The 237,994-nt window shown below is 38.9% G+C and overlaps 3 protein-coding genes, 2 pseudogenes and 1 further gene across 22 annotated transcripts; 4 read left to right on the forward strand and 2 right to left on the reverse strand.

Annotated features, from left to right (window-relative positions):
• Positions 1–18,366: 18,366 nt before the first annotated feature.
• ANGPTL5 (angiopoietin like 5) lies at positions 18,367–38,930 on the reverse strand. Its single transcript, XM_008262215.5, has 9 exons — positions 38,759–38,930; positions 33,639–33,794; positions 31,599–31,743; positions 29,209–29,312; positions 28,345–28,438; positions 26,207–26,307; positions 23,807–23,927; positions 21,629–21,814; positions 18,367–19,281 (listed from the first exon to the last, which is right to left on the reverse strand). The coding sequence occupies exons 2-9, from the start codon at positions 33,732–33,734 to the stop codon at positions 18,962–18,964; spliced, it is 1,167 nt and encodes a 388-aa protein (XP_008260437.1). The 5' UTR covers positions 33,735–33,794; positions 38,759–38,930; the 3' UTR covers positions 18,367–18,961.
• On the forward strand, positions 37,441–37,551 carry LOC127485370 (U2 spliceosomal RNA; annotated as a pseudogene).
• Positions 38,068–186,047, forward strand: CEP126 (centrosomal protein 126). Of its 10 annotated transcripts, XR_016233982.1 has the most exons (17): positions 38,068–38,760; positions 53,736–53,855; positions 69,013–69,158; positions 72,002–72,113; positions 81,245–81,443; positions 86,483–88,595; positions 104,984–105,096; positions 110,899–110,974; positions 112,066–112,275; positions 131,220–131,284; positions 136,433–136,504; positions 147,163–147,237; positions 147,873–149,824; positions 161,527–161,566; positions 172,186–172,314; positions 175,205–175,342; positions 178,509–186,047. XR_016233982.1 is itself a non-coding variant. In XM_070077346.2 (12 exons), the coding sequence occupies exons 1-11, from the start codon at positions 38,633–38,635 to the stop codon at positions 136,460–136,462; spliced, it is 3,312 nt and encodes a 1,103-aa protein (XP_069933447.2). In that variant the 5' UTR covers positions 38,068–38,632; the 3' UTR covers positions 136,463–136,504; positions 147,163–147,860. The 10 variants fall into 10 exon arrangements, 4 of the variants coding, with proteins under 4 accessions (XP_069933447.2, XP_051705876.2, XP_051705915.2 ...); XR_016233981.1 differs by lacking the exon at positions 136,433–136,504 and having other exon boundaries at positions 38,069–38,760; XR_016233980.1 differs by lacking the exons at positions 136,433–136,504; positions 147,873–149,824 and having other exon boundaries at positions 38,069–38,760.
• Positions 113,001–115,855, forward strand: LOC149128518 (high mobility group protein B1 pseudogene; annotated as a pseudogene).
• Positions 186,048–186,693: 646 nt separating the features above from the next.
• On the forward strand, positions 186,694–220,609 carry CFAP300 (cilia and flagella associated protein 300). 10 transcript variants are annotated; one of them, XM_008262188.5, is made up of 7 exons: positions 186,695–186,854; positions 187,150–187,231; positions 203,459–203,534; positions 207,180–207,346; positions 210,655–210,827; positions 217,924–217,990; positions 220,222–220,609. In XM_008262188.5, exons 1-7 carry the CDS (start codon positions 186,811–186,813, stop codon positions 220,348–220,350), a joined length of 738 nt encoding a protein of 245 aa, XP_008260410.1. In that variant the 5' UTR covers positions 186,695–186,810; the 3' UTR covers positions 220,351–220,609. The 10 variants fall into 10 exon arrangements, with proteins under 10 accessions (XP_089189324.1, XP_008260410.1, XP_017199203.1 ...); XM_002708590.6 differs by having other exon boundaries at positions 186,697–186,920; XM_051849900.3 differs by having other exon boundaries at positions 186,697–186,920; positions 210,655–210,822.
• On the reverse strand, positions 197,886–198,248 carry LOC100328615 (adenosine A1 receptor; the record flags this gene model as incomplete). Its single annotated transcript, NM_001171073.1, is given in 1 exon segment — positions 197,886–198,248. The product of NM_001171073.1 is annotated as an adenosine A1 receptor (mRNA).
• Positions 220,610–237,994: the final 17,385 nt, after the last annotated feature.

Here is a 237,994-nt window from a genome sequence, read left to right on the forward strand (position 1 = left end):
GTTGGTGAGGTTTTCCACTGTATCTTCTAATTGACATATTGACTTACTTATTTTTAATATTTCAGTTTTATTTCTCTTTAATATCTTAATCTCTTGACAAAATTTTTCATCCATATTGAGTATAAATTTCTTTTGTTTATGAATGAATGTGTTTCTCTGTGTTTCTAAGTAATTTTATATCATTCTTTCAAATTTCTTTTCAAGCATTTCATTTCAATCTCTTCATTTTCACATTCTAATTTGAAGTATTGCTGTGTTTCTTTTGGAGTCATGTTTTCTGCCTTGTTCTTATTTCTTGTGTTTTTGAATTTATTTGTTTCTCCTCTGATGGGTTTTATCTTTGAACCGTGCCTCTGTGGCTTAGTGGAGTGTCTGTTCCTTGAGTGCATATCCAGAGGTGTGTGCTGGGTAGGGCCATGGAGCTCTGGTCAGTGCTCAAGGGTAGGATGAGAATTCAAGGTGACACCAAAAATGGGCAAGGTAATCTCCTCTATTGTCAGCAGGGTTGGAGGGTATTATCATACCTGTTGGCATAATAACAACCTCACCTCCTCTCTTCCAAGGTGAACAATACCTGGTTTTCACTCGTAATAGGTACTACTCCCACCCACACAGGTGCATGAACCACACAAAGGATCTGTGGAGTCAGTGTGAGCATGGAACCCTCTGCAATGACCTGCTCCAGGCAGTCAGGGAGTTCTGAGCTCTGACACTGGACACAGCGATTGCCCAGAGACTCAGCTGTACCCCATGTCCTATCGTGCAGTCACAGATTTCCTACAGGCACAGTTCACAGGCTTCCATGGTCATGGGGTACAGAGGATCTACTCTCCTGCCCATGAGCCTGCCTCATTCACACAAAGAGCAGAGATGTTCCCCGAGCCAGCTGCCCATGAGTGCTCTGCTTTGGCAGTTTGAGCCACAGAGCCTGTGGTTAAGGGGATAGGAGCACCTCACAGTCCTAAGTGGGTGCCCAGGACCCTGCCAACCATCCATGTCAGACACAAAGTCAGTAGGGAACATGGATTTTTCCTGATGGTAAAATTCCTGTGGTCACACATGCATGAAAGTTGCCATAGTCTCTTCTGGCACTAAGACGCCACTTTCTCTCCACTGGTGACTGGGCGCTCTTATGGGGACATGGGGAGAAAGAAATATGCTTTTCCTTTGCTGGATTAGGCAGATATACTGCCACCTATTAAGGCTCCAGGCTGGACTCAAAGCCAGTGTGGTTCACAAAGTTCTCCCTCGTGCATTATCACGAGTGGCATGGGCTGCTGAAGTCTGCTCTAACCTCACTCTCAGAAACTGACATCTCCTCCAGTCCCCCAGCTTCAGAAGTCACAGGTGGTGCCCCGGCTTGCTGCTGTGTGCCTACACTTTCCACGCTGTTCACTCTTCTTTCTGAGAAAGAGAACAGGAAAGGATACAGTCAGACCAAAGAAAAGAAGAGGAAATTAGGAATCTAAAACATATTGTCGGGAATCTTCAGGATACTATTAAAAAAACCAACATTCGGTTCTAGGAGTTCCTGAAGGCATGGAGAGGGAGAAAGGATTAGAAGGCCTTTTTAGTGAGATATTAGCAGAAAATTTCCCAGGTTTGGAGAAGGACAGAGACATCCTAGTACAGGAAGCTCTCTAATAAACACGACCAAAAGAGATCCTCACCACGACACGTTGTAATTAAACTCTCCACAGTGAAACATAAAGAAAAGATCCTAAAATGTGCAAGAGAAAAACGTCAGATTACTCTCAGAGGATCTCCAATCAGACTCACAGCTGACTTCTCATCAGAAACTCTACAAGCTAGGAGGGAATGGCAAGATATAGCCCAGGTACTAAGAGAGAAAAACTGCCAGCCCAGAATATTATATCCTGCAAAGCTATCATTTGTGAAAGAAGGTGAAATAAAGACTTTTCATAACAAACAGAAATTGAAAGAATTTGTTGCCACTCGTCCAGCCCTGCAAAAGATGCTTAAAGATGTGTTACACACAGAAACAAAGAAACACGGTCATCAATATGAAAGAAGGTAAAGGAAGGAAACCAAGGAAGGAAAGCTCACAGCAAAAGATCACAGGGAATTCAAAGCATATATTAGAACTTATCTTTGGCAAATGGCAGGGCAAAGTTACCACTTATCATTAGTCACATTGAACGTGAATGGCCTGAACTGTCCAGTTAAAAGACACCGTTTGGCTGATTGGGTTAAGGAACAAAACCCATCTATTTGCTGCTTACAAGAAACACATCTTTCCAACAAAGATCCATACAGACTGAAAGTGAAAGGCTGGAAAAAGATATACCATGACAACAGAAATGAAAAAAGAGCGGGCGTAGCCATCTTAATATCAGACACCATAAACTTTACCACAAAAACCGTTAAGAGAGACAAAGAGGGACACTACATAATGATTAAGGGATCAATTCAACAGGAAGATATAACAATTATCAATGTATATGCACCTAACTACAGGGCACCGGTTTATCTAAAAGATTTGTTAACGGACTTCAAGGGAGACTTAGACCCCAATACAATAGTACTGGGGGACTTCAATACTCCACTCTCAGAAATAGACAGATCAATAGGACAGAAGATCAACAAGGATACAGTAGATTTAAACAACACTATAGCCCAAATGGATCTAACAGATATATACAGAACTTTCAATCCTACAGCTAAAGATTTTACATTCTTCTCAGCAGTACATGGAACCTTCTCTAGGATTGACCACATACTAGGCCATAAAGCAAGTCTCAGCGAATTCAAAAGAATTAGAATCATACCATGCAGCTTCTCAGACCATAAAGGAATGAAGTTGGAAATGAACAACTCAGGAATCCCTAGAGCATATGCAAACACATGGAGATTGAACAACATGCTCCTGAATGAACAATGGGTCATAGAAGAAATCAAAAGAGAAATCAAAAACTTTCTGGAAGTAAATGAGGATAACAGCACAACATACCAAAACTTATGGGACGCAGCAAAAGCAGTGTTAAGAGGAAAGTTTGTATCAATAGGTGCCTACATCAAGAAATTGGAAAGGCACCAAATAGATGAGCTTTCTATTCACCTCAAGGATCTAGAAAACCTACAGCAAACCAGACCCAAATCTAGTAGGAGAAGAGAAATAATTAAAATCAGAGAAGAAATCAACAGGATTGAATCAAGAAAAACATTCCAAAAAATCAGCCAAACGAGGAGCTGGTTTTTTGAAAAAATAAACAAAATTGACACCCCATTGGCCCAACTAACTAAAAAAAGAAGAGAAAAGACCCAAATCAATAAAATCAGAGATGAAAAAGGAAATGTAACAACAGACACCACAGAAATAAAAAGAATCATCAGAAATTACTACAAGGACTGTATGCCAGCAAACAGGGAAACCTATCAGAAATGGATAGATTCCTGGACACATGCAACCTACCTAAATTGAACCAGGAAGACATCGAAAACCTAAACAGACCCATAACTGAGACAGAAATTGAAACAGTAATAAAGGCCCTCCCAACAAAGAAAAGCCCAGGACCAGATGGATTCACTGCTGAATTCTACCAGACATATAAAGAAGAACTAACTCCAATTCTTCTCAAACTATTCAGAACAATCGAAGAAGAGGGAATCCTCCCAAATTCTTTCTATGAAGCCAGCATCACCTTAATTCCTAAGCCGGAAAAAGATGCAGCACTGAAAGAGAATTACAGACCAATATCCCTGATGAACATAGATGCAAAAATCCTCAATAAAATTCTCGCCAATAGAATGCAACAACACATCAGAAAGATCATCCACCCAGACCAAGTGGGATTTATCCCTGGTATGCAGGGATGGTTCAACATTCGCAAATCAATCAATGTGATTCACCACATTAACAGACTGCAGAAGAAAAACCATATGATTCTCTCAATAGATGCCGAGAAAGCATTTGATAAAATACAACACCCGTTCATGATGAAAACTCTAAGCAAACTGGGTTTGGAAGGAACATTCCTCAATACAATCAAAGCAATCTATGAAAAACCCACAGCCAACATCCTATTGAATGGGGAAAAGTTGGAAGCATTTCCACTGAGATCTGGGACCAGACAGGGATGTCCACTCTCACCACTGCTATTCAATATAGTTCTGGAGGTTCTAGCCAGAGCTATTAGGCAAGAAAAAGAAATTAAAGGGATACAAATTGGGAAGGAAGAACTCAAACTATCCCTCTTTGCAGATGACATGATTCTTTATTCAGGGGACCCAAAGAACTCTACTAAGAGACTATTGGAACTCATAGAAGAGTTTGGCAAAGTAGCAGGGTATAAAATCAATGCACAAAAATCAACAGCCTTTGTATACACAGACAATGCCATGGCTGAGGAAGAACTTCTAAGATCAATCCCATTCACAATAGCTACAAAAACAATCAAATACCTTGGAATAAACTTAACCAAGGATGTTAAAGATCTCTACGATGAAAATTACAAAACCTTAAAGAAAGAAATAGAAGAGGATACCAAGAAATGGAAAAATCTTCCATGCTCATGGATTGGAAGAATCAATATCATCAAAATGTCCATTCTCCCAAAAGCAATTTATAAATTCAATGCAATACCAATCAAGATACCGAAGACCTTCTTCTCAGATCTGGAAAAATTGGTGCTGAAATTTATATGGAGGCACAAGAGACCTCGAATAGCTAAAGCAATCTTGTACAACAAAAACAAAGCCGGAGGCATCACAATACCAGATTTCAGGACATACTACAGGGCAGTTGTAATCAAAACAGCATGGTACTGGTACAGAAACAGATGGATAGACCAATGGAACAGAATTGAAACACCAGAAATCAACCCAAACATCTACAGCCAACTTATATTTGATCAAGGATCTAAAACTAATTCCTGGAGCAAGGACAGTCTATTCAATAAATGGTGCTGGGAAAATTGGATTTCCACTTGCAGAATCATGAAGCAAGACCCCTACCTTACACCTTACACAAAAATCCACTCAACATGGATTAAAGACCTAAATCTACGACCTGACACCATCAAGTTACTAGAGAACATTGGAGAAACCCTTCAAGATATTGGCACAGGCAAAGAGTTTCTGGAAAAGACCCGGGAGGCACAGGCAGTGAAAGCCAAAATTAACTATTGGGATTGCATCAAATTGAGAAGTTTCTGTACTGCAAAAGAAACAGTCAGGAGAGTGAAGAGACAACCGACAGAATGGGAAAAAATATTTGCAAACTATGCAACAGATAAAGGGTTAATAACCAGAATCTACAAATTGATCAAGAAACTCCACAAAAACAAAACCAACAACCCACTTAAGAGATGGGCCAAGGACCTCAATAGACATTTTTCAAAAGAGGAAATCCAAATGGCCAACAGGCACATGAAAAAATGTTCAAGGTCATTAGCAATCAGGGAAATGCAAACCAAAACCACAATGAGGTTCCACCTCACCCCGGTTAGAATGGCTCACATTCAGAAATCTACCAACAACAGATGCTGGCGAGGATGTGGGGAAAAAGGGACACTAACCCACTGTTGGTGGGAATGCAAACTGGTCAAGCCACTATGGAAGTCAGTCTGGAGATCCCTCAGAAACCTGAAGATAACCCTACCGTTCGACCCAGCCATCCCACTCCTTGGAATTTACCCAAAGGAATTTAAATTGGCAACAAAAAAGCGGTCTGCAGCCTAATGTTTATTGCAGCTCAATTCACAATAGCTAAGACCTGGAACCAACCTAAATGCCCATCAACAGTAGACTGGATAAAGAAATTATGGGATATGTACTCTTTAGAATACTATACCGCAGTAAGAAACAACGAAATCCAGTCATTTGCAACAAAATGGAGGAATCTGGAACACATCATGCTGAGTGAAATAAGCCAGTCCCAAAGGGACAAATACCATATGTTCTCACTGATTGGTGACAACTGACTGAACACCAAAAAGGAAACCTGTTGAAGTGGAATGGACACTATGGGAAACGGTGACTTGATCAGCATAGCCCTGACTGTTAATGAACAACTTAATACATTATCCCTCTTAGTAGTTTTTTTGTCTGTTCTACTTAATATGACTGGTTTAATTCTGTAATTAATACACAGTTATTCTTAAGTGTTGAAATTTAACTGAAATGTGATCCCTGTTAAACATAAGAGTAGGAATAAGAGAGGGAAGAGATATATAATTTGGGACATGCTCAAGCTGACTTGCCCCAAATGGTAGAATTAGAAACATACCAGGGGACTCCAATTTAATCCCATCAAGGTGGCATGTACCAATGCCATCTCACTATTCCAAGTGATCAATTTCAGTTCACAATTGATCATAATGAAAGGACTAAGAGTCAAAGGGAGCACATAAGCAAGTCTAGTACCTGCTAACACTAACCGATAGAATAAATAAAGGGGAGAGTGATCCAACATGGGAAGTGAGATACTCAGCAGACTCATAGAATGGCAGATGTCCTAAATAGCACTCTGGCCTCAGAATAAGCCCTAAAGGCATTCGGATCTGGCTGAAAAGCCCATGAGAGTATTTCAGGCATGGAAAGCCAAGACACTCTGGCAAAAGATCTCTGTGAGTGAGATCCCAGTGGAAAGAACAGGTCTTCAAAGAAGGAGGTACCTTTCTCTGAAGGGAGGAGAGAACCTCCACTTTGACTATGACCTTGTCTAAACAAGATAAGAGTCGGAGAACTCAGAGGGCTTCCATAGCCTTGGAAACTCATGACTGGAGCATAGGGAGATTACTGATGCCATAGACAGGAGTGTCAATTGGTAAAGTCAACAACAGGAGTCACTGTGCACTTACTCCTCATGTAGGATCTCTGTCCTTAATGTGCTATGCATTGAGATTTAATGCTATAATGAGTACTCAAACAATATACTTCACTTTGTGTTTCTATGGGGGTGCAAACTGTTGAAATCTTTACTTAATGCATACTAAACTGATCCTCTGTAAAAAAAAAAAAAGAAAAGAAAAGAAAAAAAAAGAAAAAAAAAAAGAAATTATCAACTCCCAACTTGACTCTCACTGGGATTAAACATGACAATAGGTCTGATCTGATTTCATCATCATTTAAAAAAAATCATCTATTATTTTTCACTTTATGTTTCTGTGTGGGAGCAAACTGTTGAAATCCTTACTTAATGTATACTAAGCTGATCTTCTGTATATTAAGATAATCGAAAATGAATCTTGATGTGAATGGAAGGGGAGAGGGAGTGGGAAAGGGGAGGGTTGTGGGTGGGAGGGACGGTATGGGGGGGAAGCCATTGTAACCCATGAGTCGTACTTTGGAAATTTATATTCATTAAATAAAAGTTAAAAAAAAAAGAATTTTCACTGCAAACTTCTCTCCAACCCTCCCCTGAGAACACACTTCCTCCGCTTTCCTTCTGCTATCTTCCCCTGGGCAAAATCAGTACATCTTTTCCCTATTGAGCCATCTTGGAAGCCCCTGAAATCTTTCTTTAAAACAATACTATACTTCATTGGGAGAGGGTTATTACTTTGTTAAATTTCCTTTCTCTTTTCTTTCTGTAGATAGCCTAAGTTGCAGGAAAAAGAGAAATGCACAACATGTCATTGAAAAGGCATAGTCAAGTGTCAGAGAGTAGATTACATAAGACAGTTATCTTACCCCTGTACCAGGACAACTCTTTGCTTATCTCAAGGAATGCCTGGATTCTGGTACTAACCCTTAGCCAAGGTAAGGTCAGTGAGTTAATGATTTGTGATGTGTTGTTGAAAGTTCAAATTCTCCTGGCAGTGTTCAGGACCACTTTATTTATTGATGGCTTATACCCATTCTAACCAGTTTGGACAGCCTGGCTTTGATACATGATCCAAAGAAACATAAAAGACACAAGGGCAAATAAAACTAAGCATCTTTCCCAAAGACAAATATTCATCATTACACAATTTTGGCAACTTTATCCGAGTCAACACATCCTTGGGCAAAAAGAAAGACATTGGTGAGCTGCACACGGAAGTTTCTTGGGCTCCTGATGCTTCCCTATGCTCTCTGGTTCCTGACCTGCTATATCCTTTGCCTCCATTGAAGATGCTCTATGAGGCCTTACTGTAAGGCTTTCAATCACCCAACCCAATGCTCTCTTAGGATCAGCGGTGCATGCTGAAGACATTATCTATAAACAGAAAAGGGACAGCAGCCTCAGATATTCTACTCCAGTGAGGCTCTCAAAACCCAGTGAGCAAATATAAGCAGTGTATCCCCATCCCTGAGCCAGAGCCAACGAACTTAGCAGTTTCTAAAAAAGAGAAATGCACTCATTTCCAATCCTGGAAACCCAAACATAGTAGCCAGATCCAAAGCAACAAAATTGGTGAATACCCCAGACAAGGGCATAGGAGTTACATTTGTGGAAAAGTAGCTTATTCTGCTCAAGAAGTTTCTCACCAAGGCCTGAAAGCACAGATCAGGCAGCCAAACCCAGAGTCTACTAATCTATTCTAGAGAACCGCACCAGCCCACATCATTCAGGCCTTAGATCTAAGTCAGTGTCGTGCATAACCTTCGGAGGTACTTCAGTGAATTCATCTCAATATCTTCTGATACTGTGTGGGTAAAAAAGGTTTGCAGTTGAAATTTATCATCACAATTGTACACTCAATTAAGGAAGACAACAGTCTCAAAAATCTCTTACCCGCACAACTCACAATTCATTCCCACAAACCAACCAGAGCGTTCCTCATATACAGTCTCAGTGATGTGGCACAAGTGTTCACATTTCTCCAAATTCCACCACTGATAAACTATCAGAAGAACATGGATCCATTCCTTCCTGGGTTCAGAGTAGACCTTATGGCTTTCCTCTGCGAGCTCACACATCAAGAAAGTACCCAAGGAAAGGCAGTATGCCATAAACCTAATCATCCGGCCCACTCCTTCTGGTTGCTATTTAACCATTCTGGTCATCCACTCTCATTCATTCTGTCATTCTTTCTACCCAAAGTGTAACCAGGAACAGCCCGACTTGCCACCACCCTTGACATTTCAACAAGGCTCACAGTTCTCTGACCTCCTCTCTAACAAAGACGATCTATGGGTTGATGTTCGTCACTCACCTCCCTCCCTCACCCACACTCCTGGCCATATTCTGAACTTCACCACAGGGAGCTATTCATCTCTTAGACCAGTGAATTCAGCAGCAGTTAGTCCTTCCTACTTTCTTGGCAAATAAGCAAAGCTTACAAGGGAGAGTCCTGAGGCAGGACTTCTAAGGCCGCAAAATAATTTGAACCTCCACACATGAATTAAGCCAGGAGGGACTGAAGCTGACGAAGCATCTAGATTGGCAATAGAGAGCTAGAGCGAGTACAGGGAGAGTCTCATAAGCAAGGGTGAAATAAGAAACACATGGGAATATCTCCCAGCTGGACACCCTGAGTAACCTAAGCAACCTCTAAGTCATAAAGTAAGTTTCTTTTTCCTGTCTTGGACAATTCAGGCTGCTATAACAAAATACCAAAAGCTAAGCAGCTTATATACATAAATTTATGGGGAAAGCATTGTGGCATGGCAGGTAAATCTGCCATCTGCCACACTGGTATTCCATATGGGTGCCAGTTCCTATCCCAGCTTCTCCACTTTCAATCCAGCTCCCTGCTAATAGCCTGGGGAAGGCATCAGAAGATGGCCCAAAATGTTTGACTCCATGTCAACCATGTGTGAGACCTGGAAGAAGCTCCTGGCTTTGGCCTGGAACCGTCTGGGTAATGAACCAAAGGATGGAAGATATTTTCTCTCTCTTTCTCTCTCTAGCTGACTTTCAAATAAATAGAAAAAAAATTTTTTTTAAATATAGGGGCTGGGCCGGCACCGTGGCTCACTAAGCTAATCTTCTGCCTGTGGTGCCGGCACCCCGGATTCTAGTCCCGGTTGGGGTGCCAGATTCTGTCCGGTTGCTCCTCTTCCTGTCCAGCTCTCTGCTGTAGCCCGGGAAGGCAGTGGAGGATGGCCCAAGTGCTTGGGCCCTGCACCCACATGGGAGACCAGGAGAAGCACCTGGCTCCTGGCTTCAGATCGGCTGAGGCGGCCATCTGGGGGGTGAACCAACAGAAGGAAGACCTTTCTCTCTGTCTCTCTCTCTCTCTCTCTCACTGTCTAACTCTGCCTGTCAAGAAAAATTATATATATATATATATATGTATATAGGGACCAGTGCATTGGCGTAGTGGGTAAAGCCGCCGCCTGCAGTGCCTGCATCCAAGTCCTGACTCCGCTTCCAATCCAGCTCCCTGCTATGGCCTGGAAAAGCAGTAGAAAGGGCCCAATGCCTTGGGCCCCTGCACTCACATGGGAGACCCGGAAGAAGCTCCTGGCTCCTGGCTTCAGATGGATGTAGCTCCAGCCGTTGCAGCCAACTGGGGAGTGAACCAGCAAATGGAAGACCTCTCTCTGTCTCTCTCTCTCTCTCTCTCTCTCTCCCTCCTTCCCTCACCCTCTCCTTTTTTCTCTTTGTAATTCTGACTTTCAAAGAAATAAATCTTTAATATATATGTATATATATACACATATGCCAGCACTGTGGCGTAGAGGGAAAAGCTGCCATCTGCAGTGCTGGCATCCCATATGGGTGCCGGTTGGCATTCTGGCTGCTTCACTTTCAATCCAACTCTCTGCTATGGCCTGGGAAAGCAGTATAAGATGGCCCAAGTCCTTGGGCCCCTGCACCACATGGGAGACCTGGAAGAAGCTCCTGGTTTGTGGCTTCGGATGATCAGCTCAGCTCTGGCCACTGCAGTCATCTGGGAGTGAACCAGTGGATGGAAGACCTCTCCTTCTTTCTGTGGCTCTACCTCTCTCTCTAACTCTGTCTTTCAAATAAATTAAATATATCTTTTAAAAATGTATATAAATGTATTTCCACACTTCTGGGAGCTGAGAACTCCAAAATCAATATGCTGAGGGCCCACTGACTAAACACTCATATGACATCTTCTTGATGTGTCCTTATGGTAAAAGTGGCAAAGGATCTCTGTGACTTGCTTATAACCACAGTAATTCCATCAGATGTCCTAATCACCTCCCACAAGCCTGATCTAATATGATCAACTGAAGAAATTGGGAATTTGAGGAAGAAACAAACATACAGACAGTAGCACTTCCTTTGTCACCACTTGCTGGCAAAGCCTAGAGTCATGAAGAAACAGAATTCCAAGATGAGGAACAGAAAAGGAGAATCTCCTAGGCTTTTCTCCCGAGGTCAAATGCCTTCTGGGAAGGGCAGAGAAGGAGAAAAGTCTCTGAAAGTTCTTTTTAAGGATAAGGTTTAAAATGTCAACTGCTTACTCCATCACCTCCAAAAAAAAAAAAAAAAAAAGGAAGAAGAAGAAGAAATGGTTGGGAGGAAAAAGAAAGAAAAAACTCATACCTCTAGGCACCAGCACGGTGGTGTAGTGAGTTAACCCATAGGGCATGTCATACAGCCGTAGCTCCATCCCCGGCTCCTTCACTTCTGATCCAGCTAGCTACTAAAGGCCTGGGAAAGCAGCGGAAGATCTCCCAAGTACTTGGAATCCTGCTATTCATATGGAGACCTGGTTGAAGCTCCTGATTCCCAGTTTCAGTCTGGTCCAGCCTTGGCTGTTGCAACCATCTGGGGAGTGAACCAGCAGATGCAAGATCCCTCTGTGACTCTCTCTCTGTGTAACTCTGCCTTTCACATAAATAACTAAATATTTTTTAAAAAAGAAAATCATAGTTCTAGTTTCTCACAAGTCTTGGCTCAAGACACATCCAAACCAAGAGCCTGCCCAAACACCTTTGAATGCATGCACTTCCTTTTCCTCCATAGGGTTTGCTTAAAAACCTTGCGGGTATACCTGCTTGATCAGTTGGAATGGGAGGTTCTAATTCACTAATAGCCTAGAATCCTGGATGTGTTCCCCAGCTTGTTAGTTTTGTTAAATACATTTGAACTTGATTTTAGTGTGAATGCTTCTTCAGTCAACAACTATTTATTGGGTAATTTCAACACACCTGGTGCTGTTCTAGGCACCAGGGATCGATTATGAAAAATAGAGAAAATCATTATGTTCATGAACCTTACACTCCTTTGGGATAGTGATCTTTGTCCACCCTGAAATAGTGGACACAATGGGAGGTTAATCTAATGATGGCTTTAGTATAGTAGATAAGGGGAGAAAAGGATAATGCCCGAGATTCTGCTTGAGAAATACAAATTTTCCTATGTGTGTTCCCCTAAGTTTCTACATTTCTCATATTCCAGCACTGCCTGCTGACACAGGCTCCTCTCTGCCATGCCTCATAGTCCAGCTTGTGTCCCTAGATTTGGTTCCACATATTCAATCCTGTATCCACAGACCTGGCGACCCCACAGCAGGAGACATTATTGTCACAGTCTCCTGTTATCGATAGGAACCTTGATAATTGCATGCCAAGGCCATGCCTGTTACAATATTTTCTAGACTTTTCCCTCCTGGAGTCATGGCCGATCCCTCTGATCATGACCGATTGTTAAGCCCTGGCATATGCCAGCTTAAAAGGCTTTCCCTTAGAGAGGCTGCCAGGTGTTCCAGCTTCCATCCATTTTATCAGCCAATCAGACTTCTTCCCAGGCTACTTAGTGCAGCTCCAGGTATAAAGGAAGATTTAAAACTGGGATGTGCAAATGTGGATGTTTTTAGAGGCAAAAAGCCAAGCATTTTTGTGCCTTCTTTCCCTTCTGTCTTTATCTTATACTGGGCCTCAAATACTCTCCCCTCCTCCATTTTATTTTGCAGGAGCCAATTTCTCAAGAATGAGTAGTATGAGTATTGTTCCATAAGAAAAATGGGAATTTCTGAGGGTACTTTTGTGCTTGGTATGGAGACAGAGCTGATGTGAAAGCCAAGCGTCCATAGAGAGGCTATGGGAAAGATAGTAGCTTGAACACTTCATAGTCTGCACTTGAGGCTAAGGTGTTATAAACTACAGGTGCACATCCTTTTGCCCTGTTCTAAAGATCATGTTCCGGGAAGAAGTTAAAATTTAGAAAATCCCAGTTGAGAGAGAAATAATAAGACTACTACATCCTTCAGTCAATCTCACAAATCTTCAAAAAATTCCCCAGTGTTGCAAGAAAGCTACAAGGATGATCAAGAGAGTAGAATGATGGTACCAGAGGCTGGGATTATAGAGGGCCAGGAATGAGAAAAGGGTAGATGCTGGTCAAAGGTTACAAAGTTTCAATTACACAGGAGGAGGGGTGAAATTGTAACATAGACGTTAAAGTTATTCTTGTGGCCCCCACATTGCATATTAGAGTGCCCATTCAAGTACCAGCTGCTGTATTTCCATTCCAGCTCTCTGCTAATTTGCCTGGGAAAGCAGCAGAAGATGGTTCAAGCACTTTGGCCCCTGCCAACCACATGGGAGATGCAGAGGGAATACCTGGCTCCTGGCTTTCACCTGGACCAGCCCAAGCTGTTGTGGCCATTTGAGGAGTGAATCAGAGGGTGGAAGATCTGTCTCTTTCTCCCTCTTCCCTATCCCTTTTTCACTGTGTGTGTGTGTGTGTGTGTGCGTGTCACTAGCCCTTCACATAAATAAATCTTTTTTAGAAATTAGACAGGAGTAATACGTATACAGATCTTCTGCACAGCATAGTGACCATAGTTAATAATAAAGCATTTTATGTTGTAAAATAACTAAAAAATTTTTAAATGTTCTTGCCATGAAGAAATGATAAGTATTTTAGATGACAAATTTTCTAACCATCCTTAATTTGGTTGTTCTATGATGTATACATGTATCAAAATATCACATTATACTACATAAATATATACAATTATAATTTGTTAACTAAAATAAAGTTAACCCCCCAAAAGAAGACATATATGGCATAGAGAGTCCACCAGGAGTGTCTAATTTTTACTTATTTGAGAGACAAATGAAACAAATTTGAAGGCCAGCGCCACGGCTCAATAGGCTAATCCTCCACCTAGCGGCACCGGCACCCCGGGTTCTAGTCCCAGCTGGGGCGCCGGATTCTGTCCGGGTTGCTCCTCTTCCAGGCCAGCTCTCTGCTGTGGCCCGGGAGTGCAGTGGAGGATGGCCCAAGTGCTTGGGCCCTGCACCCGCATGGGAGACCAGGATAAGTACCTGGCTCCTGGCTTCGGATCAGTGTAGTGTGCCGGCCGCAGCAGCCATTGGAGAGCGAACCAATGGCAAAGGAAGATCTTTCTCTTTGTCTCTCTCTCTCTCACACTGTCTACTCTGCCTGTTAAAAAAAAAATTTGATGGCCTATGTGCTAGTTCACTCCCCAAATACCTATTAATAAAAGCCAGACTGAAGTGGAAAGCCAGGAACTTAAAAATCCACGTCTCCCACATGGGTGGCAGAAACCCAAACACTTGAGCCATCCGCTGTTGCCTTCCAGAGCGCACATTGGCAGGAAGCTGGAATGAGGATAAGAGCTGTGTCTCAAATCCAGGCATTCTGAAATGCGATACAAGTATCCTAAGTGCTGTCCTAATCGCTAAGCCAAACACTTGCTCCCCTTAAAATTTATTTAGTTAGTTTACTTACTTTAGAAAGAGAGACCAGGAGTTGTTCTCTTGTTGAATAGAATTAGCAAAGCCTAGGGCTTTTCATCTGGCAGGCCTGCACTGAAATCCTAGCTCTGTCACTTGCAAGTGAGGTGACTGTAAGCTGGCCAGGTGCTTTGTTTCTCCATCAGTGAAATGGAAAAAAAACCTCATTATGCTCCTTTTCCTTGAGCATTTGGACCATCTTCCTGAGTTTTTCCATGCTAAAGTCACTATATAACAAATGATATAACACAGGTGTAGGAATTGGGTCGCACTTAGGGAACCATCCCTGAATCATATTAAAATTAATATCAGCACACACACATGGGCTCATTGAATGTCATTCTGCAAATTGCCTTAATCCTGAGGGCTGTGCCTTCCCAAGACCAAATGCAAATCATCGATCTGTTATCAGTAACCGGTGCTAGTGACTGATAAAATGCTAGTGGCTGAGAAAATGGTTCACATGCACCACAGTTGCATCCTAAAGAAATGTGTACCTGTTTATGTGCATATTCATTTAGAATTAAAAGTTTAATTCAAGCTCTCTTGTCCAGATAGAAGACTGAATAAAGTAGTTAATTTTCAGATTGTTGACTGCTGTGATATCTCTTATTGCTAATCGTCCATTTACTTTTTTAAAATATAGCAGATTTTAAGAGTATCACTTTTAGATGTCTATGGACTTTGTCAAAAGGTCGTTAGGGTGGAGATGGCATTGTGGTGCATATAGTGGTTCAATCCACTGATTGCAGTGCCAGCAATTCATATACTTGTGCTGGTTCAAATCCTAGCTCTCTGCTTCTGATCCAGCTTTCTGCTACTGCACCTGAGAAGGCAGTGGATAACAGCTCAAATACTTGGGCCCATGCCACCTATGTGGGAGACCATGTCAGAGTTCCTGACTCCTGCCTTTGGCCTGGCCCAGTTCCAGCTGTTGTGGGCATTCGAGGAGTGAACCAGTGGGTGGAAGGTCTCTCTCTCTCTCTCTCTCTCTCTCTCTCTCTCTCTCTCTCTCTCCTATCTCTCTCAGTCTCTCCCTCTCTCTTTGCCACTCTTTCTTTCAAATAAACAATTAAATAAGTTTTTTAAAAGTCTTTTTGTAAAAAAACTTACACCCATGTGTGAAATTATAGTGTTATTAAAGCTGTAAATTAAATGCTTTCAAATGTAATTTTAAGAAATTTGTGTAACAGAAAAAAGAAAGTTTTCTTTATACAATTCATTTCAGTTTCTGCTTCAAGCATTAGTGGAAAAGAGAATACCACAAATCTTATTCCCAGCTGTTTAATGCATTAAATTCTTAAGTGCCACATAACAAGGGTTTGACTTCTTAAATTCTGCTTTTATAAAAAAAAAAGCATGAATATACTAAATGTATAATACTAGGAATGATAAAATGAAAATAGCCTTTTATATGTTTTAATATTACTGATAGTTCTCATTTATATTTCTTAAAGCTTTTTTAATTATACTTGTTCATTCGAATTGAAAGTACAGATCCTGTGAATCCTTTACCTCATCCCTTGGAAAGGGAGCAACTATACAAGATGATGTCAAGCCTTGTTTAGGCCAATTTCAATCATCAATAGAGTTTCATTTTTGTTTTTACCTACTTACTTTCATATTTCCTGCTCTTATATCAACAAGTGGATTTCCAAACTCTTCCTTCATAACATCACTGAAAAACTATTTCAAACTTATGTGAAGGTTGATTTGTTCTTACAAAAACGCTCATTGTATAATAGCACAACAGAGACAAGTGGCCAGGAGCAGATTAGAGCAGGGTCAGACCCATAGGAGTCTGCACTCTGCCCACCACACATCCAGCTGTTACAGCATGGTGAACAGGGCTGAGAAGACTTGTGTTCAAACTGAAACTCTATTTCATCTACATATAAATGATATTGCTGTGGTTATATATTGGATTGAATCATTTTCAGCAGTAAAGATTAATATCCAACTCATAGATTTTTTCTAAGAACTAAATAAGTTCCATGCATAATATTTAACACAATGTAAGGTACAGAGTAAACACTAAATGCTAACTATGATTGATATTTATCATTATGTGTATGTGAATATGTTGTAGAAATCAGAGATAAGCTGTTTCTTTTCAACTATTGCTTAGCTCTAGACAAATATTATCAAATATATTCTTCAACAAGGCCATATCAAGTCCATTCCCAGCTTCTGTACACAGTGGTATTATCTCATGTAAATGCTGACAAGACTGGGCCTTAATTTTCATGAGGATTTATTAGATAATTTCATGTTTATTGACTGTTAATAGTCTGGCAATTGCTGGTGATGTCACTTGCCTATTTTATACAGATGTTTTTATATTTTAGAATGCATCATGTATAAGAAATAGACTGTCATTCTTAAAAGTACATTTTCTAGTTTTTCTCACTTCTCTGATTTTATTTATTGTGTTGGGGGTATGTGGAAACTTCAGATATACAAGTAATTAAATAAAATCTTTCTGCCTTTGAAATAGAAAGATTTACTTTCATATTTGCCTAATGCTAAACAATTGACCACAGATCCTTGAAACTGGCAGAAGCAAAACCTCATGTAAGAGGCAGTCAGTAGTCACTCAATATCTTCATCATCTCCATAGCTTTTATGATGGGCTAGGAATGTGAAGCCCCTAGACTATGAGGGCCACAGGGAGTGCCAACGCAGGCTTAGCAAGAATTTCATGGCCCAGGATCCAGTCATCAGATGTGGCTTGCTAAAATAACAAAATTATTGCCTTAATCTGTAGATTAATTTGCCCTCTGATAATATCACTGCAGGTATAAAAGTCAGTAAACCCATAATCCTGTCCTCATCTAGTCTGGCAGGTATCTAATTCCACTGCCAGGACACAAATCCTCAGCTGTGCCTCTGTGAGATGCACAAGAGGCCACGGGTTATCACATGCACCCACCTGTAACTTTATCTCATATAAATCCTCATATATATTTGCGATCATTTTTTACCATCTCTTACTATCTCTTAATCTAAATTAGATTCTCAGTACTAACCTAGTTTATCCCTATTCTGGGATCAACTCCCTCACATTGGCAACTCTATCTTTGTAACTACTTTTATTTATTTACTTATTTAAAAGGCACACACGCAAACAGATAGAGAGAGAGAGAGAGCGAGAAGCAGAGACACAGAGATCTCTGATTTCCTGGCTCACTCCTCAAAGCTGGCAGCAGCCAGGACTGGGCCTCACTGAATATAGGAGCCCAGAACTTAATCTGGGTTTCCCACATAGGCAGCAAGGACCCAAGCACCTGATCCATCACCAGCCACCTCTGAGGACATGTATTAGTAGGATGCTGGAATGTGGAGCAGGGGCAGAACTCAAACCCAGGTACTCTCATATGGAATGAGGGTGTCCCAAGCAGGATCTTAACTGCCATGCCAAACTCCCACTCCTACATCTACTTTCAATTCAATCATCTTCCCACCTCGTTTTTCAGCCACTTCTGTCATCCTTTGCATGTTATGTAATGCTAACTCTTAACAAAGTACTTTTCTTTTCAAAGCTCAGTCTTAATTGTTTTCCTTATTTCTCTTATCAATAACCTTATCAATATCCAACACTGGGCCCCACAGGTCTCCTGTGGCCTTCTCCCATGAAATCTTTACCATCCCACTCCTGCTAACTTAGAAGAGCGGAGATGCCCAGCTTGCTCCTACTGTACATCGAAACCATTGATTCATCTTGATTCTTGCCCCACCATTGCTATTGGTTTCAAAAGAGATAAGTTAGTACATGTTTTAGACTGCAACTGATCAGGGTATAAATATACAGTAACTTTATTGCAAGCAGGAATAAAATTATCAAGGAAGGAGCGAGAAGGGCTTTATTTTGGTAGCAAACTAAATACAACATTGTGGCATCACTTTAGACTAGTAATGTTTATAAAACATATGAAATTTATATATTAATCTGCATAAAAGTTATTTCTTATAATTTTTTCAACAGAAAGTATTTGTAGATTATATAATTAATTATATAAAATGAATATAAAATGAAAATAAGTAAAACAATTTTCTCAGTTTCCTTAACAGCTTATTATGCTTTCTAATTTCCAAGAAAAGGTAAAATCGTATAAAATCACTATAAATTTCAGGAAGACAAGTTGTAATTCACTTAAAACAAACTTGATTATACTTAGTTAACATAATTGGTAGTGAAAACATACAATAAGCCTTGATTTCTCTTAGAAAATGCTACAAAATTGAAGTTCTCCAATTAACCTCATAGCACTTAAATACCATCTATAAATATTATAATGTATTTAAAACTAAGGAAAAAGAGAGGCTCCATAAAATTATGAACACAGCATCAAAAATAATTGTGGAACTTGCCTTACAATTTACGAGATTACTTAAAATATGGGTTGTATGTTCTTCTAATTTTCATTGAAACAGATTTAATCTTGACAGGTAAGTTGTTTCTGATCCACGTGCCCCACTGGATTCCAGTTGCAAGCAATTTTCCCGGGAAAGAATGAATGCCATTTAGATTTGCCAAGCCGCACTGGTTGAACCACCAGCCAGTGCTGTTATTGAGGCGACTGCAGCTTTTCACAGACTGACCATCAACCAGGCATGCCGGGCGACACCCATCATTGTCAACATCAGATGTGCTGAAAGGCATTGCATTTTGATTATCTTCTTTTCTGAGGCCCCGGAATGCATCACCTGGGTAAAGTAGATTTTTTTAAATAACTGAATTTGAAGGCAGTTTCCCTTCTTTTCATCAACCATTACCAGGATATTATGCAAAAGCATCACATCTTGAAAAAGATTTAAATTATTTTTTTATTGTTCATCCTGTAAAAATCTCTGATACATACAGTTTCCGATATTCCAGAGTCTGGGAATAAATTCCTCAGAGTGACAGGCTTCTTTAAACAGATATTTGATATAAAAATCGTAATGCAAAATAGAAGTGTGATTGTATAAACAAAATAAGGTAATTTATGCCAAAATGATGGTATACAGTCCTGTAATACTAAGTGGAGACCAATTCATATTAAGGAAAAGAAAAATCATGTATAAATAGCAGATTTTCATACCACTACTATGAGCATGTAGGTGGAGAACATGATACCTTATTTTCTGAGAACCCAGAGAAATTTCTGTCAAGTTTTATATTATTGAATATTTGTGCTCTCATGGATTAACTGCATTGCTCAAATGTTTAAATTTGTATTGCTAGGCCGGTACTGTGGCTCACTAGGCTAATCCTCCGCCTTGCGGCGCCAGCACACCGGGTTCTAGTCCTGGTTGGGGCACCGGATTCTGTCCCGGTTGCCCCTCTTCCAGGCCAGCTCTCTGCTGTGGCCAGGGAGTGCAGTGGAGGATGGCCCAAGTACTTGGGCCCTGCACCCCATGGGAGACCAGGAGAAGCACCTGGCTCCTGCCTTGGGATCAGCACGGTGGGCCGGCCGCGGCAGCCATTGGAGGGTGAACCAACGGCAAAAGGAAGACCTTTCTCTCTGTCTCTCTCTCTCACTATCCACTCTGCCTGTCAAAAAAAAAAAATTTTGTATTGATAGTTTTGCTCTGAACTCAAAGACAAATTTGTGGCCCACCTCTGCCACTTGTATGATCACAATAACCCCCTCAATTTATTTATGTTGTTAGTCTCACATTCTACAGTATCTTCTACTTTCATTATATTGATTATATTTTGTGACTGACAGTTGAAAGTGATTTAATAACCATGTTGGGAAATGTAGAATATAACATGGCAAAATCTGAGGGTTCTGTAATGAAAAATCTTTTGCCACTATGAAGTTCATCCTGCAATTAGATCCTAGTTATCATTTAGAGAACCCTCACATAAACTTTTCCTAACATAGCATACTCTATATTCAGATAGTTCTTTACATGCTTTCAGAGGTGAAGCATTAAAAATTGTATATTAAAACTCTTAAATTTTCCATACATGTGAGACTTGAATTTCAGACTTTCACCTAATATCCCAAGCATAAACCCTCTCTGGTGTCACAGATTCCAACCATACCAGACAACTCTTTTTGCCCTGTAATTTTCCTCCCTCCATGCCTCGACTCTGGCTGCTCAGTTTGCCAATGTACACTTGCCAAAAGCCAATCCATTCCTGCAAGACCAGGTCAGTGGTTCTCAGCTGTAAGTAGTCCAGCACATCTATCTGGCCCAAGCTTGCTGAATCAGATTCAGCAGGAATATGTACTTTCCAAAAGCTCCCCAGGTCTAATCTAGCATTAACCCCTGTGGAAAACTTCCCTCCCTAAAGAGTCTCTGGATGCAATCAACTGGAATCACTCTCATCCTTTCTTTAACTCCCAAAACTATATCAATATTCTTAGTTTTCAATGCTATTTATCTTCCCCTCTATACTGTGATCAGTTAAAGAGCCGGGAAACTTGGTCTTTCATTTCTAACGCTGTATGTACCATGAGTAGCAACAATAGGGAAGTTGAATTTCCTTTTTTCCTAATGCAATTGCCTTTAAAATTTTAGTATCAAAATATAAATTTAACATCAAGTATCTGAAGTTGTGACAAATTAAATTTGCTTGGAAATGAGCAGATGCACCATGGGATAGTGAAAATAGCACTACACTATTTGTTCTATCAACCTGGATCCTTGCTGTGGCTCAGGGGAGATGATCAGGGAAAGTCACTTAATCTTTCAGGTTTCTTCACCTGTGAAGTAAGAGGAATGAAGGTCATCTCTAACATTGTATGACTTGCAGATGCCAGCCACCCTGAACATATAAATGGAAATAATACTCTCCTAGCTCATTCCAAGGCTCTCTACTTAAAGAATGAACTTAGACTACCTGTGACAAATTGTCTTAGAGAGTACAAAATGGTCCAAATGATAATTCAGTACCACAATCATAAAAGAGGTTCAATACTCAAGATTTGCTCAGGTTTCTCATTTCTCGTCTATTCTATTATCAGTCTTTATATCAAGAGAAATTCATTTTTGTCTTTGTCTAATAGAGTCAGTTCTATTTAAATTGTGTGGAAAATTTTAGAAATTAAAAACTTACCAGCATTTCCTGAATACCGTCCTATGTGCATTTTAAAAAATCTTGTTTCATCTTCTAACCAAAAATTATCATACGATGCATAAGCGAAGGTGTCATCTTCAGATTCCAAGGCCACATGCAGCATAAAGCTGGTATTTTTCTGATTTACTATATAAAAAATCTTTCTTAGTCCTAGCCAAAATTCTCCTGTAAAAAAAATGCTTTGTTTTAATATATTTTGATACAAACAAGGATAATCTTTATCATCTAATGTTTGATGTTATTTAGTGTTTCAGTGACTGAGGTGACCCACATAAATAGAGGGACTGGCTATTCTAGTGCAAATGATCAGTGTTTGCCTAATTTACCAAAAATATTTATCCTATTTCTGCTTCACTAGACTGTTTCATTTCTATCTCCCCAAATTAAATTCAATTAAATATAAAGTCAAGTTTTAAGGCAAGTCAGCAGAAAAACAACAGGTAATAAAATAATGCCTACCAATAAATGTAGAGGTTTAACCTCCAAAGAAACATGTCTTGAAAATGTTCAGTTGATAATTTTTTTTTTCCTTCCATGGAGAATACTTTCAGAACAAATACTACTTTGTTAAAATGGAGCTTGTTCATCTTATATGACTAGAAACATAACATACCAACACTAGAGTATCCTCAGGTTTAGGGTCAATATTTCCAAGATAAATGTAAATCCAGGATAAACTCTAAAACTCTCCGATTCATACTGTGTGTTGCTTGCATGTGTACTGTACCCAATGTCTCTCCCTACCCATAACAGCAGAGCCTAAAAGTGGACACCTCTGTTCTGAGGACACCTACTTGAACCACAGAAATGACTAAATTAGGTAAGGGTGTAGTCAAAACAAACTTCAAAGAGTTGGAAGATAATTTGACAGCATCCAAACTCATAACTGTAGCTAAGATATTAAGCCCTTCTTCAGGATTGACGGGAGCATTTTAGTTACCACCCACTTAGAACTGAAACGTATCCAGAAGAAGAACAGGAAGAAAGCAGACCAGGAATATGGGTAGGGGTATGGTCAGACTATCAGCCTATAACCCTTCACGCTGTCTATAACCCTGTCACCTTCCTCTTTACCCTCACCTCAAATCCAAGATTCAACAATATACTTTCCCAAGACTCGAAGTAATTTTTTTAAAATATGGCAAGTACAAAGCAGCCTCACTCCTTATGAAAGATACCTACCTGAAGACATTATTAGTCAAAATTCATACTTCCCCATAGAAATAGGCATGAAGTTAGGAAGATGACAATGCAAAGCCTATATGTTGATCTTTGCTTAATGGAGAAGGAAGCACTCAATGGAAAATTAGAGGTAATGCAGGTAAATTAACTGCTTTCCACAGCAAGGTAGATATCTGGCTAGAAGCCAAATGCTTTCAAAAGTCACTTGCATGCAGTAGGCTTTTTAGAGCAGAGCTACCACCACCACTTACTGAATCCTTGGATGCCATCATTATGGGAGGTTACAGTAGTTAAATTATAACAACAGTAATTTTGAAAATATCAGAATTAAAATATATGAAACTTGTATAACTTAAATAAAATTTAAAAACAACAATAAAAGAGAATAGCAGAATTATCATGATCACCTGGAGAAGTTCCAACTAATGTAAATTCTGCAGGTCACTGGTGTTTGTGCTTACTAGAAAAAGTGGCAGCAATGCTAACACATTTTATATGCACTTGAGTTTGTAATCTTCAAATTTTGAGCATAGTAGTCTTATTGATTTCTTTATAGAACATTCTGCTCAGTTTGAACAATTTCAATCTGGACCAATACTCAATTTCATTTGCTTGTGTAGATACAGCACACATCTCAATAATTTCAAGTTCCCTGCCACTTTGAACCAGTTGGTGAGCACCTACCAGCACCTGCCAGAACTCTGCTGGTTGCATACTAGAAAATTAATAAATATCCCACATAGAATTTTCACTCAAATCACATTTCAACAAATACCTAAAAAATAAAGATTTCTGGATCTCAGCTGAAGAGCTACTTATGTTCAGTAATTTAACATATGAAAAGAGAGTGATTTAAGTCATATTTTGATATTCACAAGGACTTTCTATTTTTCTGCAGCTCTGATCCATAGAGACATAGTCAATAGAAATATTAAAAAGAAGGAAAAAAGTAGAACAAAAATACATAAATTTGACCTAAAAGGTCGCCAAATCCATCCAGATAGTCACACCACAACCTTTGGAAATCAATTACTCCATCAATCCTTTTCTGTATCACAGTCCATCCACCTCCTCTGAAATCCATATCACACATGACCTAAAATAGGACCAGAAAAAACCATTATTATCATTATTTGATAAAATTCACATTAATCCTTAACTTTAGAGAAAGAGAAGATACTCTCAATGAAAGTTTTCATTGCAATTATACGCCATTATATATATATTATATAATTATATATTCTGATTTTTTATCTATAAAAATAATTCTTATTATAAAGAAAATTTTAATTAATCTAATTACAGTCTCTACCATTTTTTAAAATATATGTTTACAGCTTTTTAAGGTTATCCTCCTATTAGTCAACTCTAAAAATTTTTTTCGGTATCATAATTACTGTAGTGAGCTGTTACAGCATAGTGATGTATTTCTTTACAAACTAACTTTTCCCTTGAATTAAAATGCTGGTGGATTTTTCCACAGTTTTATAAATGCCCATATGCTTGTTTTTAACTGCGGTTTTCCCACACAAGCCTGGAAGGTCTACATTCAGACTGGCATTTCCAGGCAGAAAGGTATGATCTCTGCCCACTCTGCAGGCACTCGTAGGTACAGCTATTGATGCTGTTTAAAAAAGCCCCTAGTAGAGAACCTATAGGGGACCCATAAAAGCAACTTAGGGAAGAAATCAGAGCACTATTCTCTATCAGAAACTTCCCACACGAAGACTGAGAAATACAGTGTGGAGGAAGTGAGGGACTCAACACGTTCTCACAAAAGAGGTAATTATTCATCCCACTCTTCACAAAATTAGAAGCCTTCTCTTTCCACATCTGTTCAGATCTAGTTTTGAATCTGCAGACAAAGCAATTTAGGTAATAATTTTAAAATTATTTCCCACCTAGTCCCAATTTTCTGACATTTTATCAATAGATGTCAAAAAAATAATGGTAGTAATTCTAAGAGAAACTGGTGGTAACTACCCAGAAAAAAAGTTATTTTATTATGTAATAAAGACTATAAATAAGGCACAAGTACTATGAACTTTCTTATGCACAAAGGAAAAGTACTCAAACATATATGGATAGACACAGATATATACATATGCATATATCCCATCAATATGGATAACAGTAGAAATTTGTCTTTGAAATCCTATCATAGAATTGGCAAGCATAGACAGGAAAATAATTTATTTTATTCAATTTAAGAGTGGATCAGCTTCTCAATATACTTCACACTCCAGTGAAAAATTTTTCTAGATTATTAATTTCTTATGCAATCATATGAAATCATGTATCATCAAAAGAACCATCTATAGAAAAAAAAATTAAAAGTATCTTTAGTAACTGCCAAAGCAAAGCACATCATAATCATTCAAGCAAATATTTATATTGCATAGTTCTACCTATTGTAATCCTGTCTAATGTAAGAGTAATAAGACCTTGGGGCTGGCGCTGTGGTGTAGTCAGCTAAGCCTCCACCTGCAGTGCTGGCCTCCCATATGGGTGCCAGTTTGTGTCCCAGCTGCTCCTCTTATCCAGCTCTCTGCTATGGCCTGGGAAGGCAGCAGAAGATGGCACAAGTGCTTGGGCCCCTGCATCCACGTGGGAGACCTGGAGGAAGCTCCTGGCTCCTGGCTTCAGATCTGCTCAGCTCCGGCCATTGTGGCCATTTGGGGAGTGAACCAGCAGATGGAAGAACTTTCTCTCTGCCTCAACCTCTCTGTCTATAACTCTAGCTCTCAAATAAATAAATAAAATCTTTTTTTTAAAGAAAAAGTAATAAGATCTTTCACCACATGGATTTACTTTGAAGACTATAACCATGGAGGACCAGGGTTGTGTTGCAGTGCATTAGTTCACTGTTTGTGACTCTAGCACCCATATTAGAGTGCTGGTTTGATTCCTAGCAGCACCACATCCAATCCAGCTCCCTGCTAATGTGTCTCGGCAGGCAACAGAGGAGGGCCCACGTATTTGGGCCCCTCCACTATGTGGGAAAACAGACTGGGGTTTCTGGCTCATGTGTTTGGCTGGGCCCATACCTGGTTATTGTGGCCATTTGGGGAGTGAACCAGCCAATGGAATATCTCTGTCTCTCTGTCTTCCCTTATCACTCTACCTTTCAAATAAATAAATAAATCTTTCATTTTTTTAAAATACATAACCTGGAAATTAAAACAGAAAAGGGAAAGACAAACTCTTTCTAGTCCTTTTATTGGTCCGTGGTTTGGATATTAGAATTATAGAAAATCAAAATTTTGAGACTAGAGCTTTTCCTAATTTATTTTAAATTTTCAAGAAAAAATTAAATCTTAAACCAATTATAACTTTAATATTTAACTTATTCCTCATAATAAGAGAAAGCATTACCTCAAATGGGTAACTAGATCCTTCTGGGTAGATTATATATAAACCACTTGGTGTTCTGGTGACAGAGCCAATGGTATCTTTAATGTCACTGCAATCTAAACCTAGAAGAGTAAAATGTTCTGTTTAGGACATTTTCAAGTACGTTTTCAGGACAACTGTTTTACTGTAGAGAACTGACCGGTTTATCTAAGAGTATTATTTTCATTTATGATATGATGGTTTTTAACTTCTTGGAAAAGGAAAATGATCACAATTTCAGAAATAAGGAGAAAATATATGGAAGAACTGAGATCAAAGAATTTATGTTGCAGTAAGCCCTCACTAAAGACATCACTTAATTATTATTGTTCTATACTGTTTAAAAATTTCATTTGGGATCAAAATTTAGTATATTTTATAATTATGCATTCTCTTTTTCAAAAAAGTACCCTTTCAGGAATCTAGGTTTATATTAAAGAGCATAATGTGTTGAAGAAATCTTTATGAATAGGGAATAAAAAACACAGAGAAATAAATAGATTACTGTGTACTGACACATCCTTGGCAACTCTATTCTAAACTTCAGAGACTCTGATATATCAGTGACCACTGTTGTAGCAGCCAAAGAGGAAAAAGGGGAAATCAGCTTCTTCACCAAGAAAAAAATCAAACTCCAGATGAGAACCTCCTGTATTTACAATAGTTAGAATATATCATCCTATTATCACTGTCTCCAAAGCATGCAGGTCCCTGCAAGACTGAAAACATATATATGTGAATACGTATACTATATTTTACTAAAGCTATTGAATTTTACATTCTATTGCCTCTTCTACAAATATAATAAAATAAATTCAACTATTAGAGCATCAATCAAGAAGATGTCTAGATTAAAGTTTGCTAAACACTAACTAAACACTCCAAACCTTATTTTCTTTGTGTAATAGCAGAATAATAATAACACTATTGACTTCATAGTGTTACTCTGACAATTTATATGGTAAAGCATTATGGAAAGCCTTATCACATACTAATAGACAGAAAATGTCTCTATAAAAAGTTTGATACAAAAATGTGCTACTCTCCTTTCATTTCCAAGAGATACAGCTGTGCTGCCTATATGCTGGGCATTCAGGAGACATCATTATAATGACTGCCTGCTGGAAGTCCACTCTAAGACTGATCTGGGTTGAAATATCTACTTTGTCATTATCATCTAACTAAACATGAACAGATTAGATTTTCTGGGGCCCCATAATCCTTATCTGATGATAACAATGATCATAGCAAACCCTTACATTACTCTTACTATGCTTCAGGCAATATTTTAAGGGCTTTGCATATATTTATCCATTTAATCATCACAACTGCATGAGGCAGGTACTATCAGTTTACTGATGAGTTCACTGGTATCAAGGAGATAGTAGACCAGAAGTCAAGCAGTCTGATATCAGAGCCCATGCTCTTAACCACCATACAATACTTCCTGTCCAGGGATGGTTATGAGAAATAAATGAGATATAACAAAATTATAGTTAAACTGCCTGTCCTCATACCTGGAATATAGGAGATGCTCCGGTATCCTTTTCCATTTCGAAGGAAAATACAAAGGTCATATACTAGTCCTTCCATAGTAATGTATTTGCTTAGAACTTTTTGATATACATTCATATTTATAAGATTTACAAAACATTTTTTAAAGCATCAAGCCTTTAGGAATTAATATTGCTATATTCTAGTATAAAGTATGACCTTTTATTTCTGTCTTAATTTGTCTTTTCAAATTTTATGTCTCAATTTGAAACATTTCAAACATGTCAAAATGTAACTCAGATATTTTTTCCTATATGAAAAGTAATCATTAATAAAGTGCAAATGAGGAGCCCACAATAAAGTTACATAAACCTAAACCACTTTCAACAGAGTCAAGATATTGTCATAGGACCACAGTTTTTAAGCTGTCAGTAAAGATTTCCAGCTTAGGAAAGTACACATTGCTTGTGGTGTAACTTGCTTATGGGCAGGTATTAGTCTTCCAGTCTGTTACAGAATAGTGAGCTGTATTGTTTAAACAAAACTTTTAAATGCACCAATCTGTCCAGGAACATTTTAAGCAATAACAGACAAATATGAAAAGGTTGAAATACCAAAGTTCTTACCATGCGATTGAACTGGTCTGTGAGGAAAAGGATCCAGCTGTTTTCTGAAAACCTCTGTGGTCAAAAGGAGAACTCGATTCATGAGCTCATTAACCTAAACACACACATAATTAACGTACACATTTAAGTAAATTTATATTTGAATCAACCTCCGTTAGCTAAATTCCAAAGCAGTAAAGGCACAGCTAAAGAGTAGTCACAAAATTCAGCAGTGTCTGCCTTCCTAACATGGAATTTATCTGACCCTGTTTCTGCATCGGACTGCCTGTGTGGATCTGTTTTTCACACCTTGCCTGAATCATTGCTATAGATTCTTCTCTGCTGCCTTTGCTCCTCTCCAACTCATCCTCCATCCAATTGTCAGATGGCTCATGTCACTTCCTTGTTCAGACATTCAGTGGTTTCTTGGTGCAGCATGACTTCTTTCTAACTATTCCTGTAGTCAGCTTCCTCACCAGTCTCTCCATCTTGCCCCAACTCCAAGAAATTCCTCCAAATGCCTGCCCCTCCTTGCCCAGCCTTCATGGCTTTGAAAGCATTTATTCATCTTTCATGGCTCACCTTAGGGCTGTCTCCTCTGGAGAGCTGTATTGTACCTTAGATTTCTCTTTGTGTTATTCTAACAGCATCCATCTATTTTCAACACATTTTTCTGCTCCACTAGATTGCATGCCCCTTGAATGAAGGCCCATTGCTTTTATTGCTTTCTGTTTCACTGAGGCTTTCCCTAATGGTTCCTTTTCTCAGTAGGTGCTAAAAAAAATCTCTAAACATGACTGTAATTTAAAAATGAAATTATTATGCCTCTTGCTTACTACAGTCAGTGTGCACACGCAACAACATAATACTAAAAAAAATCCTCACCTGATTAGATAAATAATCCAAAGATGCTTGCTGTTCATCCATCATATTTCTTAATAATTTTTTGGTACTTCGTGTGTAGGAAACAATGGAATTTTGCAAATTTCCTTAGACATAATAAAAAGTGGCTGCTAAATATTATAATGGTATCAAAAACAATTACAGTCAAAAATGATAAATGTCAAATGATTTTGTATAGACAAACAATAATATGCCAATTTACATAAATATTCAGAATTGTGTATTTTAGACAGTGTTTTAACTCAGAATTAACCAAGAAAATGATTGTTTAAATACTTCTCAATGAAACTCTGCTTCCTAATAATACAGTTTACCCAAAAGCATATGCTATAGAGATAATGTTGTGAATATCAATTCTCACTTTATTAGATGAAAAGAATAGAGGCAGGAGATAACAGGATTCATCAGCTCTTACTATATACAAAAGTAAATGATGGGGCTGGTGCTGTGGCACAATAGGTTAACCCTCCGCCTGCAGTGCTGGCATCCCATGTGGACACCGGTTCAAGTCCTGGCTGCTCCTCTTCTGATCCAGTTCTCCGCTATGGCCTGAGAAAGAAGTAGAAGATGGCCCAAGTCCTTGACCCTTGCACCCGTGTGGGAGACCTGGAAGAAGCTCCTGGCTCCTGGCTTTGGATCAACCCAACTCCAGCCATTGCGGCTATTTGGGGAGTGAACCAGCAGATGGGAGGCCTTTCTCTCTGTCGCTCCCTTTCACTGTCTGTAACTCTGTCGAATAAATAAATAAAATATTTTTTAAAAAAGAGTAAATGACAACAATGTCATATCAGGCAAGTTCATTTTTAAAATAAATCTTTGTTTTATTTTTGATTAATTTTTTATATTTAAATTGCTAACATACATATACACACCTAATAAATCTTAGTCAAAGGTTTTGGTTAGTTGGTTTCTAACTGGACTTTTACCATATGGTTTCCTTATTTAAAGTGTTTTTATTTTAAAACACTATGTTTTTAAAGATTTATTTATTTATTTATTTGAAATCCAAAGTTAGAGAGAGAGGGATGTTAGCAGAGGGAGAGATATCTTCTGTCCATTGATTTATTCCCTAAATGGCCACAATAGCCAGAGCTGGGCCAGGCCAATGCCAGGAGCCTCATCCAGGTCTCCCACATGGACGCACAGCTCCACGCACCCTACTTTGGGCCATCCTCCGTGGCTTTCCCAGGCCATTAGCAGGAAGTTGGATCGTAATTGAAGCAGCCAGGACTTAAACTGGCACCCACATGAGATCCTGGTGGTGCAGGCAGAGGCTTAACTCATTGAGCCACAGCACCAGACCCAAAGCTCTATTTTTTATGAAAAGTTTCAAGAACAGTACAAAGTACTGGTTTTCTAAGGCCTTTGAGATCATGCTGCTATGTTGCATCACATCCTTGCTGTTTCAAAGTGTATTACTAATGCCAGACATTAAGAACAAAAACAAAACCATCAAAATCAAGATGTAAACACTCTACCTATGATTTCCAGACCCTTTCCATAGTTCAATGTTATATATGATGTCTTCTATAACAAAAGAACATATACGCTATTGTATATGTTAGGTTTTTAAAATTATTTTATTTCTAAGTTTCTTTCACTATAGCAATAGAATCACATGAATATTTCCTGATATTTGTAACTCTACTGATTCAACTTCATCTCTTTCTTTTTTTTTCTGACCAGTCTCTTACTGTCCTTCATTAGCTTTTTCCTGGGCTTGGAAATCTGTCTCAAGAGAACTAAAGTTGCACTCATTGGTTTGAGAAGCTTCAGACACTTGTGTGACACATAGAATTAGATATATTAATGTAAATTTTTTATGCTTCCAGACATGGGAGTTACATCCTGTAAGATATAGATCAGATTATCAATCCTGCTCTTTTTAATCTCCCTTTTTAATTCCACTCACTACATATGTATGAAAATTACTACAGTTACTAAATATAGTTTTGAATTAACTCTAAATCTCTTTATTGATTATGCTTTGTTAAATAAGCCAGCTGTGAATTTATAGTAAACCTATTATATTAGTTATTATAACTCAATACTAATGTGGTAGTTTTTAGAAACTGCCTCTCTAAGAAAAAAAATAGCTAAAAGTAAAATTTCCTAATGATCAGATGAAAATAAGAAACAAGTTCTAAGTGAATTGGTATAAGACTACTATCAGTGCCATCTGGTTTGCCCTTTCTCTCTATGTCAGTTGATAACACAGGAATATATAGATTCATTTACCAAATATTTATTAATACCTATCCAAATATATAAAGCCTTTGACCTAGACACAAGGTAAGACATTTCTTTTCCATGTCTAACATAGAAACAACAAATCATATATTTTCATAATTATGGTTATGTTTAATACTTACTACACATGAAGTGTTTTTCTTCTCTTGTAATTTTAGTAATAACATCACATGAATCCTCACAGTCTTCTTTATAAATAGTGTCATTACTTTTACTTTGATCTTTTGCATTAGATATATCTTCTACAGTGTTAACTACTGAAGAATCCTTTATTTTAAAAGATATAAATAGTAAAGATACATGAGATACGTTGTGTGACCCAATATATAATAAATAAGAAGACTGTAGAGAAAATGTTAGGTTTCAAGACATAAAACATAAGACATGGATGATCATTGAAAACACTTAATGAACTGGTTAGTTAAAACTTCCACAAATAAATCTGTGGGTAAATTTTGAATATGGAAAATAAGCACATGTTAATTCAATAATTTCACTCCCTTCTTTTAAGCTCCAAGAAAATTCAGTTAGGGTCTGTTTCTCTTACTGAGATTCTGTGACTGTGACCTTTAATTTTGCAAATTTTAATAGAATATCCAGCTACATTATACCTCTTCCAAGAACCTTTCAGTTTGAACTTCCTTAAAAAGGAGTTAAGAAATATCCCTGAGATATCTACATTTCTAGCAAAATGAACTTTCTGCCACCAATTAGGAACTGTAGTGTAGTCATGTGTAAGATGCCTGTTGATTCATTTTATTTTAATTTTTTTTATTTTTATTTTAAGGCAGAGACAGAGAAAGAGTTATTCCAACCACTAGTTCATTCCTCCAAATAACTGCAGTAGCCATGAATGGGCCTGGCAAAAACCAGGAGCCTTGAACTCAATCGGGCTCTCCCCTTGTGGGAGGCAGGGACTGGAACACTTGAGCCATTACTTGCTGCCTCCCAGGGTGCACATTAGCAGGAAAGTAGAATCGGGAACACTGCTGGGACTTGCAGGCGCTCCGATATGAGATGTGGGCATCCAAGGGGCATTTGAACCCACTGACCACGATGCCCACCCTTGCCTCTTATTTTTGCATAAACTAAGGTATTTAAAGATTTGGAAAGTAAAATATTAGATTTGAAAGATACCAGTGATAAAAGAAAAATGGAATTTCGCTTTACAAAAATCAACAAAAGATATCATTTTAAAAGGCCAGCTACCAGTCCTTAGCTGTCTATACTTATTGGTACATTATTGGTTTCTCCAATATTAAAAACATTCTTTGGTGGAAGATACGTAGATTTAACAACTCTGCTGGTAAATGACAATAGTAACAACAAGCTTTATCCTGCTTTACCCAGATATTGAAAGAAAGTTATAGAGCTAATCATATTATAAAGATATTTGTCTTGAAAAGATGCTTACATCTTATTACCTAGATCTATTTTAATCTTTGTTATATCTCTCTATATTTATAATGACTGTATACGAGATATTTTCAAAAATCTAAGTTAAAACTAGATTTCTAAAGATATAAATAAGGTTCTTCTATTATTGGCATGTATTTTAGAGAAACAAATCAATAATATTTCTATATCTTTCCTAAAATTTATTCTTACTTCAACCATGGAACATTGCAATGTGGTTTTGACACAATGGTAAATAGATTTTATGACATTTAAAAATTATAAAACAACACTTAGATCTGTTAAAATCCAAATCCCCAGCTACTCATAGTATTAGAAATATAATGTTAGCCACCACTCTGACATTATTTTGGGATACAATATTCTAATTTCCTAGGTAACCATTTACCAGATTATATTTGAAATATGAAAGTTTATAGAATAGCTTTTTTTCAAGTGGAATTATTTTTAAATTATCCATCAAATATAATATTATCAAAGCTAACTGGAATTTTGCACACTAGTTCTTAACCTGGCTTGAAATTTCTTTAAAATTATTCCACAGCAAATTTGTTAAGTCAATCCTCAGTTTATAGCTTCCTAAGTTCAAATGGAGTAACAGTTAGCCAATTTTTCAACATTTCTCAACAAAAATGCTAATAGTCCCATAAATCATATTTGGCAATATAATCTTTTCAGACTTCTAATATATATCTTGAAAGCTAATTCTGCTTTCCTAGCTATAACAAAATTGCTAAAATTCTTACCGTAGAATGATGCACATAGTTGCCTTGCTCAGCTTCTCCACAAACAAAAATACATATATTTAAGAACAAAAGTGAGACTCGGGATGGATACATCATATTTTTCTTGGATTAATGAAAACACTTCTTCAAATATCAGTCAGCTCTCTGTGGAAAGAACTACAGTGCATGGAGTCTTCAGTTAAAAATTCTGGAAGCTGTACAACAAAAACAGAAGCCAATACTGACTAGTTTCCATGCCCTAGTTTGAAACAACACCCTTCATATGAAAAACAAGGTAGCTTTAGAGATTCTATCATTTTAAGCTATACAAATCCCTTTCTCATTGCTTCATACCTGTATTATAAATCCATTGTTTCGTGACATAGCCAATATATGGATGAATAAGTAAATATAAATAAAACATGCACTTAAAAATTCATCTAGTTTTTTAAGCATCAGATTTTTCTTTTTAAATTGAGAAAAGTGCTTTGAATAAGCTATACATTGATAATTGTGAAAGAGTTTGCACAAAAAATAATAGGAAAATAGAAATAACTAATGGAGTGAGAAAAATCACATTGGAAATATTTTGATAAAATGCTAAGTAGAAATTTGTTCCATGTGGATATCAGAACTGATAATTCAGAATTAAAATATCCTTTTAACAGTATGTAACTATCTGTAATGTTCATATTAATCATATAAATACCAAATTTCTATGTCTCTGATTTGTATGTTTTATAACTATATTATTAAAACACCATGGGGCCAGCATTGTAAATGCTTCAGGTCAAGCCTCCACCTGAATTGCTGGCATCCCATACGGGTACTGGTTTGAGTCCCAGCTGCTCCACTTCTGATCCAGGTCCCTATAAATGTGCCTGGGAAAACAGCAGATGATGGTCCAAGTGTTTGGGTCCCTACATCCACATGGGAGACCTGGATGAAGCTTCTGGCCCTGCCCTGGCATTGCAGCCATTTGGGGAGTGAACCAGTGGGTAGAAGAACTCTCCTTCTTTCTCTCCCTCTCTCTCTGTAACTGAGCCTTTCAAATAAATAAAATAAATCTTTTTTGAAAAAATCAAAAGTTCTGAACATAAGGGAAATAGTGTTCGTGAAAATCACCCTTCTCTGAATGACTATTGCTAGATCAATGTCTACAGTGAGTCTTCACGTTTTTTTTGTTTTGTTTTGTTTTACGGTAACTCCTTCCCTCTATTCTACAAACATGTCTAAGACATCATTACCCTAAAATTAACAGGCAAATCAAAAGTCTTCTGCTTCAAGTATTATTTTTCCATCTCCTTTCTTAGACCAAGAACTATAAGGCACGAATTATGCCATAATATTGATGGTATTATTGAGGTAACAGATACACAAAAGGCATGCATAACTCACTTAATGAAGAAATACATTAATTATCTGTTCTCATCACCTGTTATTCAAACCTAAACTTCCCAGTGAGGCAGCATGAGGTGGTTGGGAGTATAGGGTACCTGATTTGCTTCTTAATTTCATCACTCCTTGGAAATGAGATAAACTTATCTAATATCATCACAATTCACTTACCTCCCTTGTACAATGAGGATTGTTGTGTGGACTAAATAATTTAATATATGTAAATACTTCGTACAGTATATGGGAAACAACAAGCATTCACATGTTAGACAGTGTTATTTTTATTTCTCTTGGCCTAGATGCTGTTCTAACATAACTGACAATGTTGAGGACCTTTATAATCTATAATAGGAGTAAATGAATATATGTCCTTCATGTTAAATTTCTAGTTGAAGTCCCCCTATGAACTTGAAATGATGATGATACAACTTTAGCAAGTTTAAATCAGCCAGACATTAAAATTCTTTGTTCTTTCACAGCTTGTCTGGAGACAAATTTAGGAAATTCTTATTTGAGCAAGAAAATACTTCAGCAGAAGATGGAAAAAAATAGGCTTAGCCAGGATGAAAGTGAAAGCACAAACATTATCCATCACAAGCTGTGGCCATGCCCTTTGAGGTTATAACAGTTGTCTGAGCTATTGCCTGAGGCTGTCTCCACACTCTGAGTCCCTCTACACCAACCACAACCTAACATAGGAGTATATTTTTTTGTAAAAATAGCCATATTTCAGATGTTTGGAAATAGTGACTTCAGACTATACCCATTAAGACAAATGTCTCAATGTAGCCAATCAGATGATTTCTCTATTCCGCTTCTGTTTGAGCCTAGAAAAGCCCTTGTTCACTACTCTGGTTCTGAGTGTTGCCTTAGCTTAAATCATTATTTACTCTGTTAATTTATCTAAATTTTTTCTTTTAATATAGTATTCAAATTTAATAAGTTATGTGAATGCCCATTGTAACCATAAAGTGGCATTAGTTTCTGTTGTAAGCAGAACATCACCACCAACCTATGAGAATGTTAGTAATTTTGTTGTCTAATAAGCGTTTCCCATTTAACACTTTTGAAATCTAATTCTTATTCTTTCTCTCACTCTCTATTCCTCCCCATCTTTGTAAATGGCAGTAGCCTTTATCCAGTTGTTCCAGCCCTGTCCTAGCAAAGCAACGTTTGCAAGAAGATTTTTGTGCGAGCAAGCATTTGGAGGCACTGAAAAACCAAATCATAGGGCAGAGGGGCACTGTGGCACATCAGGCTAAGCTGCCACTTAGGACAGCCACATCTCATACTGATGGAGTTTACCTCTACTCCCCATTCAACTTCTTTTTCTTTTCTTTTCTTTCTTTTGACAGGCAGAGTGGACAGTGAGAGAGAGAGACAGAAAGGTCTTCCTTTGCCGTTGGTTCACCCTCCAATGGCCGCCGTGGCCGGTGCGCTGCGGCCTGCGCACCGCACTGATCCAAAGGCAGGAGCCAGGTGCTTCTCCTGGTCTCCCATGAGGTGCAGGGTCCAAGGACCTGGGCCATCCTCCACTGCACTCCCGGGCCACAGCAGAGAGCTGGCCTGGAAGAGGGGCAACCGGGACAGAATCCGGCGCCCGGACCGGGAGTAGAACCTGGTGTGCCGGCGCCGCAAGGCGGAGGATTAACCTATTGAGCCACGGCGCCGACCCCATTTAACTTCTCTTAACATGCCTGGAAGACTGCAGATGATGGCACAAGTACTTGGGTCCCTGCCACCCATATGCCAAACTCTGATGGAATTCCTTGCTCCTGGCTTCAACCTTGGTCAGCCCAAGCTGTTGTGGACCTTTGAAGAGTGAATTAGTGAATGGAAGATCTCTCTTCCTCCCTATTCCCCATTACTCTATTCTTAGAATAAATAAATCTTTTTTAAAAATCATGTTTCTTAACACAATGAAAGCAAGCAATAAGGTAGCTAATAGTTACAAGATACCAACTAATAATATAGCAAAAACCAGATTTTCAGGAAAACGTAAATTGCCTAAAAACTCCAAACTGCAACCATGATTTTCTCATTTTATTTGCATTTTGCATTGCCCTACTTTGCCAACTCACAAATCCTGAGAGACAGAGTTGTGATATTAATAGCAGGAATAGAATCAAGGACAATGCCTGCAACTAGATCAATTTAAAACCTGCCATGATAGCGAATTGTCCAAGTGTACATGTTTAGTCTTTCTTTGTCAGGATTATATATTCTACCTTCTTGGTACAATCCTAAAAGGGACTTTTGTGTGTTTTGTGCTTAAAATCAAAATTGAATTTGTTGTGGGACTTTAAAATCTCAGTCCCCAGAACATATTCCAATTTGAGTCATTGCATCCAAGTTTACAAAAACTTGGTTCTAAGTAGTTTTAGCTGGAAAAGTTCATTAGTTCAACTCTAAAAATGAAAATATTATCGTCTCTTGGCCTTTTGGCTAAGATCATGTGTAGTATCTGCTCTTATCAGTTTAAAAATGAAATCATTGATTCACAAAGACAGAGAGAATGGTGGGTAAGTGATCTTTATTTGGTCTGTACATTCTGCTTCCAAACAGGAGTTTTCCATAAGAAAAAAAAAAGAACTAGATAAAAATACAATCAGAAGTGCTTTTATGTTGGACTCCAACAAAAAGTTTCAACCTTTTTCCAAATTTTCATTTATATAGCCTTTAAATTCATGGTTCAAAAATACATTTAACTTAACTCCTGGAACAATTTCAATACAATGGCTTAGTATATCCTCCCATGAAATTATGCGCTTAAGTCTGGACGCCTTTCCAGGCCGCCTTTGCTGTATTGGCCCATTCCCAGAGTCTGGCAGCAAGGCCAGAAATCTGAAATGTAGGCCTTCGAAGCAGGGCGATGGCCAGGAAAAGGACTACAGAGAGAATGGCAGAAGCATCATCGAGTGGGTGAAATGAGTGCAGGGAACGCAAACTTACACTGCACAAAGGCTTTTTTTTAAGAGATGATGTTTGGAAATAGTGATACCCCACACAGGATTCAGTAGTTAACAACAAACCCGACCCTTAATTAACCCAGAGATTTCAGAATCTGCCCTGCGGCAGATGCCTGGTCTACGGATTTTGCGTCCCAATGTCTTCCATCCCTCTCTATACTGCCACAAAAACAACCTCAAGAAACGGGAGGTAGAAGGCCCTGAGGCGCAACACAGTGGTTCTAGTGCAAACATGCGGCCCCAGGGGACGCCTCGGGTTCTACCCTAGGACCGCCAGGCCGCTGAAGGCTGGCGCGGCCGCTGGCGCCTCCTATTGGCTGCCTCGAGCGCGCGTTCCGCCCCGCGCCGCGCTCCGCCCTGGTGTCAGTTGCGAAGGACGCGGCGTCGGTTGGTTACCAAGATGGCGACGGCTGGGAGACTGCTGCCACCTTTGCTATTGCCAGGCAAGGTCTTCGCAGTTGCAGCAGCTGTCGCCACCACGGTCACGAGCGCCTCTGCGTGGGAGTCAGGGCTGCCGCGGCCAGTCTTTCGGCGCCCGTGACGCGGGGCTTGAGAGAAGGCTTGTGGGGAGGGGCCGAGGACGAGGAAGCCGGAGCTGCTATGAGGGAGGCGCTAGGGGCTGGCGAGGAGGTGGCGCTGAGGTGAAGGATGCTGGCTGGGAGGCCGGGAGCCAGAAACGCGGTCCCAGGACTGGGCACTGACTCCTCCGACACCTGCGGCAGAGCGCCCCTCAGCCCCCAAGAGAGCGGCGGGCGTCACCGACCTGGCGCTTACCTGTATCCTTCCCAGCCTGTGGCTGCCGGGGTGGCGGTGTTGGCGACGAGGCAGGTGTTTTCCCCATAACTCCCCATGACCGCGGCCGCCAGGTGATGCAAATTAGCAAGTCATCTTAATGCGGGTGTTCTCATTGCCCCCACCTAATCCCGTTCTGCGCCCCCTTCCCCCTCCGCCCTGTTGTCCTACCCCATTCATCAACTTCTTTGTAAAATGTCGGGGATTTTTCAAATAGAGAAACCGTGTATTCTGTAGGAGTTATTTTTGCCTTCTAGAATGATGCCTTTATGTTCTTTACTTACATATTAATCACTTCTTGGTTAATCGTGCCACTTAGAGAAGTGGGAAAATAGAAGGAGGTTTTGCTGTCCTGAAGAATCCGTGAGAACAATTAACCTAGCACGTCTAGATCTGTTTAGCAGAGCTACTGAAGCCTAGCCCTGCTTGGTGATTTGTTTTGTTTTCTCCCTGTGCAGTCTGTTGTCACAGAGACAGCAGAGAAGAAATGAGAAGGAAGGGACCCGAGCTTCCCAAAACAGATTGCCTGGGACTTTTCCCTCATTTTTAGTTGAAGCCAACTTTGATGTTGCTGTTGGTTGCCTTGTAGATAAGCGAAAGAGTTTTGTTTACACAGTTTGCAAACCATGTTTATTCCTTCAGAGACTGTTGTGATGATTAGAATTTAACGTTTGAATTCTCCGGGGACTAGTTGGCAGGGATAATAGTGCCTAATCATCTTCATTCTTGTCTTCTCTTTCCAAAGTAACCTTTATTTTCTTATCCCTATTGTCTCCAACTTTTTCTGGGATGTCCTTTTAACTCTGTTGGAATTTTAACAGCATGTAAGCAATTTGTATTGATTATCTGCTTTTTGGCAGGCTCTGTTCTAGATTCTAGGGATATAAATTAATAAAAAAAGAGAGGTAGGTACAGAGTTTTACTAAGAGTAAAATATCCCTCTTCTGAGCATAATTTCCTGCACGTACGATCCCTTCTATTTCTTTGGTGAAGTTTCCAAAATTATATCCTGCAATAGCAGCTTCTACTTCCTCTCATCTGTTCATAAATAACTCCACTGAGTTTGACTTTTGCACTTGCTACTCTCAAAAATATACTCTGATATGAACTGGGTTATTTTTCTGTATTCATTTGACTTTGCCCTTGTGACATTGTATTTTCCTGGACACCAAACTCCTATTACACTGAACCTGATTTATCATGAAATCAACAGGGACATGGTAAACGGTTCGTGGACAAGGTGTTTCTACTATTGTCATTAATTAAATGATCAAAGATAAAATTGTATATGCAATGTAATACATACAAACACCACAGAAAATACTTGTAAATATAAGGGGACTACAGAAAGTTCCTGGAAAATCTGCTATCATTCACATAATAAATATGAGGTCTCTGCTAACATGACCCCAGCAGTAGATGCTCAGTGAATTTCAAGGCAACATGTTCTATACTTACCAGCATATTTATGACCCTTTATCTTTATGCACTAAAATAAATTATCTTTTAATTCTACTTTTTGACAAACTTTTTGAAGAACCCTCATGGAATTCAGCAGTACATCAAATGAACACACCAAATAGGCTTTATTCCAGAATTATAATGATGGTTTCCTAAAGAGAAATATATACTTTAAAATATAAAGACAAAATGTATTGTTAAGTTGTAAATTATCATTTCTTTTTTAGGTTTATTTATTTTAAATTTTTTTATTTAAGGTGACCATTTTTAATGTATTTATTGCAAGGTGTCTGGCGCTTAACAAATCTTCCCAGGCAGACGAATCGAATCATTAATTCACAGGCTTTTATTGGGATTCCGCTCCCAGGCGAGATTCCCCAGTCCCAACAGAGCGGGGGCGGGGAAGTCATGCATCAGAGGTTGGGAGGGCTCCTTTTATAGATTCAGGGCATGGGGGTTAAAGGTTGAGGCGGGTCTGAACCTCAATGGTTGACCTTTAGGCCCCCACAGGGACCTTGACAAGAACTTTTCTTCCCCAGAAGTACAGGTAGGGACTTCTCCATTCCCAGAAGTGTAGGCCTTCCTTCCATGTGGATCCCAAAGCTACCATCCCGACCTTTTGATGATAGGAAAAGGGGTGACGATGAGTCTCTCTGGCTACTTCCTGCTGACTGGGGACATTGTCTACAGGGGCCCGCTGTGGGTATCTTGGGACTCCACAGGGACAGGCATGTATGGATGGAGAAGCATCTGGTTGACTGGTTGCTGAAGGCCTTGGTTCATTCCATTATCACCTGATGTAAACGCTTAAACAGACACTGTAGTATACAAGTCAAGGTGAGAATAACAACCAATGATCCTAAGAGTGGCATTAACCAGGTAATGAGAAGATTTCATAGAGGAGAGGAAATGAGGGGGGGGTCTCTGGACCCTTGTGAGGTTTGTTTGATGGACATGGTTTAAATCTAATCCCAGCCAAGACCAGGAGAAAGGCCACTCAACTTTTGCAGGTAGAGGGGTTTGTCTGTAGAGAAATTCTGAATAATCATACAACATTAAGTGGAGGAGAGGACCATCAGTACACACAGGTTGGGAGCAGAGCCACTGATGTTAGAGTAGAGGTTATTATTACAAAGGAATGAGGCCCAAGTAGGCTAGACAGTGTCTAGAACAAAGGACAGAGTCATTATTAGAGGACTCAAGAAAGGTGCTGTCTAAGCCATAACTAAATTTTCTGATTGAGAGACACATAGAAACTGACAGAAGGGACTTAATAATAATCTGGTGGGCTTTAGGCCTTGTAAGTTAAGATGCCCAGACCTATCTATCTCTTCACATAGGGTACATCCTAAGGGAGGTCTGACCCTCCTTGGGGAATGCACCCTGTTGACTTCCATTATCTACCTGGCTTGGGAGGAGAGCTGGCCAGGTAAAGGCAGGTGGCATCTCTAACAGGAAATTTACAGTTCTGCCTGCAATGTTGCTGACCCTACTTGGCCATCCCCTCAGCTGCAGTGGTCACTTTGGAAGCTGGGCTGAGTGAAGGGCTTTTCAGCTTAGAACCAATAAGATACGTGGCTCTGACCTGAAGTCCTTTGACTCCAGGGCAGGTCCATTTCCAGTGATCCAACTCTTGGCTGGCAGAGCTGCCAGGGCTCTTCACAAGCGGATTTCTGCTGAAGCCCAGGCTTACCACTCTGAAAGCCACTTAGTGGACTGGCCTGTTGGGTCTCCTTAAGGGAAGATCACTGTACAGAACAGCCATTAATAGGCCTGCCACCTATCTTTACATTTCTGATGCCTAGTTTTCTCTTCCTCCTGGTTTTTGTTAAAGCAGACCAGAGGATGCAAGTCAAGGGGGTGTTCAAGCTACCATTGATTTTTTTGAGTTGTCTTTTCCTTTTTTTAATTATGTGAGGTGAACAAATTTTGTCTATTTCATCTATACAGATTTAGGAACATAGTAATACTTCCCACCCTATCCTTCTTCCTGCCAATGCTCCCACCCTGTCTTCTCCTTCCTTTTGTTTTCTTTATTTTTAGATGAAAGAGTAATATGTGATATTTCAGTGAAGGTATACATTGTACAGTAATCAAGGAAAAGTAACATTCATCACCTCAAATATCTGTTATCTGTGCTATCAGAACATTTAAAAATCTTTTAGTCACTTTGACAAATATATTATTACAGCTATAATCACCCTACTATATAACAGTAGTCTTTTAATTTTTACAATGACATACTTTCAGTTTATTATATAATCTTCTAGCTTGGATATTTCTTCTGCCTCACCAAGTCTGTTAAGGCTTTCCACTGCATTTTTTATTTGACATATTGAATTCTTCATTTCTAATATTTCAGTTTGATTTATCTTCAGAATCCCTAATTCATGGAAAATTTCTCCTACATGACATGTATGGATTCCTTTAATTCATGAATTTGCTTCTCGTTGCTCCTGAGTAGTCCTATGATCCTTCTATTGAATTCTTTTTCAGGCATTAATCTCTTCATCTTCACATTCTAATATTGTGTGATTGTGTTCCTTTGATTGAGCCATGTTGTCTTCCTTGTTCTTGTTTCTTGTATTTCTGCATTTATTTTTAGGCATCTGTGAAACAGTTGTTGGCTTTCTACACTGATGGGATTTATTTTTGAACTATGCCTCTGTGGTTTGGTGGAGTGTCTGCTCCTTCAGTGAATACCCAGAAGCATGTACTTGGGTGGGGCCAGGGAGCTCTGCTAAGTACTCAAGATTGGAGGAGAATCTAGGGTGACACCCAGATTGTGCATGGTAGATCTCTTCTGTTGTCAGCAAGGGAGAGAGTATGATCACACCTGTTGGTGTAATCACAACCTCACTTCTTCTCTTCCAACATGATAATGCCTGGTGTTAGCCCACAATCTGCACAACTCTAGCCCATGTTGGTGCATGAACCCCACAAAGAATATCACAGTTTTCAGTGTGAGCACAGAACCCTCAGCTATGGTCCCCCACCCCAGGCAGTCTTAGAGCTCTGAGTCTCTCTTGCCAGACACAATGATTGCCTAAAGACTGTGCTACACCCTACACCCTACGTGCAGTAGTGAATTCCCACAGTCATAGGGATAGGGCACAGGACTTCCACAGTCATGGGGTACAGAGAACGCCCTCTCTGTCCTATGCACCTGCCCTGTCCATGGAGAGAGCAGTCATTTCCAGAGTTGCCTGTGGTTGCTCCACCTTGGCAGTTTTAGCCCCAAGCCTGTGATAGGCTGAGATGATGAGTGCACCTCACAGTCCTAAGTAGGTGCCCAGCCTCTGTCAGCCCTCCCATCCAGACTTTGTGGGTAATATGGATTATTTTCCCTCTGGTAAAATCCCTGCTTGTGCACACAGGACCCACTGCAGCCTCTACTGGTGTCAAGATGGTGCCTTCTCCTGGCCAGTTGCAGGGCGCCCTTGTGGGTGAATGAGGAAAATGAAATGTGCTTTTCCTTTACTGTATTAGGTGGGTGCCCTGCTCCCTAACTAGGGCTCCAGTCTGGACACATCAGTGTGGTCTGCTAGGTTCCCCTCATGCAGTATCAAGTGGCGTGGGCTGCTGCATTCTGCCCTCACCTCGCTCTCAGGCGCTTGTGTCTCTTCCAGATCCCAGCTGCAGGAGATGTATATGGTGTCCTTGCACCCTGCTGCACATCCACTCTTTAAACATTGCTCCATGTTGTCCCTCGTCTTCCTGTAGAATTTCCACTGCACACGTCTCTCTAACTCTCCCCAGGGAATACACTTCCTTCACTTTTCTTCTGCTGTCTCCCCTAGTCAAAATCAGCACATCTATTTCTTATTCAGCTATCTTGGAATCCTCTCATGTATATACAGATTTAAGAGCATAATGAGAATTCTCACCCTATCCTCCCTCTCACCCATGCTCCCGCTATACTTCCTCCTGCCTTTCTTATTTTTTCTTTTAATTTTTTAAAGATGTATTTATTGATTTGAAAGTGAGTTATACTGAGAGAGAGAGAGAGAGAGAGAGAGAGAGAGAGAGAGGGAGAGAGAGAGAGAGGGAGAGAGCAGTCTTCCACCCTCTGGTACACTCCCCAGTTAGCTGTAACAGCTAGGGCGTGGCCAAGCCAAAGCCAGCAGCCAGAAGCTTCCTGTGGGTTTCCCACATGAATAGCATAGGCTCAAGCACCTGGGCCATTTTCTGCTACCTTTCCCAGGGCATTATCAGTGAGCAGGATCAGAAGTAGAGTCTGGGGCTTGAACCAGCATCCACATCAGATGCCAGAATTGCAGGTGGCGGCCTAACCTGCTACATCACAATGCTCCCCTTTTAATTTTTACAGTGACATACTTTCAGTTTAGTAAATGATCATTTTAATGGATGACCAAGACTAATATAAAATGCAACAGCTTTTGCTACTCTGTGTATGTGTGTGTTTGCTGGTTTATATATACTTTTACTAATATAAAAGAGCACTTCAGAAAGTTCGAAAAGTGGAATTTAAAGGTAAGCTTACTTATTTTGGTGCAAAAAAAATGAATTCAGTACCCAGAAGCCATTCCATTTTCTGTTGAAGATATTTTGTCAGGGGAGTCAGTAAAAGAACAAAACTGTACAAATTCCAGCTGATTAAAATTAGCTAAAGTTCTGTCGATCTTTTATATAAACTCAAATAGAAATAAGATTTAACAAAAACTGAAAGGACACTCAAGTTCCCTTCATATTACGACTCTTTTTTTCCTCATAAATATCCCAGTTTTGTCCCTTCCATTTATCTTAGCATCTACCTTGCCTGTCTGTCTTCTCTCTTCAGTTTATATCCAATTCTTGATTATTTGCACAAATTCTTTCACCAACAATCCTTAATTCTTTGCACTCCTATCCTTCTTCCTCAACTACTCAGAAACTACTCAGGAATTACAAAGCCCCTTTTCTCCACTGCTTTATGCAAATAACAAAAATACTGTCAGAGAAAAATCACAAAACAATACAGATTGGTTTTTGGTTTCTAGCTCTATCCAAACTGTAGCAGTATTCTCTCTTCTTTTACTTAATGTCTGTTTCAGATCTGTCTCCTCTCATCACTCTCAATGAACTGTATGATCATTTCATAAAACATGAATGTCATGAACTTCCTCAGGTCTCCCAGTAAACTGCATACCCACACACTCCCACCCACCTACCTGTCTTTCCTCCAGGCCCGCTAATTGGAATAAGTGAAAGTGAATCCATGCACTTATGCCCTTATTTCCACCCTCTTCCTCCTCAGGAGCCCTGGATTATAAATTATCCCAGCTGTTATAATTTACTCTCAGTTTCTTAGCGTACTTCTTGCCCTGCAGCCTGTAAACGTGTTAAGGTTTTGGTCATTCTTAAAATTAAGTAAATCAACAAACATTTTGATCATAAGAACTATTTTAGCTGTATTCTCATATCTACATATTCTTTTTCGTACCTCTAAGAAAAGGAGTTTGTAGTTTACTCTATCTTGAGTCATACCTTATGCTACATTCCAAAATAAACTTGAGCTGATAAAAGGGATAATATAAAATAAATATAAAATGAAAACTGACAAAAAATAGAATTTCACACTTATATTTGAAGGTATAACTTTACCTTTTGAAGAGAAAGTAATTTTAAAAGTATTTCACAGATAACATTACCTTTAAAATTTAAGGAGAAATTGTAAAGCTTGAAATACCTGGGGAAAAATATTTGTACTATGAGAAATAATATTTGTATTATTCTGCCTATATTTAAGTTTTTAAAAATAATTTTAATGAAGTTCTCAATAACTGACTAATGAATTAACAATACTCCAAAGATAAAAATAAAAATTAATAATTAACATAGGAAATGTTCTGTTTTTGCTAATACATAAACATGGTTTTATACCTCATCTTTCTGTTTAGAAAGTACTAGGCCATGCTCATGGGCTTTTTAAATTTATATTTCTAATGGCATGTAAGTTTGTATAACCCCTTTAGACGCTTATTTTTCTATAACACATGAAAGGCTGTGTAAATGCATATCCACTAGTCTTGTCATGTCTGCCTCAGAGAATTTTCTCAAAGAAAGTGATTCAGCAAGACTTGATTATATCATTACTATGTTATAAGAACTATGCCAGGAATTGAAGTTTTAGAAATATATAGGAGATACAAATGATATACTCATGAAAGTATCAAGTAATATGGTAGAGGTTAGAAAAGACCTCATAGGGGAAAAAAATTGATGGTGATAACCCTGAAAGGATGAGTTGAGTTAGACAACCAGATGCCAAGAAATAATGGCATGACACATGCTGATCATGGCTTATTCTGTTGAATTATCTCAATATGGTTGGGAATAGAATTCATACAGGGAAGTGTTGAGAAATGAAGCTGAAAAACACTACACTAAACAATACTTTACTTACAAGTTCAAAAAAATTGGAGTTTGTCATGAACTGATAGTTTTTGGGAAAAACAAACAATAGGAAAAAATAAAGAATGAAAAACACAACCAGATTTCTATCTAGCTGGCTTTGTGGAGGTTCAAATGAATGATGGCTAGATTAAGGATATGACTTGCAAACTGTGAGTCCAGTGTTAGTAATGCACTATCTCTAGTGGGAAATCAGTGTTATTAGAAACATGGGAGTGAAGTAGTGTAAATGGCTGATGGTGAGTGCTTCTGGCATATTACTGTAAGTACTTGGACTGGTGGATTCTTGATTCCTCTTCACGCTCTTGTTAAGGAGCTGTAAAAAATATTACTGTTAAAAATCCAAACCTTTCTTTGCTTCATGTAATGAGAAGATAGCTAAATTTACTTTAGGGCTTCTCAGAAAAGCTCTTCTTTTATTGAAATTTACTAGAATGGAATGGGGTAAGAAACCACTTAGCCTATGTATTGGATTAAAAATCAATGTCATGATAAAATTCCAAATAAAGAGAATTCTTGGAGGCTTTTAAAAATGACCTATTTTCAGTTAGGTTTAATAAATAAATGCAGGGAAGCAGGTCAGATGATTGTCTTGTAGCAGACAAAATTTTTAAATCATGTTAGACTTGAATTCATCAGTTAATTATTTGGATGAGGGTGGATGGGGTAGGATAACAAAATTGCTGTTTGTGTTTCTTTCCTTAAGGAAAAAGATGTGAATCCCAGCCTTATTTCAGGCAAGCCTTTGAAACTATGATGGACATAAGTCTAAATTAAATGTGTGTTGTATGTTTTTTTTTTCATTATATTGCTCTTAAGATTACTGAGGTGACAGTTTAATTCTTAAAGCAAAATGGAAGCATAAATAAATAATACAAAAAAAAAGGAGATGAGTTAAAAGAGTAATGAATGGGACCAGCATTGTGACACAGCAGGTTAAGCCACTGCATGGATGCTGACATCCCATGTGAGTGCCCGTTTGAATCCCAGCTGCACTACTTCCAATCCAGCTCACTGCTGATATACCCAGGAAACCAACAGAAGATGGCCCAAGTACATGGTGGAAGACTTAGATGAAGTTCCTGGCTCCTGGATTCAGCCTGGCCCGAACCTGTCACCTGTGGCCTTCTGTGGATTGAACCAGCAGACGGAAGATGTCTCTACCTCTTCCTCACTCCCTCTCTCTCTATAAGTCTGCCTTTCAAATAAAATCTTTCAAAACTGCAAAAGTACTGAAAATAAAATATTTTTTTAAAAAGGGCTAAACTGCAATAAGCATAGGGATACAGAAAACTCTTTCATATGCTGATTTTATTTTCCTTGTGTAAATTCCCAGGAGTGGGATTGCTGGATCGTATGGTATATCTATTTTTAGCTGTCTTCTACAATTGCTGCACTGGTTTACATTCCTACCAATAGTGGATTAAGAGTACCTTTTCCCCCATATCCTCACTAGATTTATTGTTTGTTGGTTGTAGTTTTGATTTGCATTTCCCTGATGCTAGTGATCCTGAGCATTTTTCATCTATCCTGTTGGCCATTGAATTTCCTCTTTTGAAAAACCCATGTTGAAGTCCTTTGCTCATTTCATGACTAGATTGGGTTTTTTTTTGTTATTGTTGAGTCTTTTGAGCTCTTTCTAGATCCTGAATATTAATCCTTTATCAGTCGCATAGTTTGCAAATGTTTTCTCCCATTCTGTTGGTTTCCTCTACACTTTGCTAAGTGTTTCCTTTGTAGAGCAGAAGCTTCTCCATTTGATATAATCCCATTTGTCAATTTTGGCTTTGATTTTGTCTGTGCTTCTGGGGTCTTTTCCAATGTGTCTTTGTCTATGCCGATATCTTGCATATTTCCCTAAAGTTTTACTCTAGTAATTTGATGATATCAAGTAAAAGATTTAGATCCTTGATCCATTTTGAGTTAATTTTTGTATAAGGTGTAGAGGTCTTGTTTCATACTTCTATATACAGAGATCCAGTTTTCCCAGAATCATTTGTTTAAGAGACTATCTTTTCTCTAGGTATTGATTTTTAGGTATTTTACCAAAATGGTTGTAGATGTGTGGATTGATTTCTGGAGTTTCTATTATGTTCACTTCATTTACATGTCTATTTTTGTGCCCATACCAGGCTGCTTTGATTATAACTACCATGGAACATGTCTTGAATGTTGGTATTGTGTTATCCCCAGCTTTGTTTTTGTTGTATAAGATTGCTGTAGCTATTCAGGGTCTCTTGTGTTTCCATATGAATTTTAGCATCTTTTTTCCTAGATCTGAGAAGAATGTCATTGTTATTTTGGTTGGGGATTACACTGAATTTGGAAACTGCTTTTGGTAATATGAACATCTTGATGGTATTAATTCTTCCAATCCATGAACATGTAAGATTTTTCCTTTTTTGTGTGTCATTTTTCACTTCTTTCTTTAATGTTTTGTAATTTCCATCATAGAGATGTTTGACCTCCTTGGTTAAATTTATTTCAAGGTATTATTAAGCTTTTTGTTACTATTGTGACTGGGATTGATCTTAGAAATTCTTTCTTAGCCATGGTATTGTCTGTGTATACAAATGCTGTTGTGTGTGTTAATTTTATATGCTGCCACTTTACCAAGTCTTGTTTTTTAAAGATTTATTTATTTATTATGCGGAGTTACAGAGAGGCAGAAGGAGAGGGAGAGGGAGAGGGAGAGGGAGAGGGAGAGGGAGAGGGAGAGGGAGAGGGAGAGGGAGAGGGAGAATGAATCTTCTATCCTCTGGTTCACTCCACAAAGGCCAGAGTTGGGCTGATCCAAAGTCGGGAGCCTGGAGCCTCTTCCGGGTCCCCCACATGAGATTATGGGCCCAAGCACTTCTACCATCTTCAACTTCTTTCCCAGGCACATTAGCAGGGAGCTGGATCAGAAGTGGAGCAGCCAGGACTCAATCCAGCACCCCTATGGAATGTTGGCACTACAAGTGGTGGCTTTACGTGCTGCACCACAGCACCAGCTCCTACCATATTCTTTTATGCATTCCAGTAGTCTCTTAGTGCATTCTTTTGATTCCTCTATCTATAAAATTATGTCATGTGCAAACAGGGATAATTTGACTTTCCAGAGGTATCCCTTTGATTTCTTTCTCTTACCTAATGGATGTGGCTAAAACTTCCAGGACTATATTGAATAGCAATGGTAAAGTGGACATTCTTGTCTGGTTTCAGATCTTAGTGGAAATGCTTCCAGCTATTCCCCATTGAATAAGATGCTGGCTATGGGTTTGTCATAAATTTTCTTGATTTGTTGAGGAATGTTCCTTCTATACCAAATTTGCTTAAGGTTATTATCATGAAAGGGTGTTGTATTTTATCAAATGCTCTCTCTGATGGAGATAATAATATGGTTTTTATTCTTCAGTTTGTTAATGTGATATATCACATTTATTGATTTGTATATATAGAACCACCCCTTCATAGCAGGGATGAATCCCACTTAGTCCAAGAAAATGATCTTTCTGATGTGTTGTTGGATTCAATTAGTTAGTATTTTGTAGAGAATTTTGCATCTACACTTATTGCAGCTCACTTAACAATCGCTAAAGTATGGAATCAACACAGATGTCCATCAACTGATGGCTAGATACAGAAATTATGGTGTGTATATATACATACACACACACACACACACTACTCAGCCATAAAAAAAAAGAATGAAATTCTCAGAGTTACATAGAGAGATAGAAAAGAGAGAGGTCTTCCACCTACTGGTTCATTCCCCCAGTGGCCACAACAACAAGAGATGAGCCTATCAGAAACCAGGAGCTTCCTCTAGGTCTCCCACATGGGTGGAGGGGCCAAAATCCTGTCTTTTGCAACAAATTGTATGCAGCTGGAAACCATTATACTTAGTGAAATAAGTGAGTTTCAAAAAGACAAATACCAAATGTTTTCCCTGATCTGTGGTAGCTTATAGAGTATAAAAATATATACTGTATAGGAGTGAAATTAACATTTTGAGATTGGATGCTTGTTTACAGCCCTTGTCTGTACTGCTGAGGAACAGTGTTTTCTTCTGCTTACTATTTGTTGAACTCTTTACTTTGTATAGGGTTAATCTTATAAAGTAAACCAAAAGATCGTTATAAAAATTAAGAGAGGGAGGAAGAGGAAGGAAGAAGTAGGAAGGGAGCTTGGGCAGGAAGGACGGTAGGGTGGGAAGTATCACTGTGTTCCTAAATCTGTATGTAGGAAATATATGAAATTTGTTTACCTTAAATAAAATAAAGTTTTAATTAAAAGGACAAAAAGGAGAAGAAAAGTACTGAAGTAGTTCAGGGAAGAAATTTAGAGCATTGGAGCCAATTCAGTGGAAGAGAGCATAATAATAAAGGAAAAGTACAATTAAGAGAGCACTAAAGTACATTTGGCAAGAAAATAGGCTACATGATGCATAATTACTTTTGATGGTAATATTTTTAACATCCTAATTGGCAAGGGACAATTGGGATAGGGTGAAGTAAGGATCAAATTGGGGCAGATTAGGCTATGCTTTTAAATATAATCAGTTACCTAATCCTACAACCCATGATATTCTTGTTTTGTTATACATATTAAGTATACAAAAATTATCTTTTAGGTATTTCACAAAGATTCTTATGGAAATATCTTACCTATACTGAACAGTTTTTATAAAAATAACAAATTTAACCAGGTAGCTTATATTTTCTAACCTTGAATACCATATTTGAAAATATTCAAAGACAGCAAGCAAAAATTTACTGAACGTGTGTGTGTGTGTATGTGTGTGTGATAGTCATTTGACTAAATTTGAGGATATATAGTTGCCAAAACATTGCATTCATAGTGTTCTTTATGCTCATGTGAGATCTTAAACATGTTTATCAGAAAACAGCTATCTCCACATGTACTTCACCTATGGCATAGTCCTCCATGCTTCTCACCTAAGCCAAAGCCTCCCCCTAATCTCATGCATTGTCCCTGGGTATCCTGAAAGGAAGTTGTACTTTCCTTACTGCCAAATTGTGACTTTTCATTAACTAACCATCTTGTTGAAGTCTGGCTATTACTCTATGAAAGAAGAATAGGGTAAACCTTTAGCTGTTTCTGTGCTGATGAAGAATAAGATTTCCAGGGGCCAGCGCTGTGGCTCAGCAGGTTAACACCCTGGCCTGAAGCGCCAGCATCACATATGGGTGCTGGTTCTAGTCCTGGTTGCCCCTCTTCTGATCCAGCTCTCTGCCATGGCCTGAGATAGCAGTGGAAGATGTCCCAAGCCTTGGGCCCCTGCAACAACATGGGAGACTAGAAGGAAGCTCCTGGCTCCTGGCTTCAGATTGGCGCAGCTCTGGCCATTACGGGCATCTGGGGAGTGAACCAGTGGATGGAAGACCTCTCTCTCTGTCTCTACCTCTCTCTGTAACTCTGCCTGTCAAATAAATAAAATAAATCTTTTAAAAAAAGCAGATTTCCTTCTCTTTTTATTTCATTTTTGTAAGTCCATCCAAAAAACCTACTTTAAACAAAAATACACACATGTAAGTGTATTGGGTACTTGTGAAGAGGTAATGCAAAATTTTGTTTAAAAAAAAGAGTAAATTATGGTCTATGATTTAAAAGTGGTTGAAGAACAACATAATTGAAAACAATAAAGCTCATACTACCAAAGCTTCAAACAACCAAAAAATTCAAATACATGTATTTTGAAATATATAATAGTATTGCTGAAGGACTGTAGAATACTAAAATTAACACATTTTGAAAATTAACAAATCATGCTCAATAAAATTTATTGTGTGTGTTTCTTGTATATTTTACCATTAATCAATTTAGGACATAAAATTATTTTATTGATCCTATAAAGAAAAGTTTTGAACCTCTGTTTTTGGGAAAGAAAATTTTAAACAAGCTGTTTATTCTAAAAAGAACAAGCTATAATGTTCTGCATTCAGTTTCTGACTTCAGTAGTCTCATGTAATGATAAGATACTGAATAGTGATAAATTGGCAATTGAATGAGCATTTTGTTAAAATTCAGAGTAACAAAACAAAATTAAGACAAATTTGATAAACATTTAATGCAATATAAAGCACTAAATAGGAAAAATTAATTTTATGAACAGCTTATATAAGAAAAATTAATCTTAGGTAATAACTTTCAAATGAATTGGTGTTTGGCAAAACCAAAATTTTCCTTTAGTTCTTGGCAAACTTCGGGATTCAGATGCCTATGCTCAGTTGTACTAGTTGCTTGGATTTTCTAGTTTCTTGTAGTTGTAACCTATAAGAAAATCACTAAGTAAATAATTAAATGTATACTCCCAAATATTCCAATTATTATTTTTTAAATATTTATATATGACTTTTATACTATAGATTAAAGAATCTATTGAAATATTTAATTCATGTACTTCCTATTAAGGAGAGCTTTATTTTTTATTATATGTATATATATGCCTAAGAAGGCAACTTTTAAAATTTTTTTTTAATTTTTTTTTGACAGGCAGAGTGGACAGTGAGAGAGAGAGACAGAGAGAAAGGTCTTCCTTTTGCCGTTGGTTCACCCTCCAATGGCCGCTGCGGCCGGAGCATTGCGCTGATCCGATGGCAGGAGCCAGGTGCTTCTGGTCTCCCATGCGGGTGCAGGGACCAAGCACTTGAGCCATCCTCCACTGCACTCCCAGTCCACAGCAGAGAGCTGGCCTGGAAGAGGGGCAACCGGGACAGAATCCAGCGCCCCGACCGGGACTAGAACCCAGTGTGCTGGCGCCGCTGGGCGGAGGATTAAGAAGGCAACTTTTTAGTACTCAAATATTTGTCAAATTAATGAAGATGTTCAATCTCTATATCTAAGCTCATGATTTATAAAAGTAACCTCCCCCCAAGAATGTAAGATATATCTTAAGTTCTAATACCAAGTCACAATATTTTTTTTTACAGATGGTCATGTACTAACACTGATGTGTATGCATACCAATTATTCCACAAAACTATCATTAGGATGAGTTGTAATTATATTTATCAGTTAGCACTAATGTGTTTCCACTGACGATATAAACCATTGTTTCTTAACTTAATGCTATCATTAGAGATATGAAAATCCACCTAGAGAAAAATTTAGAAGAAGAGCGCCAAATATTACTACAGCAACAAAAAATATGTCGAAATCGAGCACGTAAATATTTTGTGGAGTCAAACCGGAGAAAAAAGTAAGTGATTGTATTATATTGAGAAGCATAGAAATGCAGTCAATATAAATTGTTTCTCTACTGTACACATCTTTATGGACCTAAGTCATTACCTTGCCTTTTCTATAAAACATTGATCAAGATGCATGCTGCTTTGTTAATGTTATTGTTTTCTGCCTAATGGACAAGGATAGTGGTGTATTGTCTAGTTCACTGACTGTGACCATAGTAAGCTTTTCTTGTCATAGAGCAGCTTATGACAATGCCAAATACACATCATAAAATATGTTATATTTTTTGTTTTTTAAAATCATTTCATGATGAATTAGAAGAGTGCCGATTAGTATTTAGTCTCTAATAAGTTAATTTTATTATTCATAAATATACATTTTCTAAATGTGCCATTTTCTTTCAAGTACAAAAATGGGGGAAAATGAATAATGGTGGAAATGTATAAAAATGATTTTATAAATAACTGCCAAAAAGAGTTTTCTACTGTAACCTGGAAGCTAAAGTAAGCAAAAATGCCAACTATCTAATCACTGCCTAATGTTTTTCAGGATTTTTAAAAATTAATAGATATCTCTTAAGACAGTAATTATGACATTATTATTGTTTTTACTATCTTCTCCATAGTTTTATAATATATGAATAGCAGAAAACCTCTAGAGTTTATTAACTGCATCATTGGTTATATGTTGCAAATCTCATTTGAGGAATACAAAACTGTTTACCTGTAATTTATTTTCTTGTGTTATAGTTCTCTCTAGATGAACTCTTTCATTGTCTGATGTAGTTGAAATTCTTTCATGAAACTTAGTTTTGTTTTTGCTTTTTTGGTTTCTGTTTTTCTCTTACTTTTTGACTCCTGAAGCTTCTGAAAGGTACATGATTGTATTCAGTAAAGATGAATGGACTTCTGAGTCAGAGATCTAAAACATCTTAGTTCTCTTAATTAAAAAAAAGATAATTTCATCTCTTTGAGCCTCAGTTTTCTCCTTTATGATTGGAATTAATAGTATCTATCTCAAGCAATTTTTATGTAGGAAAAAGAAACAAAATTATATGAATATTTCATAATACAAGTAAAATATACTATGATGTCTGGCAGTTCCATCTTAGATAGTTTGTTGAACAATAAACTTTTGTCAATTATCTATTTTCTTTTTACAGAAAACTTTTCAATTATCTATTTTCTAGTAATTGACTTGCTTTGTGAAATAGTATCCATAAAATTCCTATTTCTATTCCTTCATTAAATACTCATAATAATTCTGATGCAGAAAATAATAAATTTTTATTTAAAATTTTAAGATGCAAAATATTATCTGATACAATTTTGCTATATTTTGTTTCTGTTACCCTAAATTAAAATGTAAAGACATAAAACTTTATTTTAAAATACTAACCATTTGTCCCTCTATCTCACCTTTTAAAAATGAAACCAAGTTATTTATGCATTTCTAGATTTCAAAAATTGTGGGAATGGCAGTTTTGGCCATGCCATTATCTGTCCATTTATCCATCATCTGTATTTATTCTGTCCACTTACATTGTGGTTATGGAGGGTTTTTTTAAGTTTTTCCCCCCTTTATAGGGACAGTCTCCTAGCCAGTTGTCATTTATATTTTGACAGTGTCAGTGTTACTTCCCCAGAAGTAATCAAAGGGAAATGTTCCTAGCATCCAGAACTCTATTTCCTTTAATTGTTTAATATCACACAAATTTTTTCTTCACTACATTCTTGCATTCCTATTACCCATGTTTTTGCATTTATTTATATATATGTGTGTATATATATATATTTATACATATTTGGACAGGCAGAGTTAGACAGAGAGACAGAGAGAAAGGTCTTCCTTTTTACGTTGGTTCACCCCCAAAGTGGCCACTACGGCCGGCTCGTTGTGGCTGGTGTGCTGTGCTGATCCGAAGCTAGGAGCCAGGTGCTTCCTCCTGGTCTCCCATGCGGGTGCAGGGCCCAAACATTTGGGCCATCCTCCACTGCACTCCCGGGCCACAGCAGAGAGCTGAACTGGAAGAGGAGCAACCAGGACAGAATCCGGTGCACCAACCAGGACTAGAACCCGGGGTGCCAGCACTGCAGGCGGAGGATTAGCCTAGTGATCCCTGGCACCGGCCCATTATATATTTTTTTTACATTCTCAAAAATATTTATAAAATGGTATTTCATTTTTTGTTACTTTCCAACAAATTTTTTTAAAGATTTATTTATTTCATTTGAAAGCCAGAGTTACAGATGAGCAGAGGCAGAGAGAGAGAGAGAGAGAGAGAGAGAGAGAGAGAGAGAGGTCTTCCATCTGTTGGTTCACTCCCTAGATGGCCACAATGGCTGGAGCTGTGCTGGCCAGGGGCCAGGAGCTTCTGGGTCTCCCACATGGGTGCAGGGGCCCAAGGACTTGGGCCATCTTCTACTGCTATCCCAGGCCATAGCAGAAAGCTGGATCAGAAGTGGAGCAGCTGGGACTTAAATTGGCACCCTTATGGGATGCCAGCACTGTAGGTGGTGGCTTTACCCACTACACCACAGCATGAGCCCCAAACTTCCAAAGAATTTATCCCTTCAACTTACTGCTCCAGTGGGTTTTTACTACATTTTAGGCCTACTGCACAACTAGAATCCTGCAATTTCTCTATATCACTTCAGGAGTTGGAAATACAATTTCTTGCCTCCAGTAACACACCCCACACTAGTTTTTTAATATATATCATTGCTGGAGTACATCCCCAAGTAACTTTCTTTTCTTTTCAAAGATTTATTTATTTATTTGAAAAGCAGAGTTAGAGAGAGAGAGAGAGAGAGAGAGAGAGAGAGAGAGAATCTTCCATCAGCTGGTTCACTTCCCATATGTTGGTTGGGCTGATCCTAAGCTAGGAGCCAAAAGCGTCTTCTAGATCTCCCACATGGATACAGGGCCCCAAGTACGTTGGCCGTCTTCTGTTGCTTTCCCAGGTGCATTGGCAGGGAGCGGGATCTGAAGTAGAACAGCCAGGATAGAACCTGCACCCGTATGGCATGCCAGCATTGCAGGCAGTGGCTTTACATCCCAACGTAAATTTCTAATATGCTGCTTTGTAGACCAAGTAATTTTAAGATACATAAACATAAAGGAAAGTAATTTAATTCCTATATTGTTTCAATTCACTACTCATAACAATCTTTTGGTAGGTAAATAGTTATTTATTCAGTCAACATATATAGCTAATTGAGTACCAATGATTCAGCAATATGTCAGGAGAAAAGTCTGTTTTGTTAGTGTATTCTATTAGACTTCAGACAATGGTGATAATCTGATTTAATGCAACCTCATGAGAAAAAGAAATTGAAGTAAATTTTAAGAAATGCCCAAAGTGAGCTTTCAGATTGTTTTATTTATTATTTTTATTATTTTAAATTTATTTACATAAAGAGAACAGATTTCATGCATTTCATAAATACAACTTTAAGCATATAATGATGCTTCCTGTCTCTCCCTCATTCATTTCTTTTGTTTTCCAATTAATTTTCAGTAACATACTTTCAATTTATTTTATACTCACAGGCTTAAACCTCCACTAAATAAAGGATTCAACAAGTAGAAAGTAGAAAGATCACTGTTCAGCAGGAGTATTGACAGGGGCTATAAACAATAATCAAATCTCAAGAAGCCAATTTTACTTATATACATTATATTTTTCTACTCTATGTATTATCTACAAACCAAAGAAATATGGTATTCATGTTTTGGAGTCTTGCTTACTTCACTAACCATAATAGTCTCCAGTAGCATCTATTTCATTGCAAACAAAGGATTTCATTCTTTTTTATGATTGAGTAATAACTGTTGTATGTATATACCACATTTTCTTTTTCCAGTTATCAGTTGATAGACATCTGGGTTCATTCCATATCTTAGCTATTATGAATTGAGCTGCTATACACATGGGGGTACATGTAACTCTTTCATATACTGATTCCATTTCCTTTGGTAACTTCTCAGGATTGGGATGGCTGGGACTTACAGTAGGTCAATTTTCAGATTTTTGAGGAACCTCCATACTGTCTTCCATAAGAGTTCTACTGTCTTACATTTCCAACAGCGGTGTATTAGGGTACCTTTTTCTCTACATCCTCACCAGCATTTGTTATTTTTTGAGTTTTGGATGATAGCCATTCTACCTGGAATGAAGTGAAACCTCATTGTGGTTTTTAGTCGCATTTTCCTGTCGGGAATGTTCTCTGAACATTTTTTCATGTGTCTGTTGACCATTTTATTTCATCCTTTGAAAAGTACCTGTTGTCCTTTTCCCATTTCCTAACTGAATTGTTGTGTTGTTGCTGAGTTTCTGTGCTCCTTATATATTCTGAGTATTAATCCTTTATCAGTTGCATAGTTTGCAAATATTTTCTCCCATTCTGTCAATTGTTGATTGTCTCCTTTGTTTTGAAGAAACTTCTTTAGCTTGATGTAATCCTGTTTATTTTTTTCTTTTATTGATTGTACTTCTGGAGTCTTATCCAAGAAGTCTTTGCCTTGGCCAATGTCTTGCAGTGTGTCCTCTATTTCCCTCTAGTAATTTGGTGGTTTCAGGTCTTAGGTTTAGATTCTTGATCCATTGTGAGTTGATTTTGTATAAGGTGTGAGATACAGGTGTTGTTTCATACTTCTGCATATGAGATCCAGTTTTCCCAACACAAGTTAATGAAGAGATTATCCTTTCTCCAGGAAATGATTTTTAGTTTGTTTGTCAAAAATTGTAGATGCGTGGATTTCTGAAGTTTCTTTTCTGTTCCATTGGTCCACAGGCTATTTTGTGATAGCAACAGGATGTTTTGATTATAATGGTCCTGTAGTATGTTTTGAAATCTGGTATTGCGATGCCTCTGGCTTTGTTTTTGTTGTTTGACTGCTTTAGCTATTCACTGTCTCTTAAATTTCCATATGAATTTTAGGGTCATTTTTTCTAGATCCACTAAGTATGTCATTTGTATTTTGTTTGGGATCACATTGAACTGTAAATTGCTTTGGGTAGTGTAGACATTTTGATATTTATCCTTCCAATCTATGAAATTGGAAGATTTTTCCATTTTTTTGTGTCTCCTTCTATTTCTTTCCTTAATGTTTTATAATTTCAATTGTAAATACTTTCACATCCATGTTTTTTTTTCTTTTTTTGACTTTTATTTAATGAATATAAATTTCCAAAGTACAGCTATGGATTAAAATGGCTCCCCCCCATAACTTCCCTTCCACCCGCAACCCTCCCCTTTCCCACTCCCTCTCCCCTTCCATTCACATCAAGATTCATTTTCAATTCTCTTTATATACAGAAGATCAGTTTAGCATATATTAAGTAAAGATTTCAACAGTTTGCACCCCCATAGAAACACAAAGTGAAAAATACTGTTTGAGTACTAGTTATAGCATTAAATCACAATGTACAGCATATTAAGGGCAGAGATCCTACATGAGGAGTAAGTGCACAGTGACTCCTGTTGTTGACTTAACAAATTGACACTCTTGTTTATGGCATCAGTAATCACCCTAGGCTCTTGTCATGAGTTGCCAAGGCTATGGAAGCCTTTTGAGTTCACCGACTCTGATCATATTTAGACAAGGTCATAGTCAAAGTGGAAGTTCTCTCTTCCCTTCAGAGAAAGGTACCTCCTTCTTTGATGACCTGTTCTTTCCACTGGGATCTCACTCGCGGAGATCTTTCATTTAGGTCTTTTTTTTTTTTTTTTTTGCCAGAGTGTTTTGGCTTTCCATGCCTGAAATACTCTCATGGGCTTTTCAGCCAGATCCGCATGCCTTAAGGGCTGATTCTGAGGCCAGAGTGCTGTTTAGGACATCTGCCATTCTATGAGTCTGCTGTGTATCTCGCTTCCCATGTTGGATCGTTCTCTCAATATTTTATTCTATCAGTTAGTATTCGCAGACACTAGTCTTGTTTATGTGATCCCTTTGGCTCTTAGTCCTATCATTATGATCAATTGCGAATAGAAATTGATCACTTGGACTAGTGAGACAGCATTGGTACATGCAACCTTGATGGGATTGTATTGGAATCCCCTGATATGTTTCTAACTCTACCATTTCGGGCAAGTCAGCTTGAGCATGTCTCTTCCCTCTCTTATTCCCACTCTTATATTTAACAGGGATCACTTTTCAGTTAAGTTTCAACACTTAAGAATAACTGTGTATTAATTACAGTATTCAACCAATAGTATTAAGTAGAACAAACAAAAAAAAATAATAAGAGGGATAACGTATTAAGTTGTTCATCAACAGTCAGGGCAAGGGCTGATCAAGTCACCGTTTCTCATAGTGTTCATTTCACTTTAACAGGTTTCCTTTTTGTTGCTCGGTTAGTTGTCACCGATAAGGGAGAACATATGATATTTGTCCCTTTGGGACTGGCTTATTTCACTCAGCATAATGTTTTCCAGATTCCTCCATTTTGTTGCAAATGACCGTATTTCATTGTTTTTTACTGCTGTATAGCATTCTAGAGAGTACATATCCCATAATTTCTTTATCCAGTCTACTGCTGCTGGGCATTTAGGTTGATTCCAGGTCTTAGCTATTGTGAATTGAGCTGCAATAAACATTAAGGTGCAGACTGTTTTTTGTTTTTTTTGTTTTTAGTTTTGGTTTTGGTTTTTTTGCCCAATTTAATCTCCTTTGGGTAAATTCCAAGGAGTGGGATGGCTGGTTGAATGGTAGGGTTATATTCAGGTTTCTGAGGATTCTCCAGACTGACTTCCATAGTGGCTTGACCAGTTTGCATTCCCACCAACAGTGGGTTAGTGTCCCTTTTTCCCCACATCCTCTCCAGCATCTGTTGTTGGTAGATTTCTGAATGTGAGCCATTCTAACTGGGGTGAGGTGGAACCTCATTGTGGTTTTGATTTGCATTTCCCTGCTTGTTAGTGATCTTGAACATTTTTTCATGTGTCTGTTGGCCATTTGGATTTCCTCTTTTGAAAAATTTCTACTGAGGTTCTTGGCCCATCTCTCAAGTGGGTTGTTTGTTTTGTTGTTGTGCAGTTTCTTGATCTATTTGTAGATTCTTGTTATTAATCCTTTATCTGTAGCATAGTTTGCAAATATTTTTTCCCATTCTGTCGATTGCCTCTTCACTCTCCTGTTTCTTTTGCAGTACAGAAACTTCTCAATTTGATGCAATCCCAATAGTTAATTTTGGCTTTCACTGCCTGTGCCTCCAGGGTCTTTTCTAGGAAGTCTTTGCCAGTGCCAATATCTTGCAGGGTTTCTCCAATGTTCTCTAATAATTTGATAGTGTTGGGTCATAGATTTAGTTCTTTAATCCACGTTGAGTGCATTTTTGTGTAAGGTATATAGGGGTCTTGCTTCATGCTTCTGCACGTGGAAATCCAGTTTTCCCAGCACCATTTATTCAATAGACTGTCCTTGCTCCAGGAATTGGTTTTAGATCCTTGACCAAATATAAGTTGGCTGTAGATGTTTGGGTTGATTTCTGGTGTTTCTATTCTGTTCCATTGGTCTATCCATCTGTTTCTGTACCAGTACCATGCTGTTGCTGTTTTGATTACAACTGCCCTGTAGTATGTCCTGAAATCTGGTATTGTGATGCCTCCAGCTTTGTTTTTGTTGTACAAAATAGCTTTAGCTATCGAGGTCTCCTGCATCTCCATATGAATTTCAGCATCATTTTTTCTAGATCTGAGAAGAACGTCTTTGGTATCTTGATTGGTATCGCATTGAATCTCTAAATTGCTTTTGGGAGAAGGGACATTTTGATGATATTGCTTCTTCCAATCCATGAGCATGGAAGATTTTTCCATTTCTTGGTATCCTCTTCTATTTCTTTCTTTAAGATTTTGTAATTCTCATCGTAGAGATCCTTAACGTACTTGGTTAAGTTTACTCCAAGGTATTTGATTGTTTTTGTAGCTATTGTGAATGGGATTGATCTTAGAAGTTCTTCCTCAGCCATGGCATTGCCTGTGTATACAAAGGCTGTTGATTTTTGTGCATTGACTTTATATCCTGCTACTTTGCCAAACTCTTCTATGAGTTCCAATAGTCTCTTAGTAGAGTTCTTTGGATCCCCTAAATAAAGAATCATATCATCTGCAAAGAGGGATAGTTTGACTCTTCCTTCCCAATTTGTATCCCTGTAATTTCTTTTTCTTTCCTGATGACTCTGGCTAAACTTCCAGAACTATGTTGAATAGCATTGGTGAGAGTGGTCATCCCTCAATGGTACCAGATCTCAGTGGAAATGCTTCCAACATTTCCCCCATTCAATATGATGTTGGCCGTGGGTTCTTCATAAATTGCTTTGATTGTATTGAGGAATGTTCCTTCTATACCCAGTTCGCTTAGAGTTTTCGTCATGAAACGCTGTTGAATTTTATTGAATGCTTTCTCTGCATCTATTGAGATAATTATATGGTTTTTCTTCTGCAATTTGTTAATGTGGTGTATCACATTGATTGATTTGTGAACATTGAACCATCCCTGCATTCCAGGGATAAATCCCACTTGGTCTGGGTGGATGATTTTTCTGATGTGTTGTATTCTATTGGCGAATTTTATTGAGGATTTTTGCGTCTATATTCATCAGGGATATTGGTCTGTAATTTTCTTTCAATGCTGCATCTTTTTCCAGCTTAGGGATTAAGGTGATGCTGGCTTCATAGAAAGAATTTGGGAGGATTCCATCTTTTTCTATTGTTCTGAATACTTTGAGAAGAAATGGAATTAGTTCTTCTTTAAATGTCTGGTAGAATTCAGCAGTGAATCCATCTGGTCCTGGACTTTTCTTTGTTGGGAGAGCCTTTATTACTGTTTCAATTTCTGTCTCAGTTATGGGTCTGTTTAGGTTTTCTGTGTCTTCATGGTTCAATTTAGGTAGATTGCATGTGTCCAGGAATCTATCCATTTCTGATAGATTTCCCTGTTTGCTGGCATACAAGTCCTTGTAGTAATTTCTGATGATTCTTTTTATTTCTGTGGTATCTATTGTTATGTTTCCTTTTTCATCTCTGATTTTGTTGATTTGGGTCTTTTCTTTTTTTAGTTAGTTGGGCCAGTGGGGTGTCAATTTTGTTTACTTTTTTTAAAAAAAAACCAGCTCTTCGCTTGTCTGATTATTTGCAATGTTGTTTTTTTTTTTTTCATTCAATCCTGTTGATTTCTTCTGTGATTTTAATTATTTCTCTTCTCGTCCTAGATTTGGGTCTGGTTTGCTGCAGTCTTTTCTAGATCCTTGAGATGCATTGAAAGCTCATTTATTTGGTGCCTTTCCAAATTCTTGATGTAGGCACCTATTGCTGTAAACTTTTCTCTCAATACTGCTTTTGCCGTATCCCATAAGTTTTGATATGTTGTGTTGTTATCCTCATTTACTTCCAGAAAGTTTTTGATTTCTCTTTTAATTTCTTCTATGACCCATTGTTCATTCAGGAGCATGTTTTTCAGTTTCCATGTGTTTGCATACTCTCTAGGGATTCCTGAGTTGCTAATTTCCACCTTCATTCCACTGTGGTCTGAGAAGCTCCATGGTATGATTCTAATTCTTTTGAATTTGCTGAGACTTGCTTTATGGCCTAGTATGTGGTCAATCCTAGAGAAGGTTCCATGCACTGCTGAGAAGAATGTAAAATCTTTGATGTAGGATTGAAAGTTCTGTAGATATCTGTCAGATCTATTTGGGCAATAGTGTCGATTAAATCTGCTGTTTCCTTGTTGATATTCTGTCCGGTTGATCTGTCTGTTTCTGAGAGTGGAGTATTGAAGTCCCCCAGTACTATTGTACTGGAATCTAAGTCTCCCTTTAAGTCCCTTAATATACCTTCTAAATAAACCGGTGCCCTGTAATTAGGGCATATACGTTTATAATAGTTACATCTTCCTGTTGAATTGAACCCTTAATCATTATATAGTGTCCCTCTTTGTCTCTCTTAACAGTTTTTGTGTTAAAGTTTATTTTGTCTGATATTAATATGGATACATCTGCTTTTTTTGGTTTTTGTTTGCATGGAATATCTTTTTCCAACCTTTCACTTTCAGTCTGCATGCATCTTTGTTGGAAAGATGTGTTTCTTGTAGGCAGCAAATAGATGGGTTTTGTTTCTTAATCCATTCAGCCAGTCTGTGCCTTTAATTGTAGAGTTGAGTCCATTAACGTTCAATGTGACTATTGATAAGTAGTGACTTTGCCCTGCCATTTTCCCAAAGATATTTTCTGGTATATGCTTTGAGCTTCCTGTGATCTTTTACTGGTAGGTTTTCTTCCTTTACCTTCTTCCATATTCATGGCTGTGTTTCTGTGTTTCTGTGTGTAGCACATCTTTAAGCATTTTTTGCAGGGCTGCACCAGTGGCGACAAATTCTTTCAATTTCTGTTTTCTATGAAAGGTCTTTATTTCACCTTCATTCACAAATGAGAACTTTGCAGGATATAATATTCTGGGCTGGCAGTTTTTCTCTCTTAGTACCTGGGCTATATCTTGCCATTCCCTCCTAGCTTGTAGTGTTTCTGATGAGAAGTCTGCTGTGAGTCTAAGTGGAGATCCTCTGAGAGTAATCTGACGCTTCTCTCTTGCACATTTTAGGATCTTTTCTTTATGTTTCACTGCGGTGAGTTTAATTACAACGTGTCGTGGTGAGGATCTCTTTTGGTCGTGTTTATTAGGGGTTCTATGAGCTTCCTGTACTAGGATGTCTCTGTCCTTCTCCAAACCTGGGAAATTTTCTGCTAGTATCTCACTAAAAAGACCTTCTAATCCTTTCTCCCTCTCCATGCCTTCAGGAACTCCTAGAACCCAAATGTTGGGTTTTTTAATAGTACCCTGTAGATTCCTGACAATATTTTTTAGATTTCGAATGTTCTGTTCTTTTCTTTGCTTTGACGGTATCCTTTCCTGTTCTCTGTCTTCTAAGTCTGATATCCTCTCTTCTGCTTCACCCATTCTGTTTTCAAGGCTCTCTAATGTGTTTCATTTGATCTATTGAATTCTTCATTTCATTATGATTTCTCGTCACTATCACAGTTTCCTGTACTACTAGTTGTTTCATTTCATTTTGATTCCTCCTTAATATTTTATTTTCACGAGAGAGATTTTCAATCTTGTCCATTAAGGATTTCTCTAGTTCAAGAATTTGTTTCTGAGAACTTCTTAATGTTCTTATCAATTTTTTGAGATCTGCTTCTTACATTTCTTCTATCTCATCATCTTCATAATCTTGAATTGGGGTGTCTTTTTCATTTGGGGGCATCATAGTGTCTTCCTTGTTCTTGTTACCTCGGTTTCTGCAGTTATTTGGCATTGTGAAGATATTCTTTGGTTTCTTCATTGTGGTGCTTTTTCTCATTATATTATGACTCTAGATTAAGTGGACTGTCTGCTTTTGCTGTATCCTTAGAGGCTGTGATGGGTGTGGCCAGAGAGCTCTGTTTGCTTCTTCAGGGTTAAGGGTGTGCCAAAGGTGACTCACCCAGATTGTTCTCTTGCTCGCTCGCTCGCTCTCTTTTTGTTGTTGTTGTTGTTGACTCAGTTGGGAAGTAATTCCACACAACTGATTGGAACTGAGAGTATTTGATGTATGAAATCTGGCCCCTCTGGGTATTCATCTGCTCTACCCCTGCGACCACACAAAGAGTTTATGCAGCCCTCAGTGTGGTCTCAAATTTCTCTGCAGTCTCTCACTGGGTTGCCAAGGTCACCAAGTTTGTGTACTCAGTGAGTTCTCTCGTCCCCCCCCCCCTCAGATTTTCAGTCTCAGTTTGTTAGCTCCACACTTTCACTAAGTCCTAACCTCCTGTTATTTCTCCCCACCAGAGTCAGGTTTTTCTGCTTGGCTGATGGCGGGCGCCACTTTACGAATGTCCAAAATGGTGCCTGCTCTTTGTCTTGATCAGCTTTGTAAGGTGAGTGGAGAGAGAGGCTAATGTTTGTGCAGTTCCCCTTATTTATTCATTTTTTTCTCTCCTCCGGTCAGCCTGGTGAACTTTCCCTAGTGGGGCTTCAGGCCTCGTTCCCTCTAGGCTCTTTCTGCCTTTCCCCTCCAATGTCTCAGGTTACTGAGGTTTTTGTCTCACCTCCCTTCCAGCGCTGGCACACAAACTCTGTGGCTGGGCTTCCACGTGGTAGGCAACCTTGCTCTCCCCGTAGGTCCTCCATGTCACATCCACTAGATCCAGAAGAGTTTCCTCTGCAGTTTTTCCTTAGCCTTTTCCTAAGACTACAGTAACTCCTCTTTTATTAAACTATCTTTTCCTGGACTATCGGTGCGCGCCCTCACTATTCCTCCACCTTGGTTCCACCGATCTTGACTCCACATCCATGGTTAAATTTATTCCAAGGTATTTAAATTTTGTGTAGCTATTGTGAATAGGATTGATCTTAGAAGTTCTTTCTCAGCCATGGCATGGTTTTCCTATACAAATGTTACTGATTTTTGTGTGTTTATTTTCATCCTAACACTTTGCCAGACTCTCTTATGAGTTCCAATAGTGCATTACTAGAATCTTTTGGTTCCCCTATATATGGGATTATGTCATCTGATAGTGGGGATAATTTGACTTCCTGCTTTTCAATTTTTATCCTTTTCTCTTTTTTTCTTGCATAAATGCTCTGGCTAAAACTTTCAGAACTATATAGAATAGCAATGTTTAGAGTTGCCATCCTTATCTGGTTCCACATCTTAGTAGTAATGCTTCCAGTTTTTCCCAGTTCAATATTATCTAGCTGTGGCATTGTCATATATATTGCCCCACTTGTGTTGAGGTATATTCCTTTTCATACCCAATTTCTTAAAGGCTTTTATCATGAAAACATTTTGTATTTTATAAAATCTTTTCTCTGCATCTACTGAGATAATAATATGGTATTTATTCTTCAGATTATTAATATGTACATTACATTTATTGATTTGTGTATGTTAAAGCATCCCCAAATCCCTAGGATGAGTTCAGCTTGGTCTGGGTGAATGATATTTTGATATGTTGTTTGATTTGATTAGCTTGTAATTTGTTCAGGATTTTTTCATCTGTGTTCATCATTATTATTGGTGTGTAGTTCTCTTTCTTTGTGGTATCTTTCTGATTTGGAATCAAGGTGATGCTGGCTTCATAGGAATTTTGGAGGATTCTCTCTTTTTGAATTGTTTTCAATAGTTTAAGAATTGAAATTAGTTATTCTTTAAAAGTTTCATAGAAGTCAGCAATGAAAGCCATCTGATCCTAGGCTTTTCTTTTTTGGAGAGTCTTTATTACTGATTCAATATCTATCCTGGTTTTCTGTCTATTTAGGTTTTCTATGTCTTCATTCTTCAACTGTGGTAAGTTATATGTGTCCAGAAATCTATCCATTTCTTCTGGATTTTCCAATTTGTTGGAATAATGCTGTTTGTAGTAATTCCTTGTGGGATTTCTTTGTCCTTTTGTGGTATCTATTGTAATAGCTTCTTTTTCATCTCTGATTTTATCTATTTGTGTCTTCTCCCTTTTTTACTGGTTAGTTGGGCCAGTAGTTTATGGATTTTGTTTATTTTCTACAAAAAATATGTCTTTGTTTCACTGATCTTTTTATCTTTTTTATTTCAATTTTGTTTATTCTCCAATTTTAATTATTTATTCCCTCCTATTAATTTGGGATTTCATTTGTTTTTGTTTGTCTAGTTCTTGGGATACATTGCTAAATCATTTAGTTGATGCCTATACAATTTCTTAATATAGGCACTAATTGCTATAAACTTTCCTCCTAACACTGCCTCTATTGTATCCCATAATTTTGGATAAGTTATGTTGTCATCTTCATTCATTTCCAGAAATTTTTTAATTTCCTTTTTGATATCTTCTATGACTCTCTGCTCATTCAGGAGCATATTGTTCAGTATCCTTGATTTTGCATATTTTCTAGAATGTATTGTTGTTCATTTCCATCTTAATTCCATTGTGGTCAGAAAAGAGACATGATATGATTTGACCTTTTTTTAAAAAATTTGTTGAAAATTGTATTATGACCTAACACCTAGTCTACCTTGGAGAAAGTTCCATGCACTGATTAAAAGAATGTATATTCTGCAGCTGTGGGATGAAATGCCCCATAGATATGTTAGGTCCATTTGGTCCATAGTATAGATTAGATTTTTTTGTTGATTTTTTTCAGTTCATCTGTCCATTGATGAAAGTGGGGTTTTGACAGCCCCAGCTTTATTATTGTGTTGGAGCATATGTTTCCTTTTATATCAATTAGCTTTCATTTTAAATAATCAGTGCCCTAGCATTGGGAGCGTATATATTTACTATAGCACATCTTCCTGGTTTACTGATCCCTTAATCATTACATAATGACCTTCTTTGTCTCTTTTAACAGTTTTTATCTTAAAGTCCATTTTGTCTGATATCAAGCTGGTTACTCCTGCTTATATTTTATTTCTCATTACATGAAATATCTTTTCTCATCCTTTCTCAATCTGTGTGTCATTATTGGTAAGGTGTATTTCTTATAGGATGCATATAGATAGGTCTTGTTTTTTAATCCATTCATCCAGTCTGTATCATTTAACTGGAGAATTTAGGACATTTACATTTGAGATTTTTTTATTGGTAAGTGATGACTTGGTCTTGGGGCTAGCACTGTGGCACTTAATTCTCCACCTGTGGTGTTGGCATCACAAATGGGCACCAGTTCTAGTCCCAGCTGCTCCTCTTCCAATCCAGCTCTCTGCTTTGGCCTGGGAAATCAGTGGAAGGTGGCCCAAGCATGTGGGCCCCTGCACCCATTTGGGAGACCTGGAAGAAACTCCTGGCTTCTGGCTTTGGATCAGCTCAGCTTCCTCCATTGTGGCTATTTAAGGAGTTAACCAGCAGATGGAAGACCTTTTTCTCCATCTCTCCCTCTCACTATCTGTAACTCTGCCTCTCAAATAAATAAAATATTAAAAAAAGTTTGAGTTTATCCTTCCATTTTTCCATAAATATCTCTATTGTTTGTTTTGGATTTTCTTTGTTATTTTACTTGGAGGTTTTCTGCCTTCAGATTCTTTTGTGCTGCTGACTACCTTTCTCTGTTTCTGTTTGTAGCCTGTCCTTAAGTGCATTGTTTTGAAATCATTTCCTGTGTTGTGATTTTTTAACTTAGTACCTATTTCTGTTATCTACATTGTTTTCAATATAGAGCTTTTGAAGAAAAACGAAAAGAACAAGAAGAAAAAGAATATCAAATCAGAGAAAAAATACTTCAACAAAGAAAACAGAAATTTGAAGAAGTTACTGAAAAATTTCAGCGTGGCCATATTCCTCTTTCACAACGGAGAAGAGCAGGTGCTGTTATTTCCAGAAAAATATGGAAAAAAAAGTAAAATTATAATCGCACTTGACTTGGGTAGACGATAAAAATGCTAAATTAAGAAACCAAGTGGAAATTCAAGCCAAAAATGACCCATGTGTATTTTGAGTAATAAGACTTTCAAGTTGACTAAGTTTAATTTGTGAATATTTTATTGGCTCTGTTAGAAAATCCTGAAAGCTCAGATTACAATGTTTTGTCCTATTAAAATTGATTTAGTAAGGTAAGTGGCTTATAAAAAATAGAATTTAACATTTGAGTTAAAAAATCATTGTCACATTCATTCTGGCATTGTATTCCTTTTATTCACAGTTTAGTTGCAAATCATGTTAGAGTAGAAGTACAAATCTACAGAGTAATATAACCCAACAATCGAAGACCTATAATCAGTTACAAATTTAAATATGTTTGGTTGGTTCTTTGCTATCACATCTACATTCAATTGTATTGGTCTTTTATAATTAGAATATCAACAATTGATTAGGGAAATGGATTATCTAGTGTTCAAGTTTGAACAAACTTTTACTTAGTAATATCCTGTTTTTTCCTAAACATTTTAAAGTAAATTACAAACTTTGTAATACATGAAAACACTTGTGACATGTGAATATTATATTGGAGAAAATAGGAAAGACAGTTTATCCATGTGGAGTTAAAGCTAGAAGCTCACCTACCCTACCTCTGAACCTTACATTATTTATAGCATATGATCAGAGAAAAACAATGACTTTTCTTGCTAGTCTATAGGAGAAGAAATCTTCTTGAAAGACAGCTATGTTTCCACTTGAAGAAGAAAGTGAAGAAAATATTTAGGGAGAAATAGTAGAAATGGGATATTTTGAATACCAAAGTACACATTGGAATGCTTTGGGGGAATAAATGCATATAGATTGTAGAGTTGGAATAGAGGTTATACAGAGCAGTATATCTATAATAGTCTATAACCTTCAACAAATTACTTTCGTCTTTTGCCATCATTTCCTCAGTTGTAAAATTACAATGGCATCTGCCTCATAGACAATAGTGATGATTAACTTAGCTGATACTTGTAAAGTGCTTGAAAATAAGATTTCTGATGTGGTCATTTGTCCTGGCTGTTAAGACACCAGTTAGGATATCCACATCCTACATTGGAGTATCTGTATTCAGTCCCTGCTCAGGCTTCTGTTTCAGCTTTCTGATAATGCAGACTCTGGGTGTCAGCCATAACAGTTCAAGTAATTGGGTTTCTGCCTCCCACATGGGGGATATAGATTGAGTTCCCAGCTCCTGATTTCAGTCCAGCCTAGTCCCAGCTATTGCAGGCATTTGGAGAGAGAACCAGCAAAAGAGAACTTATTCTCTCTCTCTCTTTTTTTTAAAAATTTTGACAGGTAGAGTTACAGACAGTGAGAGGAAGAGCAGAGAGAAAGGTCTTCCTTCTGTTGGTTCACCCCCTAAATGGTTGCTACGGCTGAAGCTGCGCCATTCAGGAGCCAGGTGCTTCTCCTGGTCTCCCATGCAGGTGCAGGAGCCCAAGCACTTGGGCCATCCTCCACTGCCTTCCTAGGCCACAACAGAGAGCTGGACTGGAAGAGGAGCAACCGGGACTAGAACCCGGTGCCCATATGGGATGCCAGCGCCACAGGCAGAGGATTAATCAAGTGAGCCACGGCGTCAGCCCCTGAGAACTTATTCTCTCTGTGTCAAGCCCTTACTCCCTACATATCAAATCAATAAAATTTTTAAGATTTACAGTAATAAGTGCTTAATACTTGATATTTTTTATATTCTTCCTTTTCTTTATAGGACTATTTATAAATTTGGTCATAAATTTAAGAAACTACAAAGTCAAATACAGAGGAGTTTTTATGCCAGAATAGAAAACTTAGGCATTTCTTGAAAGTTTCCTTTTTCCAGATAAATATTCTTAAAGTTGATAATGAACATTTTTTTAAAGATTTATTTATTTATTTATTTATTTGAAAGTCAGAATTACACAGAGAAGGAGTGGAAGAGAGAGAGAAAGAGAGAGGTCTTCCATCTGGTGGTTCACTCCCCAAATGGCTGCAACAGCCAGAGTTGTGCCGATCTGAAGCCAGGAGCCAGGAGCTGTCCTTGGGTCTCCTACACGGGTGCAGGGGCCTAAGGAGTTGGGCCATCCTCCACTGCCTTCCCAGGTCATAGCAGAAAGCTGGCTCGGAAGTTGAGCAGCCAGGACTCGAACCAGTGCCCATATGGGATACTGGCACTGTGGGCGGTGGCTTTAACTGCTAAGCCACAGCACTGGCCCCGATAATGAAAATTTTGAGAAACCATTTTCCTTTGGGAATTGGATGTCAACATTAAAATATTTAAACTATTCTCAAAATATTTTCTTTTTGGCCGGTGCCATGGCTCACTTGGCTAATCTTCCACCTGTGGCACCGGCACCCCAGGTTCTAGTCCCGGTTGGGGCGCCAAAAAAAAAAAAAAAACTCTGTCTCGGTTGCCCCTCTTCCAGGCTAGCTCTCTGCTGTGGCCCAGGAAGTCAGTGGAGGATGGCCCAAGTGCTTGGGCCCTGCACCCGCATGGGAGACCAGGAAGAAGCACCTGGCTTCTGGCTTCGGATCGGCACAGTGCGCCAGCTGCAGTAGCCATTTGGGGTGGGGGGTCAACCAACGGAAGGAAGACCTTTCTCTCTCTCTCACTGTCTAACTCTTCTTGTCGAAAAAAAAAGTTTCTTTTCATAAAAGTTTTAGAGAAATGTTGTGTCATTGACCAATTAAATTATATTCAGAGATGTCATTGAAGATAAAGTGATCTTGTTCTACTTGATCTTTCTTTATTATCCCCTTAGTTTTTCAAAAACCAGTTCCTCCTTTAGAAGAGGCTCTGAAACAAATTCAGGAATCAAACTTAAAATCAGAACTAAATCTTCCGTTTTCTCACAGGACAACCATAAACTGGAAGTAAGTAATTTATGTATAACTATTAATATATAATAATTATATAGCTCTGTAGTTCCCATGTTTATATGCCTTTATTACCAGTATTCCTGTCCTCTATTTTAGAACGTATTTTGTTTTCACAAATTAAATGCAAATAGATTAGAGTATAAATTGCTTCAAGAGTTGTCAGGATTCAAATGTTGTCTTGAAGTCTTTCATAATATGAATGCTGCCTAATGTTGAGTAATTTCTGTAGACTATCATCAAAACTATTTGAAAATATTAATATTGACTATTACTCATCTTTACTGAGAAGAGAAAATTGTGTTGAATTGCAGTGATATGAACTTAGGTAAAAAGAGTAACTGTGGTAGAAATGCATTTTTGCTCATAAATCTTTTCTGGATGTCTCAAAAATCCTACAGTGTCTCCTGACTCCTTTTCAGGGTTGCATAAATGAATTATCTAGAAGCCATATGATAGGCCAACCAATCGCCAGGTACCCTCTGGCACCCTGTATTTTCCATTGAGTTATTCTGAGTATTTGTTAATGTTGCTATAACGTAGAACTAGATCCGATGTTATAAGGGGATATAGAGAAGTGTGTTACTGTAAAATATAATCCCTTATGTATAATCTAAGGCAGAAATGATATAATGCCTCAGAAAGTATAGAATAGTACGAAGTCCATGATAATAATATTTAAAATTTGCTTAAAGATATCTACAGTTAGAGGCAAATAATGTTAATATCTTATTTTAAATTTTTTTAGATTTAACATTTTAATATTTCATTATATTCATTTTAATGTAAATATTATATGCATATAGATACATATTATCTTGCTTGAATGCAGACATATTAATATATAATATAGGATCATGACAAGTTTCATAAAGTGAGGAAAGAAAAGTATATTATTATGTAGAGGGTGCAAGTCAGTAGAGACAGCATTTATAACTATCTACATACCAAATAATATGACTGCCACACATTTTTATACCCTTTCTAAACAAACATCCAGAGAAAACATGGAATTTGTCATTCTGTGTGTGGCTTACTTCACTTAGCATAATGATCTCAATTTCAATCCGTTTTGTTGCAAATGTTAGGATTCCATTCTTTCTTATGGCTGAGTAGTATTCCATTATATATCTATACATTTTCTTTCTACAGTTATCAGTTGATGGACATCTAAGTTAATTTCATATCTTTACTATTGTGAAGTGGGTTATAATACACATGTGAGTGCAGATATGTCTTTCATATGCTGACTTTACTTCCTTTGGATATATATCCCACCCCAGAGTGGGATAGTTAGGTCATATGGTATCCTGTCCATGATATTATTCCATTTTAGAATAACTATTGTCAGTAGTTCCCTTGATCGGGACTTTCAGTCTTCATTAGAATTCAGGAATGATCTCATACAATAGAGAACTCTTCAGCAAAGCTTTGAAGAAATTAGGAGTTAATTATGGAACAAATGGATAGATTATATTACAGTGAACATGTGCAAAGGGCAAGGTTTATCAAAGGTATGATGTATTCTAGGAGTAAGAGACTGAATCATAAAATGTAAAATACTAAAAACTTGGTAGATATGAAGTTGAAGTTAAATACATCTCTATGCTAAGGAATATAAACTTTATCCTAAGAATTTAAAAGGCATTAATAAGAATTTTAAGCAGTTGGGTAAAATCAAATTTTCTTTTTATATGTTTGAATACATTGTGGCCAGTTATGGATAATGAATTGAAAAGAGGCTAATTCAATAAATGTAAAAATTATATGGTCGTAAGGGAAAGGTTTGAACTAAAGGTGTTTAAAGGTAAGATAATAGATATGGTCAACCATGGAGAATGTGTGCTGTGATTAACACTGGAGAATAGCAGTATTTAAGAAAATAGAAGAAAGAGAAGTATGTGAATAGAAACAACTAGGATGGCTGATGAAGGATGAGAAGAGGGTGGTGTCATGGAAACTATGGCGATAGAATCATGAAAATTATAGAAGAGGGTGGTATAATGGAAACTAAGGAAGGATAGAATTTCATAGAAAAAAAAGTTTACAGAGATCAAATGGCTTCTAAGGAGTCAGTAGCATAAAAAGTTATATCAGAATCCTGGCAGGGAACAAGCAGAACATTTAAATGGGTGACTGGGAGGTTAATAGGAGGCCAGCAAAGGATGGTGACGCTTCCACAGAACTGACAACAAAGTCAGTGTTACCAAAAAGAGGTAAACTAAAAGGAGCTGTAGCTGTGGACAAGGGTTCTGTACAGGACCTGAGGTCCTTTGTCAATGAACATAGCCACTGCTAAATGAAACTCACCTGGGAGGAAACCAGAGAAATAAATATCAAAAGCCTCTTTGTTCTGTCACTCTCCCATTTCCTACAAGTGCCTTCCGTTGGACAAACCCAGCCATAAATCAGAGGCAGGAATCATTCAGCCTCTGGAGCACAGAGCCAAGTGGAGAAGTGTGGAAAGTGAACCTGGAAGAGGAAAAAGAATGTTTAGCAAAGAAGCAATGTGTCCACTATACCCACAACAAAAAAGTCACTAGCAGTTTCTGTCAGAGCAATTTTCGTAAACTCTTAGGTACACAAAATAGATTACAATGAGTTGTAAAGAAATGGTAAGAAAGAAATATAAGAAATATGGCTTGGCTGTGAAAATAAAGAATTATGGGACAATAGCCAGAGGAGATATAGGGCCTTTACATTTAAGATGAGATATCTTATTATGTTTTAATGTGAGTGTCTATGTGATAAGCAATAGAATCACAGTCTAGAAAGGCAGAAAAGAATAAAAACCTGAAATGACTTACATACCTATTTTGTGCTGGCCATTGATTAGTATGAGTTACAAAATGAGATCTCATCCAGTTATATTATAATTCTGTGTAAAGGCAGTTATATGAAAATACACATATAATCTTGTGCAATCAGGGCTGCTACAAAAATTAGAAAAGTGATAAAGAAATATAAAATTGAAGTTAGAAAATAATCTTAAAGGATGAGTAAAAATGGTCTAATAAAGGAACAGCAGTTGGGTTTGGATATGTAAAGCATTGCAGCATTGTAAAAAGCACAGACCCCTAAGAAAATGCACATTTTTCAGAGTTGGAAGGAGTATAGAATGTATTGCTCTTTGGATGGGAGATTATCTAAATCTGTAGATTGAGATTAGATGTGAAATATTTGTCTCTCTATTTAGAAACTTTGAACTTTAAATTCGTGGAGAAAAAATGCAAATTTTTAAGCAGAAGTGATAATCATCCTGTTTATAATTTAGGAAAATAAAAGTATGAATGTTGGAGAATGGAGTATATAGGGATTATGGAGACAAAATGAAAAGAGATTGGGATAACCAAGGGAAAGATCATTACTGCTAAACTAGGATAGTACTATTTTGTATAATGAAGAAAGGACAGAGCTGATAAAGAATTTAAAAAGTTGCGAGTGGTTAGAAGAAAAGCATGATAGAGAAGAAAGAATGAAAATAATGCATTTTTTACAATGCAAAGAAGTGACATAAAGAAATAAGCCAGCATTGTGGCCCAGCAGCCCTGCACCCTCATGGGAGATCTGGATGGAGTACCAGGCTTCAAGGCTTCAACCTGGCCCAGCTCTGGCTGTTGCAGCCATTTGAGGAGTAAACCAGCAAATGCAAGATCTGTCTATCTATGTGTGTCTCTCCTTCTGTCTCTGTAATTCTGCCTTTGAAATAAATAAATAAATAAATAAATAAATAAATAAATCTTTTTTAAAAGAAAAGAAGTAAGAATTTAAGGATGTTGGTCAAATAGAAGTATAATAATTGGAGTGTACAGACAATAGTGGCAGCAAAATCAGGAAATGTCCATAATTTCTAAAGGACTTATGTTAAAAATGTGGTAGTAAAGAAGGAGTTACAAATAGAAGGAGAAGGTGTTTCATGGAAAGAATAGATTATGAGTTTGCTTTATGATAGAAAAAGAGAAAAATGGAAACAAAAAAATCTGAGGAAGCTGACATTTTGAAGCTCGATTGTCGCTCCCCCTCTTCACGGAGGAACGACACAGGACCTTGCGCTGTTCTTTTGTCTGCTCGGCCCTCCCCGGGTTTGCTGCTGGTTCTTCCCGGGTTGGCTACCGACCCTTCCACCTCCGTGGAAGGGCGGTTCCCCCTGCCACTTTCCCCACTTCCGCGGGGGAGCGGCACACCGCTGGCTGGCTCTCTCGGGGGCTGCTCAGGTGTTCCCCTTAGATGTTCCTGGTGCATGTTGTCTCTCTCCTCCTTTATAGTCCTCTTCCACCAATCCCAACTCTGCTACCCACACGCCGAGTACGCTGCTCTCCTCCAATCAGGAGCAGGATCAGCTCCTGCAGGTCATCACTCAAGTTGGCGAGAGGCAGCTGCATAGAAGTTGTTACTCCCTTCTCAGCTCCATATTGTGGGAGAGCAGATGCATAGAATAAGTCTTAATTCCAGTAACAGTCTAGTCCGAGTTGCTCCCCACACTCGATTAGAAAAATTTGGTGCCGGCGCCGCGGCTCAATAGGCTAATCCTCTACCTGAGGCGCCAGCACCTCGGGTTCTAGTCCCAGTTGGGGCGCCAGATTCTGTCCCGGTTGCTCCTCTTCCAGTCCAGCTCTCTGCTGTTGCCCGGGAGTGCAGTGGAGGATGGCCCAAGTACTTGGGCCCTGCACCCGTATGGGAGATCAGGAGGAAGCACCTGGCTCCTGGCTTTGGATCAGCATGGTGCACCAGCTGCAGCAGCCATTGGGGAATAACCCAGAGAAGTAGGAAAATAACTAGGTGAACATGATGATATGGAAACCAAGGGAATTAAAGTCAGGAAAGAGTAGTCAAGACTATTTTCAGTAATTAAGTCAGTTAATCACAAAGCAGTGCATGGAAGTAGTAGAGATAAAATCCAGACAGCAGTGGGTTAAAAAACAAATGGAAATTGAAGAAAGTGAAGGCAGTGTAGTGTGAGGATACTCAATGGAAAACCTTGTCTGAAGAAAGGATGACAGCTGGGGAGATGGGTCATGAGGTTCAAGGGAAATTTAGCCTTAAACAAAAAGCCTTAAGCCTTTTAACATGGAAGTAATATGCATTCTAAATACAGGCTTCTTCATCTTTAGATTTCTTGTTCTTGTTACTATCCTTTTTATGGGTCAGATAGTTAAAACTTTAGTATAATAAATGAAAGCATGGGCATTTTTCTTATTCTAATGTCTAGTTGCTTAAAGTTTTAGAAAAGTTAAACTATCAAACCAACTTTTACTTCCCTAAAGAAAATGAGCATATAATTAGCATTACAGAAAATCTATAAATAGCATGTCATCTTTGTATTATGAGAAATGATTTTCATTCTGCATTAAAATACTCAGGTTTTTTTAAAGATTTATTTATTTATTGGAAAGTCGAAGTTACAGAGAGAAAGGAAAGGCAGAGAGAGAGGTCTTCCATCCACTGGCTGACTCCCCAATTGGCCTCAAAAGCTGGAGTTGCACTGATCCAGAGCCAGGAGTCAGGAGCCTTCCCTCAGGTCTCCCACATGGATGCAGGGACCCAAGGACTTGAGCCATCTTCTACTGCTTTCCCAAGCCATAGCAGAGAGCTGGATAGGAAGTGGAGCAGCCAGGACTTGAACCGGCACCCATATGGGATGTTGGTACTGCAGGTGGTGGCTTTACCCGCTATGCCACAGAGCCTGACCCCCAGTTAGTTTTTATATTATTGTGGCTATGAACTTCTCATGAGATCGATATTCAGATGTGTGTGTGTGTGTGTGTGTGTGTGTGTGTATCACATACTTGTTATGTATTTGGAAAACAGATGTATACAATGTATGGAGAGAGCACCAGAGAATTCTCTCCACAGATAACTCACAGATTTGAATAATGTATATGAAAGTGCTGTGTAAATTATACAATGCCATATAAATATGACATATTAGAATATCAAGGATGATGTGTTAGGTTAATGGAAATGTTTATACTTATTGCAAATATAGTATCAGTCCACTATTATCATATTAAAGACACATTTTCAGTGGAATATAAATGTAATATGTTAAGGAATATCAAGAAACAATTTCCAAAGAAGCAGTACTCATGAAAGATTGTTCTAATGTAGAAAATATTAATGGTAGATAAAAAATGATTTGAGAATGTTGGCAATGTGATCATCCAAAAGAGGAAAAATAGTATGAAAAAGTATAGGGCTTCTAAAGTTTAAGCAAGACAAATCAGAGACATAAAAGCTACTTTAGGTAATAATGAGATACAAGAATGTCAATAAGGATCTAAAAGATATAATAAGTAATCAGCCTTCCATCACAACCAGATTCTCATCACGAAGCTAATTTATTTGACTCTTCTGGTAGGTATAGAGAAAATGTGTGTATATTCTCTCCTGTATTAAATAATTAAACTTTAATAATTAGATATTATTAGATATCTATCTCCAATACCCATGTATTTTGGGTGAGACAGTTGATCTTGAACCACATGCTGCCCTGAGAAGTCTGGCCAAAGCTGAACAGTTCTCGTTTGACCTCAATTTGCCTGTTGCACCTGTGCTATTAACTATGTTTTTCTAGCCTGTATTCATCTAGCTTTATGGCTAACAGACTTCTGAGAAGTGAAAATCCTCTAAGAGCAAGGAATTAGGAAAGGGGAACCTGAGTAGAGCTATGCACATTTCTCAGTCCATGTGAGAGTCCCTGGTTGATAAAAGGAAAATCATCCATGGACACTAAGGACAAAAAAATAACATGAATCAAAATAACATGGATGACATGAGAGACATCCTAAAGAACCAAAAATCCATCTTAATAAGGTTCTTTCTGCCTGCCTATCCAAATGCTTTTCCATCTGTGCAGATCCATTCCTGCTTGTCCAGCTGTCTCCACAACTGATCCCTATTTACCTAATCAGCTGTCTTCTTCACGTGTCCCATTGCCCTCTCATCATTCTCAAATTCTTCCTAGCTATCCCACAGTTTCTCCCACCCGCCAGCCTCATATCTTGCCTGTTCATGCATCTATCCCCTCTACTTTTCCAAAGTCCTTCCCATCAGTCCCATTCCCATCTCACCCCATCAAGTATCTTCCCTGCCCTCCAGTTACTTCTAGCTTTTCTAGCAGTTTCCCTCCTCTACCACCCCGTATTCCTTCTGGCCCACCAGACTGTCTACCCCACCCACCCCGAAGTTCTCCAACCATTCCTGATCCTGACTCACAGAACAAGTTATTTTACAAAACTTTCAGACCCAAGCATTTCCTTCCAGCACAGGGTTCTACCCCAGCTACTCTAACGCCTGCCCTTATTCGTCGTTCCCTTCCTACTCGATTGGTTTCCCCAACCCCTTTGGAATCTCTCCCTGTTTTGAAGCCTTCTTGTTTATCTAGTCACCCCCTTCACCCACCAGCCCCCACTGTTTCTTATGTCACTCCGTTGCCTGAACATCCTGCTAGATTGAATCCTTTGCCGTCAGTCCTGCAGTCTCTTCGACAAATCACATTATCAAATCAGCCCCAGACCTATGTGGAGCCTCTACCTTCCTCTGTTATCTCCCATCCACCTCCCTGTCATTCTCCAGCCTCTTCTTTGTCTTCTTCTTCAACATCATCTTCACCCTCTGTACTGTTTTCTTCCTCATCCACGCTTTCCTCTCCTTCAGCTTCCTTTCCTACTTCTCCATCTTTACCTCATTCATCTATTCCTCTTTTACCCTCTCCTTTGTGTTCATCTCCCTCTCCATGTTTGCCTCCAAATTATTTAGCTTTTCCCTCTCCGATTTCTCCTGTTTCTTCTTCATTTCCTCCCATGCTTCACTCTCCTTTTATTTCTACCTACCCATCTCCTTTTATTCCTATCCATCCCTTCAATCCTCCTAACTGGGGGAAGAAAGTAGAGAAGAGAAGAGAAGAAAGTGGAGTAGAGAAGAAAGGAATAGAGAAGAAAAAGTTGAGAGACGACAACTTTAAAGGTAAATACGTTGAGTTTATTAGATATTTTGTAGATATAGCTATATTTTGGGGGGAAGGGTGACTGGAGGGAAAGAATTATTTAAGAGTAGCAAACTGTAAAAGGAAGAGACATACACATACTCTTAATATTCAGGAACTTGTATTAAATATCTTCTTGCTCTCCCTTATTTCCCTGTGAGGACAAAGGGACGTTTAGGAATCTAATAATCATTAACCTTGACTATTTCAGTCTGTCCATATAAATATATATATGGGTGTTGGAGATAGGTATATGTCACATGTGGCTCTGTGTCTCCTTCTAAAACATTTTTATCATCATTGAATTGGAAATAATTCAGTTGAATTGGGACTCAATGCCCCTGGGATTTATACTACCGACCCTTCTGTAACAGGCAGTCAGCTAGTTGCATGATGTCCTTATCCCCATTCCCTAGACTCCCACAAAAAATCATCCTTAATGCATTGTTTTTCTATTTTTTCACACTGTTTGTACACTGAATATGTGCTATAAGTTTCTAGAAGATAGAAAATTCTAAAAGGTGATGTCATGCAGTGATAATTTGTGATAGCACTTTAGCACACTAAAAGTGGATGCTAGGTATATGTACCCCTCTTTTTGTTATTATATTACTAAATCAACTGAAAACAAATGTGTAACCTCTTCTCTTAAACACAGTTAAGTAAAGAGGAAATTCCTGCATTCTCTGACCAGCAGTTTTCATATTTTCTATCTGCTTGAACCTTCAAGCAACTCTATTCAGGGTGTGTATTCATGTTAGGAGTCCCTAACTGACATGACATCAACTTAAACAGTAATGCAACATATTATTCATATGGGAAAGCTCTTAAAGAATAGAGGACTGGGACATCTGTAGAAATTACGTCTACCCCATCCCAAATGATAGAGTAACAAGATTTAATAATCAAAGCCATTAATTTTGGGCTGTTCCAACATGAACATGGAGTTTTTTATTGGTGCTATTTAGTCAGAATAATTATTTTCTATTGCTTTCCTTAAATTCCCATTCTAATATGTCTATATTTCTCCAGTATCCTTATATGTGATTATCTGATTACATATTATACAAATATATTATTACTATTTATAGAAAGAAGCTAATTTTATTTAAATATACTGAATTTTTTTGTGTCTGGTTTACAGGGCTATAGATTCTGCTTTGCCTTCAGCTTTGTCAAAAAATGATCACAAGTATCAGACACATCTCTTATCCAAAAATGATGACAATAAAGAAATGAAGGAAAACAGCAGGACAAACTTAGTTTCTAAGAAAAATGTATTCCAGCTTAAACTAGAGGAAACTGAAAAACTCCTAAAAGATCAGCACTTAAGCAGTTTGCAAGTATGGAACTATATATTTGTTATTAATATTTTAATTTCTAATAATAACTTTGCCCTTTTGCCATATTTTCCACTAAAGAAATATATGTCATTAGCCAAAGGTAGGTAATGAAATAAATTTTAGGTGAATCAGTACATGTTCATTACAAACACTGGAGAAATATTTTTGGCTTTTTCCTGTCTTTCATCTTGCTTCTTCTATTGTTTTTTCCTATACTTCATGTGTCTTCTATTTCAGAAACATACTTTCTGAATATTGTTTTTTGACAGATGTTAAAGCTGTTTGTAAATACAATGTACTATAAATACCATTGTTAAAAACTATATTTTAAAAAAGTAACCTGGGGGTCAGCATTGTGGTGTATCTGGTTAAGCCACCGCCTGCAGTGCCAGCATCCCATATGGGTACCAGATGGAGTCCTGGCTGCTCCACTTCCAATCCACCTCCCTGCTAATGTGCCTGGAAAAATAATGGAAAATGGCCTAAGTGCTTGGGTCCCTGCACCCAAGTGTGTCACTTAGATGAAGCTCCTGGCTCCTGGCTTCATTCTGCCCCAGCCCTGGCCATTGTGACCATTTGAGGAGTGAACCAGTGCCTGGAAGACCTCTCTCTTTCTCTCAGCCTCTGCCTCTACCTCTCTGTCACTTCACCTTTCAAATATATAAATAAATCTTTAAAAATTATAATAATAATCATAAAGCAACCTGAAAAATATAATATACATGGATATTAGGTCCATATGGAAATATGGCAAAATTAACTGGAAGTCATATTTCTAGTCTATGCTAGTAGAGTATTTATTTTGTTACTTTTTCCACAAATGTAGATTTCAGCTGATTTTTCTACTGATTCATACTCTTTATTTCTCATGGATGATATATGAAATTCTTTTTTTTTTTTTTTTTGACAGGCAGAGTGGACAGTGAGAGAGGGAGACAGAGAGAAAGGTCTTCCTTTTGTCGTTGGTTCACCCTCCAATGGCCGCCGCAGCCGGCGCACTGCGGCCTGCGCACCGCACTGATCCGATGGCAGGAGCCAGGTACTTACCCTGGTCTCCCATGGGGTGCAGGGCCCAAGCACTTGGGCCATCCTCCACTGCACTCTCTGGCCACAGCAGAAAGCTGGCCTGGAAGAGGGGCAACCGGGACAGAATCCGGCGCCCCAACCTGGACTAGAACCCGGTGTGCTGGTGCCGCAAGGTGGAGGATTAGCCTAGTGAGCTGCGTCGCCAGCTGTATATGAAATTCTTAATTGGCCACTATCAATATTCAATTTATAATCCTGGCCTGACTCATCTAACAATAAATCAATGGTGGCAAGGTAAAGAAAGCAAACAAGGTTTCTGCTGGCTTTGATGATATGCCTTCCTGCCACAACCAACTTTAGATCTGAATATAATATATGAAACATCTGTTGTTAGACATTCAACCATAAGCAGTACCGTTGATAAGTTTGAAAAACTGAAACAATTAATAGCCCTTCTGAGTTCCTAGGCTTTCTGTGAGATATAATCTTTAGACAACACTCAAAAAAAAAAAAAATCCACAAGTAACCTAGCTGCCTGTCAATAAAAAACATTCTCTTAAGACTGAAATCTAGCCGGCGCCGTGGCTCAATAGGCTAATCCTCCACCTTGCGGCGCCGGCACACCGGGTTCTAGTCCCGGTTGGGGCGCCGGATTCTGTCCCGGTTGCCCCTCTTCCAGGCCAGCTCTCTGCTATGGCCAGGGAGTGCAGTGGAGGATGGCCCAGGTGCTTGGGCCCTGCACCCCATGGGAGACCAGGAAAAGCACCTGGCTCCTGGCTCCTGCCAGGATCAGCGCGGTGCGCCGGCTGCAGCGGCGGCCATTGGAGGGTGAACCAGCGGCAAAGGAAGACCTTTCTCTCTCTGTCTCTCTCTCACTGTCCACTCTGCCTGTCAAAAAAAAAAAAAAAAAAAAAAAAAAGACTGAAATCTAAACATACAGCAATATAACGCTCACAATGTCAACACTGAATCAAAGGTTATCAGACATATGATGGACCAGAAAATATGAACCATAACACGGAGAAAATTTGCAACAAAATCCGACACAAAATGGCAGCAATGATGGAAATAATAGCCAAGGGATTTAAAATCATTTTGACAATATTTTCAAGGAATTAAAATAGATTTGAACATAATGAAGAAAGATATTTTTAAAATAACCAAATAGACATTCTGGAACTAAAATCTTAATATCTGAAATGAAAAGTTTACTGGATAGACTAAACGATGAAGTCATTTCAGAATAAAAGAACAGTGGATTTGAACACATAACAACAGAAATTATCCAAACTGAAACAGTGGAAAAGAAAATACTGGAAAAAACTTGAGTGTCAGTGACCTATAAGACAATATTAAATATTTAACACATTTAATTAAAATCACACAAAGAGAGAAAATATTTGAAGAAACCATGACTGAAAATGTTTCAAATTTGATGCTTATAAATCCAAATCCAAGAAATTCAACCAACTCCAACAGTAAGTATCATTGTACACATACACACATACACACACACACACACACACACACACTACACAAAGGCAAATCAAAATCTAATTAAGCCAAAGGAAAGAATAATATACTACACACAGGGAAGCAAAAATAAGATGAAATATATAATGTATAAATGAAGGTGAGCATTTTTCAATGGTTAATGATTAGAAAATTCTTGAAATATAGTCATTCTAGAAGAAGCTTCTAACCCAGATCTGTTTGTCTTATAGATTTAGTCTCAAAGAAAGCCCTCTAGGCCAAGTTTCTTTCCTTATCATCATCAATAAAATAATAAGAATAGACATTGAAGTAACTGCTTTGTTTTGTTCTCTTAACTGGGTTGAGTGACCATCCCTTTAGGAAAAGTACTGAAGGCTGTGATGAATAGAGGATAAATGCTATAAATATAATGCTCTCATGACTCATTTTCAAAGTTTCACAGTAATATATTAATATACATTTATCATATAAACAAAAATTTTTATTCTAGAATGTTTTGATTTCTTGGTTTACTTTCTGGACTAGAAAAAGAATATGTTTCTAATACCAGAATGTTTAAATTTTCTAAAATTTATGACATCTATATTAGTATTTCTTTTAAAGATTTATTTATTTATTTAAAGTCAGAGTTACAGAGAGAGAAAGAGCAAGAGATCTTCCATTTGCTGATTCATGCCTAAGCTGGCCCAACTGCCAAGGCTGAGCCCTGCCAAAGCCAGGAGCCAGGAGCTTCACCCGGGTCTCCCACATGGGTAGTAGGGTCCCAAATGAAACATCTTCCACTGTTTTCCTCAGACCACTAACAGGGATTTGGATCAAAAGTGGAACAGCCAGGACATGAACTGACCTGAATATGGGATGCCAACATTGTAGGCAGTACCTTTACTCGCTACGCCACAATGTCACCCTCTATGGCACATTATAAGGGGCACTAATTTTCTTTCTTTGAGTTCATTTAACTTTGGCCTAGATTTAAATTTAATATCTTCTTATAATTTATTTCTGTATATGCATTATATGGACTACATATATCCAATATGTATAGATTAATCCATTTTAGATATGAGTGAGAAATGAGAACTACTTTAAAACATTTACCATACTTTGAAGTGATCATGAAATTGTATTTAAAATTAATAAATTTCATGGAAATTTCAGTGAGATACTGGTAAAATTGTCTATAGAACTTAAAAAAGTTATTACTATGCTAAATCTTCAAAAAGGAGTCATTAATCTCGATATTTCTTAACCATAAATCTGTATTAGAATTATGCAGAGAATTTAAAAATAATAAAAATGCCAATACATAGACCCTATCCAAATGATAAGCCATGAGGACTCATAAATAGGTATTTTACAAGTTTTCTTTTTTTTTTTTTTTTTTTTTTTTTTTTTTTTTTTTGACAGGCAGAGTGGACAGTGAGAGAGAGAGACAGAGAGAGAAAGGTCTTCCTTTGCCGCTGGTTCACCCTCCAATGGCCGCCGCTGCAGCCGGCGCACCGCGCTGATCCTGGCAGGAGCCAGGAGCCAGGTGCTTTTCCTGGTCTCCCATGGGGTGCAGGGCCCAAGCACCTGGGCCATCCTCCACTGCACTCCCTGGCCATAGCAGAGAGCTGGCCTGGAAGAGGGGCAACCGGGACAGAATCCGGCGCCCCAACCGGGACTAGAACCCGGTTTGCCGGCGCCGCAAGGGTATTTTACAAGTTTTCTTACATGATTCTAACATAGAATCAGAGTTCAAAACCTTACTATATACTACAAGATTAACTTTTTTAAATTTTTTTTTTATTTTTTGACAGGCAGAGTGGACAGTGAGAGAGAGACAGAGAGGAAGGTCTTCCTTTTTCCATTGGTTCACCCCACAATGGCCGCGCTGATCCGAAGCCAGGAGTCAGGTGCTTCTCCTGGTCTCCCATGCGGGTGCAGGGCCCAAGCACTTGGGCCATCCTCCACTGCACTCCTGGGCCACAGCAGAGAGCTGGACAGGAAGAGGAGCAAGCAGGACAGAATCGGGCACCCCGACCGGGACTAGAACCTGGTGTGCCGGCGCCACAGGTGGAGGATTAGCCTATTGAGCCGTGGCGCCAGCCAAGATTAACTTTTATAAAAAGGATCTATCTCTTAAAAACAGAAAGCTCATTTTAGAATCACAGAGCTTTTAGGAGCCACATTTAAGAGCAGTGGCTATTTCAGGAAAAAATCCAGAATTTTTCTTGCTTTTATGAAACCTTCAAGAAACTCCCTACTCTAAGTGGGGTAGCAAAATTATTGATAATTAATAACAAAATTATTTTCTAAGCTGTAACTGTGAATAGCATAATCAGATATTGTTCCTTTAGGAGTTAAGGCAAACAAATTTTACTATAACTTTTTGTTACCCTCCTACTTTTTGCACTGGAGACTGTTGCAAGGATATAAATTATTTATTTATCCACATTCTATGTAATCATATTACTCTATTTTGCATGCCAAGGAAAATTGGATGGATTTAAAAACAGTGTTCCTTTTTTTTTTCCCAGAAATTTTGTGATGAAGTTAATCGAATAACCAACTCTGAAACCCTCTCAAGTATAGACAGTCTAGAGGTTGGAGAACGTGAAGATATATATTTAACACTTAATAAGGAATCTTCTACATCAATCCAGCCAAATTCTCTTTCCCTTGGATCTGCAAATCTACAATCAGCTAATCCAAGTTGCTTTGTTGAAGATAAACTGTCATTCTCCAAGACTCAACATATAAATAATTGGCTAACAAATTTAGATGCTCCAACTACTCATGCTGCTGCACCTTTCTCAGATATTTTAAGTAAATCTAATGTACCTTCCTGGGAACACTTAATTAGTAAAAAACAAAGCCCATCTACTTTCAGTACAACCATGGAAAGAGCCACAAGTACTGCAAATAATTCAGTGGCCTTTGTGTATAGTCCACCTGTATTTGAAGCGGATAAAAAAAGAGGAAACTCCTCTGAAACAAGCACTAGGAGCACAACTGACTGCACTTCTGAAGCATTCAAAAATGAGAAGCCATTAGTTACCGAGAGCCCAACATTTAGATTCAGTAAAGCCTGGACTGCTCCAGATTATGTAGCCCAGGAAGTGGCTACATTTTCAGACCAACAGAAGCATTCTGAAGAAACTCAAACAAATAGAACTACTTCAGTTCCTACTTCATTTCTATCAGCTACAACACCTTTAGTTTTGCCATCTAATACACAATCAGCTAGGCCTTTAGCAAAGAGTGGTATACACGTAAAAGAAATAAACCCAGTGCAGTGTTCTGATAAGTTAGATGAATTGAAAGATGTTAAAGATGAAAAGATAAAATATTTTAACTGTAATAAGGAAGAGTTGCCTTTATTTTCTAGTTTAAAAGATAAAAAACAAAGAGCATCTGAAACATTAACATCATTGTCTAATATAATTTCTAATTATGATTTAGTTGGCCAACACAAGAAAATGAAATATAACATTCATGAGAGAAACGGTGTGAGGTTTCTTAAGAGTATTTTAAAGAAAGAATCTAAATATGAACATGATTATCTTAAGACAATTATTATAAATCAGGGCTTTACATTTGGAAATCAAAAAGCATCAGCTATCAGAGATAGTATTGAATTAACAAAACAAAAAGGGAAAGGTACAGAAATCCCAAAGACAATTAAAAAACTGAGGTGGTTTGATGAAACTAGCAATATAGAAAACAATGCTGAGGATAGTCATTCCCTGAAAAACAGAACAGGAATAACTCAACAGTGGTCTCCAGAATTCCATACTGAAAGTGATGCTGACAGCAACATAATTAGTATTCCTGCTTGTGCTGTAAATTCAGATGATAGAAAGAAGTCCAAGGATATTTCCGTCTCTGACAATGCCACTTCTTTAGGAAGACATGGAACAGATCATGTGCCCTTGAATTGTTTTCTACCTTCAGGTTATAATCTTGCTAAACAAGCCTGGTCAGCCTCAGCTAAAGAAGAAAGTAATATCCCTGTACATATTAGTGATTCTAAAACTCAGAAAGATGATCCACAAAGAGGTGGAGCAAAAGTAATCAGAAGAGCAGGATCTGCCAAAGTCCAACCAGGCTGTATATATACAAACAGAAAAGGCACTGTCATTCAGCCACCCTCTGCAAGCAAAGCCAAAACATTTATACAAACTCAGGGTAAACTAATGATACCTCATCCTCCTCCTAAACCTACTTCAAATATCAGAAGTGGTAAAAATAAACAAATGTCTCACTGTCAATCAGTAATGCCTGAAAATTCTCAAAACATTATTGGATATAACTGTTTTAATTCAACACATTTGCTTCCAAAAGAACCTAATTTGAATCAGTGGAATCAAAAACGTAGTCCTCTGCTCTCAGATGCTTGTTCTGACCTAGTCACTGTGATACCGTCTCTACCATCTTACTATTCTTCTGAGTGCCATACTTTACCAAAAACAAACCATTCAAATGGCGCTCAAATGATTGCCCAGCAAGATGGGACATTATATTGCAGTCAAAACAGTCCTGTTTCTGAAGAAAGTTACCAGTCTGTGACTCTAAAAACTATGGAGGAAGAGTCAGTTCTCTTGTGGAAAAGAGGGAATAATACTCTGCATCAAAATGAGAGGCCCACTGGTAAGGATAAATTTATATCTTTTTATGGATAAAATGTGGAACTTTTTAAATTCATGTGAAATGTTTATTATTGTGGTATGGCAATATGCACTGTTTAGAAATTAATATTAAATCATAAATTAGTCTTATAGAAATAACTCCTTTAGTATTGTAACTTTGTCTAATAGCTAAAGCTTTTAAGAGAATGATCTAAATTGTGCTCACCTAAAATCTGAAACTTTGGCCAGCTTCCCTTTTTTTTCCCCATGACTTTTTCTTTTTAATTTAAAAAGGGAAGACAAGGAAAAGGATGTGATTCTTGCCCTAAATTACTCTGTTTCTACCATTACAGTCAAATTTTCTATCAAGGGGAAGAGTGAAAAATATTGCTTAAGTTATCCTAAAAAGACAAATAATCATGGTTATATTATATATTATTTTTCTTTAAAATTTTTCTAAAATTGAATTGCCATAAGCTCATATATACCTAATCCTCCCATCGTGGGTCCAAAAGTAAGGCCACTGTGCTCTTATGTGCTTATACAAGAATACTTCAAACTGCAGTAGAAAAAATAATGTTATCCTTGGTGCAATGCAGATTTGAAATCCACACATAGTTTTTCATAATATGCCTTTTGCATGAACTTTCTGAAGATTTCATATATTTATTTTCACATGGGAAAGAAAATTAAGCCATTGCTTTCAAACTTTTGAAAAATAATTATCTATAAAATGCCCATGCCCTTACTAGCTGATTAGTTTCGTATGAAACTACTTTCTGCCTCTGAGGGAATGGACCAAAAACCCATAAATTTTCCTGCCAGTAGACATTCATTGCTTATTGAGAAATAGTTTTGGTGGGGGCGGGGAGGTAAAAATGCAACTCTTCTTTTTCCAACAGTATAAATAAAAATTAACATATAAAGAGAAAATTTAATATTCAAAGTGTTCTTCAGTTAGACTATGAGCTTTTAAGGACAAGGACCGTTTTCTTTATAATTCATCATTTTATCCAAGTCCTAACAATGCCTGGTACTTTGTAGGCACTCAGACTTTTCTTGCATTAGATGGACACAAGCCACTTTAGCAGCTGCAAAGCTAAATGCAAAGACTATAATCTAAAAATCTTAAGTACTTCTCTATAAAAGTCAAGATTTTATTTATGTATATATTTTTAAAATTTTTAGAGAGACAGAGAGCTGCTATCCACTGATTCATTCCCAGTGTCTGCAATGGCTAGAGCTAAGCCAGGGCCAGAGACAGGAACTAAGAACACAATCCAGTTCTCATGCATGGATGCAAGAATCCAATTATTTAAACCATCCCTGCTGCCTTTCAGGGTCTGCCAGAGACAGAAAACAAACCCAGACTTCCCAATGTGGGATGCAGGCATCTTAACCACTAGGCCAGATGTCCACTCCTAGATTTTATGTTTTCTGTCACTGAAATTTAATTCTCTGCTTATCCAATCATTTCACAATGTAACTTTTCAATTTTTATCGGTATTTTGAAGAAATAGGATAATCATGCAACTTGATCTAGAATATATAACCACAGTTACCTTTTTTTAGTTTCTTCTCTGTATCAGTCATAGAGCTAGGTAATTTCACTTCTTATCTCACTTAAAACATATAATAACCCTGAGGAATAAATTTTTAAAAACCATGCTTTACAAAAAAGGAAACAGAATTGTCTCCCATCAATATGGTAGAATTGGTATTTAAATTTCTAATATTCCAATGTCTTGTGCTTTTCCTACTAAAGCTGAATAATAACATTATTATCAAGTAAATATGTATCAGACTCTGAGATAATCACAAAAATATGCATAAAATGGGTAGTTTACTAAGATTCCCTCATTCTCTGATAAGACTGGAATATAGTTCATCTGGAGAAAGCAGTATCTTTTTGATATTTACAAGGGAGTATGTCTTCTTCGTGATATAAGGGATGCTGGAACATGTAATGAATTTCATCATCTTTAGCCATATTTTTAAAGAGATAAAAATTCTCTCTATCAGAACTCTCTAGGAAAAACCCTATTCCCATGAGACCCAAATCTTTCAACTATATCACATCCTATATCAAGGTCTCAAATCGTTCCCTCCTAAAAGATGAATTTACAGTCAGGTTCAGTCATCATAATGAAGCATTCATGTGGGTAAACAGCCAATACCTTGACGTTTCTCAGTCTTCTTTCATCTGTAATGATTTTCTGTACCACTCTATCAATTTTACTTTCCCTTGGTCATATTATGGACCTTGTCAATATCCATAACTACCTCTTCTAAAATCAGTAACTCAATTACTTCTTCCTCTTAGATTATAGTCTTTTATTCTTTCTACTTTTATTCTAATTCATCAACTCTGTTTTCTACTCCTTATTCAACTTAGATTAATGGCCTATCATTTCCATAATACTTTTGCCAAAACTGCCTAAACTCCCTGACCTTGGTCTCTTTTGTCACACCAATCAGGCAGTCCTCCCTCCCTGGATTGAAAAAGGGGGTGGGGAAGGGAATGAAAAAGTTATTATCCACTTTTTCTCTACCTGATCTAAGGAGCAGAAAAAATTCATACAGTAGTTGAGCATATTGATTATGCTGTAGATTCATGATCTGATGATCAGCATTACCAATTAATCTTATTTTTCAGGTGAATTCACCCTATTTTTTGCAATAATTATTGCAAGTATTTATCTTCCCAAATATCTAATATCCCCACTGCTTCTACATCATATATTTTCACCTACTTATTTTTCCCAGATCATGTATCAATGGGAATAATGTCCAAAAATGAGAATAAATTTTAGTAAGAATGCTTTAATAAATATAAATGTGAATAAAATTTAATTTAAAATCATGCAAAACTATATTTTTGAGCTTATGGATAAACCCTAAATAATAATCTATGGATAATAGAATGTAGCAGAAATCATAATGACAAACATCAGACTCAGAATAGTGACTATATCTGGTGAGAGAAGAATAGAATCTATGATGGAGTAGGACCTAGGGTTAAAGAATATATTTATTTAAATAAATAAATATAATAAATTTCTTTAAATAAATAAATAAATTTGATAAAGAATATCATCCACTTAATATACTAAAACAAAGTAAATCTTTAAGAACAAGTTTTACTATAAACGCTCATAATACAACTCATTGAGGACAGATGTCCTGCATGGGGAGTTAGTGCACAGTGACTCCTGTTGTTAATTTAACAATTAACAGTCTTATGTATGACTTCAGTGATCACCCTAGGCTCTTGACATGAGCTGCCAAGGCAATGGAAGCCTTTTGGATCCACAAACTCCGTCAGGATTTAGACAAGGCCATAAGTAAAGTGGAAGCTCTGTCCTCCCTTCAAAGTACCTCCCTCTTTGATGACCACTTTTTTCCACTGGGGTTTCACCCACAGTGGTCCTTCATGAAGGACAATTTTTGCCACAGTGTCTTGGCTTTCCATGCTTGAAATGCTCCAGTGGGCTTTTCAGCAAGACAAGAATGCCTTAATGGCTGATTTTGAAGTCAGAGTGCTACTTCAAGTGATTGTCTTTCTATGAGTCTGCTCTATGGACTGCTTCCCATGTTGGAGCATTCATGCCTTTTTAATTCTGTCTGTTGTTATTACCAAACACTTAATCCTATTTGTATGATCACTTTAACAATCTTATCCCTATGATCACTTTAACACATAAAATACTTTTTTATAAACCACCCCTGCCTCACTTATAGGGATTTAGCATCACATGGCAAGTTTTTAAACTGTACACTTAGAAATAAGTCCATAGGAATGTATGCAAAACTATCCAACTTTACAGTTACAAACTTCATATATTTCATAATTACAACTTTTAGGAATGTGATGATTCTTTCCATGGTGCCCACTCTCCCACCCACACTCCCAGCCCCCTCCCTACTCCTTCTTATTCCCACTCTTATTTTTTACTAAGATGTATTTTCAATTAACGTTATACACATATGATTAACTCTATGTTAAGTAAAGAGTTCAACAAATAGTATTAAAAAAAACTGTTCCTCAACAGTCCAGACAAGGGATGTTCAGAGCCATTACTTCTTAAAATGTCAATTTCAGTTCTACAGATTGCCCTTTAGGTGCTCTATTAGGTGTCACAGATCAGGAAGAACAAATGGTATTTGTTCCTTTGAGACTGGCTTATTTCACTAAGTATGATGTTTACAAGTTTCGTCCATTTTGTTGCAACTGGCCGGATATCATTGTTTTTCTTTTTTATTTTTACCGCTGTGTAGTATTCCATGGAGTACTTATCCCATAATTTCTTTAACCAGTCTTCAGTTGATGGGCATTTTAGTTGATTTCATGTCTTAGCTATTATGAATTGAGCTGCAATAAAAATGGGAGGTACAAGCAGAAGGAACAGGCCATCAAGGAGAGAGGCGCCTTTCTCTGAAGGGAGGAAGGAACCTCCACTGTGATACAGCCTTGACTAAACAAGTTCAGAGTCAGTGAACTCAAGGGGCTTCCATAGCCTAGACAGCTCATAGCAAGAGTCTCGGGTGATTGCTGATATCATAAATAAGAGTGCCAATTGTTAAATCAACAACAGGAGTCACTGGGTACATGTTCCCCATGTAGGATCTCTGTCCTTAATGTGTTCTACTATGAAACTTAAAAAACAACACTACTAGTCGAACAATACCCTATACCTTGTGCAGTTGTGTGAGGGCAGCCTGTTGAAATCCTTGCTTAGTATATACTAAGTTGATCTTCAGTATATGAAGGTAATTGAAAATGAAACTTGATGAAGGGTGGGATGGGAGAGGGAGTAGGAGAGGGGAGGGCCACGGGAGGGAGGGAGGTTGGGGGGGGAGCCACAACAATACAAAAGTTGCACTTTGTAAATTCACATTTATTAAATAAAAAATAAAATAACTATATAACAAATAAAAAAGAAAAAGAAAAAAAAGAACTTAATACTTTACCCTTTTAGAATTTTTTATGTTCTACTTAAAACTATTGGTTGAACTCTGTAATTAATACACAATTACTCTTAGGTGTTTTAATTAATGCTATAACTAGTACTCAAATAGTATTTTACACTTTGTGTTTCTGTGTGGGTGCAAACTGTTGAAATCTTTACTTAATATATGCTAAATTTATCTTCTGTATATAAAGATAATTGAAAATGAATCTTGATGTGAATGGAAGGGGAGAGGGAGTGGGAGAGGGGAGTGTTGTGGGTGGGAGGGAAGTTATGGGGGGGGAAGCTATTGTAATCCATAAGCTGTACTTTGGAAATTTATGTTCATTAAATAAAATAAAATATAAAAAAGGGAGGTACAAATAACCCTTTCATATGCTAATTTCATTTCCTTTAGATAAATTCCCAGAAATAGAATGGTTGGGTCATATGTTAAGTTTATATTCAGATTTCTGAGAAATCTCCATATTGTCTTCCATAATGGCTTTACCAGTTTACCACCAACAGTGGATTAGGGTACTCTTTCTCCCACATCCCCACCAGAATTTGATGTTGATTTCTGTATGAAAGCCATTCTAACGGGGATGAGGTGAAATCTCATTGTGATTTTGATTTGCATTTCCCTGGTGGCTAGTGATCCTGAGGATTTTTTCATGTGTTTGTTGGCGATTTGGTTTTCCATTTTGAAAAATGCCTATTTAAGTCCTTTGCCCATTTCTTAACCGAGTTGTTTGTTTTGCTGTTGTGGAGTTTCTTGATCTCTTTATATATTCTGGTTATTAATCCTTTATTGGTTATATAGTTTACCAATAACTTCTCCCATTCTGTTGGTTGCTTTTTCACTTTGCTGAGTATTTCTTTTGCAGTACAGAAGCTTCTCAATTTGATGTAATCCCATATGTCAATTTTGGCTTTCATTGACTGTGCTTCTGGGGTCTTTTCCAAGAACTCATTGCCTGTGCCAATGTTTCACAGGGTTTCCCCAGTGCTCTCTAATAATTTTATGACATCGGGCCATAGATTTATGTCTTTAATCCAGTTTAAGTGGATTTTTGTGTAAGGTGTAAGGTAGGGGTCTTGCTTCATATTCTGCATGTGGAAACCAGGTTTTCCCAGCAACACTTGTTGAAGAGAATATCCTTGATCCAGGAGTTGATTTTAGCTCCTAGATCAAAGATAAGTTAGTTGTAGATGCTTGAGATGATTTCTGGTGTTTCTATTCTGTTCCATTGTTCTGTCCATCAGTTTTTGTACCAGTACCAGGCTGTTTTGATTCTAACTACCCTGTAGTATGTCTTGAAATCTGATATTATGATGCCTCTGGCTTTGATTTTTGTTGTATAAGATTGGCTTAGCTAATTGAAATCTCTTATGTTTTCATATAAATTTCAGCATCATTTTTTCTATATCTGAGAAGAATGTCTTTAGTATTTTGATTGGTATCACATTGAATCTATAAATTTCTTTCAGTAGTATGGACATTTCAATGATATTAATTCTTCCAATCCATAAATATGGAAGATTTTCCTATTTGTATCTTCTTCTATTTCTTTTTTAATGTTTTGTAATTCTCTTCATAGAGATCTTTGACATCCTTAGTTAAATTTGGTCCAAGGTATTTGATTTTTTTGGTAGCTGTTGTGAATGGGATTGATCTTAGAAGTTCCTTATCAGCCATAGCATTGTCTGTGCATACAAAGGCTGTTGATTTTTGTGTGTTGAATTTATATCCTACTATTTTACCTAACTCTTCTAAGAGTTCCAATAATCTCTTAGTAGAATCTTTTGGATCCACTATATGTAGGATCATGTCATCTGCAAATAGGGAGAGTTTGACTTTCTCTTTCCCAATTTATATCCCTTTGATTTCTCCTTCTTGCTTAATGGCTCTGACTAAAACTTTCAGGACTGTATTGAATAGCACTGGTGAGAGTGGGCATCCTTATCTGGTTCTGAATCTCAGTGGGGATGCTTCCAACTTTTCCCCATTCAATAGAATGCTGGCCGTATGTTTATCATAAATAGCCTTTATTGTGTTGAGAAATATTCTTTCTATACCCAATTTGCTTAGAGTTTTCATTATGAAAGGATGTTATTTTTTTATCAAGTGCTTTCCCTGCATCTATTGACATAATCATATGGTTTTTGTTCTTTAATTTATTAACATGATATATCAAATTTATTGATTTGCAAATGTTGAACCATCCCTGCATACCAAGTATAAATCCCACTTAGATGGGGGGAATTATCTTTCTGATGTGTTGTTGGAGGATTCAATTGGCTAGTATTTTGTTGAGGATTTTTGCATCTATGTTCATCAGGGAAACTGGTCTGTAGTTCTCTTTCTCTGTTACATCATTTTTGGGTTTAGGAATTAAGGTGATGCTGGCCATTTGTAAGAATTTGGAAAGATTCCCTCCCTTTCAATTGTTTTTGATTAGCTTGAGAAGATTTGGAGTTAGTTCTTCTTTAAAGGTCTGGTAGAATTCAGCAGTGAAGCCATCTGGTCCTGGACTTTTCTTTGTTAATAGGGTCTTTATTACTGATTCAGTTTCCATCTTGGTTATGGGTATGTTTAGGTTTTCTGTATCTTCATGGCTCATTTTAGGTAAATCCATTTCTTCTAGGTTTCCTGGTTTGTTGGCATACAGCTCTTTGCAGTATTTTCTGATGATACTTTTTATTTCTGTAGTGTCTGTTGTTACATTTCCTTTTTCATCTCTGATTTTATTTATTTGGGTCTTCTCCCTCTTTTTTTTTTTTTTTTTTTTTTTTTGGTTAGTTGCCCCAATGGTATATCGACTTAGTTTATTAAAAAAAAAAAAAACAGCTTTTTATTGCACTGATTTTTTTGTTTCAATTTTGCTTATTTCTTCTCTAATTTCAATTATTTTTTTCATCTTACTAGTTTTGAATTTGGTTTGCTGTTGATATTCTGGGTCTTGAAATGTGTTGATAGCTCATTTATTTGGTTCCTTTCAAGTTTCTTAATGTAGGCACTGATTGCTGTGTACGTTCCTCTTAATACTGCTTTCTTTTTATCCCATGCCATAGGTTTTGGCATGATGTATTGTCATCTTCATTTGTTTCCAGAAACTTTTTTATCTCTCATTAGATTTTTTTTAAGATTTACTTATTTACTTGAAAGTCAGAGTTACACAGAGGGAGAAGGAGAGGCAGAGAGAGAGAGAGAGAGAGAGAGAGAAAGAGAGATGTCTTCCATCTGCTGATTCACTCCCCAGATAGCCACAAAGGCTGGAGCTGCACCAATCCGAAGCCAGGAGCTTCTTCCAGGTCTCCCACATGGGCACAGGGGCCCAAGGACTTGGCCATCCTCTACTGCCTTTTCAGGCCATAGCAGAGAGCTGGATACTCGAATCTGCACCCATATGAAATGCCAGCACTGCAGGTGGTGGCTTTACCTGCTACACCACAGCACCGGCCCCTCTCGTTAGATTTCTTCTATGACCCATTGTTCATTCAGAAGCATTTTGTTCAGTCTCCACGCGTTTACATATATTCTAGAGATTTTTGAGTTGTTGATTTCTAGCTTTATACCATTTTGGTCAAAGAAGGTACATGGAATGATTTCGATTTCATTGAATTTGTTAAGACTTGCTCTGTGGCCTAGCATATGATTTATCCTAGAAAAAGTTCTATGCACTGATAAAAAGAATGCATATTCTGCCACTTGGGGTGAAAAGTTCTATAGATATTTGTTAGCTGCATTGGTCTATAGTATTGATTAACTCTGTTGTTTCCTTGCTGATTTTCTGTCTGGTTGATCTGTCCATTGCTGATGTGGGGTATTGAAGTCTCCTGTTACTATTGTATTGGAGTCTACATCTCCCTTCAGGTCTATTAACATTTTTTATGTTGCCAGGTGCCCTGTAATTTGGAGCATATACATTTATTATAGTCACATCTTCCTGTTGGATTGATCCCTTAATCATTATATAATGTCCTTCTCCATCTCTTTTAACAGTTGTTATGCTGAAGTCTATTTTATCTGATATTAGAATGGCAACTCCAGCTCTATTTTCGGTTTCTGTTAGCATGGACTATCTTTATCTAACCTTTCACTTTCAGTCTGCATGTATCTTTGTTGGTAAGATGTGTTTCTTGAAAACAGCAAATAGATTGGTCTTGTTTTTCAATCCATTCAGCCAGTCAGTATCTTTTAACTGGAGAATTCTTAAACAAATATTAGAATAGAAGAATCCAGTATGTCAAAGTACATGGTAAAAAGCCAAAGCAACAGACTTAGTGAGGCAGAAGAAAGTATATCTGAGCTGGAAGGCAAATCTTGGAAATATTGCAGAGAAAATAAAATTAGAAAAACCAAAAATAGTGTTCAGGATTTATGAGATACCATCAGGCAACCAAAATGTATGTCTCTAAAGAGTTTCAGAAGGTATACAAAGACAGAATGAGTTGGAAGAACTATTCAGTGACATAATATAAAATGTCTCTAGTTTGGAGAAAGATATGGACAATCAAGCACATAGAACTCCTAATAGATCAGTAAAGATCTTCATCACAACACATCATAGTCAAATTTTCTAAAGTACAACATAAAAGACCCTAAAATGTGCGTGGGAGAAATGTGAGATTACCTTCAAAGGATCTTCATTTAGATTAACAGCTGATTTTTTTCATCATATACCCTACAGGTTAGGAGAGAATGGAGAGAGTCAAAGTCCTAAAAACAATGTCACCCCAGAACACTGCATCTACTGAAGCTCTGTTTAATAAATGAAGGTGAAATAAAGACCTTCAAAAACAAGTTGAAGGAATTTGTCCCCACTTGTCCAGCCTTACAAATGATATCTAAGGCTGTTCTACATACAGAAAAAGAAAAATAGCATCATGAAAGAATGTGAAGGCAGAAAATCTCGAAGTACAAAAGAAATCCAGAACAAGAAACAGAAATATGTATGGGAAATTCGCAGGATCAAATCGTTACTTATAAATATTAACCTTGAATATAAATGGCCTAAATTGTCCAATTAAAATATACATATTGGCTGAATGGATTAAAAAACAAGATTCCTCTATTTGATGCCTACAAGAAACCTCACCAACAAAGATACAGACTAAAAGACTGGAAAAAGATGTTCCATGCAGACAGAAATTAAAAATGAGCACAGTAGCCATACTAATATCAGACAAAATAGATTTTAAGAAAAAAACTGTTAAAAGAGACAAGAAATTATGTAATGATTAAGGGATCAAGTCAACAGGAAGATGTGACTATAGTAAATGTGTATGCATGCAATGCTAGGAGACCTGGCTATTTAAAACAAATGTTAATGGACATAAAAGGAGATATATGTTCCAATACAATAATACTGGAGGACTTCAACACCCACTTTCATCAATGGACATATCGACTAGAAAAAAAATCAACAGAAACAACAGAGTTAATCTACTCTGTGGAACAAATGGAACAAATTGATATCTATAGAACATTTTATCCCACAGCTGCAGAATCCACATTCTTTTCATCAGTGCATGAAAATTTCTCTAGGATATACCTATGCTAGGCCATAAAACAAATCTCAAAAATTCAAGAAAAATTGAAATCATATCATGTATCTTTTCGGACCACATGGAATGAAGTGAAAAATTAACAAGAAACTCTAGAGGGGACTATTATGGTGTACGAGGATAAGCTGTTGCCTGTGATACTGGCACTCCATATGGGTGCAGGTACGAGTTCCAGGTGCTCCACTTCTGTCCAACTCCCTGCTAATATTCCTGGAAAAGCAGTGGAGTACTTGGGCCCCTGCATCCATATGAGAGACTCACATGAGACTCCTGACTCCTGGCTCCTGGTTTAATGCCTGACCCATTCCCTGCTATTGCAGCAATTTGGTGTGTGAACCATTATCCCTGTTTGCAAATGATATGATCCTATATATATGGAAACCAAAAGACTCCACTAAGGCATTATTAGAATTCAGAAGATAGTTTGTCAAAGTTGCAGGAAATAAAATAAAAATAAATAAATAGCACTTGTATAAACAAACAATACATGGCTAAGAAACAATTGTAAGATCATTCCCATTTAGAATAGCTACAAAAAAGTTTAAATACTTTGGAATAAATTTAACCAAGGATGTGAAAGCTCTCTACAATGAAAATTACAAAACATTAAGGAAAGAAATGAAAGAATACACAAAAGTGGGAATATCTTCCATGTTCACATTGGAAAAATTAATATCAACATGTCTGTACTACTCAGTGCAACTTAGATTCAATGTGATCCCAGTCAAACACATTCTCAATCTGGAAAAAATTTCCTTAAAAAAATCCATATGGAATCACAAGAGACCCTGAATAGCTAGAGCAATCCAAAACAAAATAAACTTGAAGGCATCATAATACAAGATTTCAAGACGTATTACATGGCAGTGATGATCAAAACAGCCTAGTAGTGGCACAAGACTAGATATGTGGATAATTAGAACAGATTAGAGACCCCAGAAATAATTAATCCTTGCATCTATAACCAACTCATTTTTGACAAAGGAGCTAAAATCACTCCCTGGAGAAGATATTCTCTTCAACAAATGGTGTTGGGAAAATTGGATCTTCACATGCAGATGTTTGATATAAGATCCTGCTGCATGCCCTATACAAAAGTCAACTCACAATGGATCAGAGATCTAAATCTAAGACCTTAATCCATCAGATTACTAGAGGAAGACATATGGGAAACATTTCAATACATTGGCTAAGGAAAAGACTTCTTGGATGCAACCTCAGAAGCATAGGAAATAAAGGCAAAAATAGGTTGGATTGCATCAAGGTAAGAAGCTTCTGCACAATAAATGAAACACTCAAAAAGTTAAGAGGCAACTGAATGGGGAGAAAATATTTGCAAGATATATATATATCTGATAAAGGATTAAAATCCAGGATTCATAAGGAGCTCAAGAAACTCAACAACAAAACAATCCATTTAGGGAATGGACAAAAGACATCAGGCACTTTTCAAAGGATGAAATACAAATGGGCCAACAGAAATGAAAAAATGCTCAGGATCATAGCCTTCAGTGAAATGCAACTAATAGGTTTCACCTCATCCTGGTTAGAATGGCTATCATCCAGAAATCAAAAAATCACAAATCCTTGTAAAAATGTGGAGAAAAAGTTACCCTACTACACTGTTGGTAGGAATGTAAACGAGTATAACCATTATGTTAGACAGTATAGAGAATCTTCAGAAATCTGAAAATATATCTACCATATGACCCAGCTATTCCACTCCTGGGAATTTACCAAAACCAAATAATATCAGCATATGAAAGACTTATCTGTACCCCCATATTTATAGCAGATCAACTCAGAATAGCTAAGATGTGGAATCAAGCTAGATTTCCACCAAGTGTAATTGAACCAGTAATAAAGTAGAATTCTGTTGCCTCTTCATTTTGTTGAGTATTTCCTTTGCTGTGCAGAAGCTTCTTAGCTTGATATAATACCATCTGTCCATTTTTGCTTTATTGCCTATGCTTCTGGGGTCTTATCCAAGAAGTCTTTGCCTAGGCCAATGTCTTACAGTGTTTCCCCTGTTTTCTCTAGAATTTAAAGTTTCGAGTCTTAGGTTTAGATCCTTGATCCATTGTGACTTGATTTTTCCACAGGGTATGAGTAGGTGTCTTTTTTGTAACTCCTACATGTGAAGATCCAGTTTTCCCAACACCATTTGTAGAAGAGATTGTCCTTCCTCCAAGGAGTGATTTTAGCTCATTTGTCAATGATTAGTTGGTTGAAGGTGTGTGGATTAATTTCTTGTGTTTTTATTCTGTTCCGTTGGTCCAATGTGTCTGTTTACGAGCCAATACCAAACTGTTTTGATTTTAACAGTCCTGTAGTATGTATTGAAATCTGGTATTGTGATTCCTCTGGCTTTGTTTTTGTTGTTTAAAATTGCTTTGACTGTACAGGGTCATATGAATCATAGGATCTTTACTTCTAAGTTGATAAGATTCTTGGTATTTTACTGTTTTGTATAATATGGGCATTTTGATTATATCAATTCTCCCAATCCACAAATGTGGAAAATTTTTCCATTATTAATCATCTATTTCTTTCCTTAGTGTTTTGTAGTTTTCATTGTAGTGATTTTTCACATCCTTGGTTATGTTTATTCTGTGTTTAGATTTTTTTGGTAACTATTCTCTATGGGACTGATCTCAGAAGTTCTTTCTCAGCCATGGCATGGTTTGTGTGTACAAATGCTGTTGATTTTTGTATGTTGATTTTACATTCTGCCACTTTGCTAGACTCTCTTATGAGTTCCAGTAGTGCATTACTGGGTTCCTTTGCTCCTACCTCGCCCAACAGTTCATATAATCTGAAAACAGGAATAATTTGACTTCCTCCTTTCCAATTTGTATTCCTTTCATGTCTTTTTCTTGTCTAATGAATCTGGCTAAATCTTCTAGAACTATATTGAATAGTAATCATGAGTGGTCATCCTTGCCTCAATTGTGTTGAGGTATGTTCCTTTTTATACACAATTTTAAGGTATTTATAATGAATGCATGTTTTATTTTATCAAATGCTCTCTGTGCATCTATCATGTTTCTTATCCTTCATTTTGTTAATGTGATGTATCATATTTATTGACTTGCATATGTTGAACCATGCTTGAATCACTGGGATAAATCCCATTTGGTCTGGGTGGGTTATTTTTTATGTTTTTGGATTTGATTTGGTATATCTTGTTGAGGATTCTTGCATCTGTGTTCATCAGAGTTATTAGTTTATAGTTCTTTTTTTGTTATATCTTTTTCTGATTTGGAAATTAAAAATTAAGATAGTGCTGGCCTCAGTTATTTTGAATTGTTTAAGAAGGATTGGAATTAGCTCTTCTTTAAAAGTTTGGTAGAATTCATCAGTGAAGCCATTTGGTCCCAGGCTTTTTCTGTTGGGAGGCTCTTTATTACTAATTGTATACTGATACAAACCTCAAATAGATTAAATGTGTTGCAATATTTTCTTCCAATTTGTGAATGTTATTTCACTCTTTTTGATGAATAAAAGGTTTTAATGTATTCTATTCCTTTATATTTGCCTATATGAATTTAGTCTCTTTAAAATCAGTTTTACAATTCCAACATGAAAAGTATCCATATTGACAACAATTCTTCCAGAAAAATACACATACACAAAACTAAACAAAACCTAGATATTTATCACAGGTGATATAAAGTTAAAATAATTCTAAGTAATAATTTTAGGCAATAGTAATCAATACTGTTGTATTCTACATTCTTTTAGGTAACATTTTAAGGGATATATAAGCAAACATGGTAATCTAGGACTACTAGAGGGTGTGTTTCACCTGAAGATAAGTTAAAGGAGTATAACCTTAAGAGACATCACAGCTATGTAAAAATACTTGAAGGATTATTATGAGAAATCAGAAGTAAACAACTAAAATGAATGGGCTAAAATGCAGGGATGTTTTTAGATCAACATAAGGAAGGATTTAAGCTAAGCAGCAATAGAAGACAATGACCCATTGGGTAGTGACTCTCCATCTCTATACTATTCAAACAGAAGATGAATGTTCACCTGTGAATAATTTAGATACATGAATTAGCTAGATTGAACTCATTAACTTCTGAGATATTTTCTAAAGTGTTTTTTTGTGAATATCTCTGATAATTCCCCATATTCTTACAATTAAGAATACCACTGATTTAAAAATATATTGTATAATACTTTATTGAAAATTAGTAGCCAATCTTTTGAGGTTTTTGTAGTAAAACTGTCATATCTAGAATTATCATATGGAACCACAAATTTGGCCATGGATATTAATTTAAACTATATTATATTTTACAAAAATACAGAGGTTCTTGGCTATTGTATTACTGAATAATATTTAAGTGTATGTATCTGAATAAAACAATACATGAACGTTTTTAATCACACTTCTGGGATCATTCATCTACAGCCCACAAAACTTAATCCATGCATAATGAATAATGAATTGCAAAGGTAAATCATCCAATCAAAACATAAAAAGTGTTAATAGAACTTACCTTCAGAAGATTCATTAGCAGGCTGAAAGATGACATAAAATCTTGCTGTAGAAGCCATGGAGTCAAAATTCCATTTAAGGTATTTTTAAAGCTCTACATAAAAAGAAAGATGGGAATTTTGCAAGATTTAGCAGAAAAGAATTCAAAGCATTCCAATCATATTAGTATAGAAATTGTATTGATGCCAAAATTATATAACTAGAAACTAACAATTAGTATATCAAGCTTATACCCATGTGGGTGAGAATAAACCTAGTAACAGTGTTTTTTATGATGTAGGCCATGACTCATTAGTATACTATGAAACCAGTTTAATGACTTATAACATATTTTTTGTGAAACATGATTTTAGATTTTAATATTCTCAATAGAAACTACCGGTGGGGGGTTGGTTTTATAGTATGGCAGTTAAATAGCCACTTGGGTAGCCTTTATCCCATATCTGGGTGCTTGGTTCAAGTCCCAGTTCCTCTACTTCTGTATCCAAGTTTCAGATGGAGTCCCAGCTACTCTTTGTTTCCAATCCACCTTTCTATTAAGGCTACTGGCAGGAAGCAACTGATGGCTCAATAACTTTGGTCCCTGCCTCCTATATGGTAGACTCACATGAAGTTCCCAGCTCTTGACTTCAACGTAGCGCAGCCCTGCCTGTTACAAGAATTTGGAGAATGAGTCAGCAGATAGATCTGCCTTTCAAAAAAAGTGAAAATAAATAAATAAAAATTAGAAAAAAAAACTGCCAGTGGATATCATATGTTGTAAGGATAAATGTTTTATAAATATACACACACACACATAATCTCCTGGGTTATTATGTAAAATATATTTTAAGTATATTTATTTCTTTGAAAGACAAATCAGAATGAAAGTTACTACTAGCATAATATTAAAAGTTTAGAGTTTACAACCCAATAGATTGGAGCTGAATCCCAGCTTTGCCCTCTACTAGCTATGTGATTTTGGTCAAGTTACTTTGGTCAAGTTACTTAAACTCTCTTATGCCTTAATTTCTTTATCTGTAAAAATAATAGTGATAATAGTGCCAATAACCCTTAGAAAAATGTCTATCAAATTATGAATACTAACTAAATATTAGCTAGCATTATGTTATCTTTTATTCAGGAAAGATGTTCAATTATTGACCCATTTTCTTGAAAGTTGAAGGCTTTTTTATAGCTTTGTTATTTCGTTTATGGTATGTGGATGTGTGAATACACATTTGTGGTAGCTATAGTACCATAGTTAACATAAATTTAATTCAACATTCAAACCTATGTTCTCTATTATATAATTTAATACCAGGGTTCAAAATATGGTAATTTTTTTCTCCTGCCTGAACTCTTTTTTTTTCTACATTGTACTGGCATTTGTTTAAGATTCTACTGTTACAAGGAGAAAACGAATTGTTGGAAATAAGCAGAGAAATATTTTTGCACAGAAAAAACAAAACCCTGGATCTGTAAGACAGAAGTACAGTGAGCAAATTAATGTAAGTATTGTATTGTAAAAAAATTTCTATTAAGTAGCAAAAAAATTGCTTGGAAAATAATGTTCTTAAAGGACCATGTTTTTGCTTTAAATTGTATACAACAATATTAATATAAATACAGTCAAAACCTTTCATAAAACAGACTTGAAGCCTCTGTGTTAGAATATTATACTATACTTATTTGCTATATTCTAATTAGCCTATACAAGTATAATCAGGTACTGATGAAAGTTTCAAATCAACTTTAAGAAACCACTGTTTTTATTTTGGTATTATTTACAACCAACTCTGTAAAAAATGTGAACTTCCCCAACAAAATTCATTGTAGTTATTTAAATATAAATTTTTGGAAAGGAAGAAAATTTAATTAGAGCCAAGGATAAAGGAAACAAGTATGCTAATCATCAAAATTAATATAGTTCCATCTGATTGAATATCTTATTTGACTTGTGGTTTCTGGAAGAAATGGCAAAAAGGGAAAATTAGATGAGTTGTTTAGTTCTCAAAGGATAATGATAGTGATACCATTTGAAGTAAAATTTTTTAAAAGACATTTCACACTGAAAACTTTCATAGATCTTGAAATACATGATAGATATATCCCTAATGACAGTTTTAAATAACAAATAAATAGTGAGTTTCAAATGGCTGTTTGAGCTACAGATCTTCAATGAAACCCAAAAACATAATTTTTAAATGACTGGAGGTAATCTTGTGAGAGCTAAGTAACTGTGATCCAAATACAACATTTTCCAGAAGTCTAACTTGATTCAAATATTGACTTTAGAAAAAAAAATTGACTTTAGAATATTAAAAATCTTTTAGTATTAAAAGTATTTTAAAATATAAAGCAGTAAGTAAATAATACTTTACTCACAGTTTATACTGTAAATACCACTTATTTTTTAAAAAAACACTGATATAGGTTACCTTTTATTGTTTTTTAATTTGTATGTATCTCATAAATATAACATTAGGAATATAGTAATTCTTTCCACCATACCTACCCTCCCACCCACTCTCCTCCCCCTCCTCCACTTCCTCCTCTCTCTCCTGTTTGAGAGAAAGAAAGAAAGAAAGAAAGAAAGAAAGAAAGAAAGAAAGAAAGAAAGAAAGAAAGAAAGAAAGAAAGAAAGAAAGAAAAGGAAGGGAGGGAGGGAGGGAGGGAGGGAGGGAGGGAGGGAGGGAGGGAATATAAAAAACTAAGAAAACTGTTCCCAACACTCTAGACAAGGGCTTTTCCATATTATTGCTTCTTGAAGGTGATTTGCTTTCTTTTTCCCCCTTCCTCTTTTCCTGCCTTCTTCCCCTTTTTTCCCTTCCTTTCTCTCCCTTCTTTCCTTTTAGAAACTCAATTATCTTTAAGGAAGAACCCAAGTATGATGCATCTTTTGTGAGCTCTTGGACATAACTATAATTTATGAGACATAATAATATCCTCCATTTAATACACAAAAAGGAAGTGATTCTTGAGACCAAGTTTTACTGTTAAGTCTCATGATAACAACTGTTTGGGGACAGAGGTCCTACATGGGAAATTTGTGCACAGTGACTCTTGTTTACTTAACAAATAACTTAACATAGGACATCACTGATCACCCAAGGCTCTTGACTTGAGCTGCCTCAGCTATGGAAGCCTTTTGGGTCCACTAGCTCAACAAGGCCATAAGCAAAGTGCAAGTTCTCTCCTCCCTTCAGAGAAAAGTACATCCTTCTTTGGTGGCCACTTCTTTCCACTGGGGTCTCATCCACAGAAGTCCTTTATGTAGGACATTTTTTAAGGCTACCTTATAAAGAATTTATATTCTAAATTATAGACTGAGGGTCCTAGCATTTGCATATTATAGAAAATATTGATTATAATAGGGAGGAAATTGTTATTATAAAGAATAGTCAACCATGTTCTAATCTTATCAGCAAAATTAATCATTTAGTCATGTAAATATAGTCAGTCCCATCACCAATGTTCTTATTGCTTATTAGCAAATGCGGTACTTAATTACCAACTTGACTTTTTAATTACAAATATAATAATGTCTAAATATCCATTTTAACTTCCATGTTGTTCCCATCAGACATTCAAAATTCATTAATGAATTCACTTTTACCTTAATTTGTTTTTATTAATATATTTTAAATTTAAAAATGGCATATACTTGTTATAATAAGAAATAAACTAAACTTTAAATGTCTATTAACCTAGTACTCTCTCTAAATTTATTTTTTATTTTTGTGGGTCTTATTTTATTTTCCTATTTCTTATTCATTTATATTTTATTTTACTGTCTTTAGAATTCAATTTTATCCTTCTTTGCAGAAGCCTCACTTCTACTTTTGTATACACATCTTCTACTCACATATCCATTTACACATCTTCCAAAGTCTTTATAGTTTTGAGATATGTCAGTCATCCTGAATCAAACTCAAGTTTTTAAGTTTAAATTTTTCAACTTTTTTGTATGTTTTTTTTTATTCCAAAGTCCAAGGAAGTGTTCAGTTGCTATAGCAGTGACCTTTGTCACCATGAACTTTATCATATTGGATTTTTTTAAAATTTAATTTTTTCCATTTTGTTTTATTATTTATAATCAATATATAAAAATTATACATATTTATGGGGTAACATGTAAAGCTTCAATACATCTATATAGCATGTAGTATTCAAATCAGAGTAAAAGCATCTATCTCCTCAAACATTTATCTTTATTTATGGTGAACATATTCCAAATGCTTTCTTCTAGATTTAAAAAATATACAATACACTATCACTATCTGTAACCACCCTTTTGCAATAGAATGCCAAAACTACTTTCTCCTATTACTTAGTACCTATTAACCAACCCTTTTCCAACCCCTTTCTCTTCCAAGCCTCTGGTAATCTCCATTATACTCTCAATTTTTTTTTTTTTTTTGACAGGCAGAGTGGACAGTGAGAGAGAGAGACAGAGAGAAAGGTCTTCCTTTGCCGTTGGTTCACCCTCCAATGGCCGCCGCGGCTGGCGTGCTGCGGCCGGCGCACCGCGCTGATCCGATGGCAGGAGCCAGGAGCCAGGTGCTTTTCCTGGTCTCCCATGGGGTGCAGGGCCCAAGCACCTGGGCCATCCTCCACTGCACTCCCTGGCCACAGCAGAGAGCTGGCCTGGAAGAGGGGCAACCGGGACAGAATCCGGCGCCCCGACCGGGACTAGAACCCGGTGTGCCGGCGCCGCAAGGTGGAGGATTAGCCTAGTGAGCCGCGGCGCCGGCCTCTCAATTTTTTTTTAAACTTTTATTTAATGAATATAAATTTCCAAAGTAAGACTTATGGATTACAATGGCTTCCCCCCCATACCGTCCCTCCCACCCACAACCCTCCCCTTTCCCACTCCCTCTCCCCTTCCATTCACATCAAGATTCATTTTCGATTATCTTAATATACAGAAGATCAGCTTAGTATACATTAAGTAAGGATTTCAACAGTTTGCTCCCACACAGAAACATAAAGTGAAAAATAATAGATGATTTTTTTAAATGATGATGAAATCAGATCAGACCTATTGTCATGTTTAATCCCAGTGAGAGTCAAGTTGGGAATTGATAATTTCTTTTTTTTTTTTTTACAGAAGATCAGTTTAGTATGCATTAAGTAAAGATTTCAACAGTTTGCACCCCCATAGAAACACAAAGTGAAATATATTGTTTGAGTACTCGTTATAGCATTAAATCTCAATGCACAGCACATTAAGGACAGAGATCCTACATGAGGAGTAAGTGCACAGTGACTCCTGTTGTTGACTTTACCAATTGACACTCCTGTCTATGGCATCAGTAATCTCCCTATGCTCCAGTCATGAGTTTCCAAGGCTATGGAAGCCCTCTGAGTTCTCCGACTCTTATCTTGTTTAGACACATATTGGATTTTTTTGTAGCCCATCATTTCTGTGTGTAGATAATCTAAGAGATGAACAATAGAAAATGCACAATTGCCAATTTTCATCAGCATTGCAGTCCAAAGTGTCTTGAGTCTATAATTGGGATAAGGTAGGACTATGAAAAGTACTGAAGGAGAGCTATGTCAAAAATCTGCATCAATGGATCCAGCTCTACTGTGGTGTAGTGGGCTAAGCCTCCGTCTGTGGTGCTGGCATCCCATCTGGGCACTGGTTCATGTCCCGGCTGCTCTTCTTCCAATCCAGCTCTCTGTTATGGTCCAGAAAAGCAGTAGATGGCCCAAGTCCTTGGGCTCCTGCATCCACTTGGGAGACCTAGGAGAATTTCCTGGCTCCTTGGTTCAGATCAGCTCAGCTCCAGCCATTACAGCCACATGGGGAGTGAACCAGCAGATAGAAGACCTTTCTCTCTATCATTCCCTCTCTCTGTAATTCTACCTTTCAAAAAAATTTTAAAAATTTTAAATTAATAATAAAAAATTTTAAAAATCTGCATCAGCTATTCTTCAGATGAGACAGAACAAACACTAAATGTAGTCAGACCCAGGCAATTTTGTCTGAAAGAAAACAAACCTTTTCAAAAGTAAAACAGCATGGGCATAAAGAAGGAAAGTAGAACTACATGTCTCTCAGATAGTATAGAATAGGTGGACTTAACTATTGCCTGTGCTGAAATTCCCCTTTTCTAGGTTATATGAAGTATGGGTTGGCTATTTGTGTTTTTAAGTTTCCTCATGTAAAATATTACCTATCCTTGGCAATAGTCACAATCAGGGTTTTAACTAGTAGTTGTGATTTACCCTTATAATAACAAACAACCAGGTGTAAACTTTAATGTAATTTTTAATCTTTCCTTTACTTAACACTTTTGATTACTAACTAACTTACTTTCCCTCTTCATAATATCCAAGACAACTCTGCAAGCTGGAAATTTTTCAGTGGAAATGCTATGTTTTATTTAATATTCATCTTTTATAGGAAGGCCTTATTCCTGTAAGCAATGATTTCTGCTCAAAAAAATATATACAATGGAGCCAGTGTTGTGACATAGTGGGTAAAGTCACCGCACATAATGCCAACATCCCATGTGGGCTCTAGTTCATGTTCCAGCTGCTCCATTTCTGATCCAGTTCCCTGCTAATGGCCTGGGAAAAGCAGCAGATGACCCAAGTGCTTGGGCTTCTACCACCCATGTGGCAGACTCAGATTAAGTTCAAGTTCATTTCTCCTGGCTTCTGCTCCACCCAGCACTGTCTATTGCAGCTAATTGGAGAGAGAACCAGTAGATGGAAGATACTGCTCTGTATCTCTCTCAGTAACTCGAATTAAGAAATCTTTAAACTATATAGAGAGACAAGGCCAGCTCAGTGGCGCAGTAGGTTGAGCCTCTGCCTGTGGCGCCAGCATCCCATATGGGCTCCGGTTCTCGTCCTGGCTACATCTCTTCCATTCCAGCTCTCTGCTATGGCCTGGGAAAGTGGTAGAAGATGGCCCAAGTCCTTGGGCCCCTGCATCTGCACGGGAGACCCAAAGAAGCTCCTGGCTCCTGGCTTCGGATTGGCGTAGCTCTGGCCACTGAGCCATTTGGGCAATGAACCAATGGAAGGAGGACCTTTATCTCTGTCTCTCCCTCTCATTGTCTGTAACTCTACCTCTCAAATAAATAAATAAAATCTTTTTTAAAAAAATACAGAGAGAGACAACTTACATAAGTAATGATAGTTGAAAATAGAGCAATTGAAAGTTTTTAAAGTTTATATATATATATAAATGTATATATACAATTATATACATATATATACATATACACACACACACTATCATTAATTTTAAACAAAGCTCTATGTTCTGGCTTAATATTGTGTTTTTACAGAATTTTGGACCAAGTGTCCAGCTAGTTTCAAGTGAGCCAAAACAAACTATAAGGGGTACATCTAATATTGACGAAGGTACGTTTTATTTTAAATATTTTCCTCTGAACTGTATTCCCAATGTTTTTGTTTTCTTAGGTGTGTTTTTTCATGTGTTTAGATATTATTTAACTGTTAAACCACCATTTAGAACTTGAACTGCCCTCACCTTTGCTTGCTCAGGTTATTGCCAATTTTTATTTATTCTAGATAATGATTATTGAACATCTTTCTATAAGAATCTATTTCCTTATTTTTCAATTATTTCTTTGGATAGATTGCCATAATTAAAACTATAGTACCTTGCATGTAATTAGTACCCAGTAAATACTTGTTGAATGAAATACTGCACATTAAATTAATTTTGGGCTGACATTGTTATATAATGGGTTATGCTGCTTCTTAATAAACTGCATCCCAAATTGGAGCACCAGTCCAGTCCTGTCTACTCCCTTTTCAATCTATATCCCTTCTAATGTGCCTGGGAATGCAGGAAGATTGCCCGAGTACCTGGGCCCCTGCCTCCTACATGGGGGACCTGGATAGTTTCTGGCTCCTGACTTCAGCCTGGCCTAGCACCAACCATTGCTATGATTTGGAGAATGAAAAAAAAAATGGATGGAAGATAGCTCACTCTCTCTGTCTTCCTCTCAAGTCTTTGATGTTTGTTTGATTGTATGTTTTTAATCTAATTGGATCTGTTTCTAGGTTGTCAGTTTTATTCAACTATTGGTTCAATTTTCTAATATTTCCTTAAGTTCCTTCTCTCTTACTCTTTCAACTCATTTTACTACCATTATAAAGACAGTCTCCTTCCATTTCTATTTATACTACCAATGAATAACAAAAATACAACCCAAAAACTTCTGAGCATAATGTAATTTTTTCTTTAGGTCAGGTTACACTAGAAAAATTTTATTACCTCACTGCCATCATTTTGAATATTTTATTAGGAATGTTAAGATACTAAATGTAGACTATCCTGATAAATAAAATGTAGAGTATCAGAATATTTACTGTGTTACTATTTGTAAAGTGGATACCTGCAAACTTGTGTCAGCTAAGTATGTGCAAAGGCTGATCCCAAAGGCAAAATGAATAAGATAATAATTGATGACAAGTTTATGTAGTTTCAGATAGTACTTCTGAGTTTCTGATGGCTGAAAACCTGGTGAATGCATCAGTACCTGAGGATGAAATTTTAGCTTTAATAAAGAGCAAGCAGAGAGAGAAACCAAGTCTGGCTTTAAATAAGACTCAGCAATTCAACATCTGTGCATTATCAGCTGAAGAACAGAAGATCCTACAATCTCTTGATCATCTTAATGAAAGATTACACTGTAAGTATAGAAAAACATCCCTTGTAATAAATGTTGTATTTTATATGTAAACAATTTAAAGTAAAAATATGTTGAGATTATTACCTACTTAATTAAGTACATAACAATTGATAACAATTTGAATATACCATACTACTTCTAATTCTTTGGCAGTTAAAATTGTCTTTTAGGGATATATGAATAATCTACTGTTTCAACAATGGAGAAGCTCAGGATCTTTATGGATGATCCCTCAAAATAATCATAAACTCCTGATTCAGCATTTTTCAAACCTTAAATACAATGATGTGTTGGTAACAGTATAAGGAATCCTTAAGACAAAGATATAAATATTGATAAGAACCCAGAAAGATAAGCAGCTAGCTTTTATCTTGTGGATATTTAACTCACAGAGTGAAATTGAACTTTGTTTTTCATGGCCTACCGGATAAAAAGGGAACAGGAAACAAAAATCTAGGATCTAAGCAGTCTCATAGAATATCTTCCTACTGTAAAGCTGAGCCACCAAAGGAGTTTTGCCCTATACAAATTTTCACAGCTAGTTTCTTGAAATTTGCTGTTGAACAGATTAGGGAGGAGTGGTGCAGAATCATCCTGAGAATTTGGAGCCACTGTCTAGTATAATGCTAATTTGTAGCCCATATTCATACTACCTGAGTGATCTTCTCTAAAACCTCAAGCAAAGAATTTAATTTGGAGTGGTCCCAAGTGAGTAGTGCCCTAAAATGCCTGGAAAAAGTAAATTTGTATCTCTTCTGGAGAAACCTGTCTATATTGCTATCCTCAAAGAATTATCAGAAATGCAATCCAAAATCAGCACAGTGTGCTGGCCGCAGCGTGCCAGCCGCAGCGGCCATTGGGGGGTGAACCAAAGGAAAAGGAAGACCTGTCTCTCTCTGTCTCTCTCTCTCTCACTGTCCACTCTGCCTGTCAAAAAAAAATTAAAATAATAAAAAAAAACAGGAAATGCAATCCAAAGAAAATGAGTTGTCTGTAATTAAAAAAAAAAAAAAACTAAATAATAGTCCATAAAGAAAAAAGGCACCATGAAAAAAGAAGTAACCACAAGACCGAATTAACAGACTCCAAAAAAAGACTTTAGATAATGAAGTTACCAAACACAGACTATCAAATAACTGTGGTTATATGTTTTAAAGTAATTAAGTTTAAAAAATATAGTCAGGTAGTAAGAAAAGAATTAAAAAAGAAGTCCTAAATAGAATGTCTAGAAATAAAAAATATGATAATTGATAGTTAAAATTCAACAGATAGTTAAAAACACCAGATTATAGACATCTGAAGAGAGAATCAGTAGCTAGAATATAAACTAGAAGACATACCCAGAATCTAGTACAGGGAGACAGACATGGAAAATACAAAATAGAGCTTAAGGGCATAGTAAAAAGTCTGAAATGGGCAAGATGGCAAAATTTAAAGTGATATCACTGACAAATTTCCAATCTAATTAATAGTGCCAACCTGCAGGTTTAATAACTGAACATATTTCAAACAGAGTAAATAAAAAATCCTCACTGACATTTATCACATTAAAGTTTAATCAGCAACAAAAAGAGAAAACTGCAGTAAATATTGAACAATGTGTTCAAAGTACTGAGAGAAAGTAATTCACATTTAAAATCTTTCAAAGTGAAAGTATCTCCCAAGAATGAGAGTAGGAGACAGTGTCATGGCTCTGCTTCTGGCCTAGCTTCACTTTAATGCACTGGAAAGGCAGTGAAAGATGGCCAAGTGCTTGGACCCCTGCCATCTATCTGGGAGACCAGGATGTAGTTTCTGGTTTCTGGTTTAGGCCTGGCCCAGACCTAGCTGTTGGGACCATTTGAGGAGTGAACCAGGCAGATGAAAGTTAGTTTCTCTCTCTCTCTCTCTCTCTCTCTCTCTCTCTCACTTTTCCTATCTGTCCCTCTTGTGTGTGTGTTATTCTGATGCCTTTCACATAAATAAATCCTATTTTAAAAAAGAATGAGGGTAAATTAAAAATACATTCAGACAAAACAACAAATGCACTTCAACAGACAGGAAATTTGAACTCTGAAATTTCAGCAAACAGAAAATTATCTCAGATGCACAGTCTCAGAGGGTAAATTGAGAAATGGTTACATAAAGTAATCAATATAATAGTGTGTATTCAAAAAGAAGGTTTTTTCTATTTTTTCTTTTTTATACTTTTATTCAATAAATATAAATTTCCAAAGTACAACTTTTGGGTTATAGCGGCTTTTCCTCCCCATGACCTCCCTCCCACCCGCAACCATCACATCTCCCACTCCCTCCCATCCCATCTCCCGCTGCCTCCCATCCCATTCACATCAAGATTCATTATCAATTCTCTTTTTATACAGAAGATCAATTTAATATATACTAAGTAGAGATTTCAACAGTTTGCACCCACACAGAAACACAAAGTATAAAGTACTGTTTGAGTACTAGTTATAGCATTAATTCACATAGTAAAACACATTAAGGAAACAGAGCCTACATGGGGAGTAAGTGCACAATGACTCCTGTTGTTGATTTAACAATTGACACTCTTATTTATGGCATCAGTAATCACCCGAGGCTCTTGTCATGTGTTGCCATGGCTGTGGAAGCCTCTTGAGTCTGCCAACTCCGATCTTATTTAGACAAGGCCATAGTCAAAGTGGAAGTTCTCTCCTCCCTTCAGAGAAAGGTACCTCCTTCTTTGATGGCCCGTTCTTTCTGCTGGTATCTCACAGAGATCTTTCATTTAGGTCATTTTTTTTGCCAGAGTGTCTTGGCTTTCCATGCCTGAAATACTCTCAAATAGAAGTTAGGATTAAAATATCTATCAAAAACACTACTACAAATTATAATACATTGTGTTCCATAGAGACAGCTCCAGGAAAGTGAGAGGCATATGGGCACTAGATGACCGTGTGACTTGATGAGAAAAAATAACATGGGCAGAGAGAGATCCTGAAAAGTCAAAAGGCAAAATGTCATCATAGGCATTTTTTGTATAGACTTGCCAAGAGGAGCACAAGAAGTGCTCAGATGCTTCTGTGAACATCTGAGAGTTTTTTGAGAAGTGCTCAGAGAGGTGGCTGCTAAAGAGAAGGGGAAATCTGAAGACATGGCAGAAACATAGAAGGCTTATTATGAAAGAGAAATGAAAACCTAAATCCCTCCTGAAGGAAAAACCAAAAAGAATTTCAAAGATCACAATGCACCCAAGAGGACTTTAGCCTTTTTCTTGTTCTGTTCTAAGTATCATAAAAAATCAAGAGAACATCCTGGCCTACCCATTGGCAACACTGCAAACAGTGAGCAAAGTGGCATGACATTGCTACAGATGACAGGCACCCTGATGAATAAAAGGTTGCTAAGCTGAAGGAAAAATATGAAAAGAATACTGCGGCATACCGAGCTAAAGGAGAGACCAATGCAGCAAACAAGGGAGTCATCAAGGATGAAAACAGCAATAAAAAGAAGGAAGAGGAGGACAACAAGGGAGATATAGAGGATGAGGAGGAGGAGGGATGATATAGAGGATATTGAAGAGGAGAGTGAACATGCATCCCCTCCAGTCATAAAGTAAATATGCCAAGCACTTCCTTGAACTGAAGAGCATAAGGACAGCTTGTAGCACATTGGAGAGTACTCCATGATGGAGCTGAAGGACTCTTGCTATAGATTTAGCCAGAAAGAGGCAGTGTGCAAGGCAGGCTGCTTACTGGAAAGCCCTCAGGGTATCTGGCTCAGCAAGCCCAGACTGTATCAGCTGATATTCCCATTGTGTCAAGAGCTCATAGAACCTGCGCTTATGAATCTGAACCCTCTATTATTGCAGAACATCTACTATGACTTTATTTTTCCACAGTAGCCCTTTTCCCATATTTGAATTCAGATGTCATTCTTCTTTTATTTTTTAAGATTTATTTACTTTATTTGAAAGGCAGAATTATAAGGGGAAAGACAGAATTCTTCCATCTACTGGTCCACTCCCTGAATGGCCTCAATGGCTGGGGCTGGTCCAACCCAAAGACAGGAGCCCAGAGCTTCACTTGGGCCTCCTATGTGAGCAACAGGGGCCCAAGCAGTTGGGCCATCTTTTACTGCTTTCCCAGGCACATTTTCAGGGAGCTGGATTGGAAGCAGAGTAGCCAAGACTTGACCCAGCTCCTGCCAGCGTTGCAGGCAACAGAAAACCTCACTGAGCCATAACACTAGCCCCTCAGATGTCATTCTCAGTGTTTCTGTCAAAACTTCCTTAAAAATCTTTACTTTGTTTTGGCCTTAGTTCACCTGCCCTTTCCTAGATTTCTTAATCCCAAAGAAGAGTGTTAGGGTGAGGTGTCTTCTTCATCAACTCCCTTGTATATAGTTGAAAAGAAACTGGGAAAGGTAGACAGGAACTGGTAGGAGGTCAGGTGAGGAAGTGGATGAAATAACTTACTGTACTGCTCCACTTCAACAAGCATTGTTGAAACTTTAGTAAAACATTACTGTATTAGCCAGTGCCGCGGCACACTAGGCTAATCCTCCGCCTTGAGGCACCGGCACACCAGGTTTTAGTCCCGGTCAGGGCGCCGGATTCTGTCCAGGTTGCCCCTCTTCCAGGCCAGCTCTCTGCTGTGGCCCGGGAGTGCAGTGAAGGATGGCCCAAGTGCTTGGGCCCTGCACCCCATGGGAGACCAGGATAAGTACCTGGCTCCTGCCAGCGGATCAGCACGGTGCGCTGGCTGCAGTGGGCCAGCCGCGGCGGCCATTGGAGTGTGAACCAACAGCAAAAGGAAGACCTTTCTCTCTGTCTCTCTCTCTCACTGTCCACTCTGCCTGTCGAAAAAAAATTCCTGTATTACAAAGAGCTGCCCTTCCACTTTCATTCCTGTTGTGTATAAATTCAGTAAAAGAGAATGATCTCACACCTGGCATAATCTATGCCAGGCTATGAGACAATGTGAAGAAATAGTGCACCAGTCAGGCTTTATAAGCTAGTCAATGAACTATTAAAACATTTTTAAAAAATTTCCAACCATGGCCAGTGCTGTGGCATAGTAGGCTAAGCCTCCACCTGCAGCAGCACCAACATCCCACATGGATGTTGGTTTGTGTCCCAGCTGCTCCTCTTCCAATCCAGCTCTCTGTGTATGGCCTGGGAAAGCAATAGAAGAAGGCCCAAGTGCTTGGGTCCCTGCACCCATGTGGAAGACCTGGAAGAAGCTCCATGCTTCTGGCTTCAAATCTGCTCAGCTCCAGCCATTGCAGTCATTTGGGGAGTGAACCAATAGATGGAACACCTTTCTCTCTGTCTCTCCCTCTCTCTAACTCTGCCTCTCAAGTAAATAAATAAAATCTTAAAAAAAAAAAACTTCCAATCAAGAATATTGTATCCAGCAAAGTTATCCTTTACAGATGAAGTATTTTCCAGATAACCAAAAACTGACAGAATTCACCACCACCAGATCAACTCTACAAGAAATTATGAAGGACATCCTGCATTAGAAGTAAACATGAAAATGCATTTTACCACCAAATTCACTAAACAGAGCAGGAAGAATCATTATCCAGTCAACAAAATGACAGTTCTTATTTATCAATAGTAACCTTGAATGTAAATAGATTAGATCCACCAACCAAAAGACTTAGGTTGGCTGAATGGATAAAAACCATGTTGCTACAAGGAACTCACTTCACAAAGATACACAAAGACTGAAAATAAAGGGTTGGAAAAAGATATACCAGGCAAATGGAAACCAAAAGTGAGCAGGTGTGACTCTCCTGATATCAAGTAAACCAGACCTTAAATTAAAAAGTGTAAAAAGAGATAAAGTGGGGCTGACACTGTGGCACAGCAGATTAAAGCCCTGGCCTACAGCACTAGCATTCCATATGAGCACCGGTTCAAGTCCCAGCTGCTCCAATTCCAATACATCTCCCTGCTAATATGCCTGTGAAAGCATCTGAGGATGGCCCAGGTCCTTGGCCCCCGTACCTATGTGAGAGACCTAGAAGAAGCTCCTGGCTCCTGGCTTCAGATCAGCTTAGCTCCAGCTGTTGTGGCCATTTGAGGAGTGAATCAATGGATGGAACAATTCTCTCTGTCTTTCTCTACCTCTTTCTGTAACTCTGTCTTTAAAATGAATGAACCTAACAAAAAAGATAAAGAGGGACATTATATTTTGAAAAAAATATAATTTTTCAGCAAAAAGACAAAACAACCATAAATATATATGTACCCAACACAACACCACACAGATATATACAGTAAATATTATTAGACCTAAAGAGAGAGATAGACTCCAATACAATAATAGTGGGTGATTTCAACACTCCACTCTCATAAATGGACAGATTATCCAGACAGAAAATCAATAGATATATTGGACTTGAAACATACTAATGAACACATGAACATATCAGACATTTACAGGACATTTCACCCAAAAGCCACAAAATTTCCATTCTTCTCTTCAATACATAGAGCATTTTCTACAATAGATCACATGTTATGAAGTCTCAGAAGTCTCAGAAAGTTTAAAAAGGTTGAAATCATACCTTGTATATTCTCAGACCTTAAAGAAATAAAACTCGAGATCAACCAAAACAATAGAACACTTCGAAATTAAACAACATGTGAACTGAGTAATCAGTGAGTCATTGAAGAAATTAAAAAGGAAATAAAAACTTTCTTGAAATAAATAAAAACACAACAAAACATGTTGACTACAGCAAAAGTATTAAGAGGAAAATTTATTGCATTAAGTGCTTACATAAAAGAGAAATGTCTCAAAGAACCAGTGATGCATTTTGAAGACTTGGGAAACATAAACAAACCAAACCCAATATCAGCCAGAAGTGAGAAATAATAAGGATGAGAGAAAAGTAAATTAAATTGAAACTAAAAAAAAAAAAAAAAAAAGATAAAAAAAGCTGTGTTTTTTAGAAGAAAAGCAAAATAGGTAAGCCTCTAGCCAAACTAACGAAGAAAAAAAATACAAATAAATAAGAGATGAAAAAGGAGGCATTACAATTGACACCACTGAAATACAAAGGATTATAAAACTACTATGAAGAATTTTATGCTAATACACTGAAAAACATCACAGAAATGGATAAATTCCTGGAGTCATATGACTTACCAGTATTAAATCAAGAAGATGTATTCAGTTGAGCAGACCCTTGACAAGCAATGAAGTTGAAGCAGTAATCAAAAGTTTTCCATCAAGGAAAAGTCTAGGACCAGATGGCTTTACTACTGAGTTCTACAAAACATAAAAAGATGTAGTAGCTACAGTACTCTTCAAACTATTCAAGAGGGATTCCAAGATAGCAGAATAGAGAATGATGTACTGCACTAGGCCAGGAGTAAATAGTTTAAAAAAAAAATGTAGGAAATGAACTATCAGGGGAGAATTAGAATACTGCACTGGAAATTCTACAAAAGGAAGAGGAACACCATGGGCCTGTGTGAAAAGTGCAAGACACACAGCACAAACACAGATGCAACACACAACTGCAACAGCTGAGAGCCAGAGTGGCCATCAGCTTAGAGATAAAGATGAGATCAGCCTGCAGCAACAAAATTGAAGCAAAAAATATGAAAGATCAGTGAATTGAAGAGCTGTTTTTTGAAAAAATAAGCAAAATTAATACACCATTGTCCCAACTGAAAAAAAAATTGACAAAGAAGAACCATATCAATAAAATCAGAGATGAACAAGGAAATTAAACAAAAGATACCACAGAAATAAAAAGAGTCATCAGGAATTACTACAAAAAGCTGAATGCCAACAAATTGGGAAACCTAGAAGAAATGGATAGATTCCTGGACATATACAATCTACCATGTTTGAGCCATGAAGATATAGAAAACCTAAACAGACCAATAACCAAAATGGGGATTGAATCAGTATAACAAAGAATCAGTATAACCTCCCAACAAAGAAAAGCCCAGGACTGGATGGCTTCACTGCTGAATTCTCCAGACATTTGAAGAACTAATTCCAATTCTTCTCAAGATACTCAAAACAATTGAAAGGGAGGGAATCCTCTCAAACTCCTTCTATGAAACCTGCATCACCTCAATTCCTAAACCAGAAAAAGGCAAAACACAGAAAGAGGACTCTAGACCAATATCCCTGATGAATATATGTTGCTGTGGATTCATTCTGAGAGGAGAAGCGCAGTGGGGGCAAGAGGCACGGAGACCACACAGACCCTGGGAGTCGGGTGAAAGCAAGCCAGAGGCGAGCAGCCTGCAGACTCATTTATTTCAGTTGGTACAGCAGCTTATATAGCCGAGGCAGCCAATCTGGTCAAGGGGCAGTTTATGCCCTAACCAATCACAGCCTGTTGCCAGGCAGTTTCCAAAGCCATCCAATCACAGCCTGTTGCCAAGCAGGCTCCGTTGCCAGTGGCCATCTTGGCATGGCCTTCTCATTCCCCCACAAACATAGATGCAAAACTCTTCAACAAAATACTAGCCAATCCAATCCAACAATGCATCAGAAAGATCATTCACCCAGACCAAGTGGGATTTATCCCTGGAATGTAGGAATTGTTCAACATTTGTAAATCAATAGATGTGATATATCACATTAACAAACTGAAGAACAAAAATCATATTATCTCAGTAGATGCAAAGAGCATTTGATAAAATACAACAGCCTTTCATGAAACCTTAAGCAAAATGGGTATAGAAAACCTTAAGCAAAATGGGTATAGAAGTAACATTCCACAACACAAGGCAATTTATGACAAACCCACAGCCAGCATCTTATTGAATGGGGAAAAGTGGGAAGCATTCTTCCTAAGAGATTGAACCACACAAGGATGCCCACTCTTACCATTGCTGTTTAATATAGTCCTAGATGTTTTAGCCAGAGCCATTAAACAAGAAAAAGAAGTCAAAGGGATGCAAATTGAGGAGAAAGTCAGAGTATCCCTATTTGCATATGACATGATTCTACATATAGGGGATCCCCTGAGAGACTATTAGAACTCTTAAAAGAGTTTGGTAAAGTGGCAGGATATAAAATCACCGCACAAAAACCAATAACCTTTGTTTACACAGACAATGCTATGGCTGAGAAACAACTTTTAAAATCAATCCCATTCACAATATCTACCAAAAATCAAATACCTTGGAATAAATGTAACCAAGGAGGCCAAAGATGTCTATGATGAAAATTAGAAAACATAAAAGAGTAGAAGAAGACATAAAAATGGAAAAATCTTCCATGTTCATGGATTGGAAGAATCAATATCATCAAAATCCCCATACTACCAAAATCAATTTACAGATTTAATGTGATCCCAATCAAAATACAAATGACATTCTCTGATCTAGAAAAAATGATGCTAAAATTTGTATAGAAACACAAGAGACCCCAAAGAGCTAAACCAAGCTTATACAACAAAAACAAAGCAGGAGACAGCACAATACTAGATTCCAACTTATACTGTAGGACAATTATAATCAAAACAGCCTGGTACTGGCACAAAAACAGATGGGTAGACCAGTGTAACAGAATAGAAACTGCAGATATCAATCCACACACCTACAACCAACTTATCTTTGACAAAGAAGCTAAAATCAATCTCTGGAGAAAGGACAATCTCTTCAACAAATGGTGCTAGGAAAATTAGATCTTCACGTGCAGAAGTGAAACTAGAGCCCTTCCTTACACTTTACACACAAATCTTATCAAAATGGATCAAAGTCCTAAATCTATGACCAGATACCCTCAAATTACTCAAGCACATTGGGGAAACTCTGCAAGATATTGGCATAGGCAAAAACTTTTGGAAAAGACCCCAGAAGCACAGGCATCAAAGCCAAAATTGACAAATGGGATTATATCAAACTGAGAAGCTTCTGCACTGCCAAAGAAATACTCAGCAAAGTGAAGAAGCAGCTGACAGAATGGGAGAAAATATTGCAAACTGTGCGACTAATAAAGGGTTACTGTCTAGAATCTATAAAGAGCTCATGAAACTCAACAACAAACAATCCAGGTAAGAAATGGGCAAAGTACTTGAACAGGAATTTTTCAAGACAGGAAATTCAAATAGCCAAGAGACCCTTGAAAAAATGCTCAGGATCACTAGCCATCTGGTAAATGCAAATCAAAACCACAATGAAGTTTCACTTAATTCCAGATAGAATGACTCTCATACAGAAATCGACAAACAACAAATGCTGGATATGATGTGGGGAAAAAGGTACTCTAATCCACTGTTGGTGAGAATGTAAACTGGTGCAGCCACTATGGAAGACAGTATGAAGTCACCTAGGAAATCTGAGTATAGGCCTACCATATGATCCAGCCATCCCACTCCTGGAAATACACCCAAAACAAAAGAAATCAGCATATGAAAGAATTATCCATACCCCTATGTTCATTGCAACACAATTCACAATAGCCATGATATGAAATCAACCCAGATTTCTATCAGCTGTTGACTGGATAAAGGAATTGTGGTATATATACATTATAGAGTACTACTCAGCTGTAAAAAGAAAATGAAACCCTGTCTTTTGCAACAAAATGATGCAATTGAAAGCCATTATACTTAGTGAAATAAGCCAGTCCCAAAAAGACAGATACCAAATATTTTCCCTGATCAGTGGTAACCAATAGAGTACCTAAAAAGTAATGTATTAGAGTGAAATGGACATTTCGAGATTCAGTGATTGTTTACAGCCCATGTCTCCTTCTGTTGAGGAACAGTGTTTTTTCTTCATATTAATTTTTTAGCTCTTTTACTTATTGTAGTGTTAACTATAAGATCATTAAGTAAACTTAAAGTAAATATTTGTAAAAATTAAGAGTGTAAATAGGAGAGGGAGGAGGAAGAAGTGTTGGAACATGGGCAAGAGGGAGGACAGAGTGGGAAATATCATAATCTTCCTAAATCTGTGCATGTGAAGAACATGAAACTTGTATAACTTAAATAAATTTTTTAAAAAATTAGAAAAAAAGTAAGATTTAAAAAACTGTTCCAAAATATTGAACAAGATGGAACTCTGTCAAACTCTTTTTATAAGTCCACATTAGTTTGATACCAAAACCAAAGACACAACATGAAAAGAAAACTAGACCTATATCCTTATGAACATAGATGCAAAGACTCTCAACAATATACTAGCAAATCTCATCTAAAACCACTTCTAAAAGATCATACATCACAATCAAGTGGGATTTATCCCAGAAATATATAGGGGTCTCAACATTCGAAAATCAATCAACATCATAAATCACATCAATAAGATGAAGAATAGAAGCCATATAGTCATCTCAGTAGATGCAGAGAAAAAACATTTGATAAGATTCAACACTACTTCATCTTAAAAAAAAAAAACTCTACAAATTACATCTAGAAGGAGCAGTCCTCAAAATTATAAAGGCTATGTATGAGAAAACTACAGCCAGTATCATACTGAATGGAGGAAACCATCTAATCTGGAACAAGACAAGAATGTCTGCTTTTGCCACTCTTCAGTATAATACCAAAAGTTTTAGCAAGAGCAGTTAGGCAGGAGAAAGAAATGAAGGGCATCAAAATGGGAAAAGAGTTAGTAATACCCATGTTTGCAGCTGACATGATTTTGAACATGGATAAACTTAAACACTCTATCAAAAATCTATTAGAATTGATAAACCAATTAAGTAAAATTGCAGGTTACAAAATAAACTTACAAAAAAATTACTTTCTTGTGTACTAATGAGGAACTCACAGAAAGAAAAATCAAGAAAGAAACCCTATTCACAATAGCTATACAAGAAAAATCAAAGATTTAGGCATGAATTTAACCAAAGAAATGAAAGATCTCTGTAATGAAAATTATTAAACACCCATGAAAGAAATCATCAAGAGTACAAAAAAATGGAAAAACATTCCTTGCTCATGTATTGTGAGAATTAATATCATTAAAATGTCTATACTACCTAAAGCAATATATAGAGTCAATGCAATCCCTATCCAAATACCAATAGCATTCTTTACAGAATTAAAAAAAAATCCTAAAATTCATATGGAATCACAAAAGACCCCAAATAACCCAAGTGATCCTGAGCAAAAAAAAAAAAAAAAATCAAGCTGGAGGCATCATAGTACCTGATTTCAAAGCATACTACAGGGGCCAGTGCTGTGGTATAGTTGTGAAGCCACCGCCTACTGTGCTGGCATCCCATTAGGGCACCGATTCAAGTTCTGGCTGCTCTGCTTACCATCCAGCTCGCTGATGTGCCCTAGGAAAGCAGTAGAAGATGGCCCAAGTACTTGGGCCCCTGCACCCACATGAGAGACCCAGAAGAAGCTCCTGGCTCCGGACTTCAGATGGGCCCAGCTCCAGCCATGTGGCCTTTTGGGGAGTGAACCAGCAGATGGAAGACCTCTCTATCTCTCTGCCTCTCTGTAACTATAGCTTTCAAATAAATAAATCTTTCAAAAAAAACACATACTGCAAAGCTATAGTAATGAAAACACCATGGTACTGGCATAAAAAATACATAGATTAATGGAACAGAATAAAGAGTCCAGAATTAATTCACATATGTACAGCCCACAGATTTTTGACAAAAGTGCTCAGACCATACCATAGGGCAAGGATAATCTCTTCAACAAATGGAGCTAGCTAAACTGGATGTTTGTATATAGAAGAATGAAATTAGGTCCATACCTCTCACTATATACAATAATCAACTCAAGCTTGATCAAATATCTACATTTAAGACCTTAGACCATGAAGTTGCTGGAAGAAAATGTAGGGAAGACACTCATAAGACATTGGTGCAAAATGAAACAAATGAAACTATTAAAGATTTATTTATTTATTTGAAAGAGTTAGAAAGGAGAGGCAGAGAGAGAGAGATAGGTCCTCCACCCATGGATTCACTCCCCAACTGGCTGCAATGGCTGAAGCTACGCTGATCCGAAGCCAGGAACCAGGAACCTCTTCCAGGTCTCCCACACGGGTGCAGGGGCCCAAACACTTGGGTCATCCTCCACTGCTTTCACAGGCCACAGCGGAGAGCTGGATTGGAAGTGGAGCAGCCAGGTCTCGAACCAATGCCCATATGGGATTCCAGCACTTCAGGCCAGGGCATTAATCCACTGTGCCACAGCGCCAGCCCCAAACTCAGAAGCTTTTTGACAGAAAAGGAAACTAACAATAAAGTGAATATATCCAACAAAATTAGAAAAATTATTTGTAAACTACCTATATGACAACTTATTAATCTCCTGAATATATCAGAAAAAACTCAACAGCAACAAAACAACCAATCCAATTGAGAAATGGTCAAAGGACTTCAATAGATAGTTCTTCAAAAAAAAAATACAAATAGCCAAAAAATATATTAAGAAAAATGCTCAACATCCCTAGCCATCAGGGAAATGCAAATCAAAACCACAATGAGACACCACTTCACCTGTGTCAGAATGACTAAAATCCAAAACACAGAGAGTAACAAATGCTGGCAAGGTTGTATACAGAGAATACTTGGACAATATTGGTGGGAATGTAAATTAGTGCAGCCACTGTGGAAAACAGTATGAAGATTTCTTTAAAAAAATAGAAATAAACTTGCCATATGATTCAGCAATTTCATTACTGGGTATATGCCCAAAATACCTGAACATAGTGTATCAAGGTGATATCTTCACCACCACGTTTTTAGAAGCACTGTTCACAATAGCCAAAATTTGGAATCAACCAAGGTGTCCATTATAAGATTAATGAATAAAGAAATTGTGGTATGTATACACAATATAGTATTATTCACCTATAAAAGAAATGAAATTCTACCATTTGCAGCAAAATGGAAGCAACTGGAGGGCATCATGTTGAATGAAATAAGCTCTACCCAGAAAGACAGATACCGCATAGTCTCTCTTATGGTAGGAGCTAAAATTCTAAAAAAGAAAGAAATATCTGTATGTATATCGGTATTACTGCAAATATGGGTTTTTTTAAACTTTGTTTTAGATCTTTCTCAAACAAATGTTTAAGAATGTTGTATTACTATAGTTTTAATAGTCTGTGATTACTTTAAAATTTACTGTATATGTACAGTATATGGATGAAATGGTCATTTTCCATTCCATTATCTTTTAATCAGATCTTAATTTATTGTTTTGCTAATAGTGAGACTATCAGTAATACAGATTAAACATAAAATTGTATTATGTATGTATCCATTACAATGTGAGTAGCACAAAAAGTTGAGGGAATATTATCAGTATTCAAAAATTACCATCCAATTCATGGGAAAAAAACTGCTGAAATTCATCAATAAAAGACAAAATTTCTTCATATCTCCTCACTGTTTTACTTTCATATCTCTCACTATTGTAAACTTTAGAACAAATGTAATGAAAGAATGTAAATCTCCTACAAATAAAACTATAAAACATGATTGAAAGAAATTAAGAACTAAGTAAACACAAAGACATTCTGTTGAGATGAAATACTACCCAGTCCAATCTATAGTTTCAACATAACCCTTATCAAAATCCATATAGTGAAAACCCATGGTCAGAAGAACTAACTCATTCATCACCTGCGACCACAACTTGTTTATGAACACAAAAGTTTGAAAGGGAAAATCAACATTCTGTGAGAATCAATTTTTTTGATTTTATAATAAAGAGGGCTTTATATTTTATTATTAACAGTAAATTATGTGCTGTACATTTTATGTTAAGTAGATAATACACACACACATACTTTGGAAGGGGATCTCAATTATTTTTGATAATCATTTTCTATATTCTATATTCAAGAGGCTTCCATAGCCTTGGAAGCTCATGACAAGAGCCTCGGGTGAATACTGACGTAATAAATAAGAGTGTCAATTGTTAAATCAACAATGGGAGTCACTGTGCACCTGCTCCCCATGTAGGACCTCTGTCCTTAATGTGTTGTACTATGATGATTAATGGTAAAACTACTACTCAAACAGTACTCTAACTTTGTGTGTCTTTGTGGGTACAGTCTGTTGAAATCTTAGTATATAAGTTGATCTTCTGTATATAAAGATAATTGAAAATGAATCTTGATGAAGAATAAGATGGGAGGGGGCTGGGAGATGGGATGGTTGCGGGTGGGAGGGAGGTTATGGGGGGAAAAGCTGCTATAATTCAAAAGTTGTACTTTGGGAATTTATATTTATTAAATAAAAGTTGAAAAGAAAAAAATTATTTTGAAAAATCATATAATGGAAATTATAAATTAGATATGAACAATTCTTTTTTTTTTATTTTTTGACAGGCAGAGTGGACAGTGAGAGAGAGAGACAGAGAGAAAGGTCTTCCTTTGCCGTTGGTTCACCCTCCAATGGCCGCCGCGGCCGGTGCGCTGCGGCCGGCGCACCACGCCGATCCGGTGGCAGGAGCCAGGAGCCAGGAGCCAGGTGCTTTTCCTGGTGTCCCATGGGGTGCAGGGCCCAAGCACTTGGGCCATCCTCCACTGCACTCCCTGGCCACACCAGAGAGCTGGCCTGGAAGAGGGGCAACCGGGACAGAATCCGGCGCCCCGACCGGGACTAGAACCCGGTGTGCCGGCGCCGCTAGGCGGAGGATTAGCCTAGTGAGCCGCAGCGCCGGCTGATATGAACAATTCTAAAAATATTTAAATATATTTATCAGGCTTTCTCTGCCTCAACACTACTGATATTTTGGCTGCATAATTCCTTTATTTTTATTGACATTGGGGAACTGTCTTGTGCATTATAAGATGTTTAGCATTGCTCTGGTCTCTACTCACTAGATGCCACAGCACCTCCTAATCATGACAATCAAATGTTTCCAGACATTGCCAAATATCCCTGGGATGTCAAAAATCTTCTATGGTTGAGAATCACTGAATATAGACACACACAAACATACACACAGACACAGTGTACATGTGTGTTTGCGTGCCTGTGTGTATCAGTCACCTTTTCATTACTATAACAAAATATCTAAAACAGGCTAACTTTATAAAGAAAGAAAATTTATTTTGGCCTACCTTTCTAGGATTTCAAAGTATAAGCAGCATGATACATATTTCAGCAAGGGTTCCCAGTGTCTGCATCACCTGTGATGTGAGCGTGTGTATGTCTTTCTCATTAGAGAGGCACCAGGATTCAATCATTAGGGCTTCACCCTAACAACCTAATCTAATCTTAGTCACTTACCAAAAACCATACCTCTGTACACTATAATTGCTTTGTTTCCATCCTCTCAGGGCCTTTGAGCTTTAAACTACGTGAGTTCAGGGAGACAAACCATAGCAGTGTGTATTCCATTTCTGTGTAGAAAGAAAGTGCAAAAGGATAGAATATATCAATCCCACCTCTAAATGAGAAAAAGCATATAAACAAAAGTGTCGTTTTTCTTGAACCCCAAGAAAGCTGAAGACAACACAACCAAGTTGTCTGACATTCAAGTAAAGATTAAAAACTTACAAGGAAAGCCAGGATATGAATATTTGCTTACCTGTGACAGAAGGTAAAAGAAAATATTTATGACACATAGAATAAAGGACTCATTCAAATATATAAAGAAATCCATAAATCAATTAGAAAAAGAGGATACCCAATAGAAATGTGAGGCTGCAGAGGAAGTATTGAAAGGAACTTCACAAGAATATAACTGAAAATAAACATAGATATTCAATTTCATTTGTCATATAAAAATACAAATTAAAATGAGATATTGTTACATATTCACCAGATAAGCACCTGTTTAAAAGCTGATAATAATATGTATTGGTTAAGATGAATCAACCCTTAAGGCTTCCTGGTCTGGCTGAAAGGCCTGTGAGAGCATTTCAGGCCTGGAAAGCCAAGATACTGTGGCAAAAAATGTCCTACATGAAGGATCTCTGTGAGTGACACCCCAGTGGAAAGAAGGGGCCATAAAAGAAGGATGTGCTTTTCTCAGAAAGGAGGAGAAAACTTACACTTTGCTTATGGCCTTGTCCAAATACTGACGGAGTCTGTGGTCACAAAAGACATCCATAGCCTTGGCAGCTCATGGCAAGAGCCTTGGGTGATCACTGATGTCATAAATAAAAGTGTTAATTGTTAAATGAACAACAAAAGTCACTGTGCACTTATTTCCTATTTAGAACCTCCATCCTTAATGAGTTGTACTTTAAAAATTAACTGCAAAACTTGTTCTCAAACTCTACTTTATATGGTGTGTGTGTGTGTGTGTACAAACTATTGAAATCTTTACTTAGCATAGAGTTGGTCCTCTGTATATAAAATTAAACTAAAAATGAAACTTAATGAAGAATGTGATGGGAGAGGAAGTAGGTGGTGGGATAGGAGTGGGGGTAGGAGGGTGGGCGTGGGGGAAATAACTACTATATTCCTAAAGTCATACCTATGAAATTTGCATTCATTAAATAAAAGCTTTAAAATATATAGGTACAGCAATAGCAGCTTTCTTGTAAAGCTGGTGGGGTATAAATTGGTATGACATCTGTAGGAAATGTTTTACCTTCATCTAATAAGTTGAGCATAAGCATACCTTAAAACCCAGCAGCTTTGCTCCTAGAAAATACTGCACATGTGTGTCAGGAAACATATATAAGTATATAGAATCACTGGCTTATAAAACCAAAAAATTACAAACTTCTGAACTTAGTAAACTCATGTGATAAAAATGAACAAATGGAGCAAGCACTGTGGTACTGTGAGTTAAAGCCCCGGCCTGCAGTGCCAGTATCCCATATGGGTGCTGGTTTGAGTGCCAGCTGCTCTGCTTCTGATCCGGCTCCCTGATAATGTGCCTGAGAAAGCAGCGAGAGATGGCCCAAGTGCTTGGGCCCCTGTACCCACACAGGAGACCCGGAAGAAGCTCCTGGCTCCTGGCTTTAGATGGGCCCAGCTCTGGCTTTTGCAGCGATTTGGGGAGTGAACCAGAAGATGGAAGACCTCTCTCTCTCTCTGTATCTATTTCTCTCTGTAACTCTGTCTTTCAAATAAATAAAATAAATCTTAAAAAAAAGAAAAAGAACAAATTACAACTAAACAGATTACTGTGGATGGAACTAGAAATTTTTTAATTTGAGCAAAAATATGTAAATAAAGGTGAATACAAATAGTGCAATTTCATCTATGTTGAATCCAAAAAACATGTGAAACTAAACAGGATTATCTTGGAGATGTATATGTATCTGTGCTAAAACTACAAAGTCAATGTAGTGGGTTGGGTACATCTATGGGTGAGGGAAGAGAACACAAATCTGAACAGTGTGGAGCAGGCAGGGAGCTCAAGGAAGCTTCTGAAGCAGTAATAATGTTCAAATTTCTTAATCCATGTGGTTACCCAGACACTAGCTTCATTATTATTAATTAAAATATGACTTTTATATACTCTTTATGTTAATTTAAAATTAAAAGCATATTTAAAATGAATATATTAAGAAAGTCGAGAAGTGATCATCACAAGCAACACAGAACTAATGTTATAAGAATTAAAATGTAAAATTAGGCAGATGAAGTTTCACATAAAAAGATTTTGCCTGAATTTTTTTTACTCTTTTTCTCTTGCTCAGAGACTTGGTATTACATGGAGAAAAGCCTAGAAAATTAAAAGAAAAGTGTTGACCAAATATCTCAAATTTTATACCTCACTATCTAAATAAATATCTTTCTTTTCCTGAGAGGTCAAGGGATGAAATTCACTTTTTGTTTAAAAAACTGAAAGAAAAGTAATATTTGAATAAAGATTGTTGTATAATAGTCAAAGTATCAGGCATTCCCTTTTATAGACATAAATGTTATGTAGTTGTTTCTAATTTACTTTTATTTTCAAACCTAATATAAATATGAAGATTGTTTCTAGAATAGAAAAATAAATTTTGAATATTTGAAGCATCAGAATTTAATACTTCTTAAGTCATTCTCTTTGAATACATATATCTAAATTATTTTTGTATTGTGGTATAAATATTTCAGATCTACAAGAAACCATGGGCAAACATTCATCTATCAAAAATACTTTTCAAATAATACCATTTCTGGTAAGTATTTGAAGAAAATTTTTCTCATTTTAAGAAAATTCTTGATTTTATGTACATATCAATACAGGTAAGAACTCTGTAATGAAATTAGTTTTTCTTGATTGGTTCTTAGAGTTTTTTTCTTCCTAACCAAATTTTTTTTATAAAATATTTCATTAGAATCAAGCAATATATTCACATTTTTAAAAAATGGCCGGAATGTAAAGATTTTTACATCTGGAGTATTTCATCAGTCATGGGAGAAGAAGCAGTTATTAATGTACCAATCCTCAAGTAATTTCAGATTTGTAGCCTAATTGGAAAATTGCTAAGAAGTTTTACATTGGAAATCATCACTACCCTTGCTCATATCCCGTACATGTCTTGAAATTTCAAAACTATACATTAATGTTACTATTTTGGCCGGCGCCGCGGCTCACTAGGCTAATCCTCCGCCTAGCGGCGCCGGTACACCGGGTTCTAGTCCCGGTCGGGGCGCCGGATTCTGTCCCGGTTGCCCCTCTTCCAGGCCAGCCCTCTGCTGTGGCCCGGGAGTGCAGTGGAGGATGGCCCAGGTGCTTGGGCCCTGCACCCCATGGGAGACCAGGAAAAGCACCTGGCTCCTGGCTCCTGCCATCGGATCAGCGCGGTGCGCCGGCCGCATCGCGCCAGCCGCGGCAGCCATTGGAGGGTGAACCAACGGCAAAGGAAGACCTTTCTCTCTGTCTCTCTCTCTCACTGTCCACTCTGCCTGTCCAAAAAAAAAAAAAAAAAAAAAAAAGTTACTATTTTGAATGAATGCTTTTTCTTCAACCCTGGATTCTGGTAAAGAATAAAGGAAAAACAGTCTTATCTGTCTGATCAGGAGCCTTTCAGGTCTATAGTAAGTATATCCACAAACCACAGTAGTACCCGTACTCTCACAATTCTCAAATTAGGTGTTCAACAAAGAAATTTTTGCTACAGAATTAATTAAGGGCTTGCTCAGTTGTTTTTCATAATATATCTCTGTTCTGAGATTTTTTCAAATTATTATTTGAAAGGCAGTGTTAGAGAGGAGGAGAGAGCAAGAGAGGGAGAGATCTTCCATCCACTGGTTCCATCCCAGATGGCTGCAATGGCTGGGGCTGGGGCCAGGCTGAAACCAGGAGCCTGGCATCTCCAAAATGGGTAGCAGGGACTTAAGAACTTGGGCTGTCACCTGCGTCTTCCCAGGTGCATTAGCAGGAAGCTGGATCAGATAAGGAAGAACCAGGAATCAAACTGACACTCTGATGTGGGATGCAGTGTCTCAAACTGCAGCTTATCCTTCTGCACCAAAAATTATTAAAATCCACACATTTTTCATTATACACCTTTTCTATGAAATTTTGAAGTTCACTCATACATTGCCATTGAATTTTGATATTCCATTCTGCGTCATGATTTGCTTACATTGATTTCCAGTGAACAAAATTGTGGGGTTTTTTTTGCTCTGCTTTCCAAAATCCAGCCCATTTAAGCACAGACTTTGAAGCACTTCCTTCATGAAGACTTCCTAACCAATTTAGTTTATGATGCTCTCACTGTCCTCTGAAGTTAATACTATAGTATCTGAAGCATACATTTTTGTCCTTCCAATTGAAAATCTTTTTTATACTGTATTCTTCTGATCTAAATTGCTTTTCACTTATCTATCTGCTTCATAGGAAATACAGAATGCTAAATACTTAAAAACTATTAGTTGACTTTTTATGATTTCTTATGCATAGTCTTTCAATAGATAAATTATCTACCTTCTTCAAATGATAGTGAAAATATAGATTTATTTGAGCCTGAAACTTTATTTCAATTCTGAGGCAGGGTCTTTCACTCAACAAAAGTACCACTGTTTCTGGAATTCTTCCAATGCCTTTTAGTGAATGTTATTATTTAATAAATTGGGATTTTTTAGTGACAGTGAACATTGTTGAGATATAATTAGAAGAAAGGAAACACACTGATTTCCTATCATTACAAAGTGATAAATGGTTTCCCACATATTCTGTTGTTTAATCTTCTGACTCACGGACACCATGTAATTTTCTCAAGGTCTCAAAACAAAAATTTCATTCCCCCCTTCCCCACAACATCTTTCCTTTTTTTAATCCTTATTTCAATTAATGATGCCACCATCTACTTAATTTCCCAAATACAAATAATTTATCCAGGTTCCTCATTCCTTTCCGGTCAATAAATCTTCCTAATTATACTTATTACTTGCATCACAAATCCATTCACTACTCTCCATTCCAATTGATAGTGTTTTTACTTTTTATTTTTTAATTTTTAATTGGTTTTTAACAGTTTATTTGCATACACTTCATAAATACAACTTTAGGAACATAGTAATTCTATACCTGCCCTCCCACCCCTCCTCCTCTTCTCCTGTTCCCAGTGCTATTTTTTACTAAGATCTATTTTCATTTAACTTTATACACAGTAGATTAACTCTATTCTAGGTAAAGAGCTCAGCACTTTGTATGAGAAAAAAAATCAAAACAAAAAAACTGTGAATAAAACATAAAATACACAAGAACAAAAGCTGTTCCTCAACAGCCCATACAAGGGCTGGTAATTTCACTTTTTTTTTTTTTTTTTTGAAACTTAGTTATCATTAAAGAAGAACCCAAGAATGCTACATCTTTTGGGAGTACTTAGACATAACTATAATTTGTGTGACATAAGAATATCCTCCACTTAATACACTAAAAGGAATTACTTCTTTGAGAACAAGTTTCACTATTAAGTCTCATAACGCAGCTCTTTGAGGACAGAGGTCCTGCATGGGAAGTTAGTGCACTATGACTCCTAATTATTAATTTAATAATTAACACTCTTATGTATGACATCAGTGATCACCCTAGGCGCTTGACATGAGCTGCCTAAGCTATTATGGAAGCATTTTTGGATCCACAAACTCCTTCAGTATTTCAACAGGGCCATAGGCAAAATGGAAGCTCTCTCCTCCCTTCAGAGGAAAGTACATCCTTGCAGATACAATTCTAAGAATACAATGATGATATTCCCTCCCCTGCTCCTTCCCTCCCACTCTCTTCCTCCTACTCTTCTTTTTCCTTTCTCTCTCTCTCTCTTTTTTTTTTTTTTAGTTTTTGAGATAACATTTTAAATTGCATTACAGTTGAAAAGGCTTAATACTTCACCAAATAAGTTTAATAAGTAAAAAAGAAAAAAAACCCTAGATTAGTAGGAATATAAACAATGGCTATCAGCAATAATTGAATGGAAAAATGACCAGTTCACCCATATATAGTAAATTTTGAAGTTGTCACAGACCACCAAAACTATAGTAGTATAATATTCTTTTTTAGTTTTTAACAAATTCAATGTGATTTGTAGATAACAATTCTAAGAACATAATGAAGATCTACTATAACTATTTTTAAAGATTTTTATTTATTTCTTTGAAAGTCAGAGTTACACAGAGAGAGGAGAGGTGAAGCGAGAGAGAGAGGTCTTCCTTCCATTGGTTTACTCCCCAATTGGCCGCAATGGCCAGAGCTGTGCTGATCCGAAGCCAGGAGCCAGGAGCCTCCTCCTGGTTTCCCACGTGTTTGCAGGGGCCCAAGGATTTGGACCATCTTCTATTGCTTTCCCAGGCCATAGCAGAGAGCTGCATTGGAAGAGGTGCAGCCGGGACTTGAACCGGCACCCACATGGGATGCCAGTGCTTCAGGCCAGGACATTAATCCGCTGTGCCACAGCGCCACCCCTACTATAACATTTTTAACCATTCATTTGACAAAGGTATAAAACAAAGGTTTACAAAGCCATATTTGCAGCAGTTCTGATACATACAGATATTTCTTTCTTCTTTCTTTTTTTTTTTTTTAAATCTTAGCTCCCATACATAAGGGAGAACATGAGGTTTTTGGTTTTTTTTAAGTCCACATGCAATTTATTTTGCAATTTCTGTTTTTAACTCAAGGTTTTTTTTATTTTTTGACCGACAGAGTGGACAGTGAGAGAGAGAGGCAGAGAGAAAGGTCTTCCTTTGCCGTTGGTTCACCCTCCAGTGGCTGCCACAGCCAGCGTGCAGTGGCCGGTGCACCGCGCTGATCCAATGGCAGGAGCCAGGTACTTATCCTGGTCTCCCATGTGGGTGCAGGGCCCAAGCACTTGGGCCATCCTCCACTGCCTTCCCGGGCCACAGCAGAGAGCTGGCCTGGAAGAGGGGCAACCGGGACAGAATCCGGCGCCCCGACCGGGACTAGAACCCGGTGTGCCGGCGCTACAAGGCGGAGGATTAGCCTAGTGAGCCGCGGTGCCGGCAAACATGAGGTATTTGTCTTTCTTGATCCAGCTATTTTTCATTCAGTATGATGTTGTCCAATTGCTTCCATTTTGTTGAAAATGGTAAAATTTCATTCTTTTTCATAGCTGAATAATAGTCCATTTTGTATATATAACACATTTTCTTTAGCCACTTATCTGATGATGAACACCTTGGTTGATTCCAAATTTTGACTGTTGTGAACAGTGCTGCTATAAACATGGTGGTACAGGTATCACTTTGATACATTGTTTCCAAGTCTTTTGGGTATAAACCCAGTAGTAAGATTGCTAGATCATATGGCAAGTCCATTTCTAGTTTTTTTAAGAAATCTTCACGTTGTTTTCCTCAGTGGCTGTACTAGTTTACATTCCCACCAACAGTATGTAAGTGTTCTCCTTTGTCCACATCCTTGCCAACATTTGTTACTCTGTGTTTTTGAATTTTAGCTATTCTGGCACAGGTGAGGTTTTGTGGTTTTGATTTGCATTTCCCTGAATGCTAGTGATGTTGAGCATTTTCTATATATTTTTGGTTATTTTGTATTTTTTCTTTGTAGAACTGTCTATTGAAGTCCTTTGTCCATTTCTCAACTGGATTGTTTTGTTGTTATTGAGTTTTTGATGATATATTAGGATATTAGTTATTTGTCATATAGATGGCTTGCAAATAATTTTTTCTATTCTGTTGGATATCTTCACTTTATTGTTAGTTTCCTTTTCTGTTAAAAAGCTTCTGAGTTTGATACAGTTCCATTTGTTTAGTTTTTCTCTTGTTGCCTGTGCTAAGGGAGTCTTGTCCAAGAAGTCATCTCCTACACCAATATCTTAGAGTATTTCCCCTACATTTTCTTCCAGCAACTTCATGGTCTCAGATCTCAAATTTAGGTCTTTGATCCATCTTGAGTTGATTTTTGAATATGGTGACAGGTATGTATCTAATTTCATTCTTGTACATATATACATCCAGTTTTGCCAGCACCATTTTTTTTTCTTAAAGAATGTAGTCAGACTTTATTGTCATAATTCAAGGTTTGAAAACCCCAAGGGAAGGAATTTGGCCCTATTTGATTGTTTTTTTTTAACTTTTATTTAATGAATATAAATTTCCAAAGTACAGCTTATGGATTACAATGGCTTCTCCCCCATAACGTTCCTCCCACCCGCAACCCTCCCCTTTCCCACTCCCTCTCCCCTTCCATTCACATCATGATTCATTTTCGATTCTCTTTATATACAGAAGATCAGTTTAGCATACATTAAGTAAAGATTTCAACAGTTTGCTCCCACACAGAAACATAAAGTGAAAAATACTGTTTGAGTACTAGTTATAGCATTAAATCTCAATGTACAGCACACTAAGCACCATTTTTTAAGAGATTATCCTTACTCTACAGTATGATCTGAGCACTTTTCTCAAAAATCTTTTGGCTATATGGTATGTGAATTAATTTTTGGGGTCTCTATTCTGTTCCATTAATTGGTGCATCAGTTTTTATGCTAATACTATGGTGTTTTAATTACTATAGATTTGTAATATGTTTTGATCAGTATTGTGATACCTCCAGCTTGATTTTTCTTCAAGATCACTTTAGCTATTCTGGGTCTTCTATGATTCTGTATGAATTTTAGGATCTATTTTTCTTTTTTAAAAAATATATTTTTTATTTATTTGACAGACAGAGTTACAGAGAGAGGTAGACACAGAGAGAGAGAGAGAGGTCTTCCATCTGCTGGCCCATTCCCAAATGGCCAGAACAGCCAGAGCTGAGCCAATCCAATCAGGAGTCAGGAGCTTCCTCTGGATTTCCCACATGGACCATCCTCCACCGCCTTCCAAGGCCATAGCAGAGAGCTGGGTCAGAAGAGGAGCAGCTGAGATCTGAGCTGGTACCCATATGGGACACTGGTGCTGCAGGCTGGAGCTCTAACCTGCTGCGCCACAACACCGGCCCCAGGACCTCTTTTTCTAACTCTGTAAAGAATGCTATCAGTATTTTGATAGGGATTGCATTGAATCTGTAGATTGCTTTAGGTAGTATAGACATCTTAATGACATTGATTCTCCCAACCGGTGAGCAAGGAATATCTTTCCAATTTTTTATGAACTTGATTTCTATCATCATTGTTTGACCATTTTCATTGTAGAGATCATTCAATTCTTTGGTTAAATTTACTCTTAAATATTTGATATTTTTGTGGCTATTGTGAATGGCATTTCTTTCTTGATTTTTCTTTCAGTTTATCATTACCATAAAAGAAAGTAACTGGTTTTGGTGTATTTATTTTGTAACCTGTAACTTTACTGAATTGGTTTATCAATCCTAACAGCTTTTTGGTAGAGTGTTTTATTTCTGCTGCACACATGGATATTTGACTTCCTCTTTTCCTATTTTGATGCCCTTTCTCTCTCTCTCTCTCTCTCTCTCTCTCTCTCTTTCTTTCTCTTTCTTTCTTTCTTTCTTTCTTTCTTTTTCTCTTTCTTTCTTTTCCTTCCTTCCTTCCTTCCTTCCTTCCTTCCTTCCTTCCTTCCTTTCTTTCTTTCTTTCTCCTGTCTAATTGCTCTTGCTAAACCTTTCAGTATGTACTGAACAAAAGTGGCAAAATTGGACATCCTTGTCTGGTTTCAGATTTGAGGGGAAATATTTTCAGCTTTTCCTCATTCGGTATGATATGGACTGTAGTTTTCTCATATATAGCCTTTATAATTTGGAGGAATGTTCCTTTTGGAGAGTTTTTATCATGAAGGGGTGTTGATTTTTTTTTTTTTTTTTACTTATTTGACAGAGTTAGACAGTGAGAGAGACAGGTCTTCCTTCTGTTGGTTCACCCCCCAAATGGCCACTACGGCTGGTGCTGTGCCGATCCGAAGCCTGGAGCCAGGTGCTTCCTCCTGGTCTCCCATGTGGTTGCGGGTGCCCAATCACTTGGGCCATCCTCCACTGCCCTCCTGGGCCACAACAGAGAGCTGGACTAGAGAACAGCAGCTGGGACTAGAACCCAGTGCCCATATGGGATGCTGGCGCCACAGGCGGAGGATTAGCCAAGTGAGCCACGGCGCCAGCTCCCAGGGGTCTTGAATCTTATCAAATGCTTTCTTCATCTATTGAGATGACAAAGTTTTTTGTTCTTCATCCTACTGATCTGATTTACATTTATTGACTTGAGAATGTTGAACCACCCTTGCATTTCTGTGATAGATACCACTTGATCATGATGTATGTTCTTTTTGATGAGGTTTTAAATTAGATTTGCTAGTATTAGGTTGAGAATCTTTGCATCTATGTTCATTAAGGATATGGGTCTGTAGTTTTCATGTCACGTCTTTGTTTGATAATGCTGGCCTTGGGGGCCAGTGCGGTGGCGCACTAGGTTAATCCTCTGCCTTCAGTGCTGGCATCCCATATGGGCGCTGGGTTCTAGTCCTGGTTGCTCTTCTCCCATTCCAGCTCTCTGCTATGGCCCAGGAAGGCGGAGGAGGATGGCCCAGGTGCTTGGGCCCTGCACCCACATGGGAGACCAGGAGAAAGCACCTGGCTCCTGGCTTCGGATCAGCGCAGTGCCAGCAGTAGCGGCCTTCTGGGGAGTGAACCAATGAAAAGGAAGACCTTTCTCTCTGTCTCTCTCTCACTATCTGTAACTCTACCTGTCAAATAAATAAATAATTTAAAAAAATAATGCTGGTCTCATAAAAAGAGTTTGGCAGAATTCCATCCTGTTCAATATTTAGAATAGCTTGAAGAATATTGTACTTTTTTAATTTTGTTTTGTAGAATTCAGTAGTAAAGCCATCAGGTCCAGGACTTCTCCTTGATGGAAAACTTTTGATTACTGCTTCAATCTCATTGCTTGTTACTGTTCTGCTCGGGTTGTCTATATCTTCTTGAGTTAATCTTGGTAGGTCATATCAATCTATGAATTTATCCATTTCTTTCAGGTTTTCCAGTTTATTACTGTATAGTTCTTCATAGTAGTTTCTTATGGTCCTTTGTATTTCAGTGGTATCAGTTGTAATGGCTGCTTTTTCAAAACTAATTTTATTTGAATTTTTCACTTTTTTTCCTTGTTAGTCTTTCTAGAGGTTATCTATTTTGCTTATCTTCTCAAAAAAGCCACCTTTTTGGTTTTTGATCTTTTGCTTTTTTTAGTTTCATTTATTTTTGCTCTGAGCCTTATTATTTCTTACCTCCAGCTGATTTTTGGTTTGATTTGTTCTTGTTTTTGTAAGTTTTCAAGATGTATCATCAGATTATTAAATTGAGACATTTCCCTTTTTAAAATCTAATCACTTAATGCTATAAACTTCCCTCTGCTTTTATTATATCCCACATTTTGATATGTTTTATTTTCTTTTTCATTTATTTCAAGAACGTTTTTGATTTCCTTTTTAATTTCTTCAATGACTCATTGATCATTCAGTAGCATGTTGTTTAATTTCCAAGCATTTATGAGTATTCTATTGTTCTGGTTGATTTCAAGTTTTATTCCTTTAAGGTCTGAAAATATACAAGATATGATTTCAATCTTTTTAAACTTGCTGAGACTTCATTTGTGGCCTAACATATGCTCCATTCTAGAAAATGTTCCATGTACTGTTGAGAAGAATGTGTATTCTGTAGCTGTTGGGAGAAATGTCCTGTAAATGTCTGATAGTGTGTTTTCTCATTAGTATATTTCAACTCCAATGTATCTTTATTGACTTTCTATCTGAATGATCTGTCAATTGATGAGAGTAGGGTATTGAAATTACCCAGTATTATTTTACTGGTGTCTATCTCTTCCTTGAGGTCTAACAAGATTGGCAGTTTATATCTGAGTAGTTTTGTGTTGGATGCATATACATTTATGATTGTCATGTCTTTTTTTTTTTTTTTTTGACAGGCAGAGTGGACAGTGAGAGAGAGAGACAGAGAGAAAGGTCTTCCTTTGCCGTTGGTTCACCCTCCAATGGCCGCCACAGCCGGCGCACCGCGCTGATCTAATGGCAGGAGCCAGGTACTTATCCTGGTCTCCCATGGGGTGCAGGGCCCAAGCACTTGGGCCATCCTCCACTGCACTCCCGGGCCACAGCAGAGAGCTGGCCTGGAAGAGGGGCAACCAGGACAGAATCCGGCGCCCCGACTGGGACTAGAACCCGGTGTGCCGGCGCTGCAAAGCAGAAGATTAGCCTATTGAGCCACGGCGCCAGCCTGATTGTCATGTCTTATTGCTGAACAGAACTTTTTATCAAATATAATGTCCTTTATCTTTTTATACTTTTTGATTTAAAGTTTGTTTTATCCGATATCAGGATAGCTAGGCCTGCTTGCTTTTGCTTTCCATTTGCCTAGTATATCTTTTCCCAACCCTTCATTTTCAGTCTGTCATTTTATTGATTGGATATTGATTCTTCCTGCTCTGTTTGTGAATTTGGTGGTGACATGAGTTTTCATGTTTACTTATAATGCAGGATGCCCTTCATAATTTCTTGTAAGGCTAGTCTGGTGGTGGTAATTCTCTCAGTTTTTGCTTATGTGGAAAATACCTTATCCCTCCATAACCTTTTTTTATAAGATTTATTTATTTGAAAGATAGAGTTAGAGAGAGAGAGAGAGAGAGAGAGAGAGAGAGAGATCTTGCATCTGCTGATTCACTCCCCAAATGGCTGCAATGGCCAGTGCTGGGCCAGACCAAATCCAGGAACCAATAGTTTCTTCCTGATCTCCAATGAGGGTGCAGGGGCCCAAATACTTGGGCCAAGTTCCAGTGCTTTCCCACGCACATTAGCAGTGAGCTGGATCTGAAATGGAGCAGCCGGGACACAAACCAACACTCTTATGGGATGCCACTGTCATAGGCAGTGGTTTTACCCACTATGCCACCATGCAAGCCCCTCTCCTTCACTTTTTTTTAAAAAAAATTTACTTATTTACTTGAGAGTAAGAGTTACACAGAGAGAGAAGGAGAGGCAGAAAGAGAGAGATGTCTTCTATCCACTGGTTAATTCCCTAATTGGCCACAATGGCTGGAGCTGCACTGATCCAAAGCTAGGTGCCAAGAGGTTCTTCTGGATCTCCCACGCGGGTACAGGGGCCCAAGGACTTAGGTCATCTTCTACTATTTTCCCAGACCATAGCAGAAATCTGGATCAGAAGTGGAGCAGCTGGGACTTGAACCAGGACCCATATGGGATGCCGGATCTGCAGGCAGGGGCTTTACCCACTACACCACAGTGTCAGCTCCTCTCCTTCACTTTTAAAGGACAGCTTGACTGAATATAATATTCTTGATTGGCAGGTTTTTTTTCTTTTAAGACCTTGAATATATCCTCCCACTCTCTTGTGGACAGTAGGGTTTCCACTGAGAAGTCTGATGTTAATCTAATTGGTTTACCTTTATATGTAACTTGGCATTTTTCTCTTACTGTCTTTATGATTCTCTCTTTGTCTTTAACTTTTGACAATTTGTTGACTATATGCCTTAGATAAGACTTTTTTTTTGGTTGGGTCTGCTTGGGATTCTTTGAATTTTTGGTATCTGAATGTCCGTGTCTCTTTCAAGACCTGAGAAGTTTTCAGCTGTTATTTCATTTGTCAAGTTTTCAATGAACTTTTCCTTTTCTTCTCCTTCAGGAAAACCTGTAAAATAAATACTTGATTGTTTAATATCCCATATTTCATGTAGGCTTTCTTCATTCTTTTTAATTCTTTTCTCTTTATTTTTATGTGATCGGGTTATTTCAAAATTCTTATCCTTGAGGTCAGAAATTTTCCCTCCACTTGGTCTATTCTGCTGTTAATACTCTCAATCATATTTTTTATTTCACTGATTGAAGATTTCATCTCCAAAATTTCTGTTTGATTCTTCTTTTTTTTTTTTTTTTTTTTTTTTTTTTTTTTTTTTTTTTTTTGGACAGGCAGAGTGGACAGTGAGAGAGAGAGACAGAGAGAAAGGTCTTCCTTTGCCGTTGGTTCACCCTCCAATGGCCACCGCGGTTGGCGCGCTGCGGCCGGCGCACCGCGCTGATCCGATGGCAGGAGCCAGGAGCCAGGTGCTTTTCCTGGTCTCCCATGGGGTGCAGGGCCCAAGCACCTGGGCCATCCTCCACTGCACTCCCTGGCCACAGCAGAGGGCTGGCCTGGAAGAGGGGCAACCGGGACAGAATCCGGCGCCCCGACCGGGACTAGAACCCGGTGTGCCGGCGCCGCTAGGCGGAGGATTAGCCTAGTGAGCCGCGGCGCCGGCCTGTTTGATTCTTCTTAATGAGTTTTACCTCCTTGGTAATATTTTCATGCATGTCACTCACTGATTTCCTCATTTCTTAATCTCTATTCTCTTGCATTCCATTGAGTTTCCTTATAATCATTATTTTGACTTCTATAGCTGTAATTTCATAGATTTCCTTAAGTTTAGGATCTAGTTATGGAGCATTATTGTGTTCTTTTGGAAGCGTCATGCTACCTTGTTTCTTCATGTCTCCTGTGTCTCTACATTGATGTCTGCCCATCTGGTATACTTGTCCCTTTTTATTTATAGAGTAGGCTTTATTGGAAAAGAGTTTATGGTTTAGCTGGAATACAGTGTATCACTTGGCTTGTTGCTTTGTCTTTGTTCTAGGTGAGCCCAGGAGCATAGTCTCTGAGTGATTTATTTTGTCTTTTTTTTTTTTTTTTTTTTTTTTTTTGACAGGCAGAGTGGACAGTGAGAGAGAGAGACAGAGAGAAAGGTCTTCCTTTTGCCGTTGGTTCACCCTCCAATGGCCGCCACGGCCGGCGCACCACGCTGATCCGATGGCAGGAGCCAGGTACTTACCCTGGTCTCCCATGGGGTGCAGGACCCAAGGACTTGGGCCATCCTCCACTGCACTCCCTGGCCACAGCAGAGAGCTGGCCTGGAAGAGGGGCAACCGGGACAGAATCTGGCGCCCCAACCGGGACTAGAACCCGGTGTGCCGGCGCCGCAAGGCGGAGGATTACCCTAGTGAGCCGCGGCGCCGGCCTTTTTTTTTTTTTTTTTTTTTTTTTTTTTTTTTTGACAGGCTGAGTGGACAGTGAGAGAGAGAGACAGAGAGAAAGGTCTCCCTTTGCCATTGGTTCACCCTCCAATGGCCGCCGCGGCCGGCGCGCTGTGGCTGGCGCACTGCGCTGATCCAAAGGCAGGAGCCAGGTGCTTCTCCTGGTCTCCCATGCGGTGCAGGGCCCAAGCACTTGGGCCATCCTCCACTGCACTCCCGGGCCACAGCAGAGAGCTGGCCTGAAAGAGGGGCAACCGGGACAGAATCCGGCACCCCAAGCGGGACTAGAACCCAGTGTGCCGGTGACGCAAGGCGGAGGATTAGCCTATTGAGCCGCGGTGCCGGCCTTTTTTATATTGTCTTAATCAGTGTCAGGTGTGTCTTTAAGTGACACAGTAGTCTAGTCTGCTGCAGTTCATAGGGATAGAAGTGTGGCTTTGAGAGTAATAAATATTTCCTTAGGTGTGTGTCTTTATCCATAGAGAGTTAATGTCAATCACCTTGGCAAATGTGATAGCCAGGGCCTTGTTCTTGGTGCTAAGACAAGGGTGGCTGCCCCCTTGTCCTACTGATAAGCCTGAGTAATGATGCAGCTTGTGGCACCAATTATTGTGGATCTAGGACTATGTGATATATATAAACCCTTCATCAGGTCCTTCCAAGAGAGTCCAATTGGTGCTGTGACTTACAATACCAACAGCCCCAGTCCTAGGACTAGGGGGTGTGAACTGAAACCTGTTCCAGTCTTATAGAGTGACTGCAAGGTATACAGGAGATTTTACTCTGGAGGGTATGAGCCCAGAGAGGTGGAATGCACATAGGTTCTTCCCTAGGTCCACCAGGTAGATCCACTGGCACCACAAAATTTAGAACAAAGTGTTACAGTCCTGGTCTTATAGGGTACACTGGGATTATTACCCAGATCTCCCAGGGTGAGAGTGGATTTTTAGGGCTGCTTCTGGTGTTAGCCCCTAGAAGCTAAGGCAAAACCTCCTGGCTTACAAAGAGTGCATGAGCATAGCTCTGGGGCTAATGCCCCAGAATTCCCACAGTTGCCCTGACTCTGATTGTGATGCTGGTAGAAGCACTGCATTACTTCCCTGATTGGGGGGGGGGGGGTGCGGGATGCAGCTTCCCTGCTGTAAGCCTGGCAGTTGCTCAGACCCCAGTCAGCTCCCCAGGCTGATGTGAAAATCAGCAGGTGACTGTGGAGTTCCCTCTCAGCTAAAACTGCAAGCAGCAGGGCATGCGGCAATTTCTTCCTACCTTAACATGCTAGGATGGCAGCTCACGGCAGGCAGCTGGCTGCACTGAGCGGTGTCTTTCTTGTCGCATGGAGTCTTCATTGTTGTCTTTCACTTTTTTGCCAAAAATTTTCATCACTCAGATCCCTGGAGTCCTTCCCTTTTTCTTTTCATGTCCAAGAACAGCTTAAGTTAGTGTGGCTGTACACTGTTGAGCCATTTTGTGTCTCCTCGATACTGTTTTTAGTTTAAGAATTTATCATGGGACTGGTGTTGTTTCGTATCAGGTAAAGGCACTATCTGTGACTCTGGCAGCCGTATGGGCATCTGTTCAGGTCCCCGCTGCTCCACCTCTGATTCAGCTCCCTGCTAATGGCCTGGGAAAGCAACAGAAGATAGCCCAAGCACTTGGGCCCCTGCCACCCATATGAAAGAACCAGATAAAGCTCATGACTCCTGGGCCACCTGGGCCTGAATCAGGGAATGGAAGATCTCTCTCTCTCTCCCTTTCGCTCTCTCTGTAACTCTGACTTTCAAAATGAATAAATAAATCTCTGCAGGCTAGCACTGTGGCATAGCAGGTAAAGCCACTTCCTGCAGTGCCAGCATCCCATATGGGCTCCGGTTTGAGTCCTGGCTGCTCCACTTCTGACTCAGCTCCAAGCTAATGTGCCTAGGAAAGCAGCAGGAGATGACCCAAATCTTTGGGCCCCTACACCCATGTGGGAGACCAAAAGAAGCTCCAGGCTCCTGGCTTCAGATAGGCCCAGCTCACTCCATTGGGGGAGTGAACCAGCAGATGGAAGACCTCGCTTTCTGCCTCTGCCTCTCTGTAATTCTGCCTTTCAAATAAATAAATCTTTTAAAAAAAGAACTCTGGGCCGGCGCCACAGCTCAATAAGCTAATCCTCCGCCTAGGGGCACCGGCACACTGGGTTCTAATCCCGGTTGGGGCACCGGATTCTGTCCCGGTTGCCCCCCTTCCAGGCCAGCTCTCTGCTGTGGCCCTGGAGTGCAGTGAAGGTTGGCCCAAGTGCTTGGGCCCTGCATCCCATGGGAGACCAGGAGAAGCACCTGGCTCCTGCCATCGGATCAGCGTGGTGCGCCGGCCGTGGCGGCCATTGGAGGGTGAACCAACGGGAAAGGAAGACCTTTCTCTCTGTCTCTCTCTCTCACTATCCACTCTGCCTGTCAAAAAAAAAAAACTCTGAAAAAGTAGTAATAATTCATATAATAATTTATCATGTCTCATCGACCATTTTATCAGCCTCCCAGTTTGCATACTGTGATCTTTTACACCACTGTCACCGGAGTAATCTCTGTGAAACACAGCTATGAACATATCACTCTCCTGCTTAAAACCCGTCTTCAGTGACTATCACCTAAAAGAGAGAAATAAAACTCACAGAAGGACATTAAAGACCTCTCCAGCCTTGTGTTCAGTTCCTCCCCAGACTCATCACTTACACACTGTTGAATAACTGGCAGGTCCCTCTGGAACACTTTGAATGCTTTTAAGGCTCACACAGCTCACATAACCTCGCAGGATTTGCTCTTTTATCTGCCCCCTCTTCTACTTATTCCTCAGGACTTGACTCCCATGTCAGCCTTGTGGAAAAAGAGGGTTTTTTCAGCCCAACCTTTGTGCTGCCCAACATTCAGAGAAGTTTCCCCTTTTGGGCAACCATACAGCCTGACATTTTCTTTATGCAGAAGTTATCAATTGGTTCCTTTGGATTCACTGAATTTAAGTTCTTCCTGTATGTCAGTCTGCCTGCTTTGGCTGCTTGCATTCTCAGAGACAGTACAAAACAGCGCAGTATAACCTGCAGACCCTGCTATCGCCTGGGCTATGATTTCCAATGAAAAACCATGAATCATAGAAGCATAATTTTAATTTTAAAGTATTTTGTTTGTAAAGCAAAGTAAATTTATTTTTAACAATTACCCTTAATTATTAAAATAAATTTAAATTTTAACAATTACCAAAGAACTTATTTCTTTAGCCCAAAATCTGTTGTTAAACTACCCCTTGAGTGTTATATAGGTTCCAAGTACTTCCTGTAGAAAATAAAATAAATTTTAACAGTTTACACAGAAGACTATAATAGAAAACACCTCTTAAGCATATCTTACCAATAGCAAAGAGTGGAAATTGTTAATTATTATATTTAGTATGATGCCTTACATAAAGTGGTATGGTACTCAGTTTTGTTGAAGTTTGTGTAAATGTAGCATTTGAAAAGTGTAATTTATCAGTTTAATTTTATTGTAGTTTATAATCTGTAAGCAGATTCATCTATTAAAGTCTATAAATACTATAGTAAAATAATATTCTGAAATTGTTACAGAACAGCCAACCAAGAGCCAGTTCATCTCCTGATGTTGGATCCAGATTACAAAGAAAATTCTGATGCAGTATAATAGTAATTATTTAATGAAATCATTATTTTTTAGAATTTCCTGTATATGTGTTATATATCTCTGCATTTATTAATGATTTAAAATACTATAGCCATAAGATAAATCATAATATGGGTAATGGGAATAAATTGACTAGTTTACATTTATGCATTGCTTTTATATGATAGTTGTTCTGTTTTTATTGATAATATATTTTTAATGAACAGAAACATTTCATTGTTTCCAACAAGCATGCTCCTGGATATAAATTAATTCTGTTTTAAAAGCAGATATTTTGTTAATCAAATTATGTGTTAGCTGTAGTTGCAAAGCTTTGTTTTCTGAAATTCCTAATAAATTCTATTAATTTTTACAGTGATATAAAAAGTTAATGATTATAACAATCTACCTAAATAGTAAAGCTATTTATTCAAGATGTTTGCAGTATCTCTGTGCTTGGGAGATATTACCAAGGGTTCTTGTTATCAACTCTGCTTGTTCAAAAATTAATGTTAACACTTTATCCAGGGGTGGTTAGTCTATTAAACTCTGACCTCACTAGCAAAACTCACAGGGGACTGATAGCAAAAGTAAAAAATAAACTGCAATCCCAGCTGAATTACTTGAATTGCCTGATCATAATTTCTTTTCCTTATAGGAATGTCTACCTAGGAACCCAGATTTATGTGAGATGCTTGCTTTTTAAATTATGGAAGCAAAGGCAAAAGTTGTATGATCTCAGTTTTTTTTTTTTTTTTTCACAGAATTGTGAGTCTCATGCATTCTTTTATTTTCCCTCAACTATTTATACTTCAGACATTCATCTGGACTGTTTTCAGGCTGAATTTTTTACTATGGAATGTTGCAGGGGTGGGGATTCTTTTTTCTTACACGGGCCATTTGGATATTTGTTATATCATTTTCAGGCCATACGAAATTATCAACTTAAAAATTAGCCTACTATAGATCTACTGGATTTCAAGTGTCACTTGTGGTTGCCTTGGCAGGCCCAGACCAGATGATTTGGAGGATCTAATATGGACTGCAGGCAGGACCTTCCCCACCCTTGAAAGTGAATGAAATGGCCAGTGTAAAAACCTACCATATCAATCCAATCTTAAAAGTTTTGGGAGTTTCCCCTCCAGCTATTGGAGAAAATTTGTATTTCTCAACGCCTCATATAAGGTTCTTTATATTCTGAGTCCTCCCTGTTTATCTAGTGTCATGTTTACCAACTTCCCACCATACCAGTTTTTCCAATATGCCAAATTACTTGTACTTCCCCAAGAGAAGCCTGTACATGCACCATACCCTTAGATTGTACTGATTCTCCCCACACGTACATACTTTCATCTACCCGGTAAAATTTTATTCATTCTTTTAAATCCTATTCGGTACAAACCTTCTATTTGTTCCTAATAACCCTCTCTACTACCTCCTCTAAGTAAATTATGTCTTTTGTCTTTTGTACCTTGTACTATATATACACACACACACACACACACACACACACACACATATGTGTGTGCGTGTATCTTCTTCTAGACCAAAAGCTTCTGGAAGGTACACACTGCCATTCATATTTCTATGTGTTAGGAATTAAAATAGAGTACATGGTAGCAAATAAAAAATAATGAATAAAGGAAAAAATATTCAGCTATTTAATTTATCAAACCCTTGCTATATTCTAGGTACCACCCTATGTGTTAGTAGATAGGAGATAAATCATTTGCCATCATGGAGCTCATATTTTAGTGGGAATACAGTTTTTTCAATTTTTTAAATTTATTTGAAAGGCAGAGTTACAGAGAGAAAGGGAAAGACAGAGAAATCCTCCATGCACTGGTTAACTCCCCAAATGGCTATAACTGCCAGGGCTGGGACAGACTAAAAGCAAGAGCCAGGGGCTTCTGGGTCTCCCATGTGGGTGTATGGGACACTTGGGCCAACTTCCACTGCTTTCCCAGGTACATTAGCAGGGAGCTGGATCCGAAGTGGAACAGCCAGGACTCGAACCGATGTTCACATAGAGTACTGGCATCACAGGCAGCGGCTTTACTGGCTACACCACAGTGCCAGCCCCCCAGGAATATAGCTTTAAATATATATTTAAAACATACTGCCAGGTGGTTATAAGTGTACTAAGTGAAAACTGGAACATGGCAGGAGGGTAGAGTGTGATAGGAGCACTATTTTAGATGGAGAGATGAAGCACCAGAGAAAGTCTCTGAGCGGTGATTTTTTTTAACTTTTTTATTTTATTTTTGACAGGCAAAGTTAGAGAGAGAGAGAGAGAGAAAGAAAGGTCTTCCTTCCATTGGTTCACCCCCCAAATGGCCGCTACGGCCGGCGTGCTGTCCCGATCCGAGGCCAGGAGCCAGGTGCTTCTCCTGGTCTCCCATGTGGGTGCAGGGCCCAAGGACTTGGGCCATCCTCCACTGCACTCCCAGGCCACAGCAGAGAGCTGGACTGGAAGAGGAGCAACCAGGACAGAATCTGGTGCCCCAACCAGGACTAGAAGCCAGGGTACCAGCGCCACAGGCGGAGGATTAGTCTAGTGAGCCGCGGCACCGGCCTGAGAAGTGATATTTGCACAGAGATCTGAGTGAGGTAAGAGTTAACTTTTGTGGTAGTGGGAGAATAGCATTCTACTTAGAGGGAATAAGTGTGAAGGATCCAGTACAGCAGCATACTCAATTCTTTTAAAAGGGATACTGTGGTGCCCAAAGAATGTACCTAACGGGGAGGGAGGAGGTGGCTTGTATTTAAGGTTGGGAACTCATTAAAAAGCTTTTGTAATCATCTAAGTTAGAAGTCATTGTTTGAACCAGGTTAATAATGGTAGTGGTAATAAGAAGTGGACAGATACAGAATATGTTTGAAATCCTTCCTTTTTGATGGATAAGATGTTAAATATATAAAGGAGGAGGAATCAAGGATGATTCCAAAAAGATTTTCTGGCTTGGGTAATTGTGTAAATGATAAAACCACTTTCTGAGATGGAATATACAAGGAGAGAAGCAAGTGGGTATTAAAAATCAATTCTTGCCAGCGCCACGGCTCACTAAGCTAATCCTCTGCCTGTAGCGCCAGTACCCCAGCTTCTAGTCCCGGTTGGGGTGCCGGTTCTGTCCTGGTTGCTTCTCTTCCAGTCCAGCTCTCTACTGTGGCCTGGGAGGGCAGTGGAGGGTGGCCCAAGTGCTTGGGCCCTGCAGCCACATGGGAGACCAGGAGAAGCACCTGGCTTCTGGCCTTGGATCAGCGCAGCGCGCCGGCTGCAGCGCGCCAGCCGTAGGGGCCATTTGGGGGTGAACCAATGGAAAGGAAGACCTTTCTCTCTGTATCTCTCTCTCTCTCTCACTCTCTAACTCTGCCTGTCAAAAAAAGAAAGAAAGAGAGAAAGAGAGAAAGAAAAGAAAAGAAAAGAAGAAAAGAAAAGAAAAGAAAGAAAATCAATTCTTTTGATTTGTTTTTAGCTATATACATGGTGATATTGAATAGGCAGTTAGAGAAACAAGTCTGGAATTCAGGGATGAGGTGGTAGCTAAACATATAATTTGGGGAATGTTGGTATATAGATGATATTTATAGCCATGAAATTGGATGTGATGTAGAATTCTGAAGAGCAAAGCATGAAATTGTAACTGAGTCAGTTAGATGTTGACTGAGAACTTTCTAGTGGATTTGACTGTAGAAAAAAAGTTTCAGTGAGATATTGGGCAAAAAAACCTGTTTGTAAGGGATTCAAGAGACAACAGAAAAGAGATTACCATAGGAAATTACTGGTAACATAGTAATAAGAGTAAAAGTCAGACAAAATTAAAATAGAATAATGATCACTCCAATTGTCCACATCCTCCTTCCTGAAACTTGTAAATATGTTGTCATACATAGCAAAATGAACTTTGCAGATACAACTAAGTTAAAGATCTTGAGATGCAGATGTTTTCCTGAGTTATCCAAATGAGCCCAGTATAAACATAAGTGTCCCTATAGGTGAAAGAAAAATGCAACAGAGTCATTTTCAGGGTCAGAGAGTTGGAGATGCCACACTACTGGCGTTGAAGGTAGAGGAAGGAAACCAAGAAATATGTGTGGCCTGTAGAACGAGAAAAGGCAAGGAAACAGATTGTCCCCTAGAACTTACAGAAGTAAGACAGCTACCAATACCTTGATTTTAGCCCAGTGAAACCCATTTCTGGCTATCACCTTCAAAACTGTAAGATAATAAATTTGTGTTGTTTTTGCCACCAAATTTTTGGTAATTTGTTATAGCATCAATAAGAAGCTAATACACTGGGCAGGAATTTGACACAATGGTTGGATGCTACATATGATGCCCACACCCCATGTCAGAGTGCCTGGGTTTGAGTCCCAGCTCTGCTTCCAATTCCAGCTTCCTGCTGATGCATACCCTGGGAGGCAGCAGTGATGACTCAAGTATTTCAGTCCCTGCTATCCACATGGGAGACCCTAATTGAGTTCTGGGCTCCTGACTTTAGCCTGGCGTATTTCTGGCTGTCATAGACCAGTGGATGGAATCAATCAATCAATCTCTCTCTCTCTCTCTCTCTCTCCCTTTCAAATAAAATGCAAACAAAAATTTTCAGAAAAGAAACTGAAACACTAACAACATATTTACATGTTGTGGAGATTAACACTTGCACATTTTTGGAGGGCCATTATTCTGTCCACAAAAGCCATAATTTATCCTCTTAGTCCCTCAAATGCACATCTATCCCACATGCAAAATACACTCACCCTCTTCAAAGGTTCCCAAAGGTCTCGTCCTATTAGATCATCAACCCAAATTCAAAAATCTCATGTAAATACAAACAGATCAGAAACTCTAAATCTAAATCTAAATGAGATATGGATGAGCATTTTACTATAGGCAGCAAGAAGAAAGCAAGCAGTACCATTCAACATCTTGCATATCCCAGACTAAATATCCAATTTCATCATTTTTTTTCTACTTTCCGTGTAACTACATAACACAATTCCACTGTTTTCTGCCACTTTATAACAAGGATCCCCTTTAAGTTTCCATTAACATGTTCCTCATTTTCTTCTGAATACTGGCACTAACTTTAAAATCCATATTTCTACCAACAACCTGTTCCTGATGACTTAAGCCTTCTCCAAAATGATACATCTTTGCTTTACCAGGCTCTTTACTCCTCTTTATTCACTGCAGAGTAATTAACATTCATATTTCTACTAAGTCTGTTCAATGTAGATTTTTCTTGGCAATTCCTCAATTCTTCCAGCCTTTGCCCACTGCCCAATGTTAAAGCCACTTGCACATTCTTAGGTATGTATTACAGCAGTACCCCATTTCCAGTACAAAATCTGTGTTAGTTTCCTATTGCTGCTATAACAAACAACCACAAACTGAATTGCTTTTATAAAAATACACAAATTTCATCTTACGGTTCTACAAATATGACACTAGCCTTGCTACAAAAAATCAAAGTATAAGTGGGGCTATGCTCTTTTCTGGAAGCTCTAAGAGAGAATCTGTTTCTTAGCCCTTTTTTTAAGATTTATTTATTTATTTGAAAGGCAGAGTTACAGAGTCAGAGACAGAGACAGAGAGAGGTCTTCAATCCACTGGTTCATTCTCCAAATGACCACAACAGCTGGAGCTGGGCCTAGCCAAAGCCAGGAGCCTGGAGTTTCTTCCAGGTCTCCCACGTGGGTGCTGGGGCCCAATGACTTGGACCATCCTCTACTGCTTTCCCAGGCCATAGCAGAGAACTGGATTAGAAGTGGAGCAGCCAGGACTTGAACTGGCACCCAGGGATGCCCACACTGTAGGCAGCATCTTTTACCTGCTAAACCACAGTACTGGCTCCTCTTAGCCTTTTCTAATTTCTAGAGGTCACCTGTGTTCCATGGCTCAAATTTCCATTCCTTGCCTTCCAAGCCAGCAATAATAGGTCCAAGTCTTTCACTACATTTTCTGCCTCTCTTTTCCACTTTTGAGGACCCTTATGATTACACTGGGTCTCTCTGGATACTCCTGTGTATCTAGCCTAGGGGCAGTTGACTAGCAAACTTAATCTTATTGACAAATTTAATTCACCTTTGCATGTAACCTAACCTAGTCACAGGTTCTGGGATTAGGAAGTGGACACTTGGGGGAATTGGGGTAGAATGGGACAGGGGAGGGCCTTATTTTGTCTACTACAGGTATATAGAGTCCAAGGAAGACTTGAGTGACACAGACTACTAGTTGTCCTCTAGTATTCAGTCTCCCCCTTTTTCCTTAGTAATAAAATCTGCTTTATGGGCACCTAATCACAAAACAGTGAGGTATTTTTTTTCACAAGTGAAAACAATGTTACCCAGTCTTTCTTGCAGCTAAAAATGGTCATATTTAGAACCATTCCCTTAAGGAAAGGGGGAAAGCTTTCCGTTTCCCCTTCTACTCCTTCCTTCTTCATTCTTCTAGAATGTAGACTTAAGGTATATCATGGTGTTACCCAGACATGTCTCATATCCAGGGTTGATGGGGAAGCAAGCTAGAAGAAAGCCAGGCCCTCGATGACTTAAAACAGACTCACTCTACCTGCTAAGAACTTTTATGTAAACAAAAAATTGACTTTGGTTTAAGCCACTGATATTTTTAATCTCTGTTGAAACAACTGAATTTGGACCCAAGCTAACACGTTTTTTAAGGTTGGAAATACTATAAAGTATAGTATAAAGTATAAAGCTATACTTACCTTCAGAAGCAGATGAATTCCTCACCCAAAATTTAGTTCAAATGTAGACTGATGATACCACACACTAGACCAAGAGGATATGAAGTTTTATTATTATGTAATTGAGGCCTCCAGGACCACAGATCAGGCCTCCCTAGAACTTCAGAAATGGCTTGAAAAAGAATAAGGAAAGGAGACTGGTTTGGGGTTTTATTGCAATTAGAGGATAGCATCCATCTAAGGGTTCCCATCTACAAACTGAGAATTGAATCTACAGGTTTAAATCTCCAACTAAAACCATAAGAAAAAGCACATAAGTTTTTTTTAAAAGATTTATTTATTTATTTATTTGAAAGAATTACACAGAGAGAGAAGGAGAGGGAGAGAGGGAGAGATCTTCCATTCTGCTGGTTCACTCCCCAATTGGCCGCAATGGCTGGAGCTGCACCTGTCAGAAGCCAGGAGCCAGGAGCTTATTCCCAGTCTCCCACACAGGTGCAGGGGCCCAAGCACTTGCGCCATCTTCTAATGTTTTCCCAGGCCATAGCAGAGAGCTGGATTGGATGTGGAGCAGCCGGGACTCGAACCAGTGTCCATATGCGATGCCGGCACTGCAGGCAGCAGCTTTACCTGCTATGCCACAGGGCCAACCCTACATGGGATTTCTCATCAGCAGGCCCACATATGGGGCAGAGGGAATAAAGGAGGAATGAGCCTTGAAAGTTGTCATCCATTAAACATCAAAAACTTGGATTGGACCCTGTATAACACATAGTATATTTTTATGCAGTTAAGAATAATTCAAAAGATAAAATCATATTCATAGAAGCAAAGTCTTTGGGTCCATAATGTGAATTAGGCTTCAGTGCAAGGGGAGAGGTTCGCCTTACATAGGAGCACTGTGAAGGGAAGAGATAAATAGAAATACAGAATCAAGTAAATGTGGAAATGTAGCAGTAGTAGACTTTATTTTCTGTTAAATAATAAGCAAAGTCTTCAACTGAGTAAAGAGAGGGATGAAGAGCTTAGAAATTGGAGAGAAGATGTGAAATATTTATCTCACAGAGCTGAAGAATGAATTGTAATAAAAGGGTATCTCAAAAGTTTTAGAAATTTCATACTATCTTTCAATTCCATTTTTCTATGAATTTTTTGAAGTACCCTCTTGGAGAAACTTGAGGCATTTGGTTATAATTTTAACGAGTTGTGCTTTGCCTATTTATTGTCAATTCATCTAGAATAGTGATTGGATTTGACCAAGGTTGAGTTTTTACCAAGTGTCTCAACCTAGGTTTCCCAAAAGTCATCTGAGGCAAAGGAATGAAGCTACAAGAGATACAAGGCAGGCAAGGGGAAAAGCCAAAGGAGAATAAGATAATTGAGGCCAAAAACTGAGTCATTGAGATAGTGAGTGGATTGTTTATATGGATGTTGAAATCACTGAAAATGATAGTAAGTATATTAGTGACAATAAAATAAGCCAGTTGCTAAAATAGTTTATTATGGGGAGTTTCTTGGATGAAGTCTGATAATTAACTAGAGTAGTTAGAAATTGTTAGGAGTTGGAATATTCTCATGGCATGTATTTCAAAAGGGATGGAGCTTTTAAAAGAGATGAAAAATGGTCTAGGATAGCACCTCACAAATTTTAGTGTACTTACATATCACCTAAGGATCTTGGTAGATAGATTTTTCCAGTTCAGTAGGTCTAGGGTGGGATGCAGGTAATACCAATACTTCTGGCCCATGGTCCACACTTCGAAAAACAAGGGTCTAGGTTAGAACAAAGATTTGCTGCATGCTGGGATCACATGGGAGCTTTGAAAAATTAAGATGTCTGGGTCATTCCTGGGTACAACTCAGACATTTGGGACATTTGCCAAAGAATTCTAATTCTCATGCAAGGTTGGAGAACACTGTTCTAGAAGCATCTATGAGAACTACCCTTTTTGGTCACTCACCTTTCTAAATCCAGTAGTTCACAGGTAAGAGGATCAAAAATCTAGTCTGCCCTCAAGAGAAATGCCAATGGCACTGTCAGTCCAGGTACCATCTCCCACTTATCATACTGGAAATACATTGACAAATTCTTCTCCTTTGGACATTCTTTTTCTGGATTTCTCTTAGGTACCAGTCTATCAATAAAATAGCACTACTACATAAACAATTAACTATTAGTTCTAGTCAAGTTTATTAGATTTATGAAATACTTTCATACCTCAGGAACAAATTTGTTGTGCTTCTCATTTTCAGTGTATAAATGTCCGTGTCATTCCTTCTTTCACTTATTAAATAATAAATACTGTCAGGGCCAGCATCACAGTGCTCAGGTTAAGCCACCACTTGCAAGGTCAGTGTCCCAAGGCCAGTTTGAGTCCCCGTTGTTCTGCCTGATCCAGCTCCCTACTAGCACCTGGGAAAGCAGCAGAGGATGGCCCAAGTGCTTGGGCTACTGCCACCCACATGGGAGACCTGTATGGAGTTCTAGACTCCTGGTTTCAGCCTGGCCCAGCCCCAGCTGTTGCAGCCATTTTGAGGAATGAACCAATGGATGGAAGATCTCTTTCTCATTCTGTTTCTCCCTCTCTATCTTTTTTACTCTGCCTTTCAAATAAATAAATAAATCTTTTTATAAAATGTTAAATACTGCATATGTGCCAAAAGCTTTATTATATTCTGAGAATACTCCATGAGTATAAAATAGCCATCTTTGCTTAGTCTGGGATCTACATTTCCACAATACAGTTAAGACTGTGAAAGTGAGCAGAAGCCATTATCCTCAGAAGTCCCTTGTGGTCAGTCCCAGTGATGGCAAAGAGGTGCCAAGCAGCTCCTGGCTTGTTCTTACTCTTCCCCACTCTACCACATCTTCCTAACTGTGGGCCCTAATGAACAAAAGCAGACCCAAGCCTACCGCCAGAATCCAGGCTAGGTAATGGATATATAGGACCTCTCTGTATCATTATGATAATTCTGTAAGACTAAAATTATTTCAAAACAAAAAGTAAAAATTTCTCAAAATATTTAAAATCTTGTTGCACCATATGTCCCAATTTTTGGTTCAGAAGAAATGTCACTATAATTATATAAAATATTGAAACATACATTCTTTTTAAAGCATTAAGAATGTGTATATATATACACACACACACACACACACACACACATATATACTTTGTGGATTATACAAAGCAATATCCTTCCCACAGGAATCAGTACTTTAAACAGTCTATTTCAAAACTGCATTCCAAGCTCAATATAATGACACTAATATAATGACACTACAGAAGAAAATCTCACTCTTGCTAAAATAGGAAAGAACCTCAAGGTGCTTGATAGCACAGCAGTATCTCCCACTGCATCTGGGGAAGCTGCAAAGGTAAAAGCTCTCTGGATGGGGAAACACTGTGAAAGACTTTTTGAGGTCCATTTTTGTCCTCACTTGTCCACAGCACTCTGACCCATGCCAGGAGAGGCTTCACTAATAGATTCTCATTGTCACCAGCCCCCTTTTATTTCTATCATGTGTTTTATCAATATGACAAAAATACTCTTCTGTAACTGCCACAGTAAAGGGGAAAAACATTAAGTTCAGGTTATTTGATATAGATATAGATATAGATATAGATATAGATATAGATATAGATATAGATATAGATATATGCCAAGGAAAAAATGCTTATGTCTTGCAGTAAAGACCTTTATCCTGTAATAGCAGCTAATATTTATTGAAAGTTTACAATTTGCCATGTCTTGTGAAAAATTGTTTATATGCAGAATTTCATCTAATCGGCCTAGCAACCCAATGAGGTAAGTAGTATTGTTGTGTCCATATTTCAAATGAGGGAACAAAGATGTAGCAAGGTTGAGTACTGTGCCCAAGATCATAAAGCTAAGAAAATACAAATCCAGGAAAAAAAATCAAAGTCTATCTGACTCTAAAGCTGACTTGACCCTTATAATGTACTTAGGTCTCTACACTGTAGAATTTTCTAGATAATTATGAGTTTGGAAATACAAGGTTTAGAAGAAGGTAAAAATATTTTTAAATAAATTTTTTGTGAACATACCTAAAGGAATATATATAACGAAAACTTTCATAGCAGATATATAACCACTTGGATGGAAAATTGTTTTATTTGCTATCTGAGTACTTAGGACATGTTGAAACTTGACTCTAAATCCTTTACACTTTTGTAAACCACACTTTAAGGTAGTAGATACCCTGTCTTCTAAATACCAAATGTGTCAGGGTCATTACCTTATGGAAATGTAGTAGACAAAACCACTTTACCTAGTTGGCTGAGTAAATAATGCAAAGTAAGGATAGGATGGAAAAACAAAGGTTATTTAGTGTTAGATGTTGTACTTTAAGGTGACTATCATCCTCCAGGGTGACATGAGAGGAATATTTGGGCACCTAAATTATCCTCCAGAATACCATTTCCCTTATATTTAGTGAAGTCTAACTTTCCTTCACTATCAGCAAGTCAAAACTGTCTTCTGCTTGCTATGGCAGTTAGATAGCTGATTTATAGTGCTATAAACAAAATGAGAGGGTAGACTGCTCAACAGACTGCATAGGAAATTACCTCATTACAGCATCTGTTCATAGCACTCTTATTTGCTCACTTACTAGGTAGGTATTTTAAGCACTGCCTATGTGCCAGACACTGTACCATAGCTAGAGAAACAAAAATGAGTAACACATACCCTGAGCTCTAGTATAGTCCATTTGTTGGGGAAAAAAGACAAAAATAATCAACTATGACAAGGATGAACTTGGCCCAAAAAAGTGAAGGAGAGAAAGTACATACTTGGACTTAACTCTGGCAGAGAAAACCAGGATGTTGGGGCTTGAGGTATGCAAGTTGGGGTTCACCAGACAGACAGAGACGGAAACAATATTCCAGAAAGAGAACAGCATGTGCAGGCAGTTACAAGTAGGTCAATGTGGCTGCCGTTCAGACTGCAAGTTGGGGAGGGGCAGGATATGAGACTGGAAAGACAAACATTAGCCAAGTGGACACCGATAGTTGCCTTGTTTTAGCACATTTGTTTTAATAATAGCATATGTCTTATCAGTGCATCCCTAACTCAGTGTGTACCATGGAGTAGTCCTCAAATAACAGTAACTAACAGTCCAACAATTTTTTCAAGTATGTTTTTATGTCTACCAGTCTGTTGTATAACTAGGTCACCTCTATCAAGCAGTTGTCTCAGCTTTGAAAACTATGTAATATATTGCCCTCTAGTGGTTATAAGACAATATATGTTTCTATCACAGTGGATGCCTGCAGCTTTTTCAAAAATTTATTTTTCTTTACTTGGAAGGCAGACAGAGATCTTCCATTCACTGGTTCACTTCCCAAATGGCCACAAGAGCCAAGACTGTACCAGGCCAAAGGCGGAAGTCCCAAACTCAGCTTTTACTCTCTTTAATAACAAACTTACCTATGTGATATACTCATATTTTCCATTCTGTTGTATTATTTTTAATTAGTTATTCATTTGAGAGGCAGAGAAACAGAGAATGCTCCCATCCTCTGGGACAGCTGGGGATGGGCCAGAGTTGGGGCCAGACCTAATAACAGGAACTCAATCCATGTCTCCCCCATGGGTTGCAGAAACCCAATTGCTAGAACCATCATCAGTGCCTCACAGGGTCTACTTAAGTAGGAAACTAATGTCAGAAACCAAAGCCAAATATAAAACCCAGGTAATCCGACATAGGGCACAGGCTCTTTACCTGCATTTTGACCACTAGGCTAACTGCCTGTCCAAATTTTATTTTAGAAACAATACTGATAAAAGGCAATTGAATCAGTAGTAGTTTACTACCCACTTGACAGTCAATAGTTTGATAATGCTTTTTTTTATTTTAATATGTTGTTATATGTCACATATACTACAGTTCATGATTTAATTCCTTCTGAAAATATCTATGACCCAACTTTTTTTCAAATAGTAAATTGGTTAAGTTTAATAATACAAATAATGATACAAATAAAATTTCCTGCACACTACTACTAATAATTATATGTACAAAATATGTTAACTTTGCTAACACATATACTCATTTCCCTTATTATTGTAATTCTCTTCTAAAAATCCTTGTTTACATTTATTCCTCATAGTTAAAAGATTATCTCCTTTGATAAAAGCATATTCTAGAGAAGAAAAAATACCTGTAAAGTATGCTTTTACAGATTTCATATGAAGCTGGATTACAGACCCAATAACAAATTTTCTGTACTGAAAGAGCAGTTTGCCTGCCACAAAAGCATCTTCCTGGGGCCAGTGTTGTGGTGCAGCAGATCAAGCCAACGCCACTTGCAAGACTGGTGGCCCCTATCAGACTGTTGTTTTGAGTCCTGGCCACTCCACTTCTGATCTAGCTTCCTACTAATGTGCTGGGGAAAGCAGCAGAAGACAAGCCCAAGTGCTTGAACCCCTTTCACCCACATGGGAGACCAAGATGGAGTTCCTGGTTCCTGTGGCCCAACGCTGGCTGTTGTAGCCATTTGGTTAGTGAACCAGTGAATGGAAGATTCATATTCTCTCTCTCTCTCTTTCTCTCCCCACTACCCTGTTCCTCCTTCTGGGCCTATGCTTTTCAAATAAATCTTAAACAAAAAATATGACCATTTCAATGCAATTTTTAAAAAAAATTTCCAGGGTGTTCCTTACCCACAAATATTGCTGAAAGGGACACCTATAACTCCAGAATCAAAATATGAGTAAGCCGGCCAGGCACTGTGGCATAGTGGGCAGCATCCCATATGGGCACCAAATCCCAGCTGTTCCACTTCCGATCCAGCTCTCTGCTGCGGCCTGGGAAAGCAGCAGAAGATGGCCCAAGTCCTTGGGCCCCCGCACCCACATGGGAGACCCAGAAAAAGTTCCTGGTTCCTGACTTCAGATCAGCTCAGCTCCAGCCATTGTGGTCATCTGAGGAGAGAACCAGCGGATGGAAAACCTCTCTCTCTCTCTTTGCCTCTGCCACTCTGTAGATCTCCCTTTCAAATAAACAAATAAATCTTTAAAAAAATGAATAAGCATAAATTTGCTTTATTTCCTCTGATATTCATATATGAATGTCAGTGAAAATAAGCTCTCTAACAACTTACGTTAGTCTAACTTTAGTTCTACTGGTTGGTACTTTTAAAAACAAAGTATGAAAATGATGGTAGAATATTTCTCTACAGAATGGTAAACTAAATATAAAAAAAATACAGTGTTAAAGGGTTTCCTGAATTATCTCTATAACTTCTGGCTCCTGAAATTTGGATCATGACCTAACAATATGTATAAAATATACTTTAAAATATGTACTCTGTTTTTCATATTTACTCTATTTTATTGCATACATAGTAGTTGTAATAATGTAATGTTTTTGTCTAGAGATTTTACTAATCCAAGGTATAAATTCAAAAAGTAAACTTTCCAAAAATATTAAAGAAGTAACATCAACTATGCCAAAGTCCTCCTGTTAAATGTGAAATCTAAGTATTTTTAAATGCCATTAATTAACGCATTAACATCTGTGAAACTAATGTCCATGGAAATAAAACTAATATTTTGCCTTTTTTATTTCTACAGTCCAGCAAAGGAAAAAAACATTTATGGAAAAGAGATTCTTGTAAGTTATATTTGTTGGAAATCAATTTAAAGAAATGTGATTTATTTCTGTATTTACCCACTATAACTTGATTAAGTCCTCCTTAAATCATCTCTGTACTTGGGACTGGGAACTTCAGTAGAGATCAAATACAGTCTCATTAGTCAAGAAATTTATAGTCTACAAGATCTTAAAGGCTGGCAAACAGGCAGTCAATAGCGAATATGTTAAACATTCCAACAGGAGTAAACACAGATTATAATAAAATTATGTAGAATGGGAATCTAATCCAGATTTGGGCTGTGAAGGCAGCGTTCTTGGAAAATGTGACTACTAAACTGAGATCTGAAGAATGGGCCAGACGAGCCAAGATGAAAAAGAAAGGAGTAATTTCATACTTTAGAAATAGTTGTCAAACTCAGCCTGCTTTACCCTTACTTCATAAATCTCCAAATCAAAGAGTACTGAGGAGAGCTTCCAGGCAAAGAAAGCAATTGGAAGCATTTTTACCTCTATTCCTTCCTGAAACTCCACTTACTTGATAAGAATTAAAAGGCAAGAGGGAGACAGCACCAGACTTTGAAGATTAGAAAGCAGGTGATCAACTGATAATTGATGTAGATAAGGGAAACCACGGGGTGGCAGTGGGAGAAACCTAAAACCAGCTCGCCTGTCCTGCAGAGCTACAGAAAGGCTCAATTTGAAAGACAACAGGTAGTCCTGAAAACTGGGGGTAAAGTCAAAGTCTGTGCAGAAATACACCCCAGATCCAAACCCCACACACCTGAGCAACTCCCTTTCTTTGACCAAAGCAACAACATTAAATTTTCAAAGTGAGAATAAAAAAGTTTTTGTAACTTGTTAAAAAAAAAAAAAAAAAAAAAACTGGGGGAGCACCTTGGCTGTTGTAGCATATAAAGACCTGGACTCTTTGCCTCAATGTAGGACAATTCTGAAATAAATGACAGCACACGAACAAGAAACAAAAAAAAATCTAACTTTTTAAAAGAAAATATACTGGCCACCGCCGTAGCTCAATAGGCTAATCCTCCACCTATGGCGCGGGCACCCTGGGTTCTAGTCCCAGTTGGGGCACTGGATTCTGTCCAGGTTGCTCCTCTTCCAGTCCAGCTCTCTGCTGTGGCCCGGGAAGGCAGTGGAGGATGGCCCAAGTCCTTGGACCCTGCACCTGCATGGGAGACCAGGAGAAGCACCTGGCTTCTGGCTTCAGCTCAGTGTGGTGCGCAAGCAGTCATTGGAGGGTGAACCAACAGAAAAAGGAAGACTTCTCTCTCTCTCTCTCTCACTGTCCACTCTGCCTGTCAAAAAAAAAGAAAGAAAGAAAGAAAATATACTACCTATAATAATAACAGAATGTTAAGGACTAAAGATGAATCTTTAAAAAGATACGCAAGAGGTGATGTTGCAACACAGCAGGTTAAGCCACCACTTGGGATGCCCACCTCCTATATCAGGGTGCCTGTTCAAGTCCCAGGAGCTCCTCTTAAATACAGGTCTCTGCTAATAAGCCTGGGAGGCAGCAGATGATGGCTCAAATACTTGGTCCTCTGCCACCCATGTGAGAGACTCAGATGGAGTTCCTGGCTCCAGGCTTTGGCCTGACCTAGCAACAGTCAGGGGTGGGCCAAGCTGAAATCAGGAGCCGGGAACTCCATCAGGGTCTCTGGGGTGGATCCAGGGGCCCAAGAACCTGGGCCATCATGTGCTGCCTTCCCAGGCACATTAGTGGAGAGTTGAGTCAGAAGCAGAGCAGTGGAGGCTTGAACCAGCACCCTGACGTGGGATCCAGTCTTACAGGTGGTGGCTTAACCTGCTGCACCAAAATGCTGGTCCAAATAAATCTTTAAAATATATATATGTACACGACTTTTCTATGTTTAAAATCAAAATAACTATTAAAAATCAATTTTAAGGTTTTTAAAAAGTGATGAGACTTCAACAATCTAATATTAATGTGTGACTATATAAAGAGGTCATAGAAATCAATAAAAGAGGAGCAGGCATTTGGTGCAGTAGTTAGGATGCTGCTTGGTTACATCCCATATAGGAGTGCCTGGTTACAATGCAGCTACTCTGTTTCGGGTACAGTATCCGGCTATTTATGCATCCTGGGAATCAGCAGATAATGGCTCAGGTACTTGGGTTCCTGCCACCCACAGTGGAGGTCTAGATTGAGTTCCTGACTCCTGGCTTTGGCCTGGCTAGCTATTAGAAGATCTCTTTTTCTCTCTCTACTTTTCAAAGAAGTAAAATATATTTAAAAAGAAATAAAGAAAAGACAAATGCCACAATTAAATCAATAGTTGATTCATAAAAGAATTACAAATGTGAATAAGAATATAAAAATATTTGATCTCAGAATCAAATAAATGAAGGTTTGGTGATAGCTGGGGTCTGGGGGCTAGCCTTGCAGTTAAGATGCCCACAGTGGAATACCTGGGTCCAACTCCCAACTGCAACTTCTAACTCTATTTTCCTGCTAACACAGACCCTGAAAGGCAATAGTAATGGCCCAAGTTAGGGGGTTCCTGCCACCTACATGGGAGACCTAGATTGTATTTCTGACTCCTGGCTCTGCTCCCAGCCAAACCCTAGCTATTGAAGGCATTTGGAGAATAAACCAGGGGATAGGAGCTCTCTCCTTTTCTCTCTCTCTTTCTCTTCCCCCCTTCTCTCTTTCTCTTCTCCTCTGTGTGTGTCTGTGTATTGTGTGTATCTTTCTCTTTGTCTCTCTGCCTCTCAACTAAAGGTGAAAAGCATTTTTAATTTTTTTAAATATAAAACTGAGACTATTTGTAGTTATACATCTAAGAAAATTTTAAAAATGTCCACACAAACACTTGTACATTAATGTTCATACTAACATTATTCATAATAACTAATAAGAGGAAATAACTCAAATGTCTATCAACTGATAAACAGATAAATAAAATGTGTTACAACTCAACGATGGAATATTACTCAGCAATAAAAAAGAATGAAATATAGATCCAAGGTGCAACAGGGATGAATTCTGGGAAGATCATAGTAAGTAAAAATAAGGCAGTCATAAGAGACCACATATTACATGATTCCATTGATATGGAATGTCCAGAATAGGCAAATCCACAGAAGCAAAAAATAGGTTAGTGGTTTCCAGGGGTCAGTAAGGGGAAAATAGGGAATGACTAATGGGTATGCAGTTTCTATTTGGGATTATAAAAATATTCTAAAACTAGGTAGTGAGGATGCTTGCACAACTCCATAAATGCATTAAAAGCCACTAAATTTTATACTTTTTAGGAGTAAATTTTATGATATTTAAACTGTATCTTTTTTTTAAGATTTATTTATTTTTTACTTAAGAGAGTTACACAGAGAGAGGAGAGAGAGAGAGAGAGGGCAAGAGAGGTCTTCCATCCGTTGGTTCACTCCACAGATGGCCGCAAGGGCCAGAACTGCGCAGATCCGAAGCCAGGAGCCAGGAGCTTCTTCTGGGTCCCCCACATGAGTGCAGGGGCCCAAGGATTTGAGCCATCTTCCACTGCTATCCCAGGCCATAGCAGAGAGCTAGATTGGAAGAGGAGCAGCCAGGACTAGAACCGGCGCCCACATGGGATGCTGGCGCTTCAGGCCAGGGCATTAACCCACTGTGCCACAGTGCCAGCCCCTTTAAATTGTATCTCAATATAGCCCTTGTGAAAGATAAAACCAGAAAAGACATTAAAAATACTTTAAGAAGAAGTCTAGGGCAGAAGACTATAACCAAATTAAAAGAGACAGAACCAGAAGGAAATCACAATTCCAGCAAATCAATTTCATGGATAAGTAAGTTTAATTAAGTTATAATCAAATTCAGTTAAGTAAAACTATTAAGATCCTTTTAAGGACTAGAGTTTAGAACAGTGTCACAGAATGTGTTTCAGAGAACAAGGACTGTTTATTCCTTGCCTTGAAAAAAAAATATTTTATTTTTAAAAACGACTAAAGCCACAAATTTAGCAAGCAGATACCGTTTTTCTAGGATAATCTAGCTGATCTATACCTACTAATGAAAAATATTCTATTGTCATTTATTTAGATTATTTACAAAATGTGCATACTACCTGGAGAAAGATTTTCAGATAGTTTTTCTCCAAATGGGTTGATCAGGCAAAAGTATCATCAAAGACCCATAGATGCTATCAGAGTATTATAAGAAAAGACTTGGAAAATGTACATGATGAGGAAGCCAAGAAAACCTTTAATCCAAATAAATCATGAGCCAGAAGTTTCTTTTTAAATAGGAGAGAATGAAATCACATCTTCTATGAAACCAATTCAGTTCATTTCCGTTGCGAACCAGCAAGACATTATGGGATTTCATTGATGATGTTAGTTTGTTAATCCTTTTTTGGTTGAATTCATGTATCCGATCCATACAAAATATAATCTCCAAGAAACATCGGCTGTTTACCCTACACAGTACTTTCACTGACATATTCTTCCAAAGTAATTCTTAAATAACTTATGTAACTTTTTTAACATGATATTTTATCTATCTTTTTTGAGATAACATACTTTTAATTTACCTTATAGTCAAAAGCTTAATGGTTCTACTAATTAAACTCTTCAACAAATACAAGTAAAAAGACTGTAGTCCAGCAGGAAAACAAGCAACGCCTATAAACAATAATTGCATGAGAAGATATTCAACCTCACTCATAAAAAGTCATTTTAAAATAATCACAATATCATAAAAACTATAGTAGTATACAGCTTCTATCAATTTCCTTGATAAAGATTTAAAACAAAGTTTGACAAAACTCTGTTTTAAGCAAAATCGATATACATGGGCATTTCTCTCTTTTGTAGCTTTTTTAAATTTTAGCTCCCACATATAAGAAAGAAGTTTATGTAACTTTTATTCTTTTTAAAAGACTTATTTATTTATTTATTTGAAAATCAGAGTTACACAGAGAGAGAAGGAGAGGCAGAGCTAGAGGTCTTCCATCTGCTGGTTCACTCCCAATTTGGCCGTGACAGCCAGAGCTGTGCCAATCCAAAGCCAGGAGCAAGGAGCCAGGAGCTTCCTCTAGGTCTTCCCTTGTGGGTGCAGGGGCCCAAGCACTTGAGCCATCTTCTATTGCTTTCCCAGGCCATAGCAGAGAGCTAGATTGGAAGTGGAACATCCGGGATTCAAACACGTGCCCATATGGGATGCCAGCACTGCAGGTAGCAGCTTTACCCACTATTGCCATAGTGCCAGCCCTGTCATAATTTTAAATTATTTATATAATTTCATCTTTCAACATGGGTACCCAAAGAAATATCAAAGCATACTTTTAAAATTTTAAAGAAAATAGAAACAAAAAAGGAATCACCCAAAGGAATAATATATTCAAACACTGTGTTTCAAATATTTAGACGTCAGGAGTATAACCTTTTAACTCTAATACAGGTGTCTCTTAAGTTTCTTTTTATTGTTATTTATCAGGAAATCTACAATAGTATTAAAAATCTACATCTTAGGGCCACACTCTCATTAAAATAATCTTAAATGTTTCTACTCCAATATACTATTTTAAGAATTTATTATTTTCAAAAAAAATGATGCTTTTAATATCCCACAATCTCCAGAGTACATTTAATTTTAAGATACAATTCATGGCCGGTGCTGTGGCTCAATAGGCTAATCCTCCGCCTGCGGCGCCGGCACACTGGGTTCTAGTCCCAGTCGGCGCTCCAGATTCTGTCCCAGTTGCCCCTCCTCTAGTCCAGCTCTCTGCTATGGCCCAGGAGTGCAGTGGAGGATGGCCCAAGCGCTTGGGCCCTGCACCAGCATGGGAGACCAGGAGAAGCACCTGGCTCCTGCCTTCAGATCAGCACAGTGCGCCGGCCGCAGCAGTCATTGGGGGGTGAACCAACGGTAAAGGAAGACCTTTCTCTCTGTCTCTTTCTCTCACTGTCCACTCTGTCTGTCAAAAAAAAAAAAAAAAAGATACAATTCAAACTTCATCTTAATGGATTTTTTTTTCTAAGATTTATTTATTTGAAAGGCAGAGTTACAGAGAGGGAGATGCAGAGAGAGAAAAAGATCTTCCATCCACTGGTTCACTCTCCAAATGGCCACAACGGCTGGAGCTGGGCCAATCTGAAGCCAGGAGCTAGGAGCTGCTTCTGGGTCTCCCTCACGGATGCAGGAGCCCAAGCACTTGGGCCATCTTCTGCTGCTTTCCCAGGCCATAACAGAGAAGTGGATCAGAAGTGAAACAGCTGGGACTTGAACTGGCACCCATATGGGATGCCACTATGCCACAGTGCCTGCCCCTTAGTGGATTATTTTAATATGAATTTTTTCAGATTAAAACAATCAGATAGTAACTTAATGGGGGCCAGCATTATGGCATAGCAGATAAAGCTGTCGCTTACAACACTGGCATCCCATATCAGAGCTCCAGTTCAAGTCCTAGCTGCTTCACTTCTGATCCAGCTCCCTGTTAAAGATCTGGGTAAAGCAGCAGAAGATAGCCCAAGTATTTAGATGCTATAACCCACATGGAGGACCCAGATGAAGCTCCTGGCTCTTGGCTTCAGCCTGGCCCAACGCTGGCCATCTGGAGAATGAGCCAGCACATGGAAGATGTCATGTTCTTCCTCTCCCTTTCTCTCTGTAAGTCTGACTTTCAAATTAAAACAAAAAAAAATCTTTAGAAAATGATAATAACTCATATGAGTGCTGATTTAACATACATGATTTAACAAAATTTAAATGCTGAATCTCTAGTAAATTTTTATAGAGGATCCACTCTTTGTCCAGCTTTCATAAGATTCTCTAGATAATTTTTCAGAAGTAAACAGTGGTGTGAAGTCATAAGCAGCTTTGGACATGTTACAGTAATGACAGTGAGAACCACAATTGATAGCACTTACCATGTGCTAGGTACTCTGCATGACATCGTAGATGAGAATCCCACTTAGGTCTCCTAAAGCCTTAAAATGTATGTAGAATAGTTATCTTTTATCAGATGAGAACAGTGAAAAATAGGTTAAGAAACCTGCCTAAAGCCACACAGAAAGTGTGGCAAGCTGGAATTTTAAACCAGGCTATCTGAGCCCAAGACACACAGTCTTAACTGCTTAGTGCTACTTCTTAAAATTCAGAAGAAATTTCCTTTGGAATCAAACTGTAACTGTCATTATTATTTTATTCCATAAAAGCCTGGAAATGTGTCTAGACAGTAAACTATACACTTACAACCAAACTGTAATGACTAATGAGCTGACGTAGACACAGAAGGAATCGGTAGCATAAGGATATTTTACTTCTACTTTTGGCAGTGGCCATTGCCTTGAAAAAAAGATTTTCAAACCTATCAAAGCCAAATAATCCTCTTGGCAAGTGGAATATCACCCAGCACTTAAATTTCTAAAACAGAGAGGAGTAGACCGTTCTGCTTAAACTTGGAAAGGAAAAACCACACTCTCCTTCCTCCATCCCCCAAAATAGATGTTGAGACATCTGAAAAAGACTCTGGATTCCAAGAACGCCTGAAAACCACTGAAGTAGACAGAAGAATTGATGAAGGTCCAGTAGATCTAATTTTACAGAAATGATTGGACAAATTTTATGACAGTCTTGTAGATAAAATAGATAAATAGGAGTTGAAAGACAGTACAGTTACATACAATGATAGATCTGTCCATCTAATGGAAGGTTTTTAGTGCTATGTCAGAGGACTTTGTATCAAGTCCTATAGTGTCCACCAGCAAGGCTACCTCTTCTTCTTTTTTTAAAAAAAATGATTTATTTATTTATTTGAAAGAGTTACACAGAGAGAGAAGGAGAGGCAGAGAGAGAGAGAGAGAGAGAGAGAGAGAGAGAGAGAGAGAGAGATCGAGAGATCTTCCATCAGCTGGTTCACTAGCCAGTTAGCCACAACAGCTAGAGATGTGCCGATCCAAAGCCAGGAGCCAGGAGCTCCCTCCAGTTCTCCCACAAGCACTTGGGCCATATTCTACTACTGCCTTCCCAGGCCACAACAGCGAGCTGGATCAGAAGTGGAGCAGCCAGGACTTGAACCGGTGCCCATATGAGATGCCAGCACTGCAAGCAGCAGCTTTACCCGCTATACCACAGTGCCAGCCCTAGGGCCACCTCTTCTAAAGAAGATGGGAGTTTAAAGAGCAACTGAACCAGTATTTGCAATATATTCTAATATTTTTCTTATCCATGTATACATTTTACAATTAATGGGATCATTCTTACACAGTTTATCTTAGCTATTCTTTCTTGCCTAATAAATCAGGAAGCGCCTTCCATATCAATAGTATTTAACAACTGTTCCATTTATTCATAAACAGATCATGAAAATACTAGAACTGGGGCCAGAGTTCTCGTGTAGCTGGTAAAGCCATTGCCAGCAATGCTGGCATCCCATATAGGTGCCAGTTCGCTCTCAGCTGTTCCACTTCCAATCCAGCTGCCTGCTAATGTGCTTGGGAAAGCAGCAGAAGATAGCACAAGTAACTGGGCTCCTGCTTCACACCTGGAAGACCCAGAAGAAGTCCCTGGCTCCTGGCTTCAGCCTGGCCCAGCCTTGGCTGTTGCATCCATTTGGGGGGTGAACCAGCAGATGGTAGTCTATCTTTCTCTCCTTCTCTCTCTCTCTCTCTCTCTCTCTCTGTAACTCTGCCTTTCAAATAAATAAAGAAAATGCTGGGACTGAAAATTGCTACACAAAGAATTATATTAGGGTGCTATGATTGAGTTTCTGAGACTATCTTTAATTGGATGGTCAGAGAAGTCCTCACAGAAGAGGCAATATTTAAGTTCAGATTAAAACAATGAGAACCAGCCATGAGAATATTGACATAAGAGCATTCTAGGGGCCCACAACACTGGCATCCCATAAGGAGTACCAGTTTGAATCCCTGTTGCTCTAATTCTAATCCAGCCCCCTGGTAATGCGCTCAGGAAGGCAGCAGATGATAGCCCAAGTGCTTGGGCCTCTGCCACACATGTAGGAGACCCAGTTGGAGTTCCTAGTCCCTGGTTGCAGCCCAGCCCAGTCCTGGCTACTGCAGCCAGTTAGAGATGAACCAGTGAATAGAGTATCTCTGCCTCTCACTGTCTCTGACATTCTGCCTTTCAAATACATAAATCTTAGAAAAGAGAGAGGGAGAGAATTCCAGATGGATGCAAAGCTAGTGAGTGCAAAGGCTTAGCCACACTCAAAACACCAAGAGCTCAGGATGGCTGAGTACAGTGGGTAACTGAGGTAAGACTGCAAAGACTAAGAAGGCCCCGATTCCCCAACAGAAATAAAATGAGTTTGGGCATCTGTTGCAAGTGAAGGAACACCAGAAGAGATTACTTTACATAAAATTGTATGTGTATGTGTACTTCGCTGGTTATAAATTATATACAACCAAAAAAGCTCCCCAACTTTAATTTGACTCATCCTAATAAATGTATATGGTCATCACCACAGTAATCATCTGGAAGTGTCTTCATTACTCCAGGAAGTTTCTTTCTGCCTCTCTGTGGCCATCCTCTCTCCCCTAACAACCTCTGGTCTACTGTCACTACAACATTTTTCTAGGATGTCATTTCAATGAACTCAGTCGAGGTGGCTATGTAATTTGCAGGCCTGGTAGAAAATTGATTGAAGGTAGAGTCCCTCATCCAAAAATTATTAAGAATGTTAAGGCAGCGAAATCCAAGCATGAAAGAGGGCTCATAGCCTTTCTCAGTGTGAGGCACTAGATGACTACTGCACAGGCTGTCTGCTCATGAAGCCAGCCCTACTCGCGCAATGTAGGTTTATCATGTCTGGCTTCCTTCACTTAGCATGAGGATTCATCCATGCTGTTGTGTGTGCTGTTGTTTGTCCTGCTTTATTGATGAGTAATGTTTCATTGTATGAATGAATGCCCCACAATTGATCTGTCTATGTATGGACATTTACAGTTTCCAGACTGGAGATGTTATAAATAAAACTGTAATGAACATTCAAATACAAATCTTCATATGATGTCTTTTGAAGGGAAGTTTTTAGTTTTGATTAAGTCCAATTTATTTATATTTTTCTCTTGTATTTTACACTCTTTGTGTCTTATCTAAGAAACCTTTACTTAAGGTAACAGATTTTCTCCCATGTTTTCTTTCAAAAATTTCATAATTTTAGCTTTTACATTTAAATCCTTGCTCTATTTTGTAATGCAAAGTGTGATTCAACTTTATTTATTTATTTATTTTGCATGTATATCCACTTGTTCCAGCTCTATTTGTTTAAATAGCTGTCCTAGGGTAGGCAGTTGGCCTGTTGGTTAGGATGCCATTTGGGATATCCATATCCTATATCAGAAGGTCTGGGTTTGAGTCCCAGCTCTACTCCTTATTCCAGCTTCCTTCTAATGTATACCCTGGGAGGCAACAGGAAGTGGCTCAGGTAATTATGTCCCTGCTACCCATGTAAAAGGCCTGAACTGAGTTCCTAACATCCTGGCTTCAGCCAGGCCCAGCCCAGACTATTGCAGGCATTTGGGGTATGAACCAGTGTGTGGGAATGCACTCTCTCTCTCTCTCCTTCCCCCTTCTCAAATAAGTAAATTTTTTTAAGGCCATTCTTTTTCTACTGATTTGCCTGTACACTTAGGCGCAGGTCTGTGATGACCAAAGGACTTCAACAAAAGGAATGACAGGATCCTTTAACAAGATTATGCAGCTCATATGGGGAAATGGATTATAATGAAGCAAAAGAAAAAGATCAGAAGATTATATGCAGGTGAGAAGTGATGGAAGTTTGGACTGTTCTAAAGCAGAGAATGATGAGATCTCAGTGTAGTTTTAATTGGCACTTCCCTAATGGCTAAAGCCTCTGAGCGTTTGTCCCATGTTGGTTTGCTATGTATTTGTCATCTTTGATGAAGGATCTGTTCAAACCCTTTGCTCTTCTCATTCCGCCCCAACCCTTTTTCTTAACATTTATATCAAATACGACTTGACATTCTAAGCAAAGAAGTGACAAGATCTTAGTGTGGTTGTGTAGTTTTAATTGGCATATCCTGAATGTCCAATGATGCTGAGCTTATGAATGTGCTTATTTTTTTATTCATTTTATATCTTTGATGAAGTGCCTATTAAAACTGTGTCCTTTTTTATAACATTTAGTTCTGTGATTTACTTACTGGAGGGTTTTAAGCAGAGGAACAACAAGATCTTGCAACAAGACTGTGCAGCTGTTATAAGGATAATAGGTTATAATGAAGCAAAAGTATGATCAGGTCAGTTGGGAGATTATAGTCCAAGTGAGAAATAATACAGTGGGGGTAGGAAAGATGAAGAGAAATGGACAGGTTTAGAATATGTTCTTGAAGTTGATAAAAGCTGCTAGTAGATTAGATGTGGGAGATGAGGAAAAAACAGGAATGTAGGGTAATTCTTTTTTTTAATATTTATTTATTTGAAAGTCAGAGTTACAGAGAGAGAAAGGGAGACAGAGAGATCTTCCATCTGCTGTTCATTCCCCAGATGGCCACAGTGTCCCCACCCCCACCCCCAAGCCAGGAGCCAGGAGCTTCATCCAGGTCTCCCATGGTGGCAGAGGCCCAAGTACCTGGGTCATCCTCTGCTTCTTTGCCCAGGCCATTAGCAGAGAGCTGAATCAAAAGTGGAGCAGCCAGGACTCAAACTAGTGCCTAGTGTTTATTGTGGATGAAGAACTAATGTGTACCCTGGGAGGGAGTGGTAATGGCACAAACACTTAGGTCCCTGCTACTCATGTAGGAGACCTGGACTGAGTTCTGGCGCCTCAGCTTTGGCCTGGCCCAACCCTGGCTGTTGTGGCATTTGGGGAGTGAACCAGTATCTGTCTCTTTCTTCTCATCAAATAAATATAAAATAAAAAAGCCTCAGTTATTTTTTTTAAAAACTTTATTGGAAAGATTCAATTGCTTAAAATGAAAAAAGTCCCACTTCTCTAGACCAGCTGATCCTACTATGCAAGTTTTGCAATGTATGCAGATCATAAATCAAATTACACAGAGAACAGACCTGAGACACAGATCTGTGCATAAGAGGTTTGTCAAGGTGTGCTCTCTTATAAAGGAATGAAGGAAGTACAATTAAGTAGAGGGAAATGTTGGAACTATGAAGCAGTAACAGCAGAGATTTCAATCAATTTTTTATATATAGATTTTAAGGACAGAGTGACGGAGAGACAGAGAGAGAGGGAGAGAAAATCTTCCATCTGCTGGGTCACTCCCCAAATGTCCACAGTAGCTATAGTTGCACCAGACCAAATCCAGGAGCCAGGAACTCCAACTAGGTCTCCTATGTGGATGACAGGGATCCAAGCACTTGGGCCATCATCTGCTGCCACCCAGGCACATTAGCAGCAGCAAGAAGCAGAGTAGCCAGGATTCAAATTGGCACTCCAATATGATATACCAGCATTTAAAGCAGCTGCTTAACACCCTGCACCCCAACACCCCCCGCCATCAATTCTTAATGTCCCAAATTGAGGCAAAGGGGTAGCTTTGTCAAATCATTATATTCTGGCTGTCAGGGAGGTAATATAAATGTGAATGAAGCGGCACCCTTTGCTCATGAGCAGTTCCTGGAGAGGTATTCAACCATAAGCCATCCCCAGAGCATGATGCATCAGCTGGGGGAATGAATGCCTCCGTTCTGAAAGGCGTTCTGGGGGGCACACCACAGCATCAACAGAACTTCTTTGCATTTGCTCAGGCTCTTTATTTTGTCAGGGGCTAACATTTTTCACCATCTCCAAATCCTACCCATCCATTAAGCCATGATGAAATACTGTATCACCCATTAAGCATTCCCTAATTCTTGTCATTATAAATAATAGTTTTGCCTCTAAATTTCAAATACTTTATATTGATATTCTTCTAGCACTGTAGAATTCATCTTCTACTTTCCATTAGAGCTATTTTTCACTTTAATAAATGGACAATTTTCAAATGACTCAGGCAATAAGCTAGGACTTGAGTGTATAAAATAAACAAAAGAGATATGGTCATTACCATGCTTTAAATAATTTGCAATGAAAGAATTAACCATAGTAAAAAAAAAAAAAAAAAAAAGCATGTAGGATGGGGCTTTAACTCAAATGAGAGTATCAGGGAATTACTCTCTTGAGAAGTGATATTAGACTTAGACCAAGGGGAGAGAATTTGGCATAGAGGTTAAGACACTGCTTGGAATACCCACATCCCATATCAGAGACCTGGTTTAAGACACACACTGCTTCTAATTCCAGCTTCTTGCTAATATGGAAAGCTAATCTGGAAAGCAGCAGATAAAAGTTTAAGTACTTGGGCCCCTGCTACCCATGGGGTAGTCCTAGATTGAGTTCCTGGCTCCCAGCCTTGGCCTGGCCAAGCTTTGGCTCTTGTAGATATTTGTAGAATGAACCAGCAGATGGAAAGATGGAAGCTTGTGCTCACTTACTCTCTCTCTCTCTCTCTCTCTCTCTCTAATAAAATGAAAATTCTAAAAATGTTAAACTTAAAAAAGTAGTTCAATGAAGGAAGGGAGGTAGTGAGAATAAGGAGTGGGATATATTTAAGTAAGAGCAGCAAGTACTAAAGTTGACATTTATTCAACAAACATATACTGATTGCTTCATGTGTGCCACGTATCATCTGAAGTGTTCCAGCTTCATCACTAAACAAAAACAGAAGAAAAAAATCTTTCCTGCATGGAGCTTCAATTCTAGGAAATGAAAAAAACCCACTATAACTGAAGTTTAGAAGACAAGAGACCTTGCTGCAAGATGGGCTCAAGAGGTAAGCAGAGGCCAGGCCACTACAGGCCTGGTAAGGACTGGAGTTATAATATATATATATATATATATATATATATATATATATACACACACACATATATATATATAAATCAATTTAGTATATATTAAGTAAAGATTTCAACAGTTTGCACCCACACAGACACACAAAGTATAAAGTACTGTTTGAGTACTAGTTATAGCATTAATTCACATTGTACAACACATTAAGGACAGAGATCCTACATGGGGAGTAAGTGCACAGTGACTCCTGTTGTTGACTTAACAATTAACACTCTTGTTTATGGTGTCAGTAATCACCTGAGGCTCTTGTCATGAGTTGCCAAGGCAATGGAAGCCTTTTGAGTTCACCAACTCCAATCTTATTTAGACAAGGTCATAGTCAAAGTAGAAGTTCTCTCCTCCCTTCAGAGAAAGGTACCTCCTTCTTTGATGGCCCGTTCTTTCTGCTGGGATCTCACTCGCAGAGATCTTTCATTTAGGTTTTTGTTTTGTTTTGTTTTTTGCCAGAGTGTCATGGCTTTCCATGCCTAAAATACTCTCATGGGCTCGTCAGCCAGATCCTAATGCCTTAAGGGCTGATTCTGAGGCCAGAGTGCTTGGAGTTTTAATACCACAGGACCTGATCAGATTGTTTCTTAAACAGTTGCTCTGGCTGTGTTATACATATTACGTCTCCCTTTCTATTTCAAAAGTTTTTAGAAGACTGCTCTGTAACTACTGAAACTTCCAGCACATAAAACTCCTAGTAAGTAATAACTATGGCTAATACTTGAGCACTTCTCTGTTTGCTAGAGTCTTTTCTAAGCCCTCTGGTGTATCAACTCACTAATCCTCACAACCCATCATCTCTGGTTGGCTGGATGAATGAGAGAAAATGTATGCTTATTTGGAGAGTAGAAACCTGGATACACCTGAGAGTCTACAGATATTCTATGTGTACAGTAGGAGGAGAAGGAGGGAGCTGCAGATGAGAAAAAAAAAATTCCAAATGCCACCTATGCAGGTCTACTTGCCTTTGCATCATACTCAAACCAACTTATTTTAGAACATTCCCAATGAGCTACAAAACTAAAAAGTACATGCACTTGAGAACTGTGTGGTCCAATAGCTAAAAAAGGTGAATGCACACATTTGTACATCTCTTATCCGATCTATGATGATAATTATTCAAGTGCATGTCTGAAGAACATGATGAGCTGCTTTTGCAAAGTTCTTGTGCTTTCTGTACTTTTTAATACAAATCACAACAATCTTTTACAGCATCAACAACACCCCTTCTGGAAAAACAAAAGTAAAATCCTAGGAATTTGTTATCTGGGATCTGCAAAGAGACCTGCCCGATTGGGAATCCCTCATTCCAACCCCCTGCAGCTCCCTGACATTGCAGGGTTCACCTGTGGCTTGAAAGTGGCTGTGCTAGATGCTAGATGTATAATTACACTGACAAAGGTCATTGAGGACAATCACTGATGGAACCTGACAAGTATAGCCATTGCTCCAAAGGAGAAACACCACTGGGCCATGGTCCCTTAGAAGATGAGGAATGGCAGATAAAGGGCTAAAGGGCGGGGAGGCTGATAAGATGCTGATCACTGTTAGTATGGAGGGTCCCTGACTAGAATTCCATTTTAACACACAACAGTGTGAAACAGCTCAACAGTCCTTATCTTCAAGCACTCCCAGTCAGGGCCTAGATTAAGTATAGGTTTATCAGTAGGTGTACCCATAATGAAAAACATGTAAATAACAATCAAAGCCATCCCCTCCATTACAACCCTATTTCTGTGCACTGATTTCCCTGGACTAGATCCCTACTTTATCTCTGAAGTGTTTTCTTCCATCTCAGCCAATAGTTATGGCCCCTGGCTGGGCCTTAGACCCTACCCCTACCCCTTCCCCGAACCCAGTGCTGGGGGTGGGCCAAATTGATTTGAGTAGCAATGAAATTTGGGTACCTTGTTTTGTAAGATTTCATAAATTTTGTTTAAACAAATGTAAACCAAAAAACAAGATTTTTCAATAAAATATATTTTTATAGAAAGCAAACAAAAACCGACGTGAGTTGTACCCAGTCACTAGAAAGGCAGAGGAACTGCTTTTCTTGACAGCCCTAAAAAGCTTTAAATTAATGTCAAAAGACAGGAGTTCTGTCAGAGAATGGAGACAAATTCCAGCCCCTACTTGTTTATATCTTCCTGGGGCCTTAACTCCACCCAATCCCTTCCCTCTGTGCCCCACCCAACTCTGTGCAACTTCCAGAATTCTTTCTGGCACTCAGACTTAACCCTTTCTTTGCCATGGTACCTTTCAACTGCCGGCAGATCTACTGGCAATCATAAACCACAGGATGTCGCTATGCCAAAGTCCAAGTTAATAAGGCAAGAGTAATGATGCTCCTGTACTCAGCACACAAACAGCACCAAGATGAAAACATACCTGCCTTTCCTCAGTGAACGCAGCTACCCAGATGAGGAAACTGAGATGCACACACGGTAACTAGTCAAGTTACTGTCATACAATTATCAAGGGGCAGAAAGAAGGGCAGATCAGCTTGGCCCTAAAATCTACACTGTAACTATGGTTACAGCCTGTAAGTTAACTTCATACATAAGGAACCATCCACATATTTAATAAAATTAAAATTCACTTAATTTATAAATTTTAAAAAATAAATTACCTATAAATTAAACTTATAAAATGTTGTCTACTTAAAGATAATCTCTAAGAGCTCAAATTGTTTTAAATTAAATACATGGAGGCAGCAAATGTGCTTATGGCGAACAACAAAAATTTAACCGGGATAACTGAGTCAAATCATTTGTATTGCTCACATATACGAAATAGGTCAGTGTATTAGTCAGCTTTTCTTTAGTACAACTAAGTGCCTGCTCAGCAGTTGGGACCCCTCCCTGCCCCTTGTCTCTGCCTGTCTATAAGTAAATTAAAAATGAAGGGGGGAGGCAGGAAGAAGCGGTTGGAGCGAGTCTGGGAGCCTGGGGAGGCACTGGGTGCCGGCCTGATCCCTCTAGGTCCCCGGCCGTGCCGGGCCCACCTCGGCCTGAGGTGGCAGCTGTGGCGCCAGCCAAGTCGGGATGTAGGCCCACGAGGCCACTTGCGTGCTAGAGGCAAACTTTTGTCTCCCTCAGGTAGCATTCAGGACAGTGGAAGGCCGAGATGGAGACGCCCGCCCCAGCCACTGCCGCAGAGAAGAAGCCAGAAGTGGGATCCTGGAGACCCCAGCAGCGAAAAGGCCTCTCGTCTCGCAGCGGCTGCAGCGGCCCCGGCGGCTGCCCAAGCACAGGTGTATGAGATGAGACGACTGACTGCCTGCTCAAGCTGGAGCCTGGAGCCCCAGTTCTGTGTCCGGAGAACGCAAGAGCGCCAATCCATCTCGGGGGCGCAGCCATTTTACTGTTAGATTTGGAAGAAAGAGCCCCTCAGTGGGGACCGTCACTCCTCCCCCGGAAGAGAAGGATGTTCCAGGGGTGGCAGGTGGGCCCCACCATTGGTTATGCACAAGCTCCGGCGCGGGCCTCTCCTAGGCCATTTCCAAGGTTAGCAGCCATCCTAGAAAGTCCTTGAGGGCTGAGCAAACTGGACACGGCAGCAGGTAGCAACCACACAAGACACAGTCCTGGGCTCGTCCAGGTTCCTCCCATAGAAGGGAGGCATTGCTACCGTGGTGGTGAACAGGATCACCTCTAAACTCCAGATATCAGCCTTGAAGGTGTCCTAGTCCTCCGGCAGAAATGCTCAAGGGGCACAGGACTGTGGGGTCCCGCAAAACCTGCTCACCAGTTGTCCTTCAGCCAGCTGTCAGCTCATCCTAAAGTCTGCCAGTTTGATAGTCTTGTGCACGCCCAATAGCAGATTGTCCAGCTTCAGGTCCCTATGTGCCAGGCAGCTTGCATGGCAGTAGTGCACAGCCGGCAGGGTCTGGTTGAACGTGGACCTGACCTGGGCCTCCCGCAAGCAGCCCTGCAGCATCACCTAGGCCAGAGATGGCTCCTGCTCACGAGCTCTGTCACTAGACACGCATGCTTATGTGTGTGCCTCACCTCCAGGAGCTGGACGATGCTCTCATGATGTAGGGTCTTCGTGACAGCCACTGCTTCCTCCGGATTCAGTGAGCTGAAGGGCCTGATGTTTTGTGGCGCTTTCTCCTCCAGATTCCTTGAGCTAAAGGGCTTGCTGCAGTTCTGCCTAGCACTTTGACAGCCACGTGCTTCTCAGCTGCAAAGTGGAATGGGAGCTTCACCAGGCTGCAGCTGCCCGGGCAGACGGTGTACAGGATGTGGAACCCATCAAGAGCATAAACTTCATGCTAGAAGGCCCAGGGCCTTCCATCCTGGGATCCACATATCTACGCTATCTAAAGACTACCCTCTCTAAACTACTCTGTCAACAAATACTAACTAATCCACTACCCTTACCTCAATATCTAATAAAAAGGAAGGGATAACAAGGGGACTGCTAATATGACTAACATACATCACCAGCCACACTAATGAAACTAAGCAGCAAGACTAAGTGCTATCTAAATAAAGCTGAAAACAAAAAAGAGGAAAACTGCAAAAAAATAAAAAAAGCAAACCCACATTAACTACACTAATAATACTAATGAGAAAATGCAAAAAAAAAAAAAAAAAAGACAAAATGAGTGAAAAAAGAAAAGGTGGAAAAAAGCAAACTAAACAAAATGAGAAAAATAATCAAAACAGACCAAGATAGAAACAAACAAAAAAAGCACAAACGCTAGATTAGATGGGTTCTATTCACACATATCACCAAAAATAGCTCCTTCCTTGGTAAGGCAGACAAAAATCTAGGTGCAGCCAGTGGTTTATAGATGTTTCAGGGATTACATAACTAGTGATGCCTTATGAAGTCAGAGAGTGACACAGAGCAATCACAGCTGCAGATAATCCACAGGACTTTTCCCAGAAACTTCCACTTAAATCAAAGACTTAAAGAGTTTTTTTGCTTAAATTGGTGATAGAGATTGTTTATATGTTTTGGGATATTAAAACAGGATGTTTCAATGACCTTTTCATTTCTATTTTTAAAAAGTGATAATAACTTTTAAAAAATAAATTTTTCTAAAGACATATAAAGCTTTTTCTTTACCAAAAAAATGAAGAAAAAGAAAAAAAGAGGAAGGAAAGATGGAAGGAAGGGAGGGAGGGATGGAGGGAGGGGAAAAGGACTCTCAAGAGACTTGCAACCTGAAACTTGAAGGGAGCCTAGGAAGTACTTAAGAGTGAGGACAAGTAGAGGACATACTGTTTCCCAAAGTCTGATATATATAGTGGGCCGGTATTGTCTAGACCAGCAGTTCTCCTTTAATGTACATGTGAAGCACCTGAAAAGAGCTGTTGAAGAATAGATTCTGATTCATGAGGTCTGAAGCGGAACCAAAAATTCTGCATTCTCACAAGTTCCCAAATGATGTCAATTCTGCTGGTCTGGAGACCACATTTTGGGCAGCAAGGCTCTGCTACAGCAACCTATACTTTTATCCAACAGTAATTAATTATGATTTCATAAAGAAATTATGAGTATGATTTAATTATGATTTCATAAAAGGTTCTTTTGATTAAAACTGGATAATTTTAAAGTATAAAAGTTTAATAGAAACAGATTTTAAAAATTTTTTTAATTGATTTTATTTATTTGAAAGAGTTACAGAGAGAGAGATCTTCCATCCACTGGTTCACTCCCCAGATGGCCACAATGGCCAGAGCTGCACCAATCTGAAGCCAGGAGCCAGGAGCCTTTTCTGGGTCTCCCACCCAGGTGCAGGGGCCTAAGGACTTCAGCCATCATTTTTTTTTAAAGATTTTTTTTATTTGTTTTTACTTGAAAGTCCGAATTACAGTGAGGCAGAGAGAGAGAGAGAGAGAGAGAGGGCTTCCATCTGCTGGTTCACTCCCCAGATGGCCGCAACGGCTGGAGCTGTGCCGATCCAAAGCTAGGAGGCAGAAGCCAGGAGCCTCCCCCAGGTCTCCCACATGGGGCAGGGGCCCAAGGACTTGGGCCATCCTCTACTGCTTTTCCAGGCCATAGCAGAGAGCTGGATTGGAAATGGAGCAGCTGTGACTAGAACCGGCACCCGTACGGGATGCCAGCACTTCAGGCCCGGGCTTTAACCCACTATACCACAGCACCAGCCCCTTCAGCCATCTTCTACTGCTTTTCCCGACCATAGCAGAGAGTTGGATTGGAAGAGGAGCAGCTGGGGCATGAACCAGTGCCCATATGGGATGTCAGCACCACAGTGGAGGCTTAACCCACTACACCACAGCACAGAGGAGGCCCCACTGATGCAGATTTTTGCCATAACTCTCCTTCAGTACTTCTCATAGAAGATAAAAGCATTGGGGCTGGCACCACGGCTCAATAGGCTAATCCTCTGCCTGCGGCGCCGGCACACCAGGTTCTAGTCCCGGTCGGGGTGCTGGACTCTGTCCCGGTTGCCCCTCTTCCAGACCAGCTCTCTGCTGTGGCCAGGGAGTGCGGTGGAGGATGGCCCAAGTCCTTGGGCCCTGCACCCCATGGGAGACCAGGATAAGCACCTGGCTCCTGCCATCGGATCAGCGCGGTGCACCAGCCACAGCGCGCCAGCCCTGGCGGCCATTGGAGGGTGAACCAATGGCAAAGGAACACCTTTCTCTCTGTCTCTCTCTCTCACTGTCCACTCTGCCTGTCAAAAAAAAAAAAAAAAAAAAAAAAGAAAAAGAAAAGAAAACTTACATCAAACTCAGCCAAAGAAGATGTTAAAAATACAAATTCCTAGATACCATCCAAGATTCACTGAACTCAATTTATATTGCTGGAATCCTTCCAATATGGGCTGCTGTTTACAAAACCTTTTCTCCAATAAGGTCATTTATTGACTGAAGTGCAAACTCAAGATCAGCTGACTTTTAGTGGTCTTGCAAGGAAGGAAAAGGAGGGCCTTCAAATATGGTCATGTTTACAAAGAACTTTTCCAAAGCCTCGGGGCTTTGTTTAGGATGCTGAATTACTCAGCCAATGGCTTCCAAAGCACAGAATGAAATCTTCCATGATTTCATAGTGCTTAGAAGGTAGAGTCCTACTAGAAGAAAGGGACCTTCATTAAATATACATCCAGCCATACCCTGAAGAAATTTGTTAGAATTCAAGGGTGAAGAGTGTGGAGGATTAAAGAATATTCTTAAAACCTCTGAAAGGCAGAAATCGATCTCATCTTTTGGGGCTGAGAAGGTAGAGATCTGTTAGATTTTCAGTCAAAAGCCTGGAGGAGCCATGTCAAGATACAGGAACAAGAGACACACAACCCTGTTCAGTCATAGTAAACTATAAATAACTATATATATAAAACCCAGTCCTGGACTATAACCCAGTCCCAACCCTGATAGATCCCAGACTAATGTTTTTAGCTATTCATTCTATTTAACAGAACAAATAATACTTCCTGGTAGGTGATAATGCCTACTTGATCTCTTACATTTTTTAAATATGCATGTCTTATATAAAAAAGTTGTTAAATATGTGAAAAGATGGAGGCTCCCAAATCATCCTGATATTGAAGATCTCAAAGATTTAAAAATAATTCTGTCTAATGTGTAAAGAAAAGCCTGCATTCTATAAATGACAAAAATGGAGAATTTAATAGGATAGGGGCAGCCATTCTGCATAGTGGACATCAGTTAAGATGCTTGTGTTTCATGTCAGAGTCCCCAGGATCTATACCCAGCAAGCTCCTGACTTCAGCTTCTTGCTAATGCGGACCCTGAGAGGCAGCAGTGATGGCTCAAGTAACTTGGTTCTTGCCATCTAAGACTCAGATTGAGTTCCCAGCTTCCAGTTTCAGCCCAGCCCAGTCTCAGCAGTTGTGGGCATTTGGGGACTGAACCAGCAGATAGACTCAATCTCTCTCTCTCTCTCTCTCTCTCTCTCTCTCTCTCTGTCAAATACGTACTTAAAAATAGAGGGGCCAATGCTGTGGCGTAGTGGGCTATAGCTTCCATCTGCAGTGCCGACATGCCATATGGGTGCCAGTTCTAGTCCCAGCTGCTCCTCTTCTGATCCAGCTCTCTGCTATGGCCTGGGAAAGCAGTGGAAGATGGCCTGAGTACTTGGGCCCCTGCACCTGCAAGGGAGACGTGGAAGAAGCTCCTGGCTCCTGGCCTCGGATCAGCCCAGCTCCAGCCTTTGTGGGCATTTAGGGAGTGAACCAGCGGATGGAAGACCTTTCTCTCTCTCTCTCTCTCTCTCTCTCTCTCTCCTCTCTCTGTAACTCTACCTTTCAAATAAATATATTTAAAAAATAAATACATAGAATAAAACCCATTAAGACAAAGATGGACATTCTAGAACTGAAAAATAAAATATCAAATAAAATATTTGAATTGGTCAGAAATGGGATTATTAAAATCTGATCAAAAGGTGAAAAAACTAAAGTACAAGGAGAAACAAAAGATTGACAAAGGTATAACAGGCTAAGAGATGTACAAGACACATTCAGAAGTTCTAATATGTATGTAATTAGGGGCTAGCACTGTGGCATAGTGGGTAAAGCCATAGCCGGCAATGCCAGCATCCCCTATGGGTGCCAGTTTGAGTCCCGGTTGCTCTACTTCCAATCTAGCTCTCAGCTATGGCCTGGGATAGCAGTAGAAGATGCTCCAAGTCCTTGGGCCCCTGCACCTGTGTGGGAGACCCGGAAGAAGCTCCTGTCTCCTGGCTTCAGAACAGCACAGTTCCAGCCATTGTAGCCATCTGGGGAGTGAACCAGCAGATGGAAGACCTCTCCTCTCTCTGCCTCAGCCTCTCTATAACCCTTTCTTTCAAATAAATTTTAAAAAAAAGTTAACCATATCAATAATATAAAAGGGCAAAATCTATTTTAAAAGACTAAGGTTTGATGTTTAAAATGTATTCTTTAGGAGTAATACTCTTTAACCATAAGGATACAGGAAGAATATAAATTAAAGAATGGAAAAACAAATCATGCAATTCAGCCTATACAGGATATAGTTTGGGGTAGCTATATTAACAACAGGTAAAGACTTTCAGGCACAAATATTACACAACAGACAAAAAGGGATACTTCATATTGATCAAAAGTCATTTACAATAGTAAGAAATGACAAATATTCATTTGTGTCAATAAAATGTTGAAATGGACAAATCTACAAGCATTCCTACAGATGTTAATCTTCCTCTCTCAGTAACTATTAGATATCTGTGATATTTCAATATCTACAAAGATATGAGAGATTGACAGAAAATAACTATCTTAACTCACATATACCAGATAACATACAACTACAAAATGCATATTCTTTTCAAGTATACATAGGCTGTTCATCAAAATCAAATACAAGCCATAAAGGAACTGTCAAAGAGTTGAAATCATAATCAGTATATTTGCTGATCACAATGGAATTGAACTAGAAGTAATAAAATGAACGCTTTTTTATCTCAAGGTGGAACCCCAAAGGATAAATTGTGGTGTGGTAAGGCAAAGGAATACTAAACCATGAAAAAGAATATCGCTTTCTCTTTCTGTGTGTGTGTGCGCGCATGCTAGCCCACAAGTGCTGCATGTATGCATTTCTTTCGCTCTCCCTCTCTCCTGTTGCTGTTAAGGCTGTTGCTAATGCGCCTGGGAAAGCAGATGACCCAAGTTTTTGGGCTCTTGCCACTCAAATGGGAGACCTGGATAAATATCCTGGTTCCCGGGTTTCAGCCTTTTGGGAGTGAACCAGTGTATGGAAGATATCTTCTCTCTCTTCCTCCCTTCTTCTCTGTATTCTACCTTTCAAATAAAGAAATAAATCGGGGCTGGTGCTGTGGCTTAGCGAGTTAACACCCTGGCCTGAAGCACCACCATTCCATATGGGTGCCGGTTCGAGACCGGTTGATCCACTTCCAATCCCGGTCTCTGCTGTGGCCTGGGAAAGCAGTAGAAGATGGCCCAAGCCCTTGGGCCCCTGCACCATGTGGGAGACCCAGAAGAGGCTCCTGGCTCTTGGCTTCGGATCAGCCATCTGGGGAGTGAACTATCGCATGGAGGACCTCTCTCTCTCTGCCTCTCCTCTCTCTGTGTAACTCTGATTTTCAAATAAATAAATCTTAAAAAAGAAATAAAACTTTAAAAAAGAAAAGGAATAACCAAGATGGGGGGTACAGCATTTGGCACAGCAGTTAAAACACTACTTGGGATGCTTATATCATCTGACTGCCTGAGCTCCAGTGCCAGGTCCCCTCCCAATTCCAGCTTCCTTTTGCATACCCTGGGAGGAAGCCGGTGACAGCTTCAGCACGTGGGTCCCTGCCACCCACATGGGAGACCCAGATGAACCTCTGGGCTCTTGGCTTTGGCTTTGTCCAACCCTGGCTATTGCAGGCATTTGGGAAGTAAACTAGCAGATAGGTACACTCACTCTCTGCCTTTCAAATAAACGAACAGTAAATAAATAGGGTTGTGGTACAGGGGTTTACGCTGTCTTGATATGCTGGCATTGCATATCAGAGCTCCAGTTTAAGTTCTAGCTGCTCCACTTCCAATGTAGCTCCCTACTAATGTGCCTGGGAAGGCAGCGGAGAATGACCCAAGTGCTTGGACCCCTGACCCCCACACCCAAATGGAGTTTCTGGTTCCCGGCTCCTGACTGGCCCAGCCTCAACTGTTGTGTCCATTTGGGGAGTGAGACGGCAGATGGAAGGTATCTCCCTCTGTGTCACTTTGCTTTTCAAATAAATAAAATCTTTTTAAAAGTAAGTTTTAAAATGTTTTAAAATATTTTTAAAAATCGGTTCTGAATGACCAAGGGAAACCGAAAGGAAGTTACGAAAGAGGGGGAAAAGAACTATCCCCCATTCTGAATCCCAGACACACTGTAAATAGACAAAAATCAACAACAAAAACTATAGATACAAAAGGTAATTTCTAATAAAAAATGTTTCTAATTAAACAGCAGGTTGAAATGCAGTGTATGAAAACATTTGTAAGCCTTCAGATGTAACCTTTAAAGAAAAAATGAACCAGATGGTAAAAGTGAAGTTTCCCAAGTAGTTACATAGACATCTGTCTTACCAAAACAGATAAACCTGATTAATTCAAATTAATCCTTTTCCTCAGAAACGTTTGAGTCATCTTGAACACTAACCCTCGCTGGGTCATTTATAAACAGCGGCAGTTCTTCCCCATCCCTAACCCCCCGTTTCCCCGCTGGGCAAGGGGTAGGTGTGTGCGCTTTGCCCAGCACCTGCCAAAGCCAAGGCGTTCTCTCCCGCTCAGCCACCACCAGCCCCGCTTCCAGGCGCGCACACTTCGGCCGCCAACCCGTCGCCCCGCCCACAACGCGTCGCCCCGCCCCACGAAGCGCCGCGCGGACCCGACGGCCGCGGCGTCTCTATGGAAACCGATCCGACGCCGGCGGGGCCGAGAGCACCATGGCGTCCGGAGAGCCGAGGAACTCGGGTGGCTACTATTTCAGGTTCCTGCCTCAGAGAACCTTCCAGTTCCTGAGCGCCCGGGAGATCACCAGCCGGCTTCGCCAGTGGTGAGGCGCGACGGAGCGGGGAGCGAAGAGCCCCCTGGCTTCCGCGGCCGAGGAGGCCTTGAGCCCGGCGCAGGCCTTGTGAGAGGATGCAGTGGTCCCATCCTGAGTGAAACCGCGAAGCTGCTGTCACGGGCGGGCGGGCGGGCGGGAGGGAGGGTCCTGTGGGTGGGACTCGCAGATTGTGCGTCCTGAGTACCCTAAGCTGACTTTTATTCCTTGTCGGTCCCAGGTCGATGCTGGGTAGAATGGAGGCGCAGGCGTTCGGGTTTGACCAGACTTTTCTGGCCTATCGGAAGGATGATTTCTTTATGGTTGGTATTGGGGGGTGGGGTGTCTTTGTGGGGACTGCTGATTTTTTGTTTGTTTTTTAAAAATATTTATTGGGGCCGGCGCTATGGCGGAGCAGGTAAAGCTGCCGCCTGCAGAGTGTATCCCAAATGGGCGCAGGTTGGAACCCCAGCTGTTCCACTTCCGATCCAGTTCTCTGCTATGGCCTGGGAAAGCAGTGGAAGATGGCCCAAGTGCTTGGGCCCCTGCTCCCGCGTGGAGGACCTGGAAGAGGCCTCTGGCTCCGGCTTCAGATCGGCATAGTTCCTGCCATTGCGGCCAATTGGGTAGTGAACTAAAGGATGGAAGACCTCTCCCTCCTCCTCCCTCCCCCTCCGTTCCCTTTATCCTCCTCCCCCTCCCCTCCTTTCTCCTCCCTCCCCCTCTGCCTCTTTGTAGCTTTTACAAGTAAAGTAAATAAATCTTTTTTTTTTTTTTTTTTGACAGGCAGAGTGGACAGTGAGAGAGAGAGAGAGAAAGGTCTTCCTTTGCCGTTGGTTCACCATCCAGTGGCTGCGGCGGCCGGCGCACCGCGCTGATCCGTTGGCAGGAGCCAGCTACTTATCCTGGTCTCCCATGGGGTGCAGGGCCCAAGGACTTGGGCCATCCTCCACTGCACTCCCTGGCCACAGCAGAGAGCTGGCCTGGAAGAGGGGCAACTGGGACTAGAACCCGGTGTGCCGGCGCCGCAAGGCGGAGGATTAGCCTAGTGAGCCGCGGCGCCGGCCAAATAAATCTTTAAAACAATGAAAATAAATTTTTTTATTTGACAGGTAGAGTTATAGACAGAGAGAGAAAGGTCCTCCTTCCATTGGTTCACTCCCAAAATGTCCGCCACAGCCGGTGCTCGCCGATCAGAAGCCAGGAGCCAGGTGCTTCTTCCTGGTCTCCCATGCAGGAGGCAGAGTTACAGAGAAGCACAGGCAGAGACAGAGAGGTCTTCCATCCGCTGGTTCACTCCCCAGTTGGCCGCAACAGCGGAGCTGTGCCGAGCCGAAGCCAGGAATATTTCTGGGTCTCCCACGCGGACCACAGCAGAGAGCTGGATTGGTAGTGAAGCAGCTGGGACTCGAACTGGTAGCCACACTCTACGCCACAGTGTGGTTCCGGGACTACTGATTTTTAACACTCTGTTGGTGAGAATTTGTGTGAACACGCCATTCCTTAGCGAAGTTCCCTTGGAGTTTGGGAATAATGAGAGTTGTAAATAGTATATTTCTAAAGGAACTTTTCATCTCTCATCACTATCAGTTTGTTGTGAAAGGGTCTGTTTGTCCAAATTCAATCCTGTGATTTTCAATCTTGAAAATCTTGACTCATCGAATTTCCATAATGCCAGGTAATTTTTTTCTAATTTTCAAGTTAATCGTGTTTCTTTATATTTTCCTGTGAAGAAACCAGTGTTACTCCCACATTTAAATTCATAGAAATGTACTCAGGATCGTTGTTTTTACTCATAAAAAAATAAGGAAGGAAATAAAGTATGGTAGCTGAGAATGTCCTGAAGGGGATTTACCTTGAAGCTAAATCAAACGGAAATATTATTATGCTTTATAAAATTCTCTTCCTTCCTTGTCACACATATCCTTCATACAATGACTTTAGTTTGTAGTTGGTGTAGTTTGTTGGCCCTTTCACAAACACTTCCTGAGGGCCTGTCATCTGCTAGGAGTTTCTCCAAGTGATGGCCAAAGATGAACAAGATAAGAGCTCATCTTGCAAAGATTTAGCAGGCCCTTGGCAAAATTGCCAATAAGTCAAAAAAGAAAAACCAGCATTTCGCAGAGTGATAAGTACAGTGAGGAAAATAAGGAAATGGAGAAAATGAGACATTGATTAGTATTGCCTTGAGGTATTCGTGGCTGGGTGGACAAAATCAAGGGTTTAATAAGGCCGCGATCCCTCTGAAACAGAAGGGACAATCCTTCCTTCCTCTTTCCTAGCTTCTTGTGGTTGCCAGCAGCCCTTGGTAGTCTTCAGCTTGCAGCTGCAGCGTCAGTCTCTGCCTTTGTCAGAAGCAGCTGGCCTCCCCTCAGGTGTTTCTTCTTCCCTTGAGGACACCTGTCATAGTGAATTAAGAGCTGACCATACTTCACTATAACTTAATAATAAGTCATTACACCCACAAGAACCCTGGATCCAACCAAGATCCCTTTTGAGGGGTTTCAGGAAGCACATGAATTTTGGGTGGAGAAAATTCAACCCATAACAGAGTAAATTGGTTAAATGTTTCCCATTCTTTGTTATAATTATACTGTTACTGATAATGGCATTTCTTAGATATGCCTGGTTACATTTTTATACTCTTAAAATATAGTTTTCATTTATATCAGTACTGCCTCTCAATTTTTTAAAAAAATTGTTTTTTTTTAAAAATAAAGATTATTTATTTGAAAGGCAGAAATAGAGAAAAAAAAAGAAAGGAGAGATCTTCTATCCTCTGGATCACTCCTCAAATGGAAGCCAAGAACCTGAAACTTCCTCCAGGTCTCCCATATCGGTGCAGGGGCCCAAGATCCTGAGCCATCTTCCCCTGCTTTCCCAGGCACATTTCTGGGGAGCTGGCTCAGAAGTGGAACAGCTGGGTCTTGAACTAGCACCTATGTAGGATGCTGGCACCACAGGCAGAGGCTTAACCTACACCACAGCACCAGCAAAATCAGCATTGTAGCGGAGAGGCTACTTCATAAAGTTCATGGAAAATGGATTTTAAAACTGTTTACTTTGGTGCAAAAAATTTGAAAACCATGTATATGAAGGGTCTTCAAAAAGTTCATGGAACATGTACATTATGAGAAAGCACACCAAAATAAACATTTTTTTTCTGTTTTCCATGAACTTTTTAAAGTACCCTCATGTTTACATGGCCATATGTTTTTTAAGTTTTTCAAAAATAAAATGTTTTTGTATTTTTAGAACCCTTAAAATGGTAGCTAGCTGGCTGAGTTCTGATTCCATCTCGGCCACTTAAAAGCTGTGTGACATTGGACAAGTTATTTAACCACCACAGTCTCCATTTACATTTCTACCAAATGGTCACAGTGCTTGGCACATAGTAAATATTTAGTGTGAATTTTTGAATATGAAAATAATACTGGGTATGTGATGAAATTGTTATGAACGTTAAGTGAAATATAGAAAATATTTATCAAAATGTCAACTCACAGGTGCTATATTATTACTAAGTATATTACAAAGTAGCTTTGAAAATACTTCAAGTATTTTGCTATCACAGTAGTGACTCGTATGTCTAATTTACCTTTCAACACTTTTCTTACATTAATCACTTAATATTTATAATTGATAAATTTGGTGTTTGACCCCTGTTTTTTAGCTGAGGAAACTAAAACTCAGAAAGATCAAATAATTTATGTAAGCTTACACAGCAAAGAGCAAAACCCAGACATTTTTACTCTAAATTCCAAGATGTTTCTACTGTATAGACTGATAACTAAATAAAGGACAGTGCTTAAACTAGAATTCTAGATTTTTTATTTTCCCTTCCAGTTTAAAAAAGCTTTTGGAAAAACTTATTTGTGAGGTAGAAAATAAATGGAAGGAAGGAAATATCTGGGAAACACTTTTTAGTTCCTGGATCTACACAGATGAATAGATGCAATTAAAGAGAGGGAAGCAGACCAAAAATTGCATAGCGGAGTGAGAAGTGATATAATACTTACCTAAGACATGAGGTACTTTAGAGATAGAAATGAGAAAATGACTGAATTGGACAGAGGAGAGTTTACAATGAAAGACTTAAGTTAGGCCATCAAAGGTGAGCAAGAGTTTGTCAGGTAGGCAAAGTTAGGGAATGATACTATAGAGACGATAGAAAACCTAACTAAAGAGGAGTTATTGAAATGTTTTAAGGAAAACTTTAAAATACTGGAATCACCTTGTCTGGAGTCTGGAAAGTGGAGTAATAGTACTGGGTCTGGAAACAAATTGGAAATTACTATAATCCATATAGTATATAGTGATGTCCTCCCTTAAGATAGTAGTACTGGAATGACCCAGAGAGGTGTTTAGGAGAAAGCCTTCAGGACTGATAAAATTTTGAGATGAAGGGAGAGGGAGACATGTAGGATGACTCAGGCTTCTTTTGTATAGAGTAGTAGCTAATGCCATAAAATTGAATAGAGAATACAGAAAGGGATGAGTGTTGTATGCAGTAGATTCACCCCTGCCTGAGATGTTCTGTCCCAGCTAATCTGCACTTCTGATCCAACTTTCTGCTAATGTGTCCGGGAGATAGATGGTGACCCCAAGTATTTGAGTTCTTGCCACCCACAAGGGAGACCCAGATGGAGTTCCTGGCTCATAACTTTGGCCTGACCCAGTCCTGGCCATTGTGGACATTTGGAGAGTGAACCAGCAGATAAAAGATCTCTGTCTCTTCTTCTCTATATAATGTTTCCTTTCAAATAGATGTCCTTAAAAGTAAATGAGGAAAATGAGTAGTTTTAGGCATGCTGAATTTGAAGTATATTCAAATAGCAATATTCTAGATAGTTGAATGTAACATCCAGTTTTGGGTCTCAAGAGAGAGCTTTGGGATCAATATATACTGTTGGTATTCTTACCATAAAATTAGAAATGATAAGGGGGCTTTTCCACATAAGCAACTACAAAGAAACCTTTTTAATTTACAAGCTTTCCCATAGACCTGAACAACACTTAACATTTGAATCTCATGACCAGAACTCAGCTATATGGCCATATCCCAAGGAAGCTAAGAAATGTAGACTTAGCACATTACTGTCCCAAATAAAATCAGGATTTCTTAAGAGAGAACTAATACTGTGCCAGAAACCAGCAGTCTGCCAAGTAAATGATATAGTCAAATATAAATTCATTTTTTTTAAAGATTTATTTTATTTACTTGAAAGGCAGATTGACAGGGAGAGATGGAAAGAGAAAGAGCTCTTCTATCTGTTGCTTCACTACCCAAATGGCCACAATGGCCGAGGCTGGGCCAGCCAAAAGCCGGGAGCAAGGAGCTTGATCTGAGTCTCCCACAAGGATGAGAGGGGCCCAAGCACTTGGGCCATCATTCCCTGCTTCCAGGGTGCATTAGCAGGGAGCTGGAGCAGAAGCAGGACAGCTAGCATTGAATCTGGCCCTCTAGTATGGGATGGCAGTGATTTAACCTGCTGTACCACAAAGCCCACCCTCCGTTATCAACTTATTTAGAATTTTCTCACTCTACATTATGAAACAAGTTTATGTAAATATTTTACACGCATTTTTGATATCAGTATCTTTGTTATTAATGTAATTCATTTATAAGTATCTAATATTTTTCCAAAGCACATTAGCTTTCTTAAAGTTGAGTTACAGAATTGCTTCTAATGTCTCACTAGAAATTGTATAACATACCAAAAATACCCTTTGTATATGTTAGACTATTTTATTCATTCGTTAGGCATATCATTGTACTCTTGATAATATGAATGCTGTATTTAAGGGATCTTTACATTAAGACATTTCCATTGGCTCTAGATTAATTCACTGCATGCTGATTGGTCTATTTCCATTTATACTGACATCCAAAACATATAAGTTGATAATCCTCAGGAATAATTACTAAATTTATTAAATTTCCCTCTTTTAAAATGATTCCTTTGGGAGCAGATTTTGGCACAGCGTAATACAACTTGATTTTACAACTTGAAATCTGCCTGGAAATTGGCAAATGCTACAAATCAAGGCTTTCAGGGGGAAGTTGGGGATTAGTTGTTAACCAGTATGGCTCTTTGCTACTCCTACCCATTTGCAGATGCCCTGATTCACAGTACTTGCGTCCAAGTCCTAAATCTGCCCTCACTGCAACTTTACTGATGCACACTCTGAGAGGCAGCTTGGGAAACCTGCATTGACCTCTGGGCTCCTGGCTTTCATCTGACCCAACCCTGGTGGTTGTAGGCACTTGGTAAAATTAAAATAGTAGAGTGAATACTCTTTCCTTTGAAGAGCTTCATGAAGAATTATTTGGGGAAAAATTTTTTTTTTTTTTTATAATTGGTCACAGGAGAATATGGCCGCTTTTTTTAAAAACAATTATTTCTGCTTATTTGAAAGGCAAAGAGAAAAATAGAAGCAGACTCAAAGAGGTCCTCCATCCACTGATTCACTTCCCAAATGCTCACATCCAAGGCTTGGCAAGGCGAAAGCCAAGAGTCCAAAACTTAAACTGGGTCTCCCTCATGGGTGGTAGGGACCCAAGTACTTGAGTCATTACCACTGCAAGCCAAGGTGTGTATTATCAGGAAGCTGGGACTAGAAATGGAGCTAAGACTGAAACCCAAGTACTCTAATATAGGATGCAGGCATCTCAAGTGACTTATTAACTGCTATGTCAAATACCCACCACATGGTACCTCTTAAAAAAAAAAAAAAGGCTTTCACTTATGCCCCACCACTAGACTGGAAACCCTGTAAGAACACAGACTTTGTCTTGTTTGTCATAATGTAGACATTAATAAATTGCCCTTACCTTACACACTGGTCCTCTTCACTCTTCCCTTTCTCATTAAGTCATACTTAGTCCCAAGAGTCATCACTGATTCCTCCTTCTCCCCTTATTTCTTCCTCCTAATTTATTTCCACATTTCCCCATTTTCTGCCACCTTCCAGCTCTTCCTGGATTCACACTTCTGCCGCCATGAACCTCCTTCCTAACAAGTCTGTTACCAGTTCTTCAATGCATTCTCCATATTGACAGCCAGAATGAACTTTAAAAATATGAATCTAATCATTATTTCCTTTGCTTCAAAATCTATCAGTCTTCCCACTGTCATTAGATGAAACTACTGATTGAGATCTTCTCAATTTTAGAGCAAGAGTAAAATTTTTTACTTGATTACAGGGTTAAGTGAAACTCCCTACACTCGTCTGACCACTGTACCTTCATAGTCACACTGAAACCCTTTGACTTTCATTGAATGGAACGCCCCATTCTTTCATACCTTGGAGCCTTCAAACTTGGATTTTTCTCCATCTTAGAAAGTGGACTTTCCAAGGGTACACTGGAACCCACTCCAAAGAGCATGATTGCCAAACTCTAAGAAATTTTTGTTTATTCTTAAAACTACTGGCATGGTGACTGTTATGGCACAGCAGGTTAAGCTGCCACTTGTGTCCCTCCATATTGGAGTTCTGATTTGAGTCCTGGATGCTTTATTTATTTATTTATTTATTTTTATTTCTGATTTTTTTTTTTTTAGACAGAGTTATAGACAGTGAGAGAGAGAGACAGAAAGGTCTTCCTTGGCCAGGAGCTCAGAACTCCAACTGTTTTTCCCACATGGATGGTGAGAACCCATGTACTTGGGCCATCCTCTGCTGCTTTCCCAGGCACAATGGCAAAGAGCTGGATCAAAAGGGCAGCAGCGGGGCCGGCGCCGTGGCTCACTTGGCTAATCCTCCGCCTGCAGCACCGGCACCCCGGGTTCTTATTCAGGTTGGGGTGCCAGGTACTAGTCCTGGTTGCTCCTCTTCCAGTCCAGCTCTCTGCTGTGGCCCGGGAGGGCAGCGGAGGATGGCCCAAGTGCTTGGGTCCCTGCACCCACATGGGAGACCGAGAGGAAGCTCCTGGCTTCAGATCAGCGCAGCGCTGGCCGTAGTGGCCATTAGGAGAGTGAACCAATGGAAGGAAGACCTTTCTCTCTGTCTCTCTTTCACTGTCTAACTCAGGCTGGCAAAAAAAAGGGGGGGGGCAGCAGCGGGAGTCAAACCAGCACTCCAAAATAGAATGCCTGCATTGTAGGCTATGACCCAAGCAATTGTGCCACAACACTGGGCACTATAAATCTTATCTACTGGTGGTTTCAGAACCCAAAAGTAGAGTTTGTTGGTCGTAAGATACACATTTTTCAAGTTATTCTAGGTAATAACATTACTTTTCCAAAAGGTTATAAAGATTCACACTTCTACCAGTAGCTTGTGAGGATGCATATTTTCTTTTGCTATGCAAAAGCTTCTGAGTTTGATATAGTACCATTTGTTTAGTTTTGCTTTTGTTGCCTGTGCTTTGGAGGTCTTATCTAAGAAGTCATCCCCTACACCAATGTCTTGGAGTGTTTCCCTGTGTTTTCTTCCAGCAGCTTCTTAGTCTCAGGACTTAAATTTAGGTCTTTGATCCATCTTGATTTGATTTTTGTATGTGATAAGAAGTCTGGATCTAATTTTGTTGTGCATACATGCATCCAGTTTTGCCAGCACCAGTTGTTGAAGAAATTACCCTTACTCCACTGTATAGTCTGAGCACTTTTCTCAAAAATCAGTATATGAATTAATTTCTGGGCTCTCTATTCTATATATATACATATATATAGTAAAATTATATATATATAGTTATATATATGTACATATATACATATATATATAAATATATATACTTGCAGACATTCTCGGTAGATAAGGAGGTGCAGTCTCCTATTATTAGACTCACAATCTAATGTTTTTGTTAAACTATATTTACAGAATATTGGGCCTAAGATGATTTTTGGGCTAATTGATAGTAGAAGAAGTGGGGCTAGGTGAAGTACTATAAGAGTATTTTCTCGGGTGAATGTAGGGGAAATGTTGTTTGTGTGATACGTGAATTTGCCTCGTTGGGTGGTTGATAGTATATAGAGGGAGTAGAGGGCCGTGATTAGGACGTTAGTCCCTATCAGGATGATTGTGAGGTTAGATCATGAGAAGGAGGCCATAATGATAAGAAGTTCCCCTAGCAGATTAATAGTTGGAGGTAGGGCCAGGTTGGTAAGGCTAGCAACTAGTCATCATGCTGCTATTAGTGGAAGAATAGTCTGTAGGCCTCGGGCTAGTAGTATGGTTCGGCTGTGAATGCGCTCGTAGTTGGAATTGGCTAGGCAGAATAATAATGAGGAAGTAAGGCCATGTGCGATTATTAGAGCGGTGGCGCCTATAAAGCTTCATGGTGTTTGAATAAGGATGGCTACGATTACTAGGGCTATGTGGCTCACTGATGAATAAGCAATGAGTGATTTGAGGTCTGTTTGCCGGAGACAGATAGAGCTGGTTATAATTATGCCTCAGAGGGAGAGTATGAGGAATGGGTAGGCTATATAGTCTGTAATAGGGCTGAGTAGGATGGTAATGCGTATTATTCCGTAGCCGCCTAGTTTAAGTAGAATAGCTGCCAGGACTATTGAGCCAGCGATGGGGGCTTCAACGTGAGCTTTTGGTAATCACAGGTGAAGCCCATATAAGGGTATTTTGACTAAAAATGCTATTATGCATGCTAGTCATATCAGTGAGTTTGATCACGATATTGTTAGAGGTCCACTTACAAATTGGATTAGGAGAAAGTTGAGGGATCCTATAGAGTTTTGGAGGTAAATTAGGGCAACTAGTAAGGGGAGTGACCCTATATGGGTGTAGAATAAAAAGTAGGTTCCTGCGTTGAGTCGCTCTGTTTGATTACCTCATCGTGTAATAATGATAAGAGTGGGAATCAGTGTGGCTTCAAATAGAATATAAAACAGGATAAATTCTGTGGCTGAAAATGTTATTACTAGGAATACTTGTAAGGAAATTAAAAGAGAAATATAAATTTTTTTACGGGTTAAGGTTTCTTTGTCTAAGTGATGTTGGCTTGCTAAGATTATGAGTGGAAGAAGTCAGGTCGTTAACATCAGGAGAGGAGTGGATAAGGCATCTGAAAAAAATGTGGTTGAGAAGTTTAGGTTGGTGTCACTTGGCTGATTAAGTAGAGAGAGGGTAGTTAGGCTAATTAATAGGCTGTAAACTGTTGCGTTAATTCAAATTATATGGGGTTTTGATCACCATACGGTTGGAATAAGTATGATTGTGGGGATAATCGTTTTTAGCATTGTAGAAGATTTAGGTTTTGTACATAGTCTATTCCATAAGTGTTGGAGACTATAACTAGAAGAGCTAGTCCAACTGCTGCTTCACAGGCTGCGAATACTAGTAGGATGATTGGAAATATAAATGATAGTGTGAAGTGGGTATTAAGGGCTGTTAATGTAATTAGAACAAATAGTGAGAGTATTATGCCTTCTAGGCATAGAAGGGATGATATTAGATGGGATCGATAGACTAGTATGCCTAGAAGAGCTAGGATAAATGCTAGGAAGATATTAATATAGATTGAAGGCATTTTGATAATTATGGTCTTACCATAGTCTAATGAGTCGAAATCATTTATTTTAACTAAACTAATTATCATATTCAACTCATTCTAGTCCTTTTTGGATTCATTCGTAGGCTAATCCAAGGGCTAAGATTGAGATTAACATAAGTGCTATGATGAGGACTAGGTTTAAATTATTAAATTGTGCGGCTCATGGGAGTGGGAGGAGGAGAGCAATTTCTAGGTCAAAAAGTAAAAATGTAATGGCTACTAGAAAAAATTTTATAGAGAAAGGGAGTCGTGCTGATCCTATGGGATCGAATCCGCATTCATAAGGGCTTGATTTTTCTGAATAGATATTTAATTGAGGGAGTCAGAATGCAATTGTAACTAGGACTAAGGAAATGGTGGTGTTAATTAATAGAACTAGTATCAGGTTTATTACTCTTTTTTGGGTTGGAGCCAAAACTAACTGATTGGAAGTCAGCTGTACTAGTTGATACTAAAAGAGTATGACCCTCATCAATAGATTGATACATATAGGAATAGTCAGACTACATCTACAAAGTGTCAGTATCATGCGGCTGCTTCAAAACCAAAGTGGTGGTTCGATGTAAAGTGAAAGTTAAATTGTCGTAGAAGGCAGACCGTAAGAAAAGTGGACCCAATGATGACGTGAAGACCGTGAAATCCTGTGGCTATGAAGAATGTTGATCCGTAGACTCCATCTGAAATAGTAAAAGATGTTTCGTAATACTCCGATGCTTGAAGTAGGGTAAAATAGATACCTAGGAGAATGGTAATGGCTAGAGCTTGCTGTATGTTTTTGCGATTGCCTTCTATTAAACTGTGGTGGGCCCAGGTGATTGAGACTCCTGAAGCCAGGAGGACTGAAGTGTTTAGTAGCGGCACTTCAAGGGGATTAAGGGGGTTGATGCCTGTTGGAGGTCAGCATCCTCCTAGTTCTGGGGTAGGAGCTAGGCTTGAGTGGTAGAAGGCTCAGAAGAAGCCCGCGAAAAAGAATACTTCTGAGATGATAAAGAGAATTATGCCATATCGTAGACCTTTTTGTACAATAGGAGTATGGTGGCCTTGGAATGTACCTTCTCGTACAATGTCTCGTCATCATTGGTATATGGTGAGAGTGTTGGTTACTAAGCCGATTAATAGAAGTGAGGGGGAGTTAAAATGAAATCATATGGCTAGGCCTGATGTCATAAGAAGGGCAGATAGGGCTCCGGTGAGTGGTCAGGGGCTTGGGTTGACTATATGGTAAGCGTGAGTTTGGTGTGTCATTAGGTATTGTCATGTAGGTATAGGCTTACAAGGAGAGTAAAGACGTAAGCTTGGATCAAGGCTACGGCGAATTCTAGAATTGTTAGTAGAATAAGGATAATAAAGGTAATTAGGGCTGTTGTTGGACTAATTGAGACTAAAGCTAGTGCAGCGCCTCCAATAAGATGTATGAGAAGGTGGCCTGCTGTGATATTGGCTGTAAGCCGTACGGCTAGGGCTATAGGTTGAATGAAGAGACTAATAGTTTCAATAACAATTAGCATAGGAATAAGAGGAATAGGGGTTCCTTGTGGGAGGAAATGGGCTAGTGACGCCTTAGTTTTGTATCGAAACCCGGTGATTACGGCTCCTGCTCATAGGGGGATTGCTATCCCTAAATTTATTGATAATTGAGTTGTTGGTGTGAATGAGTGAGGCAGGAGGCCTAGGAGGTTGGTTGAGCCAATAAATATGATTAGGGAAATTAGTATTAGAGATCAGGTTCGTCCTTTGGGGGAATGTATTAATATTATTTGCTTTAAGATAAGTTGGGCTAATCATTGTTGGGTTGAGACTAGTCGGTTGTTAATTAGTCGGCTAGGGGAGGGAAATAGTAAAGTTGGGAATATGATAATTAAGGCTACAATAGGGAGCCCTATTAGTGTTGGGGTAGCGAAAGAGGAGAATAAATTTTCGTTCATTTTGTTTCTCATGGGCAAGGGAATGAAGTAGACTCAAGTGCTTTTAGTACTGGGTTCATAGGGTATGTGTATTTGTGGAATTTGAGTTGTATTAGGATAAATAGTGAAAGAATTATGGCGACAATGGTAGTAAATCATGTGGATGTGTCAAGTTGTGGCATTTCACTATGGAGAGACTATTTAACTCTCACTCTCTAGCTTAAAAGGCTAGCGCTGTTTAGCTTCATAGCGAGTCTAAATCATAGATAGGGATCAGTTTTCGAAGTGTTTAAGTGGAACTATTTCGAGGACAATAGGTATAAAGCTATGGTTTGAGCCACAAATTTCTGAGCACTGACCATAGAAAAGTCCTGGTCGAGTTGAGATAAGTGTGGCTTGATTTAAGCGTCCGGGAATGGCATCTGTTTTTAGTCCTAGTGATGGTACGGCTCATGAGTGAAGTACGTCTTCCGAGGAGATTAGCATGCGGATTGGGAGTTCTATGGGAAGTACAACTCGATTGTCAACTTCTAGTAGTCGTAGGTCACCTGGATTCAGGTCTGATGTTGGGATCATGTAAGAATCAAAATTTAAATCCTCATAGTCTGTGTACTCATAGCTTCAATATCATTGGTGGCCTATCGTTTTTACTGTTAAAGAGGGGTTGTTGATTTCATCTATTATATATAGGATTCGTAGGGAGGGCAGCGCAATTAAAATAAGAATAATGGCTGGGAGGATGGTTCAGATTGTCTCTACCTCCTGAGCATCCATTGTGCTTGTGTGAGTGAGCTTTGTAGTTAATATAAGAGAAATAATATAAAGGACTAGGGAGCTGATTAGAAAGACGATTATGAGAGTGTGGTCATGAAAGTGAAGTAATTCTTCTATAATAGGGGATGAGGCATCCTGAAAGCCCAGTTGGAAGGGGTACGCCATAAAGATATATAGGAGTTGAACCTATAAATTAACTTCGACAAAGTTATGTAATGGTTTTACTATATATATATAGTAATATGTGTGTGTGTGTGTATATATAGATAGTGAGAGAGAGAATAGTTGTTACACACATGAATTTTATGCCAGTACCATGCTGTTCTAAAAACTGTAGCTTTGTAGTATGCTTTGAAGTCAGGTATTGTGATGCCTCCAACTTGATTTTTCTTGTTCAGGATCGCTTTGGCTATTCAGAGTCTTTTGTGATCCCATATAAATTTTAGGATTCCTTTTTCTACCTCTGTAAAGAATGTCATTGGTATTTTGATACAGATTGCATTGAATCTGTAGGTTGCTTTAGGTAATATAGACATTTTAATGATACTGATTCTTCTGATTCATGAGCAAGGACTATCTTTCCATTTTTTGTGTGTCCTTGATGATTTATTTAATCAGTGTTTGTTCATTTTCATTGTAGAGATCTTTTACTTCTTTGGTTACATTTATTCCTAAATAATTTTTTCCTGTGGCTATTAGGAATGGGAATTATTTCTTGATTTTTCTTTCTGTGAGTTCATCCTAACGTTACAAAAAAGCTACTTTTTGTGTGTGTGTTTATTTTGTAACCTGCAACTTTACTGAATTGGTTAGTCAATTCAAACAGCTTTTTGATGGAGTGTTTAGGTTTTTCCACGTACAACATCATGTCATCTGCAAACATGAATAATTTGACTTCCTCGTTTCCAATTTTTATGCCCTTTTGTTCTTTCTCCTTCCTAATTGCTCGTGCTAAAACTTCTCGTGCTATAGAATAAGAGTGGTGAAAGTGGACATCCTTGTCTTGTCCAGATCTGAGGGGAAATTCTTTCAGATTTCCCCCATTCCTTATGAAGCCTTTATCATTTTGAGGAATGTTTTTCTGTACCTTAGGTTTTTAATCATGAAGGGGTGTTGAAGCTTGTCAAATGCTTTCTCTGCATTTATTGAGATGAACATATGGTTTTTGTTCTTCATTCTGTTGGTGTGATTTATGATGTTTATTGATTTATGAATATTGAATTGCCCTTAGATTTCTGGGATAAGTCCCACTTCACCAAGATGTATGATCTTTTTCTTGTGGTTTTGAATTCTATTTGCTAATATCTTGTTTAGAATCTTTGCATCATCTACGTTCTGTAGTTTGCTTTCATGTCATGTCTTTGTTTAGTTTTGGTATCAAAGTAATGCTGACCTCATAAAAAAGAATTTGGCAGAGTACATCCAATTCAATATTTTGGAATAATTTGAAGAGTATTGTAGTTCCTTCCTCTTTGAATATTTTGTAGAATTCAGTAGTAAAGCCATCAGGTCCAGGACTTTTCCTTGATGGAAGACTTATGATTACTGCTTCAATCTCATTGCTTATTATGGTTCTTCTCAGGTTGTCTATATCATCTTTAGTTTATCTTGGTGGGTTATATAGATCTAGGAATTTATCCATTTCTTTGAAATTTTCCAGTTTATTAGCATATAGTTCTTCCTAGTAGCTTCTTATGATCCTTTGTATTTCAGTGGTGTTGGTTGTAATGTCTCATTTTTCATCTCTAATTTTATTTATTTGAGGAAAGCAATGCAGCTCCTCTGCCCTAAGCCCAGCAGTTGCTCAGACCCCAGTGAGCCCTCCAAGCTGAGTAAGTAAGCCAATGGATGACTGTGGAATTCCCTCTCCTCTAAGACTGCTAGTGGCAGGACTCCCAGTGATTTCTTCCTACCTTGAGGTGGTAAGATGGTGGCTCATATCCAACAGCTGGCTGTGCTCAGTGGCTGGCTGCAGTGGTGTTTCTATCTTCTCTTTTCCCATGGAGTCTTTGTTGTTGTTTTCTTTTTGCTTCTTCACTGAAAATTTCTGTCAGACTCCTGGAAATGTATCCTTCCTTTGTTCTTTTCCTATCTCAGAGCAGCTTAAGTTAGTGTGGCCATACCCTTATTCAGCCATCTTGGATTCCTCAACTGCTGATACTTGAAACTGAAGCTCTTGATTATTATCTGTTGCCACATAGAAAATTTCATTTTTAGGAAATCAAGTCTTTCATATCTCTTTATGTCAGTGTGTGAGTAGTTATTAAGACAATTCTGAAAACAAAATGGATGGAAAACAAAGTTTTCAAATGTTAAATAACTTTAATTGGACAGTTCACAGAGTTTCTACTTCTTTAGCACTCATGGTACTTATGTGAGTTAATCCTGTTGTTTGTATAATTGAAATGATATAAACAACTAAGGAGCTGATTTAGAATATGAAGTCCCAAAGATGCCTGTACTTGGGGCCAGTGCTATGGCATGGGAGGCTAACCCTCCTCCTGTAGCACCAAGAGACGCTGGTTTGTGTCCCCACTGTTCCTCTTCCAATCCAGCTCTCTACTAATGCCTGGGAAGGCAGTGGAAGGCTCAAATGCTTGGCCTGCACCATGTGGGAGACTCGGAAGAAGCTCCTGGCTCCTAGCTTCAGATAGGCCCAGCTTCTGCCACTGTAGCCATTTGGGGAGTGATCCAGCAGATGGAAGACCTCTCTTTTTGTCTCTCCTACTCTCTGTAACTCTGCCTCTCAAATAAATAAATAAATAAATGATACCTGTACTTGGACATACATTGTTGTTCATACTATTCCAGACTGAATTGTAGTGAAACTTCACTTCTTTATGAAGCATTTATGGCGCCTGCATTGTCTAACTGGTTTAACCACTACCCAGTGATGCTGGTATTCCATATGGGCATTACTTGGAGTCCCAGCCTCTCCACTTCCCATCCTGCTCCCTGCTAATACACCTGGGAAAGCAGTGGAAGATGGCCCAACTCCTGCTATCCACATGGGAGACCTGGATAGGGTTCCAGGTTCCTGGCTTTGGCCTAGCCCAGCCCTGGCTGTTGCAGCCATTTGGGGAGTGAATCAGTGGATCAGGATCTCTTTGTCTCTCTCCCTCTCCCTTATTCTCTTTCTCTCTCCCTCTTTTCTCCTTTCTCTCTCCTTTCCCTCCCTCTCTGTAATGCTGCCTTTCAAATAAATATTTTTTTAAAAAAGCATTTATTACTTATTTTACCAATATAAGATTATCCTCTTGTCTAGTTTTAAACATTATATTTTACTATAACTTTTATAAATTAATTTTTATTATTTGTAATAAAATATCTAACATGTACCCCTCAAATTTGTATTTTAGGCTTTTTTCAGACACCCAAATGTTATTCCCAATCTGAAGTTACTTTCAGATTCTTCCGGACAGTGGGTTACATTAGGTAAATAAAATTAATTTCAACTTTTCAGTTGAATATTTTACTATTATAACAAAATGTTGCCTCAGGAATTTTCATTATTAAAATGCAAATCATGAGTAATGACTCATATGTTTGATAATATCAAAATCAAGTGTGACCAGCTGTGCAAGGCTTACCTTACATCTCTCTCCTGGGAGTCTACTGCTACTGTCCTGGCTTAGCATATGAGAGTAATTTTTCTTTTTCTTAATTTGGATAATATTTAATGTGTATCTTCCATATATACTTTGCTAGATTCAGGGAACATTAAGGTAAATAAGAGAAAACCTGTTGTCAAGGAACTTGTTGATAGGTTAAGATATGTTTGTGTAGTAATGCATCACGGGTGCCACTACAGAAGTAAGACCCAGATGAGGAGTATGGTCAGTTCTACCCAGAAGGAAAGGATCAGAAATGATTCCACTGATACAGGGATGTTTATGCAAAATTTCATTTAGAGTGGGGACATGGATTTCTGACAGAGGAATCAGCTACCACAGAACATATTTTAAGAATAATAATTAAGTGGAGGACAGAGTCTTAAATTCTCAAAAGGAGAACTTTATATAGATCACATTTTCATAATACACTTAAAGAAAATTACCCAAATAGTTGAACACTAGGCAATACTCACTTAAATCTCTTAAAGATCTAAAACAATTTGCCTTTCTAACTTACAGATTTGCTTGGCACTCATTACTGCTTCAATATCTCCTATTTCTCCCTTTGGGAATGGAAGTGACTATTTCTCTTTGTCTCACCAATCTATTTTGGCAACACATTTGTCCTATTTCATAAGTTCATAGCTGGAGAGGAATTTTGCTTCAGGAAAAATCATACCTCAAGTCTCACCAATGTCTACTTTAGACAACATTTAAATGTGACTTTAGGCTTTAAAGTTGATACTTGAGTGAGCTAAAGCGTTCAAACTTGTAATAGAATGAATGTATTTTTGCATGTGATAAAAAATTAACTTGGGGGGGGACAAAATGCTATTTAATGAGTTGTATTCCCCAAAACTTATATTTTGAAGCCCTGTGAGTCCCTGCACATAAGCTCATCTAATTCTAATTCTTTCCCTTCTTCTAATACTATCACATTGAGGGTAGAGGTTTAGCATGCCAATTTTGAAGGCAGTATACAGTAAAATAGCAATGCTATTTTCATACCTCAGGATAAATGGTTTGAATTTAAATTATTTTTCTTAGCATCCAAACCCTCTTACCACTCCCCAAATCAGAGTAAGGGCAGATTTATTAAAGTGGCCCAATGTCAGTCGCTCATCGTGTGGCCACAAATCACTTATCTAAAACTGTCAGGCTCTATACTGCTCTTGTTCTTTGGTTTTTCAACAGTGCTTGAACTGCTCTATCATTTTCTATGGCCTTCTTTTCATTTTAATCCCCTAGAGGATTTTGTCTCTGAAACAAAAGAAACTGCAGCATAGCTTTTGAAATTACTGAGGCATACACAGTTCCAGTTCCTGGCTCCAGGCAACCTTTCCTCCACATTAGCCTAGCACAGGATCTTGGGAGCAACAGCAGGTCCTAGCATGACTCTGGGTGGACAGCCAAAATAGTGCAAACTATTGCTCATTTTCTTAGTCTTCTCAATCACAAGCTAGCTACTTCTCAGTGCTTCTCAAAGGTATCTAGGGAACAGATATGCCAAGGGCCATCACACTTTGAATAAAAGAACACCACCTACTCTGAGTAAATTTATGTGTATATATGTACATAAAGGAGCGACTGACTGAAGTAATAATAAAAATATTTAATCTTTATGACTTTCTGTAATTTAATAGACCCTCTAGTAGCAGAAAATCTATTCCTAAAGATGCCTTCAGGGAATAATGTGGAGTAAGGGAAAGGCATGTTGGGGAGGGGGGATGCAGAGAACTAGAGCTACAAGAGAAAAATAAACAAAACAAAACATCGTTGTTCCAGATTTCTCTGATTCTGAATTTGTGATAAATTTCAAAGCCGCACTTCATTAAGTTACCTCAACTTGGAAAGATTTTTTGGAATAAACACTAAAAATGAGACCACACAGGAGAAATTTTTTAATAGCAAGAAAATGTTTTCAAGTGAACCCTAAGGATCACTTCAGAAACATGTTAATTAAAATTTTTATAGAAACTTATAAAGCATTAAATGTAATATAAATTCAAAGTCTTATAAAGCAATTATTATGCTTTTTAAAATTTTTGTTTATTTGAGAGAAAAAGAGCTCCCATTTGCTGGTTCATTTTCTCAAGTGCCTGCAAAAGATAGGGGAGGAAGAATTCTGGTCTCCCACATGGGTGACAGGAACCCAGTGACCTGAGCCATCACTGTTGCTTCCTAGGGTTAGTATTAAGAGAATGCTAGGAGCAGAGCTGTCAAACCAGGGCACTCTTAATGTAGGACGCAGGCATGTTAACCAGTGTCTTAGCTACTAGACCAAATGCCCACCAAAATTCTTACACCTTTATATGCAGTTTTCATAGATGCACTAAAAGTGGTCTGAGAAATTCCAGTTATACAAAATAATTCATTTTTCAAGTGTTTTCTAATTTACATTTATCTAGTCCTGAAATGGTGAGATTTGTTACAAACTTATTAATAATAAATGAATAGACTGAAAAGTCAGAATTTAACAGACTCCCTAAGCTAATGTGTCTTTTGAATTCAGTCCTGTGTTTAATGGTGGGATCCCTTTATAGAAATACAGTATTAGTTGGGGGCTGGCATTGTGGCATAGCAAGTTAAGCTGCAACCTGCAGCACTGGCATCCTATATCAGACTGCCAGTTGAGTCCTGGCTGTTCAGCTTTCAGTCCAGCTCCCTGCCAATGCTCCTGGGAAAGCAGCAGAAAATGGCCCAAGTATTTGGTCCCAAGTGTCAGACTCTTGGCTTCAGCCTAACTCCACCCTGGCCGTTGTGGCCATTTGAGGAATGAACCAGTAGACTGGAAGCTCTGTCTCTGTCTCTCCCTCTCTCTGTGTCACTCTGCATTTCAAATAAATAAAATAAATATTTAAAATAGATATATTGTTAGCGATTTTGTCATTATGTGAACATCATTGTGTATTATAGGTACCTAGATGACCCATACTCCTTCTTGCCTCTTGATGCGGTCAGGACATGCAGTAACATAATACGTATGAAGTTCCTGCCAGTGTAATACAGCATACTGTTTTACATGACTATTTTATAAGTAGGAGTATGCTCTACAATAATGATAAAAAGGACAGTAAAAGTAAGCAACTATAGTATACAACAGAGTCATTTATTTTCTTTATTGGGTATTATATACTATACATGCCCATAATTGTATCGCTATACTTTTATATGACTAGCAATGCAGTAGGTTTGTTTATACCAGCATCACCACAAATACATGCATTGTACTATTGCCACTAGGTGGTAGGAAGTTTTTGCTTCATCTTAATCTCACGGAACCACCATTGTACATAAGGTCTGTCATTGACTAAAATGTCATTATTTGGTGCGTGATTGTGTATCAAAACATATGTTGTACTTGGTTACTTCTTAGAATCTTTGCATAGTGATTTATTTTGGAAGTAATTGAAAATACTAAATTGATTTGTGTATCTCTGTTCTTTATAAAATACCTTTTTTTCAGGAACTGAAGTGAAAAAAATTGAAGCTATAAATGTTCCTTGCAGACAGCTTTCAATGTCATTTTTTGATCGGTTATATGATGAAAATATTGTCCGAGACAGTGGACATATCGTTAAGTGTTTAGATTCTTTTTGCGACCCATTTCTCATTTCTGATGAGTTACGAAAAGTAAGTACAGCTTTTTCAAATTTCATGGTAGAATTTTATTCAGGAAATACAAAATGTCAAAAACTTTTGCCTGTCTAAAACCCATACATACCTCTTGTTAATAAATGATGAGCAGTATTAATCATTACATTGATATATTTTTTATTGGGTGGTACTTATACTGTCAACTCAATTATTTGTGTAATTCAGTAGTTCCCAGTGGGGTGCTATTGACATCTGATGGCTAGGTGCTGCTAAAAATCATGCAGTCTTTTATAGCCAAGTTACTTGAGCCACAATGTCAGTTGTGTGCAAGTAGAGAAATCCTGGCCTATTCAATTAATGTCTACTTTTCTTCAATATGAGATTCTTATGAAATTAAGAATAAAAAACATTACTAGAGTAGAAGAATGTTTTCCTTATTGATATGAACAATAAAGTCATTTGATTAGCTAAACTAAATTTTGTTTTAGTGAAAAGTACACTGAACCTAGAATAAGATTTATTATTTATGTAATCGTAGACAAATCATTCAATCTCTTGAGTTTCAGAATCTTATCTATTTAACACAAAGATGAAAATGCCCATTCTACCCTCCTAAAATCATTGATAAAATGAATTGAGGGAGAATTTAAATATATTTTTAGAAAGCATGAAATGCTATTAAAATGAAATATGATATTATCATTATTGAGAGTATTAAAAAGTGATTAAAAATTACAGCTTTGATATCAATTATATATTATATATTGGCACCCATGTGGGAAACCCAGAGGAAGCTCCTGCCTCCTGGCTTCGGATCAGCTCAGTTCTGGCTGTTTCAGTCATCTGGGGAGTGAACCGGCAAATGGAGGACTGACTCTCTCTCTCTCTCTCTCTCTCTCTCTTTCTCTTTCTCTTTCTCTTTCTCTTTCTCTTTCTCTTTCTCTTTCTCTCTGCCTGTGCCTCTACCTGTTAACTCTGCCTTCAAATAAATAAATAAATCTTTATTTAAAAAATAAAAAAGAAGGTACTATTCAGGACATGTTGGTCAATATTTCCCTTCTTTTGTGTATGGCTAATTTCAGCTCTTTTCTTCATTGGTCTACTCTGGCTAAGGGTCTCAAGACCCTTGCATCTAACTTCAGAGAATTCACCATCACTTCTACAGAAAGATCCCCATCAATAGACTAGTTTAAAAGAAGAATTTGTTTTCCAGCAGAATGATCTGCAAAACTTCGTGCTACCTGTCTTATTTACTACCATGAATAACATCTCTATTCCTGAGGTGGTGGGATTCAGTGTTTTTCTGCTGCTTGCCTGTATGCTCTGTTCTTGTGCTCCTTGTTATTCTGTGGCAACAGCAAGGGTTTTTAATTTGATTGTTTTTGGGGTGAAAAACAAATAACTTAAGCTTTAGCTGGAACTACAAAGGGCTCCTCATTGTACAGCACAGATGTTCCTGGCAACTGTAATGTAAATACTGATAACCTCCTTCCTGACTACAGTGCAGGAGTTTGACTCATTAGCAGCTGCATACCTGAGGTCTGCAAGGGGAAAGAGATCTGTATGTAAATGGAGAGAGTTAATAGCTATAGAATATTTTAACATTATTTCCAAAAAATTAAGTTACTGTATTTTTTAAAAAATGGCAGAAGCCTAATCCAATATTTGAGTGTGTTCCTGTAAGGAATGCATTAACTATTCCCTCTTAAGTGCTTTATCCACCCTTGTGTTAAGCTAGATCTTCAGATAGCTACAAACATGGGCTTTGATAGCACATAATTTCCTTACAGGGAGGAGAGTTGGAAGGAAGAGAGGCAGGGAGAGAGGTAGGAAGGGAGGGAAGGGAGATATGCAAGTGTTAGATGTGGCACACCCAGAGAGCAATAAACTATGGACCACTTCCTCTTGCCTGTCTTCTACCATATACAAGTATAAACTTGGCTTTCTTCAAGTCATTGTAAATAAACTGTATGGATAATACCATGGAATTTATTATTTTAAAATGCCATTTATATAGTGACCTTGTGTCATTTTCAAATTGTAAATAAGCTTAATCAGTTTTCCTAAATAAGTATTCTTCTTGCTACCAGATGGCATTCTTACATAACATCATGTTTCCTTCATTTACTTATATGGTATATTATTAAGTGTTAGGCACAATTCTTATGTGGCCTTTCTCTGTCTAGAGTTCTTTATATATATGTTTTCTCTTGGTATTTTATTTTTTTGGTTAAAGTTTTTTATCTTTCATTATTTTGGTCTTATTGTATCCATATTATATTGTTAGCTATTTCACATTCTTTTAAAAAAAAGATTTATTGATTCATTGATTTATATGAAAGGTAGAGTAACAGAGGGACAGACAGAAAAAGACATCTTCCATCTGCTGGTTCATTCCCCAAGTAGCCACAATAGGCAGGGCTGGAGCCGGCTGAAGCCAGGAGCCAGGAACGCAATCCTGGTCTCCCAAATGAGTGACAGGGACTCAAATACTTATCTTTCACTGCTTTCCCAAGCACATTAGCAGGAAGCTAGATTGGAAGTAGAGTAGCCAGGATTGCAATCTGATATGGGATGCTGGCATTGCAAGCATCAGCTTAACCTGATGTACCATAACACTGTCCCATTCAAATTCTTTTTGAAAGTAGGCAGGATATAAAAAAATTCAAGAGAATAAACATAATAGTCTACTTTTCATTTATATTCTTGTTCATACTCACTACCATCAATAAATTAATCAATTGTTTGTGTGACTAATGGTGCAAGAATATCTCCCACATCAGACCTAGTTGAGTGTTAACAAAGTCTGAGGAGACCAAGAGTCAGTGTAGATATTTAGTGTATGAAGTAATCTTAGAAAGGAGAGCGGGAAAAGGGGAAGAGAATTTGAGGCTCCAACACCTGCATAGTTTAAACTTGAGTAAGGATAAGAGACATGGTGATCCAAACATTGTAAAGTGAAAGCACTTACAAAATGACCACTAGTGTGTAAGTCAAAATGATGAGGAGATATCTTATGAGATGGAGAAGTTTTCCCATTGGTTTGTGCTCCCATTAATTTCCAAATAAGATTTGAGGTGCCCTCACACTAGATATACAATGGCACTAGAATAATTACTAAATATTTACACTAGGGCTAAGAAATTAAGCAGAACAGAAGGCTTAGCTTCTGTGTTTTAAAATTTAAAATTTGATTTTTTTATTGAATGTCAGTACCTAATGACAAAAAAGAAGCATAGATCTGTATAGCTGCGTCTCCAGCTTCGTCAGTTCTGCTTCTTAAAGTAGATCTAAGGTTATTTTTAAGTATATAAATTGAAACTTCTAAAAAATTGTCATTTTAGGTTTTATTAGAGGAAGACTCAGAAAAATATGAAGTATTCAGCCAGCCAGATAGAGAAGAGTTCCTGTTTTGTCTTTTTAAACATCTTTGCCTTGGTGGATCCCTTTGTCAGTATGAAGATGAGATTTATCCATATCTGGAAACAACAAAGTTTATCTATAAAGATCTGGTGAGGTAATATTGCTAGATAATAACATGTAAATCTTTAATGAGTAAAGCAATGTATTTGTTAATCATGTTGGAATTCCGCAGTATCACTTGTGGTCATATTAGCAAGCAAAGTGTAGAAAAACAGCATTACTTTGAACCCCTCTCACAAAATTTCTGGATATCCCTGATTCTCTTACAGTTCTCCATTCATTCACCATCTTCTTCATCTCTTGTTCCCTCATGCAGACCTTCCACCTACTGTATTGCTTATTAGCAACTACCATCTTGCAGGCCTCCTTCTCCCTGTACTCACCAACACTAGACCTTTCAAATAGCAAAGGAACACAAGAAATCTCTTAGAATCTTTGAGTTTGCTTGACTAACAATAAAAAAATTACTACCTTTGTTCCAAAGAGGTGGAAGAATTTTCATCTAGGTGTAATCTTTGCCTTTTCTAATTAATTCTGAAGCTATACAATTTGTTTTTGGTATTCTACCAGGGCTTTTGTTTTTCTTTAAAGATCAAATGAGAATTAAAACTTTACAACTTTTTAAATCTATACTTGTATTTTGACTGAAGCAAATGATGTTTGTTTGAATCATCCTTAGAAGCAAAAAGGGTAGAATAGGAGAAAGCAAATGGTCCTAGGGCTCGTTATATAATATTTATTTTAATAAAAAAGCAATAGAATTAACTTTGCATTGCTAATTGCTACTTTCTTTGTATTCAACATCTGAATTCTCATCCATTCCTTTTGTCATTTAGCTATATAACAGGCTGCATTATTTAGTTGTTTGTTTAGGTTATTTTTGATATGGTTTTAAAAACAAATATTTCTATAATTTGTCATTTTAGTGAAACATTTTGCCAATACATAAAAATTATTGGAAGAGCCATGTTAGAAACAGAATTTCAATAAAAGCATACAAATACCTACATCAAGAATATTCTATCCTAATCATTTGCATGTCTTACAAAACTTGCTAGGCCACTTCTAACACTCCTGAAGATACTCCTTGGTATACCCTAGACGTATACACAAATGCATGCAAGCACACATCCTGCCACCACTAGTACTGCGGTGTGTTGTGTCCCATCAGCAACAGGAACCTGTGGAATTCCTCACTACCATGCTCTGTTTGGGAGGAGATTCTGTTGGAGAAACTTGAAATAGAAAAAAATCTTAGAACCTACACGTTGCAGAAACTGCCATTTTTCTCAACATTCCCCTCTTTAGATTCTCACCTGTATTTTTTGTATGCTGAAAAAAAGTATGATATGACAAGTGACAGTTACTCATAAAATGAATGGCCAAGTTTCGTAACATCTTTTAGGAAGAAGAGGATTTTTTTTCCCCTGTGGAATCAATCAGGCAACCAGCAAGTATTAATATGGTGCAAACTCTATCAAGATCTAAAGGGACTAGAAGAGGAACATCAGGCAGTCCTTGATCTTAAGAAGTTACAACAAAATAACATACTAAAGAATAGTAAAGTACTTGTATGGAATCTTTAAAGCAAATTGTTTATATAATCCAGTGTTCGGTTATTTATAGGCAAATGTTTATAGCTCCTTATACTTACACTGTAATTAGTAAGCCCAGAAGTTAGAAAGAAGTAATTATCAGTGCAGATGTTAGCAGTCAGGCAATTCTTACTGGAAAGAAGTCCATGAAGACCAACAGAGAGGACATAAGTCTGTTCCCATTTCATGGTAGGTGCATGCCAAGTCTGTCATGGCAGGGGAAACAAGGAAGGACACCAGCCCAATTACAGCAGTGCTTTCCTCTGAAACCATTAAATATTATTCTTTATGTCCCACGTTTAACATGCCTATGAATTTCTTTGCTGAATGAGGTGAGAATATGAAATGATCTTTCCAAAGCAACTGCATTAGAAAATTATGATTTAAGCTGAAAATAGATCTACCATATGACCCAGCAATCCCACCTTCTGGGAATTTACCCAAATAAAATGAAATCAGCATAACAAAGAGTTGTCTACTTAATACATTATTCCTCTTAGTAGTTTTTTTGTCTGTTCTACTTAATATGACTGGTTTAATTCTGTAATTAATACACAGTTATTCTTAAGTGTTAAAAATTAACTGAAATGTGATCCCTGTTAAACATAAGAGTGGGAATAAGAGAGGGAAGAGATGTATAATTTGGGACATGCTCAAGCTGACTTGCCCCAAATGGTAGAGTTAAAAACATACCAGGGGGGCCGGCGCCGCGGCTCACTAGGCTAATCCTCAGCCTAGCGGCGCCGGCACACCGGGTTCTAGTCCCGGTCGGGGCGCCGGATTCTGTCCCGGTTGCCCCTCTTCCAGGCCAGCCCTCTGCTGTGGCCAGGGAGTGCAGTGGAGGATGGCCCAGGTGCTTGGGCCCTGCACCCCATGGGGAGACCAGGAAAAGCACCTGGCTCCTGGCTCCTGCCATCGGATCAGCGCGGTGCGCCGGCCGCAGCGCGCCGGCCGCGGCGGCCATTGGAGGGTGAACCAACAAAAAAAGGAAGACCTTTCTCTCTGTCTCTCTCTCTCTCTCACTATCCACTCTGCCTGTCAAAAAAAAAAAAAAAAAAAAAATACCAGGGGATTCCAATTCAATCCCATCAAGGTGGCATGTACCAATGCCATCTCACTATTCCAAGTGATCAATTTCTGTTCACAATTGATCATAATGAAAGGACTAAGAGTCAAAGGGAGCACATAAACAAGTCTAGTACCTGCTAACACTAACCGATGGAATAAATAAAGGGGAGAGTGATCCAACATGGGAAGTGAGATACTCAGCAGACTCATAGAATGGCAGATGTCCTAAATAGCACTCTGGACTCAGAATCAGCTAAAGGCATTCGGATCTGGCTGAAAAGCCCATGAGAGTATTTCAGGCATGGAAAGCCAAGACACTCTGGCAAAAGATCTCTGCGAGTGAGATCCCAGTGGAAAGAACAGGTCTTCAAAGAAGGAGGTACCTTTCTCTGAAGGGAGGAGAGAACCTCCACTTTGACTATGACCTTGTCTAAACAAGATAAGAGTCGGAGAACTCAGACGGCTTCCATAGCCTTGGAAACTCATGACTGGAGCATAGGGAGATTACTGATGCCATAGACAGGAGTGTCAATTGGTAAAGTCAACAACAGGAGTCACTGTGCACTTACTCCTCATGTAGGATCTCTGTCCTTAATGTGCTGTGTATTGAGATTTAATGCTATAACGAGTACTCAAACAATATATTTCACTTTGTGTTTTCATGGGGGTGCAAACTGTTGAAATCTTTACTTAATGTATACTAAACTGATCTTCTGTAAAAAAAAAAAAAAAAAAAAAAAAAAGAAATTATCAACTCCCAACTTGACTCTCACTGGGATTAAACATGACAATAGGTCTGATCTGATTTCATCATCACTTAAAAAAAATCATCTATTATTTTTCACTTTATGTTTCTGTGTGAGAGCATACTGTTGAAATCCTTACTTAATGTATACTAAACTGATCTTCTGTATATTAAGATAATCGAAAATGAATCTTGATGTGAATGGAAGGGGAGAGGGAGTGGGAAAGGGGAGGGTAGTGGGTGGGAGGGACGGTATGGGGGGGAAGCCATTGTAATCCATAAATCGCACTTTGGAAATTTATATTCATTAAATAAAAGTTAAAAAAAAAAAAAAGAAAGAGTTGTCTGTACCCTCATGTTCACTGCAGCTCAATTCACAATAGCTAAGTTATGGAATCAGTCTAGATGTCCAACTGATGACTGGGTAAAGAAATTATGGCATATATACACTATGGAATACTACTCAGCCATAAAAAAGAATGAAATTGTGTCTTTTGCAACAAAATAGATGCAACTAAAAACCATTATACTTAATGAAATAAGCCAGTCCCATAAAGACAAATACCATATGTTTTCCCTGATCTGTGTTAACTAATAGAGTATCTAAAATATAATGTATAGAAGTGAAATTGACATTTTGAGATTCAATGATTGTTTACAGCTCTGTTCTCCACTGTTAAAGAACAGAGGGTTGTTTTTTTTTTTTCTCCTAATACTCTTTGTTCAACTCTACTTACTCTATGGTTAATCTGATGAGTAAAAGGTAAACTTAAAATTGATCTTTGTAAAAATTAAGAGTGGGAATAGGTGAGAGATGAGGAAGAAGAGTGGGAACTCAGGCAGCAGGGAGGGTATAGTGGGAAGAATCACTATGCTCCTAAATGTATACATGAAATGTATGAAATTTGTATACCATAAATAAAATTTTTTTAAAAAATTATGATTAAACTAAATTCAAGATAATTTAGATGCCAACACAAAACAATTGAGTGGATTAAATGATCTCAGAGTCCCTTTAGAGCTATGTTGACTTGCTTAGCACATAAACCATTTGTGGCTTTTCTAGTACTGGTAATGCTGATTGGAGTCAGATGCTGCGTTATCTATTAAGGCTCTAGCTGTTAGTGGTAAAGATATAGAGTGGATTAAAATAGCAATTGTCATGGAACATTTTAGTGGAAAAAGCTTAGGTGGAATGTGAAGTATCTGCAATAATTTCTCAGAATTCTGAGCCACATATCTAATCATGTAGTTTGTACAAGCTAATTTATGCAAGGTGGGTTTTTTTTCCTGTTTCTGAACTTGACTTTTGGATATTCTTGCATGCTTTAGAAAAACATCTGCTACCTTCTATTATGCTTGTACATGCAGTAACTGCTTTATAGTGTCTAACCTGCCCTAGCAGATAAACATCTTTACTGATCTATTCCAGCAAAATCCATCTGTAGCTGTTGAGGGCACGCTAGAGAGTGGGATTTTAGGAACCCCTGGCTCAAGCAAAAGAGTAAAATCATTTTTAAAATATTTTCTTCCTCTTCCATTATTAAAAATCCCATAAAATATACCTTTTAACTGTTTGGGGGAAATGCCATCTTTTTTTTTTAAAGACTTATTTATTCATTTGAAAGGCAGAGTTAAAGAGAGGCAGAGACAGAGAGAAGGGTCTTTCATCCGCTGATTCACTCCCCAGCCGGAGCTGGACTGATCTGAACCCAGGAGCCAGGAGCCTCTTCCAGGTCTCCCATGCGAGTACAGGGGCCCAAGCACTTGGGCCATCTTCCATTTCCTTTCCAGGCTATAGCAGAGACCTGGATCAGAAGTGGAGCAGTCAGGACTCAAACCAGCACCCATATGGGATGCTGACACTGCAGACGGTGGTTGCCCACCACACCACAGCACTGGCCCCAGGAAATGCCTTCTATTCAAGGATTATTGTTCCTTTAAATCAGTTAAGCAGGATTTTGGAACCATCTTTTTAAAGAGTAAATAATCAGTTGTTTCATTACATTTCAAAAATGTATATGCAGAAATAATTTCATAGTTACTAAGCATGCCTGTATCTTTTCTACTTTAAATGTTAAACACCTGTTCTTTGTCAAAGTTTTTGGAGAATTCCCAAACTACATATCCACTCCAGATGTGAAATTTTATTATTTGAACTAAGAAGCTTAGATTATGGCCTTCAGATGACAGTTAAGCATTAGGATCCTTATTTTTTATTTTAAATGAACAGAGTTACTTAAGTTTGGAGTTTATATTAGACTGATCCACAGAAATTATCACAAATTATATAATAAACATTTTTATTAATAATTGTATAATTTCACTCTTTTTTTGATAGGCAGAGTTAGACAGTGAGAGAGAGAGACAGAGAGAAAGGTCTTCCTTTCCATTGGTTAACCCCCCCAAATGGCTGCTACGGCTGGCATGCTGCACTGATCCGAAGCCAGGAGCCAGGTGCCCCCTCCTGGTCTCCCATGCGGGTGCAGGGCCCACCTGGGCCATCCTCCACTGCATTCCTGGGCCACAGCAGAGAGCTGGACTGGAAGAGGAGCAACCGGGACAGAATCCAGTGCCCCAACCAGGACTAGAACCTGAGGTGCTGGCACCGCAGGCGGAGGATAAGCCTAGTGAATCATGGCGCTGGCCATAATTTCACTCTTAAAATATCATATGGAGGGGCTGGCACAGTAGCGCAGCAGGTTAAAGCCTTGGCCTGAAGCGCTGGCATCCCATACGAGCAACCAGTTTGAGTCCTGGCTGCTCCTCTTCTGATCCAGCTCTCTGCTGTGGCCTAGGAAAGCAGTAGAAGATGGCCAGAGTCCTTGGGCCCCTGTACCCACATGGGAGACCCGGAAGAAGCTCCTAGCTTTGGATCGGCACAGCTCTGGCCGTTGCCGTCAATTAGGGAGTGAACCAGCAGATGGAAGACCTCTATCTCTACCTCTCTCTGTATTCTGACTTTCAAATAAATAAAATAAATCTAAAAAAAAAAAATACAACTATGAGGAAGTAATTAGTGACAGCTAAGATTTGATACAGTGCAGTTATTAGTAGAACACCAGGGGTGGGCATTTGGCCAAGTGGTTATGATGCATGCCTATAGTCCACATTGGAGTACCTAGGTTCTACTCCCTACTCTGGTTCCTGTTTCCAGCCTCCTGCCAATGCATACTCTGAGAGACAGTAGTGTTGGCCATCTTCCCCTGCTTTCCCAGGCACATTACAGGGAGCTGAATCAGAAGTGGAACAGCCAGGACTATAGCCGGAGGCTGTTTTACCCACTATACCACAGCGCTGGCCCCAGGTTTATTTTTATCCTGCGTCTTTACCTAAACTTTAAATCTGATTTTAATATTTATAGAGCCTACTCCTCCCTTTATACAGTTATATATAAATATATACACACTTTATAATGAAAGGCAGAGTTACAGAGAGAGAGAGAAATCTTCCATCTGCTGACTCACTCCCCTAATTCCTGCACACAATCCCAAACCCAACCCAGAAATCAGAAACTCCATCTAGGTCTCCCATGTGGGTACAACAGCTCAAGTAATTGGGCCATCCTCTACTACTTTCCCACATGCATTACTGGGGAGCTGGATTGGAAGGATTCAAATTGGTGCCTATAGATGGAATGCAGGCAGTTGATCAACCAGCTAAAACACAATGCCAGCTCCTTTTAAATAAGAACACCTAAATACTAAGAGGAATTGTTATTTAAAGTGTGTTATGACAATTCTTGTTATGTTTTAAATGGACCTTTTTATTCCTTTTTTTAGTGTTCGAAAGAATCCTCAAACCAAGAAAATACAAATTACCTCTTCTGTCTTTAAAGTTACAGCGTATGTAAGTATTGAGGAGAAATTTGCAACAAATGAGTCCAATTACTTGTTAATGAATAGTTATTAGAACTAGAATTATAAATTAAGATATTATGTCTAGGAGAAAAGATGATGATATATAATGTTTTGGTAAAAGAGGGTATATGCTTATCTTTGAAGGACAGTTTGAACTTCTCCCCTTGCTCCCTTTCTGCTCTCTGTATCGAGTAATATTCACTACTTTTTTTATAGCTAAATCTGTGACTCAGATGAAATGGAATACAGTTCTCGAGTCTCTCAATCCGTAATTTATAAGACATTTTTTTTTTGTTGACAGGCAGAGTTAGAGAGAGAGAGACAGAGAGAAAGGTCTTCCTTTTCCATTGGTTCTCCCCCCAAATGGCCACTACAGCCAGTGCGCTGCGGGCAGCGCACTGCACCAATCCAAAGCCAGGAGCTAGGTGCTTCCTACTGGTCTCCATTGCAGGTACAGGGCCCAAGGACCTGGGCCATCCTCCACTGCACTCCCGGGCCACAGCAGAGAGCTGGACTGGAAGAGGAGCAACCGGGACAGAATCCAGCGCCCCAACCGGGACTAGAATCCAGGGTGCCGGTGCTGCAGGTGGAGGATTAGCCTAGTGAGCTGGGTGCCGGCCAACAATTTTTTTAAATTTCTTTTTTTTTTTTTTTTTTTGAAAGGCAGTGAGAGAGAGAGAGAGAGAGAGAGAGAGGAAGTGAGCTCCCAGCCAGCATTTTACTACTTCAATTCACAAATGCCCACAACAGCTGGGGCTGGGACAAAGCTGGAAACACAATCCAGGCCTCCCATGAGCAGGAGGAACTCAGTTACTTCTGCCATTACTGCTACCTCCCAGGATCTTAACTGGGAGGAAGCTGGAGTCAGGAGTCAGGAACCAGAGCTGGGAATCAAACCCAGGTACACCAATATGGGATGAGGGCATCTTAACCACTAGGCTAAATGCACACTCCCTATAAGGCAAATTAAGTAAAAACGCTATAAATGTCTTTGTATTACAGAATCTGATAGTTGAATTTTAGTACCATACAAAAATATATATGAAGCAGTTTCTAAGTATGTTTGTTCAATAATGTAAATGTTTATTAAATATCTACAGTGAGCAGCTAATTTGCTAGGCTAGGGCACAACGATAAATAAATAGTCCCTGCTTCCCTACCACAGAGTAACCTTGTTCTAAAAGAAAACAAAGTGGCCGGCGCCACAGCTCACTTGGCTAATACTCTGCCTGTGGTGCTGGCACCCCAGGTTCAGTCTCGGTTAGGGCGCCGGGTACTAGTCCCAGTTATTCCTCTTCCGGTCCAGCTCTCATCTGTGGCCCATGAGGGCAGCGGAGGATGGCCCAAGTGCTTGGGCCCCTGCACCCGCATTGGGAGACTGAGAGGAAGCATCTGGCTCCTGGCTTCGGATCAGTGCAGCACCGGCCAGCCGTAGCGGCCACTTGGGGAGTGAACCACCAGAAAAAGGAAGACCTTTCTCTCTGTCTCTCTCTCTCTCAGTCTATAACTCTCTCTCTCTCTCTCTTTCTCTCTTTCTCTCTTTCTCTCACTGTCTAACTCTGCCTGGCAAATGAATAAATAAATAAAAGAAAACAAAGTAAGAATAAATTGTTAAATAGAAAATTTTGGCAATATTAGCAGTTTTCAAAAAAGATTTATTTGAAAAGCAGAGTTATAGAAAAGAGAGAGAGGGAGAGAGATTTCCCACTGCTGGTTCACTAATCAGATTTCTGCAATGGCCACAGCTGGGAACTTCATCTGGGTCTTCCACATGGGTGGCAGGGACACAAGCATTAAGCTATCTTCTGCTGCCTTCCCAGGCACATTAGCAGGGAGCTGGACCGGAAGTAGAGCAACCTGAACTGGAACCAGCACTCACATGGGATTATCAGAATCACAGGCAATGGGTTAACCCACTATGCCACAATGCTGATCCCTTAAAGCACTTTTTAGAAGTGTTAGGATTTCCCTTTGGACTATAAATTCCTTAAGGTCAAGAATTATGCATGTATGTATGGTATATATGTGTTCCTAACATAGTATACCATGCTATCTATGTATATATGTGTTCCTATCTAAAAATACTAGTTAACTGCTAATTTATTGTCAAAGATTTTATGTGTTTCATAATGTTTTGACAGAAAATATATAATAGTCAAGTAAGTTGATTATCTTTTAAATGTAGTTGTGTACTAACTAATTCAGATTTATCTTTCCCAGGATTATGCTGGTATGTGCTATCCTTCAACAAAGCATCATGAACAAACATTTTCCTACTTTATTGTGGATCCTATCAAGCGTCATGTTAATGTTTTATATCACTGTTTTGGTGTGGGGGAAATGTCCTGATACTCTCACATTATCTTATCTACTATTTTTAATTGACCATTTTATTGCTAATTTTTAGATAAAAATTTACCTTGCAAATTAATTTAAGTAACATGTAAAGAAATTGCTTAAAGAAAAAAAAAAACCAAGATACCTTTACAGTTGTAACAGAGAACTAAACTAAACTTCTATACCACTAATCATTAATGTGAATTATTAGCTTCTTTTAACATTTCATTTGAATAAATTTGTTCATTGTACAAAGGTTTGCATCTGTAAACCTCCCATTCTTTTGCTTCATTTGTTATACTTAAAATCCTCAATAAGAAATAATGTTCTGAAAGTATTTACAAACTCTGTGTCACATAATAAATTAAAACTTCAGCTCTCCACAGCTGATACAAGAACAATATATAAACAGATAAAATTTCACTGCTGGTATTATTGAGTTGGAAAAGGAGAAACAAGTTGTTTTGTTTTGTCATTCATTACATTGATAGAATGAACATACAACTTAGATATTTTAGTGGGCAAACTGGTTGACAGGCCAGCGCTGTGGCTCACTAGGCTAATCCTCCGCCTGTGGCACCGGCACCCTGGGTTCTAGTCCTGGTTGGGGCACCGGTTCTGTCCCGGTTGCTCCTCTTCCAGGCCAGCTCTCTGCTGTGGCCAGGGAGTGCAGCAGAGGATGGCCCAAGTACTTGGACCCTGTACCCGTATGGGAGACCCGGAGGAAGTACCCTGCTCCTGGTTTCAGATCTGCTCAGCGCCAGCCATGGCGGCCATTAGGGGAGTGAACAACAGAAAGACCTTTCTCTCTGTCTCTCTCTCACTGTCTATAACTCTACCTGTCAAAAAAACAAAAAACTGGTTGACATATATCCCATAGAAGGTGATGGGCAGCCTGCAAGAAATTTTAAGGAGGGATGTGTTTGGAACAGGTGCTTCTGTGTTGTAGGGATAAGAATGGTAATTTTCAATTTAAACCTGGTTTTTAATATGGAATGCAGCTGGCCATTGGGATATAAGGCCCAGGAAAGAGTTTGTTTTACTTCTAATCCCTAACACAATGCTTTGGCAGGTTATATGTTTATGGAATGAATAGCTACTTTACAGATATGTTTACACAAGTTATATACACCCTACCTGAAATACTTGAGAACAGAAGTGTTAGAGTTTTCAGAGTTTTTCAGATTTTGGAACATTTGCATAGATTTTAATGGTTGAGCATCTCTATTCCAAAAATCTAAAATTATATAATTAATACATTTATTGGGCGTAGAATGATGCCAAGCACTTATTTAAGTGGAACTCAAAAAATCTTAGGTTTCAAAGTATTTCATATTTTGTATTTTACATTAAGGATGCCCAACCTATAATAGCTATAGAATTTTTTTATTATATAAAAACTAAAATCAAGAACCAAAATGCCTATTTGCTACCAGCCTTACTATCTACCACACAGTACCCTGGGAGCTGAGGACACTCTCAATCAGTTGATTTGTAAATCTTTCTGAATTCCAAGTCTTTGTAGGAGATTGTGCAATTTACTTTGAGGCTTGCTGTAAACCCAGTACCACAGGTAATCTCTAAGGGTGTGACTCAGACAATAGTTGTTATGTGAATTTAAAAATGGGAGGGGCCAGTGCTGTGGCACAGCAGGTTAAAAGCCCCAGCCTACAGCGCCAGCATCCCTTTTGGTCACCGGTTCAAGTCCTGGCTACTCCACTACCCATCCAACTTCTGGCTAATGCTGCCTGGGAAAGCAGCAGAGGATGGATCAAGTGTTTGGGCTCCTGCACCCACATGGGAGACCAAGAAGAAGCTCCTGGCTCCTGGCTTTGGATTCATAGCCATTTGGGGAATGAACCCAGCAGATGGAAGACATTCTCTCTCTCTCTCTCTCTCTCTCTCTCTCTCTCTCTCTCTCTGTAACTTTCAAATAAATTAAAAAAATATTTTTTTAAAAAATGGGAATGACCACTGTAAACAAGGCCTAAGAAGGGCTTGATTTGGATTCTATGCAAGGACAGGTAGGGTTTCAACAGCTGAAAAGGAGAGTAGCTCAAGGGAGTACTCAGTGTGACAAGGGACCCTGAGCCTGGAGCTAGGATAAAAGTTTGGAGGCAAAGATGGAAAACTGATACTGCAGAACTGTCAGTGCTTTTTCTCTGCTCTAAAGGTGGAGGTAGAATGCACCTTTGAGGAAAGATTACTCAGTTTTCAAAAGGTCTGCTGCAGGTGTTGTGGCAAATCAGGTAGGCCACCTCTTGAAATGCCAGTATCTCCTATCAGTTCTTGGTTCCACTCCCAGCTACCTCATGCTTCTTATCCAGCTTCCTGTTAATGCACCTGGAAAGACAGCAGATGACTGCCCAAGTGCTTTGAGTTCTTGCCTCCCATGTGGGAGATCCTAGTGGAGTTCTAGAATCCTGGATTCCACCAGGCCCAGCGCTGGCTGTTGCAGCCATTTGGGGATAGATCAGAGTATGGAGGATCTCTCTCTCTCTTTCCCTCTCTCTGTCTCTCTGCCTTTCAAATTAATAAATAGGTCTTTTAAAAATAAATAATTTGTTAAAGGCTATCTATTTTTCTTTATAAAAGTTTTCTTCTTGGGGTCAGAACTGGCTTTTCAATGGATTTGTTTGTCCATCCTTCCTGGACTCAAAGAATGTAGAGGTCTTTAAAAGAAAAAAAAAAGATTTATTTATTTATTTGGAAGGCAGAGCTACAGAGAGGCAGAGGTAAAGAGTGGGTGGGGGTCTTCCATCCAATGGTTCACTCCCCAGATGGCCGCAACACCTGGAGCTGTGCCAATCCAAAGCCAGGAGCTAGGAGCTTCTTTTCGGTCTCCCACGAAAGTGCAAGGGTCCAAGGACTTGGGCCATCTTCTACTGCTTCCCCAAGCCATAGCAGAGAGCTGGACTGGAAGTAAAGCAGCCAGGGCTCGAACCCACACCCAAATGGGCTACCAGCACTGCAGGTGGCAGCTTTACCTGCTACACCACAGCACAGGCACCTTTATATCCACTTTCTAACAGCCAGAGACTATTTGAGGGAGAGAAGCTGGCCTTTGAAGTGTGACTATGGGCAGTGCAGAGAGGGAGAGGGAAGGGTCAATGGCCAAGGTTAGAAAGTATCAGTATTCAGCAGGCACTCTGGTACACTCTAGTAACTTTCATCATCAGATACCCAGATGCCCATCTTAGGTTTTCTCTGCAGTAGTCTCGTTAGTTATTCCTAAGCCTTTTGTTAAATTTTATGAACTATTGTCTGGATTTAGCTGTACAGTGTGGGATTAAATATGCAGCCTGGGATCATGCTTAGGGCAAAATTGTCCCTGGAGAACAGCAGCCACTGCCTGTGGAAACCAACTTTGAAAAAGCAAGTTATGATCAAGAGAGAGTGAAAGGGTTGTCTGGATTCCTGGGACTTGAAAACATTCTTCAGAAATTCCAAAAGTTACTTAAGGAAAGAGGCCTGAAAGATATGTAACTTGGAAATTAGAGGAGCCTTAGGCTGAAGAATGGAGAATTTGGGACATTTCAGTCTCCTGAGCAAGAATAAATACCAAGATCTAAAAACACAAGGCAATTTGGAGTGACATGAGTGTAACTGAGAAGTAGTTAAAAATGAGGCATCTGTCCAGGAGTCCTGAGTAGTACTAGGGAAGCAGATTAGTGAGAATCTAGTCACAGGGCTTTGGGTACAAAGCTAAGGAAGTTTAATATTTTAAGTAAGTGACATATAACTTTTGAGCAGGGATAGAAGCATCATGAAAGTGATATTCTGGAAAGAATAGTCTGGCAGTGATGAATTAGGGTGAAAAAAGTCCAAAGCCTAACAATCAGAAGATTGTGGTAGTTGTCAGTCAAAGCACAGAATTAACTAAATTAATAACAAAGGAAGTCCCTTTGGGTTTCATGCAGTATGTGACAGTGGAATGCTTATTAGGAAAAAAAAAAAATCAAACATGACCCCGAAAAGGGTAAGCAGTCTGGGTAAATTACTTAGTATTGGGTATCTGAGGTGCTGAGGACCAGGAAGTGGGAGCTGTGGCAGGAAGTTGTGGTCAGAGAGGGGAAATCCCTAGCTCTGAACCTTCCCTTTGTGTTTAGATTCACAGGCCTATGTTCCAACCCATTCTTTGGTCCTTAAAACTTTGAAAATAGTCCTGAAACTTCTAAAAACCAATGGAAGCTTTTAAAAGAAAACTTTCTGATTAATCAGCATGTGTTAAGAATTACTCTCATCCATTCTTTCACAAATGTTTATTGATTTACCACTATGTGCTGGCCACTTTTCAGGCATTACAAATAATGGCAATGACTGTAACAAATATTTCTATATTAGGGAGTTTACATTCTAGTGCCCAGAACTATGTTGGGTATAATGAGAGATACGGACACCAGTTTGAGGCCCAGCTGCTCCACTTCCAATATAGCCCCCTATAAATGTGCCTGAAAAAGCAGCAGAGGATGGCCTAAATGCTTGCGCCCCTGCAACTACTTGGGAGATTGGAAAGAAGCTCCTGGCTCCTGGCTTCAGACTGGCCCAACTCTGGTCGTTGTGACCACTGAGGAGTGAATCAGTGGATGGAAGATCTTCTTCCTGTCTTTCCCTCTCTTTCTGTAATTCTGCATTTAAAATAAATAAGTAGATCTTTTAAAAAATTAAAAATAGAAATAGTAAATTATTCTCAAGAAACTTAAAGTCTTGTTGAGGACATAAAACACTCATAATTGTTAATATTACTAGTAGATAGCAAGTATCACATGCCTGCAGAGAATGTAATTGCTGAGAGATTCAGAGGATGTAATCATGTCTACATGGAGAGATCAGGAAACTCTTCCAAGAGTTTTTCTGTTAGGGAAAGTTTATGAAGGAAGTATGAGGAAGGAGACCCTGAAGGAAGGTAAAGATCAAGAAAGATTAAGCTGTTTACATACATGAGTTTATTCCCAAAGAAATCTAAAACCTTAAGTTTTATAGAGGTTACCCAGTCTTTCTCTTACATCAACTGCATGGTTAAACTATTGTTTAACAAATCTGCTGACTCATGTATTTCTGCTTTCATACTAGTAGCGTTGTCTGCCTTTAATTAAAGAACAAACTAGCATCCCTATCAAAGTGTCTGCTTATGGTTAGTCCTTTCAATAACCATTTTGAGGCAGTAGAATTTGGGGAATTACAAGTGAAAGAAAACCTGATCCAAATTGTCTTAATAAAGAATGGATTTATTAGCTCATGTGACTTAAAACTCCACTAGTAATCTGGCCTTTTAGCCTGATTTAAGTCAAGGTGGGCTGACTTTTTGCTTGTTTCAATGCAAAGTTTGTTTTCTCTCTTAGTCCATTTTCTCTCTGTTAACTTCATTCTTAGATTTTGTCTTTCCATATAATGCAAAAATGTCAGTATAACTAGGATGTATCCTTTTGAGTTCAAAACCTGTGGGAAAATAACACCAATTTCTGTCCCAAAAATCTCAACAAGGGGCTGGCTCTGTGACGGATAAGTTTAAACTGCTGCCTACAGCATTGGCATCCCATATAGGCCTGCAGCTCCACTTCCAATCCAGCTCCATGCTGTTATGCCTGGGAAAGCAGAGGAAGATGGCCCAAGTGTTTGGGCCCCTTGCACCCACATGGGAGACCCAGAAGTTCCTGGCTCCTGGCTTCAGCCTGGCCCAGCCCAGAGGTTGTGGCCGTTTGGGTTGTGAACCAGCTGATGAGAGATCTTTCTGTGTCTCCCTGTCTCTCTGTAACTCTTTCAAAACAATCAAAAAAAAAAAAAAATCCCTCAACAAACTTCCCAGTTTATTACATTAGTTCAGATGGAGTGCTATACCCATGCAATTGTACAGAATAATACAAAGATTTCCCTTGTAAATTTGTCCAGTTTCCCTTAATTGTGACATTTTTGTAAAAATGTAGTATGGTATGATTAATAGAATAGTTACATAGATAAATATCCACCTTTCTTTTTGTATGGTTTATTTATTTATGTATTTGAATAGAAGAGTGACAGAGAGGGAGAGAGACTCTCCATCTGCTGGTTCGCTCCCCAAATGGTCACAATAGCCAGGACTGGGCCAGGTGGAAGCCAGGAGCCTGGAACTCCATACAGGTCTGCCACAGGGGTGGCTGAAACCCAAGTACTTGAGGCATTCCTCCGCTGCCTTCTCAGACACATTAGCAAGAAGCTGGATAGGAAGTGAAGCCTCTGGGACCCAAACCGGGGCTCCAGTGTGGACTGCTGGTATCCCAGGCTGTTTCACCTGCTGCACCGGAACACCGGCCGCCGTAAGTATTACGTTCTGGTTCAGATTTCTCCAGTTTTAATTGTATTCATTTGTGTATGTGTGTGTGTTGTATTAAGAACTGTACAATTCATTACCTGTGTTAATTTCTCTGTCCACTACATCGTCAAGGTAACGAACCATTTCTAAAACCACAAGGATCTCATGGTGTTGCCATTGTCTAACCACCCCCACCTCCTTCTTGACCCTCAAATTTTTATAAAGAAGGCTCTGCTTCCAAGACATTTCCCTCCTCCTCTTTCTAGAAGTAACAAATATCCTGAAGTAGATGGGCATGCCTCTCCTGTGTATTCTATACTTTGACTGCATATGCGTGTTTCCTGAACAATTCTGTGAATGAACATGTTTCCAAGGTTTTTAATTGTACATAAATGCATACACTTTATTCAAAACTTTTGCCAGGTTTTTTATTTAACAGCATTTTTTCAAATGTATATATTTTGATTTCTATAGTTCTTGTTCACCCATTTTAACTAGGTAGTTTTACCATATTCATCCATACCCCTGATGTTAGACATTTTGATTGTCTGAACAATGCAGAAATGAGTATCCTTGTACATGTCTTCCTCAGAAAGATTCTCTAGGCTTTCACCTTGTGGCACTGGTGGGTTGTAGGATGCATTTACTCTTACTAGATACTGAAAAATTGCTAAGTGCTCATACTGATTTATGCTCCCTCCAATGGTGGAAGAATTCCTATTTCACCACTTTCTGCCCAACATTTAGCACATGTCAAATCTGTGACATTTTTAACCTATTGAATGTGAAATGGTATTACTTCTGACTTCTTTATGAGGTAAAGCATTAAGTAGTATATTTGTTTGGTATTTTAGTATGTTTGTTAGATATGTTTAGTATGTTTGTTAGATATGTTTAGTATGTTTGTTGGTTATGGTGGGCAACTTCTCTATTCTCTACTCTCATTTTTAAAATTTTTTTATTAATTTGAAGAAAACAGATTTTATTCATTCCAAAGATATGGTTCCAAGAAGACTACTTCTCTAATTTTTAAAAAGGGGGAGAAAGGAGAAAATGATATCTGAAAACAGAAGAACACAGGAAACAATGAAAGGCTGGGAAGTGTGCTGTCTCTTACCGTGAAGCAGCATTCATTAGCACTAAAAGCTGCACTCAGTGTCACTTAAGCACTGTCCTAGCTGGTAAACTCTAAAGTGGCTGCTATACCTGACACCCTTACCAGAAGTCTTCAATCTCCTGACTTGGCATACATGTTAAAGATCATTGGGATAAGCAGGCTAAACTGCTTTTAAATAAGTAAATAAGGTTGAAACTTCACATTCCTACGTATGTTACCCCTCCTTTCTCTTCCTCCCTCCCTCCCTCCCTCCCTCCCTTCCTTCCTTCCTTCCTCTCTATCTCTCTCTCTCATAAAAAGAAAAAAAACCTGAACTTTAGGAAGCACTAAGAATCTGCACATTATATTCTCTTTTTTTATTATTAGAAAATTATGTGTAGAGGGCTGGCGCCATGGCTCACTTGGTTAATCCTCCACCTGAGGTGCCGGCATTCCATATGGGTGCTGGGTTCTAGTCCCAGCTGCTCCTCTTCCAGTCCAGCTCTCTGCTGTGGCCCAGGAGTGCAGTGGAGGATGGCCCAAGTGCTTGGGCCCTGCACCCGCATGGGAGACCAGGAGAAGCACCTGGCTCCTGGCTTCAGACTGGCGCAGCGCCAGCCATAGCGGCCATTTGGGGGTTGAACCAATGGAAGGAAGACCTTTCTCTCTGTCTCTCTCTCTCACTACCTGTCAAATAAAAAAATAAGAAAGTTATGTGGAGAAATAAGAAATTATCTAGAATAATATAAATTTTATTCAAGCAAATTTTTGATCAACTGACACCTTTTATTCCCTTAACATACTTATTGCAAAATAAAATACTATGTTTAAAAATACTTTCTTAATAAATATAAGTTCAATGGGGCCAGCATCGTGGCTTAGTGGATTAAGCTGCTGCTTGCAGTGTCGGCATCCCATATGGATGCCAGTTCAAGTCCCAGCTGCTCCTCTTCTGATCCCAGTACTTGCTAATGTGCCTGGGAAAGCAGCAGAAGACTTCCCAAGTACTTGAAACCCTACACCAACATGGGAGACCAGGATGGAGTTCCTGCATTTGGGGAGTGAACCAGCAGATGGAAGATAACTCTCTCACTCTCGCTCTCTGTCTCTACTTCTCTTTCTGTAATTCTGCCTCTCAAACAAATCTTTTAATAAAATAAAGTAAATGTAATTTCAAACACACCACTGAGTTCTCAGGAAATCAATAATTGTGATCCATAATGAAAAGCCTCTTTGAGAAGAGAGTTGAGGAGTTGAGGTCTTTAAAAATAAAAGACAAGGGGGCTTGGTTGTAGCACAATGGATTAAGCCACTCCCTGCATTGTCAGCATCCTATATCAGAGTGCCAGTTTAAATCCTGGCTGCTCCACTTAATCTAGCTCCATACTAATGTGCCTGGGAAAGCAATGGGTGATGGCCCTGGTGTTCGGGCCCCTGCCACTCATCTGGGAAACCAGTTCCTGGCTCTGGCTTCAACCTGTTCCAGACTGGGCTGTGTGGCCATTTGGTAAGTGAATCAGTAGATGGAAGATATCTATCACATGCGCACATGCACTCTCACTCTGCCTTTCAAATATATATATATATTTTAAAAATAAAAGAAAAACACTGCAGGTGTTTGTTCTAGCATTTAAGACACTTAGATCCCATATTAGAGTACCTGGGTTTAATACCTGACTCCAGCTTTTTTAATTTTTAGTTTTTAAGATTCATTTTATTTCTTTGAAAGGCAGAGTTTCAGAAAGAGGGAGGGACAGAGAGAGAGAGATAACTTCCCTCTGCTGGCTTACTCCCCCAAATGGCTGCCATGGCCACAGCTGGGCCAGACCAAAGCCAGGAGCCTGGAACTCCATTCTTGTCTCCCACGTGGGTGCAGGGGCCCAAGCACTGCACATTAGACAGTTGGACAGGAAGAGTGGAACAGCCAGAACCTACTGTGCCATGATGCTGGACCTAGCTCCAGTTTTGTTTTTTGTTTTTTTTTTTTTTGACAGTTAGACAGTGAGAGAGAGAGACAGAGAGAAGTCTTCCTTTTGTTGGTTCACCCCCCAAATGGCCGCTACAGCTGGCGCTGCGCCAATCCGAAGCCAGGAGCCAGGTGCTTCTCCTGGTCTCCCATGCGGGTGCAGGGCCCAAGCACTTGGGCCATCCGCCACTGCCCTCCCTGGCCACAGCAGAGAGCTGGACAGGAAGAGCAACCGGAACAGAATCTGGCACCCCGACTGGGACTAGAACCCGGTGTGCCGGTGCCGCAAGCGGAGGATTAGCCTAGTGAGCCGTGGTACTGGCCTAGCTCCAGTTCTTGACTCTAACTTCCAGCTAATGCAGACCCTGGGAGGCAGCAGTGATAGTTCAAATAATTTGGTTCCTGCTAATCATGTGAGAGCTCTGGGATGAGTTCCTAGATCCTGGCTTCAGCCTACCCCAGTCTGTTGTAGGCATTTGGAGAGTGAATAGGAGATGGGAGCTCTTTGACTCTCAAAACCAAATATTTTTGTTTAAAAAAAAAAAAAAAAAAGAAAGCCATGGATTAGTTTAGAGGAGGAAAGAATAATAGGTAGACAGTCTTCTACAGATCAAGGAGAGAGGTCCTAGAAGAAACCAACTTTGTGTACACCGTGATCTCTGACTTCTAGCCTCCAAGACAAGAAAATACATGTCTAGTGTTTAAGCCCAGTCAGTGGTCCTTTATTATGACAACCTTAAAAAAGTAATATTTGGAGGGAACTGGATGTATTCCAGATGTGCTTTTCTTTTTTTTTTTTTTCTTTTTTTATTTTTTTGACAGGCAGAGTGGACAGTGAGAGAGAGAGACAGAGAGAAAGGTCTTCCTTTGCGGTTGGTTCACCCCCCAGTGGCCACCACGGCCAGCACGCTGAGGCCGGCGCACCACGCTGATCCGATGGCAGGAGCCAGGTGCTTATCCTGGTCTCCCATGGGATGCAGGGCCCAAGCACTTGGGCCATCTTCCACTGCACTCCCTGGCCACAGCAGAGAGCTGGCCTGGAAGAGGGGCAACCGGGATAGAATCCGGCGCCCCGACCGGGACTAGAACCCGGTGTGCCAGCGCTGCAAGGTGGAGGATTAGCCTATTGAGCCGCAGCGCCAGCCAAAGATGTGCTTTTCAACGTGAAACTGATGCTAATTGCTAATGGATTGAATTGGGGAAATCAAGGATGGACCCAGTTTTTGATCTTTTAGAACAGATATACTCAAAATATTTAACAATCTTATGAAATAAAAAGGCAACAGTTTATTTAAATCTTTGAAATCCAGAAAGAAAATGGGAATTAAATAAAAAAGGAAAATGTATTGGGATGTCTTAAGAAAAGTATAATTATCATGCCAATGAAAGTCATTATTAACTTTGACATAGTTGATTTTAGAGTACAAAACATAGTCAAGGTCTACTACAGTTTTGGGCAAGAAAGGATAGCAATGACTCTTGAGGGAAATGGCCTTAGAATCATAGAAGACTGATGGGAGCAGGAAAGGCTGGCTGGAACCTGGGAGAACAGCCAGGAACTGACTGCAGAAATTGAAGTGTGAGATGAGAAGTCTCTGATGTCCCAGGGAAGGACAAAGGGACTGGAGACATTTCAGTAACACACACACACTGACATAGCTAGAGGCCAGAAGGGAAAATGTGGCCAAAACCCCTGTCAGTTTCCATATAGGCTGCAATCCTACCTAAGATAGTTTTCTTCTTAAAACTTTCTTGGGAGAGCAGGTATGGCGGGAAGAATCACTATATTCCTAAAATTTTACTTACAAAATGCATTAAGTCTGTATTCCTTAAACAAAAGGTTTCTTTGGGGGAAAAAATAAATAAATAATTTTTAAAAAACTTTCTTGATGTCAGAATTCATGCTTAACACAAATGTTTTGTATGTAAACTTAATAAATGCTTATATATTACATTTTGTCTTTTTTAAGGGTAGAAGCATAGGTAGGCTATCTGTAGACCAGGTACTGGGAGTTCTGGCTGCACCAAGGAAGAGTTGTATGGCTTTGGGCAAGGTATTTAACCAAGCACTGCCTGACAAAAATTTCTGCAATGAGAATATGCTCTATATTAGTGACCACACGTGTGACTATTGAACACTTGAAATCTGGCTAGTGTGACTAAGAAAATGAATTTTTAATGTATATGTTCTAAAATGATGTTATTCTAGTTCAGCAAAATGAATTCATGCACATATTATAAGAGTTCAACCTTGGGAGTGGACACATGGCACACTGGTTACATCACTGCTTAGGAAACTCTCACCTATATCAGAATGCCTGATTTGAGTCCCAGCTGCTCCACTTCTGATCCAACTTCCTGTTAATGCACAACCTGCAAGGCAGCATGTAATGTTTCAAGTACTTAGAAGTATCCTACTTGGAAGCCAGGATCCTGGGGCTCCATCTGAGTCCTTCATAGTGGCAGCAGGGATCCAAGCACTTGGACCATCTTCTGCTGCTTTCTCAGATACATTAGCAGGGAATTGTGCTGAAAGTGGAGCCGCTGGGACTTGAACCAGCACTCCAACACGGCATGCCAGTGTGGCAAGTAGTGGCTTAGCCCACTGTCCCACACTGCCAGCCCTGAAACAGAGTTATTGTAAGTTGCTACGAATGCCTGAAGTGCTTTTAAAAAGGTTTCATCCTAACTTCGCCCATTCCATGCTGGATAAAGAAAACAGAAGCTGAAGAGTGTAATCATCCGGCAAGGTTGTCAAAGACACGAGTGAGCAAATCATGAGGAAGAGAAGGCAGGAGAGAGAGTTCTCCAGTTTGGACAGCAAGGGAGGCGGAGTCCCAGTAGTGAACCGCTACAATAGAACTCACAGAGTGATTGATTCTGGAGGATTGCAAGGTTACCTCAATGGAATGAGACCAACACTGAATTCTGACAAGATACAGAGCTCCACAGGGCACCAAGTTGCTACACCTGTTTATTTCACCTTTTTTCCCCTAGGAATTCTCAAGTTGAACCTTCAGGAACTGAGGTAACCTATATCTTGTAGCATGAAAACTTCTAAAAGGTGGTATGTTACTCAGTAATTTTTTCCCAAGCATCTTATATGGAACAAAGTAGTTTTGTTTTGTTATAGTTTCAGTCTGGCTTCCCAGAGATTAAACCAGCTTTGTCCTTAATATTTAACACTAAGACTACATAGCTCTAAACAGTATAAAAAATTCTATTCCTTACATGCCAAGGTGCCTAGCCTCCTTTATCCTTCTACTTGCTTAGGTTTATTGGAAACTTCTTTTTGGTTTTGTGGTTTTTTTTTTTTTTTTTTTTTTAAGATTTATTTATTTATTTGAAAGTCGGAGCTACAAAGAGAGGCAGAGGCAGAGAGAGAAAGAGAAGTCCTCCATCCGATGGTTCACTCCCCAACTGGCCGCAAGGGCCGGAGCTGCGCCGATCTGAAGCCAGGAGCCAGGAGCCTCCTCCGGGTCTCCTACGTGGGGGCAGGGGCCCAAGGACCCAGGCCATCCTCCACTGCTTTTCCAGGCCATAGCAGAGAGCTGGATCGAAAGAGGAGCAGCCGGGACTAGAACTGGCGCCCATATGGGATGCCGGCGCTTCAGGCCAGGGCGTCAACCCACTGAGCCACAGAGTTGGCCCCTTGTGTTTTTAAATTTTATTATTTTTAAATTTCTTTTTTATTTATTTGAAAAAGATACACAGAGTAGGCGAAATCTACTATATGCTGGTTCACTCCCCAAATGGCCAGAGGTGGGCCAGGTCAAAGCCTGGAGCCTGAAACTCCATCTGAGTGTCCCAAGTAGGTGGCAGGGCCCAAGCACTTGAGCCATCACTACTGCTTCTCAGGTCTGCATAGCAGGAAGCTGCAGTCAGGAGTCAGTGCTGGGAATCAAAGCCAGGCACTCCAGTGTGGCACGTGGGTGTCTTAACTGCTAGGCTACACATTAAAACAGCTGGGAAAGGATTAAATTTAGTAACTCCATTTAATGCACCTTGACAGTGTCTGGCACAAGGTTAACTGTAACTTTCATTCCATCAAAAACATTAGCAACTCCAGCAAATTCGTTAGCATTTAGTAAGTGTAAAAACTTGGGGGTATGCAATATAGAAACATCTGTCTGGTATGTGGAGACTGAATTTCCAAATTAGAATCATGGCAGCATATTAGTTGTTTGAAATTCATCTCATACCTCTACTTTCGGGCTCTGAGATTTCTTCCTACCTTCCTCTTCTCCTTTTATACATTTATTGGCAACTATTATTAGTTAAGCATTGTTGGAACGCGTATATAGAGATGAGAGACATTGCTGCATAAGCACTCAGAGGTACACTGGGGATACAGACGATCTATAAACAGTTACTACAAAGTACAGTAAATGTCATGATGAAGACAGTGGCCAGATTCTATGAGAGCCCAGGATATTTGCATATTTTGGGGTGCAGACCAGTGAGAAAGGGAGAGCCAAGGAGGACTTCAAGTTCAAGGGTACACCTGAAAGATTGAGGGGCAGGTGTTGTGTGTTAAGGAGCTACTTGAAATGTCTGCATTCCATATTGGAGTGCTGGTTCAAGTCCTGGCTACTCTGCTTCCAATCCAGCTTACTGCCTACATGTTTGGGAAGGTAATGGATGATGATCAAAGTACTTGCATCTCTGCTACCAATGTGAAAGATCCAGATAGAATTTCAGGCTCCTGACTTTGGCCTAACCCACCCTGGCTCTTGCAGGCATCTGGGGGAATGAACCAGCAGATGGAAAATCTCTTTCTCTTTCTTTTACTCTCCCCCTCTCTCTCTATCACTGAGCCTTTCAAATAAATAAATGTAAAAAGCGTAAATAATAACATTAAAATTCAAAAAACAAAAGGAAAAACATGCTGAGCCTTCTTTAAAAAGAGATAGATGCTTTGAGAGGCTATGTGTATGGTGGAGGGGGAGGAGGATGGGGCAGAGTTCAGTTCTAGATGTGTTGAGTGGAAGAGAAAAAAAAAGTGTGAAGAATTTAGGAAGAAGGCATGTGGACTGCCCTTCCCAAAACTGTATCTGTGCAGGAAAGCCATATAAGGATGGGTACATATTTCTGTTGTTTTAGGGGAAGACTTTCAGGGCTTTTGCTCATGATGGGCTTTGTCCGTATCTCTAAGCAGATGGAGTTGATGACATTTTCTAATGGGTAACTCCAGAGTCCACAAGTTTGTGGTTAATTTTGGTGGAAGACTGTCGCTCCCTGTCTTCGTGGGGGAACGACACAGGACCCTGTGCTGTTCTTTTGTCTGCTCGGCCCTCCCCGGGTTTGCTGCTGGTTCTTCCCGGGTTGGCTACCGACCCTTCCACCTCCGTGGAAGGGCGGTTCCCCCTGCCACATTCCCCACTTCCGCAGGGGAGCGGCACACCGCCGGCCGGCTCTCTCGGGGGCTGCACAGGTGTTCCTTCAGATAGATGTTCCCCTTAGATGTTCCTGGTGCATGTTGTCTCTCTCCTCCTTTATAGTCCTCTTCCACCAATCCCAACTCTGCTACCCACACGCCGAGTACGCTGCTCTCCTCCAATCAGGAGCAGGTCCTACAGTTTATTGGTTGAACTGGAGGCAGCTGTGTAGAAGCTGTTTCTCCCTTCTCAGCGCCATATTGTGGGAGAGCAGATGCATAGAATAAGTCTTAATTCCAGTAACTTAGTCTAGTCCGAGTTGCTCCCCACAGAAGACAAGCATTCAAACCATAGCAAAAGTGAAAAGAGGAGTGAGTGATAGATTGCAGATAAGGGAGAGGTTAATGATAAATGAGGTTGAGTGAGTAATGAAAAAGAACAAAATAGCTATTAAGAGAATGATTCAATGTAGCTTGATTTCACAACTGGCATATTTCTGGATGAGAATAGGGTGCAGTTGTAGGAGCACGTAGCCTAAGTGAAGTAGAGAGATGCATGTCCATTGTAGTGGAGAAGTTAAAGAATCTAAGACTAGTGGCTGAGATAGTGATCAGCCTGGACATTGAAAACAATGCAGGAAATGGTGTGTGAAGAAGGTGCCTTAAATCGATAATTACTGCAAAAGAGGATCATGGAGGAATAGACCAAAGACTGAATATATGTTATTTTTATCCCTTTTCAATGGACTTCTTGAGTATATGATATTGGTTGAAATTTATAGATGAAGAATAGTAGGTTACAAAATCTTGGTTAATGTTACAAAGGTGCTTACAGAACATAAAAATCACTCCCAAAAGCCTTTCTAACACTTATCCATATAATTTTGGACTCAATTTAATGGCAGGTAGAACAGTATCAAACAAAGCAACCTCTGCTGTATCTTAAGCCTTTTAATTACAGTGTTCATAGTAGTAAATGCTCTAGCTATGGAACAGCTACCATCAGAAACCCAGGATTTCAGTTTCTTTGGTTCTTAAAATTTGCCTTCAATTGAAGTTAAAACTTTTTTTTTTAATTTATTTTATTTGAAAGACAGATAGAAGAGATATAGATATAGACATAGATGGATAGATAAATAGGAGAATCTTCCATGTATTGATTCACTCTTCAAATGCCCACAACACCTGAGGCTAGAGCAGGCTGAAGCCAGGAACCAAGAATTTAATCCAGGTATCCCATGAGGATGTCAGGGACCCAACTATTTGAGCCATTACCTGCTGCCTCTGGGGGTCTGCCGTGGAGTTAGAACTTGAACCCAGGCACTTTGATATGAGATGCAGGCCTCACAAGCAGCATTTGAACTACTCTGCCAAATGCCCATTCCCGGTTGAAGTTTTCCATACATAGTTTCTACCCAAAGGCTTTGTTTGTGTGGACTGACTATTGTACGTGAGAGGAAGGGAGAGGCAGCAAGGTTCCTTAGGCTGTGCTTAGAAAGGAGGGGCTGATGCAAAGGAGAGGCCATGTCTCCACCTGTGAAGTAATCTGTGAACATGTGACAATGAGGATAGCTGACACTAATGCGGAACTCATCATATGTCAAAACCTGGCCCAAGTTCTTTATATCCATTGACTCACTTAATGCTTCTACAACATGAGGTAGTTGTTAGTACCTCGATGCCAATATTAAAGATCAGTAACCAGTCCAATGTCTCACAGCTAAATGGTGGAACTGGCACCTGAACTGCAAAACTCTGTAACTCCAGAATCTGCAAGGTTTGCGCTTAAATGCACTTGACACTTGGGGGGTGACAGGGGACACTGCAGAAGCGGTCTTGGGTATCATTTACACTGCTTTCTTTCTTTGGTCAGGAAATTGGTTGGGGGGGGGGGTGTGCAGAGCAGCTGATTAGTGTCTGAAGCCTATTCCCCTGGCCCACTCCCCCCACACCAAATGGTACAGTTCCCTCCCCAGAGTGGTTCTGGGCATGTCCTGGCTGGAGGAAAAGATTATCTCCTTGCTCAGGAGCCTTTCCTTTGCTTAATCCTATTTATACCTCTGCTTCACTGGACTTACAGACAAAACCATTAACACAAGAAGACAGATTTATTTAGAAAAGACTAGTGGACTTAAAATCAGAGATGTTGAACAACCTTGTCAATAAAAAATGTTCAACATTTAATGGGCAAATTGTATGATAGGTGATTTACATCTCAAGTTGTTACCAAAGAGTGTGGACTTAAACAGGTTTCACTGTTTTGAGTGGTTTCAAATGGACTTTTTAACATATTTATTTCTTTGAAAATCAGAGTTACACAGAGAGAGAAGGAGAGGCAGAGAGAGAGAGAGAGAGAGATATCTTCCTTCTGCTGGTTCACTCCTCAGTTGGCCGCAACGGCCAGAGCTGCGCTAATCTGAAGCCAAGAACTTCTTCCAGGTCTCCCACGCGGGTACAGGGGCCCAAGGCCTTGGGCCATCTTCTACTGCTTTCCCAGGCCATAGCACAGAGCTGGATTGGAAGTGGAGCAGCAGGGACTTGAACCTGTGCCCATATGGGATGCCCACACTGCAGGTGGAAGCTTTACCCACTACGCCATAGCGCCGGCCCCATCAAATGGACTCTTTGTATATGTGACACTGTCAGGTGGAGAGTCAGGTGCCTTGTGCCACTCTCATGTGGTCCACCTTTGTGCCCTCCGAGGCTGAAAGGTACAGAGGAATGCTTATAACCCAAGTTAAGCTTCATGTTGTGTTGTCTCCAGTGACTGAGTTCCAAGTACTAAAAAAAGTTGTGATTTTCATTTTTTTTTGTTTTTAAAGATTTATTTATTCGAAAAACAGATTTAGACAAGGAAGCAAAGACAGATCTTCCAAGGGCTGGTTCACTTCCGGAAGAGCTACAATGGCTGGGGCTGGGCCAGGAGAA

The sequence above is a fragment of the Oryctolagus cuniculus genome, chromosome 1 (genome assembly GCF_051225735.1).
Source record: "Oryctolagus cuniculus isolate XC-2025 breed Fujian yellow rabbit chromosome 1, ASM5122573v1, whole genome shotgun sequence".
In the NCBI taxonomy this organism is placed as follows: domain Eukaryota; kingdom Metazoa; phylum Chordata; class Mammalia; order Lagomorpha; family Leporidae; genus Oryctolagus; species Oryctolagus cuniculus.

Bases quoted from the DNA above. Each gene is read 5' to 3' on its own strand.
- CEP126 (XM_051849916.3), top strand. From the start codon at position 38,633: ATGCTGGCTGGGAGGCCGGGAGCCAGAAACGCGGTCCCAGGACTGGGC. The intron at 69,159-72,001 runs GTGCTGTTATTT...TTATCCCCTTAG, and splicing joins TTCACAACGGAGAAGAGCAG to TTTTTCAAAAACCAGTTCCT. The intron at 88,596-104,983 runs GTAAGGATAAAT...CATTTGTTTAAG, and splicing joins TCAAAATGAGAGGCCCACTG to ATTCTACTGTTACAAGGAGA.
- ANGPTL5 (XM_008262215.5), bottom strand. From the start codon at position 33,734: ATGATGTATCCATCCCGAGTCTCACTTTTGTTCTTAAATATATGTATT. The intron at 26,308-28,344 runs GTAAGAACTTTG...TTACTCTTCTAG, and splicing joins CAGACCAGTTCAATCGCATG to GTTTAGATTGCAGTGACATT. The intron at 21,815-23,806 runs GTCAAATTTATG...TTTTTTTTACAG, and splicing joins TGGATTTGGCGACCTTTTAG to GAGAATTTTGGCTAGGACTA.
- CFAP300 (XM_002708590.6), top strand. From the start codon at position 186,811: ATGGCGTCCGGAGAGCCGAGGAACTCGGGTGGCTACTATTTCAGGTTC. The intron at 207,347-210,654 runs GTAAGTACAGCT...TTGTCATTTTAG, and splicing joins TTTCTGATGAGTTACGAAAA to GTTTTATTAGAGGAAGACTC. The intron at 217,991-220,221 runs GTAAGTATTGAG...TATCTTTCCCAG, and splicing joins TCTTTAAAGTTACAGCGTAT to GATTATGCTGGTATGTGCTA.